The 288,358-nt window shown below is 40.7% G+C and overlaps 3 protein-coding genes across 7 annotated transcripts; 1 reads left to right on the top strand and 2 right to left on the bottom strand.

The window, feature by feature from the left end:
- The first annotated feature begins 39,664 nt into the window (after positions 1 to 39,664).
- On the top strand, positions 39,665 to 53,920 carry lrrc52 (leucine rich repeat containing 52). The gene is made up of 2 exons (XM_073062417.1): positions 39,665 to 40,283; positions 53,490 to 53,920. Exons 1-2 carry the CDS (start codon positions 39,665 to 39,667, stop codon positions 53,780 to 53,782), a joined length of 912 nt encoding a protein of 303 aa, XP_072918518.1. The 3' UTR covers positions 53,783 to 53,920.
- A 31,549-nt stretch (positions 53,921 to 85,469) lies between these two features.
- hsd17b7 (hydroxysteroid (17-beta) dehydrogenase 7) lies at positions 85,470 to 105,086 on the bottom strand. Of its 4 annotated transcripts, none has more exons than XM_073063543.1 (9): positions 104,845 to 105,064; positions 103,186 to 103,389; positions 102,074 to 102,166; positions 99,118 to 99,232; positions 94,835 to 95,029; positions 89,591 to 89,695; positions 89,436 to 89,492; positions 86,617 to 86,715; positions 85,470 to 86,261 (listed from the first exon to the last, which is right to left on the bottom strand). In XM_073063543.1, exons 1-9 carry the CDS (start codon positions 104,910 to 104,912, stop codon positions 86,160 to 86,162), a joined length of 1,038 nt encoding a protein of 345 aa, XP_072919644.1. In that variant the 5' UTR covers positions 104,913 to 105,064; the 3' UTR covers positions 85,470 to 86,159. The 4 variants fall into 4 exon arrangements, with proteins under 4 accessions (XP_072919644.1, XP_072919646.1, XP_072919645.1 ...); XM_073063545.1 differs by lacking the exon at positions 104,845 to 105,064 and adding an exon at positions 104,701 to 104,832; XM_073063544.1 differs by lacking the exon at positions 89,591 to 89,695 and having other exon boundaries at positions 104,845 to 105,068.
- Positions 105,087 to 128,606: 23,520 nt separating this feature from the next.
- ddr2a (discoidin domain receptor tyrosine kinase 2a) lies at positions 128,607 to 281,827 on the bottom strand. Of its 2 annotated transcripts, XM_073063541.1 has the most exons (18): positions 281,649 to 281,827; positions 258,042 to 258,182; positions 195,482 to 195,583; positions 163,499 to 163,601; positions 162,566 to 162,794; positions 159,676 to 159,823; positions 156,687 to 156,792; positions 151,888 to 152,074; positions 148,806 to 149,049; positions 147,775 to 147,846; positions 144,997 to 145,133; positions 142,887 to 143,091; positions 140,937 to 141,160; positions 139,446 to 139,573; positions 135,663 to 135,860; positions 134,046 to 134,280; positions 132,337 to 132,486; positions 128,607 to 129,687 (listed from the first exon to the last, which is right to left on the bottom strand). In XM_073063541.1, exons 3-18 carry the CDS (start codon positions 195,558 to 195,560, stop codon positions 129,538 to 129,540), a joined length of 2,595 nt encoding a protein of 864 aa, XP_072919642.1. In that variant the 5' UTR covers positions 195,561 to 195,583; positions 258,042 to 258,182; positions 281,649 to 281,827; the 3' UTR covers positions 128,607 to 129,537. The 2 variants fall into 2 exon arrangements, with proteins under 2 accessions (XP_072919642.1, XP_072919643.1); XM_073063542.1 differs by lacking the exons at positions 258,042 to 258,182; positions 281,649 to 281,827 and adding an exon at positions 238,698 to 238,810.
- Positions 281,828 to 288,358: the final 6,531 nt, after the last annotated feature.

Raw genomic sequence — 288,358 nt, 5'->3', positions numbered from 1 at the left:
ATGTCAATTTAGTCAAACTGAGAACTTCATCTTAGATTAGGATGTTAAATTATTAGATGCGAGCAGAGAATTTGGTGATACCTGACTTAGTGGCACTTCACTTGAATTCAAAGGGCCAAAATTAAACATGTACCCATGATGCTGTTTACTTTAATGAAGTAGAATATTCAGAAATGTTCTGCTTTTCTCATTCTATCTGTTTGTTTGTTTATTTATTTATTGGCGATACAATGCAGATGGAACCTTCTGGCCCTTTGAGCCACACTTGCCCAGCCATCCCTGGATTTACTCATAGCCTAATCATGGGACAATTTATAATGACCAATTAGCCTACCTGTACTGTAAAGAGTTGTGCTAACCACTACGCTACTGTGTTGCCCTATGTTGAAACTGAATATTTTAGAATAATTTTCACGTAGCTGTTAAAGATGCTAGAGAACAAAGACAACATCTAATTAAATGGAACATTTTAAATCCTGTGGCCTGGAGAGCGGTAATCAGAGAACTTGTCACCCACTTTCCCTCTGTCTTCACATTGCTGTTTCTTTTTCTGTTTCAGTGTCTCCCTCTCTCCCACTCTTCATGATTTGTTTCTCTAATCCTTCTTTCCCTTCAAGTAGGATATCGCAAATAGGAAACTGAGCAACATAGCTATAGGCTACCATTGGACTTTGATTGTCAAAGAGTCCCTTTTCAAGGCAAACAAGGACTTTAGTTAGAATGTGTAAAATTAAAATAAAGTGTGCATGCTGTAACTCTAAAATAAGAACAGAAACAGCTGGAAATACTCAATGGATCAGTCTGCATATCAAAGTTCAAAGTAAATTTTATTACACAAGTACATACTTCCAGTCATGATGGCGCCTGCATACAATGCTCCTTTGGCCGACATCTTCTGGATAAATCATGAAACTTCTTTTATATCTTTTACATTTGATTTTCATCTTGGATGTGATTCTGGAATGGTTGGAGCCTGTGGTTTGCTGTTTGGAGATCGTTTGGGTGTTCCAGTGCTCTGCATTCTCTGAGAGGATTCTGGGAGGCAGAGGCAGCTTGCGCAAACCTCACGGCAGCAGGCCAATGTCCGACTCCATTTCTCCAATTAAAGTGACGAGGGAGATAGAAACATCCAGGAAAATGCTTGTAGATCACTTGGGTGCTTCAGCTTTCTGCAGTGTCCAAGATGAATCCTGGAGACAGAGGCAGCATTTGCAAACATCATGGCATGCAGGCAAGCCAGTACTTGACTCCATTTCGCCGATCATGCTGCGCCATTAAGAGCGATGGAGATTGAAACATCAAGGCAAAAGTGGAATGAGTACCGGCTGCCTGCCTTTTGATCACTCTACAGCAGGACAGGGGAGAGCCTGCTGTTGTGATCAGAGAATGTTATCCAGGTTTTCTGACTTTTGGATATGGGCTTGGACTGTAGACTTTTTTTTCGGTCTTATAGTTAATTATATTTTTTGCCCAATCTTTCTTATTTTTTTGTGCAGGGGGTGGGATTTGGAGGTCAATATGCCTGTTTTGTTTTGTTCATTGTTTTTTCTCGTGCGGAGAAGATGGATTTGGGAGTTGATGTGCTTGTTCCATTTTTGTTTGGTTTTTTTGCGCGTGGAGGTGGGATTTGGGGATTGATGATAGTGATGCCTTCCTTTTCTTTCTTGGTTTCATAGCTACCTGGAGACGAAGAATTTCAGAGTTGAATACTTTGATAATAAATGAAACTTTGAACCTTTGGCATGTCATCATACATATACAACCCTGAGATTCATTTTCCTGTGGGCATATTCAGCAAATCTATCGTAACTATAACAGGGTCAATGAAAAATCAACCAGAGAGCAAAAAACAACCAACTGCGCCAATGCAAATATAAATAAATAGCAATAAATAACGAGAACGTGAAATAATGAGATATAGAATCCTTAAAGTGAGATGATTGGTTGTGGGGACATCTCAATGGATGGGCAAATGAGCATAGTTATTCCCTTTTCTTCAAGAGCCGAATGGTTGATAGTTGATATGGGAAGTTCTGACAATTGGGTCTTCGACATGAAACATAAACTCTGTTTCTTCTCCCACAAAAGTGATCTGACCTGCTGAGTATTTCCAGCAGTTGCTGTTATTTTAGTTAGAACACTGCATGTAGTACTTAACTTTACATGTAATAGTCATCTCTATGTGCAGGATAGATTTGCAGGCATTAAAGAAAAAAAAATGCAAATTGTGTTCAGCATATAGAAGTAGCGATACAAAAATGCCATGAAAATTGTTGCTCTCATATTCTAAGCAAAGATGTAATCAAAGTAATGGGAGTTCAAAGTAATTTAAATATGCTTCAGGTTCTCATCAGTTGAGAGAGCTGCCATAGATATTAAATGTGAATGAAGCATTTCATACATTGCTGAGGCTCTACAATTCAAGAATTTCTGTTTGATACAGAAATTGGGTAGCGTTCAGGATTTAGAACACAGGACGTTACAGCACAGTGCAGGCCCTTTGGCCCATAATGATGTGATGACTTTTTAACCTATTCTGAGATCAATCTAAATCTTCACTCGTACATTGCCCTCTATTTCTCTATCAACCATGTGCCATATTTGAATGGACAGGCAGGTAAAGCAATGAAGGGATAACAGGCAGCTTAGGTAAATGTGACCAGGACAGTAGGTTGGCTGAGGAACAGAATTTAGATTGTATTCTACATATTTTTGCTTTAATTCCATCTCATTTTCTTATTATAGTCCAATTTATTTACCTTCAATTATTTCCTTTTTAATTTCCTGTTACTTGTGCCTTACCCTGTTCTCATAATTAACTCACTCAAAATTATTGAATTACCAATAGAGTCTCCCCATCCCCAGTATGCTGTTACTCAACTTTATCCTGCCATAAATTTATTCTCACTCCCCTATGATCAATGATGTGAGGCTTTTGAATCCATAACAGGCACCACCCCACCTCATCCAATTTTGTTTCCCTCCAAATTTTCCAATTTCTTCTTCTAGTCATTCACCCAAAACCTTTATTTTCTTAAATTTTGGGTTTGTTTTTGTTTTACAAGACAACGCATATATACAATGAACATAGATACTGTGGAGTACTTCTCAAATAGTGTATGAAGTATTTTCAAGGTTAGTGGAGTGGCCGTACATTATTTTCTACCCAATCATGCCTATGCGATGCAAAAGCCCTTTTAAGGTTCTGAAATGCTGCCATAAGGGGAATCAACTCAAGTTTAGTCTAGGAAATGGTGGCAGGGGATGAGCGACAAAGTGATTCAAAGGGGCCAGCACAGTGATGGAGTTTGAGAACATTCTTGGGGGAGAAGTTGTAACCATTATGCGAAGGGCAAAAACAGTTCTCTAAACCTGTTTAGACTGCTCACAGCCCATCACAGAAGTCTAGGTATTAGACTGAGACACAACAAAGTACAGGAAATGCGTTGAAATTAGGACAGCTGTCTTATAGACTACTCAAGCATTGACAGATGTAGTCATACCCATTGTGGTCAATGTTTCAAACTCCTCTGTCAAGACTCCTGGCTATATCCTGCTCTACTGACAGGACCGAACCACCAGAGATGGAGGTACAATTGTATTAAATCAGAAAGAATTGCCATTGGACGTCTTCAATATTAACAGCAGACCACATGAAGTTCCATACTATCAAATGAAATGCGGACAAGGAAACCTTCTCATGTGTTGGTTAAAAGTATCCAGTTCTATGGCCCATATGCTGCCTGCTCCAATAGGCTTTATTGTACCCAGTGTCATCACATGTTTCTTATGACATGTGGAGTGCAATGAATCACTTAAAAACTAGTTTGGTGGGAATCATTCACTTGGTAATACTGATAAAAGTTGCAAATATTTCAGCCTAGTGCTTGGTTCTACCATTGCTGACAGCAGGGATATTCTTGTCACATTCTCTTCTGATCGGCTGTTTGTCTGCCATCATTCATGACAGGATGTGACAGATCTATGGAGCTCAGAGGTGATTTACTGGTTGTAGGATCTCGCATCCTCAACCACCTTATAAACAAAAGGCAGAGGATGTTGTGAACTGCTGGAGGGTGTTCCAAGACAATTACAGTAATAGCATTTATTCAGCAATGTGGAAAATTAATTGGGCATCTCCTATCCACATGAATCAGAACAAATCCAGTTTGTTTTTTCTGGATAACTGGCAAAATGTTGGTTGATAGTGACAGCAAGTAGAACGCCTGCTGAACTTACATCCAGTCATCTACATCTTTTCTAAACAAGAAAAAGGGGGATCATCCCAAAGTTGAAGTGGGATTGACTAGTTAAAATCAAAACAACATCTGGCTGAGTATGACACTGATGTCTCATAAAGTCATTGAATTTCAATGAACAATGATTTCATTCTCAGAACATCTAGCCAAAGTTTATCAGAATGGTTTTCCAAGCATAGGTATGGCAATGTTTTTTCTTCCATCAGAAGGTCAAAAAATCTGGGCATTCATTAATGACTCCATAATATTCACCTGAAGTCACAACTCTTCAGAAAATGAAACAGCACCTGTCCACATGTAGCACAACCAAGAAAGCACTGATCACACCATGTCTGAATGTTAACTAACATGGTCAGCAATGTTTCAGAAGAACACAGAAAGGTAGGGGCAGGAGTAGGAAACTTGGGCTTCAAGCCTGCCCTGCCATTTGATAAGATCATAGCTCATCTGATCTCCTCTTCCACGCCAGATATCCAAAGCCCTAAGTTTCCTAATTCTTCATATAAATTATTGACCAACTCACAGAAAGTACTGGAGGAACTCAGCAGTTCAGGCAGTATCTAAGGAGTGGAGTAAACAGTTGACGTTTTTGGGCTGAGACCCTTCCTCAAGACTGGAAAGGAAAGCAGCAGAGGCCAGAACAAGAAGGTAGGGGAGGGGAAGCAAGCAATTTGATAGTTAAGACCAGGTAAGGGAGAAGGTAGTTGCGTGCGGGAGGCGTGGAATGAAGTAAGGAGCTGGAAGGTGATAGGTGGAAGTGGTAAAGGGCTGAAAAAGAAGAAATCTGATAGGAGAGGAGAGTGGGCCATGGGAGAAAGGGAAGTTGGAAGGGCACCAGAGGGAGGTAATGGGCATGTGAGGAGAAAGGGAAGAGGAGAGCCAGAACGGGGAACAGATAAAGAGAGAAAAGGAATCAGAGAGTGAAAATACCATAAGTTACAGAAATCGATGTTTATGCCATCAGGTTGAAGGCTACCCACTGTTGCTCCTCCAAGCTGAATGTGGCCACATTGTGGCAGTAAAGGAGACTTGAGACTCATATTTCAGAATGGGATGATCAATATGTCAGAACATATGCAAAGAAAACTAAAGTCGTTTATTGCTATATGCTCAAGTACAGGTATGCACAGATGCAATGAACGGAAGCAGCATTGCAAGCACATGGTATCCTATAAGCAGCATTCACAAGAAAGAACACATAAAACTATTACAAGAAAGAACAAAATTTGGAAGAAATAAAAAAAGACGCCCACATTAGTGCAAAGTGATTAAGGTGGCAGTAGTGTTGCTAGACAACAGTGATTAGGGTTGGTTGGTTCAAGAAGTGAGTGGTTAAAGGGAAGTAGCTGTTCTTGAACCTGGAGATGAACACCATCAGGCTTTTGTACCTCCTGCCTAATGGCAACTGTATGAAGACAGCATGGCATTTCTTGGTGATAGGATGCTTGCTCTTTGTGAATCCATTGCCATTACATTGAAATAGCGTTATGTGCCAATGGACTGGTTGTAATTCTGAATCGCTTACAGGTAAGAGATGGGCAGCTGAAAAATTACCTCCAAGTTCTCCCTTTTTATTCTTTCCATTCTTGTTCACATCAACATTTCTTAACTGTTACTAGAACATGAGCGAGCCAATGACTAGTATTAAGACAAAGAAAAATACAGCAATTTTAACTTTTCATATATGATGGTATCACCTTTTCTGACCATTTTGTCTAATCCTGAATTTTCCCTCTGACTAACTGAAAAAGATATTTAGTGTGTACATAAACAGCAGCAAGTTTAGTATTCGATGTTAAGGTTACACTACTCCCTCTCAATTTCATTTTAAGTTTTGGATTTTATAGAATATAGTTGTTTACAATAGAGCTTTAAACAATAGATCGTTATTATTTGAAAAAAACCTGCAGTGCTGGAAAAAGAAAACAATATATAATAATAAATAACCAGAAACATTTAGCAGATGAGAGACAGCACCTGTGGGAAGAGAAATAGAATTAATATTCAGACTTTTCCATCAATGCTGCCAGTCTTGCTGAGTGTTTCCAGCATTTGTTGTTTATTTTTAAAAATAAATACATCCCATTTTATCTCACACATACAAATCCATTAGAGTTTACACAAAGTCAATTCTTGAAACGTTTGCTCAAATAATTTTGAACAAACTACACAAAAGGATAGAAAAACAACCATAAAAATGATTCAACACTAAAGGTGCACCCTGGGAAATTAAGAACTGTGCACATGCTCAGTAGATTGCTGCAATGATGAGGTAAATGAAAGACATAAACTACAACTCAGAGAACTGTTATTAATGTTATCATGAAATAAATGTATTTTCATTTTGTTTATCTAACTCTTTTCAATGGAAATTTAAGTTACTGAGATAAAACCAAAGACATTCTTTATCAAATTATTTTGAGCAATTTAAGGGAAATTAGACCATGCAATGCCACCTAGTGGCTCAAAGTAACAGAGTCAGAAAACACAAGTGACAGCAAATACTGGGATCTGCAGATTGATCCTTGATTTCCACAGATGTTGCTAGACCTGCTGAGTTCCTTCAGCAGTTTGTATTTTGCATTGAACCCCTGAAGTCTATCAATGATATCATGGCTGATCTGTGACATACCTGCCTTTTCTCCATGTTCCATAATAAGACCATAAGATATAGGAGCAGAATTTAAGCATTCAGTCTATTGAGTCTGCGGTATCATTCAATCTTGGCTGCTTTTTTAAAACACCCATCTCCTGTCTCCTCCCCATGTTGTTTAACACCCCCACTCACCCTTGTCTATCTGCCTTACATAAACCCAATGTCTGTTCTCCATAGTTTTTTTGTGGCAATGAATTCCTCAAATTCACCACCCTCTGGCTGAAGAAATTACTCCTCATCTCAGTTTGAAGAAACAAATAATTTGCTTGTTTACTGATTTAGTTTATATTTTGAAATATTACTTAATCTGAAGTGCCCACCTAACAATTTAATTATCTATGTCTATGAAACCTCATCTTTTTAGCCTTGAATACTACTAAAAGTTCACTATTTAGAAACTATTTTGTTCTAAACATTTCAGACGCAAAGTAGATGACCTCACATATACCCAAGTCAAAAGCCTTCTAAGATGGTTTCTCCCATTCACTCAGTTCATGGCTATAACTGTAATTTATTACTTCAATCAACTCTGCTAAAAATGCTGTCTTATCTTTGCATCTCTGGCAAACCTGGAGATACAACTCTTCTTCCTATTGTTGACACCAATTACCTGGACTCTGTAAACTCTCACTCATTTTTCAACCAAACTTTATTTTACTTGTGCATGAGGGGAACAGCATGGCCGCTGTCACTCACACTGTTCTCAAGTCTGAACAGAGAAATAAATGCCTTTTTTTTACAGAATTGACCATTTGGTTAACTGTGTATCTTTGAATTCCTTACTTGCAAGATCTATCAACGTTCACAATACAGGTATTAAAAGTCAATAGAAACTACAAGATGATAACCGACGATACTTTGAAATTGGTAAAGCATTTGCCCTTAGTTGGTGTGTGTGAATTTTGCATCTTTCTGCTACATTCTTATCTCATCTGGGGTAAGCGAAATGCTTCTGGTAACCCAGTATATAAAGGGAAGCTACGCTCTTGAACGACCTTTCTTGCCTGTGTTGTCCAACTTTTTCTGCAATCTATCCCTGCCTGAATATTATGTTCACCTCTGCCTTTCAGCAACTTCCACACTATCACCCGAATCAATTCAAAGTACAGTGATTGATTACACTGTCAACACAGTTAATTCTCAGATTCCACTAGTCACACTCTAGTAGTTTGTGTTGTTTTCTGTAAACCCCTCTTGCATTTCAGCAGATTTTCTATCTGGACCAATTAGGTTGATTTCATTTCCATGGTCTCAGGTACTGACTTCTTAGGAGCGACTATTTCAAATCACTTCAAGAAGTCCATATGAATCGTCCCCTGTCCATCACTTCAGCCAGCTCTTCATATATTTCTGTTGATCCTGCTGGACATGACCTACTCTTCACAATTTAATCTTGTCTCCCTTTATCAACTGAAAAGCTTGAAGTTGATCAAAGTATGTATATTATATACAACCTTGAGATTAATCTTCTTGCAGGCAGCCACAAAAGCAAAGAAACCCACCAGAGCCCATTAAAAAAGACCGACAAGCACCCAATGTGCAAAATAAAGAACAAATCATGCAAACAAGAAGAAGTGTTTACTTGTTTAAATAACATGCAGAACTAAAGTGAGTCCACAGCCACGAAGCCAGTTCGTCACTGCCTGCGGCCCAGGAGCCCAGTGGTTGTAGGCCACATATTCAGTTCAGCGCAGAGACGAGTAACCCTTGCAGAGCAGTGAGATGAACACTGGCCCACCCCCTCGTCTCCAGCCCCAACACCCCAACCTTTTCAATCCGGCCCAGCACTTAAATCGGCCAAACACTGGCTGGTTCCTCACACTTCGGCCCAGGGCCCAGTGCCTGGATTTGGTCTGTACCCAATCTTTTCAATCTGGCCCAGGATTAATTATAAGTTAATGATTTCTACACAGCTGTCAGCCTATCCAGTCCGCATTTTCCAGGTTAAGAAATGCTATATTTAGCATTCTCATTAACTGTACAGTGTAAGTTCTCTGGGGGAGAAATATCCCAGTTTTTTGGCATTAAATGAGTGCAAAAATGCCATCAATTAAGAAGAATTTTGGAAAGGGCTACAAAAATCCCCACTTAGTGGTCGCACTAAAGATGCTTTTCTCCCCGGTGGTTCTTAGTATTATAACCTGTGCGTCATACATCAGCGATTTAGATATTCTTTCATCAAACACAATTCCCCAAGGTACACAGGACATAGAACACAGAACAGTACAGCACAGCACACAAACAGGCCCTTCAGCCCACTATGTTGTGCGAAACCAATTAAATTGGCAACCAAATGACCAACTGAACTAATCCTTCTGCCTACACAATGTGCAAATCCTTCCATTTCCTTCACTATCATGTGCCTGTCTAAATGTCTCTTAAAAATTACTAACCTATGTGCCCATACCACCACTGCAAGCAGCAACCACACTCTGTAAGAAACTTGCCCCTCACATGCCCTTTGAACTTACTCCCTCTCACCTTCAATGTATGCCCTCTGGTATTTGACATTTCAACCCTGGGAAACTGATACTCTCCATCCACCCTATCGATGCCTCTCATAATCTGATAAACCTTTATCAGATCTCACCTCAGCTTCTGCCACTCCAGAGAAAGCCACCCAAGTTTGTCCAACCTCTCATTAAAGCACATGCCCTCTAATCCAGCCAGCATCCTGGTAAACCACTTCTGCACCTTCTCCAAAGCTTCGACATCTTCACTAAAATGGGGCAACCAGAACTGCATGCTGTACTCTGCTTGCTGACTAATTAGAGTTTAATAAAGCTGCAACATAATGTCCTGACTTTTGAACTGAATGCCTTGACCAATATGCCTTCTTAACCACCCTATCAACCTGTGCAGCCACTTTCAGGGAGCAATAAACTCAGACAGCAAGATCCCTTTGCTCATCAACACTGGCAAGGATCTTGCCTTAACAGGGGCTAAGTGGGTAACAGGTAACTGGATACACAAGTATTACTACCATGAGGAAGTTGGAAGGAGCACCTAGTTCAGTCTCTTTACCCTTCCCTTGCCTTTGCAATTTCCACCAGGATGGCCCACTTCCTTTTAACTTACATGAACCAGCTGGCCTGGGCAGTGAAGGCAGCAGATTGCACTGTCACGCCCCATGTCATGTAAAACGACAAGCAGCCAACTGATACAATCCTGATTGCTTCACATTCCACCACCTAGTAGATGGTTTGGTACACCTACCCTTTCTTATGTAATATTGATCCTGAAACCTATTTCTCATCCTGAGAAGAAGTGATTTATTAATAAAAATCATTATACAGCATTCAGCACAACAAAACACCAGCAGAATTTTCAAGATATTTCTGTTGAAATAATTTTATTCCTCAAAGCACTTAAATACATTAAAGTTACTTTAATCAATGTTTGCCATTTCTAAACTTGCTAACAGTTCTTCATCTCTCTTAAGATTATTTTCATTCTAAAAGATATTCCTGACTATGTATAACACACATGAAATGCTGAAGGAACTCAGCAGGTCAGGCAGCATCGATGAGAAGAAATAAACTGTCGGCATTTTGGGCTGAAATCCTTCATCGGGACTGGAAAGGAAGGGGAAAGTGCCAAAACAAGAATGTTGGGTGGGGGGAGGGGGAAGGAGTGCAAGCTAGAAGGTGATAGGTGAAGACAGGTGGGTGGGGGAAGAGAGGTTGAAGTAAGAAGCTTGGAGGTGATAGGTGAAAAAGATAAAGGGCTGGGGAAGAAAGAGAGTGGAGCATCAGAGAAAGGGAAGGAGGAGAGGCACCATGGAGGTGATAGGCAGGTGAGGAGATGAGGTAAGAGGGGAGCCAGAGTGTGGAATTAAAGAAGAGGGAAAGGGAGGGTGAAAATTACCAGAAATAGGAGAAAACCTTATTCTGGGAACAAATGTGGTGGAGATGAAGGAACTGAGAAAAGGGAATGGTATTTTCACAGGAGACAGGGTGGGAAAAGGTACATCAAAGATTGCTGTGAGAGTCAGCAGGTTCATCAAAGATATCAGGAGACAGTTTGTCCCCAGATGTCAATAAAAGTGTCTGGAATGGACCAAGCGAATTTAAGGGTAGGGTGGAAGTTGGAGACGAAACTAATGAAATTGTCAAGGTCAGCATGATACACGAAGCAGCACCAGTGTGTTATCCTTGTCTACGGCTCATTGAAAGATAAACGTTGAGCACAATGCCTGGGATAATGCTTCAGCACCGCGCCCCCTCCCAATTTTTTTCAAATAATTTGCTGTTTTTGTGTCCAGCTGAGAGAACAGACAAGAAGACCTTGATGTGATTTACTATCCAAAATTTGTTACTTCCACAAATACACTATGCCTCTGGCACTGCACTGTAGAACTGTGTGGATATTTGTGTTTGAGTGGATCAGAAGCCCAAGACCTCCAAGCCAAGGGGTGAGAGAGTGACAGAGTGACACCGCTGAGCTATAGCGGACACTTCAAGGGGGAACAGAACTTGAATGGACCAAACAGGTTAGAAAAGCAACATGTCCAAAGGGCTAGGCCCAAGTTATTTACTCAGTTATAACTCCATGGGTCAGCCTTGGTGTCACGATTTTACTTCCGACATTTACTAATTCAAGTGATTTGCTGGTTAATTCGATCTGAAACAATTTTAGTTCACTCAAAGAGACATTTTAGTGCCAAAAATTTTACTGCGCTTTTAGCGTACAAACTGGAATGTGACATTGGAGGCTGAAATTTCACAAAGGGATGAAATGACATGAAGTTTAGATTTATAAGATTAGCTTTAATTGTCACATATACAGTAGAGTGCCCAATACTTCTGCACAGTACAGTAGTAATTTTATGTATTGCACTGTACTGCTGCAAAAAAACCAAAATAAACTTCATGACATAGGTGAGTGATGATAAACCTGATTCTAATATGGGCCAACCCCCTGCCCCCGACACTTTTTCTTGGCAGATGCAATCTCAATGGCTCTTCACATGGTCTTAGGCTACATAAATACCTATGTCAGGATGCTGTTCATCTTCTGAACCAGAAGACCACAGTCTGTGTGGATTGGTGATAACATATCCTCCTCGCTGACGACCAACACTGGCACACCTCAGGGGTGTGTGCTTAGCCCACTGCTCTACTCTCTGTATACACGATTGTGTGGCTAGGCATAGCTCAAATACCATCTATAGATTTACTGACGATACAACCATTGTTGGTAGAATCTCAGATGGAGGCAAGAGGGTGTACAAGAGTGAAATATGCCAACTAGTGGAGTGGTGCCGCAGCAACATCCTGGCACTCAGTGTCAGTAAGACGAAAGAGCTGATTGTGGACTTCAGGAAGGGTAAGACGAAGGAACACATACCAATCCTCATAGAGGGATCAGAAGTGGAGAGAGTGAGCAGTTTCAAGTTCGTGGGTGTCAAGATCTCTGAGGATCTAACCTGATCCCAGCATGTTGATACAGTTATAAAGAAGGCAAGACAGCAACTATAATTCATTAGAAGTTTGAAGAGATTTGGTATGTCAACAAATACAATCAAAAACTTCTATAGATTTACCATGGATAGAATTCTGACAGGCTACATCACTATCTGGTATGGAGGGGCTACTGCACAGGACTGAAAGAAGCTGCAGAAGGTTGTAAATCTAGTCAGCTCCATCTTGGGCACTAGCCTACAAAGTACCCAGGACATCTTTAGGGAGCGGTGTCTCAGAAAGGCAGCGTCCATTAAGGACCTCCAGCACCTAAGCCATGCCCTTTTCTCACTGTTACCATCAGGTAGGAGGTACAGAAGCCTGAAGACACACACTCAGCAATTCAGGAACAGCTTCTTCCCTTCTGCCATCCGTTTCCTAAATGAACATTGAACCTGTGAACATTACCTCACTTTTTTAATATACAATTTATTTCTGTTTTTTGCACGATTTTAATCTATTCAATATATGTATATTGGAAATTTATTTATTTATTTTTTTCTCTTCTTTTCTATATTATGTATTTCATTGAACTGCTGCTGCTAAGTTAACAAATTTCATGACACATGCCAGTGATAATAAACCTGATTCTGATATATATACATATACATATATACAATGGAAGATACAGGGCTGACGATTACTCTGTGGCTAGTCTGCTAGATGCACCACACTTCCAGTGCCAGCATAGCATGCCTACAACTCACTAACCCTATCGGTACATCTCTGGATTGTGGGAGGATAATGAAACACCTGGAGGAAACCTACGAGATAGTGGGGAGTATGTATAGACTCCTTACAGACTGGGGTGGGAAATCAAGCCCTGATCAATGATCACCAGTGCTGTAAAGCATTTGCACTAAACTCTATGCCATCGTGCCACCCCAGATTAGTAATCAGTCTAGGCTGTAGTTCTGAAATAGAAAGGTTTTAACATTTTTAATGACTTACAATGTGCCACCAACATATTTTTGTTCCTCAGAAGATTTCGCTTACCCAATTTATTTTTTGGATGATGAATCAGGAATTCATCTGTTCAGCGATCTGTCCTCCAGTTGAAGATTGCCTTTGTAATCAGAATCAGTGAAGAGGTACAGTTTTGCAGAAAGCTGTAGTTCAAAGTTCAATGTAAGTATATGGAGAATTGTGATCACTGTGGTGCAGGCTGCTCAAAAAGGTTTCTTAGCTTAGAGTGGCTGGGGCACTGCAGGCCAGAAGGACACAGAATTTCCTGGATAATACATTCCAGGAGTTAGTTAGCCCAATCACAGAAGCATAGATCATTGGTATAAGGAGGTGAGGAATGGGAGATGCCTACATTTCTTGTGGTGCAGTGGGAGAGGTGCTTCTGGAATAAGGAGATTAATTGTTCATGTGAGAATGAACGACCAAGAAAACAGGTAGCATACAGGTCCTGCACTGCCACTCTCGGGGGATGTGAGTAATTTATATAAAAAACAGAAGTTCAAACATCAAAACATGGTATATTAAGTCTGCTACAACATCCAATCATGTCTGATTTATTATCCCTCTCAACCTCATTCTCCCACCTTTGCCCCATAAGCTTTTGATGCCCTTACTAATCAAGAACCTATCAAAACTCCACTTTAAATATACCTAATAACTTGTCTCCAGAGCAATGAATCCACAGATTTAGCACCCTCTGGCTAAAGAAGTTCCTTCTCATCTCTGTTCTTAAACGCATCCTTCTATTCTCAGGCTATGGCCTCTGGTCCTAGCCTTCCCCACTGTAGGGAACATCCTCTGCATGTCCACTCTATCTAGGCCTTTCAGTGTTCAATAGGCTTCAAAGAGATCCTCCTTCATTCTACTAAACTCCAATGAGTACAGAATCAAACACTCCTCATACATTAACCTTTTCATTCCTAGATCATACTTGGGAACTTCTCCAGACCCTCTCCATTGCTAGCACATCCTTTCTTAGAAAAAGGGGCCCAAAATTGCTCACAATACCACAAATAGGGCCGGACCAATGCCTTATAAAGTTTCAGCATTACTCCTTGTTTTACATTCTATGCATCCTGAAATGAATGTCAACGTTGCATTTGCCCTCATTACCATCAAGGTAACCTGCAAATTAAACTTGAGGGAATCCTGCATAAAGACTCCCAAGTCCCTTTGCACCTCTAATCTCAAAATTTCTGCCCAATTATAAAATAGTCTATGCCTTTACTCCTTCTACAAAAGTGCATGATTATATACTTCTCTACACTATTTTCCATCTACCACTTCTTTGCCCATTCTCCTAATCTTTCAAAGCCCTTCCACAAACATCCTGCTTCCTCAACACTACCTGCCCCTCCACATATCTTTATATTGTCTGTAAACGTGGCCATAGAGCCATCCATTCTGTCCTCCAAATAATTGACATGTAATGTGAAAAGAAGCTGTCTCCACACCACACCCTACGGAACATCACTAGTCACTGGTAGCCAACCAGAAAAGCCCCCTTTATTCACTCTTTGCCTCCTGCCAGTTCAGCCAATCTTCTATCCATGCTAGTTTCTTCTCTGTAATACCATGGGCTCTATATAGCAGCCTCATCTGTGGCATCTTGTCAAAAGCCTTCTGAAAATCCAAATAAACAACAACCACTGACTTTCCTTTGTCTATCCTGCCTGTTATTCAGTCAAAGAATTCCAAAAGAATTGTTAGGCAAAATTTCTCCTGAAGGAAACCATGCTAACTTTGGCCTATTTTATCATGTGTCTCCAAGTACCCCAAAATCTCACCCCTAATAATGGTCTCCAACATCTTCCAAACCATTGAAGTCAGGCTGACTGGCCTACAATGTCTTTTCTTCTGCCTCTCTCCCTTTTTAAAGAGTGGAGTGACATTTGCAAATTTCCAGTCCGCTGGAGCCATACCAGAACGTTGTGATTCTTCATTACAAATACCTCCACAATATCTTCAGCTAACTCTTTCAGAATCCTGGGGTGTAGTCTATCTGGTCCAGGTGAATATTTAGTCTACCTGTGGATCTTTCCGTTTCCCAAGCATCTCATCCTTAGTAATAGTAACTACACTCAATACTGAACCCTGACATTCTTGAATTTATGGCATATTGCTGGTGTCTTTCATAGTGAAGACTGATGCAAAGTTATTGAGTTCATCTGCCATTTCTTTGTTGCTATTACTGCTTCTCCAGCATCATTTTCCAGCAGTGAAATATCCACTCTCAGCTTTGTTTTACTGTTTATATATCTGTGAGAAAAACTGGTATCTCATGGGCATTCTACAAATCCCTTCTCTTGGGATCCAGCACCAAGTTGATTTTCAAGTCCAGTCAAGTCAAGTCTATTGTCATTTAACTACATACATATATACAACATATATAACCACAGAATGTATATAGAAACAAGACAATATTTCTCCAAACCCAGGTGTAAAGCATAGTAGTACACATAACACACAATAACTTACGAAGGTAAGGATAAAATGTACAGATGAATCACACATAAATAACAAACTAAAATGCATTAATATTAAATATTGTAAGGTATGGAACAGGTTAACCAGTGACACATCGAATACAATATGGCCTGGGGGAAGAAACTGTCTCTCATCCTGACCACTCTTGATTTTATGCATCGTAGTCTCCTGCCTGATGGTAGAAAGTCAAAGAGGGTGCTGGATGGATGGGTGGGGTCTTTAATAATACAATGGGCCCTGTGTACACAGCACTCTTGATAAATGTCCCCGATGGATCGTAGGGAGACCATCATGATCTTCTCAGCTGTTCTCACAGTCCTTTGTAGGGACTTCTGGCCTGATGCTCGACTGCTCCCATACCAGAGAGAAATGCAACTTGCCAGTTTCCCAAGCTACCTGCATATTGAAATCCCCAAAGACTATTGTAACATTGCCCTTTTTACACACATTTTCTAACTCCTATTTGTAACACACATCCTGGCTACTGTTCGAAGGCCTCTATATAACTCCTTTACCTTCGCAGTTTCTTAACTCTATGCACAAAGTTTCTACACCTTCTGATCCTATGTCACCTCTTTCTAAGGATTTGATTTCATTTTTTAACTAATAGAGCCACCTCACCCCCTCTGCCTACCTATGTGTCCATTCAATACAATGTGCACCCTTGGTTGTTGACTTGAGTTGAAAATCAAGTTGGTGCTGAATCGCAGGAGAAGGGATTTGTAGAAAGCCCATGAGATACCAAAAGGCTTTTCAGATCTCCCAACAGTTATCTTCTTTCAGCCACGACTCAGTGATGCTCACATCATACCTGCTAATCTCTAATTACGCTACTAGATCATCTACTTTATTCCATACGCTGTGTGCATTCAACCATTTGTGTATTCGTCACCCATTTCAATTTGCCCCCATGTTATGAGAAGTAAATTCCTATCCCTTTGTAAACTACACACTGCATCTATTTGTTTCCCAACTGCCCCGTCCTGAGGGGAGAGGGAGGGACTTATTTTTAAACCGGAATGGAAATAAATACAAGTGAGTGCGGTTTTTTTAAAGCCAAATTACACTTGGCTAACCATTCTTCGTTGAAGTAGTTGAGAGAACTGACGAGAGCAGTATATTTATTTGTCATATGTACGTCGAGACCTCCAGTGAAATGCGTTGTTTATGTGGAATCGAATCAGCGAGGATTGTACTGAGGAGCCTGCAAGTTTCGACAAGGTCTCGGCACCAACATCACATGCCCGCCACTCAATGACACTAACTGTTCATCTTTGGAAAGTGGGAGGAAACACAGGCAGTCCCAGGAACACAGACTCTTACAAACAGCAGTGGGAATTGAACCTGATCTTACACCTGGCTCTGTAAAACATTCGGCCTACTGCCACACTTACGTGGTTTAAATTTTCAGAAAATCTTTGGTAAAATAACACACCATAAACTTTAGCAAAATCAAAATACATGTGCAATCGTCATGCAGGTAAGCAAATGACTAAGCTAATAAAGCATCTTTTTGTGTAATGACTCTACTAAATGACGTGCTACTAATGGACATTTCATATCAGAAATCTGTAAAATTACTAGACATCAGGTTATGAAATTCCTTCAATCCTTTTGTTACCTCACTCACAATTTCCTCCTGGTGGCAAAAAGAATATCATTGCCAAATCTGGTAAGAGTTCATTACTATAGCAAAGTTACCAAAATCCCTTAACATTCACATGGTTCTTCACTTTGGTTTTTTGAGTTTAAATTTCCTTTAATCTGTAATCAATTTTATACAATTTCATCCAGCTGTGAGGATCAGACTCGATGAGACCGAGTTCTCTCCATTAAGAAGTTTAGGACTCTGCATTTTCAGTCTAACCCAGGGGATCCCAAACTTTTTTATTCCATGAACCCATACCATTAAGTGGGAACCCTGATCTAAATCTACATATTTTAGGATATCTCTAAAATCAATTAAATTCTGTTCATTGATAGCAAACAACCTGCTGGTCTGTTTGATCAGCAATAAGCCAATTCCTTTCTGCTTTTGTTGGGTATTTATGAATAGTGCATTGTCATTCATTAGGTTTGGCACAGTAGTATCCAGTTAGCGCAACACTTTACAACACCAGCTATAAGATCAGGGTTCAATTGCCGCAGCTGTCTGTAAGGAGTTTGTATGTTCTCCCCATGACTGTGTGGGTTTCCTCCTGATACTCCATTTTCCTATGTTATGCTACGTTGGTGCTGGAAGCATGGCGACACTTGTGGGCTACTCTGCAAAATTCCAGCGAATTTGATTTGACACAAACGGTGCACTGCCCTGTACGTTTTGAAGTACATGTGACAAATTAAACTAATCTTATCTTTAAATATGCCCCGTACAATACAGGCATCACAACCTGCTTTGTGATCAAAGGCCTTCCTGGGTAACAAACATGGATGAGTAAAGACAAACATAAAACATTGTTGAAGAAAGACAGCTATATAAGGAACACAGAATAAATAGTAATGATGATAACCATAGGACATGTGAAAATATAAGAGCTAGAGTCAAAATTGCCAAAAGGCAAGTTGAGAAGGATATTGCTGGTTGACCCCAAGAGATTTTTTCAATACTTTACTAGTAAAATAAAAGTCAAGGAGGAAGTTAAGTGTATTAGGAATAATAGTAGGGTGTTAAATTATGCAGAGAAGGATATAGTGGATACTCTTAACTCATACTTTGCTAAAGAATTCACCTGTGAAGATGTTAACAGTATGCCTGTAAGTGTGGAGAAAAATAAGGTTGTTTTAAGTGTCATAGAGATCTTAGAAAGTGAGGTCCTGTTTCAGCTGAAAGTTAATAAATCTCCAGGGCCAGACAACATATATCCAAAGGTACTTAAAGAGGTCTGTGATTATGTATACAAATCCCTAATGTGTATTTTTCAAAAGTCATTGAAGACTGTTGAATTCCCTAAGGGCTGAAAATGGGCTAACATTGTCCTGCTATATAAGAAGGGTAACCACACTAACTCTGTTAACTATAGACCAGTAAGCTTAACGTGTATCCTAGGCAAGATAATGGAAACAACAATAAAGAATGAGATGGGAAAACAGTTGATAAGAGCAGGCATGTTAGCAGAAAGCCAGCATAGTTCAGAAAGGGGAAATCATGTTTTACTAATATGCTGGAGTTCCATGATGAAGTAACTAAAATTTATGATAACAATAGAGTGGTTGATATAATTTACTTGGACTTTCAGAAGGCTTTTGACAAGGTAGCCCACGAAAGTTAATAATCAAATTACAGGAGGTAGGATTTCAGGGTAGGGTGTGCAAATGGGTGTAGAATTGACTCAAAAACAGAAAACAACAAGTTATGCTGAGAGGACCATTTTCACACCCAAAAGATGCTAAAAGTGGGGTTCCACGGGGATCAGGTTTGGGGATGCTGCAGTTCTTAATTTGCATTAATGATTTGGATAAGCACACAACAAATAAACTAGTAAAGTTTGCCGATGACACAATATTATGGGGACTGGTTGATAACATTCACACAGCAGAATCAGTACAGTTAGACCTAAACAAAATCCAGACATGGGAGGATAAATGGCAGATGAAATTTAATATAAGTAAATGTAATGTATTACATATAGTAAGTAGAAATATTAGATATAGATATAAATGGGGGGGGGGTTGAGTTAGGAAGTGTACTTAGTATGAGGAGGATTTTGGGGTCCTGATAGACTTATCACTATCAACATCTAGACAATGCACAGAAGTGATTAGGAATATCTTTAGAATGTTGGACTGTATCATTCACTCAGTGGAGATCAAGTCGAGAGACGTTCTCCTTAAGCTGTATAACACGCTTGTGAGGCCACCCCTTGAGCACCATGTACAATTTTGGTCTCCATATTGTATGCGGGATACAAAGGCACTGGAGAGAGTTCAGAGAAGGACAACTAGACTCATTCCAGGTCTGCAGGGTATGAGCTATGAAGAAAGATTGAAATAATTAAATATTTTAACCTAAGTGGACATAGAATGAGTGGAGAAATGATAGAATTGTTCAAAATCATTAAGGGTATAGGTAAGGTGGATGCCGGATGCTACTTCAAAATTAATCCATCTTCAAGGACATGGGACTGGTTAAAGGAGTTTGTGTACTAACATCATGAAGCATTTCTTTAACACAGTCAGTTGTGGACACATGGAACAAATTACATAGTTATGTAGTTGAGAGTAGTACCTCAGAGACTTTCAAATCTAAAGCTGATAGTTATGTCAACACACTATGTGAACAGGATTTTGGCAAGATTTGTTGGGCAGAATGGCCTGTTCTTGTCAAAAACTTTGTAATGTTCTAATGTTCCAATTTTTCAGATGGCCAAATGTTGTTATTGTCCATATGTCAGAAAACACAATATGAAAGTTTAAAGTTCAAAGTTAAATTTATTATCAGAGTACATATTTGTCACTGAATATGTAGAACCCTGAGACTCTTTTCCCTGAGGGCATACTCAGCAAATCTATAGAACAGTAACTGTAAGCAGGATCAATGAAAGAGCAAGAGCATAGAAGACAACAAACTGTTGAGATGCAACTATAAATAAATAGTAATAAATAATGAGAGCATGAAATAACAAGATTAAGAGCCCTTAAAGTGAGATCATTGGTTTTGGGAACATCTCAATAGATGTGTGCAATTATCCTCTTTTGTTCAAGAGCCTGCTGGTTGAGGGGTAGTAACTGTTCTTGAACCTGGTGGTGCAAGTCCTGAGGCTCTTGTACCTTCTACCTGATGGCAGGAGTGAGAAAAGAGCATGGCCTTTGATGAAAGATGCTGCTTTCCTACAACAACGTTTCATGTAGATGTACTCAATGATTGAGAGGGCTTTACCCATCATGTACTGGGTCAAATCCACTACATTTTGTAGGTTTTTCTGTTCAAAGGCATTGGTGTTCCCATACCATGTGTAATGCAGCCAGTCAGTACGCTTTCCACCACGCATCTACAGAAGTTCGTCAAGGGTTTTGATGTCATGTTGAATCTTTGCAGCGTTCTAAGCATTCTAAATATGGTAACTATACCTCCACAGTATTGTAGCAAATGGCATCAGAAGTAGATAATTTGTGAAAAAAACAATTTCTAACAGTGGAGAGACAGAGAGGAAACTGGTTCTGCTAGTCATAGGAGTGAACCTAGGCACACAAGTCAAATTTAACAATATTGGGAGGTCAGTCATAAGGAGGGGTGATCAAAAAGGGATGGTCTGCCTCACCACAAGGCCACACAGTTATCTTTGATTGATAACCTTATGACTCTAAACCTTTGATGACTCTAAATCATGATATAAGTAGGAAATCAGGAGGTCATAAATTGCTGTAAAGATCTTTAGGTAAGTATCAACAAAGAGGATCATGAACAAGGAACGGGACTCACCAGTTCTCATTGAGGGGGCAGCTGTGGACAGCGTGTTCCTGGACATCAACATCTCAGGGGTCAATCCAGGGCCCAACACAATGATGCAATCAGGAAGAAGGCGCATCAGCAACTATACTTCATTAGGAGATTAAGGAGGTAAGTCACCAACGAGCCCAGTAAATTTCTACAGGTGTACCGTGGAGAGCATTCTGAGTGGTTGCATCACCATCTGGTTTGGAGGCTACAATGCACAGGGTCGAAAAGAGGGTTGTAAACTCAGTGCGCTCCATTATGGGCATGAGCCTTCCCATCATTGAGGACACCTTCAAAAGGCAGTGCCTCAAGAAAGAAGCATTCATCATTAAGGACCTTCATCATCCAAGACATGCCCTCTTCTCATTACTACCATTAGGGAGCAGGTACAGGAACCTGAAGACACACACTCAGCGTTTGAGGAACAGCTTCTTTCCCTCTGCCATCAGATCTCTGAACAGTCCAGTCCATAAATTCATGAATATTACCTCACTATTTCTCTCTCTCTCACTCTCCCCCCCACCCCCTTTCTTTGTCTCTCTATATTAGAAAGAGAGAGAGAGAGAGACAGAAAGAAATAGTGAGGTAATATTTATGAGCATTCATACATAAATATAATTCTGAAAGCAAATTAAAATACTGCAGATGATGTAAATCTGAAATAAAATTAGAAATGCTGGACATTTTCCACAGATCATACAGCACATATGGAGGAAAAAGCAGAGGTAAGGTTGGTAACATTTCACTTGGAATCCTTGCCTGGTGAGTGCAGGCATCAATATGCAGTAAATCATTAACATGAGAAAGTCTGCAGATGTTTGAAATCCAAAGCAACACATACAAAACGCTAAGGGAGCTCAGCATGTCAGGCAGCATCTATGGAAATGAATAAACAGTCAATGATCTTCTTCAGGACTGGAAAGGAAGGGGAAAAGGCCAGAATAAAAATGCCGGAGGAGTGAAAGGGAAATAGCTAGAAGGTGATAGATGAAACCAGGTGGGTGTGAAGACGTTGGAGTCAATTATTAAGGATGGGGTCTCAGGGTACTTGGAGGCACATGATAAAATAGGCTGTAGTCTGCTTGGTTTCTTTGGGCATATCTTGCCTGACAAATCTGTTGGAATTCTTTGAAGAAATAACAAGCAGGATAGACAAAGAATCAGTTGATGTTGTGTACTTTCAGAAGTTGTGTACTTTTTGTGTAGTTTCAGAAGGCCTTCGTCAAGGTGCTATACATGATGCTACTTAACAAGCTACAAGCCCATGGATAAAGCAGTGGCTGATTGGCAGCAGGCAAAGTATGGGGATAAAGGGAGCATTTTCTGCTTGGCTGCAAGTGACTGCAGTGGTGTTGCGCAGGGATCTGTTTTGGGAATGATTCAATGTCAATGATTTGGATGATGGAATTGATGGCTTTGTTGCAAAGTTTGCAGATAATATAAGAAGGTGGAGGGGCAGGTAGTTTTGAGGAAGTAGAGAGACTACAGGAGGACAGAGAATTTTGAGAATGGGCAAAGAAATGGCAGATAGAATATAGTGTCAGGAGGTGCATGGTCATGCAATAGACAATAGACAATAGGTGCAGAAGTAGACCATTCGGCCCTTTGAGCCTGCACCGCCATTCTGAGATCATGGCTGATCATCTACTATCAATACCCGGTTCCTGCCTTGTCCCCATATCCCTTTATTCCCCTATCCATAAGATACCTATCTAGCTCCTTCTTGAAAGCATCCAGAGAATTGGCCTCCACTGCCTTCCGAGGCAGTGCATGCCAGACCCCCACAACTCTCTGGGAGAAGAAGTTTTTCCTTAACTCTGTCCTAAATGACCTACCCCTTATTCTCAAACCATGCCCTCTGGTACTGGACTCTCCCAGCATCTGGAACATATTTCCTGCCTCTATCTTGTCCAATCCCTTAATAATCTTATATGTTGCAATCAGATCCTCTCTCAATCTCCTTAATTCCAGCGTGTACAAGCCCAGTCTCTCTAACCTCTCTGCGTAAGACAGTCCAGACATCCCAGGAATTAACCTTGTGAATCTATGCTGCACTCCCTCTATAGCCAGGATGTCCTTCCTTAACCCTGGAGACCAAAACTGTACACAATACTCCAGGTGTGGTCTCACCAGGGCTCTGTACAAATGCAAGAGGATTTCCTTGCTCTTGTACTCAATTCCCTTTGTAATAAAGGCCAACATTCCATTAGCCTTCTTCACTGCCTGCTGCACTTGCTCATTCACCTTCAGTGACTGATGAACAAGGACTCCTAGATCACTTTGTATTTCTCCCTTACCTAACTCAATAATCTGCCTTCCTGTTCTTACTCCCAAAGTGGATAACCTCACACTTATTCACATTAAACGTCATCTGTCAAGTATCTGCCCACTCACCCAGCCTATCCAAGTCACCCTGAATTCTCCTAACATCCTCATCACATGTCACACTGCCACCCAACTTAGTATCATCAGCAAACTTGCTGATGTTATTCTCAATGCCTTCATCTAAATCGTTGACGTAAATTGTAAACAGCTGTGGTCCCAATACCAAGCCCTGTGGCACCCCACTAGTCACCACCTGCCATTCTGAGAAACACCCATTCACCGCTACCCTTTGCTTTCTATCTGCCAACCAGTTTTCTATCCATGTCAATATCTTCCCCCCAATGCCATGAGCTCTGATTTTACCCACCAATCTCTTATGTGGGACCTTATCAAATGCCTTCTGAAAATCGAGATACACTACATCCACTGGATCTCCCTTGTCTAACTTCCTGGTTACATCCTCGAAAAACTCCAATAGATTAGTCAAGCATGATTTGCCCTTGTTAAATCCATGCTGGCTCGGCCCAATCCTATCACTGCTATCTAGATATGCCACTATTTCATCTTTAATAATGGACTCCAGCATCTTCCCCACTACTGATGTTAGGCTGACAGGATGATAGTTCTCTGTTTTCTCCCTCCCTCCTTTCTTAAAAAGTGGGATAACATTAGCCATTCTCCAATCTTCAGGAACTGATCCTGAATCTAAGGAACATTGGAAAATGATTACCAATGCATCCGCAATTTCCAGGGCCACCTCCTTTAGTACGCTAGGATGCAGACCATCTGGATCTGGGGATTTGTCAGCCTTCAGTCCCATCAGTCTACTCATCACCGTTTCCTTCCTAATGTCAATCTGTTTCATTTCCTCTGTTACCCTATGTCCTTGGCCCATCCATACATCTGGGAGATTGCTTGTGTCTTCCCTAGTGAAGACAAATCTAAAGTACTTATTAAATTCTTCTGCCATTTCTCTGTTTCCCATAACAATTTCACCCAATTCATTCTTCAAGGGCCCAACATTGTTCTTAACTATCTTCTTTCTCTTAACATACCTAAAAAATCTTTTGCTATCCTCCTTTATATTCCTGGCTAGCTTGCGTTCATACCTCATTTTTTCTCCCCGTATTGCCTTTTTAGTTAAGTTCTGTTGTTCCTTAAAAATTTCCCAATCATTTGTCCTCCCACTCACCTTAGCTCTGTCATATTTCCTTTTTTTTAATGCTATGCAATCTGTGACTTCCTTTGTCAACCACTGTGGCCCCTTTCCCCCCTTTGAATCCTTCCTTCTCCGGGGGATGAACTGATTTTGCACCTTGTGCGTTATTCCCAAGAATACCTGCCATTGCTGATCCACTGTCTTTTCTGCTAGGATATCCGTCCAGTTAACTTTGGCCAGCTCCTCCCTCATGGCTCCATAGCTTCCCCTGTTCAACTGCAACACTGACACCTCCGATCTGCCCTTATCCTTCTCAAATTGCAAATAAAAACTTATCATATTATGGTCACTACCTCCTAATGGCTCCTTTACTTCAAGCTCGCTTATCAAATCCTGTTCATTACACAAGACTAAATCCAGAATAGCCTTGTCACTGGTCGGCTCTTGTACAAGCTGTTCCAAGAATGCATCCCGTAGGCACTCTACAAACTCCCTATCCTGGGGTCCAGCACCAACCTGATTCTCCCAGTTCACCTGCATGTTGAAATCCCCCATAACTACTGCGACATTACCTTTGCCAAATGTCAATGTTAACTCCCTATTCAACTTGCACCCAATATCCATGCTACTGTTTGGTGGCCTGTAGACAACACCCATTAGGGTCTTTTTGCCCTTACTGTTCCTCAGTTCTATCCACACAGACTCTACTTCTCCTGATCCTATGTCCCCCCTTGCAAAGGACTGAATCTCATTCCTCACCAACAGGGCCACCCCACCCCTTCTGCCCACATTTCTGTCCCTACGATAGCATGTATACCTTTGTACATTCATTTCCCAGGTCTGATCTCCCTGTAGCCATGTCTCCGTTATCCCAACAACATCAGAGTTGCCCATTTGCACCTGAGCTTTGTTACGAATGTGAAGCAACTCTGAGGGGCCGAAGGGTACAAAGTCGCCCCCTCCTTTTTGAGAATCGCAAGATCGCTATTAATTCGGGTCTGGGACCCAGGAAATGAGAGAGAGATGTCCAGAATACACAAGGTTTGGAATGTGTCCTGACCTCAGCGAAACGGAACCACTGATAACGGCCATTGTCTCTTGGAGACGGAATTGTGTATTGAGTACTGTACTATTCATTGAAGCCCCTCAGGGGACGACCAGAGTGGGCTGGTTGAGGGATTGCATCATCCCAACCTGATTGACATCTGAGACCCCGTGAGTAAGGATAAAAGAGGGTCTGGGAAACAACCCCTTTAGACGCACCAGGAGAAACGCTAGAGGTCCCGTGACAGTGTTTAATAGCGACAGCCAGTGGGGGGCTCGTGTGCGTCCTCCCTTGCCAGGGTGGCGGGCTCCTCACGGAAGAACGGTTTAGCTAAAGGAGAGGCCACAAGTGAAAGGCCACGACAACGAGACTCCTGACGGATTGAAATCATAAAAGGAAAAGTCGGCAAGTTTTTCTCCAAATCTCTCTCTCTCTCTCTCTCTCTCTCTCTCTCTCTCTCTCTCTCTCTCTCTCTCTCTCTCTCTCTCTCTCTCTCTCTCTCCAACCATTGCAACACAGCGGTCCCCAACGGCTGCAGCCTGCATGAACTGAGTGAACTTTATATTTCCATCAGACAATACATTATCCCCTAGACAACGATAGAGCTTATTTCTTATGGATTATTATTATACCCGCACTTTTAGATTTAGTATTGACGACGTATATTATCTGTATATTTGCATTAATATTATTTTTGTGTATTTTTACTAATAAATACTGTTAAAAATAGTATCATCAGACTTCAACGGACGTCTCCATCTTTGCTGGTAAGTGTCCCAGTTACGGGGCTCGTAACAATGTGGGGCCTCATCTCGAGATTTGATACCAAATTGGAGGGCCAGTAAATCGGGTTTTTAATCCAAACTTGGATCTGGTTGCGCGGGTAACCAGACGGGAAACCAGCAAAGATGTACGTAGATGAATTTATAGAAAACCCGACTCTGGAGGCGCTAGAGGCTGCCACAAAGTCGGACTTGATAAATATTGCGAAAGTGCTAAATCTCGCAGAGGTGAGGTTGTCGATGAAAAAGCGGGAGGTGCGGAGGGCCATAACTCAGTATTATATTGTGAAGAATGTGTTTTTGGCTGAGGTATTGGAAAATATCACTGAAAAAGCACCAGCTAGTGGGACGACTCAGTTAGAGTTGGAGAAATCAAGGTTGGAACATGAAATTAAGTTAAAACAGCTGGAAGCAGCCGAAAAGTAAAAAGAAAGAGCCAAAAAGGAAAAAGAAAGAGCCGAAAAGGAAAAAGAAATAGCAGAAAAGCAAAGGGAGCATGAGGTCCAGCTAAAGGAGTTAGAGGTGAAGAGGGAGAAGGAAAGAGCTGAGAAGCAGAGGGAGCATGAAATTAAGTTAAAACAGCTGGAAGCAGCTGAAAAAGAGAAGGAGAGGGCTGAAAAGGAGAGGGAGTATGAGGAGAAGGAGAAACAGAGGCAACATGAGATGGACCTGGAGAAGTTAAGGCAAGAGCGAAGAGCTCAAGGGTCAGACCGAGAGGAGCGGTTTAATGTTAGTCGGGAGTTGAGGGTAGTACCTCCGTTCGAGGAGACGGATGTTGATAGTTATTTCTTGCATTTTGAAAAGGTGGCAGTGAGTCAGAAGTGGCCCAGAGATCAGTGGGTGGCGTTGTTACAAGGTGTGTTAAAATGGAAGGCACAATGGGCATATGCGGCATTGTCCATGGAGAAGGAGGAGTCTGAGAATTATGAGAAAGTAAAGGAGGCCATTCTTCGGACCTACGAATTGGTACCTGAGGCCTATAGACAAAAATTCAGACATTTATTTTTTTTTTATTTTTATTAGTTTTTCAAAACATTTTACAAAATTAAAAACCCCAAATCCCGATGAGGAGCATTAGTACAGTGCAAGATTAAGCATACAATAACAATATGCTACAAAGGAAGAGAATTTAACAAAAAAGCACCTAAATTAAAGACAAGTGAGCTTAGTGTCCTCCCCAAGCCCCACAACACAAGGAAAAAACAACATCAACTCCAGACCAACCACCACACAATATAGAGAGTATAAGTCAGGACAGTCAAACTCCCAGACTGTGAATACACTTAGCAACAGAGGATAATAATGTCTACTACCAGAAAAAAAAGGGAGCTGAAAGCAAGGGACCGAAAAGAAGAAAAAAAAATTTAAAAAAACCCTAGTCAAGAGGAAAGTTATGAAAGTACTCGATAAAAGGTCCCCAGACCTTATGGAACTTTAGATCCGAATTAAGAACTGAATAATGAATTTTTTCGAGGTCCAAGCAGGCCATAATGTCGTTAAGCCATTGTGCATGAGTGGGCGGGGCAACATCTCTCCATCTAAGGAGGATCAAGCGTCTCGCCAGGAGAGAGGCAAAGGATAGTATTCAGCATTGGGTCGGACCCAGACATAAATCTGTCTCGCCCCAAAAACCGAACAGAGCAATTAAGGGGTTAGGTTCTAGGTGCTGATTCAGAATACCCGATAATGTAGTGAAGACATCTTTCCAGAATTTCTCCAAGCTAGGACAGAACCAGTACATATGGATGAGAGAGGCCACGCCCCTCTTGCATTTATCACAAAGCGGACTAATGCCAGGGTAGAATCGAGATAGTTTAGATTTAGATATATGGGCTCTATGAACAATCTTAAACTGTAAAAGGCAATGGCGAGCACAAAGGGAGATTGAGTTAACCGATTTGAGAACTGAGTCTCAGCTCTCCTCGGATAAGGAGATATTTAAATCCCGCTCCCAGGCCATTTTAATTTTTATCCACAGGGGCCCATCGTAAGGCTGCTAGTTTATCTCAGATAATTGATATTAAACCTTTACCTAGTGGATTGATGGAAAGAAATAGGTCCATAGCATTTTTCGCAGGCATTTCAGGAAAGTTAGGAATTAAAGGAGCAGTAAAGTGTCGGATTTGGAGATATCTGAAAAAGTGAGCGTTAGGCAGGTTGAACTTAACAGAGAGCTGCTGAAAAGAAGCGAAGCGATTATCAATGAAGAGATCTTCAAAATGTCTAATGCCCTTCCTGTGCCAAACATGGAATGCTGAATCGTACGTAGTAGGTAAAAAAAGGTGATTGTGTGCGACAGGGCTAGAAACGGAAAACCCCTGGAAACCATAGCATTTCCTGAACTGAGCCCATATACGCAAAGTGTGTCTAACAAGAGGATTAGCTATTGATCTGGGCAGACTGCTAGGGAGTGCAGAGCCAAGAAGTGCAGATATAGATAATTCTTTGGTGGAGCTCAACTCCATTGCCACCCAGTTAGGGCACTCGGGTTGACCGTGGAAGAAAGACCAGAAGGCAGCACACCGTATATTAGCTGCCCAGTAATATAAGCGAAAGTTAGGTAAAGCCATGCCACCCTCTTTTTTAGATTTTTGGAGGTGGATTTTATTAATTCTAGAGCGCTTATTCTGCCACAGATATGACAAAATAATAGAGTCTAAGGAATCAAAAAAAGATTTAGGAATAAAAATTGGGATAGATTGAAATAAGTATAAAAATTTGGGGAGAACATACATTTTAACAATATTAATACGACCTACCAAAGACATAGATAGAGGTGATCATTGTACCAGACTGTTTTATAGCATATGAAAGATTGACAAAGTTTTCACGAAAGAGATCTTTAAACTTCCTTGTGACTGTAATTCCAAGATAAGTAAATTGATTATGGACTACTTTAAAAGGGAGATCACGAAATATTAGTTCTTGTGCTTCTTTATTAATTGGGAAAAGTTCACTCTTATGTAAATTGAGTTTATAGCCAGAGATCTGGCTAAACTGGTCAAGAAGTGAAAACATTAGAGGTAAGGATGTAGACGGATTTGAGAGAAAGAGTAATAAGTCATCAGCATAGAGAGAAACTTTATGCTCAACACCCCCTCTCCAAATCCCGGTCAATTCAGGACAATTTTTAAATGCTATCGCCAGAGGTTCTATAGCCAAATCAAAGAGAAAGGGACTTAAGGGGCATCCCTGACGGGTGCCACGTTTGAGATTAAATACTTGGGATTTCTGAAAATTGGTTAGAACAGAAGCAGTAGGACACAGGTACAGCAATTGGATCCAAGAGATGAAACTTTGGCCGAGGTCAAATTTTTCTAAGACTGCAAAAAGGTAGTTCCACTCTATACGATCAAATGCTTTCTCCGCATCAAGGGAGATAACACATTCAGGAGTCCCAGTTGGAGCTGAGTATAAAATATTAAATAGACGCCGAATGTTAAAAAAAGGGAGACGGTTTTTAATAAAGCCTGTTTGGTCATCAGAGATAATGGAGGGAATAACGGTTTCTAATCTATGAGCCAACACTTTAGCTAAGATCTTTACATCAACATTGAGCAGAGAGATCGGCCTGTACGAGGAACACTCTGTTGGGTCTTTGCCCTTTTTTAAAAGAAGAATAATAGATGCCTCATTGAAAGAGGGTGGCAATTTGCCGTAATTAAACGAGTCAGATAATACTGAAAGTAACTGAGGAGAAAGAAGTGAAGAGAATGATTTATAAAGTTCTACAGGGAACCCATCAGGTCCAGGAGATTTCCCTGAGGACAGTGCAGAAATTGCAAAAGATATTTCTTCTGGTGATATAGGCGCATTGAGTTTGGCTTTGAAATCAGATGAAAGTGAGGGGATATTCTGATTCTGTAAAAATTGATCCACAGAGATATTGTCATTCAGAGATTCAGAGGAATAAAGCCAAGAATAAAAAATTTTAAATGCGTCATTAATTTCTAAATGATCCGATGTAAAGTCTCCGTTCTCCTTCCGGATCTTTGTAATATGTTGTTTGGCTTTGGAACGCCTCAGCTGATTGGCTAGGAATTTACCAGACTTATCCCCATGAATGTAAAAGCGACTCTTGCTTTCAAGAAGTTGGCGTTCGACAGGTTGAGTGGACAGAAGGTTAAATTTAGTTTGGAGTTCAACGCGCTTCTTGTATAATTCAGGGTTCTTAGTTTGGGCATATATTTGATCCAAATCTTTAATCTGGTTAATGAGGTCTGCTCGATCTGCACGGGATCTTCTATTGAGATTTGCTGTGTAAGAGATTATTTGACCCCTCAGATATGCTTTCATGGCATCCCAGACAATCTGGGATGGCACTTCAGGTGATGTATTAGTGTTAAAATAAAAGGTTATCTGATCCTTAATAAATTTTACAAAATCATCATCCGATAATAAAGTTATCGCCAGTGTTTATTCCTCTGAGGGAGACCAGGAAAGTTCAGAGAGAGGGTAATTGGGGCATGGTCAGAAATCAGTATACTCTGATAGTCACAAGAGTGGGCAAATGGGATAAGTTGGTTATCGAGTAAGAAATAGTCAATTCTAGTGAAGGTATGGTGAACATGTGAAAAAAAAGAATAATCTCTCTCTGTAGGATGGAGGAAACGCCATATATCAGAGATACCAAAATTAGAGAGAAACGATTGAATAGCTAAGGCAGATTTAGTAGGTGATCTGGTAACAGAGGACGATCGGTCCAGTTTAGGATCCAACCAACAGTTGAAGTCGCCACCCAGTATAAGAGAGTATGAGTTTAAGTCTGGTAGTGAGGAAAAAAACCATTCAAAAAAGTTAACATCATCAAAGTTGGGGGCATACAGGTTTGCTAGTGCAACTTTAGTGTTATATAGTTTACCAGAAACAATAATAAAACGGCCATTTGTATCAGATATTTTATTATGGAGTTCAAAAGGAATATTTGAGTTAATAAGAATGGAGACTCCCCTAGCTTTAGCGGCAAAGGATGAATGAAAATGCTGACCCGCCCACTTTGACAGAAGCCGGGAGTTATCAAAACAACGAATATGAGTTTCTTGGAGGAAAGCAATGTCAGCTTGGAGTTGTTTGATATGTGAGAATACCTTCCTCCTTTTAACAGGGTGGTTCAATCCCTTTACATTCCAGCTCACGAATTTAAGTGCACTAGCCATTATCAATTACTAATGCATAAAAGGCAGCAGGCATATAAAAAGTCAAGCAGTACAATAGCAGTCTGGGAGCAGAGATGTAAACATAGATTCGTAGAGTCAAAATATAAACATGTCCTCAGCAATAAAGAGAAACAATAAATACAGTGAGTGATGTTGGAACTGGAAAATCCACCCCATCCGCACAACCCAAAACTAGACGGCTACCAAAACAAGTAGCTAGCTCTACCAAAAAAATTAACCCAAATACAACTTCCAGATCTGTGTCATTAACAACAGTTCCGTATAAATACTATAGCAAATAGTAACTAGTTTATGCACTAGAAAACATAACTACAGATTAGAACACCTTCTGCAGAAATATAAAACTTAATACAGAGAAAATCGGAAGAAGACCAAAACTAACCTACCCGCGAAACATTATAGAAGAGTAAAGTAAGAGAAAGGGGAAAAAAAAGGTAAGAAAGAAAAAGAAAAAAGAAGAGGAAGGGGAAAATTATAAATTCAAGACGAGTATTTATCAACCATTTACAGAGAAGGGAGAAAAAAATTCAAAGATTAGAAAAAAGGGGTGAAGAAAAGAAAAAAAGATAAAATAAGTATTAAAAAAAAGGAAAAATAAATCAGCAATTAAACTGTGAACCAACAAACAGGGAGGCCTTCACTGAAGACTTCGAACCTCCAAAACAAGTTAGAGTTAGTTGTAGAACTCTGTAGGTAAAGTTATACAAGAATAAAAATAGATTACACACACACCAAATCCCGGGAGAGATTGTCAACAGCCCTTAAAGTTTCAATGAATAATGTCTGAGTGATTCAAGTGAAGTCTGAGTCCAGAAAAAGTAATTTTACTACAAGGAGTACTTATCCACCATTTTAGGAGGTCCGATCAGATTCCGAAGATGACTGGATAGCCGGAAGACTTGCCACAAATGCTTCAGCTTTGAACCACTTGTATTTCCCAGTATTAAGCTTGATTCGTAGATCGGCAAGATTGCGAAGAGAAGGTTTGAAACCACGATCAAAGAGCACTTTCATTGCGTCTTTAAACTCAAAAAGTTCAGAAATTTAAAGAAAGGGTGGAATCAGACATATACCGAGTTTGCCTATGAGAAGGGTGTGCTCTTGGATCGTTGGTGTGCAGCAGAAATGGTGGAAGAAGATTTTTGGCATCTCAGGGAGTTAATTCTGATTGAGGAATTTAAAGGTTGTGTTTCGGATGATATCCGGATGCATTTGAACGAGAAGCCGAATAAGTCCATATCCGAATTTGTTAGGTTCCCAGATGAATATGCCCTTACCCACAAGACAAAGTTTTCCTCGAATAAAAGTTACCAGAAAGACCGTGGGAATGGTAGAGAAAGCCCGCCGGCTGAGGCAGAGATCCAGCCAGGAGCTAGTGGTAAAAATAAGGAGGAGGAAAGGCAAGACGGCAGGAGAGGTCCTGGCTTGACCTGTTTTAATTGTGGAAAGGTGGGTCATATTGCATCTAAGTGCCTTGCTCCGAGGAAGGAGATAGGAAAAGGAAAAGCAGCAGTCCCTACAAGATGTATTGTGGTGATCAGTAAATCAACGAGAAAGCCCCAGGTAGACAGAATACGAGAGGAGCCTGAGAAATTTATTTCAGAAGGAACCGTGTCTGTGTAAGAGGGAGACACACCAGTTCCAGTGCGGATCTGGAGAGACATTGGTGCTGAGCTGTCATTGATTCGCAGTACGGTACTAGATTTTGGTCCCGAGACTAGAGAGGTAGCTTTGAGAGGCATAGGAAAAGGGACAGAAGCTGTGCCTTTGCATAGGATCATTATAAATTGTGAGCTGGTATCTGGACCAGTTAAAATAGGGGTGCGATCAGAATTTCCGAGAACTGACGCAGACATCCTTCTGGGTAACGATTTAGCTGGTGGTGACGTTTGGTCGGCCATGGAGCTGCCGAGCCAGCCTGTAAGTGTTGAGGACCCGCCCCTAGATTCCAAGATCTATCCCGCATGCGCGACCACTCGCAGCATGTCGAGAAAGGCAGCTGAGAAAGAGGCCAGTATCGATTTGGCTGAGACGTTTTTACCGTCCCTGTACCAAGAGGGGTTAGAGGGTGGTAAAACGGAGAATAGGAAAGTGAAAGAGAGTAAGGGAGAGGAGGTAGACCTTCCCTTAGCCAGGAGGAGATTTATAGAGGCACGGAGTAAAAATGAGAAACAGATAAGGCTGTTAGAAGGTCCAGGGTTGGACATGGATGATCTGGTTTGACAGAACTGCTTGAAGAAGTTGAAAATTTTAAAGGTGTTCCCGATAATGAAATGAGGGCAGTCCTAGATGAAAAGGATGCCATTACCTTGAAGCAGTCTGCTGGGTTGGCAGATGAGGTTGTTTCAGCCCGTAGGGTTGAGTTTACTCCGGAAGGGAGTTGCCCAGAGAGTAACTGGGAGGATCAGGGGAACTTAGAATTTGAAAAGGGTATGGGTATTGAAAGCCTGGAAGAGGCAGATGTCCAGTTTGAGTGTGTTCAAGATGTGGATGCATGTGGTACTGAACCTAGTAATGGAACTCAGAAAAAGTCTGAGGTATTTGATTCAGTTGAAAAGGAATGCAGTCCTTGTGGGTCAGATGGACTTGGTTCAGTGAAGAAAGGGTTAAATGTGGTACTAGTGGGAAGTGAGAATTCCCAGTTGTTTGTGTTCGAAGGTGTGTTAAAAGTTAGTGAGGAGATAAAAGGTGGTGAGGTGAATATTATTATTGAAGGAAAAGGGAAAAGTGTAGTTCCTAAATTGAATGAAGAAAATTTGAAGTCTGGATTGGTGTCAGAAGCAGTAACCAGGCTGAAGAGACAATGGCTTGTTAACACGGTGCCTGCGAATCAATTACAGGTTGATTTGGAATGTAAAGGTGTCCCACACGTTATTGTTATTCAAGAGTGTGCTGTGAAGAGGCAGAATTTGAAATGCTGTTTGGACAAAGAGGGATCGCTTGCAGATCTTAAATTGAAAACTAATAGAATGAGAGGTCCTGAAGATAAAATTAACAACTTGCTTAAAAATAAAGAATTGTGTGGAAATTCGGCAAATGGGCTAAGTTTAGAAAACATTGTTGATAAAATAACTCCTATGAAAGGAGCATGCAAAAGCCTACTCCACACTGGTATACAAGCTAACCACGTGGGAGTTAACTGGAAAAGTGGCGAGGGTTGACGGGATGTCACTTTAAATAACAGGATCCAGTTTTAAGGGATTTCGACACAGCATGTAACTAATAAAGACAACCCCATGAAAGATTGTCTGTTAAGTTTGAAAGTAAAATAAAGATTAGTATTTGCATGAACTTTTGTAATATACATGTAAGCTAAGATCACAATGCTTTAGTTTTGTTTGCTGAAGAAAAGGAATAAAAAAAATAAGTGGTTATTAAATTGAAGTCTGATGCTACAAGAATTTATTAAGGTATAAGATGTTAAGATATTAAAGGAAGTGACAATGTAATCGCTAACTGTTTAGCTGCTGAATTGAATGTATAACTGTATTACTCTGTAGTGAAAAAAAACTCTTCTGTATTGTGTTAGATTCTGAAATCCTGTAAGACTCTGTATTAAATAATTTTTACCTGCAGCAAAAATCTTAGAAGGAAGGGGGTGTTACGAATGTGAAGCAACTCTGAGGGGCCGAAGGGTACAAAGTCGCCCCCTCCTTTTTGAGAATCGCAAGATCGCTATTAATTCGGGTCTGGGACCCAGGAAATGAGAGAGAGACGTCCAGAATACACAAGGTTTGGAATGTGTCCTGACCTCAGCGAAACGGAACCACTGATAACGGCCATTGTCTCTTGGAGATGGAATTGTGTATTGAGTACTGTACTATTCATTGAAACCCCTCAGGGGACAACCAGAGTAGGCTGGTTGAGGGATTGCATCATCCCAACCTGATTGACATCTGAGACCCCGTGAGTAAGGATAAAAGAGGGTCTGGGGAACAACCCCTTTAGATGCACCAGGAGAAACGCTAGAGATCCTGTGACAGCGTTTAATAGCGACAGCCGGTGGGGGGCTCGTGTGCGTCCTCCCTTGCCAGGGTGGCGGGCTCCTTACGGAAGAATGGTTTAGCTAAAGGAGAGGCCACAAGTGAAAGGCCACGACAACGAGACACCTGACGGATCAAAATCATAAAAGGAAAAGCCAGCGAGTTTTTCTCTAAATCTCTCTCTCTCTCTCTCCAACCATTGCAACACAGTGGTCCCCAACGGCTGCAGCCTGCATGAACTGAGTGAACTTTATATTTCCATCGGACAATACATTATCCCCTAGACAACGATAGAGCTTATTTCTTATTGATTATTATTATACCCGCACTTTTAGATATAGTATTGATGACGTTTATTATCTGTATATTTGCATTGATATTATTTTTGTGTATTTTTACTAATAAATACTGTTAAAAATAGGATCATCAGACTTCAACAGACGTCTCCATCTTTGCTGGTAAGTAACCCAGTTACAGGGTTCGTAACAGCTTCAAGCTCATCCGCCTTATTTCTGACACCGTGCATTCAGATATAGAATTTTTAGCCCATTTCTCCTCTCTCTGTTTAAATCGCTGCCTATTGTGCTTAACCCAGCTCCCCGAACTCCCATCAGGCTATACACCCTTTGAATTTTGTTGTCCTTCCTAAATTTACTTATTCTTTCTGCACATTTAACTCCATGTTCCGTCAGACCATCCCTCTGTACATGTGTCCTCCTTATCACTTGTTTCACCTCACCTTTCTCTACTACACACTTAATATTCCAGAACCGTGTAGTCCCCACCTGTCCTTTCTTCTTCATTTCGCTATCCTCTCTCGCATTCTGGACCCTTGCCCCCTGCAAATTTAGTTTAAACCCCCCCCCCCCCCCGAGAAGCACTAGCAAACTTTCCTGCAAGAATGTTAGTACCGCTCCAGTTCAGGTGTAAACCGTCCCGTCGGAACGGATCCCACCTTTCCTGGAACAAAGCCCAATTATCTAAAAACCTGAAGCCCTCCCTCTTGCACCATCCTCTCAGCCACGTATTAATCTGTATAATCCTTTTGTTCCTTGCTTCACTCACACGTGGCACAGGTAGCAATCCTGAGATTGTTACCCTGGAGGTCCTGTCCTTCAGATTCGCACCTAACTCCCTGAACTCACTACGCAGGACCCCTTCACTCATCCTACCCAAGTCGTTGGTCCCTACATGGACCACAACATCTGGGTTCTTGCCCTCCCTCTCGAGAATAACCTGCTCCTGATCTGAGATGTCTCGGACCCCGGCACCAGGAAAGCAACATACCATCCGAGACTCCCGATCTTCCCCAGAAAATCTCCTATCCGCCCCCCTGACTATAGAAATCCCCTATCACTACCGCTCTCTTCTCTTCCCTCTTCCCCTTCCTAGTCGAGGGTCCAACCTCAGTGCCAGAGACACTACAACTTGTGTCTCTACAACTTGTTCCTGGTAGGTCATCCCCACCAACAGTATCCAAAATGGTATAATTATCGTTGATGGGAACGGCCACAGGGGTGCTCTGCTCTCTCTGTCTGCTCCCCCTGCCTCTCTTGACTGTCACCTTGATGTACTATGCACTTTGATAGAAAAAAATGAAAGGGTTGACTATTTTCTAAATGGAGAGAAAAGACAAAAAGTTGATGTGCAATGGGACCTGGGAGTCCTTGTTCAGGATTCCCTAAAGGTTAATTTACAGATTGAATCTGTGGTGAGGAAGGCAAATACAACGCTAACATTCATTTCAAGAGGAGTAGAACATAAAAGCAAGGATGTAATGTTGAGACTTTATAAAGCACAGGTGAGGCCTCATTTGGAGTATTGAGAGCAGGTTTGGGACCCTTATCTCAGAAAGGATTTGCTGAAACAAGAGAAGGTTCATAGGAGGCTCACAAAAATGATTCCAGGATTGAATGGCTTGCATTATGAAGAGCATATGATGGCTCCAGGCCTGTATTGACTAGAATTCAGAAGAATGAGGTGTGACCTCATTGAAACTTAACAAGTGGTGAAAGACCTTGATAGAGTGCATGTGGAGAGGACATTTCCTTTGGTGGGAGAGTCTAAGAACAGAGGACCCCACCTCAGATTAGAGGGGTGTCCTTTTAGAACGGTGATGAGTAGGCATTTGTTTAGCCAGAGACTGGTGAATCTGTGGAGCTCTTCACGGCAGGGAGCTGTGGAGCCCAACTATATTTAAGGCTAAGGTTGATAGATTCTTGATTGGTCAGGGCATGACAGAATATGGGGAGAAGAGGGAGATTGGGGCTGAGAGGAAAATTGGATCAGCCATGGTGAAATAGCGGAGCAGACTCGATGGGCCAAAAGGCCTAATTCTTCTCCAATATTTTCTGGTCTTACGGAATCGTGGAGGAATCCGGGGGTGGGGGGGGGGCTGCTAACTACATGCTTAATGGTACAATCTCCTTGGAGTCTGTTGGATGCGGAGACTCCTGGGGTGATAGGTGAGGACAAGAGTAACTCTATCTCTGTTAGGGCCGCGGGATGTTGGGATAAGTGCCGGCATTCGGGAAATTGAGGAGATGTGGGCCAGGGCAGCATCAATGGTGGAGGAAGGGAAACCCCGCTCGTTAGAGAGGAAAGACATTTCTAATGTCCTGGAAGGGAAGGCCTCATTCCGGGAACTGATGCTGCGGAGGCGAAGGAACTGAGAGAAGGAAATAGCATTTTTACAGGAGGCACGGTAAGAAGCGGTGCTATGTAGTCAAGATTACCGTGGGCATCGGCAGGTTTATGAACGATGTCGCTTGACAGTTTGTCTCAAGAAATGGAGACAGAGTGATCGAGAAAGGGGAGGGGGAAGATGTCAGAAATTGCCCAAAGTGAATTTAAGGGTCGGGTGTAAGTTCGAGGCAAAGCTGATGAAATTGACGCGCTCAGTGTGAGTGCATGATGCGGTGGTCGGTACCGGAGAAACAGCCGGGGAGTACTCCTGGCGAAGGCTTCGAACATGGACTCGCCAGCGAAAGGGCAGGCATAGCTGGGCCGTGCGGGTGCCCATGACTACTGTACCTCTCAAGTCCGGAGAAAGTGGGAGGAGCTGAAGGTGCAAGGACCACTTCTGCCAGACGGAGGAGGGTGGTAGCGGAGGGGAATCGGTTGGTTTTATTTGTTAGGAAAGAAGCAGGGCGCTTTAAGGCCTTCTTGATGAGAGATTGAAGAGTATAGGGACTGAATATCCATGAAGAAAATTAGGCGGTTAGGGGCAGGGAATTGAGGAGATCCTGTCCCGGATGAAGGTGTGAAGGGACTGAACGAAGGGTGATAGAATGGAATCGAGTTCAATGGAGCAGGAGCCGGCAGAGACAATAGGCCTGCCGGCCAGCCCAGCTTGTGAATCTTGCTTTGGAAGCCGAAGCGAGCGGTACGGGATAAGGGAACTGTGAGCTTGGTGGCTATGGGCGTTCCCCAGAGTTGATGGTGTCGGAGACAGTCTTGTGATGGTCCGGGGGAGGGGTGGGGTCTTCTTCAGAGGAGGTGTCTGAGAGTTGCCGCCGGGCCTCAGCAAGGGTATAGGTCGGTGCGACATCTGCCTTGCTGACAGGCGTAGTTTCTGGACTTCTCCTTTAAGACAGTTGTTACATTTAGGACGTCACAAATGCGTTGACTGGCAACTGCGTTGATATTAGATCAAGGGCTTCATCGCGGTTAGCTGCTTAGCAGCCAACGCTTCTTAACTTTCAGGTTGATCTTTCATCAGGTTAGCCCTTCCGCAGTATATAGGTACGAAGCAATTTCTGCCTTCAGTCATGACTACCGGTAGTTAGTTGTTGCAATGGATTGAGGTCTCCGTCTAATCAAACTTTTTTAAAACATATGTATATGCATATTAAAATACCAGATTTAATGTTGCACCTATAATTTATATATTAACAATGAAGTTACGGTTTGGATAACATCTTATCAACATGTTCCTTTATCGTAGAGAGCCGCAGGGACTGCTATGGAAATTGCTGTTAATGGGAGTGACATTGGCTGCTGATTGTCCATCTATGTGTATTTGCGAACCTTTCAAGGTAACTTGCAAAGGCAAAGGTTTAAATGCTTTTCCAGAAAGCCTTCCATTAAACACCAGGCACCTTGATCTGTCAGACAACAGTATCTCCGAAATCAATTCTCTGGAACTCAATCTGCTCGTTGATCTGGTGCACCTGGATTGTAGCCACAATGCAATATCGGAGATTTCAAAGCTGGATTTCCTCTCTGGCATAAAGCTAGTTTATTTAGATTTCAGTTACAATGCCTTGAAACAAATTGGCTCGACGACGTTCGAAAGTTTAACTAACCTGATCGTGCTGAAGGTCAATAATAACAACATAAGCAAAGTGTACCAGGGCGCCTTTGAGACAAACATTGGACTTCGGGTTCTTGATCTCAGAAACAATAGTCTCTCATTTTTTAACGTTTCATTAATACGAGGCCTTCAAGGACTAAAATCCGTGTACTTGTCTGGTAATCCCTGGGATTGTCAATGCACGATTAGACTGCTGAGTCAGTGGTTAAAGGAAAGCAAAGTTACTTTTCCAGGTGAGGTTCAGTCTCAAAATCTGTATCATTATCTGTGTTTATGTAATTTTGGAGAGATTGTAAGTTACCTGTTGTGTGCTGCCTTCAAGGCTAACAGTTGCAAGACTGAATTAGCAGAGACTGAGAAACCTAAATACTTGAATTAAAGTTATGAAGAGAAACAAAATGTGTAAAAATAAGTAGTTTGAAAAGCTGGTTCTTGAGTATTACTTCACTATTCACTATGGAAAAGGATCTTGTTGATTGTAGGGATGACTTACAGCAGACTGAAAAGCTTGAGCATGTAGATATTAAGAAAGAGGATGTGCTGGAGCTTTTGGAAAGCATCAAGTTGGATAAGTCGCTGGAACCGGATGAGATGTACCCTGGGCTGCTGTGAGAGGTGAGGGAGGAGATTGCTGAGACTCTGGCAATGATCTTTTCATCATCAATAGGGACGGGAGAGGATCCATAGGATTGGAGTGTTGCAGGTGCTGTTCCTTTTTCAAGAAAGGGAGTAGAGATAGCTCAGGAAATTATAGACCAGTGAGTTTTACTTCAGTAGTTGGTAAGTTGATGGGGAAGATCCTGAGAGGCAGGATTTATGAACATTTGGAGAGGTATAATATGATTAGGAATAGTCAACATGGCTTTGTCAAGGACAGGTCGTACCTTACGAGCCTGATTGAATTTTTTGAGGATGTGACTAAACACATTGATGAAGGAAGAGCAGTAGATGTAGTGTGTATGGATTTCAGCAAGGCATTTGATAAGGTACCCCATGCAAGGGTTATTGAGAAAGTAAGGAAGCATGGGATCCAAGGGAATATTGCTTTGTGGATCCAGAACTGGCTTGCCCATAGAAGGCAAAGAGTGGTTGTAGATGGGTCATATTCTGCATGGAGGTGAGTCACCAGTGGTGTGCCTCAGGGATCTATTCTGAGACCCTTACACTTTGTGATTTTTATAAATGACCTGGATGAGGAAGTGGAGGGATGGGTTAGTAAGTTTGCTGATGACACAAAGGTTGGAGGTGTTGTGGATAGTGTAGAGGGCTGTCAGAGGTTGCAGCAGGACATCGATAGGATGCAAAACTTGGCTGAGAAGTGGCAGATGGAGTTCAACCCAGATAAGAGTGAAGCGGTTCATTTTGGTAGGTCAAATATGACGGCAGAATATAGCATTAATGGTAGGACTCTTGGCAATGTGGAGTATCAGAGGGATCTTGGGGTCCGAGTCCATAGGACACTCAAAGCAGCTGCACAGGTTGACTCTGTGGTTAAGAAGGGTGTATGGTGTATTGGCCTTCATCAATAGTGGAATTGAATTTAGGAGCCAAGAGGTAATGTTGCAGCTATATAGGACACTGGTCAGACCCCACTTGGAGAACTGTGCTCAGTTCTAGTCGACTCACTACAAGAAGGATGTGGAAGCCATAGAAAGGATGCAGAGGAGATTTACAAGGATGCTGTCTGGATTGGGGAGCATGCCTTATGAGAATAGGTTGAGTGAACTTGGCCTTTTCTCCTTGGAGCGACAGAGGATGTGAGGTGACCTGATAGAGATGTATAAGATGATGAGAGGTATTGATCGTGTGGATAGTCAGAGGCTCTTTCCCAGGGCTGAAATGGTTGCCACAAGAGGACACAGGTTTAAGGTGCTGGGGAGTAGGTATAGAGGAGATGTCAGGGGTAAGTTTTTTACTCAGAGAGTGGTGAGTGCGTGGAATGGGCTGCCGGAAGCCCTGGTGGAGGCGGATATGATAGGGTCTTTTAAGAGACCTTTGGATAGGTAAATGGAGCTTAGAAAAATAGAGGGCTATAAGTAAGCCTAGTAATTTCTAAGGTAGGGACATGTTCGGCACAACCTTGTGGGCCAAAGGGCCTATATTGTGCTGTAGGTTTTCAAAGTTTCTATGTTTCCTGGATTTTACCTTAGAACAGAGCAAAGTGTAATTGATTGAATAAACAGATTTGTTTTCATCAGGAAAAAAAAACCAAAAAGTGGCAGCGAAGTCCAAAGTTTTAGCCTTCCAATGAAATGGAGAATGGACTTGTTTGGTTCTGATGAAGAATCTTAGAGAAAAATGTATTCTTTCTTTCAGATGCAGACTGACTTTTATGCTGCAAATTTTGCATATTTCACATTTTTGCACAATTAAGAAAAGGAACTGAGCAAATCACTTCCCCCTCCCCCCAAACTGGGTTTAAACAAGTTTGTAAAAATAAATGAAGGTTTCAGTTTGCATGGAATTTCAGCTAGATTAAGATCTCATCAGATAGAAGGGGGGAATATGAGATGTATTCTACAAAAATGTGGCAGAAATAGAATGAATTAGGAAGAACTGCATAGGCATGGGCAATCTGCTGCAAAATATGGGCTCACAAGAGACTGCAGATCTGAAATCTGCAGCAACACAAAATGCTGGAAGAACTCAATGGGAGGGAAATGGGCAGTAGATGTTTCAGGTTAAGAGTAAATGTCCATTTTCCTCCATAGATGCTGCCTGAGCTGCTGAGTTTCCCCAGCGCTTTGTGAGGGGCATCATCTGGCATTTTGGCACTGAGTAGTAAACCACAAGGATAATAAAATACTAAGCAAGATAACTACAGTAAATCAACGTCAATGGATCTTCAAAGAGCATAGTGGAAGTTTTAGCTTTGCATCGAGTTCTGCCTACTGAATGCAAAGCTAGAAAGAAGAGATTGTTTCAAGCTATGGAAGCATCCAGAGAAGAGAACAATATAATTTCCAGTATCAGATCTGTATTAGCCTCCCTATCTTAGAAAGCTAATCTCCGAATGATCTTTAGAGCTTTATAGAGAAATACATGGCAGGAAATAGCACTTTGAGGTGCAATTTCTAATCAATTGTGTAGCTCATATTGAGAAGTTCTTCAGCCAAAATGGTGTAGTGTAGGCTTGGAGAGGGGGTAGAGCATGTGAAAACAATGATTGGTGCATTATAAAGATACAATAATATTACTTAGGGTGATTAGCACACCTTTTATCATCTTTGTCCCTTTGCAGAATAATGGTACAGGCATGGCTTTGGGAACTGTTGATGTAGATATTTGCTAAGCTTTTTTCTATGTGTACCTGAGCAGAACTGTTTCATTGTAAAAGCATTTTTAAAAAGCTTCCAGTTTTTATATGTTACAATAGTTTTGCTGTCTTGCTCTACTTAATAAAAGGTAGACTTATAACTTGTAAACTTCATTGTTAAGTTCTATTTTAACCTTCCTTATTTCCTTCTATTTAAGTTAAGGTTTATGTTATCGTATCATTGAATCTTGTGACAGTTATTAATATGTCTACTTTCAAATCTGGAGTTTCATGCAAAAACTTTAATTTTACAAATAGATATTTGGTGTAATCTTCATATAGGAATAGGTCATTTTAAAATTTAGTAATATTCTTGGTTAATTAATAAAAGTAACCAGCACCCTATGTAAAAGATCATAAACTATATGTATAATACGCCTTTCTTGACTTCCAAAAGCAAGTCTAAGCTCTTTATCTACTATTTGTGATGACATAACAGATTGTGCAGTAAGACATATTCCTGAGTATATTAGAAAATATGGTAACCAATGAAAATAAGAGGAGTTCATGGATTGAAGTCCGTGTATTTGCCTGTTAATCTCTGGGAATGTAAATGCAGGATTAAATTGCTGAGTCGGTGTTTCCATGCAAGGTTCAGTCTCAAAATCTGCATAAATATCTGTACTTGTATACCTTTGGTGAGTTTATAAATTATATATTTTGTGTTGATTTTAAGACTAATAGCTGTGAGAAAGACTGAATTAGCAGAAATCTGAATAATTGAATTAAAATTGTGTGAAGAGAAACAAAACTAGATTAAGTTTTTAAAAAATAATTAAAAAGTTGGTTCAGGCCCATACAGGATTTGACCTGGCCCAAAAGCGAGCAAAGTGCAATTGACTGAATGAGTTGTTTTTGTTACATGAGAGAGTAAAGAGAAAAAAGAGAGGAAATGCTCAAAATTTCAGTTGTCCAATGAAGATAGAGAAAGGGTTATGTTGCTTCTGGTGAAGGGTTAGAATAAAAATAAAGGGAAGCTATAACTGATTTAAGGTTTTCAAACAATCTTATTGAATACCAAGGTGAGGTGATACCAAGTTCGACATGATTAGTATCTTGTACCTGTAGAATATATTTCAGTCGAAAGAAGAAATGATCAATTGTACCTCACTTATGTACTTATGAGCATCCTGTTATTCAGTAGAGGGATTTAGACACAGAAGGCTGTGCTGCAGACTTGCTGCCAGTTATGTATAAAGATGCAACCATCTTTGACATTCTAGAAAAGAAACCGATCAGCAAACAGTATTGAAATTGCAGGCTTTGTCCTTCAGTGTTGATTTGTTTTGTGGTGATGAACTACATTAACAGAGCACAGGCACTCTCTGTTCTAACTCCCCCACAGTGCCAACTAACCAAAATAAATCAGTACGGCCTTGCTATTGGCTCCTTTTTATAAAAAATAGATAATACCACCTACAGAAAAGATATTCATATAAACAAAAAACAGAAAAATACTGAACAACATATTGAGTTCTGCACATATTCTGATATTTGCTATTCATCCATTTATTGGGAGAGTGATGTTTATTATGTGTTGGTGATACAATTAAATCCTTAAGTAAAATGTAATTTCAGTTGGCAGTGCCAAAATGAGATTGCCTGTTTACCTTCTGACTGTTGACTGATTAGGTACCAAACAGATCAATTGCTGAGCATAAAAATAGTATTACAGATCGGTTTCATTTTTCAGGAGGGCATATGGGCTTGTAATCTTGAATGTACTTGTATTCAAGTAAGCAGCTGTACAGTGACTATATTTGGGGAATTTCTCTCCAACATAAGCTCTAATCCTGACATTTTGACATGAGTCAAACATAAATTTGGTATGTTGAACTCCTGTTTTACTTTTCAACAATCATTTTGAGGACGACAAAGTCCCACGTGGGTGGCTGGTCAAGATGGTTCAGTCACTTGGCATTCAGGACGTGGTAGTAAATTGGATTTAACATTGGTTTAGCAGGAAAAGCCAGAAGATGGTAGTAGATGGTTGCCTGTCTGACTGGAGGCCTTTGACCAGGGTTGTGCCACAAGGACTGATGCTGGGTTCATTGTTATTGATATAGATCTCTATCAACAATCTGGATAATAATGTGGTAAACTGGATCATAAAATTTGCAGATGATGCTGAGGTTGGGGGTATAGTGGACAGCAAGGAAGATTATCAAAGCTTGCAGCAGGATCTGGACTAGCTGGAAAAATGGGAGGTAAAATGGCATGGAATTTAATGTAGACAAATGTGAGTTGTTGCATTTTGACAGGACAAAATCAGAATAGGACTTACAAAGTGAATAGTACAGTAATGAGGAGTGTGGTCGAATAGAGGGATATGGGAATACAGATTTCTAATTCCTTATAAATTGCATCACAAGTAGATAGTGTCATAAAGAGAACTTTTGGCACATTGGCCTTCATAAATCAAAGTATTGAGTACAGGGGTTGGGATGCTATGTTGAAGTTGTAGAACATGTTAGCAAGGCCTAATGTGCACTCTGGTCACCTACCTACAGGAAAGATAGCAACAAAATTGAAAGAATAGAGTGACAATTTACAAGGATGTTGCCAGTTCTTGAGGACCTGCGTTATAGGGAAAGGTTGAATAGACGTATATACAATGATGAGGGGTATAGATATGGTAAATGACAGCAGGCTTTTTTTCACTCTAGAATTCTAGGTCATGGGTTAAGAGTGAAAGGTGAAATGCTTAAAGGGAATTTCTTCAGTCAGAATATGGTGAAAGCGTGGAACAAGCTGCCAGTGAAAGTGGTGGATGCGGGTTTAATTTCAACACTTAAGAGAAGTTTGGATTAGTACATGAAGGGTTTGGAGGTCTATTGTCCAGGTGTAGGTCGATGGGCTGAGACAGAATAATAGTTCGGATTGGACTAAGTGGGATGAAGGGGCTGTTTCTGTGTAGTTGTGCCCTATGACGCTAATCCAGAATACATGTAAAAAGTATGTCAAAAATTTTTGTTTATCATTCACAAATATTATTCAAATTCATCTTAATAATAGGTCAACATTAAAATATGTTGTTTAATCTCAAGGTGAGATCATGCACTGGTTAATGGTCCTTTGAAAGTGCTGGAGTGGAGGTAAACCAACTATTGCAAAGAGCAGTAAACTCAGTCAAATTCCCCACACAAAAATGTTTCAAGCACTGGCTAAAGCCTTCACTAGAGCATATGAGTTTTGACAAGGGCCGCGCAGGCATTATAGTGATGAGGGTGCGGAAACTGCAGTTGCATTGTTGCTCCTAGAGTGGGAGATAGCTAATCAGCAATTCACTGAGGAGTTGCTATAGAAACAGATTAGTCAGCTCACTGAAATGTGGGAAATTTAAATTACTCAATCTATCTGCTACCATGGTGACCTGCTAATAATATGAGTGATTTTATATATTTGGTCTTGTCTAATCCTTGACAGTAGTAGGTTTTGCTTGGCTTACTTCAAAAAGATTCTTGTCCCAATCACACACATTAGAAAACACAGTATCTGCATATTTGAACCTTTCCTCATCAGGAGATTAGTAGTAGGGTCATTCACGATTTGTAGTGCAGCCTTTAGTGTCATCTACAAGACCTCAGATAGGAGAAGTCCATATTCACATGCAGCAGGTACTGGACAATATTTAGCCATGAAGGCGTTGAGTAGCTAATGAGTCACAAATGCCAAGCAATAGTCAGCATTAAAGAAAGCCATCTAATATTGTTGTCCAAAAGCATCAAGAATCAATATATTGACAAGTCACATCTTCTTATGACATTAAGGAGACAACTCAGCCCATTATGGGTTGATGCTAGCTCACTGAGCAATCCCATTCCCTCTCTAACTTCCCTTGTAACTTATTCTCTCCAGATATACATCAACATCCTCTAAACTAGACACTAAGGAGCAATATACATAGTCCAATTAACCTACCAACTTGCATGTCTGCAGAGCGGGAGATGGCAGAGTGGGTTGGAAACATTTCCGTGGGCTTTATGTGCCAGTTTTAAAAAACAAGTGGAGCCTGTCGGGACTTGTCTGCGAAGTGGGAGATTATGGTGTGAGTTGGAAACAGTTCTACGTGGACTTTAAGCGCCAGTTTTAGAAAGCGAACGGGGCTCAGTGGGATTTGTTTGCACAGCAGGAGATTACTTGGATTAATGGTAACAAGGGTTAATTAGCAAGGATAATAAAAAGAAGTGGGGTTTGAGAGGAGTGGCCATTTTACAAGTGGACAGTGTTAGAGTGGTCAGGCTTGGGGGAGAACAGGTACCGGCTAGAACTCAAGTTTGAGAAGCTAAAGGCATAACAAGTGCAGACAGAATGCTTCTCTTCTGAGGTGTGAAATTTTGTACCAAACTGTCTCCCTGATAACTATATCTGCAGGAATTGGAAGTGCACCCGAGTTCAACTCCTGACTGACAAGGTTAAGGAACTGGAACTAGAGCTAGATGTATGCAGGACCATCTGGGAGGCTGAAAACTTCATAAATGAATATTTTACTAAAGTGATCACACCCAGAATGCAGGCTTCAGACAGTAGATGGATGACCATCAGGAGAAATGGGGGTGGGGAAGTAAGAGGTCAGTGCCGATTTCCTCCTAGCAACGAGTATGCCCCTTTGGATCCTGCTGGAAAGGAAAATGACCTAGCAAGGCACAGCAGCAGCAGTAGCTAGGCCAGTGGCATTGTGGATAGCTCTGAGGCTCTGCAGGGAGAGGTAAATTTAGGCAGAGTGCTAGGTATAGGAGACTCAATAATTAAGGGGATGGACAGGAGATACTGTAGCTGTGAAAGTGAAGCCACGATGATGAGTTGCCTTGCAGGTGCTAGGCTCCAGGAGTTTCTCCGGGGGTGGGGGGGGGAAGTAGCCAGAGGTCATGAAGCACATTGGCAGCAATGACATGGGTAGAAAGAGGGAAGAGGTTCTACTCAGTGAGTAAAGGGAGTTAGGGGAAAAGGCTGTAGAACAGGGCCTCGCAGGTAGAACTCTCTGGAATACTCCCGGTGCCATGTGCTAGTCAGCACAGGAATAGGATGATAGTACAGATGAATTACTGGCTGAGGACATGATGCAGGAGGGAGGGTTTCAGATTTTTGGATCATTGGGATCTTTTCTAGGGAAGGTATGACCTGTACAAAAAGGGCAGGTTACACCTGAACGCAAGGTGTAATATCCATATGAGCAAGTTTGCTGGAGCTGTTGGAGAGAGTTTAAAGGGTAGTGGGAGCCAGACTGACATAACGAGGATGGGGAAGTTGGTATACAAGTTAATGTGGTGTGTAGTGGAAATGTGAGGATAGGCAGGTAGATGATTGGAGTCAGTGGGATGAGATGAAGTGTAACTTGGGACAAAATACAAAATCAAAAAGGGTGATGAATACCGAATACAGAAATCAGAATCAGGTTTAATACCACCAGCATATGTTATCTTTGTGGCAGCAATGTAATACGTGATAATAGAGGAGAAAAGACAACTGAATTATAGTGAATATATCAGTTAAATAAGCAGTGCAAAAATAGAAAATTTTAAAAAAAGTAGTGAGGTAGTGTTCATGGGTTAACTGTTCATTCAGAAATCAGGTGGTAGAAGGGAAGAAGCTGTTCCTGAACCATTGACTGTGTACCTTCAGGCTTCTGTACCTCCTCCCTGATGGTAACAATGAGAAGGGGACATGTCCTAGGTGGTGGCGGTTCTCAATGATGGATGCAGGCATTCTGAGGCACTGCTCCTTGAAGATGTCCTGGATACAATGGAGGCTAGTACCCATGATGGAGCTGACTAAGTTTACAACTCTCTTCAGCTTACTTCGGTCCTGTGAAGTAGCCCTCCACCATACAAAATAGCTATGTAGCCAGTTAGAGTGCTCTCGACAATACATCTGTAGAAATTTGCAAGTTGTTTCGATGACATACCAAAACTCCTCAAACTTCTAATGAAATATAATTGCTGTCATTCCTTCTTTATAGCTGCATCGATTTGTTGGGTCCAGGTTAGGTCCTCAAAGATGTTGACATCCAGGAATTTGAAATTGTTCACTCTCTCCACTTCTGATCTCTGTATGAATTCCGATGTGTGTTTCCTTATCTTACTCTTCTGAAGTCCCCAGTTTATTTGAATGTACGCTGTATACAGAATAAGGCAGATGATCTTGTAGTGTAGTTAGAGATTGGCAGGTTTGATGTTGTGGGCATCATGTAGTTGTGGCTGAAAGAAGATCATAGTTGGGAGGTTAACAGCCAAGGATACACGTTTTATCAAAAGGGTAGGCAGGTGGGCAGAGGGGTGGGGTGGCTCTGCTGGAAAAAAATGAAATCTTTATGGGTAGAGTTAAGAAACTGCAAGGGAAAAAAGATCCTGGTGGAAGTTATATAAAGATCCCTTGGATAGTAGTCAGGATGTGGGATATAAATTTCAATGGAATATAGGATAGGCATGTAAAATGGCAATGTTATAATGGTCATCGGGGATTTCAATTTGCATGTAGATTTGGAAAATCAGGTTGGTGCTGGATCCCAAGAGAGGGAATTTGTAGAATGTCTAGGAGATGTTTTTTTTTTAGAGTGGCTTATGGTTGAGCCCACTAGGGGAAAGACAATTCTGGATTGGGTACCGTGCAATGAAACAGATTTGATTACAGATCTAAAAGTAAAGGGACCCCCAGGAGGGAGTGATCATAATATGATACAATTCACCCTGCAGTTTGAGAGGGAGATAAAGTCAGATGTATCAGTATTACAGTGGAGTAAAGGGAATTACAGACACATGGGAGAAGAGAAGTTGATTGGAGGGGACAGCAGCACAACAACAGCTGAAATTTCTGGGAGCAATTCAGAAGGCGCAGGATAGATACATCCCAAAGAAGAAGTATTCCAAAAGCAGGAAGACAAACCGTGGTTGACAAGGGAAGTCAAAGCCAGTATAAAAGCAAACAGGGCATATAATATAGCAACAAATAGTGGGAAGTTAGAGGATTGGGAAGCTTTTAAAAACCAACAGAAGGCAACTAAAAACAACAGGAGAGAAAAGATTAAATATGACGGTAAGCTAGCCAATAATACAAAAGAGAATACCATAAGTTTTATTCAGATATAAAGTGTAAAGGAGAGGCAAGAGTGGATATTGGACTGCTGGATAATGAAGCTGGGGAGGTAGTACTGGACGACAAAGGATTGGTGGATGAACTTAATAAGTATTTTGTGTCAGTCTTCATTGTGGAAGACGCAAGCTGTATGCCAAAAATCCGAGAGTGTCAGGGTGCAGAAGTGAGTCCAGTTGCTATTCTAAAGGAGAAGGTGCTTGAGAAGCTGAAAGGCCTGAAGGTAGATAAGACAATCTGCATTAGATGTTCTATACCCCAAGGTGTGGAAAGAGGTAGCTGAAAATATTGTAATGATCCTTAAAGAATCACTAGATCCTGGAACAGTTCTGGAGGACTGTAAAATTGTAAATGTCACTCTACTCTTTAAGAAACATAGAAAACCTACAGCACAATACAGGCCCTTCGGTCCACAAAGCTGTGCTGAACATGTCCTTACCTTAGAACTACCTAGGCTTACCCATAGCCCTCTATTTTTCTAAGCTCCATGTATCCATCCAGGAGTCTCTTAAAAGCCCCTATCGTTTCCGCCTCCACCACTGCCACCAGCAGCCCATTCCATGCACTTCCCTTAAGAAGGGAGGGAGGCAGAAGAAAGGAAATTATAGGCCAGTTAGCCTGACTTCAGTGGTTGGGAAGATGTTGGAGCCCATTATTAAGGATGAAATTTCAGGGTACTTGGAGGTGTTGATAAAGTAGGCCAAAATCAGCATGGTTTCCTTCAGGGGAAATCTTAACTGACAAATCTGTTGGAATTCTTTGAAGATCTAACAAGCTGGATAGACAAAGGAGACTTGGTCGATGTTGTGTACTTGGATTTTCAGAAGGCCTTTGACAGGATGCCACACATGACGTTGCTTAACAAGTTAAAAGTCCATGGTATTATAGGAAAGATTCTAGCATGGATTAAGCAGCGTCTGGTTGGCAAAGAGTGGGAATAAATGGAGCCTTTTCAGATTGTCTGTTGGTAACCACTTATGTTCCCCAGGGTCTGTGTTGGGAACACTTATTTTTATGTCATATGTCAGTGATTTGGATGATGGAAATGATGGCTTTGGGGCCAAGTTTGTGGATGATATGAAAGAAGATGGAGGGGCAGGTAGGTTTGAGAAGCAGGAGCTGCAGAAGGACTTAGATTAGGAGAATGGGCAAAGAAGTTGGAGATGGAATGCAGTGTCAGAAGTGTATTTTCATACATATTGGTAGAAGAAATAAAAGTGTAGACTATTTTCTAAGTGGAGAGAAAATTCAAAAATCTGAGGTGCAAAGGGATTTGGGAGTCTTCGTGCAGGATTCCCTAAAGGTTAATTTGCAGGTTGATTCTGTGGTGAGGAAGGCAAATGAAATTCATTTTGAGAGAACTGGAATACAAAAGCAAGGACATAATGTTGAGGCTTTATTAGGCACTGGTAAGGCCTTGGAGTATTGTGAGCAGTTTTGGGCCTCTTATGTAAGAAAAGATGTACTAACATTGGAGAGGGTTCAGAAGAGGCTAACAAGCATAATTCTGGAAATGAAAGGATTACCATATGAAAACAAATTGCTGGCTCTTGCCTGTACTCTCTGGAGTTCAGAAGAGTGAGGGGGGATCTCATTGAAGCCTTTCAAATGTCGAAAGGCCCTGATAGAGTGGACGTGGAGAGGATGTTTCCTGTGTTTGGTGGGGCAAGTCTAGGACCAGAGGGTACAGCCTCAGAATAGAGGGATGTCCTCTTAGAATGGAGATGGGGAACTTCTTTAACCAGAGAGTGGTGAATCTGTGGAATTCGTTGTTACAGGCTGCTGTGGAGACCAAGTCATTGGGTACATTTAAGGAAAGGTTGATCAATTTTTGTTTAGTCAGGGCATGAAGGGTTATGGGGAGAAGGCAGGAGAATGGTGCTGAGAGGGAAATGGAACAGTCTGATGAAATTGTGGAGCAGTCTTGATGGGCCAAATAGCCTAGTTCTTCTCCTATATCTTATGGTCTTGTTGTCTTAAATCAGCCATGATGGAATGGCGGAGCAGACTCTAATGGCCGAGTGGCCCTAATGCTACGCCTGTGTCTTCTGGTCTTACGTCTTTGGGAAGAATGAGGAAGTTGGAAAGCTTGGATCATCACAAGGAAAATGTGTGAAGTCTGGGCAGGATGCGCAGCACACATATGGCATCAGCTGGCAGAATTGCAGTCAGGTAGCTGGATATGTGAAGCTGTGCCAACATTGCACAATTTCTGTAAGAATTAGAAAGCCTTTCTATGGCCTGCATCCATCTGTGAGCTGCCCAAGCTCACTACTTGCCTTTGGAAGTGTATAAGATCCTGAGGGGTTTTGATAGCCCAGATATGGAGAAGATCTCCACTTGAGAGAACAAGGGGCAGGGGAAGAGGAGATGTCACTGAAAATAAAGGATTGCCATTGAGGATAGAGTTGAGATTTTTTTTTTCTGTCTCAGAGGACCACAAAGGACTTTATCAGGACTGATGAAGGGTCTCAACCTGGAACAAGTTCTAATTGTAGATGCATACAAATTATTTTCTTTTCTTGCTTGTATTGTTTACAGTAGTAAGTGAGACTAGAATTAGAGGACATAGCCTCAAGATTTGATAGTAGTTGATCAGCCATGATCTCAAAATGGCGGTGCAGGCTCGAAGGGCCGAATGGTCTACTTCTGCACCTATTGTCTATTGTCTATTGTCTATTGTCTATTTGCGAGAATAGATTAAAGTTGGAGATGAGGAGAAACTGCTTTTCCCAGAGGGTTGTGAATTTGTGGAGTTCTCTGCCCAGGGAAGCAGTGGAGGTTACCTCATTAAATATATTTAAGACACAGTTGATGTTTGCATAGCAAGGGAATTAAGGATTACAACAAAAAGGCAGGTAGGTGGAGTCAAATCCGTGGCTAGATTGGCCATGTTCTTATTGAATGGTGGAGTAGGCTCGATGGACCAGATGGCCGACTCCTGTTCTAATCTAATGCTCTTATTGTTGGTTGTGATTCGATGTGATTCTGTGAACAAGTAAACAAAAGGAAATAATTTGCTTTTGATTCGCAGATCATGAAGACACTATCTGCTATAGTCCAAAATCAATGGTTGGAATCCCAGTCTCTGGAGCCTTATACAAGATATTGCAGATCTGTCTCACACCTCTGGATTACTTCGACTATATATTTTTCGTAGTGGTTGGTTTTGTAATATTTATCAGTGGCATCATTGTAGCCTCAATCACAGGTGCAATCATGGTCTGTTTGGAGCGTCACAGGAGGAATACAGAAAAAGAAGAGATAGAAATAGCGATGTATCAAGCAGAATGGTCTACAGTGAGACTTAACAATATCAAAACATGATAAAGGTCTTCTCAGGAACATCCTGTCACAAGGAACTCTTTATCAGTAAGGTCATTGGTAGGATGGTTCATGTTATGAGTTAAATTAAAATGAATTATTTGCTAACCAATGGATCAATATAATGAACAATGTAGAAAACTCAAGGGCATCACTCAGCAAAATCATCATGGTTCAATTATGTAATACATTCTTTGCAATTTATATATTTTCGGAAGCACACATTTATTTTGTAAGCTATATGCCAATAAAATTTATTATACATTTCCAATACTATTGACTTTACCATACGAATGACTAATGTGTATTGTGTGTTGAGAACAAAAGTCCCCTTTGGCCTGCTTATATACAGATATAGTCAGATTGACACCTAATATGATTCAGCACATCAAGGCATTTCTGATCTTACTTTTCCATACAATTTTCTCAGAGATAGAAAGTAGCTGGATACAGCTGCATGAATGGCGGGGGCCTAGCAAGTTCCCCATTGGATATCGCTCACTCCTGGGGAAGATTGCTATTTGAATAATGGAGATGGTGTTCAAGAGCCACGAGGTAATCTTGCAGCCCTGTAAAACTCAGGTCAGACCACATATGGAGTATTGTGTTCAGTTCTTATCACCTCATTATAAAAAGCTTTAGAGAGAAAGCAGAGATTTACCAGGATGCTGCCTGGATTACGTCCTATCTGTACAGAAAAACCTAATTCTATCATTACCAGCAAACTTACATGCATATTGGATAAGATGTCAGGAAGGGGAAGTCGAGAGTACACTGGTCCTCATCAAGGGATCTGCAGTGGAAAGGGTGGGCAGTTTCAAGTTTTTGGGTGTCAGTATCTCTGAAGATTTATCCTGGGCCCAACATATTGATGCGATTACAAAGAAGTCACGACAGCACTTATATTTCATTATGAGTTTGAGAAGACTTGTTACGTTACTGAAGACTCTCTCAAGTTTCTATGGATGTTCCGTGAAGGGCGTTCTAACTGGTTGCATCACTGTCTGGTCTGGAGGGACCACTGCACAGGACTGAAAAAAGCTGCAGAAGGATGTAAACTCAACTCAGCCAGCTCCATCATGGGCATTAGCATCCCAAGCATCGAAGACATCTTCAAAAGGCGATGCCTCAGAAAAGCAACATCCATCATTAAGGAGATGCTTTTTTCTTATTGCTCCCATCAAGAAGGTTCAGGAGCCTGAAGACACACACTCAAGGTTTCAGGAACAGCTTCTTCCCCTCTGCCATCAGATTTCTGAATGGACAATGGACCTATGAACACTACCTCACTATGCTCTTTTTGCACTATGTACTTATTAAAATATATATATACATATATTTCTCATTGTGATATAGTTTCTATTATTACGTATTGTAATATACTGCTACCACACAACAACAATTTCACAACATACGCCAGTGATATTAAACCCAATTCTGATTCTGATTCTGAAGTGGAAACACTCATTTTATCTATTTCTGCATACCTTGACACTGTTTTATTCCCCCCTTGTTCAATCCCTTCCCACCTATGTTCGTGACACTTCTCACACTTTGAATTTTTTAAATGATTTTAAGTTCCCTGGCCCCCACCGCCTTATTTTTACCATGGACGTCCAGTCCCTATATACCTCCATCCCCCACCAGGAAGGTCTCAAAGCTCTCCGCTTCTTTTTGGATTCCAGACTTAATCAATTCCCCTCTACCACCACTCTGCTCCGTCTAGTGGAATTAGGTCTTACTCTCAATAATTTCTCCTTTGGCTCCTCCCACTTCCTCCAAACCAAAAGTGTAGCCATGGGCACCCGCATGTGTCCCAGTTATGCTTGCCATTTTGTTGGCTTTGTGGAACAGTCCATGTTCCAACTCTATACGGGTATCCGTCCCCCTCTTTTCCTTCGCTACATCGATGACTGCATTGGTGCTGCCTCCTGCACGCATGCTGAGCTTGTTGACTTCATTAACTTTGCCTCCAACTTTCACCCTGCCCTCAAATTTACCTGGTCCATTTCCGACACCTCCCTCCCCTTTCTTGATCTTTCTGTCTCCATCTCTGGAGACGGTTTATCTACTGATATCTACTGTAAGCCTACAGACTCTCACAGCTACCTGGACTATTCCTCTTCCCAACCTGTCTCTTGCAAAACTGCTATCCCCTTCTCACAATTCCTCCATCTCCACCGCATCTGCTCTCAGGATGAAGCTTTTCATTCCAGGACGAAGGAGATGTCTTCCTTTTTTAAACAAAGGGGCTTCCCTTCTTCCACCATCAACTCTGCTCTCAAACACATCTCTCCCATTTCCCGCACATCTGCCCTCACCCCATCTGCCCACCACCCCACTCGGGATAGGAAAACCTCACCTACCACCCCACCAGCCTCCGGGTCCAACGTATAATTCTCCGTAACTTCCGCCACCTCCAACGAGATCCCACTACCAAGCACATCTTTCTCTCCCCCCTTTCTGCTTTCCGCAGGGATCGCTCCCTATGCGACTTCCTTATCCATTCGTCCCCCCCATCCCTTCCCACCGATCTCCCTCCTGGCACTTATCCTTGTAAGCGGAATAAGTGCTACACCTGCCCTTACACTTCCTCCCTCACCACCATTCAGGGCCCCAGACAGTCCTTCCAGCTGAGGCGACACTTCACCTGTGAGTCGGCTGGTGTGGTATACTGCGTCCAGTGCTCCCAGTGTGGCCTTTTATATATTGGTGAGACCCAACGCAGACTGGGAGACTGTTTCGCTGAACACCTATGCTCTGTCCGCCAGAGAAAGCAGGATCTCCCAGTGGTCACACATTTTAATTCCATGTCTCGTTCCCATTCTGATATGTCTATCCGTGGCCTCCTCTACTGTCAAGATGAAGCCACACTCAGTTTGGAGGAACAACACCTTATATACCGGCTGGGTAGCTTCCAACCAGATGGCATGAACATTGACTTCTCTAACTTCCATTAATGCCCCTCCTCCCCATCTTACTCGATCCCTGACATATTTAGTTTTCTCCCCCCCTCCTTTTTTTCCTTTCTCTCTCTGCCCATCACTCTGCCTGTTCTCCATCTCCCTCTGGTGCTCCCCTACCCCTTTCTTTCTCCCTAGGCCTCCCATCCCATGATCCTTTCCCTTCTCCAGCTCTGTATCCCTTTTGCCAATCACCTTTCTGGCTCTCAGCTTCACCCCACCCCCTCCGGTCTTCTCCTATCATTTCGCATTTCCCCCTCCCCCTCCTACTTTCAAATCTCTTACTATATTTCCTTTCAGTTAGTCCTGACGAAGGGTCTCAGCCCAAAATGTCGACAGTGCTTCTCCCTATAGATGCTGCCTGGCCTGCTGTGTTCCACCAGCATTTTGTGTGTGTTACCCTCATTTTCTGCAAGCTAGAAGAAGCTAATACTATTGTCACCATAATGAAAATCATTAATTAAGGAGATTGAGAGGGGATCTGATTGCAACTTATAAGATTATTAAGGGATTGGACAAGATAGAGGCAGGAATTATGTTCCAGATGCTGGGAGAGTCCAGTACCAGAGGGCATGGTTTGAGAATAAGGGGTAGGTCATTTAGGACAGAGTTAAGGAAAAACTTCTTCTCCCAGAGAGTTGTGGGGGTCTGGAATGCACTGCCTCAGAAGGCAGTGGAGGCCAATTCTCTGGATGCTTTCAAGAAGGAGCTAGATAGGTATCTTATGGATAGGGGAATCAAGGGATATGGGGACAAGGCAGGAACCAGGTATTGATAGTAGATGATCAGCCATGATCTCAGAATGGCGGTGCAGGCTCGAAGGGCCGAATGGTTTGCTTCTGCTCCTGCTGTCTATTGTCTATCATTCAACTTAACAGCAGCGAGACACTGAGCGTAGGTTAGTACTGGAGAAATTCTATGTTAAGGCTCTTCAGTGTGCAGATTTCTGGGGGACTCTGAATACCATGTGTTGAATTTTGGAATGCCAAGTGGCAACTCAGAATTTATTGCAAATGAAAGGATTTCTGCTTCCTATATGCTCAGTGGTAAGTAATGATAAACAAAGTTGAATTGAGGTCAATCTCCAGAATCCTGGCAGTAGCAACAATGCCTCTTTCTGCAATGGTCTGAAGTGCCATGTATATTTGAACAAGCACAATGAAAAAGGATGGATTTCAATTAACAAGTGTTTTCCACCATAACAATAACAGTAGACTCTACTGCTTACTTTGCAAACGTGTGGACATTGGATGATAGGTTGCTGCATGAAATATATAGACAAAGCTTTGACTTGAATAACATCTTTGCAGTCTGGACCACCCTGGAGCAGCCTTGCAATGCTTAGCAATATGGTTTACTAAGTACTGCGTCATCACGATTCTCACTTGCTCGAAGTACATGATGAACAGCAGAACAAGAGGAATAGGGGAACAATATTGAACACTCGTTTATTGGTATAACATCCATGAATAACGCATCTCATTGCGTGGCCAGTAAATAAAATTGTATTTGTAAATACAAATGCCCACATTTTTCCTTCCCTCCATTGCTGACCATTGCAAGATCCACTCTGGTCAAACTACCAGAAAAAAGATCATCACCAAATAAAGATTCTAAATCGTTAGAACATGGAACAGTACAGCACAGGAGCAGGCCATTCAGCCCACAATGTTGTGCTAAACCAGCTAGAAAGCAACTCAAAAGCATCCAATGCTAATCTGCCCTATTTACCCCATGTGCATATCCCTCCATCTTCTTTACAGTTATGTGCCTGTCCAAGCATCTCCTAAAAGCCTCTGATGTGTTTGCCTCTACCACCACACCAGGCAGTGCATTCCAAGCATCCACCACTCTCTGAGTAAAACCTTACCCCTCACATCCCCCTCGAACCTACCCCCCTCACCTTCAGTGCATACCTTCTGGTATTAGACATTTCAATCCTGGGAAAAAGACATTCCCTGTCTACTCTATCTATGCCACTCATAATCTTATAAACATTTATCAGGTCTCCCCTCAGCCTCTGCAGTTCCAGAGAAAACAACCAATTTTTATCCAGCCTTTCTTGGTAGTGCATGCTCTTTAAACCAGGCAGGATCCTGGCAAAGCTCGTCTGCACCCTCTCAAAAGCCTCGACATCCTTCTTACCGTGGGGCCTCCAGGACTGTATGCAATAGGGCAGATGTGACCTAACCAGAGTCTTTAAAAGTTGCAACATAGCACCCAAGTCTCTACATACTAGACAAAACTACAGACAAATCTCTGCCAGTGACTTATATGTTGTGTCCAAGTGCCTACTTTTCATGGATTCATGTCTTTTTCAGTGCTCCTGGATTGATCTGGCCTACATGGCTTTGGAAGGCTGCTGTCTTTCAGTAGTGAAAACTCCATCTGACCTTAGAGAATAACCCCAAGCTGCCCTAGGCTAGATTTTGAACTGTATTATATTAGCTTGAACCTGAGCTTACTGGAGAGACGGACGTCAGCAAGGTGTTGTTGGAGTGGCCCTGATGTGTTCATGATGGTAATTCCTTGCAATCACCACCATCCAACGTTCCCTACAATATCACTCTCTCCACAACCAAACTCCTCAACATCTGCTGGACTAGGGATTGTTGGTAAGTCTGCAAGAGTCTGGCATCCATTTCAGCGGCAGTCTGAGTGGGCACCACAGAAATGTGACTTTCTGCTAATCATCATCCCAGATGTTGAGGAACATCTGGGTGTGCACCAATAGAAGCCGAGTTATCAGCCAGCAGATACCACGTATTAATGTAGGGTCAAGGGGTAGCTCAGAACTTCCATCCTGGAAAGGATAGGGTGTGCAGCATTCATGCTGGAACATTGCACAGCCTATCCAAGTCTAGCAATGCTGCATGCAGGATTTATTGCAACCTTGCCAATGCACCATGTACTGCATTGTGCATAGCCATCAGCCGCTCTCTGCAGGAGGGTCCAGCTTACATCAAATTTTCTGTAGTAGAGTGCATATGTAGCTTTGTACCCCTGTGATGGGGTGGGGATGAAGGAACAATTGCACGCAAACATCAACTTGTGAGAAACTATGGAACAGGACACAGGTGATCAGATCAGTCATTCATGGACTCTACCTTACCTGTGCTTAAGTAACAATGAGCACCCTCCCCTCCATGAGGGGCATTGATGCCCCCGTAACCTGTTGTCCATTAGTTACTCATTGCTGCTTCTTGGATACAGCAGAGGATGGGCTCCTTGGCCCACTGAATCTGCATTAACTATCAGATAGTCATTTATACTAAACCTACACCAATTCCATTATCTCCCCACTTATCTGCATATTAGGGGCAATTTACAGTGGCCAGTTAACATCATTGGCATATGGGGGGTAATTTAAATGCCCAGAGGTAAATTCGTACCGACAGCACTGGACATCAGCATTGAATCTGGATCACTGGAGCAGTCAGAAGGTAGCTTGACTGGCTGCACCACTCTTGCCCTCTTGCCCAGGGAGAGGAAGATCTATGATAATATACAGTAAATCCTTATTCAAAAGATTATTTTAGGATAATCCTAGTCAGTGCAGGCCCTTAAGTTCAAACTTGGTGGTTGCAGAAATATTTAAGAGGGATGATCAGGGTGAATATTGGAAATAAGAACATTGGAGGAAAATATTTGCATCCCTGTGCCTGTTCTACCATCAAATAAGATCATTGTTGATCTTCTGTCCAGCACCACTTCCCTGCACTAAGATTCCCTTCATCTCTTGCAAGCTACCAATCTCTGTCTTGAATGTACTTGGCAACTGAGTCCTCTATGGTAGAAAATTTCAAAGATTCACTGCTCTCTGGCTGAAGAAACTTCTTTTTATCTTTGTCTGGAATGGCTGGCCACTGATTTTGACCCAGTCGATTGCAATTAGCTAAAGAGACCGTACCTGTAGTAGCCCAACTGTCATCTCACCATGAAGTTACATTGTTTTAGTAAGAAATCTTTACATCTGTATTTAAATCCTTTGCAACAAAGGCCAAAACTATTATTTGCCTTCCTAATTATTTGCTGTAACTGCATGTTAATTTCAAATGATTTGGGTACCATATTTATAAATGACCTGGATGAGGAAGTGAAGGGATGGGTTAGTAAATTTGTGATGACACAAAGGTTGGGGGTGTTGTGGATAGTGTGGAGGGCTGTCCGAGGTTACAGCAGGCCATCGATAGGATGCAGAACTGGGCTGAAATGTGGCAGATGGAGTTCAACCCAGGTAAGTGTGAAGTGGTTCATTTTGGTAGATCAAATATGATGGCAGAATATAGTATTAATGCTAAGACTCTTGGCAGTGTGGAGGATCAGACGGATCTTGGGGTCTGAGTCCATAGGACACTCAAAGCTGCTGTGCAGGTTGACTCTGTGGTTAAGAAGGCCTATGGTGCATTGTCCTTCATCGATCATGGGATTGAGTTTAGGAGCCAAGAGGTAATGTTGCAGCTATACAGAACAATCCCATGACTGAAATCATATCCAGCTTGATTTAACGTCATTGTCCGAACCAAACACTAGCACAAGATTCCTGGACTTATTTCTCAAAAGCAACCTCACAAGATGTAGGTCAGCGTGTTCAAATTGCAGATAAATACACATAAACAGATTACCTTACAAGATAATCATGAAGGTTGTAAATAATTTAAAGTCATAAGATTCCTATTATATCACAACCTTTATTTAGAAAGGAGAACTTGCACTTAAATAGTGCATTTCATGATCTCAGGAAATACCATACCCTGCTGTTTGAGACAGCACCTTGTGATCTTATGTGACCATTTAGGATGGAGGGAGATGAGGCCACAGTTTAACATCATGTCCCAAAATCCAAATCTCCAGCAATGCACTATTTTCTCAGTTCTTCTCCGACAGTGATAGTATCTACAAGAGGAGCTGACTCAGGAAGGCACCATCCTCGTCAAAGATCTCCATCATCGAGGCCATGCCATCTTCTCACTGCTACCATCAAGCAGAAAGAACAGAAGCCTGAAGTGGCACAGCGACTTCCCTTCAATTGTTTGGTTCTTGAGGCAACCGTTACAACCCTAGTCACTACCTCAGTATAAGTAACGTTAAACCTTTTGAACATTTTGCACAATTGACTTTTCTGTTGTTCTAATTATGTTTTTTTCTTATTAAAATTATCCATGAATATTTTTCTTCTGAATGCCACTTGTATGAAGCTGCGTGCTTGTAATGCTGTTGCAAGTAAGGTTTCAACGTATGTACTTGCGCAGGTGACAATAAACTTGACTTTACATTGGGTTTGATTTTTGCATTCAATTCATTCACCTTGTAACTTAAAGGTGAGAGAGTTCTGCTATTTGAACAAGTGCTGGCATTGATTTCAAGAAGTCCAAATCTTGGGGTAGGATGTCCAGCCCATGGATTGGCTGTCTCTGCTACAATTCCAGTAATTATCTGCTCTTCACTGATTTTAGTAACTTAATGATTACAGCGAGTGCCTTGCTGGATCAGTGGAAATGCTTGCGTTCTGCTGCAGCATTGACCTTCCTTCGCCCATGGTTGATCAAGCTGACTCCATGCTGCTGAGCTGCCGTCTCCATGTCTCATTCTATCCTTGTGATTTCTATATGATCAACTAAGATGGTGTAAAGAAAGAGTTATATTTGATTCCTCATTGTTAAATGCTAAAATGTGTAGCACAAAATGGAATATAGTAATACAAATGGTGTTAATCTGGGAGGTGAGAATGTTTGGAGAATGAACAAGAGAACCAGTCCAGAGCCATATTTTGAGAACTTAGTGTGAGTACCAATCTACAGTGTTGGGAGTAGATAATGATATTTAAAAAAAAAACACATTTGGCTTGAAAAGTGCAGGGGTAACTGTTTTAATGGATTTTTGAAGGGATCTTGAAAGATATAAAAGGAACAATTACTTTATGCAAGTGGGAATCTTAGGCTGGGTCAGGACTAGTGCTAAATGCTGGAGATGGAGACAAGGACATTGAGAGGGAGAGAGAGACTTGGAAAAAATGTTGAGCACTTACAGTTCCCAACGGCAGTAAATTGAGTGGAGTGCCTTAGTGATTGGTTGATAACTATTATTTTGTCTCTTTTGATACTTAATTTTTTTGTCTGTATTTTAATTTATATAGTCCTAATTAAGTAGTTTCTTATAACATTTAATACGTGTATAGTGCCTCCTTTGAGTGCAGATACCTTGCTGCTGAATTAGAAGAGAACAAGAAACACATTTTTTATTTTCAGTAGCGAGGGGAAGATGGTGGCTCCCATCTAACAGGAGGTAGTGAGGTAGTTAGTGGAATGCTGACAGTTTTGAATGAGTAAAGCAGCCACTGCTTGTCCTTAGCAATGATCTGCACATACTGCACCAGCCAGGATGCATCTCTAAACCCTGCATCTTAGAGCTGAGTCGATGCACTGCTCCCGTAACTCACTCAACCCCAGCCATCACAGGGAGCTTGCCGACAGTAGGTTTAATCACTGCTGGGAGAGGACCAGCAAAGGACAGGAGATTACATCAGGCTTCAGTACAGCAGTGCACAGCTGGAGTAGATGCCTTTTTTTTAATGTTTATTGAGGTGTGTATCGATGAGTGTTTAGGATCAGAATCAGTGTCCGGTTTATTATCACTGACATATGTCATATAATCTGTTGTTTTGCAGCAGCAGTTTAAGGCATGGTATAAAATTTACCATAAGTTACAAAAATAAATAGGTAATGCAAAAGATGAATAATAAGTGGTTCAGAGTTCAAAGTAATTTTTATTATCAAGTTACATATATGTCACCATACACAACCATGATATTCGTTTTCCTGTTCACATACTCAGCAATTCTGTAGAATAGTGACTATCAATGAAAGCTCATCGCGAGTGCAGAAGACAACAAACTGTGCAAATGAAAATATAAACAAGCAGCAATAAATAGCGAGAACATGAGATAAAGAGTCCTTAAAGTGAGATAATTGGTTGTGGGAACATCTGAATGGACGAGCATGCGAGTTGTTTGTGTTATCGTGAGAAATGCAGAAATCTGATGGCATAGCCGAGGCAGCTGTTTTTAAAATGTTGAGAGTTGGTCTTTCGGCTCCTCTACGCTGTACCCCAATGTGGAGAGAGCAGGAACCTTACGGTGAGGGTATTTAATGGACGCCGCCTTCTTGAGGCACTGCCTCTTGAGGATGTTCTCAGTGGCAGGGAGGGTTGTATCCATGATGGTGCTGGAGGTTCTTGTGATCCCTGTGCATTGCAGGGTCCATATCTGGCTGTAATGCAACCAGTCACAATGTTCTCCACCATACAACTGTAGAAATTTGCAAGAGTCTTGTTGACATACCAAATCCTTAGATCAAACACTCCACATTCTTTAGGAAGATCATTCCCTACCCGACTAAAGTCATCCCTCTGAAACCTCCCATTCTCCCAGCACTCCTGCAACACTGCTTTTGCGGGGTGAGAATCATTGTGCCCCTGCAAATTAGCCCAGTAGTTTGCCATCAATTGCATCCTTCTTAGTTCCGAAGGCATTACTCCCAATTCTACCTGTAGGGCTGATACTGGCGCTGTTTTAAAAGCCCCACTAAATAAATCATTGAAAATGATAGGGAAACACCAGACAAGTTTGTGTGAGGAATGTCAGGAAGAGGAGTCAGTAAAACATGTAGTTCTGAATTGCAGGAAGTATGGGATACAGAGAGAGATGATGAGAATTATTCTAAGGGAATTGGGGGTGCAGGAATTCACATTAAAAGGGTTACTGGGCATGGGTGAGAGAGCACAGGTCAGGGTACTTTTAGCTTTCTTAAGGGATACAGGGGTTTCTTATAGGATATGATGGATAAGCAGGAATAGGGTACTAGGATGGCCAAAGAAGGAAGGATAAAGTGTAGATTAAGGTGTGTGTGTGTGTGTGTGTGTGTGTGTGTGTGTGTGTGTGTGTGTGTGTGTGTGTGTGTGTGTGTGTGTGTGTGTGTGTGTGTGTGTGTGTGCGTGCGTGCGTGCGTGCGTGCGTGCGTGCGTGCGTGCGTGCGTGTGTGTGTGTGAGAGAGAGAGAGAGAGAGAGAATGGGTGAAGGGATTTAGAATGTAAGTCTATCATCTGATCCACACTCCGGAGCAGAAGATGGTGGTAATGTACTATTAAGCTGAGAAGAAGAAGGAAGAAGGGGAAGAAGGGGAAGAAGGAGAAGAAGAAGAGATACCAAGTCTCTTTAAACTTCAAATGAAGTATAGCCACTTGTGTGCCTTCTTCATGATTGTTGGGCCCACGACAGTTCCTCTGAGAGGCTGGCATCCAGCTCACCATTCCCATTACTGATCCCTCAATGATGAATAGTGTGTGTTCTCCCAACTTCCACTTCCTGAAGTCCACAATCAATTTCCTGGTCTTAATGGCATTGAGTGCAAGGTTGTTGTTGTGACACCAATCAACCAACTGAGCTATCTCACTCCTGCATTCACCATCTTACCCAGCCCTTTCAGTATCTGGATAACAAATACTTAACTTAAAAATTCAACGACTGATGTAACATCAACTGCCATCTATACAAACATTTAGAATTTTACTATTCTTTGCATGTGGAAATCATTTTGGAACAGAAATGAAAGCACAAATTGCTGAAAGCACTGAGCAGGTTGGACAGAATCTGAGGAGAGAGAAATTGAGAAACTAGTTCTAATGAAAAGACATTAACCTGAAATGTTAGCTCTGTTTCTCTCTCCACACCTGCTGCCTGACTTGTGGGGTACTTTAGTTTTTCCTGTTTTGACGATCATCAATCTATTCATATTTTCATCACACTGGATTGTTCTTTGCTCTAAACATATTTCAATGGCCCTTCATTGGGACCGGGGTATTAATGGAGGGTTTCCAGTCTTCAGAACAGAGCTGAGGAAAGGAGTGTGGTGTACAACAAAAGAATGAGTGGAGATAGGTTAAGGTGGATAAGATATAGGTTTCAATAGGTACATTTAATGTCAGAAAAACATATACAATATACATCCTGGAATTCTTTTTCCTCGCAAACATCCATGAAAACAGAGGAGTACCCCAAAGAATAAATGACAGTTAAACATTAGAACCCCAAAGGCCCCCCCAGCTCCTCTCCCATGCAGGAACAGCAGCAAAGCAATGACCCCCCCACCAGCAAAAAAGCATCTGCACCCTCCAACGAGCACTCAAGCATACAGCAAAGCATGAATTAAGACACAGTCCTGCAGTCCCCCAGAGACTACTCGTTCCCCTGGTAATTCGACATACCACAGGCTCTCTTTCTCCTTAACAAGGGAAAAAGAGGTGGCCCCATTTCACAGCGAGAAGGGAGGCGTAATAAAAACAACTTGCCGATTTATGATGTTAGAAGTCTGTTGTGTTGCTTTTTCCGAGCTCTGTGCCCAAAGAACTCAGGCCTCTGGGCACACAGCCAGCAGCCGGCTCGCTGCTTTCCATCTTCTGTGTACTTCCATGACACATCAGCACCGACCTCGAATCTGTCCGCCTCCAGAGCCATGAGAATCCGACACCCTGAAAGCAGCTAGTCTTCCAGGCCACGTCTTTGGCATATCGAAAATGGGTGGGTCGCGAGGACCTGAGAGCAGGTCCCATTTCCCCAAAGAACTGAAGTCAGCGAGTAACTCCACGTCAGGGTTTTCAAAAGAACCATGAAAAGGAAAAAAAAGGAGATATTAGAGATAGAAATAGAGCTATATGATCAGATTATTATTCAGTTATGACTTGTCCTCACATAGTAACATGAGGAAGTAATAAGGTAATTACACAAGTGCAAATAACATAATCTGGGTTTACCCTTTGGAATGATATCGCAGATTAAAGTAATAGATCCACACCATGGCATTGGAGTGAAATATTTAATGAAGGGTTTAATAAAATGCTGAGAACAATTCAACAAGTAATCTTTAAAACTCATTTTGAAAATTGGAACTATCCATCACTGAGAAACCATTTGAGTTTGGTGGGACAAAAGATAATTTAGCATCAAATTGAAGTTAATTAACAAGATAAGATAATTAATAAAGGTCAGCAACACAATTAAATTGGCACTTGCTACTGAAAAGCAGTCCAGTGATTAAAGATTGAGGCATTCATGTGAGGATTGAAGTCAGGATCCAAATGAGCACTGAACAACCATCTTGATTAAAGAAGAAAATTCCACCAAAAGCAGCATAAGAAGGATTTAAAAAATAGCCAGACAAGAAATATTTAAAATATTGTCAATTCTCTTATTACATTCACCAAGTCCTGGGTTACTAAGGGAAGGAAGGAATGATACTGAGGAGGTTTTTGGTAATATTTTCTAACACTCCTTGTGTATGGGATGCTATCAGGAGCCTGGAGAACTGCAATCATCCCACCATTGGTTAAACATTGAAGACGCATATGTTTGCCAACTGCAATTTCATATTAGTCGCGGGAGAATTTTTAGAGACTGTAACCTGGGATAAAGAATGTAAACACATAATGCAAACTAACAGGCATCAATTAAAAGCAACTTGTGTTTGATGAACTTAGTTCATTTCTCTGATGAAGTTGTGAAGGGGGCTGATGAGGGCAAAGCAGTTAAGCTTATGTGTGTGGATTTTCAAAACACATTCAGCAAAATTTCACATTATTAACTTGTTGGCGAGATGTAAACCCATGGATTAAAAGGACCACTTTACAAAAATAGTTAAGCAACAGAGAGCAGAGACTGCATTCTGAACTTGATTTGTCCAGTCATTTAGACCACCCTCATTGGTTTAATGTGCCTTCATATACTAATTAAAATCTGAAAAGTGTTAATTCACACGTGGCCTCAACAACTTTCAGCTGGAGAGTTCCATTGTTTTCCACACATTGTTTGAAAGATTCTTTTCAGATATTGGATAGAAATGTTTGGTGCAGTTTTGTCTGTTTCATGTACCTCTTTTCCTACTCAGGTTCATTGTAGCCTTTTGACTTTTTTCGTTTTTGTCATTCACAGCTCTTCTTCCCTTTTTCCATCTCATTCTTCATCAGATGCTGTTTTCATTTTCCTTGATTGTTGTAACCTGTAATAAGTTTAAACTGTTCCATCTCCCGCTCGTGCTTCTATAATTACCACCCACCAAGTAAGAGATATTCCATTGATTATGCTAATTATCCTAAATCAATTAAATCAGCCAGAGAGAAAACAGAATCCAAAAGCTTCTCACTTTTTATGACTTCCATTCAGGACACTAGTCAAAACAAAGGTTTAGAATGACTAAAATATTGTTCTACATGTAATTAGGTAACTGCACCATCTTTAAATAACTTTTAAAACAGAACTTCCATTATGTGGATTGAGATTTGATACCACTCTTTATATGTTAACACAATGGCTTTCTGATCACATAGACAAGGAAGGTAGTTGTTTCTCTTTATACTTAATTGCAAACCGGCTTTAGAGAGAAGAATTTTTATACAGTAATTAGGACCACACTTTGACAGTTTAGAAAGATAGGAAAAACTAATTAGAACCATAGAACATTACAGCACAGAAACAGGCCCTTCGGCCCTTCTTGGCTGTGCCGAACCATTTTTCTGCCTAGTCCCACTGACCTGCACCTGGACCATATCCCTCCATACCCCTCTCATCCATGTACCTGTCCAAGTTATTCTTAAATGTTAAAAGCATTTACCACTTCATCTGGCAGCTCATTCCGCACTCCCACCACTCTCTGCGTGAAGAAGCCCCCCCCCCCCGCCCAATGTTTCTTTTAAACTTTTCTTCCTTCACCCTTAACCCATGTCCTCTGTTTTTTTTTCTCCCCTAGCCTCAGTGGAAAAAGCCTGCTTGCATTCACTCTATCTATACCCATCATAATTTTATATAACTCTATCAAATCTCCTATTGTTCTTCTACGCTCCAGGGAATAAAGTCCTAACCTATTCAACCTTTCTCTGTAACTCAGTTTCACAAGTCCCAGCAACATCCTTGTAAACCTTCTCTGCACTCTTTCAACCTTATTAATATCCTTCCTGTAATTAGGTGACCAAAACTGCTCACAATACTCCAAATTCAGCCTCACCAATGTCTTATACAACCTCACCATAACATTCCAACACTTATACTCAATACATTTATTTATAAAGGCCAACGTGCCAAAAGCTCTCTTTACGACCCTATCTACCTGTGACGCCACTTTTAGGAAATTATGTATCTGTATTCCCAAATCCCTCTGTTCTACTGCACTCCTCAGTGTCCTACCATTTACCTTGCATATTCTACCTTGGTTTTTCCTTCCAAAGTGCAATACCTCACACTTGTCTGCATTAAACTCCATCTGCCATTTTGCAGCCCATTTTTCCAGCTGGTCCAAATCCCTCTGCAAGCTTTGAAAACCTTCCTCACTGTCCACTACACCTCCAATCTTTGTACCATCAGCAAATTTGCTGATCCAATTTACCACATTATCATCCAGATCACTGATATAGATAACAAGTAACAATGGACCCAGCACTGATCCCTGTGGCACACCACTAGTCACAGGCCTCCACTCAGAGAAGCAATCCTCCACTACCACTCTCTGGCTTCTCCCATTGAGCCAATGTCTCATCCAATTTACTACCTCTCCACGTATACCTAGCAACTGAATCTTCCTAACTAACCTCCCATGCGGGACCTTGTCAAAGGCCTTACCAAAGTCCATGATACCCACTGCCTTCCCCTCATCCACTTTCCTGGTAACCTCCTCAAAAAACTCTAATAGATTGGTTAAACATGACCTACCACGCACAAAGCCGTGTTGACTCTCCCTAATAAGTGCCTGTCTATCCAAATACTTGTAGGTTCTATCTCTTAGTACCCCTTCCAATAATTTACCCACTACTGACATCAAACTTACCAGCCTATAATTTTCTGGATTACTTTTAGATCCTTTTTTAAACAACGGAACAACATGAGCTATCCTCCAATCCTCCAGCACCTCACCCGTAGATACCGACATTTTAAATACATCTGCCAGGGCCCCTGAAATTTCAACACTGGTCTCCTTCAAGGTCCGAGGGAATACCCTGTCAGGTCCTGGGGATTTATCTTCTCTGACTTGCCTCAAGACAGCAAGCACCTCCTCCTCTTCAATCTGTAAAGGTTCCATGACCTCACTACTTGTTTGCCTTATTTCCATAGTCTCCATGCCAGCTTTTGATTTTTTTAAAAAGATGTATCAGTTCTTACTTTTAACAATTCATGGTACATTTGACATAGTCTGATGTGGGAGAGGGAACCAGCACTGTGCCTATTTCCTTTGTCCTTTTCTTGCAAATAGCTGAACTATAGTCCCAGTGAATGATATCAAGACATCATCTATTGAGAAAAGTAATCTCTCCATTTACTTTTGATATATAATAATAATCTAGAAATACATGATTCCTGTTAATTGGGACAGCTCATGAACAAAAGCTATTCAAGAAAATAGCCTGGATCTTCTTTGTTTATTTGGGACACCATGCTCCTTAATTAGGACAGGAGTCTGTTGTTAAACAGTTTCTATGTTTGTAACTACTGTCAGTCACATGCACTTGTAGGTCTTTAGATGCTATGCCATGCTTAGAGTGGACAGTTATTGGCTTACACCTATGTGGATGAGCAAGGCAGCACTGTGAGAATCCTGTTCTTTGATTTCACCAGTGCTTTTAACACCATACGACCTGCCTTACTAGGGAGTAAGCTCACGGAGATGCAGGTGGATGCTCCACTGGTGTCCTGGATTACAGACCACCTGCCCAGATGGCCACGGTATGCGAGATTCCAGAGCTGTGTATCAGATACAGTGGTTAGCAGCACAGGGGCACCTCAGGGGACTGTCCCGCCCCCCTTCCTGTTCACCGTCTACACCTTGGACTTCAGTTACAATTCAGAGTCCTGCCACATGCAGAAGTTTTTTGGACAATTCAGCTGTTGTGGGCTGTATCAGCCATGGTCAAGAGGTTGAGTACAGAAGAGCAGTGGACAACTTTGTTGAGTGGTGTGGGCTGAATCACCTGCAGCTCAGCATCACTAAGACAAAGGAGCTGATGGTGGACTTCAGGAAGGTGTAAACACCTGCATTCCCATCAAGGGAATGGATGTGGAAGTTGTACGGGATGACAACTACCTAGGAACTCACCTGGACAATAAATTATACTGGACTAAAAATACAGGGGCTCTGCACAAGAAGGGGCAGAGCCGACTGTACTTCCTGAAGAGGCTCCAGTCATTCACTGTCTGCAGTACTATGGTGCAGATGTCCCACGACTCAGTGGTGGCCAGCATTCTATTCTATGCTGTAGTCTCCTGGGGCAGCAGGGTGAGAGCCAAGAAGATCGATAAGCTTACCAGGAAGGCTGGTTCTGTTCTGGAGGTGGAGCTGAATTCCCTGGTGGTTCTGTCTGAGAGGAGGATGATGCAGAAACTACAGGGCATTATGAACAAGCCCTCTCACCCCCTCCATGACATACTGGACAAACAGAGGAACACCTTTAGTAACTAACTGATTCCACCGAGGTGCACTGCTGAACGCCACAGGAGATCCTTTCTCCCTGTGGCTATAAGACTCTACAACTCCTCCTCCTTAAGTGTATATGGTTCCATTGCACATCTGTATTTTGCACTATTGCTTTTTAATGCACATGTTGTGTTTTTTTGTACCTCAATGCTTAAATTTTGTATTTTGAAGTATAGATTTCTGACTGAGAAACTTTGCGCCAGTAATTTCCTCCAGGATAGATACAGTTTTATCTTATCAAATAGCATCAATTGTATGTGTGTTCAATACGCAGTGATTTTTGTTGCTGATAGTTGGTGAGAAATAAGCAGTAAGACAATTCAGAAATGTTTTGCTCACTGCAGTTTCAAGCATTCAGGCTTGGAGATACGATTAAAGGTTGGGAGTGAAAATGAAACCATTTCACTACTTCAGCATTTTAGGAACTACAAAGAATTTGAAGGTATTGACAAGAAGTTGCAGAACTTGGATTCTCCCTCTGCAATTGGATCTTTGACTTACTAACCGGAAGGCAACCATCTGTATGGATTGGTGATAACATATCTTCCTCGCTGATGATCAACACTGGTGCACCTCAGGGGTGTGTGTTTAGTTCACTGCTCTACTCTCTGTATACACATGACTGTGTGGCTAGGCATAGCTTAAATACCATCTATAAATTTGCTGACGATACAACCATTGTTAGTAGAATCTCAGGTGGTGACGAGAAGGCATACATGAGATGTGCCAACTAGTCGAATAGTGCCACAGCAACAACCTGGCACTCAACGTCAGTAAGACAAAAGAGCTGATTGTGGACTTCAGGAAGGGTAAGACGAAGGAACACATATCAATCCTCATAGAGGGATCAAAAGTGGAGAGTGAGCAATTTCAAGCTCCTGGGTGTCAAGATCTCTGAGGATCTAACCTGGTCCCAACATATTGATGTAGTTATAAAGAAGGCAAGACAGCTGCTATACTTCATTAGGAGTTTGAAGAGATTTGGCATGTCAACTGCACAGGACCAAAAGAAATGTAGTCATCGGCTCCATCTTGGGTACTAGCCTACAAACTACCCAGGACATCTTCAAGGAATGGATCCTGATCTCCTGATGAAGGTTTTGGCCCGAAACGTCATCACTACCTCCTCCCATAGATGCTGTCTGGCCTGCTGGGTTCTGCCAGCATTTTGTGTTTTCCTGAATTAAAAAGCAGTGATTTTTGACACTACTTCATGCAGGAAGGCAATGAAAGCGGTCCATTATTTGCACTGGATGCCTGTGCTGGTTTTGTTCATTTACAATCAATCAAAACAACGCTACAGAGGATGAATTCCTCTGTCTATAACTATCAGACACTAATACACAATAACTAATTAATAGTGTATTAATACTGATTAATAACTAATACACAATTTTATAGTACTGCAGTAAAATCGATAGTCCTCTAATTTGTTCTATATTTAATTTAAATACATAATTTGTTACTCAGTTAAATGTTAGTTTGCCTTTTTAAACTATTTGCATGAAACATCGCCCAGTTATGACAGCTGCTTAATAAGGCCAAAATGTACTAGTCCCAACATGTCTCAATTAACTGGAATCCACTGTATATAAAATCACAATCATGGTTTGAAACGAGTCGCCCGTGAAACTGTCAGACCTCCGCAGTCACAATTTGATCACATACCCAGTGTTTGGTTTCTAGTTCTCCTTAAGTCAACAAACAGGTTGCATTTCAGTTTTTCAATTTCGCAACAGTAGCTGCATAAATAATAAACATATCCAAGATGGTGATTGTTGCAGATTTTTTATTTATGTCATGGTGAGGTAGCTACGTTCACAACTATTTATACTAGGCACTAAACCTGTACATTTCATGCAAGACATATTAGTGATTATTCTGAGTTGTTTAGATTAACAATGCTCTGCAAGATACTTTGATAGATAAATATTATGTACCTGAATTATTTTATGAGTATTTCTTGCAATGCGTCTCAACAAGTTGGTCAGTAGATTGTAAATCATTTAAATACTTTATTCCCTCATTTCTGCTGAATAGAAAACTGCGGATATATTTTAATCATAAGTTGCTAAATTTCTCAAAGTATTAATATGAAAGTATACTGCAGTCAATCCTTATTATCCCAAAGTTAGTAGGTTATTTTAAAATTACATCAGGAAATTATTTAAATTTCTTGCAAATACCTGTTAAGATTGGGACTCGCAGCTTGCAGGCATAATTAGAATGAAGAGATTTTATTTTAACAGATTAATTACATGGTCACAGAGTCATAGAAAAGTACAGCATATAAATAGGCTGTTCGGCCCATCTAGTCCGTGCCAAGTCATTTAAACTGCCTACTCCAATTGACCTGCACTCCATAACCCCTACCTTCCAGGTACCTATCCAAACTTCTTTTAAGCATTGAAATCGAGACCGCATGTACCATTTGCGTCAGCAGTTTGTTCCACATTCTCAAGTCCCTCTAAGTGAAGAAGATTCCCCTCATGTTCCCTTTAGACTTTTCACCTTTGTGTGACTTTGAAGAGAGTTCTGGAATAAAATGTATTGAGTTTAAAAGTCTGGAACCAGGGTTCCAAAATGAGTTAAAAAGAATCATGGGAACAGGACCCTGGTGAGTTTAAAGGGAGCATTGGAATGATCTGGATTTCAAATAATTGGATAGTGAATTATCAGTGTTTTTTTAAAATACAGAATTGTTCACAAAATAACAGGGAAATGGAAGAAAGATAACAGGACTAACAAAAGTTGTAATTCATTTAAAAGGATTAAGTAACACAAGAGCTTAAAGTAGAGGAGCTGTTAGAGAAACAAGGAACTGAGATAAACAAAATTATAAAGTTCAAAATGGAAGGTGCTATATGAGTAGGAATGTTGATGACTACTGCCACAAAGTAATCAAATGTCACAGCATACTGTACGTCAGTGATAATAAACCTGATGCTGATTTTTCTCCAATTTGTCTTTTTTTCTGGAGCAAGATGGAATGAGTGGCAAAGAACTCATAAGTACAGTATGTCCTTAATACAGAACAGATTGTTGGTGTAGATGGAGTTTGGGTCACCTGACTCCAGGTTTTGGTCTGAATAATTAAGATGACTTACTTCATCAAATTACTATTCTTAAGCTTTTTAAAGCACTGCCATGGGTATTCTATCACCTCTTTCTCCAGCAATGGAGTATTCTGAATAATAAATCAAGTTAAAGGTCCTTGTCCACATAGCTGAGACATTACAGCTGATAAATTAGGTAAGAGACAGAATCAAGTTCACAGGAAGACCACAGAAAGAGGCCTAGGGGGACTATAAAATGCAGAGGGTTATAAAGAAAGTGATTAATGGGAATAGAAGAAAAAGCCTTGCAAGAAATACCAAATCTAACAACAAAAACTTATATAAATACACAAGATTGATGACAATAAGGAAAGAGCAGATTTTCATAGTGGAAGAAAGTAAACAAAGGGCTTTCAGCAGAGGTTTTTTGGAAAGTTCAGCGTTCAAGGCCTAGTGTTCGGGGTCTTCACTCATTGTCGTCGGTGAGTCCTGGGGTTGTAATTGAAGATTGAAACCCAAAGGTCATTTGGAAGTCCGTAAGTCATAACTAAATGGCCTGAGCCGAACCCACTAGAGATGTCGAAGAATAATGTCTGCAAATCTGCGTGGCCACTAGATGCAGGAGTCTGGAGACAGCCTGTCCTGAGATTGGAGGACTGTGTGTTTGCAGATGGGAGGGAGAAATGGGGTTTGTTTTGCTGTTGTTTTGTTGCTTATGGCATTGTTTTATTGTATTCTGTCTGGTTCTGCCAAGCATTGTGGGACAGCTGGCACTCCTTCCCCTCCCCCAGTATCTTATTCTGGCTTTCCCCTTTCTTCCTGGTCCAGAAGAAGGGTCTTGGCCCAAAACGCCTACTGTTTATTCATTTCCATAAATGCTGCCTTACCTGCTGAGTTCCTCCAGCATTTTGTGTGTGTCGTTTTAGATTTCCAGCAACCACAGAATTTCTCGTCTTTATGGTATACTATGTTGGCGCCAGAATGTGCGGCGACACTTGTGGACTTCCCCCAGCACATCCTCACGTTGCTTGCTAATGCAAACAACATATTTCACTGCCCGTTTTGATGCACATCTGATTAATAAAATAATTTGAATCTGAAGGACTTTCAAAAGTTTTTAAATAACATTGTACATTAGCCATTATTAGAAGTAAAAAAAAACAGGTAAGTTCAGGGCACAGAGATTAGCTGATAAACAGGCACCAGTGAACATGAAGGGAAAACTCTATAATTTGTATTAAGTCCATGACGTGTACCAGGGTAACAAATGTTTAACATATACTGTCAACAATAGAAGTAGGAACAGACCATTGTGCCTGTAAATCCTCATTTACAGATGTTAAGCTTTGCAAAAAGCATACCGATTAAATGAAAGCAGCAGCAAAGGTTTAGTTGAATATGAGATCCTCTATTCGAGTCCAGAAGAGTCAAATTATCCTTTTTTTCCTCCTGCATTACATCCCTGAAAGGGGCAATATACCTGTACACACAAACCTTTAAAGTTAGTGCTGAATTTCAAAGGGATAATTGAATGTTGACTTCAAGGGAGCTTGGAATACAAAAGGAGGGGATTCTTCTTCTGTACAATGTCCTTTACTAGATCCACATGGAATACTGCATTTAGCTTTGGGCATCAAACCTCAGGAATTACTTTAGAGATTGTGGTGAACTAGATATACCTGTCTGACTGCTCCTGTGGCTCCTCCCACAGACCCTGCTGACTGCTCCTGTGACTCCTCCCACAGACCCCTGCTGACTGCTCCTGTGGCTCCTCCCACTGACCCCCTGCTGACTGCTCCTGTGGCTCCTCCCACAGACCCCTGCTGACTGCTCCTGTGACTCCTCCCACAGACCCCCTGCTGACTGCTCCTGTGGCTCCTCCCACAGACCCTGCTGACTGTTCCTGTGACTCCTCCCACTGACCCCCGCTGACTGCTCCTGTGGCTCCTCCCACAGACCCCTGCTGACAGCTCCTGTGGCTCCTCCCACAGACCCCCTGCTGACTGCTCCTGTGGCTCCTCCCACAGACCCCCTGCTGACTGCTCCTGTGACTCCTCCCACAGACCCCCTGCTGACTGCTCCTGTGACCCCTCCCACAGACCCCCTGCTGACTGCTCCTGTGACTCCTCCCACAGACCCCTGCTGACTGCTTCTGTGGCTCCTCCCACAGACCCCCTGCTGACTGCTCCTGTGACCCCTCCCACAGACCCCCTGCTGACTGCTCCTGTGACTCCTCCCACAGACCCCTGCTGACTGCTTCTGTGGCTCCTCCCACAGACCCCCGCTGACTGCTCCTGTGGCTCCTCCCACAGACCCCTGCTGACTGCTCCTGTGGCTCCTCCCTCCCGCTGACTGCTCATGTGGCTCCTCCCACAGACCCCTGCTGACTGCTCCTGTGGCTCCTCCCACAGACCCCTGCTGACTGCTCCTGTGGCTCCTCCCACAGACCCCCTGCTGACTGCTCCTGTGGCTCCTCCCACAGACCCCTGCTGACTGCTCCTGTGGCTCCTCCCACAGACCCCCTGCTGACTGCTCCTGTGGCTCCTCCCACAGACCCCTGCTGACTGCTCCTGTGGCTCCTCCCACAGACCCCTGCTGACTGCTCCTGTGGCTCCTCCCACAGACCCGCTGCTGACTGCTCCTGTGGCTCCTCCCACAGACCCCTGCTGACTGCTCCTGTGGCTCCTCCCACAGACCCCTGCTGACTGCTCCTGTGACTCCTCCCACAGACCCGCTGCTGACTGCTCCTGTGGCTCCTCCCACAGACCCCCCGCTGACTGCTCCTGTGGCTCCTCCCACAGACCCCCGCTGACTGCTCCTGTGACTCCTCCCACAGACCCCCCGCTGACTGCTCCTGTGGCTCCTCCCACAGACCCCTGCTGACTGCTCCTGTGGCTCCTCCCACTGACCCCCTGCTGACTGCTCCTGTGGCTCCTCCCACTGACCCCCTGCTGACTGCTCCTGTGGCTCCTCCCACAGACCCCTGCTGACTGCTCCTGTGACTCCTCCCACAGACCCCTGCTGACTGCTCCTGTGGCTCCTCCCACAGACCCCTGCTGACTGCTCCTGTGACTCCTCCCACAGACCCCCTGCTGACTGATCCTGTGGCTCCTCCCACAGACCCGCTGCTGACTGCTCCTGTGGCTCCTCCCACAGACCCCCTGCTGACTGATCCTGTGGCTCCTCCCACAGACCCCTGCTGACTGCTCCTGTGGCTCCTCCCACAGACCCCCCCCCGCTGACTGCTCCTGTGGCTCCTCCCACAGACCCCCTGCTGACTGATCCTGTGGCTCCTCCCACAGACCCCTGCTGACAGCTCCTGTGGCTCCTCCCACAGACCCCTGCTGACAGCTCCTGTGGCTCCTCCCACAGACCCCTGCTGACTGCTCCTGTGGCTCCTCCCACAGACCCCCTGCTGACTGATCCTGTGACTCCTCCCACAGACCCCTGCTGACAGCTCCTGTGGCTCCTCCCACAGACCCCTGCTGACAGCTCCTGTGGCTCCTCCCACAGACCCCTGCTGACTGCTCCTGTGGCTCCTCCCACAGACCCCTGCTGACTGCTCCTGTGGCTCCTCCCACAGACCCCCTGCTGACTGCTCCTGTGACTCCTCCCACAGACCCCCTGCTGACTGCTCCTGTGGCTCCTCCCACAGACCCCTGTATAAAAGCGACTGTGGGCTGCTGCTCTCCCTCATTTTCCCCAGGATGTAGTGCTGTTTATTCTTCCAGTCAATAAAAGCCGATATCTCGCTTCCTAAGTCTCAGCGTGAGTTATTGATGGTGCATCAGAGATAAAGACTCTTCAACTGACTAAATTTCTGTTTTTGAAGAGAGGCAATGTCAAAAATGATCCTATTGATGATCCTAGCTTTCTTGCAATGGTTTTGACCACTTTGTTTTCAATGCGATCTAGTTTATAGAGTTGAGAAGCTTACAGGTTCACACAAAACATTTTCAAGGATAAGAAAATATATGAGATTAGATCAAGGGACACAAGAGATTATCTCTTTTTTATTATTAGATCATCTGATTAACCCAGAATAAATTTGTCGTGATGTGCTCATGAAGGACTGGACCCATAAAGAGATGGAAACAAGAGGTTAAATATTGGAATCAGAACCTCAGAGGCCTGACAGAGCGACACCACGAGGCAATTCATCCTCTCTGACACAATGGCCCCCACTAAGGCACTGAATGGAAGACCTCTTTAAAAAAATCTAGAGTGTGGGAAACCTGTACCAGCCACAATGAACGTAATAAGATCAAACTGAAAACACATGGGTTTAACAGAGCTAGTTAAGATATTGATTAGTAAACACAGGTACTCAAAAACCCTAGAAGCTCAATGCACTATGGCAAGCTGCAAGGCTCATGACAAAATTATAAATGATTCAAATATATTTATTCAGCTTACTACTTCAGTAAATAGAAGATTACTAACTTTCATAAGGATAATTTGGCTATTTGTTTGCTGCACAAAGTTCTGAACAAAATTATGTATTAAGTCAATCTTTTAGTGATAGTAGTATCAGACTATTTAGTAAAGAAAGATACACTACTTTATTCTTGTAAGTTTTAAACTTGTCAGTGCACCTGCCTCTGAATATGACACTTTTACAGGAAAAATCATGAAGAGATGTACGAACCTGTATTTAAAAATTGAAACTAGTATGGTGGATTCTGCTTAATTGGGCCAGCCGCTTAGAAACATAGAAAACCTACACCACAAAACTGTGCCGAACATGTCCTTACTTTAGAACTACCTAGGCTTACCCATAGCCCTCTATTTTCTAAGCTCCATGTATCCATCCAGGAGTCTCTTAAAAGACCCTATTGTTTCTGCCTCCACCACTGCCACCGGCAGCCCATTCCACGCACTCACCACTCTCTGCGTGAAAAAACTTACCCTGACATCTCCTCTGTACCTACTTCCAAGCACCTTAAAACTATGCCCTCTCGTGCTAGCCATTTCAGCCTTGGGAAAAAGCCTCTGACTATCCACATGATCAATGCCTCTCATTATCTTGTACACTTCTATCAGGTCACCTCGCATCCTCCGTCACTTGTTTAGGACAATTCTTAAAGAACAAAAACTACTTGAGGAAATGGCTTAATTCCCTTCCACTTAATTGGGACAGGGGACTGTTACTGAACTGTTTCTAACTAGTATCATTCATGTGCATTTGTGTGGTCATTAGACACTACACCATATTTAGAGTGAACAGTTTTAAATAACATCAGTTGTGTGTGTGTTTCTGTTCAAAATTAGTTAATTTTTTTCACTGAAAGTTGGTGAGATTAAGGAAATTCAGAACTGTTTTGCAGTTTAAAGCATTCAGACCTGGAGATGCCAGAAACAGCTGGGAGTGAAAATGATTTCACTACTTCAACAAGTTAGGAACTATGAAGAATCTGAAAGCATCAACAATCACCTTGAATGTTATAATGAAAATGAAGATTTGGAGGATGCAGTCATTGAAAGCATTATATGAAGGCAGTCTATCATCTACATTAGGTGCCCGCGCTGATATTGTTCAATTTTTTAAAAATAGTTTTCTGCTGAAAAAGATCACTTCTGGCCTTCTGGCTTTTATTTGTGGTAAACTATTTAATTATCTACATCAAATTATTTATTGTTCCAATTTAGAATTTAACCAGAACAATGCTTGTAGATGTTAATTTTACCAACTGGTAAATGCATACATCAATTGTTTAAGCCTGTGAATCCAAATCAAACTGCAAAACCTAGATTGCTATGCAGGCTGACATCACAATTGAGAAATGAAGACCATTTTGAAATCCCCTATCTAAACTCCCAGTGTCTTCACTTCTTTTGTTTGAAGCCGAACTCTATGAATATGTTTTGAATCACCTGTTTTGAGATTTTTCCCCTGCAGTTAAGGCACAATTTAACTGCAAGCTGTTGTTTTGCTGTCTTTCAGAGTCAGAACCAGGTTTATCACTACTAAGTTGTGGAATTTGTTACTTTGTTGTAGCAGTATGGTGCAAGATAAATTACTGTAACTTACAATAAAAAATAAAAAGTGCAAAAGAGGAATAGTGAGGTAGTGTTCATGGTCTGCTCAGAAATCTGACGGCAGAAGCAAAGAAACTATTCCCAAAATGTTGAGTGTGCATCTTAAGTTTCCTCCACCTCCTCCCAGATGGTAGGAATGAGAAGATGAGAAAAGAGTATGTCCCAGATGGTGAGGGTCCTTGATACTGGATGCCACCTTCTTGTGATGCCACGGAAACCCCTTTGGATCCTGTGTATTCGAACGTCCTTATCAGTCCATAATGCAAACAGAACGCTTTCCACTATACAGGTGAGGGAGGAGATCACTGAGCCTCTGGCGATGATCTTTGCATCATCAATGGGGACAGGAGAGGATCCAGAGGATTGGAGGGTAGCAGATGTTGTTCCATTTTTCAAAAAAGGGAGTAGATAGCTCAGGAAATTATAGACCAGTGAGTCTTACTTAAGTGGTTGGTAAGTTGATGGAGAAGATCCTGACAGGCAGGATTTATGAACGTTTGGAGAGGCATAATATGATTAAGAATAGTCGGCATAGCTTTGTGAAAGGCAGGTTGTGCCTTATGAGCCTGACTAAATTTTGTGAGGATGTGACTAAACACATTGATGAAGGAAGAGCAGTAGATGTAGTGTATATGGATTTCAGCAAGGCATTTGACAAGGTACCCATGAAAGGTTTATTGAGAAAGTAAGGAGGCATGGGATCCAAGGGGACATTGTCTTGTGAATCCAGAACTAGCTTGCCCACAGAAGGCAAAGAGTGGTTGTAGACAGGTCATATTCTGCATGGAGGTCGGTTCCCAGTGGGGTGCCTCAGAGATCTGTTCTGAAACCCCTATGTATCATGATTTTTATAAATGATCTGGATGAGGAAGTGGAAGGATGGGTTAGTAAGTTTGCTGATGACACAAAGGTTGGAGGTGTTGTGGATAGTGTAGAGGGCCGTCGGAGGTTACAGCGGGACATTGATAGGATGCAAAACTGGGCTGAGAAGTGGCAGATGGAGTTCAACCCAGGTAAGTGTGAGGTGGTTCATTTTGGTAGGTCAAGTATGATGACTGAATATAGTATTAATCGTAAGACTCTTGGCAATGTGGAGGATCAGAGGGATCCTGGGGTCCGAGCCCATAGGACACTCAAAGCTGCTGCGCAGGTTGACTCTGTGGTTAAGAAAGCATACGATGCTTTCATCAATCGTGAGATTGAGTTTAGGAGCTGAGAGGTAATGTTACAGCTATATTGGACCCTGTATAGGGTCCTTGGAGTACTGTGCTCAGTTCTGGTTGCCTCAGTATAGGAAGAATGTGGAAACCATAGAAAGGGTGCAGAGGAGATTTACAAGGATGTTGCCTGGATTAAGGAGCGTACCTTATGGGAATAGGTTGAGTAAACTCAGCCTTTCTTCCTTGGAGTGACGGAGGATGAGAGGTGACCTCATTGAGGTGTATAAGATGCATTGATCGCGTGGATAGTCAGAGGCTTTTTCCCCAGGGCTGAAATGGCTAGAATGAGAGGGCACAGTTTTAAGGTGCTTGGAAGCAGGTACAGAGATGTCAGGGGTAAGTTTTTTTGTTTTTTTTTTAAACAGAGAGTGGTGAGTATGAGAAATGGGCTGACGGTGATGGTGGTGGAGGAAGAAACAATAGGGTATTTTAAGAGACTCCTGGACAGGTACATGGAGCTCAGAAAAATAGAGGGCTAAGGGTTACCCTAGGTAATTTCTAAGGTAAGGATAAGTTCAGCACAGCTTGGTACACTCTATACCTTTTTCAGGATTGCATCAATATATTGGGTCCAGGGTATATCCTCTGAGATGTTCTTCTCAGGAACTTGAAGCTGCTCATCCCTTCCATTGCCAACCAGTCAATGAGGATTGATGTGTGTCTTCTAACTTTCCCTTCCTGAAGTCCACAATCAATTTTATGGTTTTGATGAGTTTGAATGCAAAGTTGTTGTTGTAACACTAGTCAACCAACTGATATATCTCAATTGTGTACGCCTTCTCATCATCATCTGTGATTTTGCCAACAACAGCGGTGTCATAAATGGCATTTAGGCTATGGTTAGCTACACTGTCATTAGTGGGCTAAAAACACATCCTCGAGGTGTGCCTGTGCTCTCAGCTAGATGTTATTATTGATCTGCAGTAACAGTGGGCTCCCGATGAGGAGTTCATGGAGTCATTCATTGAGGCCATCTTTGAAACTTGGCTAAAGGATGGCTGCCATCGAGAGCTGAACGTCCATGGATATACAATATATTGGAAAGATAGGTTAGTAGGCAGAGGGGGTGGTGTGGCCCTGTGTATAAGAAATAATATTAAATCATTAGGAAGAGATGACATAAGATCGGAATGTATAGAGTCTCTATGGGTTCAGTTAAGAAATGGCAAGGGTAAAAGGACCCTAATGGCAACTTTATACAGGCCTCCAAACAGCACCTAGGGTTTGGATTACAAATTACAGCAGGAGATAGAAAAGGCGTGTCAGAAGGGCACTGTCATGATAATCATTGGGGATTTTAATATGAAAGTTGATTGGGAAAACCAGGCCAATACTGGATCTCAAGAGAGAGAATTTGTAGAATGTCTAACAGATGGCATTTTAGAACAGTTTGTTGTTGAGCCCACTAGGGGATCGGCTGTGCTGGATTGAGTGTTGTGCAATAATCTGGAGGTGATAAAACAGCTTAAAGTTAAGGAACCCTTAGGGAACAGTGATCACAATATGATCGTGTCTACTTTGAAATTTGAGAAGGATTTCTGTGGAGTAAAGGAAATTACAATGGCATGAGAGGCGAAATGGCGAAGGTTGACTGGAAAGGGACACTAGCAGGAAGGACAGCAGAGCAGCAATGGCTGGAGTTTCTGTGAAAAATGAGGGAAGTGCACGACAGATATATTCCAAATAAGAAGAAATTTTCAAAAGGAAGAAGGACACTACCATGGCTGACAAGTGAAGTCAGAGCCAAAGTAAAAGCAAGAGAGGGCATACAAGGAAGCCAGAGCTAATGAAAAAATAGAGGGTTGGGAAGCTTTTAAAAACTTGCAGAAGGAAAATAGGAAGGTTATTAGGAAGGAAAAGAAGAATTATGAAAGGAAACTGGCGACTAATATCAGAGAAGGTATGAAAAGCTTTAAAAGAGAGTTGAGGGTAGTTATAGGACCAATAGAAAATGACGCTTGAGATATTGTAATAAGATGCGCAGAGATGGCAGAGGAACTGAATGCGTATTTTGCATCAGTCTTCCCAGTGAATGACATCCGCAGTATACTAGAGATTCAAGAGTGTCAGGAAAGTGAAGTGTGTGCAGTGAAAATTACGACTGAGAAGGTGCTCAGGAAGATAAATGGTCTGAGGGTTGATAAATCTCCTGGACCTGATGGAATGCACCCTCGGGTTCTGAAGGAAGTAGCTGGAGAGATTGCGGAGGCATTAACAATGATCTTTCAAGAATCAATTAGATTCCGGATTGTACCAGATGACTGGAAAATTGCAAATGTTACTCCACTATTTAAGAAAGGTGGGAGGCAGCAGAAAGGAAACTATAAACCTGTTAGCCTGACATCAGTGGTAGGGAAGTTGTTGGAATAGATGTTTAGGGATGAGATTCCAGGAATGAAAGGGTTACTGTTTGAGGAACATCCGGTAGCTCTTGGGCTGTATTCCCTGGAGTTCAGGAGAATGAGGGGGGATCTCATAGAAACATTCCGAATGTTAAAAGGCCTTTACAGATTAGAAATGGCAAGTTATTTCCCATGGTAGGGGAGTCTAGGACAAGAGGACACGACTTCAGGATTAAAGGATGTCCATTTAGAACAGAGATGTGGAGAAATTACTTTAGTCAAAGGGTGGTAAATCTGGAATTTGTTGCCATGAGCGGCTGTGGAGGCCAAGTCATTGGGTGCATTTAAGGCAGAGATAGATAGGTTATTGATTAGCCAGGGGAGTGGGGATGACTGCAAGAATTGGATCAGCCATCATTGAATGGCGGAGCAGACTCGATGGGCTGATTGGCCTACTCTGCTCCTATAGCTTATGGTACAGAGGCTTAGTTTTTAAGCTTGATAATTAGCACTGAGGGGATGATGGTGCTGAATGTGAAGCTATAATCAATAAACAGCTACATGATGTAGGTATTACTGTTGTCCACATGATGCAAGGCTGAGTGGAGAGCCAGTGAAACTGTGTTCACTGTAGACCCGTTCTGGCAGTTGGAAAATTGCAGCAGATCTAAATCCTTGCTCAGGCATAGTTTTATTCTAGTAGTTATGAATGCTACTGGGTGACAAGTCATTGAGGCAGATAACCCTGCGCTCTTCTTGAGTACCAGTATGACTGATGCCCTTTTGAAGCAGGGGGAACCTGCAATGCAGCAGTGCGAGGTTGAAGATATCCTTGAACACTTGAGCCAGTTAGTTGGCACAGGTTTTCAGAACTTTTCCATATACACCATCAAGCCTGATGCCTTACAAGGTTTCACACTCTTGAAGGATGTTCTGATGTTGGCCTCTGAGATGAGTGATATCTGATGTGATATTGTACTGATGTCTAATTGTAAAACAAATCTGTGGCAAAAGAGTGCAAGTTTTCTCAGTGTCCTTGTACACATCATTCCTTGGGCAAGCATTATTGGGTAACTGACTTCTTACGATTATTGCTCCTCCCATGTTCTCTGCTAGATGCACCAGTCACAACTAAGATCATGACAAAAATAAATTCATCACTATTGTAAATTACCATACTTTAAGACTTTTGTTTACAGACAATAGCCATAACTAATTAATGTTCCCTACTCTCAGAAACTAAAACCTATTAGGAAGGATTAGTTTAGAGATAATTCAGCATTTTCTTTCTCATTACCAACTATTCTGGGAAAGCGTCCCTTAGCAAATCTTATTAAAAATGCTAGTGTTTCTCCACATTAATTTTAAACTCAATCCTAAATTTAAACATAAATTCCAATACTTCAGACCGCTGTTGTCCATGGATTTCAGAACTGCGATCAAGCCAGTTCTGCCCCAGGAATAGCACATCCATTCATTTCAAATGGACTAGTATAATCACCTGGATTCTGATTAAGTATTAGGGAATGCATAATTCTTTTAAATTAGAGATGACTTCACGTCTTTCTTTTAATTTTTAAATGTTTAATAATTTTCACCATAAACCTTTTCGAATTGTGGAGTATCATTTCCTGTGGTTTTATTTCTTGGTCATGCTGCTCCCTCGCAGTACAATGACATTGCACCAAAAGAAGTCCTGCTGCCTCACAGGACTTCAGTATTTATCTTGAAGGTCAATGGCCAAGATGTACAGGTATGGCTCACAACGGCAGGAAATTCTACTCCACTTAATCAGGAACGTGATTAATTATTCAACTGTGACTATTAGCAAATAAACAATGTACCAACATACATGGAATTTTGTAGTAATAGATAATAAAACACAGAGCAACCCACATTTCTATTGAAATACTTACTGTTTTTAGTTGAACTGAACATATTTCATAATTGCAAGGTTTATCTCACAACAACACAGAAGGAAGCTATTCAGCCCACTTGGGTCCATGCCAACTCCCAAGTAAGCAGTTCCATCAGTCCTATTCCCTTTCTTACTTCCCTGTATCTGAACCTTTTTTTTCCTCTCTCTCTCACTCACTCTCACACACACACGTATGTGGAGATATAAAGCTGACAGGGAATATAAAGTTGAGATTCCTAAAATATAATCTTTTAAAATGGTACATGACATACAAATCCCATTTTAAAAGAGTAATTTCCAAATGCCCCCATTATGAATTGGCCCATTACAATATGCTAGCTATTGTCCCCAGTTTTCTGAGTGTTTGCTTTCATCTTGTTTTCAAGCTTCAGCATTTCTTGATAAAATACTTCAGCTGTTTCAAAGTCAATGTCCATCTAGAAAGAACACAAAAAGTACAATAACTCAAAGGAAACTTTACCGACAAACCAACCATATAAAAATAAAAGCATAGCCAGCCATTGTGAATGAACAATAACAATGTTTTTAGTTGATGGGAACAATTTACCAGCTAGCAAAAATGTTCTACTATTTAGAATAACACAATGGCAAAATAGAAACTCCATCATGCATGAAAAAGTTAAGTTTTGCCATATCCAAATTTATAGTCTTCACTTTATCTAAATCTGATCTTATAAACTTTAATGCCAAAATATTGTACTGTTCATGAAAGATCTAATTAAATGGTACAGCAACATTGGTCGTATTTTTGTTATTACGCAGTTACCTAACCTTGTATTGGGCAACATAATTATTTCCTAATCCAGATGTGCAGCTCTGGTATTTCACGATTGGATCCAACGACTCTGGCTTCTGTCTGAACAACCAAACCTAGAAAATTAAAAATGATCAGAAATGGAACGAGAAGCTGAATGGGACTTGATTTAATTACACAAACTGAATGGAAATTTTGAAATAAAATGCAATAGTTTCTCCTGCAGTGACATCGAGTCCCTCAAACTAAAAAAATCTATATTCTCCAGTTTCTGATTTCTTCCCAAAAAATCCTCATAAACCTTGTACTATTAGTTTACATAAATATTCTAATTCATTTTATTGACTTATTGAGAGATTGTAAAAGGATAGAGGGCAAATAATCTTGTGTAAATTAAGTGTATGGAACGGAGATCACAGAGCTGGAGGAAGATTTCCTGTATTAACGGCAGCAGACCACTCTCATGTCTTTGAGCAGTATACTATGTAATGATTTTATCTATCTGCACAATATACAAGTCAAGCTTTTCACTGTATCTCTGTATATGAATAATAAAACAATACCAACAGTGGACACTGAGGAGCAGAACAAATATACATAGCTCGAATTCAGGCCCAGGAAGTTTAAAAGACAAAATAAAATCGATGTACCCTGGAATAAAACTACTTTTTCATTTGAAAGTAATAAACTGTTTCAAATGGGAGTAGAGTGTGCAGCTGATGGAGCTGCTACTTTGCAGCCCAAGTGATTCAGGTTCAGTCTTTATCTCCAGTGCTTTCTATATGGTGTTGGTAAATTTTCTTGTTACCTTATGAATTTCCCCACATGCTTCAGCTTCCTCACACATCTCAGAGAATTGTGGCATACTAGGTTAATTGCTCTGTACATAACCGACCATGTAATCTTAGAAAGTTGAGGGAAATATCGATAAAATAAAATGTAATTAGTGTAAATAGGTGCTTGATGGTTGGCATGGAGTCAGAAGGCCAACAAATTTCCATGTTTTAGGGCTATGAATGATTTCAGGTCACAAGTCATTTTTTAATTATTCATTCACGGGACATAGTTGTCACTGGTAATAATTAGTATTCATTGTTCATCTTTAACTCACAAAATTGAGTGATTCACAAGGTCATTTTAGAGGGTAGTTAAGACCACCTTGGGCCTAAGTTAATTATAGACTAAACCAGGTAAGATCAGGTTTTTACAATAATTACGTAGTTTCATGTTCATCATCACTTATTTGAGATTTTAGTTAATTACTTAAATTTAAATTCACCAGCATTCATGTTACCAGTACGACAATCCAATCTAGTAATCACTATACTGTCGTAATTCAGAGAAGTCGCAAACATGAGGAAATCTGCAGATGCTGGAAATTCAAGCAACACACACAAAATGCTGGTGGAACGCAGCAGGCCAGGCAGCATCTATAGGAAGAAGTACAGTCAACGTTTCGGGCCAAGACCCTTCGTCAGGACTAACTGAAAGAAGAGATAGTAAGAGATTTGAAAGTGGGAGGGGGAGAGGGAGATCTGAAATGATAGAAGACAGGAGGGGGAGGGATAAAGTTAAGAGTTGGAAAGTTGATCGGTAAAAGAAATACACAGCTGGAGAAGGGAAAGGATCATGGGACGGGAGCCTAGGGAGAAAGAAAGGGGGAGGGGAGAGCACCAGAGGGAGATGGAGAACAGGCAAAGAGTGATCCTCTTCGCTGAACACATACGCTCTGTCCGCCAGAGAAAGCAGGATCTCCCAGTGGCCACACATTTTAATTCCACGTCCCATTCCCATTCTGATATGTCTATCCATGGCCTCCTCTACTGTCAAGATGAAACCACACTCAGGTTGGAGGAACAACACCTGATATTCTGCCTGGGTAGCCTCCAACCTGATGGCATGAACATTCATTTCTCTGACTTCCGTTAATGCCCCCTCCCCTTCTTACCCCATCCCTTATTTATTATTTTTCCCCTTTTTTCTCTCTCTGTCCCTCTCACAATCATTCCTTGCCTGCTCTCCATCTCCCTCTGGTGCTCCCCTCCCCCCTTTTCTTCCTAGGCCTCCTGTCCCATGATCCTTTCCCTTCTCCAGCTCTGTATCCCTTTTGCCAATCACCTTTCCAGCTCTCAGCTTCATCCCTCCCCCTCCGGTCTTCTCCTATCATTTCAGATCTCCCTCTCCCCCTCCCACTTTCAAATCTCTTACTATCTCTTCTTTCAGTTAGTCCTGATGAAGGGTCTCGGCCCAAAACATTGACTGTACTTCTTATAGATGCTGCCTGGCCTGCTGCGTTCCACCAACATTTTCTGTGTGTTGTACAGTGTAGCGAGGAGAAGGTGTTTGTACCACTGGAACAGAATTTATACCATCTTATACTGACATGTCTAGAATTTCCTGTGAAAAGTTACACAATTAAGCATAAACCATCAAGAGTAACATAACTGCATAATTGTACCATTAGTTTTTAATGATGGTCCATGAAAAAAAAAGAAACATTTGTAAACAAAATAATTATTTTTGTTCCATATAACAAATATATTATGTTGCACAGAAACAGAAGGATTTACCAAATGAAATTGGTATTTTATTTGCACACTACAGGTATGGTGTTGAATATTTGTAGATCAGTTAATGAAGGTATTCCTGAGGAATTACTTGACACAGCTCTATTGGGCAATTTGATTTGCAATGTATACAAAAGAAATGACTTTTGGAAATAAATTGTAACCTGTAACAACATTAAAACCTTATTGGATTTTAAATGTTATGACATCCACATTAATAAGCAATATTTTTAAGTAATTATAATTTATTTTCCCTACCAACTACATACCATTGCTTCTGTTCCATTATATGGGTTCAAAGTAAATGAACTTGCGAATATACGGATCTGGAGAAAAGAACAAGTTGAAGAAATATTAGTAAAACTGTGAACAGTATAAGCAGCCAATCTGTATGGACTGAAAATGCACAAGACATTCCACTCACCAGCCACATAAAGGGTGCTATAATTGTCCAGAAAATGGGAGGAAAAATGCCATAGGTCAAATTTGTCATCACAAGTCCTGGGCATACCACACTGGAAAACACACCCTGCAAACAAGAGAATTTTGGGGAGAGAGAGAGAGTAAGAGGGTGAGAAGGAGAGGGCACGGGGGCGGGGGGTGGCGAGGGGGCAATGTTCACAACTCTGGTGTCATTTTCACTTCTGGATGTTTCTGGCTTTTCCAAGCTTGAATGCTTCAAACTGCAGTGAACAAAACAGTTCTGAATTGTCTTGCTGTTTACTTCTCGTCAACTATTGGTGACAAAAATCACTGCTTTTTGGAATACAACTGACGCTATTTAAAAACTGTTCACTCGGTTTAATTGTCTGTTTTTGTATCAAATTATACATACAAGACGTAAATTTTTTAATTTTTCCTTTTTGAATTAGGTTTTGGCATTAACATTGTTTGACCCAGTTTATCTCTTAAATAGGCCTTTAATTGAAAATAACAGAAAAGAGTGTTATTTGATATTTTATATTTATTCTTTAATTGATCAAACAACATCAATATACCTCCTTCAAAACAGTCACCTATATATCTGATCCCTTTTTGAAACCAGTTATGCAAAAGTTGATTATCCATTGTAAAAGGAATAAATCTATTTTGTATTAGGGTTCTCTTTGCTAAAAAAGATTTCTTTATCTCATCATCCACATTTACCTTATTCCATAAATCGATCAAATGTTTTAATATAAGAGATTCTTTCTTTTCCCGTATCCATTTGGATTCCCATTTATATATAAAATCTTCTGGTATATTTTCTCCTATCTTATCTAGCTCTATTCTAATCCATGCCGGTTTTTCTTCATCAAAGAAAGATGCAATAAATCTAAGTTGATTTGCTTTATAATAATTCTTAAAATTTGTGAGTTGTAACCCTCCTAGGTCAAATTTACATGTCAATTTTTCCAACGATATTCTTGACATCTTACCTTTCCAAAGAAACTTCCTCACACATTTATTCAACTCTTGAAAAAACTTCTAGGGCAGTTGTATTGGTAATGTTTGGAATAAATATTGTAATCTAGGAAATATACCGGTATTCATTTTTACAGCATTAACTCTACCTACTAATGTTGTTGGTAACATCATCCATTTTTCAAGATCTTCTTGAAATTTTTTCAATAATGGCAAAAATTTAATTTATATAAATTCTTTATATCATTATCGACTCTTATACCTAAATATTTTATACCATTTGTCGGCCATCTAAATTGAGTTACTAATCTCCTTTAGTAAGGGGTAAAATTTCACTTTTATCCCAGTTTACTTTATACAAGGTTTTGTATGTATAATTTGATACAAAAACAGACAATTAAACCAGGAATTTATAAGTCAAGACAAAAATGGGAAACTGATTTGAATATTAAAATTGATGAAAAAAATTGGTCAAGACTATGTCTTGATTGTATTACAAATACAATAAATGTCCGACTTAGATTAGTACAATACAATTTTTTACATCAATTATATATTACACCACAAAAAATAAATAGATTAAACCCAAATTTATCTGACCAATGTTTCCGATGTAATCAAGAAATTGGTACTTTTTTACACTACTTGGTCTTGTTTTAAAATTCAACCTTTTTGGATAAATATAAGACTTTTATTGGAACAAATTATTGGAATACAACTTCCACATAGCCCAATATTATTTTTATTAGGTGATATTGAAGGGATAATACCGAAACCTAAATTGAATAAATATCAGAAAAAATTTATAAAAATTGCATTGGCAGTAGCCAAAAATGCTATTGCAGTTACTTGGAAATCAGATTTATACTTAATTATGGATTGTTGGAATAATGAAATATATAGCTGCATTCCACCTGAAAAAACTTAAGAAATGAATATGATATATTTTTGAAAATTTGGCACCCCTATCCACAAAAGATAGGACTAAATATATAGGTCCTTTGAAGATAAAAATTATTAGTTATTTGGGGGGAAAAAAATAAAGATATATACTAAAGTTATTTTGAACTCCATGGAGCATGTGGGGATCCTCCGATATCCAGGCAATCCTTTTTTTTCTTCTTTCTTTCTTTTTTTTCTTTTTTCTTTTCTTTTTTAGACAGGGATGTTAAGGGGGGGAAGGGTTAAGGGGAGGGGGAGGGCTAATATTAATTTTCATTACTCTATTATTCTATTCATTTTATATAATTCTCTTAAAAATTTAATAAAAAAAATATTTAAAAAACTGTTCACTCTAAGCACAGTGTCATGTCTAACGGCCATGCAAGTGCATGTGACCGATGCTAGTTAGAAACTGTTCGGCAATAGTCTCCTGCCCCAGTTAAGCTGGTAGTATCTCAAATAAGTGAATGTAATCTTGGTTATTTTCTCAATTTAGTTTATATTCTTTAAAAGTTGTCCCAAATAAATAGCTGCCCCAATTAACCAGAATCCACTGTATATATAATGTATTTTTGTATAAGTGTGTGCATGAGAACTATATATAAAAAATGGCACATTCTTGTTAGGAAATTTGAGAAAGGACACAATGCCAATTATTTACATTGCTACAATTTTTTAAAATAAGCATAGGAATTTCTGGGAACAAGATTCAATTCCACAGAGCTCAGTATTTATTTGTAGTGCATAATAGTTGCTTTCATGTCCAACGTCATGTTGGTGAAGGAAATATGCAGAGTAAACAAATTATTCTACTAATCAACAGACAAGTTATTTTGCTTCTCACTCCAACTGACATAAGGCATCTGCCTATCCATTATTTCATGGTTTACATGTGATGCACAGTGCCAAAGTTTGCATCATATTAGATATACTGCAACTCAATATGAGAATGCTGTTCTTGGACTACAGTTCAGCATTCACCACCATCATTCCCTCCAGGCTCGACAAGAAGCTCAGAGACCTCGGCCTCCACCTTGTCTTATGTAGCTGGATCCTGGATTTCCTGTCAGATTGCTGGCAGGTGGTAAGAGTGGGCTCCCTCACCTCTGCCTCTCTGACCCTCAACACAGGTCCCCCTCAGGGCTGTGTATGAAGTCCCCTCCTGTACTCTCTGTATACCCATGACTGTGTCACTACCCACAGCTCCAATCTGCTAATTAGATTTGCTAACGACACTACACTGATTGGCCTAATCTCAGATAATAATGAGGCAGCCTACAGAGAAGAAGTCACCACCCAGAGACAGTGGTGTCAAGAAAACAACCTCTCCCTCAATGTTGCAAAAACAAAGGAGCTGGTTGAGGACTATGGGAAGAATGGAGACAGGCTATCCCCTATTGACATCAATAGGTCTGGGGTTTAGAGGGTGAACAGCCTTAAGTTCCTCAGGCTAAACATCACCGAGGATCTCATGTGGTCTGTACATACTGGTTGTGGTGAAGAAGTTTGATGTGGGCCCCCAAATCCTTTCTATAGGGGCACAACTGAGAGCATCCTGACTGGCTGCATCACTGCCTGGTATGGGAACTGTACTTCTCTCAATTGTAGGACTCTGCAGAGAGTGGTGCTGACAGCCCAGCAGATCTGTAGATGTGAACTTCCCACTATTCAGGGCATCTACAAAGACAAGTGTGTTAAAAGGATCATTGGGGATCTGAGTCACCCCAAGCACAAACTGTTCCAGCTGCTACCATCCAGGAAACGGTACCATAGCATAAAAGCCAGGCCCAACAGGCTTTGGGACAGCTTCTTCCATTAGACTGCTTAACTCATGCTGACACAACTGTATTTCTATGTTATACTGACTATCTTGTTGTACATATTATTTATTATAAATTACTATAAATTGCACATTGAGACAGAGATGTACCATAAAGATTTTTACTCCTCATGTCTATGAAGGATGTAAGTATACAGTCAATTCATTCAATTCAATGTCTATCTGGTGCAAGTGTTCCCAATCTGGGGTCCACAAATCCCTCGGTTAATGTTAAGGCTCCATGGCATAAAAATGTTGGGAATCCCTGATGTAATGCATAATTACAGGTAGCATATCATGCCTGACAATGTTTGACATGCTGGCAGGGGTCAGAAGGCCTTTGATCTGTGGCAGTTCAACACACTTAACCCAAGGGCAGCAGGAATTATCTGTGGCATGGTTCATGACATGTACAGGTAGGCAACCTGCAAACAACAAAAAAACAGTGCCACATAAAACACTTTTGAAGCAGATCAGTAACACTCTGACACCTTGTTTCCGTTACCTGGGCCTCATGGGAGGAGCTGAATACTAAATAATGCAACCCTGGGAGAAGTCCACAAATTTGTGCTTCATTGAACTGCAACTACTCCTCTGGGCCAGCTTTTTGCTAATACTAATACCCAAAGGATGGATTGCTGTGGCTCTCTGAAAGTACCTGCAGCCTTGACAGTAGCTGCATAAGCTTGTCTGCTGCAGGCTGAGTTGCACAAGCCTGACCTTCCAATGCTGCACCAATAGTTTCTGCTTGTTCTGCAGTAGAAATTATTGAGGGTATACCACATGTTCTTCTGGAAGGAAATCAGAAAATGCTGGAAATCTTCATTGGGTCAGGTGGAAGTACTAAAGTTAATGCTTCAGGCATAAGGTGGTAGCTGAATAATGGGTTGTGTATCAAGCATTGCCTGAGGACAGTGCTATAGTTCGTGAGGTATTACATTTGAAGAATGCAATCACTATTCTTTGGCCACTTAACCTCTTCCACTCTGTTCCATGCTGCATGACCCTGGTACTAAATGTGTAGATATTTGTCCTCGTTACCCTAGCAGAACTTATGTAGACAGTGTGTGTGGATAGAAAACACAATCTCTCCTTGTTGAAATAGTTTTCAACATCTCTCTTGTTGAAAATGATTTTCAAAATGGCTGCTGTCACAACTCTCCTTCCCTTACAAAGGGGCAGACTGGCTTTAACTTGCTAACTGCTGACAAAACTAGCCTCCAACAGAAGCATGCAGCCACTTAGCAGCAGATAACAATAGGTGCATTTAAGTAGCAGGCAACATAAAAGCAAGTTTTGGAAGCGTCAACAGTACTGTGATATTCAATATCGTTCCTCTTATAATCCAATTGGAAATTAAGCGCTTTAAGGTTTAAAGAATGAACAATATGTTTCTAATTCATTTAAAAATCAAACATTTCACAAACTAATTATTACAATGTTATCACATATCCCATCAGTCATTACAATCTCTTCAAATGTGTAACAACAAATCAGATTTACCTTGCTATTATAGTGTTTGTTCAAGGATACACTCAAAAGATCAGATGCATATTTAGATGAACTGTAAGATTCCTGGCCTTGGCTATGTTGGTAGTCAGTTAAACTGAAGGCAGATTTTCTTGCATTTCTAGAAGACGTCCAAATTATCTGTGATGTACAGCCAGCTTGATCAAACAAAGGTTCCAAGTTTCGTATCTAGGCAATGAAAATTGCATCAAATAATTTTCTTCATTATATATTATGCTAAAATTTGCTTTCTTTGGATGGGCAGAAATTGAAGAAAAGGTTCTATATAAAGCAGCTTAAAAGTTTAGCAGAGTGGATGAATGAAATGAAGTAGATGTTAATTTACATGCATTTCAAACAGCTTTTGAGAAGGAAGAACGAATAGGGGGTGCATTAAAAATAATAGTTTTTGGAAGTCGAATTCAAGTTTGTCATTCAACCATATATGAATACCCACGAATACAGCCAAATTTAACAGTGTTACTCTGGGGCCAAGGTGCAAAACATAGTACTGTAATTGAACACAGTAACACAATTAAAGCCACGTGGATCTGAAAATAGTTGAAAGGCAGCAAGCCAAGTTAAAAGCAGTCCCTGTTACCAAGGCTTTCATTTCTGAGGGCTGCCTGTGAAACGGTTTTGCCATTGTCACAAACACCCATTTTCTATAATAATTTGCCATAAATCTTTCATTCCATAACATGTGGAAAGATGGCGGCGCGCATGGACGCAGTGGCCCCTCAGGGAGCGATAAGTGTATCTAGTGTTTGTTCTGTTTGTCCTAGACGCATAACATACAGTCGGAAAAACTGACGAGTTCTGGTGTGACATGGACAGTTTATGCCGCTACGGACCACTATCCGCTACCAAGCCGGCTGATTCCCGAGGGAGGAGGAAGCGAAAGCGCTGTGAGAGAAGACAGAGGAGGGGTAAGAGGGCCGGCAGCCATGCTAGGTTAAAAGCTAACCCTACCAGGCCAGTGGTACCATCCCTCCTGCCCTCAAATGTCCGCTCCATCGACAGCAAGCTGGATGAGCTGCGTCTGCTGAGAGAAACACGCAACGAATTTAAAAAACTGCTGTGTGTATGTTTTCACAGAATCCTGGTTCTATGACAACATACCGGACGCAGCGATACAGCTACAGGGAATGACATCATTTCGTGCAGATAGAGAGGCAGCTAGCTCCTGTAGAGCCGGGTAGGGGATCTGTGTCTACATCAACAAAGACTGGTGTGCGAACGCTACAGTAGCTGCTAAACTCTGCTCACCTCTGGCTGAATTTCCCCATTGTGAAATGCTGGCTGTTCTATCTGCCGAGGGAATTCACCATCATGCTTGTAGCAGCTGTTTACGTAGCTCCCAATGCAAACGCTAAGGCTAATGCTAACGAAGCACTGGGAGGCCTACATGAAGCCATCAGTGAGCTACTGACTACACATCCTGACAGCTTTGTGGTGATTGCTGGGGACTTTAACCACACCAGCTTAAAGACTGTGTTCCCCAAATTCCTGCAATATGTGGATTTCAAAACCAGGGGAGACAACACACTGGACTTGGTTTATACCAACATCCCATAGGCGTACAAAGCAGCCCCCGCCCCCATCTTGGCCACTCTGACCACATATCTGTCATGTTAACACCAGCATATAAACCACTGCTTAAACGTATGAGAGCAGAGAAAAGACAGATAAGGGTCTGGCCAAAAGGAGCAGCCTCAGCACTACAAGACTGTTTTTTGCACACAGACTGGGACATATTCAAGACAGCAGCCTCCTATGATGACCATACAGACATTGAGGAGTATGCAGAGGCAGTAATCAGCTACATAGCCAAATGCATGGAGGATGTCACTGTGACGAATACCTTCACCGCACGTGGTAATCAAAAGCCATGGATGACAACAGAGGTGCGTTCACTACTGAAGGCCCGTGACACAGCCTATAGATCGGGGGACAGGAGTGCGCTTCGCTCAGCCAGGACTGCGCTTTCACTAGGGATCAGGAAAGCAAAAAGGGCCTACATGGACACTTCTGTGACACAGGTGACACCAGATGGATGTGGCAGGGAATTCAAGCTCTGACAGACTACAAGATCAGGCAGAAAACTGATGACAGCAATGCCTCTCTTCCAGACAGGCTCAACAATTTCTTTGCACGCTTCGAAGCATCAAACACTACAGCAAGGGGGAGAGCCAATCCCTTCTTATCATCTGACCAGCCGGCTCCAATCATTGATTCAGAGCACACATGAAGGACCCTTACCAAGGTCAACCCACGAAAAGCAGGAGGTCCCGACAACATCCCTGGACGTGTGCTCAAGGAATGTGCTGATGTATTAGCAGATGTCCTGACAGACATTTTCAACATCTCCCTTAGTCAAGCCATTGTCCCCAAATGCTTCAAAACCTCCACAATCATCCCTATAGCAAAGAAATCAGTTGTAGCCTGTCTGAATGATTACTGTCCCGTTGCCCTGACCCCCATAGTGATGAAATGTTTCGAATGGCTTGTCAAGCCTCATATCACAGCCAGCCTCCCCTCATCGCTGGATCCTCTACAGTTTGCTTATCGTCCCAAAGCCTGGGATTAATATTGACAGTCATCATGATTTTGTTAGAAAAATATCCTATCTAATGAATGTGATGGAACTTTTTCCATGAGGGTAACAAAGCATATTTGTAAAGGTAGGTGTAGTTGATGAAGTCTACGTGGATTTCGGAATGTATGGCCTTAAGATCCCATGTGAGAGGCTGGCCCAAAATGTTAGCGCCAGTGGGAATCAGTGCAAGTTGTCAAATTCAGTCAATATTGGTGCGATAAAAAAAAGCGCAGAATTGTGGAGTCCTGTTTTTGTGAGTGGAAGCCTGGCACTAGTGGTGGAACATGGGTATTTGTGGTGGGAACTATATTCCTTTTTATATACAGAACTAACTGAATGTGAATGTAGTGGGTATGATTACTAGGTTTACAGATGGCATCAAGATTGTTTTGATTGATCATGAAGAGGATAGTCTAAAGCTACAGGATATTATGAATGACTCAGTAAAATGAGCAGAGCAATAGCAGGTGGAATTTAATTCCGATAGGGAGAGGTGATACATTTTGGAGGGACTGGTAAAGCTAGGACATAATCAATGAATGGAAGGACTCTAGGGAATACTGACCAAGAGGAGGATCTCAGATATCTGAAGGGGTGCAGAACAGGTATACAAAGAATGAAAGCCAGACGCCATCTGTAAAACCCAAAGGATGGTTGATATTTTGGTTCGAGACCTTGATTGAGAATGTATATAGGATACTTGTTTTAATTAGGAAAGCTACAGAATATTATAACAGGAAAACTATAATACAAGTATATAACACATTGAATAGGCCATGTTAGAGTACTGGACTACACAGCACATGAAGAATTCCATGCACTGGAGATTTTGAACATGTTACCCAAGATGGAGGATTACAGCTATGATGACTGGATAGTCTGGGTTTGTTGTCCTTGAATAGAAGAAAAAGAAGACATCCTGACTGAGGTATACAAAATCATGAGGGGCATGGGTAAGATAGATAGTAAAACATTTTTCTTCACATCAAAGGTATCTAAAACCAGAGGCTAGAGGTTTAAGAAGAGGGTTGGGAGGTGAGAAGGGACCAGGATTTTTGTTCTCACTTAGACAGTAGTTGTAAACTGGAGCACATTAATAGGAGGTGGAGGCAGGTATTCTCACAATGTTTTAAAGATCATTTATTTGCCTAGGCTGACTGCTGAGCGCTGGAAAATGTTGTACCCTTTACTCCTCCCAAAATGCATCACCTGGAGTGATCCGGATTGAATTCCATCTGGTATTATTTTGCTTGCCATACCAACTCATCAATATACCATCCCACAATCAAAGGGTACCCTCTACATTTTCAACAATACCATCATTCTTGGCTTTATTTTGTAAACGTATTAATCACACTGCCTATATGTGCATCCAAATCTTTTAATGTGTGTACAAAGGCAAGAGTCTAAGTGCCTTTGATAAGTACAAAGGCACTTACCAGAATCTTATAGCATTGGTTGCATGGTAAAGTGCTGTGTTTAGTACTGACTTATATCCAGTAGAGCTACTTGTTGGTGCCCTAGTCCTTTTAAAGGAGCTCTTACGCACAGTCTATAGTTCACCCCAAAATACTGTGAGAAGCTACATTAGTTATTCCCCATTAGTAAATGCTTCAAGATCAGAACTGACTGTATCTAAAACCCTATTCAGGTGGAAAGAATACAAGTTTATTCTTACTAGTAAAAAATGTCCAAAGACATTTGTCATAAAGACCTGCTGTAGTCCATCATCGGTAAGCCAATCTTCCTGTGTTAGCAATCCATTCCCAGTGGTAAACATACTAAATATTTCCCTGTTAATAAGAAAAAAAGTATCATCTAGTATCTTGTTAATATGAGAAAAGCATCACCTAGCATGCTGATCATAAATGCATATAGGGGAAAGGGAGAAGTGGAGTTGGCAGTATGTGCAAAGGGAAAAGTTTGGGGTAGAGAGGTTGTGGAGAGAGGTGTGGAAACAGTTCAAGAGGATTAAAAAGTGTAAAAAATAAAAATGAATAAAGAAATAAAAATATTCAGTATTTTTTCTTTGTGTTATTATAAAATTTAATTAAAATGTTTAACACATAAAATAAAATAATACAGCATTTATCTAAAGCAACACACAAAATGCTGTAAGAACTCAGCCAGTCAGGCAGCATCTATGGAAATGAATAGACAGACCCATCTTCAGGACTGTCCCCTCTTCTCTATTCAGACCAGCAACCACATTCTCTTGAAGCACATTTGAGGCACTGGATATGCAGTATAACTTAACATTCAACTCAGAAAGGCTGAAGAGTTTCATCTTTCAACCCTACACTAACTACAGAAACAGAACAGGTTAGACGCTTTATCCTTGTCTTGCCACATTAATATTGTGATGACTTGAGTAAAATGAATGTCTAACAGCAACATTTTTTAATTGATACTGACATGCACTGTTTACAACAAATTAGACAATACATCACTACGTATCAAAAGCACAAGAGATTATGCAGATGCTGGAAATACAAAGCAACACAAATAAAGTGCTGGAGGAACTCACTAAGTCGGGCAGCATCTATGGAAATTAATAAGCAGTCAATGTTTCAGGTCGAGACCCTTCTACAGGACTGGAAAGGAAAAGGGAAGATGCAGGAATAAAAAGGTGGGGTGAAGGGAAGGAGGATAGCCAGGTTGGTAGGGAAGGTAAAGGGCTGGAGAGGAGGGAATCAGATAGAAGAGAGTGAATCATAGGAGAAAGGCAAGGAGAAGGGGATCCAGGTGGAGATGATAGGCAGGTGAGTGGGGAATAGAAGAGGGGAAGGGGTGGAATTTTTTTTTTAAACCAGAAAAAGCAACTGATATTCATGCCATCAGGTTGGAAGCTACCCAGATGGAATAAAAGATGTTGCTCCTCCACCCTGAGGATGCCTTTATCTTGGCATTAGAGGAGGCCATGGACCAACATGTCAGAACAGGAATGGGAATTAAAATGTTTGGCCACTGAGAATTCCCACTTTTGCAGATGGAGCAGAGGTGCTCAACAGAATGGTCTCCCAATTTACGAAAGGTCTCATCTGTGTAGAGGAGATCGCTTCAGGAGCACTGGACACGATAGATGACCCCGGCAGATCTGCAGGTGAAGTACTGCCACACCTGGAAGGACTGTTTGGGGCCCTGAATGGAGGTGATGAACAAGGTGAATCCGCTTGCAGGATTAAGTGTCTGGAGGCAGATTAGTGGAGAAGGTTTCCTGATCTGTCAGGGCATCAAAGGATGTGGTGAGACGGCAGGTGTAAGGGGTTGAGTGGGATCCAGGATCAGCCATGATGGAATGGCGGAGCAAACTCGATGGGCTAAATGGCCTAATTCTGCTCCATGTCTTATGGTACCAACTAATCTCACTCCTGCATATCCTGTGTCTAGCAGAATAGTATATATTTTCCTATTTATTTATAAGGCTTTGTCTTTCCTGAAATCATTCTGTAAAGTTCAGTTATCTCTACACCATCAGCAGAGATTTTCATTCGATAACTGTGCTGTAGGAAGGCAAGACTAATCATGTCACAAACTGAACCAGATTGCATAGTAGGGATTATCATAGACCTATTGAGGCAGAGACTCGGTGGAGATCCAGCAACAAAAAGGGAGCCCACCATTAATCGGTCATAAAATTTCAGTGTTCTTACTCTGCCAGTAATTGGAATATCGAGTCAGTGAAAAGAGCAGAATCTGATCAAAGACTAATGAAGCACCCTTAGAAACCTTGATAGGAACCAAAAGCTACAAATCCATACTAGGAGAGGTGGGCGGTGGAGTGGAGATACATCTCTACCAAAGGAAATGTAAGGAATTCTTTCCCGTCACCCTTGGGCAAGTTGTAGAACCTGCTTTAGCCCCCACCGATCAGGGTCACATAAAGCCATGGGAGCAGGTGATCGATGGTCGTATGAGCAGCTGGTGCATATCACAAGTCCTGGTTATGTGACCACTGATGCCAGGCAGACAAATCAGAAGAGTACTGATAAAGACTGGGATCACAGGTATGTAAAAACACTGCCCAGAAGGTGGCAATGGCAAATCAATTCTGTAGGAAATTTACCAAGAACAATCATGGTCAACAGATGTAAGACCATGATCGTTCACTTGATACAACATGGCACATAATGATGATGATGATGACAGCGACAACTCAGGGAGGGGAGAGGGAACATAATCATACAATTCCATTGGCAATGAGAACAAAAATTATAGGAGAGAACGTGGTGATGTTACCCACTTGGTCATAGCTCCACTCATCCACAAATGATTTTGCATAAGTGACACCAGTCCAAAGTCTTTAATGTCCTTGATATTCTCTGAGGTGCTTAAAAACTCCAGAAGATCTAAAATACTAGTCAACCTCTATTTCTATCCACATCATGTCCACTCAAACATCCTTTTTATATGAATGATCTCTTATATTCACAATCTCAGTTTTAGATACAATTGGGGAAAGTCTCTTAAATAACTCCATCATTAAGATCCTAAACTGTCCCTGAGATAATGGAGGTGAAGTTGTTTTAAGTGTGAAATACTGTGCAGTGGATTTAAGTAAAAGGACAGCTGACTTTGTTTGTTGTGAATCAGAAAACTGAGTTAATTATTTCTAAGTACTCATGATACTATACCTGGAAAATAAGCCATCTAGAAAGGCTTTCAAATTGAAATGAGGGTTTGGCATAATCCCAGCATTTAGATAGAGATAATCTAAACGTTGATACCTGCACAAAAACAAAATATTAATTATTTAGTCAAAGTTGATGAATACAACACACAATACCCATAATATAAAGAGTCTATTTCTGTGTTGTAATTAATACAGGGTATGCGATTATAGCTGGTTGATCAGGCCATTAGACTGTAAACAACAGCCAGTGATCGGTTACTTAGTACCCACAGAAATAAAAATTTCAAATTAATTTTACATTACTTTTGCAGAATTCAACCAACAGCAACTTATCTTTCTGATATCTTCAATTATGGGAAATAAAGTGAATTATTCTTTGCACCAAACTGTTCTATCCTGTTAATTGAGAATCCAAATGACAAATACAGGAAATACCAGGTTTGACAGGAACAATCCTGAGTCCAGAAACATTAAATGGAAGTAAAGTTTCACCTCAATAGTGCGGCCGAATGATGGTAATATTTATAATTTATAGTTACTGCTTTGGTATATTTCAACATCAGCTAGTCCTGAAACTCAGACAATACGCTTTGAGGGTTAGACATTTACCGGATGTGAAATGTCAGAAGCTCATTCACATATCCTTCAATTTTATTTTTATTTAAGCCAATGGGAAGAATAATACCATAGGGTACATTCAGCTGGATACAAAGACTATACTCAAACCGATTTATATGTAGTTGATAACAAACTACGTGGGTGGGGCTGATGGTGCAAAAGGCATCAATAAAGTTAGGTAGAAAATAAAAGGACAGAGGATGTCAAGACCAAACTCTTAATTCCCCAGTCAAGTTTTAATATGAATGAAGTGTCCATTTCTGTAGACATTAAAGAAATGCAAATGAGCCAGCATGTCTTTATTAGACATTTAAAACTAAATGAAAGGCAGTATTTACCATTTTAAAGTATTTATTTTATCAAGTTACAGCAAATGCAATTACCCAGTACATAATAGCTTTGCCTCATTTTGTCAGTGTAATACTTTAGAAAATTAGTTCAGCAAATATCACAAAATTCATACTAAATTGAAAGAAGTTGGTAATATTGAACTACCTTTGTCTTACTTCTATTGCTCCTTTGATCACCGAGTTAACGTTTCCTATGTCTATCTTCAAAAGACTAATATCAGCCCCTGGATGTGACAGCAGAAGTTCGGACTTAGCAGCCTCTGCTTTCTGCATGTTTCGACATGCCATACAAAGGTGTATCTGGTTATCCTCAGACAGAATGCGACCACAAAGAGCCAGTCCAATGCCGCTAGAAAAGAAACAGATCTGTCATTTTCTACGGAGAAGGAAATACATAACTACTGGAGGGCAGCTGTACTACCGTTTGGTGTGTGAACTGCAAGGCTTCTCACTGCAAGACCCTGTAACGGGCTGTGAAGACAACAGGGTCTCTCCTCCTTCCCCACCCCCAATCCAGGACATATACCTGAAGCATTGCATTTGCAGAGCCCTCAGCATTGTCAAGGATCTCTCCCATCTGTTCTACAATCTCTTTGACCTCCTACTGTCAGGCAGAAGCTACCAAAGTATAAAAACAAGGACTGATAGAATAGGTAACAGCTTTCTCCCCCTGGTTGTGAGACTTCTGAACACCTTTGCCACCCAGTACACATTACTTATGATGTGCCAGTTGAATTATACTGTTGCAATTTAATTATATGTTGTGTATGTGTATGTCAACTTGTATATCTACAGATTTTTTAAAAATCGGTTAATATTATTGTGTTAATATTACTTTATGTGATATATGTATTGTGTTTAGCTGTATACATGTGTAAGCTAGTAAAATACTGTACTTAGTAAAAGACACAGTGCACGAAACAGACAGTTAACAAATTAAATTATGTATAAAGGACAAATGTACATAGGGAAAGAATGATGAACTAAGAGATATTTAGAAATAGGAAACTACCAAAAAGATGCAAGCGAAAGGACATTTACTCTGCCGGGGAGATGTTATAATGATTTGTTTGCACTGCAAATAAAGCCCAAACATTTTACTAGCATATTTAGTGGGTATCTGATTCTTAAGTAAATGGACTTTATTTCCTCTCCCATGTATTTAATGAGGTATCGATATGTCAGTGATAAAAACAGAAAAGGCAGGTCAAGTAACTGCAAAGTAGGGTCCATGCCTGGCCCAGGCAAAACTGGGTTGAAATATGAATATATTTCCAAGTACATATAATTCCATACCATAGCAGTGATAAATTTACATAAAATTCCTAGCATACAAGCAGATATTCTTTGTTATAATCTTTCCTCCACCAAATCTCTGCAAGCCCAATCTCAAATGAATCTGTTTCCCCTTCCCCCAGGTTGCACTGTGGTTGCATCAATGGGGTCAAGTCCAGAACATAGCCAGTTTCAGTCAACGCTCGCTAAACTCCTCCACAAGTCAGTGTCCCTGCGAACAACACTTCGGAACAAGCTGCCTTATCAGCCACGGTGTCCCAATCTCCAGTTCACAACTCTTCCATACCTTTACCGGTATTCTCTCTCACGTCACAGTCATGCAGTCCTGATCACTGATCTGAAATACTTAATCCTGTTGTCTGACCTGCTGAGTCTCTGCAGCAGTTTGCTTCTTTGCTCCGGATTCCAGCACCTGCATTCTCATGTCTCCGTGTTAATCGAAGACGACTTTAATGGAACCCTGCTTCAGCCTCCGCTGAAAGTTCCCGGGACCCGCCTCCAGAGTTACCTGTTCGCTCCCGTTACCAGGACAACCTTGCGAGCGCTCGATGCTCGGACGGCAGCCGGCGATGCCATCTTCGTGCGGGTCGGTCAGTCAGTAAGTCAGAGTCGCCTGGCGTCCTCGGCACGGTACCATGGAGGTACAACCGCCTTCCTCCACCCCTCCGGGTACGGATGATACCACCAACTCCTCCCCTCGGACCACCTCACGTCACTATCCGCCAGATCACACTACTACTACGGCGTGCGTCGGCGGCCTGAAAGCGCGGACACCGCATTGCGCGGAATCTCGAAACAGCCGGCGCTTCCCGGGGACCCTCACCCGGGTGCCTGCGAGAGGTCCGGATGCGCCAGCCTTTCTGCTGCATCAGGGGCAGTTCGGTTGCAGGATAAACACGGAGATGACAAGCAGAACGAATGGCATAGCCGGTAGCTGATGCCAAGGAGAAGACCTGCAGAATCGGCGCTTATAGCGAAAGGGCCGTCGTTAGGTTTCATTCTCTATTTTCGTACAACCCGCATCAACAGCAGGCGCAGGCTGAAAACGAGTAGATTTGGCAGGGAGATCGAAACGTACACTCAATGCACAATGGCTGTTTTTAAAATATATATATATTTTTAATCCCACCCCCGTTGTCATTTAGAAGGTGGCAGTGAACTGCCTTGATGAACTCTTTGCATGGGGTAGGGTGGTCATATGTGAGCCGTACCATACCGGCATGCGGTAATGTAGTGGTTAGCACGGCTTTATTACGGCGTCGGAATTCGGAGTTCAGTCCCGGCGTCCTCCCCCAGAATGAGTGGGTTTTCTCCGGGTCCTCCGGTTTCCTCCCACAGCCCAAAGTCTGCATTGGGTCTTGTGCAATGAACCAGAATTGGTTAGAGATCTTAAGGTAAAAGAACCCTTCGGAGCAAGTGATCATAATATGATCAAATTCAAAATTGGAAAAGAACACTGGTAGGGCGATGGCAGAGCAGCATGGCTGGAATTTCTGGAAGCAATTCAGAAGACACAGGATATATACATCCAAAGGGGAAAAAGTATTCCAAAGGAAAGATGACACAACCGTGGTTGACAACAGAAGTCAAAGCCAAAGAGAGGGCATATAACAGAGCAAAAATTAGTGGGAAGTTAGAAGATTGGAAAGTATTTAAAAACCAACAGAAAGCAACTAAAAAGTCATTAAGATAGTAAAAATGGCATACAAAACTAAGCTGGACAATAGTAAAGAGGATACCAAAATTTTCTTCAGATACATAAAGTGTATAAGAGAATTGAGAATGAATATTGGATTCTGGAAAATGATGCTGGAGAAGTAGTAATGGGGTCAAGGAAATGGCAGACAAACTGAATAAGTATTTTGCATCAGTCTTCACTGTGGGTGACACTAGCAATTTGGTGGAAGTTTCAGGTATCAGAGGTTATGAGGTGTGTGAAGTTACCATTACTAGAGAGAAGGTTCTTTGGAAATTGAAAGGCCTGAAGGTAGTTACATCACCTGGACCAGATAGTCTACACCCCAGAGTTCTGAAAAAGGTGGCTGAAGCGATTGTTAAGGCATGGGTAATGATCTTTCAAGAATCACTAGATTCAGGAATGGTTCCTGAGGACTGGAAAATTGCAAATGTCACTCCACTCTTTAAGAAGGCAGTAGAAAGCAAACTGTAGGCCAGTTACACTGGCCTCTGTGGTTGGGAAGATGTTGGAGTTGATTATTAAGGATGAGGTCTCGGTACTTGGAGGCACATGATAAAATAGGTAGTAGTTAGTGTGGTTCCTCAAGGGAAAATCTTGCTTGACAAGTCTGTTGGAATTCTTTGGAGAAACAACAAGCAGGATAGACAAAGGAGAATCAGTTGATCTTGTGTACTTGGATTTTCAGAATGTCTTCATCAAGGTGCCATAGATGAGGCTGCTTAACAAGCTATGAGTCCATGGTATTACAGGAAAAATTCTAGCATGGATAAAGTAGTGGCTGAATGGCAGCAGGCAAAGAGTGGGAATAAAGGGAGCCTTTTCTAGCTGACTGCTGGTGACGAGTGGTGTTCCATAGAGGTTTGTGTTGGGACTGATTCTTTTTATGTTATATGTGAATGATTTGGGTGATGGGGTTGATGGTTTTTTTGCCAGGTTTGAAGATGAGATGAAGATGGGTGGAGGGGAAGGTAGTTCTGAGGAAGTAGAGAGGCTACAGAAGGACTTAGACAGATTAGAAGAATGGGCAAAGAAATGGCAGATGGAATACAGTGTTGGGAAGTAGTGTTGGTAGAAAAAGATAAAGGGTTGACTATTTTCAAAATGGAGAGAAAATACAAAAAACTGAAATGCAAATGGTCTTGGGAGTCCTTGTGCAGGATTCTAAATGTTAATTTGAAGGTTGAGCCTGTGGTGAGGAAGGCAAAAACCATGTTAGCATTCATATCAAGAGGACTAGAATATAAAAGCAAGGATGTAATGTTAAGACTTTATAAAGCACTGATGAGGCCTCATTTAGAGTATTGTGAATGGTTTAGGGCTCTTATCTCCAAAAGAATGTGCTAAAACTGGAGAGGGTTCAAAGAAGATTCATGAAAAGGATTCCAGGATTGAATGGCTTGTGAATGAAAAGTGTTTGATGGCTGTAGACCTGTATTTACTGGAATTTAGGAAAATGAGAGGTGACCTCATTGAAACCAATCGAATGTTGAAAGGCCTTAATAGAGTGGATGTGGAGATGTTTCCTTTGGTGGGAAAGTCTGAGACCAGAGAACAGAGCCTCAGAATAGAGGGGCATCCTTTTAGACTGGAGATGGGGAAGAATTTCTTTAGCCAGAGAGTGGTGAATTTGTGGAATTATTTGTCACAGGCAGCCGTGGAGGACATGTTTTTATGTATATTTAAAGCAGAGGTTTGTAGATTCTTGATTAGTCAGGGCATGAAGGGATATGGGGAGAAGGCAGGAGATTGAAGCTGAGAGGAAAATTGAATCAGCCAGGATGAAATAGCGGAGCAAGCTCTGTGGGCCAAGTGGCCTAATTTTGCTCCTATATCTTATGGTTTTATGCCAAAACTAGATGATTTTCTTTGTTCCTTTCTTGAGCAATTAATCTGCAAAATTCATACCATTTCCAACAAGAAATCATCCCTTAAATGTCATTTAAAAAGAATGTTGCCCAATGCAGTTGTTTGCTTTGAATATCTAGCAGTAGTCTAGAATAGAGTAGTTGGCTTATCAATGTTTGTTTAAGATTTATCTTAATGACTTGAAGGAGTAGCATCCAAGTTTGCTGATACGTTAAAGGTAGATGGGTAATCATGTTGCTCTCAGGATATTTGGATAATGCAACTTGATATGGATAGATTGAGTGAATGGAAAAAATCTTGGCAAATGATGTTTATTGTAGGAAAGTGTGAGGCCGTATACATCAGTAAGAGAAATCCAAAGACAGGATATTATCTAAATGGAGAAAGCTGCAGATGAGGAATGAACGCACACAAAGTGCTGGAGGAACTCAGCAGGCCAGGCAGCATCTAGGGAAAAGAGTGCAGTCGATGTTTTGGGCTGAGACCCTTCAGCGGGACTTGAGGAAAAAAGATGAGGAGTGGAATTAAAAGGTGGGGGAGGGGAGGGAGAAACACAAGGTGAGGGTATGTGGTGAAGTAAAGAGCTGGGAAGTTGATTGATGAAAGAGATACAGGGCTGGAGAATAGATAATCTGTTAGGAGAGGAGCGCAGGTCATGGAAGAAAGAAAAGGAGGAGGAGCATCCGAGCGAGGTGATGGGCAGGTAGGGCGATAAGGTGAGAGGGGGAAATGGGAATGGGGGAATGTTGAAATGGGGGGACATTACAGGAAGTTCAAGAAATCGATGTTCATGGCATCGGGTTGGAGGCTACTGTAACCCTCAGGCTTTGTTGGCTGCACAAGTCCAGGGAAGACAATCTCTGGTCCTGCCAAAAGGGTGAGATTGAGATGTGAGTCCACCCCAAAACCCTCCTGGTTATGTGGACGCTGCGTGATTTGTCCACGAAATAACAGACAATGTACTGCATACAATTAAATGATTTAGCTTTATAATTCTTAACTCAACTACAGGACTAGTGAAGAAAAAGTTTAAAAAGCAGAAAAGGGCCCATTTTAATGAAACAGTCGAATATGCTCAAGTTGGAGTTCATGGTTTCCCCTTCGCCGATCCTCCTTCGGTCCTCCCGGCCTTCATCAGACCATGGTTCTGCTGTGGCATCTTCTCTTCCTCTCCCGCCAAACAAAAGACCCAGATCACCCTTGTGTCAGGCAACTGTCATTGGACATCTCACATTCCAAAGCACCCGTTATCTCTAACCACAACCCAAACACTGCTTCTACACAAAGACCATTACATTAGCAGTGAAACCTTTTCCAGGGTGTTACACTACCCAGATGGAATATAAGGTATTGTTCTTCCAACCCGAGTGTGGCCTCATCAAGCAGACGAGGCCATGGACTGACATATCGAAATGGGAATGGGAAGTGGAATTTAAATGGGTGGCCACTGGGAGATCCCACTTTTTCTGGCAGACAGAGTTTAGATGCTTGGCGAAGCGGTCTAATCTACGTTGGGTCTTACTAATATACAGGAACCATACTGGGAGCACCAGATACAGTAGATGACCCCAACAAACTCACAGGTGAAGTAAAGCCTCACCTAGAAGAACTGTTTGGGGCCCTGAATGGTAGTGACAGAGGAGGTGTAGAGGCAGGTGTAGCACTTGTTCGCTTGCAAGGATAAGTGCTAGGAGGGAGATCAGTGGGGAGGGATGAATGGACAAAGGAGTCACTTAGGGCGTGATCCCTGCAGAAAATAGAAAGTGGAGGTGAGGGGAAGATGTGCTTAGTGGTGGGATCCCATTGGAGATGGTGGAAGTTACGGAGAATTATGTACTGGACGTGGAAGTTGGCGCAGTGGAAGGTGAGGACAAGAGGATGCTATCCTTGGTGGGGTGGTGGGAAGATGGGGTGAGGGCGGATGTGCACGAAATGGAAGAGATGCGGTTGAGGGCAGCGTTGGCTGTGGAGTAAGGGAAGCCCTTTTCTTTAAAGGAGGAGAACATCTTCTTCATACTGGAATGAAAAGCCTCATCCTCAGAGCAGATGTGGCGGAAACGGAAGAATTGAGAGAAGGGGATGGCACTTTTTCAAGTTACAGTGTGGGAAGAGGTGTGGTCCAGATAGCTGTGAGAATCAGTGGGATTATCATAGACATCAGTAGATAAACTGTCTCCGGAGACAGAGACTGAAGGAGAAAGGGGAGGGAGGTGTTGGAAATGGACCAGGTAAATTTGAGGGCAGGGTGGAAGTTAGAGGCAAAATTGAAGAAGTCGATGATCTCCGCATGGGTGCAGGAAGCAGCACCAATGCAGTAATCGATGTAGTGTAGAAAACTTGGAGAGTGACATCAATGTATGCTTGAAACATAGACTAATCCACATAGCCAACAAAAAGGCAGACATAGTTAGGACCCATGCGAGTACCTATGGCGACATCTTTTGTTTGAAGTGGGAGGAGCCAAAGGAGAAATTATTGAGAGTGAGGACAAGTTCTGCCAGATGGAGGAGAGTGGTAGTGGAGGGGAATTGGTTGAGTTTGGTGTCCAGAAAGAAACATTGAGGCTTTCCTGGTGGGGGATGGAGGTATATACAGACTGGACATCCAGAGTGAAAATAAGATGCATGGGGCCAGGGAACTTGAAATTGTTGGAAAGATCAAGAACATGTGAGGTACCATGGATGTAGGTAGGAAGGGACTGAACCATGGGGGATAAAACTGAGGTGAGGTATGCAGATATGAGTTCAGTGGGGTAGGAGCAAGCTGAGACAATGGGTCTACCTGGACAGGCAGGTTTGTGGATCTTGGGTAGGAGGTAGAAATGGGAGGTTTGGGATGATGGAACAATGACGGTGGCAGTGGATGGGAGATCCCCAGAGTTAATAAGGTTGGTGATGGCATGGGAGACAATGGCCTGGGTGCTCCTTAGTGGGATCATGTTCAAGGGGCAAAAAAGCAATCAAACCTGGCTCTCAATTGTACAGGTTATAGTGGGACTGTGTGTACTGTGTGCAGAGTTGGAGACAGTATACTGACATTGGAGTCACTGTAAAAGAGATACACTAGAATAATTCCTGGGATGAGAAAATTGTCCTATCACAAGCAATTAAAGAAATGAGATCCTTGTTCTTTGGAGTTTGGTAGTATGAGGGGTAAACTTTCTGAAACATAACAGACTGAAAAAGAATTTCAGGATGTATATTGTATACATTTCTCTGACATTAAATGTACCTTTGAAACCTATTGAAGGAACCGTATAGGATAAATGTCAAGCTGCTTCCTCCAGTAGGAGAATCTTGAACAAGGGGACAGTTCTAAGATTGAGGGATGATTATTTAAAACAGAGGCTCGGGAACTTCTTGTAGAAGGTGGTGGTCTCTGGAGGTAGGTACCACAGGGGACAGTGGAAGATAAATCAGTCAGGGTATTTAAAAAGCAAGCTGATAAATTTTTAAAACATCAGAGAAGTGGGACTCTAGGGAACTGGCTGAAAGGAGGAAATGAGAACTGGGGTAAAATAACCATAATCACATCATTGAATGTAAGGGAAGGCTTGAGGATTCAAATGCCTTATTTCCCTTCCTATTTTCTTACATTCTTATGAGATGATAAAGGTACTGATTCCTCTTCATTACTGTTCTGTCGATGACAGACTTTGAATTACACAGTCCGCAATATTTACAATAAAAGGGGCACACTGAATTTTTTAAAACTGCAACATGAGATTTTAAACATGTTATGAATAAATTTTCAGTGTATTATTATAGCATTACAACTGACCTCAGGACATATTCATCAATCCCTTTTTCCCCCTCCTCCACCTCACAAGGAACTGAACAGAAATATGAAAATAACTGATAAGATTGGCCATAATCATCACTGACAATTTGGAGCCCCACAGGCTATCCGTGACCTCTTTCTAAGGATACCCAAAATATTAATCCAAATACATAAAATATGTACTTCATTCATTCATTGTCTGAGGGCAAGACAAACACAATGTCTACCCAAACTGATCTTGAGAAAGCAGTGACATGTTGCTTTCTTGAACTACTGCACTCCACATAATGAACATGTTTCTGCAAATTGATACAAAGTTCCAGGAAATTTCCCTGGCATAAATGATTCAAAGATTCAAAGTACCCTTACCATCATCCTCCAGATACAAGGCCTTCGGAATTGGATATGCACCCCACTGATTGAGACTAAACGACATCCAAATGAACTAGTTGACAGCAGCATAGAAAGGTGAAAATACAGGGGTAGAACAAGACTGTTAGATGGCATGTTGCATTATGGAGCATCAAACCTAACTCGGGTTTGACATGGCAAGATCTACAAAGTAATGGATGGATAGATGATAATACAACTATTATTTTCTCCTGTGCAATTAGGATTGAAGAGATGGGGTGCTCCAAGTGTTTGCAGATGGATTGAAATTGTTAACCTACCTGTCTCACGGTGGTATCTGCCTGTTGTTTAAATGGTTGCTGGATGGCATTGATGATGTAATGAAGATCCTGTCTCCCACTGTCATCTCAGGATTTTTGTGATCTGGGTGTTCTTATGTCTGCATTGAAATTGATCTTTGGACTGTAACAACTACTGTTAATGCCTTCAGTTTCCTGGGAGTCATTACCTAAACTTTACCACCTCTTTCTGCTTCTTTCAGTCTATCTTTTTTGCTCTGTTTAGTTGCTTTTTGCTAAGTAGCTCTATCTGCTTTAGGGTTACAGGTTAACAGCATAGGTCCAGGCGTGGCAGACCCTACTTTTGGGAATGGTTAAAATCTGCCTGTATCATTAGTTTAGTAAGTTGGCAGGTGATCCCATTAGTCATGCTGAGTAAAATTTAGAGAAGGCATGGCATGAAGATTCCTCCTAGCTGATGAACTTAACTAGGACAGTCTTGGTTTAAGGATTGACACATTTAGGACAAGATCCCACATGAGAGGTTTGTTAAGAAGATTCAGTTGTTTGGCATTGAAGATGAGGAAGTAAATTGGATTAGACATTTCCTTTGTGGGAGAAGCCAGGCAGTGGCAGTAGACGGTTGTCTCTCTGACTGGAGGCCTGTGACTAGTGGTGTACTGCAAGGATCGGTGCTGGGTCCGCCGTTGTTTGTCACCTATATCAATGATCTGGATGATAAAGTAGTTAACTGTGACAGCAAATTTACGGATGATATGAAGATTGGGATTGTAATGGACAATGAAGAAGGCTATCATGGCTTGCAGCAGGATCTGGATCAGCTGGAAAATGGCAGATGGAGACAAGTGTGAGGTAAGACCTACCAGGATAGGTCATACACAGTGAATGGCAGGGGATTGAGGAGTGTAGAAGAACAAAGGGATCTGGGAATACAGGTCCATAATTCATCGAAAGTGGCGTCACAGGTTGTAAAGATTGACTTATGAAGGCCAATATACCAAAATCTAAGTATTGCGTATAGGAGATGGGACATTATGTTGAAATTGTATATGATGTTGGTGAGGTCTAATTTGAAATATTGTGCGCAGTTTTGGTCATGAAACATGCACTGTAAATAAGGTTGAAAGAGTACAGAGAAAATTAGCAAGGATGCTGCCATGTCTGAAAGACCTGAATTATAAGGAAAAATTAAATAGATTAGGACTTTATCACTTGGAACATAGAAGATTTTTTTTTAAAACTTTTTTTATTGAGTTTTCAAATAATTACAGAAAGAAAAAAAATATACCCTTCCCCCCTCCCCCTAACATCCCTATAGAAAAAAAAGAAAGAAAGAAAGAAAGAAAGAGTGCCTGGATATCGGAAGATCCCCACATGCTCCATGGAGTTTGTAATAACTTTAGTATATATATTTATTTCTTTCCCCAAATAACCAATTATTTTATCTTCGGAGCACCTATATATTTAATCCTGTCTTTTGTAAATAAGGGCGCCAAATTTTCAAAAATGTTTCATATTTATCTCTTAAATTATAAGTAATTTTTTCAAGTGGAATACAGCTGGAAATTTCATTCTTCCAACGACCTATTCTTAAGTATGCATCCGATTTCCAAGTAACTGCAATAGCCTTTTTGGCTACTGCCAGTGCAATTTTTATAAATTCTTTCTGATATTTATTCAATTTGGGTTTCGATTTTATCCCTTCAATATCGCCTAATAAAAATAATATTGCATTATGTGGAAGTTGTGTTCCAATAATTTGTTCCAATAAAACTCTTAAATTTGTCCAAAAAGGTTGAATTTTAGAACAAGACCAAGTAGAATGTAAAAAAGTACCGATTTCTTGGTTACATCGGAAACACTGATCAGATAATTTTGGATTTAATTTATTTATTTTTTGTGGTGTAATATATAATTGATGTAAAAATTATATTGCACTAATCTTAACCGGACATTTATTGTATTTGTCATACTATCAAGACATAGTCTTGACCAATTTGTTTCTTCAATTTTAATATTCAAGTCACTTTCCCATTTTTGTCTTGACTTATGGACTCCTTGTTTAATTGCCTGTTTTTGAATCAAGCTATACATACAAGAAATACATTTTTTAGTTTTTCCTTTTTGAATTAAAGTTTCTATTTCATTAGATTTCGGCAATAACATTGTTTGACCTAATTTTTCTCTTAAATAAGCCCTTAATTGGAAGTAACAAAAAAGAGTGTTGTTTGATACTTTATATTTATTCTTTAATTGATCAAATGACATTAATATACCTCCTTCAAAACAATCTCCTATATATCTAATCCCTTTTTGAAACTAATTATATAAAAGTTGATTATCCATTGTAAAAGGAATAAGTCTATTTTGAATTAAAGATCTCTTTGCTAATAAAGATTTCTTTGTCTCATCATCAACATTGATCTTATTCCATAAGTCAATCAAATGTTTTAATATAGGAGATTCTTTCTTTTCCCTTATCCATTTAGATTCCCATTTATATATATAAAATCTTCTGGTGTATTTTCTCCTATTTTATCTACCGGTAGTTCTATTCTAATCCATGTTGGTCTATCTTTCTCAAAAAAAGATGCAATAAATCTAAGTTGATTTGCTTTATAATAATTCTTAAAATTTGGAAGTTGTAACCCTCCTAGATCAAATTTCCATGTCAATTTTTCCAACGATATTCTTGACATCTTACCTTTCCCAAGCAACTTCCTCATATTTATTTAACTCTTGAAAAAACTTCTGGGGTAGTTGTATTGGTAGTGATTGAAATAAGTATTGTAGTCTAGGTAATATAATCATTTTTATGGTATTTACTCTACCTACTAATGTCATTGGTAATATCATCCATTTATCAAGATCTTTTTGAATTTTTTTCAATAATGGTAAGTAATTTAATTTATATAAGTTCTTTATATCATTATCAACTCTTATACCTAAATATTTTATACCATTTGCCAGCCATCTAAATTGAGTTATTAATCGACATTGACTATAATCTCCTTTAGTAAGAGGTAAAATTTCACTTTTATCCCAATTTATTTTGTAGCCTGATATTTTCCCATATTCTTCTAATCTATAGGATAATTTACGCAATGAGTGCAATGGGTTTGTTAAATAAAGCAGAACATCATCAGCAAATAAGTTAATCTTGTATTCTTCCTGATTAACTCTGAAACCCTTAATATCTGGGTCCATTCTAATTAGTTCAGCTAATGTTTCTATCGCCAACACAAATAAAGTAGGTGATAATGGACAACCTTGCCTAGTTGACCTTGTTAACTGAAATGGTGTTGAAATTTGACCATTTGTCACTACTTTAGCTTTGGGATTAGTATTTAAGGTTTTAATCCATTTTATAAAAGATACTCCTAATCCATATTTTTCTAATACCTTAAATAAAAAATCTCATTCCAATCTATCAAATGCTTTTTCTGCATCTAAAGCAACTGCCACACTCATTTCCTCCCTCTTTTGCGCCAAATGAATTATACTAAATAACCGAGTTACATTATCTGCCGATTGTCTATTTTTAATAAATCCTATTTGATCCATATGTATTAATTTTGGTAAGTATTTAGATAAGCTGTTAGATAAGATTTTTGCTATTATTTTATAATCAGTGTTTAATAAATTATGATGTTGGCTTTAAAAGATCTCTATCTTTTTTTGGCAATACTGTTAAAATAGCTGTCGAAAAAGATTCTGGAAGTTTATGCGTTCTTTCCGCTTGATGTATTAACTCCACAAAAGGAGGAATTAATAAATCTTTAAACTTTTTATAAAATTCAGGTGGAAAACCATCTTCTCCTGGAGATTTATTACTTTGAAATGATCCTAGAGCTTCTTCGACCTCTTTTTATGTAAAAGGCATATCTAATCCCTTCTGTTCTTCCGTATTTAATTTTGGAAGAGTTATTTGTGATAAAAACCTTTCTATCTTGACATTATCATTTTGTCATTCTGATTTATACAATTCAGAATAAAAATTCTTGAAAATTTCATTAATTTCTAAAGGTTTATAAGTAATTTTATTTACTCTTGTTCGAATTGCATTTATCGTTTTAGAAGTCTGGTCTGTTTTTAACTGCCATGCAAGGACCTTATGTGATCTTTCACCTAGTTCATAATATCTCTGTTTAGTTCTCATAATTGCTTTTTCTGTTCAATATGTCTGAAGTGTATTATATTGTAACTTCTTATTAATAAGTTGTCTTCGTTTTTCTTGTCATATTTCTTTGAGATTCTTTTTCTAATTTTGTAATCTCTTTTTCCAATTGATCTATTTCTATCATCTATTCCTTCTTAATTTTAGAAGATAACTTACTATCTGACCTCTCAAATATGCCTTCATTGCTTCCCACAATATAAATTTATCATCAACTGAATGTGAATTTGTATCTAAAAAGAACTGAATCTGCTTTTTCATAAAATCACAAAAATCTTGACATTTTAGTAATATTGAATTAAATCTCCATCTATAAATTGATTCCTCTTTATCTATCATTATCATTGTCATTATCAAAGGAGAATGATCTGACAATATTCTCGCTTTATATTCCATATTTTTCACTCTATCTTGAATATTCGTTGATAATAGGAAAAAATCTATCCTTGAATATGTTTTATGTCTATTTGAATAAAATGAATAATCTCTTTCTTTTGGATTAATTCTTCTCCATATATCAATCAAATTTAAGTCTTTCATCAATGATAGAGTTAATTTTGCTACTTTTGATTTTGTGACAACCTTTGTTGATCTATCTAAAACTGGATCTAGACAAAAGTTAAAATCTCCACCTATTAATATTTTGTCATGTGCGTTAGCCAAATTCAAAAAGACCTCTTGTATAAATTTTACATCATTTTCATTTGGTGCATAAATATTCATAAGAGTCCATAGTTCTGAAAAAATTTGACAATGTATAATTACATGACTCCCCGCCGAATCAATTAATATGTTTTGTATTTTAATTGGTAAATTTTTATTAACCAAAATTGCAACTCCTCTCGCCTTTGAATTAAATGAAGCTGCAATAACATTTCCAACCCAGTCTCTTTTTAATTTCTGATGTTCTATCTCTGTTAAATGTGTTTCTTGTAAAAAAGCTATATCTGTTTTCATTTTTTAAATGTATGTTAAAATTCTTTTTCTTTTCACCGGTCCATTAAGCCCATTAACATTAGAACTTTAAAAATTCAGTAAATTAGTCATTATTTTTAATTATGTTACTCCAATCTATAATAATACCTAATCTTTCAACTTTCGTGGTATCTTGGGAAATCTTTCTAAAATTCTCCATGTTGCTATGTGTGTCCCCACCGATCATCCAGGCAGAAAGATAGAAGAAAAATAGAGTATAAAGAAAAAAACAAAATACCCCCCTACTAATGTTGTGAAAAAAAAAAGAACACAACATTACCCCACTCTGTTGTACGGGTCATGGCAATCGCCATGATTACACATGTGAATCCCGCAATAATCGATCCAAAGCTCCCCAGCCCCCTCGCAACATAAAAAAGTATATATATAAGAAGAAAATACTATTCTCAATTAGTATTTCTGAAATTTTGCTTTTCTCCTCTGTATCATCCTTAAATGTCCATCACTTCCATTCACTGTCTCTGTCTTCATCTTTAATCCATTACGCTTGGAAATCTCTATGTGTAATTAGTGAGTAGTTGGGAGTTTTTGTGCAAACTCCTCCGCTTCTCAATAGGAACATAGAAGATTGAGGGGAGATTTGCTAAAGGTATACAAAATTATGAGGGGTATAGACAGGGTAAATGCAAGCAGGCTGTTTCCACTGAGATTGGGTGGGACTACAACAAGGGTGATGGGTCAAAATCGCCCAAAGTAGCAATAAAAAATTAAGCAAACGGATACCAAAAACACATCATAACCTGAATTATAGAGTCCAATCCACAGACCGTGTTGATTAAACTTTGACCAAGACCCAGAACTCCAGAAGCAAGAAATTTATTTCTATTTTAGGATGGAATTTGATTCAGAGGGGAGCTTGATGGCGGTGGCATTTCCCGCACACCTGGTGGTCGAGGTTTTAGCTTTGGGAAGTTCGGTCAAAGATACAGTGAGTTAGAGTGCATTGTAGATGACAATGACTATATTCACAGTGCACTGCTAGTGGAGTACACGCTTAGGGTAAGAGATGGAGTCAAGTAGACTAACTTATTTTGTCATATTAGATCATGGAGAGACTCAAGTGTTTGAAGTGAATACTGAGCCTCTGATCTCCTTCAGCAGTTGCAGCAGAAACGGGTGTTCCAAGCTGAAGCTTCCGATTGTTGGTGATCCACGTATTATTGATGGAAATGTTGGGCAATGGTAACGGTATTGCCATTTATGTCAATGGGAGGTAGTAAAACTCCTCCTAGTTAAATATGATTATTGCTTTGTCATATTATATGACGTGATTGTTATCTGTAGTTTGTTAGCCAAACTTGAATGATGTCCATTATTTACTTCTGCTCCTGGGCGTGCCACCAACCAACCCCAGTTAGCTCATTTCAGCATCTGTGCTGCTTTTTCAAAATGTCTCACGGCCCTAAAAAACCCATATCAGCTCACCTGATGGGTTCACCAGCCAAATTTAAAATTTAAAAAATGCTTAAAAATGATGGGGACTGGTGTAGAGATCTTAGTCCCTCCTGGACTGGTATAATGACATTTCACTACACTTGCCTAGATTTAATTTAAATCGTCAGGGCTATCAGTCTGAAATTAAATCTACATATTATAATTTATATCAAAATAATATATGCTGCAACAAACTCTGCCATTGAGCAAAGTCATGACTGATCCAGTGTCATACACATCCCCTAATGATCTTTAGATCCTTTGATTCTTTCAATATTTTCAAATATCTATCAACTTAACATTTTATAACTGTATAGCCATAGTTTTGAGGTAGAGAACTCCAAAGATGCAAAATAAAAAGCTCTTTAAATCTCTTCACATAGTTCAAATTCTTTATTCTTGTCTTTTCCTCTTGGTTCACTTTGTACTTACAACAAAACCAAAGTATAAAGAGTTTCTGAACCACACGGGATTATGCTTTGTTGTGTTTTAATGACAAATCCACACATTTCATTGAGCATTTTCCCATTCCTAAATTGTTGGCTCCTTATTCTGGGTCTGTTCTTGTTCTAAATTCGCTAGTTTTTTGTACCCGTACTATCAAGCTATCAAAGTCTCAATGAGATCATTTTATATACTTATAAACTCAAGTGAGCAAAGACCAGTCCTGTTCAAACCCTCTTATCTTTTGAAACTGGCCAAGTGAATCCAAATTGTATTCCTTCAAAGGCTAGTATAGTTTTTTGATGTAGACCAAAAAATACAGTCTCAACAAAATTCCCTTCATTTTATTCTCTGACTTTTTTGCAATAATGCAAACATAACATTTGATTTCTTATTTGCCTGCATGTTTACCTTCTGCATCTCATGAACCAACAAAGCAAGATACCTCTGTAATTTCCATTTACCAGTTTTTCTTCTCTTTGTCAAACTGCACAATGTTCCATTTCTTTCTGCAGAAGAAAATATCAAGGCCTTACATTGCAATGGGCACTGAAGGGCTAATGATTTGTTTTAAAATGTGAATTCGAAGTCTACAATCATTTATCTGTAACTAATGTACTCTGTGTGACTGAAATGTGCCTCACAACCGAGATATAAAAATAACTGTATCTGTACTTCCTTGTTCGGAGAATTTTCATATGTCTGCAGTTGACTCAGCTTGCCTGATATATTTGTTGATAACTAACACTTAAGTAAAACGTGTAGCTGCTCAAGAATGTATCTTTGCCTCTTCGCTATTCGGTAGAATTGCTGGAGTTTCTTCAGGTTTAAGTGTTTTTGTCACGTATGCTTGGGATATAAATGTGAATGTAATGTTCTGTTGGGCTCCGCTTGTAGGAGTCTGGGTCTCCATGATATTGTGTAGTAAAGGATTTTCTACCGCACTCCCCCTCCGGGTCTGAGTACTTTTTAACACCACACTTTCTTTACAGTACATTTTGTCACCGCCATAACATGTCTGTATCCATTTTCAGATTCTTTGGGTCTTTGTAACAGCTTACCTTACACTCATCTTTCGAGTCTAAAGTGTTCGCAAAAGTACCTTTGGTGAAATACTTATGTGCATGCCAAAGAATGTTGCTATCTGGATAGTGTCCTGTTATTCTTCAGCTGACTTCTACTATTTTAACTTTTATTTTGAACATAGAACACAGAACAGATCCTTTAGCCTATGATACTGCACAGAACTAATTAAGCTCATGACATCTAATCCCTTCTGCCTTGCAAATGGTCCATATCCTTCTATTTTCTGAATGTTCATGTGCCTATCAAGAGCCTTGTAAACACATCAATCCTATCTACCTCCACAACTATGCTTTCAGTGCATTCCAGCACCCAGCAATCTGCGTAAATAAACTTCCCCACACATCTCCTATAAACTTGCCCCCCCTCACCTTAAGTACATGCCCTTTAGTATTAAGCATTTGACCCTGGAGAAAAGATACTGGCTATTTATTCCTGTCACAACTTTATAAACATATAATAGGTCTCCAATCCAGAAAAAACAGGTAAGATCCTAGTAAATAACTTCTGCATCCTCCCTTAAGCCACAAATTCCTTCCTATAACTGGGCAATAGAACTGAATGCGTTACTCCAGATGCGGCTTTACCAGAGTTTTATAAAGGTGCAACATAAATTCACTGACTGCTGAACTCTGTGCCTCTACTAACAAAGGCAATCATGCCAAATGCCACCTTTACCACTCTAGCTACTTGTTCAACCACTTTCAGAGAGCTATGGACTTGTATTTCAAACAACACACACAAAATGGTTTTTTCCATAGTTGCTGCCTGGCCTGCTGAGTTCCTCCAGTATTTTGTGTGTGTTGCGCAGGGTTCTAGCATCTGCAGATTTTCTCTTGTTTGTGACTTGGATCCCAATAGCCCTCTGTACATCAATGCTGTTAAGGATTCTGACATTAACTTCTCCTTTTTATTTAATCTTTCAAAGTGCAACATTTCAAACTTACCTGGATTAAACTACATACAGTACACCTAACATGTGTATGTATATGTTTCTTTACTTGCCTAACATTTCTGCAATTTGATTTCCAAATAAGTATATTGATAGTTAAGCTAATTGTCATTTTATGGTTACTCATGAATTCATTCAGCAATAACGTTCTTTAATATGGTGAGAATTAGTCAACATTTCTTCTCTGGAATATTGATAGACAGCACACAGGAATTAATTTTTGATAGCTCAATATATAATTCATGTGATTACTTATTTATATCTAAGCAGAGGATTGACGAGGTCTTTATGTCCTCTTACACATGTTTCACTCATTCTTCTTTTGAATTTGATAGCACATAAAGAGAAGCTCATCAACTACAACTGGGTTCATTTAATAATATCTTTAATACAGTAAAATGTACAAAGACTCATCACAAGAATAGTTACTGTACAATACTTGTCATGAGCAATAACACCAGGCATTAGGATAGCTGAGGGAGAAGTTTTTAGTCTTCTCCTATGGCTAAATTGAGAGGCACAAAGGAGGGAATTTCAGGAATTAGATCTCATTCAGCATATAATGGTCCAACCGCTACAATTACTTCAGTTTAAAGTGAGATTACTCATCGATCTGGTTACTTAAGTTTAAGTTTTGAATTATACTATGAACTTAAGAAAGGGGAGTAGGGATAGCCTAACTGCCCCCCTCAGCCTGCTTCTTCATTGAATAAGGTCTTTCCTGGTCCAATTTTGGCTTTGGTTCCAGGTTCATGCCTCATCGCCTACAGACCTGTCTACTCGGGCTTTAATACGTTCAATGACTTAGCCTTCACCGCTGCTTAGGGAACTGAATTTCCAAAGCTTCATGATCCTTTGAGAGGAGCAACTTCCACTCACCTCTTTCTAGAACATTTTATCCTGAAGCAATGTCCCATACCTTTAGATTCCTCCACAAGGGGAAGCATGATCAAGGAGGCTTGCAAAACATTTACCTTTTCAAACCTCCTTAGAATCCACCATGGTTCATTAAGATCACATCTAATCCTTCAAACTGTCAATTATAGGGGCAACTTTTCTTCATAACCACCTAAATCCCTTCTTTCCAAGAATAATACCAAAACAATACCTTTATTAATTGCTTCCAATGCAATCATTATTAGGCATGGTGACCAGAATTGTATCTGGGATTCCAGTCTTACCAACACAGAGTTGCAATAAGCTCTACCTTTTAACTCCATCCACCTGGCAATGAAAATCAAACTTGCTTTCCTAATTTCTTGCTTAACTGCTTGCTCACCAAAGTTCAAAGTAAATTTATTATCAAAGTCACTAAATGCAACCCTGAGGTTCATTTTCTTGTGGGCATACTCAATAAGCCGATAGAATAATAACAATAACAGAATTCATGAAAGACTGCTCAAGTTGGGCATTCAACCGATGTGCAGGAGATAACAAATTATGCAAATACAAAAGAAAAAAATAATAATAAATAAGGAATAAATATCGAGAACATAAGAAGAAGTCTTGAAAGTGAGTCCATTGGTTGTGGGACTGTTTCACTGATTGGGCAAATGAAGTTGAATGAAGTTATCCCTTTTCATTCAAGAGCCTGCTGGTTGAGGGATAGTAACTGTTCTTAAACCTAGTGGTATGAGTCTTGAAGGTCCTGTACCTTCTTCCTGATGGCAGCAGTGAGAAGAGAGCATTTCCTGGGTGGTGGGGATCCCTGACGATGGATGCTGCTTTCCTGCGACAGTGTTTCAAATAGATGTGCTCAGTGGCTAGGACAGTTCTACCAGTGATGGACTGGGCCATATCCTCTACTTTATTTTAGGATTTTTTGTTCATGGGCATTTGCGTTTCCATACCAGGCTGTTAGGCAGCCAGTCAATATACTCTCCATTACACATCTATAGAAGTTTGTTAAAGTTTTAGATGTCATGCTGAATCTTTGCGAACTCCTAAGAAAGTAGAGGTGTTGCCGTGCTTTATTCATAATTGCACTTACGTGCTCGGCCCAGGACAGGTCCTCTGAAATAATAACATTTAGGAACTTAAAGTTGCTAACCCTCTCCACCTCTGATCCTCTGGTGAGGACTGGCTCATGGACCTCTGCTTTCCTTCTCTTGAAGTTTAATCAGCTCCTTGGTCTTGCTGATATTGTGTGAGAGGTTGTTGTTATGGCACTGTTCAGCCAGATTTTCAATCTTCCTCCGATATGCTGATTCATCACCACCTTTGATTCAGCCTACGACAGTGGCGTCATCTGCAAACTTAAATATAGCAATGGAGCTATGCTTAGCCACAGTCATAAGTTTAAAGCAAATAGAGCAGGGGGGTAAGTACACAGCCTTGTGGTGCACCTGTGTTGATGAAGATTATGGAAGAGATGTTGCTACCAATTTGAACTGACTGGGTTCTGAAGTGAGGAAATCCATGATCCAGTTGCACAAGGAGGTATTGAGGCCAAGGTCTTGGACCTTATTGATTAGTTAATGGGGTTAATAGTATTGAATGTTGAGTTGTAGTCAATATAGAGTATTCTGATGTATGCTTCTTTGCTGTCCAGATATTCCAGGGATGAGTGAAGGGCCAATGAGATGGTATCTGTTGTGGACCTGTTGCAACAGTAGGCAAATTAATGATCAATCCTCCATATTTTGAGGGTCAAAGCGAGCATAGAAGTCACTGAGCTCATTTGGAAGTGAAACCCTTGTCGCCTTTGTCACTTGGTTTAACTTCGTAAGAGGTGTTGGTGATGGTATTCAAGTCCTGCCACAACTGTCAAGCATCCTTCGTTGCTTCAAGTTTAGTCCGAATTTCCACTTTGCACATGAAATGGCTTTCCGGAGATCATAGCTAGACGTCTTGCAGCTCTCCATGTTTCATGCATGAAAACATCAATGTCTTTTTGTACCACGACACTTTGTTGTTTCTGTCCATTTAAACAATATTCTTCTTTCCCATTTTCTTACCCTAGCTGGCAGGTTTACATTTCCCCACATTATACTGCATTTGCCAAATTTTTGGTAAAATATTTAACCTACTTACATCATTGCAGATTTTGCATCTTCCTTACAACTTCTTTTCTGACTTATATTTCAATTGTATTAGAATTGAAATCACTGGCATATGTCGTGAAATTTGTTGTTTAGGGTAGCAGTACAGTGAAAAACATAACTCTAAATTACAATGAGAAATATATAAATAATTGTTAATTGTACATGATTGTTAATAATTGTATATAATTGTTAGCAAATTTGCCAACAATATTTCCTCTAACATTGTCCATGGTTATATCAACAAAATTCATGGCTTACTTATGAAGCCCATTTTTTTCCCATTTTCTGTAACAGTTTGCACAGTATATCTCAAACATTATATTTCTTTTGTAACCATTAAGTTGTATATTTTATCTGATCTAGTTGTAGTTTTGTGAGCTGCTTTCTTTTCCTCCTGTTAGGTTTCAGAGTTTTTTTTGGATGATTTTTTCACTGAAGTGCATTTGTAAAAGAGACCAACTTGTAATAAATAACTCCAAAAACAAAAATAAAATGGGAACTGCATATTCTCTTAATTCCTGAAAACGAAGCATGGTTAACATGCAAAGTAGAAATTGTTTCCTCCATCTTGCTGAGAGAGTGAAAATGCGTTTCACCCAGCGGTGTAGATCTGAATTTGGCGTAATTGTGCAAAATGGGTTATAGTGAGTTATCCCTCCTAAATTTACTTGCATCAATTAAACCATTAAATGACATTGAGATGAAATTCAAATCTGACCTTGACTTGCCAATATGCCCTTTACTGCACAATGTCAATAGTATTTTTCAGGTCATGTTGGAAAATTCTTTGATATTTCTATGTTTTGCGAGGGAATAGGGAACATTTTCAACTAGGGTAAAAGCTGTGGGATGAGAGCAGGTTTTAGATAGTCAAATTCATATAAAACCATAGGAGCGGAATTAGGCCATTCAACCCATCGAGTCTGCTCCACCATTCCATCATGGCTGATTCATTATCCCTCTCAATCCCATTCTCCTGCATTCTCCCCATAACCCTTGTTGCCCTGAATCCACAGGAGCACATGCAATTCTGATATGAAGTACACACCACTGAACTTAAATGAAAGCGCAACCCAGAAAAATGAAGAAATTATCACTAAAGAAAAAGTCATCCAATGGATGAGCATGACCCTCCATGGAAGGCATCCCCACGATCTGAGTCAACAAGGAAGTTTCGAATGCCTGGCTCAGAGATGGACACCTCTTCCCAGAAACGAAGGCTTCTTTCTGGCAATACAGAACCAGGTGGACAACACAAAAAATATCAAAGTATATAACAAAAGACCAACAAATTCAAGACGATAAATGTAGAAAATGCTAAGAGAAATCAGAAACTATCCAATACATTACAGGATCCTGCAGTTTAACTCAATCTGTTTACTTACACAGGCATAATCAAGTGGCAAATATCATTCACCAAAATCTTGCTTTAAAATATAAACTCATTAAAGACACCACACCTTACTATAAATACAAACCTGATCCCATTTTAGAGTTAGAGTCCTACAAATTATATTATGACTGTCCATTATTACAGACAGGATAATCCATAATAACCATCTGGAAATAATATTGCACGATAAACAAGCAAAAACATCTTAATAGATGTAATCATTCCAAGCACACATAACATAAAGAAATCAATAGTGAAAACACCAGAAATATACTGAATCACGAGAGGGAAATTTAAAGACTATGGATCATGAACAGGGTATACATTGTCCCAATAGTGATACAGGTGTCCCCGGCTTTACGAAAGTTCACTTTACGCCACTTTGCTTTTACGAAAGACCTACATTAGTACCTGTTCTGGCTAACTGAAAGAAAGCCGAAGAGGATTTTCACTTTAACGAATAAAGGCACCCACTTTAAACTTGTGTTTACCTGAGAAAGACTACCATGACTGTGAAGCCTTTCATGGGCAGGTGTGTGCACATGTGTACGTGCTGATTTTTTTCTACAAATCAGTTTTTGGCTAAATCTTCCCGATTCTGGTAAAGTGAAACTACACTGTACATGCATTATTTCTACTTTATATAGGCTGTGTATTTATCATATAACTCCTGCTTTTACTATATGTTAGTGTTATTTTAGGTTTTATGTGCTATTGGGTATGATTTGGTAGGTTATTTTTTGTGTCTGGGAATGCTCAAAAATTTTTCCCATATAAATTAATGGTAATTGCTTCTTCACTTTACACCATTTCGGCTTACGAAAGGTTTTATAGGAACTCTCTACTTTCAGATAGCAGGGAAAACCTGTATTTACAACTGCTATCATCCCAAAGTCACAACACAATAGCACTAAACAATAAGACCTACACAGCAATATTTATGTAAATCTTCAGAAAGCTACAACACTAAACACCATTAAAATGGTGCAAAAGTTCCTTGCAATTGAGAAATGAGTGTGCTTGGCTTTGCCTGTAGCTCAACTTTTAGCAGCTTGAGTTGAGAGAAAAAATTAAAAAGTAAAATTTTGGCATGAAGAATTACAGCTCAGAAACAGGCCAGTTGGCCCATCAAGTTCATGCCAGTCTTCAACCAACCATTTACATCAATCCTGCATGAATCTCAATTTTTACTCACCCCACATACTCATCAGTTTCCCTGAGATTCTAACATTCACCTACACGCCTAGCGTAATTTACATGAGCAACCCACTCTTCTTGCAGATGTGGGAGGAATGTGCAGCACCCAGAGGAAGAACACAAGCTTCATGTGGACAGGACCTGAGGTCCGGATTTCTGGTGCTTCGATGTAGCAGCTCTACTGGCTGTGCCATTGTGACTGACTTTGAGAGATATACCAATATGTAATTAATGCATAACAGATGTTTCTACACAGCCTCTCTTCATTCTTCCTGCCAGAATGTTTCACCTCACATTTCTCCAAAATGAATTGAATTAATTCAACAGGGATCTGATCAAATTTGAGAGTTAGGCTGGTATCTGCAAAAATAATGCGGCAACTTTATCTTGACCCAAGCTTTTTGTATTGGTTTGGTCAGCTTGTGGTTATGAGCTAAAAGCAATGCAACCCAGCATTACTTGTGAGCTAATATTTGGGAAGAGGGAAGTGGAAGCAACAAAAAGACTTTCTCCAACAATTTACTAGATATGTGCAGCTACCCTAATCATCTTATGGATAACAGCAATAGTATTTTAATAATATAGCTGAAAATGATTATTTCTGAATTTTGGAGAACAATTTGTACAAAGTAAAGCATGTATAGTTAGCTGAGAAGGGCATCAAGTGTTTAATTGGGAATAGAAAACAAGATGTGGAAATTTTCAAGATGGACACTGCACTTGGTGGAAATCAAAAATAAAACAGAAAAGGCTGGAAATACCAATAGATGTCTATGGAGAGAAAACACAGTTGATGTTTCACATCAATGGCCCATTTCAGATGCTTCTGTCTACATTAATTCTGCTCATCTCCAGTAGACATTGTGCCACGTTTACTGAATGTTTGGCTTACTTTCTGGATCTATGTACAGACGGAGGTGTGATTTGGAGAATTAAAAATGGTAATATTTGCCAGGTTGAAATTTGGCTAAAAATACTGTTAAGTAATTTCTAAAGCTGAAATATTTAAAGAAATGCTGGTGTGTAGATGTTGGATGGGCTATATCTTAAAAAATATTCCAGTTGCCTCTGGTACCCCATGCCACCATGTTTTTCATTGTGGGATTGTTTATTGCTTCTCAATGGTGCACATCAGTATTTATTCTGGACAATCCTGACAATCATCTAAAGGACACCAAAGTAAATGTATAAGACTATGCTAGAAGAAGAAGTAATCTTGAACACCATGGTAATCAATACCGAAGAAGGCTGCAACAATAAAAATAATAGAAACTCTCATAATCAATAAAAATCAACTGTGGTCAAAACGTAATGGGGTCTTGGATTAAAAAACATATAAATTACTGAAATTAGTAGTACAGTTTAAAGGATTCATAAGTTGCAATCAAGCACTGGGGATGCAGAATATAATCATATACAGATGAGATAGATCAATACAATTCCTTGCATATATTGTTTTTTGATCTTTGAAGAGCAAAGTGTAGGATTGTACATTGTATTTACTTTTATATAAATGATTAATAGATGATTGTAATTGGTCAGAGAGCACCAAGAATATTTGCATGTATATTTAATAAAATTTGCATAAATATCCACATACAGTTGGATAACTGCGCTCAAAATGAAAACATCTAAACAATATACAGATATCCAAAAATCAAATTAATATAGCAATACAAAAGTCTGCTAATCAACATTTTGATATCTAAATTAAACCAGCATCCTTACTGCTTGGTCATAACTCAGAGAGCAACATGCATTAGTAGACTTATTTTGACTCTGTAATATCTGCCATTAAGCCATAAGAAACCTTATTGTAAATTGAATGTTAAAGCTCAGAAACAAGCCTTTCCCTATAAATTAGCAAAAAGTGCTTCTTTTTAAAAATAATCTAGAAATTGTTTCTCCAAGTTCCTAAGCAATGTTTTTGAAGTGAAACAAATACTAAAGAAAAATTCTAGAAAACAAACATCAATGAATTTATCAAACATTTTGTGCTCTCCTATTTCAAACAGCATTTACAAACCCTCCTGAAGTATTACTAAAAATGCGATTAGATCATTTAAGAGTAAAAAGGGTCAGAGGGAGGACTTTCTATTACTTATATGTTACTGTACATTTATTTATTTTATTCTTCCAGTCTTTTCAACTCCTCGCACCGTACCAGGAAACTTTCCTCATCCAATTTCGGACAGCTTTCATAATCTTTTCTATTTAATTGTCAGAAGTCTGAACGAACAAAGAGGCAAGGATGTTTATCCCGTGCTGCATTATTTCCATTATATTTTCCATCTCCTACTACAAAAATAATTATTTCCACATCCTCGATCCTCTTTCCTTCAAATATGCTCCCATCTCCCAGCACTGGAAACAGTGGCTTTCATTCCACCCTCCTTAGTTTAAAATGGCTGCATGCGCACTAATAATCAGACGTGAAGAGGTCTTTTTAAAGTCATGGCTCCTCTGACATCCTCCTCAGAATGAGCTCATTCCTCTAGCCCAGGTCCTGTGGTGGATTCCTGCAGCACACGGTGAATGTCATGGAACGTGGGCCGGGATTTTGGTTCACGACGCCAGCAGCTAACCATTAGCTTGTACACACTGTCTGGACAGATTGGTGGCTGAGAAAGATAGACCTGCAGACCATGAACCAAACAACAACCAGTGTAAGGAATTCAGCAGCTGAGAATACCAGAAATAGAAGGAGTTAATGTATGTGGACCACCTTCCATCGCCCTAAAGACATCCTAAAGTGAATCACATCCACTTAAAGTGAAATTAATAATTTGAATCAAGGGAAATCAACAGGAAAATTAAGCACAGAAAAATCACATGATTGGAAATGATATAAATAAAAGGAAAGACTATTTTATTGATAGTCGTTATCAGGTATACTGTATGTTGACCAGGATAGTGGGAAACACTGCCCTGCTCTTCCTCCAGTGCTGCCAAGCAATCTTCCACTGTACCAGTGAGGGCTAACATTGGCTTGACATTTAACTCAAATGGTGGATATTTGTCAGCCACGATCTTTTGTTAATTTCTGTCCTGATGTTTTAACACTCAAACTTCTGACTCAGCAGGCCTCCTCATGGTTACAAACACCTGGCTTATGAATATCCATAGATGCAAAATAATTCCCAACCTATTATTACATTCAAATGGCAGAACTGGTTTCCTCTCTTCACGTTTAGTGATTGTTCTTTCTTAGCAATCTTATGTATTTAGATGCCATTTATTGCATTGATGTGGAGGTACATTTACAATACCAAGTGACTTTTGTGTATTTTCCAACTTAATGGACATCTGTAAAAATAAACAGATCCCGTTCATTGCCTGGAGACAGACTTTATTGCAAACTGGGGCAAGATTGACGTCTCTGAGAAATGTAAACCAGAAAGTGACAAGCTGACTTCAGTGTCATGACTACTTTTACTGAGGTAGAACAAATTAGGTCTTTATAGGTTGAACAAGTTAGGCCTTTATTCTTTGGAGTGTAGAAGGTTGAGGGGGGACTTGATAGAGGTATTTAAGATTATGAAGGGGATAGATAGAGTTGACGTTGATAGGCTTTTTCCATTGAGAGTAGGGGAGATTCAAACAAGAAGACATGAGTTGAGAGTTAGGGGGCAAAAGTTTAGGGGTAACATGAGGGGGAATTTCTTTACTCAGAGAGTGGTAGCTGTGTGGAATGAGCTTCCAGTAGAAGTGGTAGAGGCAGGTTCGATATTGTCATTTAAAGCAAAATTCGATAGGTATATGGACAGAAGAGGAATGGAGGGTTATGGGCTGAGTGCAGGTCAGTGGGATTAGGTGAGAGTAAACGTTCAGCATGGACTAGAAGGGCCGAGATGGCCTGTTTCCGTGCTGTAATTGTTATATGGTTATATATGAAGTGAAATATCTTTCTCAGATGATGACTGGCATTTTGTCATTAAAATAAGTCTGGTTAATTCCAGCCTAGGTTGTGTTGAAATAGAAAATGTTTATCAATCTGAAAATTATTGGAGAAGATTTTAGGAAAAATAAATTCAATGCCTGCAGAAAATGTATTCTTTTGAAGGGGTATCAAAAGTGTAGGTCTCTTTATAAGATTATAGTTGATCCTTGAGATCAGATTTTTATTTTGGATTCATTATGGTTTTACATTAGTCTAGACTCTAGATCATAGTATTAAATTTCTGGGACATTTAACTGATTGTTCCTGATTAATCTAACATTTCCTGAATCCTAATTACCATTTAGATGATATCACAATCATTCAGTGTAATGAATTCTAATCAGTTAATGTATATTTGAATTGTTTATGATGAAAATTAGACAAATTATTTTATTTTGATATTTCTGTGTGAGTTGTGTATTGGTTTTAAAATGTACCTATATTAAAATCCTGAAGGAGGGTCTCGGCCTGAAACAGCGACTGATTATTCATTTCCGTAAATGCTACCTGATCTGCTGAGTTCCTCCAGCACTTTGGATTTCCAGCATCTGCAGACTTTTTAGTGCTTATATTAAAGTATCAGACTTTTATCCTGACATAAATGGCATCATATTTTATAGAGGTGAGTTTGAACTTTAGAAAGAAAAGGGTGTGGAGTTATTTCTAATTACTTACATTTCATTAAAAAAAAATTATTCCCCCCCCCCCCCCCCACTTTTCAGGACCAGGATACCATTGCCCATTACAAGTAGTCTTTGGACTGAGTGACTTGTTACATACAATTACGAAGTTAGATCTAGGGTGATTTAGAAGACAAACCAGCTATAGATGGGCATTTCTTTCCTTGCATGACATTTGTGAACAAGAATGGTTTTAAATGACATTTAGGTACTAATGACTACATCTTGTTCTTTAAAATTCTAGAGGAACTTAAATTCCACAGGTCCCATGATGGGGTTTGAACTCTGATATTTTTAATCTAGGTGCCTGGATTGCAGCTCAGATACTTTAACCATTGACGGTTGCTATACTTCCAGTGTTAAATGTGAAAACAAATAGTACTTTTGTTTTCTAAAATTGTCATTAGCATTACTGAATGTTTATGAACATCCTTCACATTTTAAAAAAAATCTGTAACACTGACTTCACTGACAGTCCTTTAGCCAGGACTTTGGGACATCCTGGCTGCCAAAACTGTTCAGCCTGAGCATATTGCTGGCAATTGGATTCCCAGGAGAAGATTACATTTGGGACAATGCTGGAACAATCATGGCCAGAGGCCAATAATCTTGAAGCAATAGCTGACCTGCCCAATAAGTTTAAGACTGACAAAGCCTTAACTTACCTGCCGCCCCTGGTCTCTGAAAAACTCGCCAGTGTTTTCAATGACTTGCTCATCTGACAACTGGGAATAGGGCTGTTCTCGGCAGAAAGTCAAGGATTCCCACAAGGTAACTCCAAAAGCCCAAACATCGCTAGCTGTAGTAAACTTGCCCTGAACAGGAAGCAGGAAAAATAATCATGATTCACAATCTTTATTAGCTAATCAGGAATATACAGCCACTTTCTTAACTAGAGGAGAAATTGTGACTGAAACAGAACAGAAGGAGGCATAGACAGTGTTAGACTGACAAATAATTGTTACTTGCAGCATCAAGATGATGTCCAGAACCTCAGGAAGTGTTTATTACGTTACCATGCAAATAATTTTTATAAAGTGAAATGTTCCAATTGCAAACTATTAGCAATTTTGCTTGGAAATAACATTCCATCTACATTGGATAAAGGAGTGGGTTGACCACTGTGGGCACAGACTTACAGGAACTTTCAGGAGAATTCAACTCAATGGGAACTTCAAAGCTCTCTCTGGGAGGTGAGGAAATATGCTGATCTAATTGATTCCCTGAAGGGAAAGGCTGAGGTCTTGCTTCTGGATTTAGTACAGCCCAAATGAAGGGTTGTTGTAAATAATCACTTTGATTTTTAACAAGCAAGGTCATTTTGCCATGGATTAGCTATCTTAAAAAATCCCATGATATTCTTCCCATTGCTGAAAATAGTTTGCTTCCATGTTGAAACACAGCTGAATGCTCACTACAATACTGGTGCAGAGTGGAGCATAACATTGCTGAATGGCAAAAATTTAAGTCTCATCTCTATGACAGATAAACAGGAGTTGCAGCTTCAAAGCGTCATTCTGCATTTTCTTGGCAGCTCACAAATCATCCTTCTTATCCACATAAATGTTTCTCGCATGTCTGGATCTTCGTAAGTGCAGAAGTAAGAAGATGCCTTCTCTGTGACCTGATTAGAGTCACATTATCCCATATCCCCTTTGGCCTGAGGAAGTTGTGGGATCTAAGCAGGAGTAATGATGCACTAAATGCTGTTTAGGGAGAGTATTAAACATACAGTATATCATGATTTTTTTATATTGGAGTCAAAAAGAGTGTCAGGTTTCCTTTCGATCACTTTCAAGCAGATCTCATTTTTGCTTTTTTCTCTCCGTCATTTACTCAAAAGTGACCCTGTTTGTTGAATTCCATTGTAGAGCAGCCAGGCTCTAGACCGCAATCTGGCATACTGCTGGAAGCTTGGTTCCAGAAGATTGGGCTTGGGGACCACACTAGAACAAACAATGGCAGTAGGCCAACAGACTTGAGGCATTGGAAGATGTGCCCCGATAAGCAGAAAACCAACAAATCTAAGCTTACCTCCTGCTCCTAGCCATCTCTCTAACCATTTGATATTTATGCCATACTCACTGCCTCTGTCTATGAACTTAACTGTTACATCCTTATGTCATCCTGTACATTAATTATATGCATGCAAAATACTACTAATTATTTTCACGTGGCTTCATCTCAATTTCCGAGTTTAAAAAAAAACTTCTCAAATTACATTTTATAATGCTTATAGAGTCAGATGGCTTGGAATTGTCTTTCGCCTATCAAATTTGCACAGACCACCCAGTAACCAGCAGAATGGGAGAATGTGTTTTCATTCTCTTTCTCCTACATGGTCACTGAGTTGTAATCAGCTCAAGTTCCTCACCAGTAGAATGCTCTCCCAGGACATCCAGCGAATGGGAAGCACAGCACGTCCCTGGATACGGTAATAATCCCCGCTGTACAGATTACGACTCATGCCAAAGTCCGCTATCTTGATCGTGTAGTTCTTTCCCACCAAGCAGTTTCGAGTGGCAAGGTCACGGTGAACAAAGTTGAGGGAGGAGAGGTACTTCATGCCTGAAGCTATTTGCATGGCCATCAGTATGAGATTGGGATAGCTAGGAAGAAGAAAACAAAGGAAGAACAAACATTAGCACAACCATTCACTTTATCCTCTTCTCCATCCCCAAATGTCTGAAAGATATTTTCCTATATTTCCTAGTCCTAATGAAGGGTTGTCAACCCAAAACATTTACTCACATCTTCTTTACTTTGATGCTGCGAGATATTTTTTAAAAAATATTTCCAAATGATCTAAAGTTGCTTTCCTAGTGCTATCCTATGAATCAATCTGGTGACTCCTGTATCCCTTCCATTGCAAACGTATATTTCCACTATTGGAGAGACCAGACCTGCACACAATTTTCCAGGTGTTGTCTCATCATAATCCTATGTTACTTCAGTAATATGTTGTAGTGTAGTGAAGAACACAGCCAAGTTGTTGCTTGCTCTATCTGCACATCTGCTATCTCGTTGTCCACTCAGTTATCTTGTCTATATCTCTTTGAAGCCTTTGTGCATTCTTCTCACAACTCGCAATGTCACCCAACTTTGGATCATCTTCAAATTTGGATATATTACACTTAGTCCACTTACCTAAATCATTCAGCTAGATTGTGAACAGCTTGAGCCTCAACCTCAATTCCTATATCACCCCACAAAGTTACAGCTTCCAACATGAAAATAGCACTTATTCCTATTCTTTGTTTTCTGATTATTATTCACACCTCACTGTATACCAGTATGTAACTCCTAATAGGTGGCACCTCATCAAAGACCTCCTGAAGGTCCAAACAATCTACTGGTTCCTCTAGGTACTTCCTCAAAAACTAACAAAAACATGCAAGGTTTCCCTTTCATTAACCACTCTAGATCATGGAACTTTGGAAAATGAGAAGCTCTGTATCCACCCAGCCATAGCCACTACTTTCAGAACTTGGCAATAAAGGTTATCAGATCCCAGGGGCTTATCGGCTTTCTGTTCCAGTAACTTCACAAATGCTAATTTCATTTACCTCCTTGTGAATCACATACTTGTTAACATCCACTATTTCCAGGAGTTTTTCTGTGTCTTCTTCCTTGATAACAGATACAATATCCTGAGTCAAATTTCTTGAACTTCCTATCCAATAACAATTAGGGACTGTAGAGGTCTAGAGAGGCAAATGACCATTACATCTTGGGAAGCACATCTTAGCCTACCCAGATTTCCACCCCCAAAGGAAAAACAGGTTTAATTTCTCTGCTAATTCCATATTCCTTGGCATAATTTCCCCTGTCATAGCCTGTAAGGACTTACAGTAAAATATGCCAAATCTTTTGCAATTCACATACATGCATTTTCACTAATACAAACCTGTGCCACATAGATATTTCTGTTACATAATAATGTCACCGAGCAATGAAACTGATTTTGACTAACTGCTCATAGACATCTTACCTTACAATGGGAGCATTGCTTGCCATTGGCTCTGCACCTTCTGGTTCATGGCGAGTTAAAAACTGATTAAGGTCCCCATTTTCCATGTATTCTGTGATCATACAGAGTGGGTCATCCCTGATACAGACAGCCAACAACCGAATAATGTTTGGATCTTTCAGCCGCGACATGATCTTGATTTCTTTTAGGAAGTCATTTCTGCAGAAGAGCAATTAGATTGATTACATTTTAGGGTAAGGTGGTGTGTACTGTGTGGCTCCAAAAATTAAGGTGGAAGTCAACAGAAATACTCATAGGGATCCAATGTGTTGGAATAGGCCTACATATGGATGTGTGTCAATTTTGGTTGAGACTGTGGGTGAGTGAAACTATTAGGTGTGAAAATCAAACAAAACTGCATATGCTAGAAATTTAAAATAAGAAAAAATGCTGGAAATACTCAGCAGGCCAGGCTGCATCTGTAGGAAGAGAAATAGGCTAATGTTTCAGACCCCAAATCAACGGTTAATCTGCTCTTGACCTCTTCCTCATACAAGTCTGAATCCATGACTCTTGATTCCCCTTTACACCAGAAACCTTGAACAGATTTAATGGTTCATTCAGGGAGAGTCACTGGGATGGGGAATTCCAAAGTTTCACAACAGTCTGATAGAAGGCATTCTTCCTCAAGTTTGAGACTTTATTCAGATGGTAGGATTTGAAGTTACGTTCTTTTGGCTCATTTGGCATCCACCATTAAAATCCTGTTCCCTCTGGGACATGCCTTATTTGCATTACTGTTATCAGGGAGGAGGCACAGGAGCCTGAAGACCCACAGTCAATGTTTTAAGAATAGCTTCTTCTCCTTTGATATCAGATTTCTGAATGGTCCAAGAACTCACGACACTAGCTCGTTGTTCATCTTTTGCACTATTTATTTATTTTGTAACTTGTAGTAATTTTTATGTCTTGCACTGTACTTCTTTATAGCTGCACTGATATGTTGGGACCAGGTTAGGTCCTCAGAGATCTTGACACCCCGGAACTTGAAACTGCTCACTCTCTCCACTTCTGATTCATCTATGAGGATTGGTCATATTCCCATGTCTTCCCCTTCCTGAAGTCCACAATCAGTTCGTTGGTCTTACTGACATTGAGTGCAAGATTGTTGTTGTGACAACACTCAACAAGTTGGTATCTCTTGCTCCTATACACTCTCTCATCTCCATCTGCGATTCTACTAAAAATGGTTGTATCATCAACAAATTTATAGATGGTATTTGAGCTATACCTAGAGAAACAATCACAGGTATTGAGGGAGTAGCGCAGTGGACTAAGCACACACCCTTGAGGTGTGCCAGTGTTGATAGTCAGTGAGGAGGAGATACTATCACAAATCTGCACAGATTGTGGTCTTCCAGTTAGGAAGTCGAGGATTCAATTGCAGAGGGAGGTGCTGAAGCCCAGGTTTTATAAGTTTATCAATTAAGACTGTGGGAATGACGGTGTTAAACGCTGAGCTATAGTCAATGAACACCTATGCTGTATCTTGACATAGGTGTTTGTATTGTCCAGGTGATCTAAAGCTATTTGAAGAGCCATTGAGATTGTGTCTGCTGTGGTGATAGGCAAATTGCAATGGGTCCAGGTCCTTGCTGAGGCAGGAGTTCATTCTAGCCGTGACCAACTTCTCAAAGTATTTTGTCACTGTAGATGTGAGTGCTACTGGACGATAGTCATTAAGGCAGCTCATAATACTCTTCTTAGGTACTGGTATAATTGTTGCCTTTTTGAAGCAGGTGGCAGTGAGAGGTTGAAAATGTCCTTGAATACACCAGCCAGTTGTTTGGCAACATTTTCATAGCCTTATAGGTATTCAATCGGGGCCTGCCACTTCGCGAAGATTCACCCTCCTTAAAGACAGCCTAACATCGGCCTCCGAGACAGAGGTCTCAAGGTCACCGGGTGCAGCAGGGATCTTCACAGCTGTAGTTGTATTCTCACTTTCAAAGCGGGCATAGAAGGTGTTGAGCTCAGCTGGTAGTGAAGCATCGCTGCCATTCATGCTATTGGGTTTCACTTTGTAGGAAGTAATGTCTTGCAAACCCTGCCAGAGTTGACGTGCATTCGAAGTCGCCTCCAACCTCGCTTGGAATTGTCTTTTCACTCTTGAAACAGCCCTCCGCAAGTCATACATGGTTTTCTTGTACAGGCTTGGGTCACCAGACTTAAATGCCACAGATCTAACCTTCAGCAGCTGACCCCCTGGTTCATCCACGGCTTTTGGTTTGGGAATGTACAGCAATTTTTCGTAGGCACACACTCATCCACACAAGTTTTAATGAAGTTGGTAACAACTGCAGCATTTTCACCCAGATTTGAAGATGAATCTCTCAGTGTATTCTAGTCCACCGATTCAAAGCTGTCCTGTAAGCGCTCTGTGCTTCCTTTGTCCAAACCTTCTTGGTCCTCACTACTGGTGCTGCAGTCTTCAGTCTCTGCCTATACTCCGTGAGTAGAAGTACAGCCAGGAGATAAGACTTCCCGAAGCGTGGGTGTGGAACAGCATGGCAGGCCTTCTTGATGGTGGTGTAACAGTAGTCCAGTGTGTTGCTTCCTCTGGTACCACAAATAATTTGCTGATGGTAATTATTAAATGACTTTTTCAAGCTGTCTGGTTAAAATCCGCCAAAATGACGGTGAAGACATCAGGGTGCGCTGTTTCCTGCATGTTGATCACATTGCTCAGATCATCCAGAGCCTGTTTGACATTGGCCTGAGGTGGAACGTACCCCACTACTGAAATGATCGCAGACATTTCCCGCGGCAGGTAAAATGGATGCACTGAATTTCGAGATCTTCCAGTTCTGATGAGCAGAATTGGGACAACACTAACACATTTGTGCAGCAAGAGGAGTTGATAGTGAGGCATACACCTCTACCTCTGCTTTTGAGAGACTCGACACTCAGATCCTGACAGTGCACATTGAACCCGTCAATCTGACTCACTGCGTCTGCTACAGAAGGGGTTAACCAGGATTCCGGGAAGCAAAGGACAGGCGGGGTCCTAATGTCCCTCTGATACAGCTCCCTAGCCCTGAGATGTTCAATTTTATTTACTAGAGACCATACATTTGCCAACAAGACAAGCGGAATTGGGAGTCTAAAACCCCATTCTTTTTAAACGCACCTGAATTCCTGACCCCCAGCCATACTTCCCACATGGAATGGCAGTGAGAAGTGCGGCCACAATCGCCATTGTTTCTGTCGGTTTTAAGAAGCGATAGTTTATTCAATCGCATTTAGACATATTTATTAATTGTACCGACCTTGGAAGCAGTTATGATTCTAAGCTGTATCAGGTTGAAATGGGAATATTTAATCATATCTATCGAGCTGTGCTGCACAAGATCGTTGTTTCCAAGGTGCCCCGGTCAGCGATAATAAACCTGATTTCAGTTCTGAATTCTGAACTAGTTCAGGCCACCCAGTTAGCAGGGTATTAGTTAGCCACTAACTGGTGAAATTAAGCTAAATATTTTGGTGAATTTGAGTTAATGAGAAGGCTCAACCTTCTGGTGGGAGAATTAATTCTGTACTTACAAGCTTAACAGTATTGACCACCCGACCCATGGCTTTGCATTGCCAATAGACAATGCCAGGGATTAGTAAAGTATCAACAAAAAAATCCGTTTCCAGAAGGTCTGACTGGAACGCCAACTTGTACTTATTGCAACCGAAAGTTCATCAACAGTTGCAAGGGTAACATCCTGTCAATTAGAAAAAGTGATCTGGGGCCCTTACCTGGCATTCTTATTGGCATCTGATCGTAGCATCTTTACTGCTACCAGAGCTGGCTGATTGGTGCAAATATCAAATGGAAACTCTTTGTCTATGTACTCTGGCATCCCTTCTGCTTCGCAAAGGTGGACCTGAGGTAATTAAAAATTGGAGCTTAAGTATACGTAGATTTTTGTATGGAAAGCTTAGTTAAGGAATGGTACATTTAAAAGACTGACACATTATCTGTTACAAACAAACAGCTGGAGGAACTCTGCCAGCTGGACAGCATCTGTGGCAAGAAAATAGCGACCATTTCCTTTTCTCCTACAAATGCCATTCAACCTGCAAAGTTCCTCCAGTAGGCCGATTGTTACTCTAAATTCCAGAACCTGCAGTCTTTTGTGTCCAGACATCAGCAGTTGTTGCAATCTGGAATAGGATGTGCAGTTTTATTCCCCTGACCTAAAAAAGAATAAAGTTTGCTACAGTGGGACTGCAATAGTTTATCAAATAATTCCTGGAATGGTGGGACTGCTAGGACGAGGAAAGATTGGGTTAACTTGGCATGTATTTACCAGTGTTTAGAAGAATGAAAGGAGATCACCGAATGAGTTTAACAGATTTGGTGTAGAGATGATCTTTCCCCTTAATAGATTGTTCTGAACCAGGAATCACAATCTCAAGATACAGGGCAAGACATTTATGACGGAGTTGAAGTAAAATTTCTTCACTCAAGATGGTGAACCTGCAGAATTTTCTACCATAGATAAACTGCAGAGGTTTGTTTGCTGAATATATTTAAGAATGTTTGTAGATCTTGTGTTGATGGCCAGAAAGGTCAGCATTGGTGTGATGGGCCAAAGGGCCTGTATCATTGCTGTACAACCTTATAACTCTGTTTGACTCTAAAATGCTTAAAACTTTGAAAGGAAATGATAACATAAATACAGATAAATTTATTTCATCTGTTGGGAAATTGAATGGCACAGATGTATAAAATTTTAAAATTAAATTTAGGCTGTCAAGTCTAGTGTATTCAATATTTTAGTAATATTTGTGTAATATCATAAATATATCGGCTGAATAAGCATGCTTTGTTTACACAAGTAGCACATGAATGTTATATGTAATTACACCACCATTTCATGTGAGAGCATCTCACTAAAGAAAAGAAACTAGGCAGACATGCATCTCCAGGCTCCTGTGCTTTTGTTTCGTTTTGTTTTTGGAGTTGCAAAAAAGTAACAGTAAGGATCACTCAAGATCTACAGAAAGGAGAATAGGACTCCCTTCCTCAGAAGCCTATGGATGCTTGGTTAACAGCAGCTTGGAAATCTGTGTAGATCATTAAAGAACACAGAGCAAAGTCTGCTTGTGCTATAGCTGAGACATTGATCGGCCACAGTCTGGCTGAACAGGTGACTAGGCTCGATGGGCCAAATAAATGACTTTTATGCCAGATATACTTATGTTTTTGTGTTCAATGGCAAATTATACTGAAAGCATTCCAACCTCCCCAAATTGTCCCTCTCCGATCTTTTCCTTAAAGGTCAGCAGTTTTCGTGGGAACTCCTCCACAGCCACATCTTTACCGGACAGCAAATCCATAGTTACAGCAGGGACAGAATAGGTGTTACTTCCAGTGACACCCTGCAGGTTCACAATGTCAGCCTCTGCATAGTGTGGCACGTTATCCTGTGGAGCACCAAGTGGCTTTGCATAGTCACTGCTACATCCTGATAGCAAAAATAAGAACAGTTTAGTTCATCTTACACCGAGGTGCCACAATCATCCTGAAAGTTTAGAAAGGAAAAACATTGTTAGTGTTAAATGTTTCCTTGTAGGATCAAAATCAGTATTAAAAAGTGATGTAATAGAATCATTCTCCTTGCTTGGTAACACTTCATATAAGCACTATGGCAACATCATATGGTTTTCTTTCTTCAAATGTTAGATGGTTTTCAAACCCTTTTCACGAAGCTAAAAACCTCCCAAAGAAATTAACATGCACTATTAATTTTTGCAGCGTAAATATATATTGTACTTTGAAAAACTTGTTTATTGCTCACCAGTACTGAGATGGTTAGTGTCCAGTAACCACCATCATATTCCATTAGGTTAGAAATAATTCCAGAGTTTTCAATATAAAAGCAGAAATTGCTGGAAGTTAAGGAGCATCAGCGAGGTGAGAGATAGATTCAACAATTTGAGTCAAGGAAGCTTCGTATGAACTAGAAAGGTGAGAAAAGCATGTTTTAAGTTGCAGAGAGGGGAGAGGTGGAGAGAAGAGAGGGGCACCTGTGATTATGGTGCAGAACAAAGTTGTTAAAATAACACCTAAAACTCAACTGCTCGAGATAAATAGATAAAAAGAAGTAGATCAAAATGAGAAGACTTGTGTACCACATCTGTGTAGAGAGGTAAAGCAGGGATGTTTGCTAGAAGCTATTGAGTTCAACAATGAGCCCAAGGGCTGCATTATCCAGGAAGAGCTGTCCCGTGACCTCATGTTGGAGTATCGTAGGAGTAGAAGACAGAAGTCATACTCAAATGCAGAATTAAAGGAAAGCCCTGTTTTATGCTTCCATTCTATATAGAGATATTCTGTGAAAGAAGTGATTGATGGAGATGGAAGGATGGACCAGGGAGTTATGGGGGGAATAGTCCCTTTGGAATTCTGAAAGTGGAGGGGAAGGAAGAAGACTGGAGGAGGAATCCTATTAAAGGTGGTGGATATTATCTGTTGATATGGAGGTTGATGTTTGGAAGGCAAGGTAAAGAAAAGCTCTATCCTTACTCAGACAGGAGTACAGGGGATGAGAGTAGAAACATTGGAAATAAGAGATGCAGTCAAGAGCCCTGTGAATTACGTAGAGAAGAAACAACAGAAGGGGAAAAGCCTTTGCAGGTTAAGCAAAAATTCTGTGGACTGTCTTCCAATTTAACAGACTATGCAGAGTTAAAGAGACAGATACATCATTTTGCATCAAGGACCATCACAGTCTGAGGATGGCATTGGGACAGCCCACAAATGTTGCCACACTTCCAGTGCCAACATAGCATACTCACAACTCACTAACCTAACCAGACGTCTTTGAGGAAACCAGAGCACCCGGAAGAAACCAGTGGGTGTCCACAAGAAATGTTAACCATTCCCTCCACTCCATTTTCAAACTGTTGTATTGTTTCAAGAGCTGATTCTAACATCCTAAGCTGCATTTGATTTATTCACTGTTGAAGAGGTGGAAATTGGGCTTAATCTTAATGTGAAGAACTTGGCTGTATTTCTCCTTTGATTAAGTTCCAGATTCTGTCAGTGAAAGTTCTAAATGGAATCAGAGAAATTCCTTAAAGAGGCAGGAAAATGTAGGATGTTCGGATTCAACTATCCACATCCTAAAATAAATTATAGCAATTGCATAAATATATTCAGCAGCATATCCTACTTCCAATTATCCTCACCTGGCTCCTCCCAGCTCAAAGGAAATTCTGGAAGCTTACGGAGTAGCTTTGATGGCTCCTGGTAATCGGGACCGAGGGGAAATATTCGGTCATAGGTGGAGTTGGACTCCTCTTCACTGGGTGGGGAGGACTTGTTGAACATGATTGTTTCACTCTGCAGTGAGAGGCTCACTGTAAGTTCATCGTCCAGCATCCGGCGTGAAGCCTGGAAGGGAAGTCTTCAGTCAGTAAAACCAAACTTCAACTCGTCCCTCAATGAGTGATTGGTGTGTTTTAGAGTTAGGCCATTGAAGAATGAGACAAGCGTTTTCTACAAATGTGGCCGTGTGCATGAGCGTGTGACTGACAGTGCATGAGTACGTGTGAATACAGGAATATGTGTGTGCACATGTGTTCTATGTGAGTGAATGTTTATCTCTGAGTATTTGTCTAAGTGTATGTGTAATATAATAGTGTGTGAAGGTACAATTGTGTGTTGCATACATATTTGAGAGGGGAGATAGAATTAAGAAATAGAATACAATCTAATTGAGTTAGTAAATTCTTCAGTCTTTTGTTTTGAATAATCAGCTGGTTATTACTAATTGGAACGACCTTGGCTATAAAAGTCATACTGTCCAAGAAAGCTAACCAACGTGGCAAGTGGGAAATAAATAATAGTTTGGTAGACAGTATCCATTCCACGTTGCATCTTCATGTGTTAATCCCAAAATTATAATTTTTCTTTAACTACGTTTTCCCCCATCATTGCCAGGTGCTGTGAGATATATATTGGCTTCACTAATATGAGGAATATGCACTGAATTCCATTTCATATACTTTCTAGCAGTAAAGTTTTACAACTGTATTAGGAGATGAAATGCATTGCTAACCTGAAAGGAAACCAATGAAATGGAATCAATGCAAATCCCCCATATCAGTAGGGTCAACATATACCTCACGGCACTCACAAACACTCTTTGGCCAAATGTGGTATTGAGCAAATATTGCAGACTTATTTCTATGCCAGCTCTGAGTTAGTGTGCATTAACTTAGAAAACCTTCAGCTTCTTCACCAGGCTTAAGTAGTGGGCAACAAAATAAAATCCTCCATGGCACACATTGCTCATCTTATCATGTCACCAGAAGTGGAAATGTCATGAGGATTAGTTCAGCTGTCAGGCTTACAGTAAGTTTGCTGGACTCAGTGTGTGATATACTGTACGACCAGTACAGCACCATTCTTGCTATCTCAGAAGTCAAACCCACTCTGATTAGGTTCTCAATACAATGCTTATTCTTTAAAATGCTGCCAAGTTAAATTGTGGTTATATATGTGAATCACCATGAACAGTAGATCTCATCTATCAGATATGTGGAGTCATGGAACTGTACAATGCAGAAAGAAATACTTTAGCCACCAGAGCCATGCCAACCATTGCACTCACAGTATACTTGTCCCATTTACCCCTCCATTTGTCTGTAACTTCCTATGCCTTGGTAATTCAAGTACATGCCCACGTGCTTCTTAAACGCCATGAGTGTACCTGCCCCCACTGGCTCCTCTTTCCAGATTTACACCATTCTCTATGAAATATTCCACTTCAGATCCCCTCTAAACCGCCTACATCTCACTTTCTATGCACTCTATGCCCTTTGTTCCAGATGCTTACACCATGGGAAAAAGATTCTTGATTCTTATTATTTCCCCCTCATAATTCCCCCGTATATGTATCGACTGCCCCATCAGCCTCTTCTGTCCCAGGGAAGATGCAACCAGCTGATCCAGTCCCTCCCTAGTCTGGGCTGATGGTGGTGTTACCAAAAAATGCTGGAATGCACAATTTGTTGGTGAGCAGGGCAAGCAAGTCGAATGCGATGGCTGTAGTTTTCAACAGAGGCTACGTTCTGATAAGAACTTGCACTTTAAACATTCATCTGCCCTCCTGTTTTGATTTTCACTGGAGTATTGTTTATTTCCACAATTCTTCAACTACCCAGTGCATCTGTTCTCACTGGTGAATTATGTTTTCCTGACATCTATCGTTACAATCACAATATCTCACATGCCAAGGACATAATGTGCAATTCCTAAAAGAGATTTGGGAGTATCTTCAGTAAACTTTAAAACCTTTTCCAACATCTTCTGCCAAAACTGCCGCCAAAGGATGATGACGATGATAGCGACCAGTATAAAAATAATGGCCACCAAGCAGCTGATGAGGATTCGAGTGTTGCTGTCATCCACTTTGGGCATTGGGTTGATGTCTGAGAACACAATGGGGAAAATGGGAACTGTTACGAATGGAGTGGGAGCAATGAACATGTTCAAACAAAATCTCATGCCAAAATAACATGCATGTTCTGAGGAAGTTTTAATGGTGACATGACCAGATTCGAAACACAAACTATGGTAAATAATGCTACATATAAAGCCAATAACATAAGGTCTTGACCAGAAAGTAGTGACAGACCACAAATTCTAACAAACGGTCGTGGAAATGAAAGATTAACTCATCCTCTCTTCCCACGGATGCTGTCTGACCTGTAGAGTATTTCCAGCATTTTCTGTTTATACTTCAAATTTCTGGCATCTGCAATTTTTTGATTTTCCTGACAGCCTCTTAGTTCTTAGTATGGTTTTGATCACACCATAAATAAAAATTAAATCCCCAGAGAAGGTACAGCACTGGTTCACCAGTATGGCAGCAACAACATGGAAATTCGTTAGTTTCACCAGGAGCTGAGGAGACTAGAGGGAAGTAGTATACAAAATGGTGATGGTGTGAAACCATGTTCCACACAGTCTTCCAGCATGTGCCTTTAAGAGGATGAGGCAAGAAAACAGAACAAGACTTGTGCCACAGTCGCTGAATCATTAACTGGAAGCAGTTAGGATTAGCGATTTAAACAGATCCTGGTTTATGTTCCAGTCATCAGTAACAGTTAATCTTTTTATTTTTGCTGTGATGGAAACTTGGTGGTGCAGGTCAATCTGTCTGGAAGACAATTTCTATAAAAATGATAAATACTTTCAAAACAATTGTGCTTGTACTGTACTCCTCTCCAAGGAGCTCAGTGTAGGAAAATTTTCATTGTAACCCTAAGAACACTTGAGCAAAGCGCTGATTACTATTTATAATATGCCAAAGGGTCATGGGCGTTGGAGGTTGGTGAATGGGGTGCTTGGTGTTTAGATATTGAGGCATTACTGTTTAATGTATATTTACCTTATTCCTGAATGCAATGCACTCTGACTAACCACCTCGCTTTGTCAGGCTCTCTGGTGTCATAATGAAAGGAAAATAAAATCATTGCTTGCATTGCTTCAGCACTCTTTTCAAGGTGTCCTTCTGTACAGAGGCTGCCATGGGCAATGGTCCTCTGACCAGGCCATGCCCCTGCTGTGTTCTCACTAAGGTCAGCGATCTCTGCTGCTCTCCAGTATGTTTCGTGGCTGTTGTTTCAATTCTCCATTTCTAACACGGTGAAATGCAATCAGCAAGAGTCACCACCGTTCTGCTCCAGAAAGAGGAGAAGAATCGAAGAAAAATGTCTCCCTTAACAGCAGCATGAAGCTACCATTTTGAAGTTCTTCAAAACTTAATGTTTTTTTATTGACACACTCCTCCATCGCTGGTGTCAGAAATACAGCTCTTCATAACCTCACAGCAATTAATCAGAGGAGCTTTTCCATACCTCCCCAGCACTGCCAACACAAATGGAGCACATTCTCTTGCTTTACAGTGCTTTTGTCAGGGGGAGTTTGATGGAAATTGGGGAAGAGTAAGTTAGGGAGGAGTGGTTCCTTTGTGAGCTGGAATAGGCTTAACAACCAGAAATCACCAAATATCTGCCTGTTAACTTAACCTGTATGCAAGACGTGTGTGTGTGTGTGTGTGTGTGTGTGTGTGTGTGTGTGTGTGTGTGTGTGTGTGTGTGTGTGTGTGTGTGTGTGTGTGTGTGTGTGTGTGTGTGTGTGTGTGTGTGTGTGTGTGCGTCTCTCTCTCTCTCTCTCTCTCTCTCTCTGTGTTACACCTCTGTCTCTCAGTCTCTGCATATCTTTCACACTCCTATTGTCTCTCCCCAGGTTTCTGCCCCTATTTGTGTGTTTTCATACAAGTCTCTGTAGAAACGAGCCTGGTATCCAACCCTTTGACTTCCATGTCATTGAGCCAATTCCTTGTTCAAGGCTGTGTGGTAGTTGATGTGGAAGGGCTAGGCATTTTAAAGAATTCATGCACAAACATCTTTCCACTCCTCAAAAACTGAATTGAATTAAGTTATTTTTGACCCCAAATGTGGAGATCATTTGTACTGTCGAGCTTCAGTGAGCAAAGAATTTTGTTAACAGTCATTCTGGAATCAGAGAGATTATGTGGATGTGATATAGCAGACAAGCATCTTCACCTCTGGGACCTGAAGATAAACTTCTTCCAGACAATGTTAGTCTGGTTTCACTCACTTCTGACAGTTAATTTTCTGGTTTGTTACATGTTGGTGAGTTTTTGCATCTGACATCAATTGAAACAAAATTCAGGTTGCCTCCCAGATTGACTGAAAAAGCACAATGTCCCTTCCAATTCTCTTCCAGTAGAGGGGAGAGTAGAGTTATCAACAATATTTTGGAGAAACTAGAAATACAGTGGGACTTAACCATGCATCAAAGAAGCTAATTACATTTGAGAGTGAGTCAACACAGCACCTCTGAAACATTTCTCAAAATGCAGCTTCCTTCTGACAAAAGCAGAAAGAATAATGTGAAAGAACTATCAATTATTTGTTACCACGACTTAGCATTGTATGTGTAAATGACAAAACTATGATTCTTTCAAAAAATTGAATAGGAAAGCCCCAAGTTTTGTTCACGTATCCACAAATATTTCAAGCTGAATCAGTAGCTTCTTACCTATGTCAATGTGGGTTGTAGTGTCTATATTCATAGTTGGGGTGGTGCCCGAATTGTTGTACATTGCAGTGTCTGCAAAACAAAAGTGATTGTCCCACTATGAAACATACTTCAGGTTGTATTATCAATCATTTTATTTGAAATGAATGCAAGACCAGCAGCCAAGCTCGAGCTCTTAGTAGACAGAGATAAGTTTGCCACATAGATTTCAATTGGGAAGTGATTGCCTCAAGCGGTGTTGGAGCAGTCATATCATCAGGCTTGATTGAAGAGGCAGCATTCAGTATGAATTGAAGTTTTGTCTGAGACCAGCTTGTCAAGCTTGACAGCCCAAGTGCCCCCACTTTTGGGCTTCCCATTCTATGGCAACACACATAAAATACGGAGGAATTCAGCAGATCAGGCAGCATCTATAGGAAGGAAGGAGAGAGGGGGGGAGGGGGGAGAGAGAGAGAGAGAATGTGTGTGTGTGTGTGTGTGTGTGTGTGTGTGTGTGTGTGTGTGTGTGTGTGTGTGTGTGTGTGTGTGTGTGTGTGTGTGTGTGTGTGTGTGTGTGTGTGTGTGTGTGTGTGTGTAGAGATATATATATTTATTTATTTGATAATCTGACAGGAGCAAAGGATGTTTGGAATGGCAAGGGTGGAGCACTTTTAGAGGTGTGTGAGACAGGTGGCAGAGGAGTGCCAGGGGCAGGGTGGCACCGATGCAGTCACGCCTAGCCCTGACACACCAGGCAAGATCATTTGATTCCAAACAATTGGTTTATTGATCTTTATAGAATGCTCCTCTGGTACTTCCCGCTCCATCCTCTCTCTTCCCCCTTTTCCAACCAATCTTCCTCTCTCCCTGCCCTCTTCTCACTATTAGTCCACAATAGAGACCTATATCAGAATCAGATTTATCATCACTCTTATGTCATGATTTTTTTTTTGCAGCAATAGCAGTACAGTGCAATCCATAAAATATTACAGTACGGTAAAGCAAGGTAAACAGTAACAAAAACAGAGACCAAGAAAATCACTTGGCAATACCTGACTGGAATGAAATTTCACTGAACATCATCCATGTATCAGCAAAGTAGAACTGACACATGATGGTATTTGCCATACGCTGTTGTAGTGGGACAGTAACAAATCGAGCACTTGGATTGACATCATCTAGGACCAGAACAGATGTGGCAGGGTTGGGCTCCCATTTTCCTGGTTCAGAGCGGAAGAAGCACTGGACTTCCCTGAATATCTTCACTGCCTTTGTGAACATATTATTGCAATGGACCTGCAATCAATAAAGGATAAAAATTGTAAGTTAAGCTTCTGCAACTGACACACTGATCTAACATACACACAGTATAACAAAAGACATCCTGGTATTCTTAACCAACATAAGTTCACCTGAAACCTTGTCAGTTATTCATGTCACAACAAACCTTTCTGATAGAATATCTTCTTGCATGTTGTGATCTGACTCAGTCATTTCCAGACTTGATATTTTAATTATATACTAATTCTGAATAATCCACAACACTTAATACTTTGCTGGTGACAGGATACAGATTTTCCGGACTACTGGATGTAATTGAACTATTCATATTGAAACTCTCCTAATTCACTTTATGTTACACAATAAGGTAACATCATTCGTAAGCCGAGTAAATTTCAATAGAGTATAGGAAACAGAACAGCTGTTAGAATTTGCATGGGAATACGGGCCTGATAAAATATGGGAATCAAAGCCTGGTGAAGCAGTTTATACAGAGGGTTATCTGTGTTTTACTGTAACCTGCTCTTGCTCTATTCGGAGGAAACCCTCTTAAGAATTAGTGGAGGACTGGAGCCTCAGAAGAATATATAGGCGACCCGCCCACATTATGGCTGCTTTGGTAATGGATATTCATAATGTTCACAAGTCTCTACCCAAAAAGTTGAGATATGGGATAAAGTTTGGACTCAAAGAATTTATTGAAAATAAAGTAAATTAATAAACACAAAACTTATTTTTTTTAAAAACTTGTGTTTTTGAGGAACGCACAGATGATGTGGCTTTGTGTTACAGAAAACTGCAATACAGATGGCTTTCTAGGAATGCAACCACACTTTCTGAGGGTCTTGACTGTAATCCTACCAAGATTATTATCTTACTATCCTGAGAGCCGATGCCAGGAAAGTTTTTTTTTAAATCCACTTTAATCCGAACACAGCTAATATTTTCAAAAAAAAAAAGCCTTCTTGGTTTTGGACCTGACAATCCATGCTGAGTAAATTAATGTCACTCACGTGCCTCTGGAGAAATGTTATCCTGAATTTCTTAGCAACACACACACAAACTGCAAGAGGAACCTGGATGAAGAACCTGATGAAGGATCTCAGCCCGAAACTGTTTTTTCATTTCCATTGATGCTGCCTGACCTGCTGAGTTCCTCCAGAATTTTATGTTGCTCTGCATTTCCAGCATCTGTAGAATCTCCTGGCTTCCTGAATTTCTTAAACAATTTTTAAAATTGTAATTTTGTTTGATGGAGGCTTATGATCAGGGGCCTTCTAACAAATAAGGTTTCCAGTAAATCAGAAGAACTTAAAGCTAAGGGATTCTCCCAAAGCCACTATTCAGTTTGTATTTAATCAAAAGATTGTCCCTTGTAGATACTAACAAAAACTTGATGGTGCTGGTAAAATGAAACTGGTGTGCAATATAGATTTTTCATTTACCGCTGGCCTTACACAGCATAACAAGATTTTACATAGAAAAACATTTCATTTTGTCCAGCAAATATGTTTTAGTCTATTTTGTCCATTTCCCAGAACTGCTGATGAAGAAAAATGTGCAGGAAACTGTTCATCCATGGGTTTAAGTATCTTATAAAAATTGATTTGTGCATGCCGTCAGAGTGCTCAGCCATTGCAGGAAATTGGCTGTAGCTCTACACACTGTCTATAGTGAAAATCATGCCCAATAAGGTATATGAAGCAAAATTAATGGTAATATTTCCAAATTGCCTGTCATAAGTGCAGTAGTAATGCTGGTTATCCTGGTAGACCACTTTCAATGATTTCAAATCATAAAGATTGGGATTTAGTGAAGATGAGTTCTAATGAACTATTATTATGTGACAAATGAAGTGATCTTTGTTTCTTAAATTAGGATCTGTTCCGCTTTCCATTCAGGAAGGTCATTTTTCATGGTTCAAGCTTGAATGCTATCAATGCAAATTGTGTTTAAACTGCAAAGTCAATGATTGGTAGCACCATATCTTTGCCCTTAAAACCTCTTATTTACATTGTTTAGCTTAACCAGTGCGTTGAACCCAAGGACTGCGTCTGTAGGGTACATTGACTTTTTCCCAAATTCAGGAATTATACTAGGAATTATACCTTTGTCTGCATCCATAAAGAGCAAGAAATATATATAATCATTTTAATTTTAGCTATTGAACCTCAAAAGGAAGTAACAATTTATTTAATTTGCAATACCAAACAGTACTTTAAAGAGAAGGCAAACATTAAGTTCATCGAGAAGAAAGGTCTACATAATATGTGTTACTTTAAAATCATTACAAGGACATGGAATCTTGGCTGGCCTCTCTTTCTTATTCATCCATTAACTTATCCAGATCTCTGCTGTCTGTATTCAACTCCCACTTATGCAATGTCTCGGTTTTAAACTTCTGGACCATTTTTGTATCCTTGTTTCCTTTACTTCTGTAATATTCTCCCTTCCTATATTTGGGTATCTCTAGCCTCTTGTTGATCCATGATTTTTATTGCAACACTATTGGCAGCTGTGCCTTAATCTTTCCCCTCTTTCTTCTTAATACATACCTAAACTTTGAAAGAGGTTTTGGTCATTAACCTTGTTCATTTATTTTGCTTTCTCTCAGATTGTGTTTGCTTATGCTTTAATGAATCTCCCTGGGAGAATTTATTACATTGTGTTATGCTAATGGAAATTTGTAGATTTGATTCTTTAAGCTCATTCTGAGGTGGATAAAGCTAACAATCAAACAGGCTAGAACACAGAATTAAATAAACAGCTGGATGGATAGAAGATCAGGTGGATGGATGGCTAGATCAACAGATGGACATGCAAAAGTTTTATCAATTATGGAGGAATTTGCACCTTCATTGCTGTGAAATTTCGGATACGGTCAAATTCAAATAATATTTCCACATAGCCATTTTCAAAACTGTCATTCCGCCATCCTAAGTAGTCGTATCCTGGCCATACATTATACACATGACTCTGTGTGAAATCATCCAAACCGCAGACACCATCTGTCATCTGACCGAGTCCTTCAGAAACCATCCTAAGGACAAAGATACATGAAGAAGGTTTGTTGGAAAGACAGAATGAACATGGCTTTAAAAATCTCCAATGAAGAACCATTACAATGAACTAAATTCCATGTGTGTGAAATAAGTACTTCGCACATATTAGCATCTTAAGTAGTTTGCATAAAGCAGAAGATTAATAAAAGGAATATTTATAATTCTCCCACAAAGGGAATTTAGAAATGTCTATGGCAGTTTTTATGATATTTATTGCACGACAAATTTGTAAATTTGCTAGTTTATAGCTGGATTTCCTAATACGCAAATGGATCGCGATATTCCTTTACCATTGCACATCTTAACATTCACAGGCATAGAGTCAGTGTCATTCTAGCTTTACCCCTTTGTACTATGTGCTCATATTGAACTTGTAACATGTTGAAAAGAGAAATGTAACTTGAATGTTTCTATCAATCAAGTCTGACCTTAGATTAGAGTGATGCATGGAGTTATACCCTGTTTTACTCTGAAGTTAATAAAAGTCTTAATACCCAATATCAGAACAGTGAAAGATGAAATTTCAAAACTGGTTTTACCAGTGCCAAAATTATACTATTGATGTACTTTGTATGCACTGTTAAAACCAGAAGGTTAATTAAATAGATTCATGAAACATGAGTAGCCAATTATTAAAGGACCATGCCATTACTATAACTTCCTTATTGATATTATGTTGAATTTCTGGTGTCAACGGATGTTCAACCAACTTCAAAATAGTAACATCTTAGTTAGGAAATGACCTTTGCCAAGTACTTTGACTCATTGTAGTGTTGAACAGATTGGATGGATGGAACCTTACTTCCAAAATTTCATTTAAAAGATAGGAAACTGAATAATTTTGGAGTCTCTTATTTAAATAATTTAAGGAGTTAATTCATCTTGCTGATGGGTATGCATATGCAGAATGCCTAATAACTCAAACTGTACCAAAGTAATGCATATGACCAATGTTTCAATAGATTGTAGAGGTTCAAGAAAGTATCTCACCGCTATATAATCAAACACAATTAAAGGCAGAGAATAAATGTTTGTCATGATGATCATGTCTATCTCCCCAAAATTTGAAAAAAAATTAAAAAATAACAAACATGGGACAATGTCTCAGAACATTTCACAGGAACAACAACTTTTGGCAACAAGGTTTTATCAAGAGAAATGATGGTCAGGAATATGGAATACTGGCAGCAGACTTTGCTGATAGAATGGATTGGAAGCTCACCAAAAGAGAACAAGAACATAATCAAACATAGATACCAAGCAAAATACATCAGAAGGGATGACTAAAGGCTGGATCAAAAGGATAAGGATAGGAGGATTAAATGAGGACAAAAGATAAAGAATTTTAGGGAGATCCAGAACCTTGGACCAAAGTGGCTTAAATCAACGTGGGCTGAAGGAGTGGAGGGTGCTTAGGAAGCTCGAGTGTGTTGAACACTGTGTTCTTCGAAGACAGAGAGACTGGAGGAGTCTTCCGAGATAAGGAAGACTGAACAAAAATAGTTGAGATTAATTACAATAAAATGACAGCATACTGTGAGGCAAAGCAAAATAATTGTGTGTATATGTATATATGTATTATTGAAGTTTTGAGTTTTAACTAATTCAATATGTTGTGATATTCCCCCTACCATCTCACCTCCCCCCGCCAAAAAAAAAAGACTGCACCACATGCTGGTAAAACAAAAAAAGTCAAAATGACCAAAATTCCTAAGTGGATTGAAGACAGGTAATGTAATCAATCTTCCAGCTTGGGATATCCCATTGCTTGAAAGAATACCCATTAGAATTAATAATCGATAAAATTTCATGAATGTATTGTGGATAGAGTAACCAGCTTCCAGGAAAACCAACCAGTGTGTTCATGTATCAATTAAATCCTCATATCTTGAGTTGTGCCTCATGTTTAGTGCTTCAGTTTTCTTACCAATTCTTTCTTCCTAACTGGAATCATGGCAGTTGATTTTTGCACTGTACCTGAAAATCTAGTAACCGTTGTTTGACTGCAGCATTTTAGTTTTGCTCTTTCATGGTAGTGTTAACATAATGAAAAGGTTTAACCATCAACTCCATAACAGTCTCATCTGCAGGCATGGTTTCAAACCCCACTTCTGAGACTTGGACACAAAACCGGCACTTCAGCCCAGTGGTAAAGTTGAGATTATACTATTGGAGATGCTGTCTTTCACATAACAAGTTATACCAGCTAGGTGCTTGTAAAAGATCCAATAACCTATTTTTTTTTTCAGACAACCTTTAGGGAATACTTTTGCTGTCCGAATTGCAAAGTATTTGGAATTATCTAAGATTGTGAGGGAAGCTATATAAATGCACATGCTGCATGAGAAAAAATTTCTTTACTGAAAGGGTTCAGTAAGACTAAAGGAAAAACATCATCTCTACTGAGGTATTACCATTAAAAGGAATAAGATTTAAAACTGCCCGGTCAAACCATTCAACGTGCGTATATATATCTTACAAAACTTGTTTCTACTTCCATTATCTGGAGAACATTCTGCACTTAATGGATTCCCCATGGGGTTCAGCATGGAAGCATGAAATTTTAACTGTTCTTTAGGGGTATTGCTGGGAAATCAGCTCAGGTAAAGTGCCAGCATAGATACGGTGCAGGAGCAGCTGCTCAGTTTAATGAAATACTGTAGAGACATTTGGCTGTGAGGGATTAATGCAAGTATTGGCTAATGATGCATGGCTAATTGCATGTAAACAAACTCAAAGTCAAAATCGGGTTTATTGTCATATGCACAGGTGCAATTTAAAACTTACTTGTCGCAGCATCACAGGCACATAGCATCAGGTAAGCAGAATTCACAAGAAAAACACAAGTATAAATTATGCACAAGAACACAACAGAGGAAAACAAGCATTTCTCATTCATTGTGCTTTTAAAACATTTTTTTTAAATTTTTGAGTTCTTCTTAACATCAGACTAATCTATGGGGCTGTTGCTTAGTTGGATGTTATAGGCTTTTTCCTGCAGCTTTTAGGGTGGGACATGTTCTTCCCTGCTTTAGAGACCCAAAACTGAAAAGACTGGAATCTGCTTCGTGTATGATTGGATTCTGCAGTACTGACTGATAATAGGAAATTGCTCTAAACAAAACTATAACAGAAAGTTAACACACTTGCATTAGGATCAAAGCTGCTGGAATATCAGTTCTGTTTTTTCTGTCATTTCATGCTAAAGGAGCATAAATTTCAATCAAAGGTAAAACTGAAAGAGTACAGCCATTGTCTTCAATATCCCCATTCTCTAACTATCAGCTTCATACCTTTTCCAAGCTACTGTCCAAATCTGAAGCAGAATGCTTGTAATCTGTCATATTTGACCTTAGGTAGACCTTTGAACCACAGTCCATGTCGTCATGATGCCAAGAGTGGGCACTTTTTACCTCAGTAATTCATAGAGTCAGCAAACTTGCTGCTGAAATCCACATCCATGCCTTCATTAACCCATGAGCTGATTATACTCATATACTCAAAGTTTCTTTGACCCTTTCACTGGTTCCTTAAGTTGTAGTGGATTGACCTAGATTTTGATCATCTGGCCCCACTTCTAGTGGTTTGGTGTCAGTTTTAGGTTGATAACTCTCCTGTCATATACAAACTGACGTGGGCATTAATATTTTACAAGAAAACTTCACTAAGGTTAACTCGAATCAATGCCCATTGTTAAATATTTTAAGAAGTGTGGGATAAAGACCAAGGAGCTGCTTATTGACTTCATTGGCGGAATCTGAAGTGGAGAGGGTCAGCAACTATAAATTCCTCAGTATTATCTTTTCAGATAAACTATTTTGGGCCCAGCATGCAAGTGCAATTACTCAGAAAACACAGCAGTGCCTCTCCTTCCTTAGAAGTTTGTTAAGGTTTAGCATGACATCTAAAACTTTCACAAACTTCCACAGAGGCATGGTGGAGAGTTTATTGATGGTTGCATCACAGCCTGTAAGGAAATCCTATGAATGGAATGGAACTTGAATGGAAAATCCGATGAGAATAGTGGATATGGCCCAGCCCATCATGGGTAAAGCCCTCCCCATCATTGAGGATATTTATATGGAGCACTGTAACAGGAAAGCAGCATCCATCAAGGTCCCCCCACCACCCAGGCCATGCTCTCTTCTCACTGCTGTCATCAGGAAGGTGGTACTGGAGCCTCAGGACTCACACTACCAGGTTCAGGAACAGCTATTACCCCTCAACCATCAGGCTCTTAAACCAGGGGGGGGATAACTTCTCTTACCCCATCACTGACCTATTCCCACAAACTAATGGAATCACTTTCAAGGACTCTTCATCTCACCTTCTTGATAATTATTGCTAATTTATTTATTTACCTCTTTCATATTTGCACATTATGTTGTCCTTTGCATATTAGTTGTTTGCCTGTCCTGTTGAGAACAGTCTTTCAACGATTCTATTGTGTTGGATTTACTGTGTATGCCCGCAAGAAAATGAATCTCAGTGTTGTATATGGTGCCATATACGTACTTTGACAATGAATTTACTTTGAACCTTGAACTTCGAACTTAATGTCAACTTATTGAGGGGTGTGGAGCACCTTACCTTGAACTGATTGCACCATCATAAACTGAGTCATTCAAATACACAGTAGGATTTTTGGATGAGAACATCTGGTGGCCTACTGGACAACTGTAAGAGACTAGACCATCTGTGCAAAGACATAAACAGGTCGCATCAGAGATACACCATCCACAGCTCAACTAATTTTAATAATCTTGCACATTTTACTTGAGATCTTCACTCCTTCCACACATTGGTACAGGGTTTGGTCTGGCACCATTTTAGAACCAGGTAGTTGCCGGACTCAAGCAGGGAATTTAAGAAACCATGTTAACCAGTGCCGAGTTCATCACTCTGATAGCAAAGCCAGTTTATACCCACTTGGGCTTGATGTCTGTTTTGTGGACATCAGAACAAGTTGAATCAGTACAGTTAGAGATGAATAAGTACCACTCAAGCCCACACTCTCTTTAATTCTACATCGATAGTCCCTGCTGAACCACCTGCTCCCCACCGGTTGTGATGCCCGACACTCGGTCACAAGAGGCTGACCCATATGGGGTTTGCCCACAATAAAGCAAACCCTGGCCACCACACCAGGCTGAACATAATGCTACTGTGTTCATCTTAGCACTCTAGACCTCAGTCTGGTTCACTGGTTAAACTCCTTTGTTCAAACTTTCACACACCTTAAATCTAAAGCAGTAGTAAAAGCATTTTGTTAATTGAGTAATCATAGCCAAATATATATTCTATTTGAAAGTCAATCAACTTTACTCCATCAAGTGGATTATTTTACATCCCAAAGTATTCAGGCCAGGAACCCACCAATATTGTTAACGAAGAGAGGTGCTTCTCCTCTGTAAGTGATTGATGTTTATCAATAAAACATGTAGTTTATTGGATTACAGGGAAAGCTCATCAAGGAACATGCCATTTTGATGAGTTCCGGTTTATATACTCGAGTCTCTTCCAACCCTGCTTTAGCTAATCATAAACCTTTCTGCCCTCTCACCTATCTAACTTCCTCTTAAAGATATGAATGCTCTACATCATCACTGTATGTAGTAACAAATTCCACATCCTAACCATAAGAAATAAGAAAATAAGAAAGCTTGCTGAAGTATTCTTTAAATTTAATAGCAATTTCTATTAGTTTATGTCCAGGTTGGACTTTCTTTTGAGCAAGAGATAAGTTTTCTGTGGTATCCTGTTTAATTCACTCACTGTTTTAAAGACCTCCATTAATTCACTCACAATGTTATCCTGAAAAGTCCAAACCAATTGTAGCTATCATAGTGAGAAGATCCTCTGTTCTAGAGGCTCCCAAACTTTTTTATGGCATGGATCCCCTACCATTAACTGCGAGGTCTGGACTCCAGATTGGGAAGTCTCTGCTCTAATCCTCGCTAACATTCCAAGTAACTCCAATATAAAGCTTTAATGAAGGGCCATCAACCTGAAATATTAACTCTGCTTTTCCCTCCACAGATGCTGCCTGACTTGCTGAGCGTCTCCAGCACTTATTACAGTTTTCCGGCATCTGCAGTTTATGCTTTTTCCAGGAGTAATCCATTGGATATGATTGTTCTGGGATAAGGAATACAATAACATGTCACACAAATGTGCCTGCTTCCTTTCTTTGTCAATGATCACATGATTGGTCTCTGAATTATAAAAGAAAAGACTAAATACTCATGTGATTGTGAGTCACACTATAACATTCCCTGCCAACCCACAATATTTCAGTAGCTTTAAGGTTTGTATCCAGAAGAAAGCCTGGCCTTTGTTTAAATCCCCAAAGAGGATGATAGATAAATTTGTTGACTATAGTTGGTCTGAATCTCGTTTCTGCAGTTTGCCGCATTGAATTTGTGCAACTTTTGTAACCCCCTAAAGACAGATTTCTAAATCTGAGCGCTGCAAAGGGCAACTGTTCTTCAGAGGCCAGCTGGAAGTCTGTTTTACTTATATAAAGAGTTACAGTTAGAAACAACATCATAAAATATATTTGACCATTTTCTCTTATGAGAAAAGTGAGAGACGAGATGAACTGTACATAATTTTTATTACTTAAATGGAAGCAGGTGAAAAGGAACAATGCATGTAAAATCAAATTTAAAAATTGTATTTCCAAACACCTTTTTTCATTGCACACAACCACTGACCAGATTTGTTAATGATGATCGATGTTTTGAAATTGTGTGGACAGTGTGGATTGTTTCACCCATTATATGTGCAGTGCTTTTCAATTCTTTTACAACACCACACAGCTGTTTAAAAAATTCTTCTCTCCCAATGTACATCCTTCACCTCTCCCACTCCAGTATACTCCATCTGTGTCCTGTCTCTTGTCCACCTGTACAGTTAGTCTGGCCAGTGCAAAGCCTTGTGACATCCCCTGAAATGAGTTAACCTGCAGAATCAGCTGGATTTAAATGTCTGCAGACCTCATTTTGTGGCAGAGGCAAAATAGGGCAAATTGAGATAGTTTTTGCACTCCTTTCCTCTGCTTCACTTCCCCGATAAAGCAATTGTGTTGACAGATATAGACAAAAACGTACATACTGATACACATGTATAGACTATTGTATTGAATATGTTAGCCATGATCCACTCAGTGGCTAGAGGGGAGGTAATCCAGTAATAACTGCTGTAGCCGAGGCAGAAATAAAGCCAGGTTGACAGCCAGGCTTCTCATGCACTTGATCCAAATCTTCCTTTAACATATTTATTTATTTAGCAATACAGTGCAGAACAGGCCATTCTGGACCAGCACCCCATCTATTTAATTCTAGCCTAATCACAGGACAAATTACAAAGGCCAGTTAACCTACGAACCACTACATCTTTGGACTGTGGGAGGAAAATGCAGCACTTGGAGGAAAGGCACACACAGAAAGAATATAGAAACTTTCTTACAGAGGGTGCTGGATTTGGACTCGGAACTCCAACACTCCGAGCTGTAATAGCGGTGCGCTAACTGCTACGCTACCATGGTCTTATTACCCAAATGGATTCAATCACTTACCTAACCATTCACATCCATAGAGCTCCACTCTCATACACACACTCATTGAGTGATCAGTAATTGGTATGAACCTGACAAATCTTGCTATCATTGGCGGGTCCAGATCCCTCAGAACAGGATCATATGGGTTTACATTTCCTTCGATTATCTGAAGAGGAAGAAGAAAACACAGGAGAATTAAATGCAATTGTGCTGCCTTCGTATACTTAGGCGACACTTCAACAAGCATTAGCCGTGGTCTTGACTCGGTGGAAGCATCCCTGTCTTGCAGTCAGAGGCTGGTGGGAAGTCTACTGTCACCCTACTCGAGAGTCTTTGGCTTGGGCTTTCCAGTGTGAGGTATGGGACAGGATAGGAGAAATGAACCAGGGAGCAATCTGAGGGTAAAGGAGATGTGAAGGGTGGGATACAATGCAGATCTTGAATTTTCTTTATACCCGATTGCTGACAATTCATAGCTGCCCCAGTCATTGATATTTACAGGCAGAATCCTGTCTGCCCTCTTCCACTTGTGTTTATTTGTGACATCGTGGATGTCATCTATTATTATAACAGGTTCATTATTTTAATTTCTCTATTTCTGCCATTACCCTAACTGAGAAACAATTTATGCTGTGAACAGTAACTACTTTGTGGACAATGACATCACAATAATGACAAGACTACCCGTGCGGTGCTGTTAAATATTGCTGAGCACACAGTGGACTCCTAGATCCTTTTCCCTTTCATCTTCTTTGAATCGTACATCAAAGTGAAACACAATAATTTCCAGTTCCTAGCCTGTAGATATCCAGATGCCTCCGCAGGAATGGATTGGGACCTCAACTGCCAATCCCTTCTGTCACACGATTCCCCCAGAAATGACCCCTGCTACACTGACTGTTTCTTCATATTGGTGCTGAAGGAAAATGAGCATTGGGTAGGCAGAAGAGCTGGACTCTTCAAGTGCTTCTGAGAACGGTACTAAAAGGGTAGGTACTCTCCAGAGATCAGACCGTTTCATTATTGGATAAGCACAGTACATGAAAAATCCTGGTGCACTCACCAGGTGGGGAGTACTGCATCACATTCCTGACTGGAGCCTTGCAGATTGCACGCAGGCTTCGGGAATTAGGAGGGGAGTTATTCTCCACAACATCTCTAGCCCCTGACCTGTAACAGGCATGTCTTTGGGAGTTGGAAGGAAATTATAGGTGCCTGAAGGAAACCTACATGGTCACAGGGAGACGGTGTGAATGCCACACATAGATATCACCCCAGGTCAGGATTGAACCTGGTGCGCTAGAGCTGTGAGATAGCAGCTCCTCCGGCTCAGCTTCAGCTAATGACCCAGCAGTAGTAGGTTTGTCATGAAGCTCACTGTCAGATGGCAAAAATGCAGCACGATAAACAATTTCAGAGATTTGTCCATATATAAAAATAAAGTCTTCCACAAAAATGGTGTGGTGGTGAGACCAGTCATAAATTGGGGGACCTCTTCGTCAAGCGCCTCTGCACCATCCACCACAAGTGGGACTTCCCAGAGGCCAAACTTTTCAATTCCATTTCCATTCCGACGTGTTGATCCATGGCCTCCTCCTATGCCAAGGCGAGGCCTCCCTCAGCCTTGTATTCCGTCTGGGTACCCTCCAACCAGATGACATAAATTTTGATTTCTCCTTCTGGTGAACAAATCTCACCCCCCCCCCCCCTCATTCCCCACTCTGACTTTCACTTCTCACCTGTCTATTACTTCCCCCTGGGTCCCCTCTTCCTTCCCTTTCTCTGATTGTCCACTCTCCTCTCCTATCGGATTCTTTCTTCTCCAGCCTTGACCTTTCCCACCCACCTGGCTTCACCTAAAAACCTTCCGGTGAGCCTCTTTCCCAGCCTCCACCTTTTTATCCTGGCATCTTCCCCCTTCCTTCTCAGTCCTGAAGAAGGGTCTTGGTCCAAAATTTCGACTGCTTACTCATGTTTATAGATGCTGCCTGACCTGCTGTGTACCTCCAGCATTTTGTGTGTGTTACCTTGGAATTCCAGCGTCTTTAGACATTGCCAGTTTTAAATAAATATAAGGATGCTTTCTTGGAGCAGCAGAGGCTGAGGGCAGATCCAATAGAAGTTTCTAAGATTATGAGGGATATATATATATTCAAGGGAGTTGTGCAGGGGAAGTTTTTGTTTTACACAGACACTTTTGGCTTCTGTAATATGATGCCAGTGGGAGTAATGGAGCAAATATGATTGAGCCGTTTAAGAGTTTCTGAGATTGGCACATGGATATGCAGATAATAGAGGGAGTGGTGTATTAGACTTTTACTTACTATGCAGTAGGGAGAGAGGAGAGCTAGTTTAATTAGTCTGGCACAACATGATGGGCCAAAGGGCTTGTTCCTGTGCTGTACAGTTCTATGTTTACTGTACTGAAGAGCATGACCATTTGTATAATCACAGCAGCAGCTAATCTAAACCAATCAACAACTAGATTGGATATTCTGTAGCTGGTGATCCCTTTCATTTGTGTAAATGCTGGGTTTCCTGCACTATTGCTTCCCATAAGACCATGAGTGAGGTTGAGAGAGAGTGCAGGAATTGGTGCATTGATCTCAAAGATGTCAAAGCTGCCAAAAGATTACTGCTGTGGACTGATCAACCACATATCATTCCTTCTCGATGTTAGCTGTGAAATGCAGCATTCAGTGAAATTTGGACACAGGTGTGCCCTTCCATCAGATGCAAATCAACAGCTCTCCGACTCACAAAGTGCATACTGCGGAGTTGAATTTATCTTGACATTACTCCAATTGCATGATACAAATGCAAGTGGGCACTGCAGAGCAATAACTTCAGCTGCTCACGTGACAATAATCAAATGCTACCTTTGGCAGGCCTTTAATCTAGAATTTACCTGTTTCCCCTCTCGATTTTTCCATGAATTCCATCGGTTTCCATCTCTGCTATAGTCAAGACGATACATCTGAGCAAATTCATTGCCGTGGCCTCCAGCGTGACGACCCTGAGTTCCCACCAGGGTAATAAAGTGCAGCTTTCGTAGGTCAACCTGAAGGAACTCCATGTCATCAGGATCTACAGGTCCTTGTGGACACCAGGCTCCATCCCCTCCTTCAAGGTCCAGTCTATGGAACAGTAAGGATGGTTTATTGATTGGTCTACAAACTGCAGAAAAGGATTACAAATCAATGATGCAAATGTCTATGAGGAGAGCGTGAAACAACAAGTGCAATTGGAAATAAGTCAGAAAACGTGTAGCTTGGGTGGATGAGTTGTTCTCCGATTTTGGCAATCCATTTGCAAACATTTCATCACCATGATGTCTCCTCATATGGATTGCGAAGATCGGAGCACAACTCAACACAACCAGTGAGGGTAATGTAATTGAATAATTTTTCCCACCCTTTCCATTATCAAGGCACTTGGAATCAGGGATAATGGGAAAGTATGGATAAGCTGGACAAGTATCTTTTTCTAAACTGTTGGGTTCTAACTTGGAAATTCTTTGACATGTACTTTCTGCCTGATGCACAGAAAAGATCAATTACAATGAAATTCATTTCTGTTTTGTTTTACTCCATCTTGTCACGTTAATGAGGTTTTTCAGTTCCCTCCCTCTCTCCTTACTGCATAGATCAAAGAGCTTGTTTCTGCATTACACTACAATCCTTTTTATCTATTTTGTTTGACATTAGTTTTGTTCTTTCCTTCTCTTTGATAAAACCACCAAGTTGGTAGTAAACCCAGAGACTTAAAAGCAAAGTCTTCATGTGCAAGCCTCACCCCATATGAGCCATGACCTTGAGCAAATATCAGAACATCCCCTCACCTGCCATGCTTGGCCGCTGTAGAGTCATACCACTGGCTGGAAGCTGTGATATCTTCATCATGGATTTGCCCACCTGACATTCCCAGAGGGTAGCGGCACACAGCTGGAGAAGACAAAGAGGTCAGCGGTTTGGCAAAGCACACTACTATCTACGGTAATCCATTTATAGGAATATTCAATCATGTCACTGGGTGAACTAACTTAAATCAGGCGGCCAATGCCATACTTAAGTTTGCTGACGACACTACTGTTGCTGGCTGAGTCAAATTTAGTGACAAATTATTATATAGGAGAGAGATTGAAAATCTGGCTGAGTGGTTCCACAACAACCACCTCTCACTTAATGTCAGCAAAACCTAGAGCTGATTATTGACTACAGGAGGAGGAAACCCAAGGTCCATGAGGCAGTCCTCAGAGGGTCAGCTACTTCAAATTGCTCGGCGCTATCATTTCAGAGGATCTGTCCTGGGCCCAGCATCATGCAACTGCCATTACAGGGCAGGCACACCAAAGCCTCGACTTTCTTAGAGGTTTGTGAAGATTCAGCATGCCATCTAAAACTTTGACAAACTTCTAAATGTAACACCTGTGTAGCACCCGTCTTATCATGTGTGACGTCACCGCACTCTGAGAAAATCAAATTACACAGTACTACACTAGGTGCTAGTGGGCCATCAGAATATTCTAGGAATCAGGAGGCAGTGAATAGAAACCACATACTTCTGGAGATAAGTTTTGTTTATAAGAAAAAAAAACCAATATGTATAAAATACTCATATGAGCAAGAACAATTCAAAATTCCAATATTCTGTTTAGGTTCCAAATCTTAGATATCAAACCACAACAAATTCCCTGTTAATTAGAATCAGAGAGATTCCTTTATTACTCTAATCTCTCCAACAAATTAAATCTAGCGTTATTCCCTATTTGAAAGTTTACAGACTAAACTTTCCTTTTTACTTATTCCTAGCTAGTTAGAAAACCAAATATAATTCCTATTCTTAAGTATTATAGTTAACTTCAGTTTCAGTTCCAGGCAGTATATCTACAAGTTTAAATTTAAATTCAAAAATAATATATACAGTTTAACTCCCTTCACGGCAATTCTCCAACATCACAACTTTTAAACAAAGTAAACCTCATTCAGTAACTTATCAAAGCCTTTGCAAAAATAATCAGTTCTTGCAGAAAATCAAATTCAGATTCTTCAAATGAAAATAAACTTGTACATCCAACCGTATTGAATCCTCTGTGTCTTTACACATTTTGTTCCCACGCTAGTTCATAATCTTGGGTGGCTCACCATCTTGTTTCTTGGTTCATTGGATGAAATAGTTGATCATCCACAGAAAGTCAATTCAGAAACTTTTACAAAAACTTGACCAAATGTCTTGGTATGATCTTACAGAACAAATTCCCAACTACACGGTAGGGATTTTGGACACTGGTCTCTGCTGATATTCTCTTGCTAAAGCTACTGCATGTTATAGCTATAGCTTCAATAAATCTTTTATTGCTATTGTCTCTCTTCCAGGGGTTTCACCCTGAGGTTTTCAAGTTAGTAGGGTAAAGATACTAATTCCACTCTTAACAGTTCACGTCTTCAACTCCTAATCATTGTTTTGTTTTTCTTTGTCTGTGTCTGTATCAGTCACACCTCTCTCACGCATAGCATTTTTTTTCAAATTCTCTTTTTTAAAAAAAAAAAATCGGTAAACCTCATTTTCATCTCTACGCAGGTAGAACTTTCTAACATTATGTACTTGGGTTTAATTACATAAAGGTGCAGAGTGGAGAGTAGACCAAGTTGTTTCATCCTGGCCTGGTATGGAAAGTACAATGCCCTTGAATGGAAAAGCATACAAAAAGAAATGGATGCAGGCTAGGCCATCATGGGTAAAGCCTCCCACCCCGATCATTGAGCACACTTACATGGAGCGCTGTCACAGAAAAGCAGCATCCATTTTCAGGGACCCCCTCATCCAGGCTATGCTCTCTTTTCGCTGCTGCCATCAGGAGGGTGGTACGGGAGCAATGTTCCCTAAGGAGGCACACATCTTTTGCTACTACGCACAAAGGAACTTGCCACCCTCTATCTCATTAGCATGTTAAGTGTATTTCACAATCGTACACAATCACATTTCCTTTTCTGGTTTCTGATGCGGATGGTGTTGACAATGTAGCATTTGCGATGATTTATCTTCAGATTTTAGAACTGGCTTATTTATACTGATTTTATTGAAGAAATTATTGATGCACTGTGTCAAATTACAAAGCGGCAAAGGGCACAAAGCACAAAAGGACTGCTAGTTCATTTAAAGTGGAATGGTTTATTATCCTTAGAATAGCTTCAGGTTCACTTCCACTTAAAAATTCAGGATGCACATGTTATTGTCACTGGGAAAATATTGTTCAGCACAAGATTTTTCCACACACTGGTCATAACAAAATAGAGGGAACATTGTACAGAAGCCTCAGATCCTACACCAGCAGGTTCAGGAACAGTGATTACCACTCAACCGTCAGGCTCTTGCACTAGAGGGGATGACTTCACTCATCCCAACACTGAACGAGTTCTTCAACCTATGAATTCACCTTCAATGACTTACAACTCGTGTTCTCAGTATTTATTGCTTATTTATTTAGTATTATTTTTTCCTCTTTTTGTATTTGCCCAGTTTATTGTCTTTTTGCACACTGGTTGTTTGCCCATCTTTGTTGTGTGTAGTTTTTCATTGATCCTATTGTTTCTTTGAATTTATTATGAACGCCTACAAGAAAATGAATCTCTGGGTTGTATATGGTGACATGTGTACTTTGATAATAAATTTACTTTCATCTTTGAACTGTGAGAAAGTTGTAAATATCAATCTTACACGAGGCCGAACAGTTGTCTCCAATTGATAGTGTAAAACTCAGGGTGTGGGATTAGGTTGAGTTATATTGGATCAAAATTCAGCCTTGTTACTTTCTCATAATGCTGACGGTCAAAAAGTTAATAAGCTGTACAAGGTGTCTGACTTTCTCTCAGCTGATTACTCATGAGGAGTTCAATAACCCATTGCCTGCATGGCTCATTTTTCCTCTGCACAGAGCAAAGGTTTAACCTGTTAACATCCGACAATACCTCTGTCAGTACTTTTTTTGAAATGAACTAAGGATCATAAAGAATGTTTTATTTGTGAAACATAACTTCAGGCATTTAACAATGCTGGTGGCGCTTATGGATAAAAATGCCGGCAAAAGAGAGTGCTGTAAGCACGGTTCTTCAGTACTGCAAGGGAGATGGGCGAACAGTGAGTACTTGGTCAAATGTTTTCACATAGAAGTGTTTAGTCCACTATCTATCAGGACTTCAGTATTTCAGTGACAGTGGGAAGGTCTGTCAGCAGGTGGTTCGAGAGCAACAGTTCCCAATCTGGGGTTAACAAACCCCTTGGTTAATGGTAGGGGCCCATGGTATAGAAAAGGTGGAACTCCATTTCCAGAGTAATATCAGGTTGTTACATAATGGCAGAAGGCTGCATGATGAGTGGAATATTTTTCTCACTTGTAAACCCACAATGGCTATTGAATAGACTTAACACTTCGATACTGAATTTTATACAATATAAACATTGCCTCTGTGATGAAAGTTATTGAAGGACCCAAAATGTTGTAATACATTTTAAAAGCCTGCAATGATGTTTCCCCATATAAAATCAATGAACATAATCATTTAGATATAATTCTCCATCAAGTTTTATTATCTTTATGGAGATAGAGGTAAAGAGGAATTTTTTTTTTTAAAACACAGAAAGATAGAAAACCTACAGCACAATACAGGCCCTTTGGCCCACAAAGCTGTGCCGAACATGTCCCTACCTTAGAAATTACCTAGGGTTACTCATAGCCCTCTATTTTTCTCAGATTCATATACCTGTCCAGGAGTCGCTTAAAAACACTATTGTATCCGCCTCCACCACCGTTGCCGGCAACCCATTCCACGCACTCATGACTGTGTAAATGACTTACGCCTGACATCTCCTCTGTACCTACTTCCAAGCACCTTAAAACTGTGCTCTCTCATGCCAGCCATTTCAGCCCCGGGAAAAAGCCTTTGTCTATCCACACAATCAATGCCTCTCATCATCTTATACACCTCTATCAGGTCACATCTCATCCTCCTTCGCTCCAAGGAGAAAAGGCCAAGTTCACTCAGCCTACTCTCATAAGGTATGCTCCCAACCCAGGCAAATCCTTGCGAATCTCCTCTGCACCCTTTCTATGGTTTTCACGTCCTTCCTATATTGAGCCGACCAGAACTGAGTACAGTACTCCAAGTGGGGTCTGACCAGGGTCTATATAGCTGCAACATTACCTCTCAGCGCCTAAACTCAATCCTATGATTGATGAAGGCCAATACACCGTATGCTTTCTCAACCACAGAGTCAACCTGCGTAGCAGCTTTGAGTGTCCTATGAACTCAGACCCTAAGATCCCTCTGATCCTTCACACTGGCAAGAGCCTTACCATTAATACTATATCCTGTCATCATATTTGACCTACCAAAATGAACCACCTTACACTTATCTGGGATGAACTGCATCTGCTACTTCTCAGCCCAGTTTTGCATCCTATCAATGTCCCGCTGTAACCTCTGACAGCCCTCCACACTATCCACAACACCTGCAACCTTTGTGTCATCAACAAATTTACGAACCCATCCCTCCGTTTCTTCATCCAGGTCATTTATAAAAATCATGAAGAGTAGGGGTCCCAGAACAGATCCCTGCAGAACACCACTGGTCGCCAACCTCCATGCAGATTACGAACCATCTACAACCACCCTTTGCCTTCTGTGGGCAAGTCAATCCTGGATCCACAAAGCAAGGTCTCCTTGGATCCCATGCCTCCTTACTTTCTGAAGAAGCCTTGCATGAGGAACCTTATCAAATGCCTTACTGAAATCCATATACACCACATCCACTGCTCTACCTTCATCAATGTGCTTAATCACATCCTCAAAGAGTTCAATCGGGCTCGTAAGGCATGACCTGCTCTTGACAAAGCCATGCTCACTATCCCTAATCTGATTATCTGTCTCCAAATGTTCATAAGTTCTGTCTCTCAGGATATTCTCCAACAATGTGCCCACCACTGAAGTCTGACTCACTGGTCTATAATTTCCTGGGTTATCTCTTATCCCTTTCTTGAACAAGGGAACAACATTAGCAACCCTCCAATCCTCCTGTATTTCTACTGCCCCTATTGAAGATGCAAAGATCATTGCAAGAGGCTCAGCAATCTCCTCCCTCGCTTCCCACAGTAGCCTGAGGTACATCTCATTCAGTCCCGGTGACTTATCGAGCTTAATGCTTTTCAAAAGCTCCAGCACATCCTCTTTTTTAATGTCTATGGCTCAAGTGTTTCAGTCCACTGAAAGACATCCTTGCAATTGCCAAGGCCTTTTTCCCTGGTGAGTACTGAAGCAAAGTATTCATTTAGTACATCCGCTACCTCATCGACTCCATGCACACATTTCCACTATCGCACCGGATTGATCCTATTCTCTCATGGCTTATCCTCTTGCTCTTCACATACTTGTAGAATGGCTTTGGGTTTTCCTTAATCCTGTCCATCAAGGCTTTTTCATGGCCCCTGCTGGCTCTCTTAATTCCACTCTTAAGCTCCTTCCTAGCAACCTTGTGATTTTCTAGAGCTCTAATAGTACTTAGTTTCTTGAACCTTTCATAAGCTTTTCTTTTCTTCTTAACTAGATTTTCTACATTCTTTTTACACCATGGTTCTTTAACCCTACCACCCTTTCCCCACCTCAATGGAATATACCTATGGGAGATCCCTGAACATTTGCCACATTTCTGCCATGCATTTCCCCAAGAACATCTGCTCCCAATTTATGCTCTCAAGTTCCTGCCTAATAGCATCATATTTTCCCCTACCCCAATTAAATGCTTTCCCAAATTGTCTGCTCCTATTCTTCTCCAGTGCTATGGTAAAGGAGATAGAGTTGTGGTCACTACCTCCAAGATGCTCTCCAACCAAGAGATCTGACATCTGATCAGGTTCATATCAAGTCAGCCTCTCCTCTAGTTGGCTTATCTACATATTGCGTCAGGAAACTTTCCTGAACACACCTAACAAACTCCACCTCATCTAAACCCCTTGCTCTAAGGAGATACCAGTCAATGTGAGGAAAGTTAAAATCTCCCATCACAACAACCATTATTGCACCATTCCAGAATCTGCCTCCCTATCTGCTCCTTGATATCCATTACCATGGTGGAGTCTATTTAAAAAAAACACCCGGTAGAGTTATTGCCCTTTTCCTGTTTCTGACTTCCACCCACACTGACTCAGTAGACCATCCCTCCACACCCCCACCTCTTTTGCTTCCCTCTGTTCTTTTTGAAACATCTAACACCCGGCACACTCAGCAGCCATTCCTGCTCCTGAGACTCTGTAATGGCCACAACGTCATAGTTCCACATATTGATCCATGCTCTAAATTCATCTGCCTTATATATGATACTCCTTGCATTAAAATAAACACAAATGAAACCATCAGGCTGAGTGCATCTTTGCTCTAAAATCTGCCTACCCTTCCTCACAAACTCCCTGCAAACCATCTCTACTTGTGCTCCAACCTCCCCATCCTCTGCCTCTTCAGTTCCGTTCCCAGCCCCCTGCAAATCTAGTTTAAACCCTCCCCAAAAGCATTAGCAAACCTTTTCATACAGGTCACACCTGCCCCAGAAGAGGACCCAATGATCCAAATGCCTGCCCCCTGCTCCAGTCCTTCAACCACATCTCATCCTCTACCTCATTTTATTTTGTATACTCACTGTTGCGTGGCACAGGCAGCAATCCCAAAATTACTACCTTTGAGGTCCTGCTTCTCAGCTTCCTTCCTAACTCCCTGTAGTCTGTTTTCAGGACCTCCACTCTTTTTCTACCTATGTCATTGATACCAATATGTACCACGACCTCTGGCTGTTCACCCATCCCCATTTCAGGATACTGTGGACGTGCTCAGAAATATTATAAACTCTGGCACCTGGGAGACAAACTACAATCCTTGTTTCTTTTTCTTGTCCACAGAATCACCTATCTGTCCCTCTGACTATAGAGTCCTCTGTTACCGCTGCCCTCCTCTTCCGTTTCCTACCCTTCTGAGCCACAGGGCCAGAGATACGGCCACTGCTCCTTTCCTCAGGTAGGTCATCCCCCCCAACAGCACTCAAAATGGAGTACTTATTGTTAAGAGGGACAACCACCACTCCAGCAGCTCTCCACTACCTGACACCCTCCCTTCCCTCTTCTGATGGTCACCCACTTATTTGTCTCCTGTGGCCCCAGGGTGACTACCTGCCTGTGGCTTCTGTCTATCACCTCCTCACTCTCCCTAACAAGTTGAAGGCCATCGAGCTGCAACTCCAGTTCCCTAACTCGGTCTTTAAGGAGCAGCAGCTCGATGCCCCTGGTGCAGATGTGGCCAGCAGGGAGGCTAGAAGTCTCCCGGACGTCCCACATCTGACACCCAGAACAGAAAACTGGCCTCGCAGACATACCCACTATTCTAATGCACTGAGCCCTCCGAAACGCTCCTTTTTAAAACTCTTCTCCCTGACCTGTGTGAAGCTCTCTCTCTCTCTCTTTGAATCGATTGGTCCACCGCTAATGCCAAAGAGTAGGGAATCTGTGGAATGCTCTGCCACGGACTGCAATGGAGGCCGAGTCTGTGGGTATATTTAAGACAGAAGTTGATTGTTTCCTGATCAGTCAGGGCATCAAAGGATATGGCGAGAAGGCAGGTGTATGGGGTTGAGTGGGATCCAGGATCAGCCATGATGGAATAGCAGAGCAGACTCGATGGGCTGAATGGCCTAATTCTGCTCCTCTGTTTTATGGTATAAGTGCAGTGCTGTACTTCCAAATGAAAAAGATTCAATTTTTGATTTACATTTAGTTTATTTTCAGAAGAGAAATAGTGAGATAGGTTTGAATTTTATGCAACAATGACTGATTGATAGGAACATTAAAAAAATGGAGAAACATACAAAACGTGCAGCTGCAGACTCATTGTTAATTTCACAATGTTCACATCCTTATTCTTGGGAAAATTATAGGCTGGTGAGTCTGAGGCCAATTGTGGGTAGATTATTACAAGGTTTTCTAAGGGACAGGATATACAAGTATTTGGACAGACAGAGCCAGATTAGGGATAGTCAACATGACTGAGTGGTATATCGTGTCTAACCAATCTTCAGGAGCTTTTCCCAAGGAGGTTACCGGGAATGTTGATGAAGGAAAGAGAGTGGACATTGTCTACATGGACGTAAAGACCTTTAACAAAGCTCTGCTTGGGAGGCTGGTCCAGAAGGTTCGGTCTCTTGGCACTCAGGATGAAGTGGTCATCCTGGATTCAACATTGGCTCAGTGGGAGAAGCCAGAGAGTGGTGGCAGACAGTTGCCCCTCCGATGGCAATTCTGTGACTGATGGTGTGCTGCAGGCATCATGCTGGCTCCTTGTTATTTATCATCTGTTTTACTGATTTGGATAATAATGGGGTAAAACAGGATCAGCAAGTTTGCAGATGACACCAAGATTGGGGGCATAGTGGACAATGAGGAAGGTTGTTCAAATGGGCTGAAAAATGGCAGATGGAGTTTAGTGCAAGCAACTGAGGGGTTTTGCACTTTGGGAGGACAAATCAGGGTAGGACTTGTACAATGAACAGTAGGGCACTGGGGAATGCAGTAGAACAAAGGGATCTGGGAATACAGATCTGTAATTCCATTGAAGTGGCTTCACAGTTAGATTATGTTATAAAGAGAGCTTTTGGCACATTGGTCTTCATAAATTATTGAGTACAGGAATTGCAATGTTATGCTGAAGTTGTACAAAATATTGGTGAGGCCAAATTTGGAGAATTGTGCATCAAGCTGGTCACCTATCTACAGGAAAGATATCAATAAGGTTAAAAGAATGCAGAAAAAATTTACAAGGCTGTTGCTGTGACTTGAGGACCTGAGTTATAGGGAAAGGTTGAGCTTGAATAGATTGAGGACCTTATTTGCTGGAACATAGGAGAATGAGGGAGATTTGATAGAGGGCACTTCTTCATTCAGAAGATGGTGTGAGTGTGGTACGAGGTGCCAGTAGAAGTGATGGATGCAGGCTCAATTACAACATTTAGGAGAAGCTCGGGTAGCTACATGGATGGGAGGTGATTGGAAGACTATAGTCCAGGTGCAGGTCAATGAGACCTGGCAAAATAACAGTTCAGCATGGAGTAGATGGGCCAAAAGGCCTGTTTCTGTGCTGTAGTGCTCTGTGACACAATGTGATTATCTCACACAGTAGGGCAATTCTGTTCTCCACTGTAAAGCTCAATAAGAGAAGATGCTCATCTTGAACATTTGGTAGCTATTATTGCCTGCATCTAATTCTACACAGGCACTTATCTTTAAATGCTACCCTCAATACCAAATCATTTAGTCCACTTTCCAAACTTAATTCAAGTTCAACAGTTTCTTGAAAGGAGTGTTGGCTGCTGTAGAGAAACCATAGTTGACTTTTTTTTTAAAAAAGCATTGCTCCCTTGAATGAATGAGTGATATTGGCTAATTTAGTCCACACATTCTATATCTTTAAAAAGAAAAACAGAATTAAATATTGTAATTTATCCTGATAAATAAGAATATAATCAATAATCAGAATGTTACTGAAAAGCCAAAGAAGTTTGCTTCGCTGGTTTGAAGAAATACCAAACCTTAAAGCTCAGTACATTGATGACATCCTGCAGCAAACAGGACTGCCTTATTTGCCTGTTTACATCTAAGCAAAACAAGCTTTTTTTTAAACAAAACAAAAAATATTATAGTACGGAGATACTATGATTCAGAAGGAAAAGCTGGCAATTCAAAGACTTTTAGTTTCGCCCCAGTGTGGTTTGAGAGTGCAGGGAGGGATTTGGGGTGTGATTGGGACTAATGGCTACTGAAGTAAATCAGAATCTTTGGACGAACAAGCAGATTCAGAAGCTAGAGACATTACACAATCATTTTCATTACTCAGTTAGGTCCTAAGCTTCAGGGTGGACTCCATTCTAAATTTTAAGCCAACGCTGTAACTCAGCACCCACCCCCACAACTTGCCTTGCTGGTGTTAAGCATTAGATAGTTTTAGCCTGTCAGTGGCAGACTCTCAATCTGAAAGCATGTGTAGGTTTCACTGTGATGAAAGAGGACTTTCAGCTCTGATTGCAAAGAGTGGAAAAGTACTAGCCTCGATTCTGCACTGACTTTACAGTTGCCTGAGCCAATTCTTAGGCAGCGCTGTAAGCCTTGGCATCAGCATGAAAAAAGTAAAATGAATGGTCTGCTTGTTCCCCTAATATTTACTGTCTTACCACTGGCTCCAGCACGCATTACATTATCATCAGACTCAGCTAATGTCTATATTACAGTTCGAGCAGAGGGTCAGCTACACTTTCTGAGTAACAAAACCTTAGAATGTAAATACAGGAAAAGCAGCCTTGGAGATCTTGCTGCCTTCCCAAACAATGACAATTTGTTTTTCATTCAATATAAAATTTGACTTAATAACCATTTCTGTTTGGAACCTGAAGGCTGGCAAAGCTTCAGGAAGTGCCTTATCAGGATATGAATCAGCTGTTATGTATACATTTAGAAGGAATGCAAATGCCTCCATAGGTATGAAAAAGTGTTCAGCAAAGTAAATGTCGACCCTTTACTTGTGGAAACAGGAGAAATTTTAAGGGTTTCAGACCCATTGGCTGCCCTCACCTGGTTTAGCTGGCCTGTCGAAGCCGTTGCCCGGGGTGTGGCCCCTGTTGCATGCAAACAGCTATGAGGAGCCACAGGTGAGGGCCAGCTGGGTGTTGGTGGGGACCAATAGATGACAAGCCACTCCAAGGAGTGCGACAAGAGGATGAGAGGATGAAATGTTTAATATTAAAGAACATAGGTTTAAAGTGAGGGCGGGGGATTTTTAAAGGAGATTTAAGAGGCTCTTTTCAGTTTTCTCCCCACTAGGGATGTTGGTCCACTGCCAGGGGACGTGCTAGAAACAGCTAAAATAGTTATGTTTAAAGGGCATTTAGACAAACACATGAAAAGGTAAGCAATAGAACAGGAGTTCCCAACCTTTTTATGCCACGGAGCCTTACCATTAACTGAGGGATCCATGTCGGGAACCCCTGCAACTGAGGGATATAGACCAATGCAGAGATGGGATTGAATGGATTTTCATCATGGTCAGCATAGGTATTGTAGACCAAGGCACTTGCTCCTGTTCAATACCATGCTACAGTATACTGTACTGTAAGCAGTTTTTGTCCTCTTACCCAAGATGATGAACTAGGATTTTAAAGATTGATTCCTGGGATGTAGGCCTTTCCTATGAGGTAAGATCAAGTATGCAAGCCCATATTCAATAGAGTTTAGAAGAAATGCAATCGCATTGAAATAATTAATCGTTCAGTTCTCAGCAGGATTGATGTTGGGAGGGTATTTCTCAAGTTTCAAACTTGAGATCACAGAGTTGGAATAAGGGTACAGCCACCTGTGGTGATGTGGAAACGTTTCTTCACTCAGACATTGTGAATCATTGGAATTCTAGACTTCAGAGGGCAGATCATGGAGAATTACTCAGGATGAGGACATTCATGGTGAATGGATTTTGAGATATGGAAGGGATCAAGGGATATACAGGGAGTGCTGATTGTGGAGGTAGAGGATTGAATTTAACTTATTAAATGAATTTATTGAATGATTGAGTAGGGTCAAAATGTCTGAATAGCCTCCTCTCGGTCTTATTTCCATATTCTTATATTTCTATGACAGAAATTACCACAATTCAAACTTTATAGCTATGAAAATTCCAAAGAAATTGTACTTTAAAGGCAATTTTCCCAATCAGTGTGTAGCACCAAGATCAGCTTAGAGCTGAAGAGTCATAAAGCATAGAAACAGACCTTTCAGCAGATTGAGTCTGCTATCACCTACACTACACCTACACATTTTGTTCTTCTCATTTTCTCAATAATTCCCCTCAAGTTCTAACACCCACCTACATGGGGCAATTTACAATCGTCAGCTCATCTACCACCCAGTATGTCTTTAGGGTGTAGAGGAAACTGGAAAATTCAGAAGAAGCACATGGTAGGATGGTGAATGTGCAATTGCACACAGAAAGCACTGGAGGCCACATTTTAACCCTGGCCTCAGAGCAGTGAGGCAGCAACTCCAGCTCCATCATTGTGCCACTTCCCTTTTAACTCAATCAAGTGTAATTGTCATTCAATCGTACATGAATAGCCATGAATACAGCCAAACGAGCCAGCGTTACTCTGGGGCCAAGTACAAATGATATTATAAAGACACAACCACAAAGCACCCATTGCACAAACATAATGGCATCAGTAAGATACAGCCATCCAGTAATAAAAATATCCAGACTTGAACCACAGGAGAGTTTGTCTTATGCTGAGTTGGGCTGGGAATTGTGGTCAGCACTGACTCCAGGCTGGACACTACGCCACACCGTCCCAAGTGGAACGCATCAGCCCTCACACCCCTCTCCTGGCTGTACATGGGCAACACTTCAATTGTACTTCAGTTCCACTGCTGCCAAAATAGTATTTTATTGTCTCTGAGGCGGCAACGATCTGACGCATTAACAGAGTTTTCTCCTTCCATGAATATTGCCTGATCTGCCTATCATTGTCTGGCCTGGTATGGAAACACCACTGCTCAAGAACACAAAAGCCTACAAATAAAGAAAAGTGAATACAGCCCAGTCGATCACAGGCAACACCCTTCCGACCATTGGGTCCCCTTACAAGGAGCATTGTCATAAGCAAGCAGCATCCATCAAGAACCCCCATCATCCAGCCCATGGTTACCTCTCGTGTTGTTATCAGGAGTAGGTACAGGAGCCTCAGTTCCCACATTACCCGGTTCAGGACAGTTATTACCCTTCATCCATCAGGCTCCTGAACCAGTGTGGACAACTTCACTCCCTTAACTCTGAACTGATTCCACAATCCCTCCCCTCCCCTCTGGTGCTCCCCTCCCCCTTTCTTTCTTCCAAGGCCTTCTGTCCTACGATACTCCCCCTTCTCCAGCCTTATATCCATTTTGCCAATCAACTTCCCAGCTCTAGGCTTCATCCCTCCCCTTCCCCCTCTCAAATCTCTTACTATCTCTTTTTTCATTTAGTCCAGACGAAGGGTCTTGGCCCAAAACGTCGACAGTGCTTCTCCCTATAGATGCTGCCTGGCCTGCTGCGTTCCACCAGCATTTTGTGTGTGTTGCCACAGCCCACTCTCAAGGACTCCACAAGAAGTTCTCAGTATTATTTATTTATATATATATTTTTTAAAAACTTTCCATAATTGGGAGTGCTCATCTCACCCAACCTCTCATGATCCTAAAACACATTCTGTACAGTCAGGAAAGCTCACCGACAACTCGACTTTTTGAAGTGGCTTTGCATGTCTATGCTTATGGCATCCTATAGATGCACGACAGAGAGCATCCGAATGAGCTTCATCACTGCAAGGTGTGGAAACAGCCCTGCGCAGACAAGACGACTCTACAACTGCCCAACATATCACTGGCACCAGCCTACCTGCTATCAAGGACATGTGTACAGAAAGGTGGCAGAAAAGGGCAAGTAACAACCATTTGGCCCATTGAGTCTGCTCCACCATTCAATCATGGGCTAATTCAATTTTTCCACTCATCCTAACTCCCTGCCTTCTCCCCATACCCTTTGATGCCCTGGCTAATCAAGAATCCATCTTTGCCTTAAATACACTGAATGACTTGGCCTCCACAGCCACTCATGGCAACAAATTCCACAGATTTACCACCCTGACGAGTAATTTCTCCACATCTCTGTTCTAAATGGACGTCCTTCAATCCTGAAGCCATGCCCTCTTGTCCTAGACTCCCCTACCATGGGAAATAACTTTGTCGTATCTAATCTGTTCAGGCCTTTTAAAATTCGGAATGTTTCTATGAGACCCCCCTCATTCTCCTGAACTCCAGGGAGTACAGCCCAAGAGCAACAAGATGTTCCTCATATGGTAACCTTTTCACTCCTGGAATCATTCTCGAGAATCTTCTCTGAAACCTTTCCAATGTCACTACATCTTTTCTAAAATAAGGAGCCCAAACCGCACACAATCCTCCGTGTGGACTCATGAGTGCCTTATAGAGCCTCAACATCACATCCCTACTCTTATATTCTATACCTCTAGAAATGAATGCCAACATTACATTTGCCTTCTTCACCACTGACTCAATCTGGAGGTTAATCTTTAGAGTATCCTATACAAGGACTCTCAAGTCCCTTTGCATCTCTGCATTTTGAATTCTCTCCCCATCTAAATAATAGTCTGCCCATTTATTTCCTCCACCAAAGTGCATGACCATACACTTTCCAACATTGTATTTCATTTGCCACTTCTTTGCCCACTCCCCTAAGCTATCTAAGTCTCTCTGCAGGCTTTCTATTTCCTCAATACTACCCGCTCCTCCATCTATCTTTGTATCATCGGCAAATTTGGCCACAGATGCCATAGTCCAAATCATTGACATACATCATAAAAAGCAGTGGTCCCAACACCGTCCCCTGTGGGACTCCACTGGTAACTGGCAGCCAGTCCAAATAGGATCCCTTTATTCCCACTCTGTTTTCTGCTGATCAGCCAATGCTCCACCGATGCTAATAACTCCACTGCAATTCCTTGAGATCTTATCTTGTTAAGCAGCCTCATGTGCAGCACCTTGTCAAAGGCCTTCTGAAAATCCAAGTACATCACATTTACTGCATCTCCTTTGTCTACCCTGCTTGTAATTTCATCAAAAAATTGCAATAGGTTAGTCAGGAAAGATTTTCCATTCAGGAAACCATGCTGGCTTTGGCCGATCCTGTCATGTTCCTCCAGGTATTCCGTAATCTCATCCCTAACAATTGATTCCAACAAGTTCCCAACCACTGATGTCAGGCTAACAGGTCTATAGTTTCCTTTCTGCTGCCTCCCACCCTTCTTAACTAGCAGAGTAACATCTGCAATTTTCCAGTCATCCAGTACAATGCCAGAATCTATCAATTTTTGAAAGATCATCGTTAATACTTCCACAATCTCTTCAGCTACTTCCTTCAGAAAATGAGGGTGCATTCCATCAGGTCTAGGAGATTTATCCACCCTCAGACCATTAAGCTTCCTGAGCACCTTTTCAGTCATAATTTTCACTGCATTAACTTCATTTCCCTGACACTCTTGAATGTCCGGTATACTGCAGATGTATTCCACTGCGAAGACTGATGCAAAATATGCATTCAGTTCCTCTGCCATCTCTGTGTCTCTCATTACAAAATCTCCAGTGTCATTTTCTATTGGCCCTCTATCTACCCTCAACTCTCTTTTACCCTTTATATACTTAGAAAAACTTTCAGTATCTTCTTTGATGGTAGTCACCAGCTTCCTTTCATAATTCATCTTTTTCTTCCTCATGACCTTCTTAGATTCCTTCTGAAAGTTTTTAAAAGCTTCTCAATCCTCTATCTTCCCACTCGCTTTGGCTTCCTTATATGCCCTCTCTTTTGCTTTTACTTTGACTCTGACTTCACTTGTCAGCCATGGTAGTGTCCTTCTTCCATTTGAAAATTTCTTCTTATTTGGAATATATCTGTCTTGCACTTCCCTCATTTTTCACAGAAACTCCAGCCATTGCTGCTCTGCTGTCCTTCCTGCTAGTGTCCCTTTCCAGTCAACTTTGGCCAGTTCACCTCTCATGCCATTACAATTTCCTTTATTCCACTGAAATACTGACACATTGGAATTTAATTCCTCCTTCTCAAATTTCAAAGTGAACTCAATCATATTGTGATCACTGATCCCTAAAAGGTTCCTTAACCTTAAGCTCTCTCATCACCTCCGGATCATTGAACAGCACCCAATCCAGCACAGCCAATCGCCTAGTGGGCTCAACAACAAGCTGTTCTAAAAAGCCATCTCTTAGACATTCTACAAATTCTTTTTCTTGAGATCTAGTACTGGTCGGGTTTTCCCAATCCACTATCATGCTAAAATCCCCTATGATTATCATGACATTGCCTTTCTGACACTTTTTCTATCTCCTGCTGTAATTTGAAATCCACATCCCAGCTGTTGTTTGAAAGCCTGTGTACAACTGCCATTAGGGTCCTTTTACCATTTCTATTTCTTAACTCAACCCATAGAGACTCTACACCTTCCAATCCTATGTCATCACTTTCTAATGATTTAATATTGTTTCTTATACACAGGGCCACAGCACCCCCTCTGCCTAATATCCTATCTTTCCAATACACCGTATATACTTGGATATTCAGCTCCCAATGTCAGTTGTCCTTTAGCCAAGTTTCAGAGATGGCCACAACATCATACTTGCCAGTCTGTATCTGACATTCAAGATCGTCCATTTTAATTTTTATGCTGTGTGCATTTAAATATAACAGTTTCAGTCCAGTATTTGTTTCTTTCTGTTTTAACTGCACTATGCCTCTATTGTCCTGTAACTCATCCCATTGGCTGATTATGCCTCATCTCCTGCCTGTCCTGTCATCTCTGTTGCATTCCATCTTTGTTTTATTTCTGTTTTCCCCTTCCTCAGCCCTATCACTCCTGTTCCCATCCCCCTGCTAAATTAGTTTAAACCCTCTCTGACAGCTCTATTAAACTTGCCTGCGAGGATATCAGACACCTTTGGGTTCAGATGTAACCAGTCCTTTTTGTAAAAGTCGTACCTCCCCCAGAAGAGGCTCCAGTGATCCAGGAACCCAAAGCCTTGCCCGCTACACCAGTCTCTCAGCCATGCATTAATATGCCTGATCATGCTATTCTTGTGCTCATTAGCACTTAGTACAGGCAGCAATTCTGAGATTACTACCCTGGAGGTCCTGCTTTTCAGCTTCCTACCAAACTCACTGAATTTTCTCTTCAGGACCTCCTCCCTTTTTCTATCTATGTCATTGGTACCAACGCGTACCAAGACTTTTGGCTGTTCACCCTCTCCCTTGAGATACTCTGCACCTGATCTGAGACATCCCGTACCCTGACACCTGGGAGGCAACACACCATGTGGGTATCTCTATCAGGCTGATAGAACCTCCTGTCTGTTCCCCTCACTATGGAATCCCCTAGACTACCACATTCCTCATTTCTCTCCCTCTGCACCATGGAACCAGGCTCAGTGCCAGAGATCCGATCGCCGTGGTCGTCCTGATAGGTCACCCCCCCCCCCCCCCCACCCAACAGCATTCAAAACGAGATAACAGTTACTGAAGGGGATGGCCAGACTGATGCTCTCTACTATCTGAGCTCTTCCCATCCCTTCCCTGACAGTTACCAACTTGTCTACCTCCTGCAGCCTCGGGCTGACTAACTCCTATCTACTTCCTGCTCACTTTCCCTGCTGTAGGTCATCAAGCCGCAGCTCCAGATCCCTAACACGGTCTCTCAGGAGCTGCATCTCAGTGCACCTGGCACAGATGTGGCCACCTGGGAGACTGGAAGATTCCCAGGATTCCCACATCTGACACCCAGAGCAAAGTACTAACCCTACAGACATGCTCTCTATTCATCAAAAAAAAGCAAGGGGGAAAAAAAATGAAGTCCACCTGCACTTAGCTTGCTGAAGCCTGAATGAGCAAAGCCCCACCAATTTGCCTCAGACCACTCCACTAGCCCGTGTCTCGAACTCACAATTTGTGTGCCAGTTATAGCTAATACTCCTGGATTGTGTCCCACTCCCAGAGAGGAGGCTACATAGCATCCAAGCAAGGACTGCCAGACTCAAAGTGATCAACACCTCCACCCACCAACCCACCTCTTCACACCCCCAACCGCCACTACTTGATCATTTCCTGTCAGTCACCTTATGCGTCAGTTTAGGGACATCCAATGTATACGAGCTATCTTTTGTATTTTTATTTATTTTGTTTTTAAATTGTGCTCTTTATCTTACTGTGTTGCATCAGATCCAGATTAACAATTACTTCATTCTCCTTTACACTTGTGTACTGGATATATTAAACAATCTTGAATCTTTAATCTTCTTTTGTCCATTGGCTGTTTGCCATTCTTTGTGCACAGCTTTGGGTTGATTCCACTGTATTTCTTTGGTCCTGTGAATCCTACAAGAAACTGATCTCAGGGTTCTATATGGAGACGTATGTACTTTGATGATAAATTTATTTTGATCTTTGAGTATCTCCAGTCATTAATATTTAGTTCACAGTTTAATATACATTTGTTTTTAGTAAAAAAAAATGTTTAGAAGGATCACTTTAAAAAGGACTCAGCTAAAATTTATATTACTGCAATAAATTTATCAAATTACAATTTTGAGGAAGGCAGACCATTAATACATCACAAAGAAGAGCACTGCAGCTTTGAGCTATGAAGTGAAAAAATATATTGGAAGAATTACACATTCAGCTTGGTATCTACTTCAGGGACAACTGACTCAAAGTATGAAAGCAAATTGGGTTACAAGGATTCCTGAAATCTTTAGGCCTCAAAGTCTCATTCTGGGAACATGAGCATAAAAGCCAATGGTTCACAACTTTGTAAAATCAGAGAGAAATTCACTGTCAAAGGACTACTTCACAGATGAAACATGAAATAAGTGCTCTTAGATTATTTGAAATATCCCACTGGAGCATCTATAGTTCAACAGATTTTTCCCAGTTGTGTTACCTAGAATCCATCTCTCAGTCAACTTCCCTTGGAGTGACTGATCTACTGCTCTATTCTCTTTAACTGTCAGGCTAGGCACAGTTCAAATACCATCTATAAATTCACCTGTTGTAGGAAGGATCTCAGATGGAGGTGTACAGGAGTGAAATAGGCTGCACAAATGTTCTCATGAAAACAACCTCTCTCAACATCTTGTACCTCCTCCCTAATGATTGCCATGAGAAGAGGGCATGTTCCAGATGGTGACGATCCTTAACAACGGATGCCTCCATCTTGTGACTCGGCTTATTGAAGCTTTCCTCATTGTGGGGAGGCATATGCCTGTGATGACATTTCAGGAAGGTGAAGTCAGGAGAACACACACCAATGCTCATCGAGGGATCTGCAGTAGAAAGTTTGAGCAGTTTCGAATTCCTGGGCATCGACATCTCAGATAATCTATCCTAGACCCAACATAATGATGCAATCATGAAGGCATACAAATTGCTATACTTCATTAAGATCTAGAAGAGATCTGGTATTTCACCAAAGATTGTCACAAATTTGTACGGTTGTACTGTGGACAGCATTCTGACTAGTTGCATCACCATCTGGTATGGAGGCTCCAACAAACAGGATTGTGAAAAGTTTCGGACTCAACTTACTCCACAGGTTCAAGCCTCCCACCAATGAGAAAATCTTCAATAAGCCATGTCACAAGATGGTGGCATCCATCATCACCATCTGGAACATACCCTCTTCTCATTACAACCATCAGGGAGGAAGTATAGAAGCCTGAAGATGCACACTCAGCATTTTAGTAACAGCTTCTTTCTCCCTACAATTAGATTTCTCAAATGGTCCAATGGTCCATTTAGTGCACTATTTACTTATCAACCCAATAGCTATTTACTTATTTATTGCAACTTGTAGCAAAATGTTATGCCTGTACTGCTGCCACAAAACAAATTTCATGACTAATGGCAGGAATAATAAACCCGATTCTGATTCTCACTGAACCTGGTTTAGAGAACTTTGTGTGCATAATAAGAGCAGAAAGTACAGCAGATACTCAATAGGTCAGGCACCATCCATGGAATGAGAACCAGTTGTCATGTGTCAAATGATGACACCTCATCAGAACCTTTGAGAAATCAATGCTATTGTAGGTGTTTGCAAATAAAAAGATGGTGTTTTATGTTTAAGGAAAACCACAACTCCTCATTTATCATACTCCAAGCACTGAACACACTGTATGTAATTACTTCATCACGTCAGACAAGTCCGTTAAAGTGAAACCCCAACTCAATGTTGGTGGTTGGAAATTATGTACATTTCCACCAATTACATTACCTTACATCTCAGAATGTTAACGACATCTTCTAGAATCGCAGTCAGATCTCGTGTTGCAACTCCAACACTAATAATTGAAAGAGAAACCCAGCAGAGCTGAGGGCAACCATTGTACTTTACTTTAAGCGAGCTGCGTACATGTGCTAGTGTGATTACATATGCCATGCACACACTTTTACATAAACTCATTAGGAATCATTTAAAGTGCTCAAACAATATTTACTCAAATATTACTGAAATATTAATTATACAACCTTGCTGAGTGTTCAGTGTTATGACTGTGATCAGATATGCTGAAGCTATTGATACAAAAAGACCTTTATTAGTCATGACAAGCAGGCATTCTGCTAGAGACTCTCTTGGTAGAGAGTCTCCCAAACTCAAAGTACATCACATTTTTATACCCTAAAGATCAAACATGACAGCAGGTGATTCAATTTCAATAGTTACAATGACATCATTCATGTTCAATATTTTCGGTTGGCAATGTTTCCTTTGAATTACATATCTCCCCTGAAAGTTCAAATACCTTTGCTGGAACAAAATATCTCACTAGATATAAAAGCTTCTGGGAGCAGAGATCCCAGACACCCAAGCATAAAGTTGTTAGGGCTGACTCTCCGTGCAGAACTGTCCCAACTATTGATTGAGCAACAATACCTGTAACCGTGTCTGAGGTTACAAGTGACAACATCAGTCTGGCATGCCAGCTTGAACTCAGTCAGAATGGTGCAAAATAACTTGGTTCATGTTGCCTGGGTTTGATGCAGGCTAATTAACACAACCCATTGTTTTATGTTTGGCCTATGGTCACTTCACTTTCCAAATCATATCCAGGCATCCATCCCCTGCTGCGGGCTAGCAGTCTGCACTTGGTAGACGGTGCTATTTGCAAATCTGTCTTCGACTTCAAACTGATTACTGCTTGCAATTTAAGACCCGAAGACGCGTTCTTGCACGAATTAATATCTGCTATATTCATGTAATTTCTAATTGATTCCAACTGTTTTTGTATGTCCAATAATAGCAAAAAGTAACAAGTTTCTTGCTTAATTGTGAATAACACAAGAGTGTTTCTAGAAATAGATGAGGTCTATCAAACGTTGGGTGCAGAACCATGAGAATGACTACAGAAATTTATAACATGCATATTTTATTTAATTGCAGAAGAAACAGTTACAAACCTTCCCTTTCTGCAGAATTTGGTGTGATACTTGATTTTATAATGCATTCCATTTAACAATGTATAGCAGGAAAGTGTATTTGGTATTTTCTATTAAATTTTAACTGAACTATGATTGGTAAATGCATCAAGTGTGAACAATAGTGACACCGTGTTGTTGACATAGGGAAAAAAAACACATTGTTTTGAAGTTTGTGTGCCCATTTTATCACCATCTCCACTGGCAGAAAATTAAACAATTAATTTGGACCACCCAGTTATCTAAAGATTGCTCTTTGTAATAAACTACCTTGGCTACTCAGTATTTCAGCTGAATTGCTGGATCAGTTGGAGAACTGACAGCAGGGTAAAGAGTATTCTCCAACATGGATTTTCACAATCTAAATATTATGGGAGTGCAATGAAACACCAATTTTTTTTCAGTTTCAAAATGAATAACTTGCTTGAAATATAGCATATTAAAATACACTGAAATGTTCTAAGGAATTTCAGCTGAACATACCAAACTAATGCCATTTATCTTAAATATTTGGCAGTCTACACAAAAATCAGGTTGTACAAAACAATTTTTCCATTTATGACATGTTGATGAATGACATTTGCTCAAGGACTTGTTTCTGACTTCTATATTTCTCTATAAACAAATTGCTCCCTGGCACTGGTGCATTAGTAGGCATTCTCCCTTCTAAAGATTGTTATGATACCAGCCCCCTCCTTTGTGAGAATTGCAAGAGCCCTAGTGAAAGGGGGGTCAATGACCCGAGAGAGAGCAAGAGAGAGAGAGAGACATGCCGAATGGACGTGCTGGATACCGCATTCCACTGGGACAAAAGCTGGCGACTGTGGCATTGTTCTCAGGAGACACCTGGGAACTGCAGACGTGCCAACTCGCAGGGACATTGTAAAGCCCTCGGGCAAAGTGGGCTGGTTGAGAGAGAGATTGCATCACCTGCAACCTGATTGACACCTGAGATCCCGTGAGGCAGTATAAAGAAGGGTCTGAAAGAGGACGACCCTCAGACGCACCAAGGAGACACCGAGAAGCACGATACCGCTTCCCGTGGGAACGGGAAGCCATTTTGAAGGAAGCCACGTGCGTTAAATTCCGAATGCGGAGTTTGTGGCTAGAACCAACGGAAAACCGCTTTTATTTAACACCAGGGAAGCCAAATCCTCTGAGGCTGAGGATTTGATTCATAAAGACAACGGCAAGTGTTCTCTTTTCCTAACAATCTCTCTCTCTCTCTCCAACACGTGAAACCAAAAGGGAAAAGCCTGCAGACTTCAGAGTGACTCTTTATATTTCCAATTGGACTCAATATTATACCCTAGACAACGAAAGAGCTTATTTCTGAGTGATTATTAATGTACCTGCGTTTTAGATTGAGTATTGACGCATGTTATCTGAATGTTTGTATTAACCTTAATTTTTGTGCCCCTTTATTAATAAAACTTTTGAAAATAATACCATTGGACTTCAACTGACATCTATCTTTGCTGGTAAGTGAAACCAGTTACTGGTTTCATAACAAGATAATCTCTGAGAATTGCATAAATGCAAGTTTGTTTGCAGGCACTGCAAATCAACTCTGGGCTCTATTGCAATTGAAAGGAATTTTACTCCACTGATGTCCAGCTGGCCATGATGATTGTGCAAGGTGGTGTCCAGCATCCTAGCAGGAGTCACAATGTCCTCATTTTTCTACAAGGGTCATTGGCTAATACCATGCCTCATGACACTAGTGGGCAACCAAAATATGTGAGGTTTATATAGTGCATGAGAATTGCATATGCTCTGTAGCATAGAGTATGAGCTAAACCAATAGTTCCATTGCCTCGTCTACTCCAGTGGAACCCCACAGTAATATGCAGAACATCAAGATTCATCTTCCATAACCTTTTCATTATGAGAAGCAGTCCTTATTATGAGCTTCTTGATGAGAAGCCTGTGGAGAAAGTGGCTGAGGAGAAAGAATGAAGAGGAATCTTGTATACTATATTTTAACCTGGTCTTCCATGAACAATTCATTTCACTGTATCAATAAATACAAACTATTAGCAAGTCCTTCAGCTAACCTCCTACCCATCCAGACCATCAATAGCCACATTACAAAAGTAATAGTCCAAAGTGTGCAGACTTTAAAATCCAAATATGTTGATCTGTATCAAAATGTACAGTAATTGCCCTTATCCATTTCCTTAAGCTCAGTCCTCTGTCTTTGCTGGCCTGAGGTATCCAGCTATCTGACTGCAGATAAACTGGTAATCTACAGTAGAAGAAACCACCTGGCATTGGAACTGGTCATAAGAAACTCTGAGCACAGCCAACATTAAATTGAACTGACAGGCAACTACAAATGCACAAGTGAAAGTCAGTGATGGATTTATGATTTATTCATCCTGAAAGAAGATTCACATTCTATAGAAACAATACTGCTTCCCTAGGTCTGTGACCACCAATCATAGTAATCTGTCGGAGGACTGAGTTTGCTTTGTTTCCTTGAGAAAGGCCATGAACACTGCATTCATTTGTTGGAGGTGGTTGGGTTGGATATGGATGTGAAGGAAAACCAATATTGGTTTCTAGTGGTTTTAGCTTAACGCTGCATTCAGTGAAATTAGTTGTAATACTCCCTCTTGCTTTGATCATGCGACTTTGGACCACAAAGTCTGACAGGCAGAGCTCCAAGGTCTTTTTATTTAATTAAATGTATGGCTGTTTGATTAAACCTTAACTGTAGTGAATGGTATGCAGCAGTAGTCTGGCGATTGATTCTGACCAACAAGTGTGTGGGTCAGATATATGCCAGCCCGAGTGACAATAGTTGGGTACCCAGACAGGTCACCGCAGATCTGGTCTGAATGGGCCAGTCTGCGGTTTAAACAGGAATTCTGAGTATGGAAACACAACCTCACAAAAATTCCACAGCTACAAACTGTTGAAAGTATATCGAGCTATGTGAAGAGTGTGGAGGTGGATTGTGATCTCAGCTGTCAAACATGCTTCTATTTCAAATGCTTTAACTTCCAGGCTAATGCACCTGCGTAAAGAAATACAACTGGCAGGAGAAAAAAGGACATTTCAAATGCTAATGCTACAGTGGGGCTATAAAGATTTTCTTCCACCATATTCAATGCAAAAAAAACTGATTTCATCTACAATTGCTCACAAGGCAACTATAGAGAAGACCCAAATCATCTTATGAATTGAGAAGGTTCTGTGAGCTACAGCCAATTCTCCAAGTTCAACTTCATTGTCATCATAAACCAACCCAAAATACAAACCTCAACTAGATCAAAGAGCAAAATCATCCTTCTCAAAAAGAATTTGACTAAATTAATTTTAAAACTAAACCCAAGTACTCTTCTTTCAGATACATTTTGAAGTAGTGGAGACGTTCATCTTATATACATACACACTCACTACATCATTGGCTTTGCTTCCAATTATGGTAAGGAGGGGAATGTTATAAACCCAAAGAGAATTCTGCCAATTTGTTCATTGCTTGGGATAACAACACCAAGCAGAACCACTGTTCAATCTTAATTGCTCACACTAAAGTCGGCGAAGTGCCATCGTCCTGAACTACTGCAATCCTTTTGGTGAAAGTGTTCCCATTGAGCTGTTGGGCAGGCAATTCCAGGATGTAGACCAAATGACGATGGCACACAGCCAAAAGTATTCGCCCACCTTGGAAGTTCTCATGTTTTAAAACATTGAATCAGCAGATTTAATTTGGCTTTTTGGGCACCGATCAACAGAAAAAGACTCATGTCAAAGTAAAAACAGATCTTTACAAAGTGATCTAAATTACTTACAAATATAAAACACAAAATAATTGATTGCACAAGTATTTATCTTCTTCAAGTCAGTATATAGTAGATGCACATTTGGCAGAAATTACAGCCTTGAGTCTGTGTGGTTAGGCCTCTATCAGGTTTGCACATCTGGACACTGCAATTTTTCCCCATTCTTCTTTACAATGCTGCTCAGGCTCTCTCAACACACACAAAATGCTGGTGGAACACGGCAGGCCGGGCAGCAACTATAAGGAGAAGCACTGTCGACGTTTCGGGCCGAGACCCTTCGTCAGGACTAAGGGTCTCAGCCGAAACGTCAACAGTGCTTCTCCTTATAGATGCTGCCTGGCCTGCTGTGTTCCACCAGCATTTTGTGTGTGTTGTTTGAATTTCCAGCATCTGCAGATTTCCTCGTGCAGGCTCTCTCAGATTACATTGGGATCGTGAGTGAACAGATATTTTCAAGTCCAGCCACAAATTCACAGTTGGATTTAGGTCTGGACTCTGACTTGACCACTCCAGGACATTAACTTTGTTTATAAGTCATTCCTGTGCAGCTTTGGCTTTATACTTGGGGCAATTGTCTTGCTAGAAAACAGATCTTCTCTTCAGTTGCAGTTCTCTTGCAGAATGCATCTGGTTTTCAACCAGGCATTCCCTGTATATTGCTGCATTCATTTCACCCTCTACCTTCACAAGCCTTCCAGGACCTGCTGCAGTGAAGCATCCCCACAGCATGATGCAGCCACCACCATGCTTCACAGTAGAGATGGTGTGTTTTTGATGATGTGTGGTGTTTGGCTAACACCAAACAGTGTTTACTCTGATGCCCCAAAAGCTCAATTGTGGTTTCAGAGCATAGAATTTTCTTCCAGCTGATTTCACAGTCTCCCGCTTGCCTTTTGGCAAACACTAGCTAAGAGTTCGTGTTTTTCCACCCCCCCCCCCCCCCCCCCACAACAGTGGCTTTCTCTTTGCCGCTCTCCCAGAAAGCTGTGACTGGTGAAACACCTGGATAACAGTTACTGTATTGGCGGTCTCTCCCATCTCAGCCACTGAAGCTTGTAACTCCTCCAGAGTTGGCATGGTTCTCTTGGTGGCCTCCCTCACTAGTCCCTTTCTTGCACAGTCACTCCGTTTGAGGATGGCCTGCTTTAGGCAGATCTATAGCTGTGCCATATTCTTTCAATTTCTTAATGATTGACTTAACTGTACTCCAAGGGATATTTAGTGACTTGGAAATTTTCTTGTATCCATCTCCTGACTTGCGCTTTTCAATAGCCTTTTCATGGAGTTGCTTGGAGTGTTCTTTTCTCTTCATGGTGTAGTTTTTGCCAGGATACTGACTCACCAGCAGTTGGACCTTCCAGATACAGGTGTATTTTTACTACAATCAGTTGAAACAGCTTGAGTGCACACAGGTCTCCAAAAACAGATCTCCGTTTAACTAATTATATGACTTCTAAAACTGGCTGCACCAGTGATGATTTAGTATGCCATATTTAAGAGGGGTGAATACTTGTGCAATCAATTATTTTGTGTTTTATATTGTAATTAATTTAGATCACTTTGTACAGATCTGTTTTCACTGTGACACAAAAGTCTTTTTCTGTTGATCAGTGTCAAAAGAGCCAAATTAAATCCACTTATTCAATGTTGTAAAAGAATAAAACATGAAAACTTCCAAAGTGGGCAAATACTTTTTATAGGTACTGTAGTTTCAAGTCATGTTGATGTGAGACTGAGAGGAGAATCACCTGGTGGTGGCGTCTGAAGCAGCTGCTGGCCTTGGCCCTCATGGTGGTGGAGATTTGGGTTTTCCAAATGCTGTCAGTATGCCTTTGAGGAGTAACTGCAGTGATTTTTGTATATGGCATATATTGCTAACATTGTGAGTAGGAGGAATGAAGGAGTGTTCAGAGTGATGGTGGGGGTGGGGGTGGGGGTGCAATCAAGTAGGATGCTTTGTCCTGAGTGGTGATGAGCCTCTTAAACATTGGTGGTACAGTCATGTAGGCAAGAGGTAAGCATTGAAAACAAAGTTCATTGCTCTGTCACCTCTGCTGGTCCTGTCAGTGGAAACCACACTTCTAGTGATCATGAAGAGGACAGTTTGTGACACAATGTGGAAGATAATTCCTTTAAGATGACTAATCCATAGGAGAGATTTGCCAGATTAGTTACAGATGTTCATGGAGAGAATCCTACAGGGACAATTTTGCTGAGTACGACTTTTCTAAATATGAGCACAGTGCCTCGGTCAATGCTGGGCTTTATTCAAACCATACTTTAGCAGAATAGTTTGGTAAACACGAGAGTGAACCACATTGTGATGATCTGGAGTCACACAGACTCCGGTCCCCGTGTGGACTGCAGTGACTGGGAGTTCAATGCAATCCAGAAGGTTCATGAGAATCCTAGATTTTTAAATCACATTTTAAAATCCCCAACTGTATTGGCAGGACTTTTCTCTGGCATCAAATTGTGCATGCAGGCTGCTGGATTCCTAGCTGAGGAATTTAACAGCTCTGGTACCATTCCTACTTTTGCAGTCACCTTCTTTTGACTAGCTCCTTTGCTTTGGTTGTTTAGAGCTACCCATTTCCTAGTAGATTGAATCCCTACACATTCCAATGAAATTATTTTCCTGTTTAATATGAAAAGAAATGATACAATAGTCATGAGGAAGGAGCCTGATTAAAGATAGAAAATGCCGGAAACCAGTCAGGAAGTCACACAGCCTGTACAGAGGGAAAGAGTTAATAATTCAGGTCAACAATCCTTCCTCAGCTCTAAGGAAAGGTCATCATCTTGAAACGTCATTTGTTTCTCGGTCTGCAGGTGCAGCCTGACCTGCTGGATACTTTCAGTGTTTTATTTTAGATTTTCAGCATTCAGTCTTTCAGTGATCAAAGGTTATAGTTCCTTTGTTTTTCCTGAACATGCCAGCTATGAACTGATTGAAACCATCCTTCTAAGTTATCTGCTTTGAAGGAGATTGATTGCTTTGGTGTCTTTGCTATTACATTATTGTTTTTCATGTTACTTCCACAAGGTAGGAATACAGTTATATAAATTTAGTTTGATAGTTCGATCTTTTCTAAAATTTTAATGTAAAAAAAATCAGACTCACTATTACTTGCTAACATATTACATGCAAACATCTTGATTAAATTTAAGCTTTCACTTCGAACAAGTAGTCTACAGCACAATCTTATTTTAGTTTGCATTTCTGACTTTTTTTCATTTGGGACCATCTAAATTATTTTTATTATGGTATAATTTAGTCACGTTTCATCTCGGTTTCCACATCTATTGCTATCTACCTTTTCCCATCCCACACACACTCTACCCACTTGGGCCCCTAGCCTCTCCCTCCCCACTCAGTTCCCATCTAATGTGTCCCTCCCCAATCTGGCTTCACTCACAACCCTTTCCTCAGCAGATTCCATAATCTACAATCATTTGCTGTCTCTACTAATCACCTCCCAGCTATTGTTGCTATCCTTCCCCCACTCCCAACCTGGCTCCACCTGCTCGTCAATCCCTCCACATTTGGACCCACCTAGTGCTTGATAGCTCTGTCTCACCCCTCCACCTCATCCCGTCTCCTACTGCATCTTCTCAGTCCTGACGCAGGGTCTTGACCCAAAATGTCTTTGCCTCCACAGATGCTGCCTAAGCTGCTGAGTTTCTCTAGAAGTTTGTATTCCTCTATCCTGTTGCAAATACGTTTGCCAATGACAGTATTGGCAGGAACGCACACTGCTTGGTCTTTGTGGAAATTACTTCATTTTCTCAAACGTGACATCTGACTTGATATCGTGTGGCATTACCACAGTGGACAGTTAGGTAGATTCAGAAATGGGCATTCGTGAGCAGCTATGGGTGTCTGGGAACTATGCTTTTGTTGTCCAGGACAATCTGAACCAGCAGAACCTTCAGTCTGTCTTTGCCATCAAAGCCGTGGTCCAGCCCTGGCTCACTTGGAAGAGTACAAGAATCTTGAACAGATGCAAGAGGATTCAGATAGTGGTTCCATTCAAAATGGAGATAGATAGATAGCTGGGTATTTTAAAAATGCAGATACAAGGTAAAGATGCCACCTGACATGCGGCATTCCTCCAGCAGTTGGATTTTAACAACATACAGGCTGTGACTAATATTTAACCAGGTTGGGTTAACAAAATAGAGTCCAGCTAGCTTCCCTAAATACTTAACAGAAATATCCCCATCTCTAACATTCTGAAATTTAACTGGATTTGTCATGCAAACTGTGGCTGTGAGGGCAGGTCAGAGGTTCAATAATCTATGGTGAATGACTCATTTGCCAACTCCCCAAAGCCTTTTCATGTCCATAGCTGACAAATAGATGGAACACTCAACTGCCCTCCTGCTTCTGTGACACTTCACATTTTCTTCACCACTAACAATGGTCAGTTCTCTGACCGTTGCCTGATTTTCATCATGAACATCCCATGACCGTTCACTTTTATGTCGCGTCAGGAAGACCGCAGGGCTTTGCTTCTAACTGGATAGCAGACTCAACCACTTCCCCTCCACCACCACTCTCTTCCATCTGGCAGAACTGGTACTTGTTCTTAACTTCTCTTTTAGTTTCTCCAACTTTCCCCATATGGATGGTGTAGCCTTGGGCACTCATATGGGCCTCAGTTCTGCCTGCCTTTTCATTAGCTACATAAAGCAATCCACATTGTAAACCGACACTCACAATGTTCCCCAACTCTACAACATTGACAACTGCATTGGGACTACTCCCTGCACACTTGCAGAGGTCATCAGTTTCATCAACTGCTTCCACCCGACTCAAAAATCACTCAGTCTATTATGACACCTTTCTCTCCGTTCTTGACCTCTATCTCCATTTCCAGGGATGGATTATCCCTGGAGATATTCTACAAACTCATCGACTTCCACAGTTACAGTACCTCAAATGCAACTTTCCTCATCTCGTCACTTGCAGGGATAATATTTCATTCTCTCAGTTTCTCTCTCCCTGCAATATCTGTTCTAATGAGAAGACTTTGCACTTTAGGCTATCTGAAATATTCTCTTTTCTTCAGAAAATGTTTTCCCTCCGATTGCTATTGATGCTGTCTTACTCACTTCTCTTCCATTTCCCACAAATCTGCTCTCAACCACCCCACCTCCAACTTATCAAGGATAAGAGTCCCATTGTCCTCACCTCCTACCCAATCAAATTCAGAATCAGGTTTAATGTCACTGACATGTGTTGCAAAATTTGTTGTTTTGTGGCATACACCCAAAAAACTAAATTGTAATAAGCTATATAGGTTTTCCAAGACCCTAAATTTCCAACATATTCTCTGACACTTCCACCATCACCGACAGCTTCCTACCACCAGCCATTTTTAAGAACGAGAATTTTAACAAAGATGAAAGTCTTGCTCGAAGTAAGAACTGGAATTCAATTGTAAACAGGGTGGGACAGTGGAAGCCCAATTGGTTGAGGACTAACTAATCAGGAGGGACAGGTGATGAGGGTATATATATCACCAAACTAGACATGCCCAGGCATCATCCCTGATGAAGACAGTGGAGTCTGTCATTAAAACATTGGTTAAAATTAATACCTGTACTGGCTGGAAGCCCAAGAAGAGTTTGTCAGATATGCTGGGAGAGCACCAGATCCTTTTTTTAGACATTTTTCTACCCCTCCACTCTCCATGACTCTTATCCGCTCGTCCATTTCTATCAATCTCTCTCCAAGCACTTAACCTTACAAGCACCCCAAGTGTTACACCTACCCTTCCATCTCTATCACCACCATTCAGGGCTATAAACAGAACTTCCACTTGAGGCAGTTCTTCATGAGTGAATTCAGCGTTATTTATTATGTCTGGTGCTCATCTACACGAGTGAAACCTGACCCAGGTTAGAGGGTCACTTCATAGAGCATTTTTGCTCCGTCCACCATAACAGCTAGGATCATCCAGAGATCAGTTAGTTTAGTTCTACTTCCCATTCAACACTCTGTCCATGGCCTCTTCTACTTCAAGCTTCGGCCAGACACTAATTAGAAGGACAGTAGTCCATATTCTGCCTTGGCAGTCTCCAACCTGACAGCATGAACATTGATTTCTCTAACTCCTAGAAACCACTGCCTCTCACTTTGCCTTATCCCAATTGCCCCATCACCTTTTCACTTTCCCCTCCCCTACCAACTTGACCTACCCATCACTAACATATTCCTCCCTCTATTTCCCCTCTTCACTTCCTTTATTCTACAGTCGTTTCTGCCCTCTTCTATCAGATTCCATCTCCCTCAGCCCTTTGTCACTTCCACCTATCACCTCCCGGCATCCTGCATCATTCCTACTCTCCCACTCCTTCAGTTGCCCCTCATCCTTCTCACCTAGATCTACCAGTCATCTGCCTGCTCTTGCTCCACCTTTTACATCCACATTTTTATGCTACCTCTTGTTTTTGTCCCTGTTTCTAGTTGAAAGGTCTCACTCAACTAGAAACATTGTCTGCCTATTCCCCTCCATAAATGCTGTCTGGCCAGCTGAGTTCCTCCAGCATTTTGTGTGTTGCTCCACTTCCTCACAGGACTGCAGCTGCAACAACAGAAGAGAATCAAAACTGTCTGAAACAAAACCATCTGTTTGAGCTTCAAGAATCCTTACATCCTACATATTCGCTCCCCTCAGTACTAGCACAGTTTGGCAAGAGTGCGTACAGTTTAGAAAACCTACTGCATTTTGTAACCCAAGATTTCTTTGGCTCTCAATGCACAATCTGTCACCAACCTGACAAGGCCAGATAAAGCACGTGAACACAACAAACTGCACAGTTCCCTCTCAGTTATGCCTGGAAAGAATATGGCGTGCGGTAGCTTACCTGGAATCACCTGAGCACCCGCAAGCCCAAGACAATGCATCAGCATCAGCAGCATCATTGGAAAGGGAGCACTGATCATTTTAAGTGGATGGATTTCCAGTCCTGAGGAGAGAAACAGAATTTGTCCTGAGTGGCAGGCAATTATCTCCTCACCCCAGAAACAAACTGAGGTCATATACAGTTGTTTTATTTCTATTACATGCCCGGAAACACCCACACTGCCCACATACATGGATTTCAGAAACCAAGCAAATGACGCCTCACCTACTGCATTAAATAATGTATAATGTTTATACATAGTTAAATTATACATCAAGTAATACCACAAGTTTGAGGAAAGTCTTTCATCTTCTCCTGGTCATATACAGACTTCTAGTCTTCACTAATTTTTTTACAATTTCAAATAACTTGATTTCTATATCTATATCTGCCACCTGTGTGATATTGAAAAAAATCTTGCCTTCCACGCCAAAAAAAAGGGGAGGGGGTGAATAAAAAATAACCCATGTCCAGCCTGACCTGCCAGGTTTCACACCTTCCATGCTCCTTTGTGCTTGTTTATGCTCTCACTCTCCAACAGTTCCTGTTCATACTTTGAGCAGATGATCTTATTTATAGCTTATTCCAATATGTCTGCAGTGCTGCCCTCTCTGGAGCCACTCTACTGCTCCATCCCATCTGAGCTTGACAAGTTTCTCGTGTCACCTTTCTACTTCTGATGGAGTTCTTTCTTTTCCCACTGCTGCTGCTGCCTTACCAAGTGTTTCCAACATTTACCATTTTTATCTTAGGTTTCCATCATTTTTCTCACAATTTCCATCAAATGATTGTTGTGATTTCAATAAGACAGGATATGGGTCCACTATGGTCAAATGGAATTAATGTAGATGGGCAACAAGGTTAGAACAGATATAACCATATAACAATTATAGCACGGAAATAGGCCATCTCAGCCCTTCTAGTCCGTGCCGAACGCTTACTCCCACCTAGTCCCACTTACTTGCACTCAGCCCATAACCCTCCATTCCTTTCCTGTCCATATACCTATCCAATTTTACTTTAAATGACAAAATCGAACCTGCCTCTACCACCTCTACTGGAAGCTTGTTCCACACAGCTACCACTCTGAGAAAAGAAGTTCCCCTTCATGTTACCCCTAAACTTTTGCCCCTTAACTCTCAACTCATGTCCTCTTGTTTGAATCTCCCCTACTCTCAATAGAAAAAGCCTATCCATGCCAACTCTATCTATCCCCTTCATAATCTTAGATACCTCTATCAAGTCCCCCCTCAACCTTCTACACTCCAAAGAATAAAGACTTAAACTTGTGGTGGGCAGAAAGTCCTGTTTTTATGCTGTCTGACTAAAAGCAAAAATATTCAGTCTGAATAAGAAATATGCCACAATTAGTTAAAAATACCAAACAGTAATCTAGACCAGACTTTTTTCTTGAAAAAAAAGTTAACACGTGTTTGTGTTTTCCTAGAACTAGATTAGTCCTTATTACTTGCAGTTTATAGCATAGTGGCTAGTATCAAGCATGAATGAAGTACTAGATTTCATGCATTCTTAGTAGGTCCCAATTAAGTAATCTTGATGTGTAATTATAACAGTGAAGCAGGGAAAAGCATAGGAAGGAGTGCATAGTTCCCTGAAAGTGGCTTCACCATGGGACTGTGATGAACTTTTTGACACACTGGCCTTCATCAGTTAGGGCATTGAGTATAGAAGTTGGGGTGAAATCCTGCAGTTGTAAAACATTGTCAAGGCCATATTTGGAATATTGTGTTCAAATTCTGTTACCCTGCTACAGGAAATATGCCATTAACCTTGAAAGAGTGCAGAGAAGATCTATGAGGATATTGCCAGGGGTTGAGAAATGAGTTATGGAGAGAGGTTGAGCTGCTGTTCCACTGGAGTGTAGGAGAATGAGGGCAATCTTAAAGAGATGTATCAAGTTATGAAGGCCATAGATAAGGTCACTGCTCACTCGTTTTTCCTAGGTAAAAAAGGTACCTTTTCAAGGTAAGAAGGGAGAGATTTAAAAGGAATCCGAGAGGTAACGTTTTCTCACAGCAGTTGGCTTGTTTGTGAGGATGTAGTTCAGGCAGGTACATTAAATGCATCCAAAATACACCTAGATAGGAAACATACCAAAGAGGACATCTTAGATGGGAATATGGTTGGTATGCACCAATTAGGCCAAAGAGACTATGTTTGTTATATGGCTCTATGACTAAACAGCAACTTGATGGTGACTGGGTCATCTGTTTTAGAAATGTTTGAAAACAAAATGTTAGCTAGCAGACTCAGACAAAAAGCATCTGTTTCTTCAGTGTAACACCATGGCTTTACTTGTATCCAAATAAGAGGACTGACAGGACCTTGGCTTAACTCCTCACCCAAAAGGTTAACCCTTCTAAGCGCCAGAGGATCAATTTTACTGCAGTTGGTGAAGAGAAACACGAACCCTTCTGACTCAATAGAGGAAAGTCCCACAGATGTCAGCTGTACTTCAGATCACATAGATACTTCATTGCAGTACAGTGATGGATGATGCAACATTGTACAATACTGTTTAAAAAAAATTTTTTACTGTAATTTTGCATTCTCCCTTTCCACTATATTGGAAAACAATGGAAAATTAAGCATTTCACCAATTAATGTCTAAAATCAGTAAAAGGAAATTGCTATGGCAACTCTTATAAGAGTTGCAGTTGCTTTAGGTCTTTTCAGCATGTTTTGTTTATATGCTTTTGCATTTCCCCTTTCTTGATCTGTCTCCATCTCTGAAGGCAAGCTGTCTATTAACATCTTTTATAAACCTACCGATTCCCACAGCTATCTTGTCTATACCGTGACCATAAAAATGCTATTTCCTTTTCTCAGTTCCTTTGTCTACACCGCGTTTGTTCCCAGGATGAGGCTTTCCTTTCCGGGGAAAAGATGTCCTCCTTCAGGGAGTGGGTATTCCCTTTATCCACCATTGATGCTGCACACTCCCGCATCTCCTCCATCTCCCGAACATCCGCACTCATCCCATCTTCCTGTTGCCTTAAGAGGAATAGCATTCCTCTTGTCCTCATCTACCACCCAATCAGCCTCTGCATCCAACACATCATCCTCCATAACTTCCGCCACCTTCAAAGTGATTCTACAAGAAATGACGCTTTCACTTTCCCCCCACACTGAGCTTTCTGAAGGGATTACTCCTTCTGTAATTCAATTGTCCATTTGTCCGTCCCCACTAATCTCCCTCATGGCACATATCCCTACAAGTGAGAGAAATACCACACCTCACCATTCACCTCTTCCTTCACCTCCATTCAGGGAATCAAATGGTCCTTCCAGGTGAGGTAACACTCCACCTGTGAATTTGTTGGTGTCATCTATAATATCCAGTTCTCCCAATATGGCTGCCTATACATTGGAGAGACCCCGACATAAACACAAACCCCCATTTCAATTCTTGCATGTTGGTCCAAGGCCCCCTCCTCTCCTAGAGGAGGCCACTCTCTGGGGGGAGGAGCAACACCTTATTCCATTTGGTAGCCTCCCATGCAAATTTTTCTTCTGGTAATCTCTCTTTTTTGCATTTTTCCCTCCTCCTTCCTTCGCTCTTCTTCCATTCCCCTTACTGGCCTCTTGCCTCTTCTCACCTGCCTATCACCTCCCCGGGTTCCCTCTTCCTCTTCTTTCCCCCATGGTCCACTTCTCTCCCATCAGATTCCTTTTCCAACCCTTTACCACTCACCTGGCTTCATCTATCACCTTCCAGCTAGCCTTCTTCTCTTCCCCTGCTTTTGTATTCTGTTGTCTATCTCCCTTCCTTTCCAGTCCTGTTGAAGTTCCTCAGCCCGAAATGTTGACTATTCCTTTCCATAGATGCTGTCTGGCCTGCTAAGTTCCTCCAGTATTTTGGTGCTCTGGATTTTCAGCATCTGCAGGATCTTCTGTTTATGATTTGCTGTTGAAGTTACTTTCTTTTATAATTTGAAAACAAACTGGAACCCATTTCGGCCGTCATTAATTTATAAAGCTTTGACCTTGCAGAGGATATTCAGAAATGGATTCTCAGTCACAAAAACCACAGGTGTCAGAACTATATTCACAGGGCTGCATCTATACATCTGATCTGCACATTTGCTAGGAACTGTGTCCAGGTTTGCCACACATCACTGTGTGAAGCAGTCTAAGTGAATTTTGCAGTTCTGAAACAAATAATTTAACTGTGAATAATACCAATTTAGGTGAATAATACCAAGTTCTTGGTCCATTCAACAGTTAAGGTTGTGGGATGAAGGAACCTTATACACCCCCCCCCCCCCCCACCACCTAGAGGAAGATTTGTAAGGGGAAGCCTGGTAACCAAAATTCCTTCTCTAAAAATACTATAATTTGACTATACTCATGTTAATCACAAAATAAGATATCTAACTATTAATTTTGCTCATAACTGCCTCAATATAATAGTGACCCACAGATCTCAGACTATTCTTAATCATAAGTGGGTATAACCACAAGGTTAACTTGCTACCCAATCCAATAGTAGAGCAATGTTCTGTATTTGCATTATGCACAAGGAAATGACACTGCACAAGTTTGATTCAAGGCTGTTTGCTTATGATGCATTATATACTTCTATTCTGTGGAAAAGGGGTAATTACAGGCATGAATGTGCCTCCAGGAAACGATGGTAATCTAAAGTCTCGCGGAGGATGCAAAAGCAAGCAAAACTGGACAAAATATGATGACCGATCTGCTCTGAGAACTTGGCTTCTGAGATAGAGTAGAATGGTGAGGTTTCATTTGGTTCAACATCTACCCGTTTTTACTCCTTTGGTTTTAATAAGAACTTTAAAATGGGATCCAAATTCACTATCATTCAGTCAACACCTTACTATGAAACTTGGAAGACATTGGAAGTCAAATACCAATCAAAGTCTGTCTAATGTCACTTAAGTAGAGAAGACCAGGTATCAACTATTTGAGTAATGCTGCCACTGCTCCACTTCAGCAAGGAAGATCTTTGTCTTGTTGAAAGACAATGCCTGGTTTGGCAAAAGTGCCTCAAGAGCCAAGCTTAATCTTATTATTCTTGTTCAGGGTCTGAAAGAGTTAAGAGTTTCAACAGTTACTCTGTCTGGAAGCTTTGATAAAGACCATAAACATTTCTAATTTTCCGCTCGGTATTGCTGCCCCTCACCTCTTAACTTCCCACTGAGATGGGTCTAATGTTTAATGTGGGGATACTATTCAACCCATGTTGCCTTCACTCCATAATGAATATGCTTCATCGGCAGTTACCTTTCTGTAGTAAATGGACCTCATTTGAATATGTGCACATTCAGAGATCACACTGCCAACCCTTTGAAGCATGAGCCATCATTTAACATGTGCATAAAAGGCCCTCCATCAGTCTGCCCCTGTATACAACATCACCCTTTGACAATGCCAAGAAAACAATTGACAGCACCCTCACCAGAGTGATCCTTCTCTTCCTTTCCGGGACACAAATTACTTACAAATGCTTCAAAGTCCTGGAGAGGTAAAACTGAACAATCCTCCAAACTGCACTGACACAGTAAGCAAATGCTCCAGGCCAACATCTCCATCACTGACACCCAAACTGCACTCAGTCAAGATACAGGCCACATCCCTCGCACAGACTTCCAAAATGGGCACTCTCCTCCAAGTTCCATCACTTCAAGAGTGTTAGGCTGGCAGAAGATTCAAGTGGCCAAAAAAAACCCCCACATTTTTTAAAAAGCGTCATTCCCACCAGCATATAGGAACCCTTGCCCACAACCACTCAGCCGCGTTCAAGATAGCATTGAGAACCAGAGCCCCATTGATGGGAACACAGAAACCCTGCCTAGCAAGGGAAAGGATATGCCACCTCCCAGACTGTTCCCAGATTTGCCCCTTCAGGATCCTCCTACTCTACCTGTGGCTGAATCTGTAGGCCCCACACTGGCCACTTCGGAACACATGAAACAGGAGTGGAAGCAAGTCATCCTTGATGTTGAGGGAGAAAAAGCAGCTTCATTCTTCACTTAGCCCATGTGTTAATGTTACTGCAAACCTCGGAGAATATATAGTTATGAAATGCCATTCTGAGTCTGCCTGGCGTCACTAATTCAAAACAGACCCATGTAGCAATGTATTCCATTAATATTGGCATTGCTCTGCTGAGGAAAGAGGTTCTTTAGTCTATAAAGCATTGCCTGGGATACAAAAGTTCCTACATAGCCATACACAATCTCATTATTTTTGTTGAGGGTCAGATGTACTAGCGAGAAGCTTCAACATTTGTTTAAACTGGGAGTTGAGGGGGTGGAGCTCAATTCTAATCTGCAATGAATCACACGTGCTGTTTGAATATCCAGGATGAAAGTGAGGAAAAAATAATATTCCTCCGCTCCAAGTTTCAGATTTTTTTTGTTCACTTGGCACACACATGGCAGAATACTAAAAGGATAATCAGAGAATCAGTATACAATCTATTTGATCATGAGCAACTGAAGCTTGAAAGATTTGGTGCTTTTGTCAAGGGCTCATCAAGATAAACAGTATTTGTGGGAGAATGGAAGCTGTTTCTACTGCTACTTGTGGTAGGGCCTCCCTCAACCCTTAATGTAATAGGAACCAACAACAAAGCCATCTTTTATTTTGTAATTTGTGCCTTATATTTTTCCAAAATATTTATTCAGCTTACTCAAATGGAAGCACTAGGCAATCTTTTAAAATTATAAGCTATTGGTCAGAGCTTACAACACTTGGCCTGAGCTTACAACACTTGGCCTAAAGCGAGCTTCTGCTGTCATTTTCTCACCTAATTCTTCCTTGCCACTTACAAAGAGCCCATCCAACTTGGATATTTATATTGGGTGAATAAGCAATTCTCTGTATGGACAATGGTTTGACAATCAGAATCAAACAAAACAGGCATGGATGGACCATGAACTTCGCCACAGACTGAGCTCGCTCCCTCTTTGACAAACACTAACAAAAAAGAGAGATGATCACTGCTGTTTGAAGCCTCTGCAAGAAGCTATGTACAGTAGCTTATATGGCATTATTTAACATACTATTTGGCACAAATTGTATTACGGTAATTCCTCCAAAACAATGCAAATCCCCATTTCATTTTGATATAAGGAACTGCATTTCTAGTGCACAGCAACAGGAAAAATGGATTGTACCCATGCCCTTGAATTACGAGCCGATGTGCACCTGGTACAGTTAGAGAGTCATGGAAATAATTGGAAAAGTTTATTTTCACTTTTGGAATTTTACTGTAACAGTCAATAATAGCAGTGATACTGAACAAAAGTGGTTTATTAAGAACTTTCATTGTGTGCACCAATTGCATAGATATTTCAAAGTGAGTAACAGCATTCCCCTGCCCACCCTCCAAAAGTAGAGAAAGGGACCTAATCTGGAGAAGAAAGCCACAATCAAAATAGATTAGCAGCTTGATTAAAACAACTTATTGAATGGAATAAGGAAATCAACACATAAAAGCCCCCATTCTAGTATCCCTAAAACATTACATAAAGCATTACATTGGTCTGAAGAATCTTTCAACTTTTCTCCCTGTACCACTTATTTTAATTAATCTTCCAAACTCTTCCCAATAAATTTTAATGCTGTTTTGGGTAACCAAATAGGTGAATTAGTTTGAAAAGATAGTTGTAACAATGGATGGTGATAGTGGTTAGTATAGAAAATACCCTGCAATTTCTAACCATTTTTCTTGCAATTATTTGAAGTTTGTAACCTTCATTATGTTGTAGAATAGCATAATCACAGAGGACAGAAAGAAGTCTTTGTCCCATTAAGTCCATTCTGGCCATCAAACAGCCATTTACATTATTCAACTATAATTTTTGATAGTTCAAACATTTTTTTTTAAAAATTGGGATACAACACTTCGAGCCACACTGCTCCGCAATCCCCTGATTTAATCCTAGCCAAATCATGTGACAACTTACAATGACCAATTAACCTATCAACCAGCATGTCTTTGGACTGTGGGAGAAAACCAGAAAACCTGGAAGAAACCCATGCCATTTCCCAAAATGCTGAAGATCTTAAGATTTTCCAGGCACATGTTGAAGATCTTAAGAAATAGCTGGGATTCTCCCTAGTGTCCTGATCAATGCACCTCATTGCCAATAGCAGCAAAAATAATCTACTCTGAATAGCTGGAGAAATTTACTGTCCAATTTACAAGCAAAATCCCACAAACTACAATGAGTTAACAAACACACAATTTTTGGGTTGTAATATATGGCAAGTGAAATTTTGGTCAGAGCATTAGGAAGCTCCTTTTTACCCCCCCCCCCCCCCCCCCGGTACACTTACCCAAAAAAATCAAAATAATGGCTTAAAGATTAAACATGAGATTGTGGAGATGCAAGTCAGGGAGAATCTATGGAGTGGAGTAAACAGTCCACCCCCACTTCCCCTTTCTATAGGGGTTGCTTTCTACGTGACTCCATTGTTCACTCATCCCTCTCCACTGATCTCACTCCTGACCCTTATCCCTGTAAAGCAATAAATCTTTTGTCTAAATATTTATGTCAAATTTCAAAGACAGTGAAGCCTTTCCTCTCCATTGCAATTGGTATGCTACCTTTACATTTAAGGCACTGACCTGTGCTCTGCTCCACGGTCTTTACTCCAAGAATCAGATCCATAAAACAGCAGCTTCTCCCTGAATTGGCATGAATATTCCAATTCCCATACCAGCTGTAACTGGCAGATGTCGGCTGATGCTTCACCTCAGTGATTTGTCCTAGACCCTCAGTGCACTCATTCTGTGAGATGTTGAAACAAGGTGACAAGCAAAACAACCCTTATCCTTACCTAGGAAGGCTTTGGTTATTGTGGCAGCGATTGAAAGATTATTTTTTAATCTGAACCCTATCTTCAATGATCTGAAGAAATTGGAATAAATGAACAACTTTCCACTAGTACCTACCAAATCCTACCGCTGTGTTTAGCTCTTATATCGGCAATATATGGGTTAATATTTGCTACATGTGCCACATGAAGATAGCTTGGAATACAAATTCTCTGGCACCAACTCTTGGCTACAATGATGATCTGCCAGCTGTGTGAATAAGCCTGATGGTTTACTGAAAATCATGTCCTTTATTACCCATATTTGTGTTTCAAAATGATCATCTTTCATAATAGAAGTTTATAAGATCACAAGATGAACAGTCAGCCATTATCTTTTTCCCCTGGGGTTGAAATTACTAACACTAGATCAAGATTGCTTAATGTCATTTCCAGCACACAAGTGCAAAGGAGAACAATTGTGACTCCAGATCTGATGCAAAACAAAAAAACCCATAAGATAAAGAACACAATAAATGTAAATAAGATAGCTTATATACTGCACACAGATTAATTGCACGTCTATAAAATGATGCTAGGGTCAGGAGTGTCTGTACACAAGGTGACTTGGCAGGAAATTATAAAGTAGTGGCTGCTGGGGGAGTGGGTTAGTGGGCGGTGGTGTTGATCAGCCTTACTGCTGGGGAAGACAACTATGTTGAGTTTTGGGGTCCTGGCATAGATGCCATAGTGTCTAAGGCATTTAAGAGGCCTTTAGGCACAAACACCAAAGTCAGAGGGCATGCTGAGCTGGAGTGGTTCAAAGGGAGGTGTGTGATGCAAGTGATTTTTTAAAAAAATATACAGAAGGTGGGTGCCTAGAAGACACTCCCAGGACTGGCAGTGGAGGCAGCTACAGCTGAGGCTTTTAAGCATCTCTGAATCTGATCGGCACAGAACAGGCAGAGAATGGAGGGATATGGACATTGTGTAGGCAAAAGGAATTAGTTTAGACATTTAATTACTAGTTTAATTAACCTGGCACAGTATCATGGGCCAAAGACCTGTTCCTGCACTGTACTATGTTCCAAGTTCTATTATTGTTGATAATATACAGGGGTCATTCTATCATGTAGGCTGCTGAGCACAGCTCACGAGTTGGTTTGGTCTTCGGTTATATGCCAAATAATATACAATTACTTTTATAGTAGATAACTTCTCAAATACAATCATGTTGCTTCATACTCGGCCTCAAAATATATTTCAACTACCTTAATAAATTGTGAATAAACCCACTTTATAAACTGAACATTAACAAAATATTAAGTGTGCCAAAAATGGGAAGCCAGAAGCTACATTTGCTGAGTGAAAAAAAGGTTATTAGCTAGACCAAAGAACTTATGCTGGTGTGAGAATGTTAGAAACTGACAGCTATCTCAAACATCTCAGTTCTAAGACAATTGACCTAAAATATTAACTGTTCTGTGAAGTAGAGATGGCTTTGGCATTTTTCATTCTACTTGTGTGCTTATAAAATTGCTTAATCTTCTTTGCAGAATTGTTTATCAACTCCGATGAATGAAAGGATTGAAAACATCAATGCTTTTATTCTTTTCTGTACAGATGCCTCACCAAAAATCCAGGAAACTTCTGCTTGAAGAATGGATTAAAATTGCCTCAAAATGCATGTCGAGGAGAAATGAGCTCTTAGTTTGGCTGTTGTGGAACGCTGGCGTTAGACATTCCGATCACGTGAACAATTGGGCAAAAATATTACAATGTTTTCCCAAAACACTGCACTTGCACTTAGCAACCCATTTTTGTAAGTGCCAATTTTCTGTGAATTCCATCAGTTCCTCTACAACTTTGTGTTTGGATGGAAATCTTGAAACATTAATCTCACTTCTACATCTGAATAGCCAAAGTTTTAAAAAAAAAAAAACACATCAAGTGTGATTAAAATTCATTCAATATTTTAATTATATTTTAAACTGCATTTTGTTGTAATTCAAGCAACTTATTCTAACTCTTACCCTGATGTTCTTCAGTCAATTCTGCGAGGGAAGAATTCGACTTGAACACAGATGTTAGTGTTGTACACATGGATATTTTTGTATTCAGTATCAATATCAAATGTAGAGCAGCTATATCAACAGTAACTCTCAATGTTAAAACTCTGCTGTTTTAGCCAACACTTCAGGACTACGCCAATGGAAATTTCATCTCCTGTTCAAGTTGAATTGTTTATTTCCAAGTGACACTGCAAATTTTGTGCCCTTTTTTCCAGGAATTAGTTTTAACTTTCAAACTGGGCTGAGGCTGTCAACTCTAAGCGGAGGACCACCAGAGGAAAGAAAAAAAAAAACAACAACTAACTCAATCCATAGGAAATCAGACTCAGTATTAGTCCAATTTACTCTGAGCTCTCAAGCAGAACATTTTATTATCATTTGGACATACTGGACAATCTTATTTTAAAAAGTAAAATAAATTTTACAGTTCTTGGCAACATAAACATTTATCTCTTTCAGAAGTGCTGAGAATTTGGAAGCCAAAAATAAAAAATTGAACATTTTTAAAGTGTATTTTATGTTCCAAATCTGTTGGTAAAGAAAAATGTTGTTAGAATCCTGCCAATACATCAAGGCGGTGGTCTTAGAATTTGCTGACAAAACCGGTTAAAGTGAGCTGAATTACAAAGATACATGTTATTCTGCAATAGAATTCATGGATAGGATGGCAAACCGCATAACTGAAGAAACAGCACAGCATGGTGAATTAGATGCAAGAAATCGGAAAGAGTACCATAACGCCTGGCCTTGACGTTAATGGTTACTGTTACATTTTTGACATTGCAAATAGTGAATGAGTGAAGTATCCTGTAGTTTATTGGATAAATGGATTATATTTTGCAGGACTGAGTACAAGAAGACTGCAGCAAACTTGGAACCACTTTCTTTCAGTGGGCTCACCAGGGTATGAAGCTGTACTGGACGATGCACTGGTTGAACCAAAGCAACCACACTGGTGTCCTTTACTCAAAGTTGGAATATAATAACTCGCGATGGTGAATCAGGGTGGAACGGATTGTGAGAAAACATGCTGCAGGGACACAAATGTGGAAACGTGAGTGATGGGATTGCTCTGAAAGCTAGCATAGGTTCGAAGTCCTGAATGGCCTCCATCTATAGAGTCATAAAGTAATACAGCACAGAAGCAGGCCTTTTGTCCCAATTCATCCACACCAACCAGGATACCAAGCTAAGCTAGTTCCAGTTAAGACCACAAGACAACAAGACACAGCAGCAGAATTAGGCCATTTGGCCCATCGAGTTTCCTCTGCCATTCAATCTTGGCTGATCCTTCCTCCCCTCCTCAGCTCCACTCCCTGGCCTTCTCCCCGTAACCTTTGATGCCATGTCCAATCAAGAACCTTTCAAGCTCTTCCTTAAATACATCCAACAACCTGGCCTCCATAGCTGCCCATGGTAATAAATTCCACAAATACACCACCCTCTGGCTAAAGAAATTTCTCTGCATCTGTTTTAAGTCCTGAGGCTGTGCCCTTTTGTCCTAGACTCCCCCACCATGGGAAACATCCTTTCCACATCTACTCTGTCTAGGCCTTTCAACGCTTGAAAGGTTTCAATAAAATCCCCTCTCATCCTTCAGAGGAAAATATTCCTCGTAGGATAACTTCCATTCCCAAATCATCCTTGTGAACATCCTCTGAACCCTCTCCAATGCCAGCACATCATTACTTAGATGAGGAGCCCAAAACTGTTCACAATACTCAAGGTGAGGCCTCATCAGTGCCTTATAAAGCCTCAGCATCACATCCCGGCTACTCCATACTGTAAGGGAATATGAGCATATAATTAGGAATGCAACACTGGAAAGGAAAAAGTGACAGCAATTCTGAGGCACATTTTATATTTCTGCGACAGTATTATGAAATTAGAAGCTTTTGTAGGAGTGCTTGAAATTATTTTTGACTAATTTTTTTTTAAACCTGCCAGCAAAACTAGGCGAAGAGTAAAAGAGCAATAATTCTTGCAGAAAATACTTACTTACTCCATCCACCTCCCCACATAATCAGTCCATGTCACTATTCTTTTGGAGTGTTCAGCCTGTATGCATGCATCTCCTTCTCTCCAAATAATATTATTTGCAAACTGAATAATAAGCATTGGTTAAAAAAAATGAAAGATTTAATTTATTTATTGAGATACAGCATGGAATAGTGTGCTCAGCAATCCCCCAATTTAATCCTAGCCCAATCTTGGGACAATTTACAATGACCAATTAACCCACCAACCAGTAGGTACTGTGGAAGGAAACCAGAGCACCCAGGGGAAACTCACACGGTTACTGGAAGAACGTGCAAGCTCCTTAATGTCAGTGGTGGGAATTGAACCTGTGTCGTTGGTACTATAAAGCGCTGTACTAACCACTATACTTATCATATGCAAGGCAGATGAGCATGTGTAATAACCTTTTCCTACACTTGCATAGAATTGTAGCATTTAAAAAATAGCTTTCAAGACTGGAATAAAACTAGCATGTTATTTCACAGTATGTCTGAGAAGCAAGAGAGATTAAATGATAACTTGCATCCAGGTATTGAGTCAGGTGTAGGATAGTTCTTCTTGACAGAAAACAGATTAACAGACAGACAGACATACTTTATTGATCCCGAGGGAAATTAGGTTTCGTTACAGTTGCACCAACCAAGAATAGTGTAGAAATATAGCAATATAAAACCACAAATAATTAAATAATAAGCAAATTATGCCAAGTGGAAATAAGTCTAGGACCAGCCTATTGGCTCAGTGTCTGACACTCCGAGGGAGGAGTTGTAAAGTTTGATGGCCACAGGCAGGAATGACTTCCTATGACGCTCCGTGTTGCATCTCGGTGGAATGGATCATCAGTCTGAGAAGGATGATACTATGATCAGTGACAATTGTGGCCTATGGTGAGTGGTAACAAGAGAGATGGAGGTGAAAGTGATGGCACTGTGGGTAATGGCAATGACGAATGGTTGGGTGTGATAATGCTGGTGACGGTGGATGCACTAATGCTGAAATTCATACAATTCACAATCGGCCTGCTGACAGAGTAATATATGGGATATCTTTTGAGCAATGCAGTATACAAGGAACAATGGCCACTCTCCATGAAAACTACAAGGGACAGGAAATTCACTGCCACAAATAACAGTGGCATGGATGCTCTGTTTTAATAGCAAAGGGCTTTGCAACCGCTCACAAAAGACAAAGTCAGTTCTACAGATTGATCTTGGAACAGCTAGCTCTAAAATATCAGGCAGCTGATAAGATGAGCCATTCTTCATGAGATCTGTGCACTTCAAAGATAATGGAAAGAAAAAAAGTGATCAAAGGGCTCAAGTAGTTAACAAGTCTCATGTTACCTCCTCACATGACCTTTGATTAACTGGTCTTTATTTCATTTTCCTGTGTGAAATTAAGCAGTTACAAAAATAAGACTTACCCAAAGTATCTGTGAACTACAAGTTTTTGACTTGGGGGTGGGGGGGGGGGGGAGGAGAAACAGAATGCTAGAAGTACTCAACAAATCAGGCAACATCTGTAGAAAGGGAAGCAGAACTATCGTTGGAGGTTGATGGCTTTTCAGAAGAAAAGATAATCAATCTGCATGTTTACAAATAGTAACTTATTATTCAAGGAGGAAATAACTAAGGCAATGTCTGCTAAACAGCTGTGGACATCACAGAAAAGTTTCCAGTGTTTAATTGAAGAGAAATATACAAGCCAAGAAACCGAAAACTTCTCAATTGTATATTTATTAATAGAAGCTGCCCAACAAAGATTAAATAATTTGACTGATTAAAACATTAAAAAGATACATCATGCAGCAAAGGTATTCACTGACTTCACTAAATATATTCCAGGCTGAAACAAACCAGGTTTGAATGGCAATTGAAAGTGTCTGAATAGCATCTGTAGCAAGAGCGTTCAAAGTGTTTGGAATGAGCAGAATAAGACAGTGAATAGCCTCATCATTTCAATCCAGTACCTGTACTGTAACATACATCATGACTTTGAAATAGTGTGAGAAGTATTTCAAAATGACTACACAACTGTGATACAACTTAATCTCTATTATTGCTCTATCTTCAAATCACCAAATTGAATATGCCTCTAAAAATTATTCAAAACTTCAGTCAATTAATACAAATACTAAGGAAATATTATGTTATGTTTCCTGTTGTTGCTAATGGAATAAACACCTTCACAGTAACACTAATGTTAATCCAAGGCAATTAATTCTTTACTACCAAATCTTTCCAACCTCTCTTGCCATTTTACTTTCTCATTCCTTTTGTCCCAGGTCAATTGGGCATGATTTATGACATCATAACCTACCTCCAGTCCCTTCCTGAACCTAATTTGAGGCTGATCTGAAAAGGTCAGACTGAAACATGGCAGTGGGGTCCATGCTTAGAGTGTCAATGTGACTGGGCCCAGGTCCCTAGTACAAGGAACAACCCAGTGTTTGGACAATTTAAACGCTGGGCCAGGTGGATTGAAAAGGCAGGATGTCAGGACAAGAGGCAAGGGTTGTTCTGGTTCTGCTCACTGCTCTGCAGTGTTTGCTCAGCTCCGCACTGAACTGGAGGTTGAGGCTGAAGCCTGCTCAGTGTTTCATGTCCAAGGGCTCCGTGACTCTTACACATGTCTGTGCTGAACTGAGGCCTTGTCTGGACTCCACAATGAATTGAATTGTCTTTCGTTCTCACATCCTTCACATACACAAGTAAAAAAAATCTTTGTTACATCTCCATCTGAATGTGCAAATTATAGTAATTTCTAATAAATAGTATGTACAGTAAGATCTACAACAAAACAGCCAACATAGCTTAGAAGTGCGATTGTGTCAGTGTGAATTAATCAGACTGATTGCCTGGTGGAAGAAGCTGTCCTGGAGCCTGTTGACCTTAAACCTGCGGTATCATTTCCCAGATGGTAGCAACTGGAACAATTTGTGGTTGGGATGACTTGGGCCCTTTTTACACATTTGCCATTGTAAATGTCTTGAATAGTGGAAAGTCACATCCACAAGTGCACTGGGCAGTCCGCACCACTCTCTGCGATTGAGGGAAGTACAGTTCCCATAGCAGGCAGTGAAGCAGCCAGTCAGGATGCTCTCAATTGTGCTCCTGTAGAAAGTCATTAGGATTTGGGCACTCATGCCAAACTTCAACCATCTGAGGTGAAAGAGGCCCTGTTGTGCTTTTTTCACCACCTAGCCAGTATATACAGACCAAGTGAAGTCCTCGGTGATGTTTATGCCGAGGAACTTTAAGCTGTTCACCCTCTCAAGCCCAGATCCATAGATGTCAACAGGGGTTAGCCTGTCTCCATTCCTCCTGTAATCCACAACCAGCTCCTTTATTTTTGTGATATTGAGGGAGAGGTAGTTTTCTTGACACCACTGTGTCAGGGTGATGACTTCTTCTGTTGTTATCTGAGACAAGGTCAATCAATGTAGTATCATCAGCAAATTTAATTAGCAGGTTGGAACTGTGGGTGGCAACACAGTCATGGGTATACAGAGAGTAGAGGGGGTTTAGGACACATAGGGCTCCTGTGTTAAGGGTCAGAGGGGCAGAGGTGAGGACGTCCACTCTTACCACCTGCCAGTGTTGGTAGGCAAATTGTAGGGGGTCCAGTGTGGGGAAGAAGCATGCTGCAGATGTAGTCTCAAGGCATTTGCTTATTGAGGCAAGTGTGACAGGATAGCAGTTGCTTAGACATGTTCCCTTGGCCTTTTTAGGTACAGGGATATGGTGGATGTTTTGAAGCAGGAAGGCTATCTACACGGGGAGAGATTACAAACATCTGCAAACACACCAGCCAGTTGTGCCACGCACATTCCAAGTACCCGCCCTGGGATGCCGCCCGGTCCCGCAGCCTCACGGCTACCCACATCGAAAACACCTGCGCACTTCAGCCTCAGGGATGGCCAAGGTGCAGGTCTCATCGGCGGCTCTCCTCGGGGGCTCAGCGTTGACGACATTGAACTGAGCGTAAAAAAAGATTCAGCTCATCTGGGAGAGACGCAGCGATGTTGGCAGCACCACTGCGTTTAGCTTTCATGTCTGTGATGGTGCACAGACAAGTTTATATGGCTCTGTGCTGAACTGAGGCAGCGCCCTGTTCTGAGCTTTCAGTTTATGTATTTTCTGAATGTTACTTTGATTGTTTGCATGATTTGTTTCCCCCCTCTCTGAACATTGGGTGTTTGACTTTTTTTATAAAAGGGTTCTTTCGGGTTTCTTTGTTTTGGCGTTGTCATAAGACGAATCTCAAGGTTCTATGATGTATACATACTTTGAGAAATGTACTTTGAACTTTGATCATAAGAGGAAAATAAACTGTATATCAGAGATCATTATGGTTGAGACTAGTCCAGTTCTGTCACTGTGGTGAACTGATGGCATCATGATCTCCAAATCAGATTGGGAGTCTAGATCTCCTCTGTAAATTTTTAGCAGACAATCACTTTGGTACAGTGTTGGGAGTGCAATAGTACAGAAGATGATATCTTTTGGTCAAGCTGATAAAGTGAAGCTCTGGCAGCTCTCCATGGACAATTAAAGATCATAGTTTAAAGTTCAATGGTTTAAAATTTTCAGCTCACAAAATAGAAGAAATATGATGCATAATTTAACTGTGCCCCTTTAATGTAATAAATGGGGCATATGGACTTGATGCTGGCTGCTGACTAAAATCATTGTGGGGGCAATTGCATTGTCCATTGGTTAATCCCGTCATCAGGATGCTAAAAAGATGAATGGCAAAAAAAACCCCACAAATTTATATAGAAGAAAGAAGGAAAAAGAACCCCATCTAACTGAGAAAAAAACCCATTAACTACCAAAAAAAACCCATTAGAAATCAACCCCCGGAAGCAATACGTTTAACCATCATCTAGATATATAGAAAAAATTTCATCAATCGCCAGTTCACATTTTTTTTTTTTTATAAAGGATAATAAAATTGGAAGGAAACCATATAGAATAATTCAAATTAAATGGTAATACTTGGCAAAAGAACCCCATCTTCTCTCAAAATCAAATCGAGGTTCAAAAGTTCTACATCTAATTTTTTCCAAGCTGAGACATAACATTACTTGAGAAAACCATTCAATTAATGTAGGGGAAGAGATATCTTTCCATTTTAATAAAATAGCACTTCTTGCCAACAATGTAACAAATGCAATTACATGTTGATCTGAAGATGAAATACCCTGAATATGATGTGGAACTATTCCAAATAGAACAGTTAATCTATTAGGTTGTAAATTAATTTTCAAAGCTTTAGAGATTGTAGAAAGTAAAGATTTCCAAAACAGTTTTAATGAAGAACATGACCAGAACACGTGACAAAGTAGCTACTTCAGTTTTCCATCACAATAATTATCTACACTAGGAAATATTTTAGATAGTCTCTCCTTTGTTAAGTAATAATGATGGACAATTTTAAATTGAATTAGACAATGAATGGCACATATAGGAGAATTTACATTTTTCAAAATTCAAATCCAATCTTCATTCACGAAGGTCATATTAAGTTCTCTCCCAATCTTGTTTAATCATTAGTGATAGGTTCTCTTTCTGTTAAAAGAGTAAATTACAAATTCTGCTAATGGAACCTTTCACTAAGGGATTCAATTTCAAAATGGTATCCAACAAATCAGATTCTTGTAAGTATGGAAACTTAGGTAAATATTGTTGTAAAAAAATGTCTAACCTGAAAATATTGCAAAAAATGTGTATGAGCAAGAGAGCATTTATTAACTCTTCAAAAGTCATCAATCGACCATTATAAAATAAATCTGTAAAAAACAGATCCCTTTATTTTTCCATAGGAGAAAAATGGGGTCGGTTATTGAAGGTTTAAATGAAAAGTTTCGATATAAAAAAAAACTAGACAACTTAAAATGTTTAAAATTTTAAAAAATTATGAAACTGAACCCAAATCTGTAAAGATTGTTTAATAACCGGGTAAAATTTTAAATGTGGAATTTTAGAGAGCTGTAAAGGTAATGGAGCTCCTAATATTGAAGTTAAATGAAATTGTTTAACAGCTTTTAATTCCAAATCAACCCAAAGTGGTTTTTGGCTCTTATCGAGCCAGTATAACCAAAAACATAATTGTCTAATATTTACAGACCAATAATAGTCTTAAATTAGGAAGTGTAGGTCCACCATCTTTTTTGGGTTTTTGTAAATGGTACTTATTAATTCTTGGTCTCTTCTTGTTCCAAATAAAGGAAGAAATAAGAGAGTCAATTTGATCAAAAACTTTTAGTTAAAAAGATAGGTATATTTTGGAAAATATATAAAAATCTAGGTAAAAATCATCATTTTTACAGCATGGATGCGACCTATTAAAGAAAGAGTAAGTGGATTCCATCTAGAAAATAGTAATTTCATGGAGTCTACTGGAGGAACTATATTGGCTTTATAAAGATCTTTATATTTTTTAGTAATTATAATACCTAAATATCTAAATGTATTAACAATTCTAAAAGGAATATCATTATATGTACTAACAGGAACATTTAATGGAAACAATTCACTTTTATTCAAATTAAGGTTATATCCTGAAAAATTTCCAAAATCTTTGTGTTTCCAAAAGATTAGGAATTGATTTCTCAAGATTCAAAATAAAAATCAAAAGATTATCTGCATAAAGAGAAATCTTATGTATGGTTCCATTTATAGAAATACCATAAATGTTTTTGGCCTCCCATAATGTTATAGCTAAAGGCTCCAATACAAGATTAAGTAATAAAGGGCTTAATGGACATCCCTGTCTAGTATCACGAGAATGTGAAAAGACCTATAATTGTTAGTAATGACCATCGCAATAGAGTTCTTATAGATCATTTGAATCCATCTATTAAAATTATTACCAAAGCCAAATTTTTCTAATACTTTGAACAAGTATGGCCACTCAACTCTATCAAATGCCTTTTCTGCATCGAGAGATAACACATTGAAGTTGCTTAGATAATGGTGAATAAATAATATTCATCAATCTCCGAACATTAGAGAAAGAGTAACGGCCTTTAATAAAGCCTGTCTGGTCCATAGAGATAATTTTAATTAAAATATTTTCCAAGCGGTTAGCCATTATTTTAGAAAGAATTTTTGCATCCACATTTAATAGCAAAATAGGTCTATATGATGAACATTCAACAGGGTCTTTATCTTTTTTAAGAATTAAGGAAATAGATCTTCATAAAAAGGTAAATTACCCTTCTCAAAGGATTCATGAAACATTTCCGAAAGATACGGAGAAAGTAATCTTTCAAATTTTTTGAAAAATCCCAACGAATAACCATCAAGTCCGGGAGCTTTACTTGATTGCATTGATAAAATAGCTTTCTGAACTTCATGCTCGGTAATTGGAGCATCAAGCATCTGTTGATCTTCATCAGAAATTTGTGGAAATTTAATCTTACGTAAAAAAAACTTCCATTTTGGAGGAATCTGCAGGAAATTGAGATCTATAAAGATCAGAATAAAAATCTTGAAAAGCATTATTAATATCCTCAGTTACTTACTATATCTCCATTGTTTTTATGAATCTTTAAAATTTGTCTTTTAGCTCTAACTCTTATTATTTTTATCCCCAGAGATATAAAATTGACTTTTCAATTTAAGCAAATATCCTTCAATAGGGTATGTTAGTAATAAGTGATACCGTGATTGTAGTTCTACTCTTCTTTTAAATGAAGCAACATTTGGAGAGATTGCATTAATGTTATCCAGTTCTTTAATTTGTTTAGAAGTTTTATCCAATTCCATTCTTATTTGTTTCTTCAATTTAGCTATATACGATATAATTTGACCACATAAATAAGCTTTCAATGTATCCCAAATTAATAACTTGGAGACGTTTCCCATATTATTAAAGAGAAAAAAACTCTTTTATCTGAGTTTCAATAAACTTAACAAATTCTGCACTTTGTAATAAATGTTCCGGAAAACGCCAAAATGGTCTGGTAGAAACAACATCTTTCAATTCAAATATTAAATTTAAGGGAGCATGATCAGAAACAGCAATCGCATCATATTCACATTTCTGAACATTACATAAAAGTCGAGGATCGACTATAGAATAGTCAATTCTCGAATATTTATTATGAACATGTGAGAAAAAGGAATATTCTCTATCATTAGGATGCATATGCCTCCAGATCTCAATTAAACCATAATCAATTAAAAAGGAATTAATAAGTGTTGCAGAACGGTTAGGAAGTTGATGTATGGATGATGACATCCATTAAAGGATTAAGCAAGTATTAAAATCACCACCCATTAATAACATATTCATTTAAAACAGGTAATAGAGCAAAAATGGCTTTAAGAAATGAGGGATCATCAACATTTGGTCCATAAATATCAACCAAAACCATTTTCTTATTACAAATTATTCCTTTAACAATTAAAAAATCTACCATTAATATCAGCTATAATATTCGCCTGACTGAAAGGAATATTAGAATTGATTAAAATAGAGACACCTCTAGTTTTACTTGAGAAACTTGCATGAAATAAAGGGCCTTTCCAAAATTTAAAAACAAACAAAACAATTTTTATCACATAACCTGATACGCGTCTCTTGAGCAAAAATTATATCAGGCTGGAATCGATTTATAACCTTAAATGTATCCTTATGCTTAATAGGGTGATTCCAACCACGAGCATTCCAAATTAAAACATTTAACTGTTTAGATGTCATCATTAAACTTTGTATCTAAAAAAAAGTAGTTTGACGCATGTCAGGATAAAGTGATCGAAAATGGCGGAGATGAACAACAATAAAAATAATTAGCGTATGCTCCGGGATTCCATAATGAGGATAAAAGAAAAAAAAAAAACACCCAACCTACAAAGCCCAGAAACCAGTTGATATCAATCGACGCAAGCCCCAAGAAAAGCATAGATGCGAATACAGCTTCGCCTAGCTGAGTAAAAAAAAATAAAAAAAGTAATCTCCATCTCCCTCTATCGAATATAAATCTCACTTCAGTCAACATATATCTCAGTATAATTAACTTGGAAGGATAGTGTTTTTCTTGTGAAAGCAAATAAACTTCAATTTGAAAGTAACCTTCATAATATTAGATAAGGGAAGAAAAACACATCCAAAACAATTCTTGGAATATTTTCACAAAAGAAAAACAATAGCCATCTTTAAATTGTCGAATCTGTCTTTAAAACACAAGGAAATCCAAATAATAACTTTAAAACAAAATCTTCAATAAAGCATATGGAATAAAAAAACAATTGATTCATTTAAATACTCCAAAAAAAAGTTCTAGATGGTTCAAACTTAACTACAGCCTATCAACAGTTCTCACACTATATCTTCTAAAGTTGAAACCCTCCAAACATCTTTTTCAAAAATAAAAATACATTTTAAAATAAAGACTTTCTGTGACCATCAAATCTTCCAATTTTATCAGTCTTTACACCGCGAGACACTCAAACCATTATAAGTCATTTAACTTCAGGCTTCAAATTTGTTGTCATTGAAATATTTGCACAGAAGAAAAAAATCGCTATCTTTAAATTGTCCAGTCTTTCTTTGAAACGTAAGAAAATCTAGAAAATTACAAAAGAAACTTCACAAAAGCATACGAAACAAAAAAAGTTGGTACATTTAGATGCTACAGAAAAAAAATCTAAATGGTTCAGAATTATCTACGATCTTTCAACAGTTCTCCTGCTATATCTTCGGCGGTTAAAACCCTCCAAACCAGACTTTTCCAGAGATAAAAATACATTTTAAGGTAAAAACTTTTATAACCATCAAATCTTTCAATTTCTTCACTTTACACCACGAGACCATCAAACTATTATAAATCATTCAATCTTCAAACTTCAGATTCGCCATTGGACTCATCAGACAAAGTTAATAAAATGCAATGCTTCAGCTGGATCATGGAAAATATGAATTCTTGAATTTTTAATAATGATCCTTAATTTCACTGGATACTGTAGTGATGGAAAAATCTTCTTTTGAAAAGCTAGTTTCATGGAAGGACCAAAAGCAACACGTTGTTTCACAATTTCACGTGGAAAATCATTTAAAAAAAATTCTGAGCCTTGAAATGAAAATATTCTTTGTTTTCTTGCAAGCTTAATAATGCGATCCTTATCTCTAAAACGGAGAAAACGCACCACAATATGCCTGTTTTTACCTTCATCCAAAGATTTTAAAGCACCTGTTCTGTGAGCCGATTCAATCTCCAGGAGTTGCGAACAAACCTCCGGAAATAAAGGCTGAAACATTTTAGCAAAATAATCCAGTGTGTCAGCAGATTCTGATTTTTCTTTTAATCCAACAATTCGAATATTATTCCAACATGATCGAGCTTCCAAATCCACAATTTTTTTTTGAGCCTTTTCCAAAGAAGAGAAATCAGCCGCATTTCGATTGACTTCTTTAAGATCGACGCTCAAAGAGTCAATTTTTTCTTCAAATTTCCCTTTTAGTTGAGCTATTTCAGTGCAGATACTGCTGATTCGAGATTCTAATCTCTTAACGTGGGGTTCTTCCACGTACTCGTTGATCTTCTTAGATCTTCCATTAGACGGGTCCGGATTTCGTCTGGTGGTCTTCGAAGTAGCCATAACTATTGCTGTACAAATTCGACTGAATAAAGTTGAAATTTCAAAGTTTAAATCCAAAAAGGGAGAGATTAAAGGTGGACAGTAAGCAACTAGGTCTTACATGTCCAAAAGTTAGAGGCAGAATTTTTTTCTTCATTTTTATATATTATAATTAGTTTTTTCCTTCAGCTCTAATAATTGTATACATATTAATTTGTTGAAATTTTGTATTATTCTATAGTTGTAGAAGATGTATTAATAAAAAGATTTTTAAAATGAAAATAATGAATGGCTAGTATCAGCCTGCTCAGTTTAAAAAAAAAGGGACATTCAATGAGGGGGTTACCTCACTGAGACAGTAAGCCCCATGACTTTCAGAACTAATCTGGGTGCCAAATGGAAGAGTTTGAAAGCATGTTATGTTACATCTCCCAGGAGCAAGGAGGCACTTCATAAAAGGAATTGGAAGCAAACAGCTGCAAAGTTCAGTGCAAGGAGTGTAGCAGCCAAGCAGGGGTAAGCAGTGGTTCAAGATGTTGAATGGCCTCACACTACAGGTAAAGGGTCAATGAATGTGTCACTGCAGATCATATTCAATCAAATGCTCAACTACAACTTGCTGCTATCAATTGCCTTCTAATGACCCTGTCAAACCTGAAATTGACCTGAATACCTTGCTGCTCTGTTACACCAAGTACCACCACAAGCCTCATACTCCTGTCTAGCACACACCAGCTGCTTTTCAACATCATCCAGTCATGTTTCCTCACCTCTAAAAGATCCCCATTTCTTGCATCGGACAGAGATACACACATACTTTTAATGGTGCCGACCATTGCAGCAGGATTGAGAGCATAAATGGGACAATGGGATGCTGGTACAAATAATTGGTTTGCTTCCCAAGCTATACCGGGCATAAGCACGCTGCTCTTACTTCCCTTACCTATAGCTTTCCGTGAAGGCAACCAAGAAGAGCATCCTAATAAGCAAGAGGGCAGTGAATCACTCAGTTCCTGAATGCACCCAGTTTAGAAGGAAGGGAGAGGCCAGAAACGAGGCACGAGTCACTTCCAGTCAGGGTGGCACCATGCTTCAGCACCTCAATATGACAGAGGTCTCAGTCCTGAAGCATTGATTGGTTCTCCTTCCAGTGATACTACCCCAATGTTTCCAGCACTTTTCCTATGCTAGCCCTAGAAGCTGAAGTAGCTCTCAAGTGCACTGCAGTGAGGCTAGTTTGAGAATGTTAGTGAGGAGGTTATGGGCACTGGCTGAAATGCTGGTCTACCAGTAGGACTAACAGGGTATGTGTGTTCAGGAGCATGGAGAAGGCCTGTGCTATTTAGAGACAGTTCTCCCAACTGTAAAAACAGTGGTTAACCCAATTCACACGCGTCTGATGGCCGATATTAAATCTTCTAAAGTTGTGGAAGCAGTTTGGATGATGAGGAGAAACTTCTAATGCTATCACACAAGACCAAAACCTACCCAGGCTCTCATATTGGAGCATCCCAGCTCAAAACCTTCACTCAATATCAAGATTGTCTGAGGGAGGCTACAGGGATAATGAAAACATTGCCCTATCAAAGGAAGGCATTCATCCTCCTACCCATGTCACTCTTTCCTTTTGCTCTGAAATAGTTATACCTTTGTTCATTTGCTTTTTCCAAAAAAGTTGCTAGCAGTATACTGCAGTAAATGAATAGGTTCCCTGCGAGCAGGTTTCTGACTGCCAGCTAGCAAAGAGACTACAACCATCACCACTCCACTCTTCTTCCCATGGCCAGCCTTTGAGATGTTGCATTGTGACCAGAATTGCTCAGAAATTGTGCTGTGAGTCTCTGGTAGTTTCCAGCACTACCAGGCAGAAACCTTCCAATGACAATGGTACAACAAATTCTGCATTCCATTACTGTTTTAATTGTGCTACCTCAATGCACTGTTGTAAAGAATTGATCTGCACAAAAGTTATGCAAGACGTATTTCAGTGCACCTTGGTATAGGTGACAATAATGCCAGCAGGTGGACTCCAAATTACAACAGGAGATTGAAAATCTATGTAACAAGGGAATCTTATGATAGTGCCAAGATGGTTGTTGTGTTGCGTTACGGACTCAGCAACAATAGATATACAAGTGAGGCAGGGTTTTTTTATAACAAATAAAACATTTATTAAACACTGAAAAACAAACCCCCCAAAAGTAAACAAACCACTAACGTAACCGGAAATCAGCTGCTGTGCGGCAGCTTAAACAGTTCTTAAAGCAATGAAGCTTAAACAGTTCTTAAAGCGATGTTGCAAGAACAGTTCTTCAAAGTAGTACTGCAAAAGTTCAAAATGCTTACAGTCCATTAAAGGAGAGACTTTTTAGATGATTTAAATTCTCTTTCACGTCGTGTCGTTGCGGTTCCCAGTCGAACTATACTTTTCCCACGGAGAATTTACGAAGATGAAAATGAAACTGCTTAAAGGCACTGACCTTTCCTTTACAAAACTGTACCCAACCCTTTCTGCTACCATTTGCAGGGATTAACACAGGGACAGCCAACAAATTCCTTCCGAATGAGGATCAAACAAGGTCGAACCTGTTTCACCGTCGAAATCGACTTTCCTCGATCTTTTAGCTCCCGAACTCCGATCTTCACTCTCCACTGATTTTTAACTGGCAGTACTATAAAGAAACTGCTGGCAATGACCTTTTAAACTTTAGGCATTAAATAAAACTCCATCTTTCAACCAAACTGCATCATAATATTTGACCACGCAGTGGCATGGAGTCAAAATGGCAAATCCAGCCACGAACTGCCCCTCCTCACAGGGAGGGGTCCTCCTTTTATACCTTGTGTAAAAAAAACCTGTCACATGACCTCTACTGGCGGGAAAATGACGTCACTCCACCATCACAAGACCACTACCTTAATTCCAGTATAGCTTCAACACCACTGTCACGTGACAAGTACAAGATACCCACGGGTACGCAACAGTTGCATCTAGTGTGGTAGTGTCTCGTCTTGTCCATGCTGCACCAACTGCCGCCACTGGGCTACAAATGTGCAGGAGCAGTGTGCGGTTAAGTGCTTTGCTCAGGACACACAGGCTGCCTTGGCCGAGGTTCGAACTAACGACCTTCAGTGTAGTGAGTAGTGCTTGTCGTTCTTACTTTCAGCTTCCACTGCTGACTACCAGTCTTGCAAAAGGGAGAGCTGAATATGCAAGTCTCTCCCTGCCAGTACATAGCCTCTCCAACAGCAAACCTCGTGTAGTGCCTCCTCTCTGGTGGCACACAGAAAATGAACTTCTTTTGTACTCAGGCTGAACTACAGAGAACAGGGAGGAGGTCCGACTTCTGCATATGTAGCACGCAGACCCACCGGTGTGGACACAATGGATAAATAGCCCCATCAATGGGCAAGTAGCCCCAATTCCTTGTGGGCAGCCTCGGGAGAGATGAAAGCTACAGGAGTAAACCCAGAGTGGAGCCCCTAAGGGAGCTGGGCATCATTGAACAGCCTTCCAGCAGCCCCTGCAGCCAAGCTTTCCTTTGGACTATCCCGGTGAGGCCGAGACGGGGATCTTGACGACTGGGCATCTCAGAATCTCCACACCTTCTGCCCAGGCTCGTGATGATGATCATCGCCCATTGTCTTTCAAGACAGACAGATGCCAGCAACAAACTCAATGGTAATCATCAGGGATTTCAATATGCAAGTAGATCGGGAAAATCAGGTTGGTGCTGGATCCCAAGAGAGAATTTGTAGAATGCTGATGAGACCGCTATTTAGAGCGGCTTATGGTTAGAAAGGCAGTTCTGGTGTGGATGTTTTGTAATGAACCAGATTTGATTTAGGAGCTCAAGGTAAAGGAACCCTTGGGTGACAGTGATCATAACAAGAGAGGAGAAAGATCACCCGGTAGTTTGAGTGGGAAGGTAAATTCAGATGCATCAGTATTACAATGGAATTAGAGACATGAGAGAGGAGCTTGCCAAAGTCCATTGGAAGGTGACTCTAGCAAGTATGGTAGCAGAACAGCAGTGAATGGAGTTTCTGGGAGAAATTTGGAATATGCAGGATAGATACATCCCAAAGTTGAAGTATTATTCTAGAGTGAAGAAACTGTGGCTGACAAGTCAAAGACAGCATAAAACCAAAGGAGAGGGCATGCAATATAACAAATATTACTGGGAAGTTAGAGGATTAGGAAAGTTTTAGAAACAAACAGAAGTAATAAGGCCATAGGAGAGAAAGTATGAAATATGAAGAGAAGCCAGCCAATAACGAGGATACCAGAAGTTTTCCCAAATATATAAAAGTAAGGGATGAGAATGCAGATTGGAACATTGGAAAATCATTCTGGGAAAGTAGTAATGGGGGACAGATAAATGGTAGAGGAACTGAATTATTTTGCATCAGTTTTCACTATGGAAGACAATAGCAGAATGCCAGAAAATCCGTGAATGTCAAGGGGCAGAAGCGAGTGTAGTTGCTGTTACTAAAGAGAAGGTACTTGGGAAGATGAAAGAGCTGATGGTAGCTAAATCACCTGGACCAGATATTCTACACCCCAGGGTTCTGAAAGAGGTGGCTGAAGAGATTGTGAAGGCATTAGTAAGGATCTTTCAAGAATCACTAGATTCTGGAATGGTTCCAGAGTACTTGAAAATTGCAATGTCACTCCATTCTTTATAAAGAGAAGGAGTCAGAAGAAAGAAAATTAGAGGCCAGTTAGCCTGACCTCAGTGGTTGGGAAGATGTTGGAGTTGATTGTTAAGGATGTGGTTTCAGGGTTCTTGGAGGCACATGATAAAATAAGCGAAAGTCAGCATTGTTTCCTTAAGGGGAAAATCTTGCCCGATAAAGCTGCAGGAATTTTTGAGGAAATAATAGGCAAGATAGACAAAGGAGAGTCAGCGGTTGTTGCTGACTTTGATTTTCAGAAGGCCTTTGACAGAGCCACATATGAGACTGCTTAATGACACAAGAGCTCTCAATAGCACAGATAGAAGATTGGCTGTCCAGAGGCAGACACTGAGAATAAAGCACATTTTAATATAAAGAATATAGCACCATCCAGAGACAGAGAAGCAGTTTCAGCGACAGGTTACTATCGATGCAATGCTCCTCAGACAGGATGAAGAGGTCAATACTCCACAATGCCATTAGGCTTTACAATTCAACCGCCAGGACTTAAGAACTTTTTAAAAGCTATTATTAATGCTTTTTGAGATAGTGATTTAGATGCATATCATATTTTTTACTGAGTTAAGTATTGTATGTAATTAGTTTTGCTACAACAAGTGTATGGGACATTGGAAAAAAAAGTTGAATTTCCCCATGGGGATGAATAAAGTATCTATCTATCTAAAGGGATCCTTTCCAGTTAACTGCTCGTGACTAGTGGTGTTCTGCAGGGGTCGGTGTCAAGACTGCTCCTTTTCATGACGAACGGGAATGATTTGGATGATGGAATTGATGGCTTTGTTGCTAAGATTGTGGAGGAAATAAAGATAGGTGGAGGGGCAAGTAGTATTGAGGAAACAATCTGCAGAAGGATAGACAGATGGGGAGAATGAGCAAAGAAGCAGATGGAATAGTGTCAGGAAGTGTATGGTCATGCATTTTGGTAGAAGGAATAAAAATGTACACTAGTTTCTAAATGGAGAGTAAATTCAAAAGTCAGAAGTGCAAAGGGACTTGGGAATCCTTGTGCAGGATTCTCCGAAGCTAAACTTGTAGGTTGAGTTGGTGGTAAGGGAGGCAAATGCAATGCTCACATTCATTTCAAGAAGACCAGAATACAAGAGCAGGGATGTAATGCTGAGGATTTATAAAGCCATTGGTTAGACTGCACTTGGAGTATTGAATCAATTTTGGCCCCTTATCTAAGATGTACTGACATTGGAGAGCATCTGGAGGAAGTTCGTGAGAATGATTCCAGGAATGAAATGGTTAATGTGTGGGGAATGTTTGATGGCTTTGAGCCTGTACAAAGCTTTCTCTGGCAGACAGAGCGTAGGGGTTCAGCGAAACGGTCTCCCAGTCTGCGTCGGGTCTCACCAATATATAAAAGGCTGCATCGGAAGCACCGGACGCAGTATACCACACCAGCCGACTCATAGGTGAAGTGTCACCTCACCTGGAAGGACACTTCACCTGTGAGTCACCTGCTGTGGTATACTGCATCCGGTGCTCCCACTGCAGTCCGCCAGAGAAAGCAGGATCTCCCAGTGGCCACACATAATTAATTTCCACGTCCCATTCCCATTCTGATATGTCAGTCCATGGCCTCCTCTACTATCAAGATGAAGCCACACTCACGTTGGAGGAACCACACCTTACATACCAGCTGGGTAGCCTCCAACCTGATGGCATGAACATTGACTTCTCTAGCTTCCGTTAATGCTCCCCTCCTCTTCTTACCCCATCCCTGATTTATTTATTTTTTCCCCCTCCCCTTTTCTCCGCCCTCACCCTTTGCCCATTCTTCATCTCCCTCTGGTGCTCCCCTCCCCCTTTCTTTCTCTCTTGGCCTCCCATCCCATGATCCTCTCCCTTCTCTAGCTCTGTATCCCTTTCGCCAATCACCTTTCCAGCTCTCAGCTCTATCCTACCCCCTCCTGTCTTCTCCTATCATTTCAGATTTCCCTCTCCCACTTTCAGATCTCGTACTATCTCTTCTTTCAGTTAGTCCTGACGAAGGGTCACGGCCCGAAACGTCGACAGTGTTTCTACCTATAGATACTGCCTGGCTTGCTGCTTCCACCAGTATTTTGTGTGTGTTGCTTGAATCAGAATCAGGTTTAATATCACTGTTATGAAATTTGTTGCCTTTGTAGCAGCAGTTCAATACACGAGAAAAAACTGAATTACAGCAAGTATATATTAAAAAGTTAAATAAGTAGTGCAAAAAAAGTAATACAAAAGCAGTGATGTAGATTTCATGGGTTCAATGTCCATTTAGGAATCAGATGGCAGAGGGGAAGAAGCTGTTCCTGAATCGCTGAGTGCATGCCTTCAGGCTTCTGTACCTCCTACCTGATGGTAACAGTGAGAACAAGGCATGACCTGGGTGATGGGATCCTCAATGATGGACACCACCTTTTGAGTCATCACTCCTTGAAGAAATCCTGGATACTAGGGAGGCTAGTGCCCATGATGGATCTGACCAGGTTTACAACTCCCTGCAGCTTTCTTCGATCCTGCATGATGCCATTATGAGACAAGAAACAGTTCACCCTGACACATTTCATATTATAGTTGGAGATTTCAATCAGGCTTGTTTGAAGAAAGCCCTTCCCAATTACCATCAACATATGACCTATAGCACCAAAGGTCCTAACACAATACAGCTGTTATACTAAGATAAAGAATACCTACTGTTCCATGCCCAGAACACATTTTGGGAAATCTGATCTCTTGGTTGTCTTACTACCTGCATAGAGGCACGGGCTAAAGAGCAATGCTCCAGAGATGAGGACAGCAAAGAGGTGGTCACAGGAAACAGTAGCAGCTAGGGATTGTTTCGAGTCAGTGGGCCGTGTTCAAGGGCTCATCTGTGGATCTAAATGGTTGTTGCAGACTTGATAATAAAAACAGCTGTAGACAAAAGCATCCCCACAAAATCATGCAGAGTCTTGCCTAACCAGAAGCCCAGGATGAACCACGAGATCTGCAATCTACTGAGAGCCAGATCAGAGGCATTCAAGTCTGGCAATTGAGAAAGTCACAAGGGAGCCAGGTACAATCTCCAGAATGCCACCTCATAGGCGAAGTGGCTATTCTGGACTAAAAACTTGAATCAAGGAAGGATGCTTGACAGTTGCTAAGAAGCTTGAATACTATTACCTCTTACTAAGTGAAATCAAGTGACATAGGTGACAACAGGGCTTCACCTCCAGGTGAGGTCAATGCTTTCTATGCTCACTTTGACAATCAGAACATGGAGGAACCGTCAAGATATCCCACAGCTTCCGGTGACCCTGTGATTTCAGTCTGAGCCAATGTGAGAACATCCTCTAAAAGGGTGAACCCATGGAATGGAAAGCATACAGCCCAAGTACTACCTGGCCAAGTACTAAAGACCCATGTTAATCAACTAGTTGTAATGTTCACTGGGATCTTTATCTTTTCACTTCAGTGGTATGAAGCACACACCTGCCCAAGAAGAATGTGGAAACCTCACATAATGACTACCGTCCAGTAGCATTTACATCCACTGTGATGAAGTGTTTTGAGAAGTTGATCAGGAAACATCTACTCCTGCCTGAGAAGTGACTTGAATCCACTCTAATTTGTTCACCGGCACAACAGGTCCACAGCAAATGCCGTTTCATTGGCTCTTTACCCAACCCTGGAACATTTGGACAGCAAAGATCAATATATCAAGATGCTCTTTATGGAGTACAGCTCAACATTCAATACTATCATTCCCTTAATACTAATCAATAAGCTTCAAGACTTTGCCTCAATTCCTCCTTCTGCAATTGGATCCTCGATTTTTCTCACTTGCAGACCCCTGTCAATTCAGATTGGCAACATCTCCTCCAGCACAGGTACACCAAAAGGCTGTGTGCTTCGCCTCCTGCTCTACACTTATGACTGTGTGGCTAGGTATAGCTCCAATGCCATAAGATCACTGTCATTAGCCAAATCAAAGATGGCGAGGGAGCAAGATTGAAAGCATAGAGGGGTGCCACAACCATCTCTCACTCAACATCAGCAAGACCAAGGAGCTGATTATTAACTTTAGGAGGACACCAGAGGTCCATGAACTAGTTCTCACAGGGATTTCAGAGGTGAAATTCCTTGATGTTATCATTTCAGAGCACCTGTCCTGGGCCCAGTATGCAAGTGAAATTACAAAGAAAGCACAGCAACACTACTTCCTTAGGAGTTTTCCAAGATTTGGCATGACATCTAAAACTTTGAAAAACTTCTTCAGATGAGTAGTGAAGAGTATATTGAATGACTGCATCACTACCTAGTATGAAAACACCAATGCCGTTATTTGGAAAATCCTATGAAATGTGGTGGATATGGCCCAGTTCATCACAGTTACAACCCTCCCCTCCATTGAACACATCTACACAAAGTTGTCATAGGAAAGCAGCATCCATCAGAGATCCCACCACCCAGGTCTTGTTCATTTCTTGTTGCAGCCATCAGGATGAAGGTACAGGAGCCTTAGGACTCACACCACCAGGATCAGGAAAAGTTATTACCCCTCAACCATCAGGCTCTTGAACCAGAAGGGATAACTTCACTCACCCCATCAATGAACTGTTCCCACAAGCTTTGGACTCATTTTCAAGGACTCTTCATCTCATGTTCTTGATATTTATTGCTTATTTATTGATAATTATTTTTCCTTTTTGCACTTGCACAGTTTATTGTATTTTGTTTACTGGTTGAACACCCAATCAATCGTTCATTGATTCCGTTACAGCTATTATTCTAATATGGATTTATTGAGTATGCCCACAAGAAAATGAATCTTGGTTGCAAATGCTGACATACATACACTTTGGTAATAAATTTACGTTGAACTTTGAGAGCAGTACTCCTCCAGTGCCGTTCAAGGAGTTCCATCATTGATTCTGTATGTTAGTGAACTGTGAGCTCAGATTGCTGTTTGGGTTTTATTAATTTCCATTTCCCAGGTATACAGGGATTACAGTAGACTTGTGAACCACACCATCAGTGGCATCCCTTGTCAAAATATTAACCACTCTTTGGTTTACCAGTTGCTCGAATACAGCTGGCAAAGAGGACTGCTGCAAAATGAGGTTACCGGCAGGGCTCTGGGTTGCATAGTTTGCTTCCTATGGCTGCATATGAACTGGATACAGAGGACACTTTGCTGAAGTGCCAAGTTGACATGAAAAGTCCACAAAAAGAGCACACACTCAGCGCTGGGAAGCCTGTATTCCCAACAAAAAAAAAATTCTCCAACTACAGCTCCCAGGCAAGAGAATGTTCTGTGGAGGAAACTACTCAAATGATCTGGGTTGTGGTGACTGGGACCTCAGTTTGTGTCCGTCTACTTGAGGTCTACATTGCCATGAGTAACCAACAGTACAAGTGAAAATGTGTGATTGCTTATGTAGCTGATAGCTGGAGCAGAGTTAGTTATCAAGAGCCATTTTTGTCTGAGAATAAACAGCACCAATCACCATTAAGATCAAGGTGACCCAAAACCTTGCAGAGACAAATTTCAAATTTTGCACAATAGTTGATGTCATTTCACAATCTGGGAAATGAAGTAAATATGCTGGACTGCACAACAATCTTGCACCAAAACCCCCACACTTACTGATGACCAGTGTTACCCTCTCCCAGAAAAGCACACAAAATGTCTGAAAAAATTGCTTGATTCTTTTGGTGTTGTGCAGATGGATTCTGTGACCATGACAACTCCTGCCATTGACCAAAAACTGTAACATCCAGCCAAGAACAAACATCACTTTAAACACCAGTACTCACACCCAAGAGGTAAAAATCAAGGAGGATGCTAAATACTGATGGTGCTCATTCAGTGAAATGAGGGGGATCTATTCCATAAACAAATGATATGTTGGAGATGATTGATTAGCAGACTTTATCAGAACAATAAATGTACTCTGAACTTTGAGTATTATCTAAGTATTTATACACTATACAACAGTAAGTGTCTTCTTACAGGCAACCACAAAACAAAGAAACCAAAAAGAAACCATTGCAAAAAAAGTTCGAACATCCAATGAGCAGAGAGCAAAAAAAACAAATCATGCAAACACTAAAAGCAAATAGAACTGATGTCCTTGAAAGAGTCTGTCCACAGACATGAAGCCACAGCCTCAGTTTAGCACAAGTAGACGCCACTGAGCAGTGAGCTGAACCAGCCCATCACTCACATGGAGCCCCGACTCCCTGACCTTTTCAATTTGGCATGGTGTTTAAATAAGTCACTCAAACATCGGTTTTGTCACTTTGATATGCTCTGGGGCTTGGATCCCACCACCTCGATTCAGCCGGTACCCAACATTTCAAATTTGGCCTGGCGCTTATATTGATCTGATCTAACCTTGCTCTCAGTGACAGGCCCATATTCTTGTCTCTGTGCCACATCGAATCTCCAAGTTCAAGGGAAGTTACAGGTTATGGTTTGCAGTGATTGTTTACCAGAAGTGTGATTAACTCAAACAACTTTGTTCTTAAAACAAAATTTTCCTTCTCTTTGTGCTTTGGTAAAAATCAAGAGGTCCTTTGCCAAGTTCTACTTTGGTTAAAATTGGGAGGTTCTTTCCTCACTTGGCACATCAGCAGAACATATTATTTATGATTGTCACATACAATCTTAATGCCCTGACTGATGGTTTACAGAAAAAATGATGGCAGCACATTCTTTGCTGACCACAAATCACAGATTTCCTTCCCACTTCATAAAAAGACAACATTAAAGTCAATATCCACTGTACAAAGAATGCAGTGTTTATAACAGAATATTTAATACCCATGGGCTACAAACTACAAGTAACCAGCAACATTTCCCATTTTTAATGTTTGAAATGACATTAATTATGATAGTTAACTATCTTTTTCAAATGGATCTTAGTTCTATTAACCACAGACAACGCTATTCCAATGATTGACTGACTTGCTGTTCTTTTTCCACTCTGAACTAGAACTCATCCAAATTTTGCTCTCCATATCCTAACTCATACCAAGTCTAGATCACCCATCAACCTTGGCTCTGTAGACCTGTATTGGTTCCTTGGCAGGTAATGCTTACTGATTTTTAATTCCCATAATTTTTAAACTGGTTCATGGCCTCATTCCTCCCCACCTCTAATTTACTTTAGACTTGTAATCCTTTGAGAACTTTGTTTTCATCCAAATTTGGCCTCTAAAATATCCCTCATTTCCTTTTTATCCCTCTCTCCACCACTGAGATGGGTCACCCCAATAAGCTCTGGAATAGCAAACAGAATACTGGAAACATTCAGCAAGTCATGAAGCATTGGTGGAAATACAAAGAGTTAGTTTCATGTCAAATATGTTGCTAAACCTGTTGAGTGTTTCTATTATTATATCAGATTTCCAAAATCTGCCTTCCTTTGGATTTTCATGAAATGCTCAGAAAGTCCTTCAATAAAGGCATTCCTGCCCCCATCTTTCCTCTTCTTTTGATTGCTTCTTGAGTCCTACCATATTTGCAAAAACATTGTCACAGATCATAAAGTTATCTTCTCTGGTTCTAGGTAACTTTGATTATGCTGCTCCTTGTGATTTTTTTTTTTTTATAAACAATACAAGATGTATCATGTAGGGAATTTATTGCGTTGTTTCTCATGTTTCCTGAAGACAATAACGCTATTCAGGCTACAGAGTCTCTGCTGACTCAGAGCAATTCCATTAGCTCATTCCCTCATGTAATCTATTCTCTTACATGCCAATTAACATTTTATTTTCTTGCACGGGCAATTTACAACAACTAAACACCTTACCAACCAAATCATCTTTGGAATGCTGAAAACCAGAAAAACTGCATATCAAAGATCAAAGTACCTTTATTATCAAAGTATGAATACATTATACAGCCTTGAGCTTTTTCTCGTCACAGGCATCTACAAATCAAAGCAACCACAAGTCAACTCATGAGAAAAAGACTGTCAAAGACCCAGTGTGTGTCAGGGGTTGGGCATTAACAAATTGTGTAAGTAAAAGTAAGCAAATAGCATTCAGAACAAAAGTGAGTCCATAGACATGAGGCCTGGAGCTGGCATGTTCCCCTATGGACACAGGGACAATGTATAAACTCCATGAGCAGCAGCGAAGATCAAGATTGAACTCAGATCACTGGACTGTAATGCAACAGCTCTACTAGCCGCATCACCAGAAATTTGTAGCAAATAATTCATTATATTAAAAAAAGAATATTGATTATTTTAAAATTTTTGGATGATACAAAGAACTTAGTTTTGATACTAAATGTACTGCCCTCACTGGAGGCATTGTAACATCAACTAGACAGTCAGCCAAACTCCATTCAAAAATGACATGTCAGGATATATTCCCCTAGTTCCTTAATTTTTCTTTGTAGACTCAATGGCATGACATAGTGAATAAGAAGCGAAAAAGCAGTGTTTCAGCTGAGGAAAAAATAGGATGGCTTGAGATAGAAGCTTCTTTCACTCCTAACATAAACCTCTGGCCTTCTGCCAGCCAATGCGCTTTCCTACTTAATATTTCCCCACTGCTCAGGAAATAACCTAATACAGATCTGAAATTGCTCATTTCAAAATAAAAACCTAAATGTGCTGAATTACATAGTTCAAAACAAACCAATTGTCTGAAGAGCAGAACACTTACTCATCTCAGAACTTATTATATCCCATAATGACAGTGCCACTAATGAATAACAATATTTTTTCAACAGTGTATCAACATATCCAACACAAGCACACAAAAGCAACACTACAAATACTTCTAACTTTTAATGTATGCAATAAATGCATTACAGTAAACTGCTCAAAGAATTGCAAACTTAATCAACTGTTCTGTTCTCTTTTGGTGCCCCCTGTAATTTGCCCAAGTGTTTTTCCTGCAGTCTGCTAATGATTAGAGTCCACATTCTTGTGGAAAGAAACTGGCTGAAGCTTCCAATACGGGCAAAATTTAAGGAAGCAAGTAAATTAGCATATACTTCTGCAAAGTGGAAATGTCTCTTTAAGAATTCATTTTGCTGCTGGCTTTGGTGGCATTTTATTGCTGTTTTTTGGCAGAACCCTTCATGTTACATAAATAACAGCTGCCTTTATACACAGAGCACAATAGGAAATTAAAAAGATAGACATAAAACAATTCTGCGAATAATATTTATTAGTCAGTGGCTGAAGAACAAGCACATAGCCCAACCTCCCTGAGAAGAATAGCAGACTGTCTAGTCTCATTTTATTTTGATGCACATTACACCTACCACATGTCTCTACAAGACCATAAGACATAGGAGCAGAGTCAGGCCATTCAGTCCATTGAGTCTGCTCTGGCATTCTATCACTGCTGATCCCAGATCCCATTCAACCCCATATACCTGCTTTCTTGCCATATCCTTTGATGCCCTGACCAATCAAGGAACTATCATCTTCTGCCTTAAATATTCTCAGACTTGGCCTCCACCACAGACTGTGGCAGAGCATTCCACAGATTCACTACTCTTTGGTTAAAAAAAATTCCTCCTTACCTCTGTTCTAAAAGGTCACCACTCAATTTTGAGGCTGTGCCCTCTAGTTTTGGATACCCCCACCATAGGAGACATTCTCTCTACATCCACCTTATCTAGTCCTTTCAATATTCAGTAGGTTTCAATGAAATTCTTCCAAATTCCAACGAGTAAGATCCAAAGCTGCCAAACTCCTTCATTCCTGGAATCATCCTCATGAACCTCCTCTGGATTCGCTCCAATAACAACATCCTTTGAGATATGGGGCCCAAAACTGTTGGCAATACTCCAAGTGCAGCCTAACTAGTGCCTTATAAAGGCTCAGCATTATCTCCTTGCTTTAATATTCTATTCTAATATTTGAAATAAATGCCAACATTGTATGTGCCTTCTTTACCACAGACTCAACCTATAAATTAATCTTCTGGGAGTCTTGCACGCAGGCTCCCAAGTCCCTCTCTGCACTTCTAATGTTTGAACCTTCTCCCCATCTAGATAATAGTCTGCACTTTTGTTCGTTTTACCAAAGTGCATTATCATACATTTCCCAACACTATTCCATCTGCCACTTTGCCCATTCTTCCAATTTGCTTAAGTCCTGCTGCAATCACATTGCTGCCTCAGCACTACCTACCCCTCCACCTATCTTCATATCATCCACAAACTTTGCCACAAAGCCATGAATTCCATTGTTCATATCACTGATAAACAATGTGAAAAGTAGCGGTCTCTATACTGTCCCTTGAGGAACACAGCTGGTCACTGGCAGTCAACTAGAAAAGGCCCCCTTTATTCCCACTTGCTGCATCCTGCCTGTCAGCCATTCGGCTATCCATGTCTATCTTTCCTGTAATGCCATAGGACTTTATCTTGTTAGGCAGCCTTGTGTGGCATCTTACCAAATGCCTTTGAAAATCCAAGTAAATTACATCCACTGCCTCTCCTTTGTTCACCCTGTGGCAACTTCCTCAAAGAGCTCTAACAAATTCATCAGGCAAGATTTTCCTTTACAGAAACTGCACTAACTGACTTATTTTATCATTAGTTTCCAAGAACTCCAAAATCCTTAATAAACTCCAACACTTCCCCCAACCACTGAGGTTAGGCTAGCTGGCCTATAATTTCCTCTCTTTTGCTTTCCTCCCCTCAGAGAAGAGGGGCACCTGCAATTTTCCAGTCCTCCTGGACCACTGCAGAATCAAATGATTCTTCAAATGATTCTCTTCAGCAACATCTCTCAGGACTCTGGAATGTAATCCATTTGGTCCAGGTGATTTATCCACCTTAAGTTTGAGTTTGCCTAGCACTTTTTCCTTTGTAAAAACAAAGGCACTTGCTCTTGCTCCCTGACACTCATGGACCTCTGGAACACCGCTCGTATCTTCCATGGTGAAGACCGATTCATCAAGTTAATTGGCCATTTCTTTGACCCCCATTATTACCCCACCAGTATCATTTTCCAGTGGTCCAATATCAAATCTCACTCCCTTTTACTCAATATAACGGGGCAAAAAAGCTATTAGTATCCTGCATTATATTATTGGCTAGTTTTCCCTCATATTTGTCTTATAAACTGAGCCAGAATAACATTTTACAAGACATTACCAGCAGTAATCTTGGCCACTACTGGATTTGTGGGCAGACCCAATGATAAGTTTTGCCGGATTATATTATTTTCCCCAAATTTGAGAATGCCAAGGGATTCCTCTCTACCTTGCTCCAAATCTCTACTCCAGATAAATACACAGTTAAAAATCAGTATCTGATTTCCAATTATCTATGCATTGGAGACCTAACAAAACAAGATTCAATCTCTTCAACATGGTCATTAATCACACCCCTATGTAGAAGTTATCCAGTCAAGGGCCGACATACTGCTCCTTCCAACGCACAAAAATGACATGAGATAGACCAACACTTTTGATCTGTTCATTGTTCAAGGACAATGGTGTAGCTAGCAGAACTCCTCCCTCAATTTTCGTGACCCAGGATTGATCTGAGTCTTTGGCACAGTCTGTGCGGAGTTTGCAAGCTCTCCCTGTGACCGCACACGTTTCCAGTGTGCTCCAGTTTCCTTCCACATCCCAAAGACAATGGCGAGTTGGCAAGTTAAATGACCACTGTAAATGGTGAGAAGTATGGGGATGAAATCTGAGGGAATTGATGAGAACATGGTGTGAGGTGAATAAAGTGTGATTAGTGTAAACTGGGGGTGGACAGATCATCAGACTTGCTCTGTACAAACATGAGATCTTTCAAGACCAAAGAATAAGCTTGGCATACCACTCAAAGGAAGGATCTGTGATTTAGATTGAAGGCCTCGATAAAATACCAGCCTTCAAAAGGACTATATGGTTGGCTTGAACTGATGCAATTCTTCGACGTTATTTTGATTTTTTTGTGCCATGTTAAGATAATTGCCAATCAACTGGACTTGAGAAGTGATCAAATGAGGAGCAAACTTTAAGGCAGCAAGTTTCATTTATCATTCAGACCAAATTTAATCAAATTAACACCTTAAAGTGCAGCACATTTCTAGCATTTAACTACAAGTCTTGACTTTCTGGTGGTCTGTTCCAATTGCCTGTCATTGCTGGAGAGCCTCCTGCTTTAGTCAAGATTCAGTCCGTCTCACCTCCTTTCCACTTCCTGCAGTGCATCAGTAAAAACAAGGAACCCATTCTCCACTCTGATTGACCATTCAACCCTTTTTAAAAAAAAAATCAGGCTGATTTCAGTTCTAAGATGGCTCTGGTGCAGCTCAGTTTCAGTTTTCTTTTGTAAGGGGGCTTTGGCCAGAAAGGGGAGCTAGGGGTCTGGTTAGGGTTTAGAGACAGGATGTTGAGGAATTTGAGGACAAGTTGGAGATTAAGTCTTCACTTCCATTTGAAGGATGTTGGATATTTGTGCACTGAGCTGGGATGTCCAATGGATGTTATGCTGGCAGACCAGTGCAGATGAGGGCAGGTGCCCAGCTGGGTCAAAGGATTTCACAGTTGGAGTTCTGTGTAGGCAAGAAGATTGCGGTCTGATGACTTTCTGGGTTCATGAATCATTGGGACTCGTGTTCAATGATTGGCGGGTCCTGGGTCTGATGCTGAAGATTAAGGTCCAAGGGTCAAACTGCAAGTCTGGAAGTTGAGGCCTGTTGGTGGATCCCAGAATCTGCAAATCTCTGAGTCTACTGGGGTAGTCAAAGCCCCAGTGTTTGCGGGTCTGTTGGAGGATGGAAGCCGAAGAAGATGACCTGCCCTGGGGTTAGAGGACTGTGTATGCACATGGCTGTGAAGGAGAAACAGAGCTAGTTTTGCTGTTCTTTGTTGATTGCTGTGTTCTACTGATCTTTCTGTGCGAGTTGTATTGGTGCCAGAATGTATGGCAACACTTAATGTCCTCAGCACACACTCCAGTCTGTTGGTTGTTAAAACAAATGATGCATTTCATTTTATGCTTCAATGTACATGTGATAAATGAACCTTGCAGAATGAGTCCCAGTGTGTGGCCACTTCACATTGCACTTCATCTCTAGGAGTGTAGGTTGGCATTACTTAGTCTCAAGTAAGATTAAGCCCCATGCTGATGTGGCCAGCTATCTGGGCAATACTGACTGCACCCAGAAATCTTTGTAACCGGCAAGTGGCTAAAAGTTAGCATATCAACTGCATTCCAATGAACGCATGTGTCACAAATCCCATTACCATCTTGGGGCTCATTAGTTTAATGTTTGCTCTCTTAATTGAAATCTTAATAGAAAATTTCCCCAGATGAAGCCTGTTAAATTGTTCCCCCGAAATCTTTTTACTGATCTATTTATAAATCCAGTTGAATTACTGCACTTATTCAAAAATTCATCTCCTTGATTAAGCAAACAATGCAGATTTCAAATTAGAGTTAGTGGCATTACTGTGTTCAATGCCAATTAAAACATTTGTTTAGGCCCTTAATTCAGCACTGATTCTGGATATTTTACCTTGAGATTCCCAAACAATAGAATAATCAAACCTTTGACATGAAATCACACAGGGATGCATCAAGAGGTGGCAAAAGCTTAGTTCCATGGGTTTTAAGGCATTTTTAGAGCATGAGGAAACTGGAGCAGGTCAAGACGCAAAGTGATAAATAAGAATATTAGCCTAACAAGATATAATAAGGTAATAAATCAGCAAGCAATTAGTACAGCTTAAGGATGGAGTCATTAGTCAGCTTAGAACCACAGGGCTTGCGATGGAGGTTGAAAGAAATGGAAAAAATAACCAGTAAAAAAAAAAGGAAATAACTAACTAGTTTTTAAAAAAGTGACTATTTCAGCTACTTTAATGCTATTTTACTGAAGACCTAGTGAAAAATGACTGGCTCAACTCCATGGGCATCCTAACTAATCTCTTCAATACAATTCATCACACACAAAAGAAAAAAAAAGTTCACTTGATGTGGAATGAAGAGATTCTGCCTGCTAATTTATAGTTTACTGTATGGCTGGGGTTCCCAACCTGGGGTCCATGGACAGTTTGCTTCATGGTATTGGTCCATGCCACAAGAGATGTTATGAACCTCTATACTATGGCATATCCAAGATAATTTGCACTGGATTCTTCGATGAGTTTTTCATGGACACAGAATTGACTGCAGTAGCTTTTGACTTCTGACCCTCATTGAGATTGTCCATAAAAACTGGAGGATCAGAAGCTAAAGGCTAATGATCTTAGGAACACATGGGAAGATTGTACTGATACGCTGTGCGCCCAGCATGCTAGGCATGTGTGGTGATTAAGAATCATTAATGGATTACTGTCTGAACATAACCATTAAGAGCGTTGGTTTTAAATTGGACATGAAATAGCAATAATTCTGACAAGTAGATATTGGAGAATTGTGTTCATCCCTTATTTCTATTTCATGAGCAAGGCAAGGCTGGAGATGTGATATAGCAGCAGGAACAAGTAGGATTTAAGTTTTGTTCATCATTAAGCTATTCTTGTGCAATGGGTGAAATTACAATCAACATTCATACATCCCAATTTTTAACTTTATTGTTAAAAATTAATGGAGACAGAAAATGAAATGAATACTTAGATGTTAAAATTATTTCACCAAAATGCTTATATTACAAATAAAAAACACTCATCCTGGGGTCAGGGGAGCAGACACTTTTAGTTTAACCAGTTTTTAAGAAATCAGAAATAGGGACCTTGAAACTCTGACCTTCCATCAGTTATAGTTCTTTTTCAGCTGATAATTATACTGCTGTTAGTGCCCCAAATACTATATAATTCTACAGATGCAACTTGAAGTACACAGCTTGCTAGCTAATACTATATCAACAGAACCGTTCTGGCTTTGGAAGTTTAGAAGGAATGCTCCCCTAGGTAACAACAATCAGTATAAGACAGTAAAACAGTGAGTGAGTAACACCACAGAAGCAAGCTGGTGCCAAATATCAAGAAGCACAAACTCATGAAGCACATCTTAGTCCTTGTTTCACATACCTTAGCAAATTGAGGAAGGAATATTGTGGTAATCTTAACTCCCCTCCAAAAGAAATCAAACACTTCCAAGTCAAATCAGCATAATAATCCACAAACTCTAATCAGTACATTAAAACATCCACCATCCTGCTCCTAAGTGGTGAAGTCCAGAGCTGAGGGAAAAGTAGATAATATGTTGGGTTCTTATGGACAAAAGAGTTCATTAACATAATTCATTTGCTTGTCTGTTACTTTCATCCAATGAAATCCAGCACAGATAATAATCCAATCAAACCATTGGCTGCAGGCTTGAAATGGTTGAAGTACTTGCCTTAGCGATGATTAAATGTAGACTGCACTTCAGGATTGCAAAACTTAAACAGGAAACTCATCAGCAACTTTACTGAAAAGTTTTCAAAGACTGAGATGAAAGTTGTGAAGCTTATCAAGGTCATACTTTGGAGTAAAACCATTATGGCTGTTCATACAATGCAGAAATTGAAGAAATTCCTTAACTCTTTAACTGCCTTCATTTTACTGGGGCTCTTGACTTCACATGCTCTTCAGATTTCCGAACTTCAACCTTCAAGAATCTTTCCTCGGATTCAGTATTTGCCACTGAGCATTCACCCTTGAGAACTGCAGTCTGTAAACCACAGCTTTCTGCCGGTGTACAAAGGCTGCCAGGAAATCCAGACTTTCTGAATTATACATCTAGTTATCCATGCATGATATATCCCATGCTGGTTGAAGTTGCAGTTATTTATGAGAACAGTGCTCCATGACAGAGTGGATTGCAGCAATACAGCTTGGATATGGATGTAAAAAGATCTCTGTTTAGTTTGACTAAAATTGCTTCTATTTCCTTCTTCACATCCGCAGCTCTTGGAGAGTTGGGCAGCTGTGGTGAATGAATGATAAATACACAGCTCACGATCCAACATGTGTCCAAAGGGACTTTTGAGTCAATCTTAAAAGGAAAACAGTAAGAGCAAGCCTGTAGGCCACTTTCCAATCTTGTTTTTTTTAAGAGCAGCACAACTAGCAGCAGGGTTGGTGATGAATCACAGATCTATTCTAATTGGCAAAGAAACAAGTAGAGTAAGGAGATTTCTTTTCAATTGTAATGGTCTGAAACCCATGGTTAAGAAAATAATGGAAGCAGATTTATTGTAACGTTATAAAGGAGAATAGGATAAATAAGTGGAAAGAGGAAAAATGGCAGAGCTATGGGATGAGACCATAAGATATAGGAATAGAAGTAGGCCATTTGGCCCATCAAGTCTACTCTGTCATTCTATCATGGGCTGATCCAATTCTTCCAGTCATCCCCACTCCCCTGCTTTCACCCTATAGCCTTTGATGCCCTGGATAATCAGGAACCTATCTATCTCCGCCTTATATACACCCAATGACCACCTCCATAGCTGCTCGTGGCAACAAATTCCACAGATTTACCACCCTCTGACTAAGGTAATTTCTCTGCATCTCAGTTCTAAAAGGACATCCTTCAATCCTGAAGTCATGCCCTCTTGTCCTAGTCTCCCCTACCATGGAAAATAACTTTGCCATATCTAATCTGTTCAGGCCTTTTAACATTCGGAAAGTTTCTATGAGATCCCCCCTCATTCTCCTGAACTCCAGGGAATACAACACAAGAGCTGCCAGATGTTCCTCATATGGTAACCCTCTCATTTCTGGAATCATTCTCATGAATCTTCTCTAAACCCGCTCCAATGTATCCTTTCTAAAATAAGAAGCCCAAAAACACACACAATATTCCAAGTATGGACTCACAAGTGCCTTATAGAGCCTCAACAACACATCCCTGCTCTTATATTCTATGCCTCTAGAAATGAATGCCAACATTGTATTCGCATTCTTCACAACTGACTCAACCTGGAGGTTAATCTTTAGGGTATCCTGCACAAGGACTCCCAAGTCTCTTTGCATCTCTGCATTTTGAATTCTCTCCCCATCTAAATAATAGTCTGCCTGTTTATTTCTTCCACCAAAGTGCATGACCATACACTTTCCAACATTGTATTTCATTTGCCACTTCTTTGCCCGTTCCCCTATACTATCTAAGTCTCTCTGCAGGCTCTCTGTTTCCTCAACACTATCCGCTCCTCCACCTATCTTTGTATCATTGGCAAATTTAGCCAAAAATCCATTAATATCGTAGTCCAAATCATTGACATACATCATAAAAAGCAGCGGTCGCAACACAAACGATTATGGAACTACACTGGTAACCGGCAGTCAGCCAGAATAGGATCCCTTTATTCCCACTTTCTTTTTCTGCTGACCAGCCAATGCTCCACCCACACTAGTAACTTTCCTATAATTCCATGGGCTCTTATCTTGCTAAGGAGCCTCATGTGCAGCACCTTGTCAAAGGCCTTCTGAAAATCCAAGTACACCATGTCCACTGCATCTCCTTTGTCTACCCTGCTTGTAATTTCCTCAAAGAATTGCTGTAGTTTTATCAGGCAGGATTTTCCTTTCAGGAAACCATGCTGACTTTGGCCTAGCTTGTCATGTGCCTCCACATACTCCATAACCTGATCCCAAACAATCAATTCCAACAACTTCCCAACCACTGATGTCAGGCTAACCAGTCTATAGTTTCCATTCTGCTGCCTCCCACCCTTCTTAACTAGCAGAGTAACACTTGCAATTTTCCAGTTATCCCGTACAATGCCAGAATATATCAATTCTTGAAAGATCGTCATTAATGCCTCCGCAACCTCTCCAGCTACTTCCTTCGGAACCTGAGGGTGCATTCCATTAGGTCCAGGAGATTTATCCCCCCTCAGACCATTAAGCTTCCTGAGCACCTTCTCAGTCGTAATTTTCACTGCGCAAACTTCACTTCCCTGACAGTCTTGAATGTCTGGTATACTGCTGATGTCTTCCACTGTGAAGCCTGATGCAAAATATGATGCTTAATCTTGCCTCCATGATCAAAGCAGGGAGGCAGGATTAAAACTAGGGAATGTCCAGTAGATTTCAGGTAAGAGGAAGAGTCTTGAAGATTTAAGAGGGGCCTTTTCGCCCAATGTGGTGAGTATATGGTATTTTTTGCTGGACAGTGTGGAATTGATAACAGCACTTAAAATCTGTCCAGATAAGTATTTGAACTTTCTGGGCATTGAAGGCTATAGGGAAAGATCTGGAAGTTGGCATGAATATGGGTGGGGCCCACAGGTCGGCTTGGACATTGAGGGCTGAATGGCTATTTCCTGTGTTATATGACATTGTAACTCTTTACATATCTTTAAAGGAGCTTGTACATGCACAACTGATTCATTTGATGCTATGAGATACCATGATTCCCTGATAAAGTTACCTAATTGAGGAAAAATTCATTGGAGGGAACTACTGAGGCAGGTCACAGGCACTTTGCAGGTCAACTCTTTGCAAAAACCAAACAATTTCCAATAAACAAGTAAATAAGATTTCAATATCTGCAGCCTCTTGTATCACCATCAACGTTTCCTTCTAGCTGTGGTAGGTTTAATTTATAGAGGACTGAGTAGGATATGTAAAGATAAATGGTTGTGAAGGAAACAGAAGAACATTGGATGGACTGTGGAACATCTCTGCAGAGAACATGATTGCAGTATTAGTCACACCTCAGTACTACCCCTCTGAGGTAGAAAGTTTAGGCACCAAGTTTGGGAGTGGGTGCTGCACTGTCAGGTTCGGCTTCCAGATGGAATACTTTGACTTTTGGGGTGAACATAACGAACCTGATGACAATACTTTGAAGACAAGCAGTGCTTTCTCCTTTATATCCTGGTCAATTTTTAAGTCAACAACTCAAATATAGATTAAGGTTTCAATGTGAGACATAGGCTATTTTGTTTCCTAATTTCCCTGTAGTCTAGTTATTCTTGTCAATGGCTAGAAATTGCAGAGTGAGAGTTTTATTACCTCATTGACATAAGGCCAGAAACAATCACTTTTGCAAGATTATATGTACATATGATTTTCTTCATTCTTTATTCAATGAGAGGTACAGTATTGTACAAAAATATCTGAGATACAGACAGTGCCTATAAAAAGTATTCAATCCCCTTGGAAGTTTTCATGTTTTATTGTTTTACAAAATTGAATCACAGTGGATTTAATCTGGCTTTTTTGACACTGATCAACAGAAAAGATGCTTTTGTGTCAAAGTGAGAACAAATACCTATAAATCGGTCTAAATTTATTACAATTATTAAACACAAAATAAATGATTGCATAATTACTCACCCCCTTCAAATCAGTAGTTAGGAGATGTATCTTTGGAGGCAATTACAGCTTTGAATCTGTGTGGATAGGTCTCTATCAGCTTTGCACATCTGGAGACTGTAATTTTTCCCCTTTTTCTTTAAAAAACTGCTCAAGCTCTGTCAGATTGCATGGGGTTTGTGAGTGAACATTCCTTTTCAAGTCTAGCCACAAATTCTCAATTGGATTGAGGTCTGGACTCTGACTTGGCCACTCCAAGACATTAATTTTGTTGTTTATAAGCCATTCCTGTGTGGCTTTGGCTTGGGGTCATTGTCTTGCTGGAAAACAAATCTTCTCCCAAGCTGCAGTTCTCTTGCATACTGCATCAGGTTTTTCAATGGGATTTCCCTGTATTCTGATCTATTCATTTTACCCTCTACCTTCACAAGCCTTCCAGGGCCTGCTGCAGTGAAGCATCCCCACAGCATGATTCAGCCACCACTATTGTTCAAGTTAGGAATAGTGTTTTTTTTTTGATGATGTGCAATGTTTGGCTTATTCTAAACATAGCATTTAGTCTGATGGCCAAAAAGCTCAGTTTTGGTTTCATCAGACCGTAGAGCCTTCTTCCAGCTGACTTCAGAGTCTCCCAAATGCCTCTGGCAAACTCCAACTAAGATTTCATGTGAATTTTTTTCAACAATGGCTTTCTCTTTGCCGCTCTCCCATAAAGACGCGACTTGTGAAGAACCTGGGCAATAGTTTTTGCATGTGCAGCCTCTCCCATTTCAGTCACTGAAGCTTGTAACTCCTCTAGAGTTGTCATAGGTCTCTTGGTGGCCTCCCTCACTAGTCCCCTTCTTGCACAGTCACTCAGTTTTTGAGGATGGCCTGCTCTAGGCAGATTTACAGCTGCGCCATATTCTTTCCCTTTATGATGATTGTCTTAACTGTACTCCAAGCGATGTTCAGTGACTTGGAATTTATTTTGTATCCTTCTGCTGACTGGAGTTTTCCGATAACCTTTTTGTGGAGTTGCTTGGAGTTTTCTTTTGTCTTTATGGTGTAGTTTTTGCCAGGATACTGACTCACCAACAGTTGGACCTTCCAGATACAGGTGTATATTTACTATAATCTTTTGAAACACCTTGACTGCACTTAAACAGATCTCTATTTAACTCATTATATGACTTCTAAAACCAATTGGCTGCACGATTTGACGATGTGGTGTATCATATTAATGGGAATGAATACTTATACAAATCAATTATTTGTGTTATATATTTGTAATAAATTTAGATCACTTTGTAGAGATCTGTTTTTCACTTTGACACAAAAGAGTGTTTTTGTTGATCAGTGTCAAAAAAGCCAAATTATATCCACTGTGATTCAATGTTGTAAAACAATAAAACATGATAACTTCCAAGGGCTGTGAATACCTTTTATGGCCACTGTATAAATAGCTAGGGTGCCTAAGATTTTTGCACAGAACTGTGGTAATCTTATGTCTTACACTGTACTGCTGACACACAAAAAAAAAGATTTCAAGACACATGTGAGTGATGATTAACCTGATTCTGCTATGGGTCTGTATTGTGGACTGAGAGTGAGAAGAGGGCAGGGAGAGGGGAATCATGGTTGGGAAAAGGGGAAGGGAGAGGTGAAGGAGTGGGAAGCACTGTAGAGACATTCTGCAGTGATCAATGTCCAATTTTTTGGGAATTAAATTACCTTGCCTGGTGCCTCAGGGCTGGGTGTGTTTGTGCCTGCGCCTCCTCACCCCTGGCTCTTCTTCTCTACCCTACCTCCCTTCACCATTCACACTTGCCATTCCCAACATCCTTTGCTCCCGGCAGGTCTACAAACTCATTCTCTGCTCCATGTTGACAAAAACAGTACTCTGCAAAGCCTTAGGCACCCTGGCTATATATATGAGCCTAAAGCTTTTGATCAGTACTGCGTTGTCACTTTCTTTGGGTGGTAAGAACTCCATTTAAACAGTGGAGAAATAAATCTTAAACAAATGTGTATTACAAGCAATAAAATCCAGCTTCTTTGATTCAGAGCATCTCTGGATGGCTCAGCTGGAACAATTCATATAATTTGAATATTTTGGGGCCCTGCTTGCAATGTTACAGAAAACAGGAACACAAGAACGTAGGAGCTGGAGTAGACCAGGCCATCAGGCCCTTCATGCCTGCCTCAGCATTTAATATGATCATGGCTGATCAATGCTGGTCTCAAATCCTCTTCTGTGCCACTTCTCCCCACTCCTCTATTCTTTCATCTATCAAATATTCATCCTCCTTCAGCTTATATACATTTTATGATCCAGCTTCTACTACCTGTTGAGGCAGAGAAATCCAGTAGTTCGCCACACTCTCTGAGACGTTTCCAAGTTTGAACAACTGCTGTCATGAGGGATGTTTCTGAATACTGTATATTTATTGTTTTACTTGTGATAAGTGATAGGGTCTGGTGACTGATTGTTTCTGGATAAAATTATCGAAGAAGCATTTTTCAATATAAGAATAAGTTGTACAGCATGAAAATCAAAAAATCAATATTTTAATTCTCGTTCCTGTCTATCAAGTGTATGGCCAAGCAAGGGCTTAACAACAGATAGGACACAGGAAATTTATCATGATTCCCCCCAGAGAAGAATTTACAATAATTTACAATACATCCAAACTCATGGAAACAGACTCTTTGGTCTGGCAGATCTGATGAACCATAAAAAATCTGTTTACTCCAACCCTGTTTTATTCTCCCCACATTCCTTGTAACTATCGCTCAGATCACACCACTCTTCCGCACACTAGAGACAAATTATGGTGGCCGGTTGACCTACAGATCCGCACTTCTTTTTTGCAATGCAGGATGGGACCAGAGCATCCGGAGGAAATCCATGTGGTGTCAGAGAGAATGTTCAAACTCCAACAGACAGCACTGAAGGTCACTGATAGAAAGATTTTGTAAGAACTATAAGCCTCAGAGTAAAGTATTTTGTCCTCAAGCTAGGCCAAAGCCAGCATGGTTTCCTGAAAGGAAAATCCTGCCTGACAAACCTACTGCAATTTTTTAAGGAAATTACAAGCAGGGTAGAGAAAGGAGATGTGGTGTACTTGGATTTTCAGAAGGCCTTTGACAAGGTGCTGCACATGAGGCTCCTTAGCAAGATAAGAGCCCATGGAATTATAGGAAAGTTACTAGTGTGGGTGGAGCATTGGCTGGTCGGCAGAAAAAGAAAGTGGGAATAAAGGGATCCTGTTCTGGCTGGCTGCCGGTTACCAGTGGAGTTCCATAGGGGTTGGTGTTGGGACCGCTGCTTTTTATGATGTATGTCAATGATTTGGACTACGCTATTAATGGATTTGGGGCTAAATTTGCCAATGATACAAAGATAGGTGGAGGAGCAGATAGTGTTGAGGAAACAGAGAGCCTGCAGAGAGACTTAGATAGTTTAGGGGAATGGGCAAAGAAGTGGCAAATGAAATACAATGTTGGAAAGTGTATGGTCATGCACTTTGGTGGAAGAAATAAACAGGCAGACTGTTATTTAGAAGGGGAGAGAAAAGTCCTGCGAAGGCTGAGGAAAGTCCATCTCCCACCCCCCATCCTCATCACATTCTACAGGGGTTGTATTGAGAGCATCCTGAGCAGCTGCATCACTGCTTGGTTCAGAAATTGCACCATCTCAGATCACAAGACTCTGCAGCAGATAGTGAGGTCAGCTGAGATCATCAGGGTCTCTCTTCCCACCATTACAGGCATTTACACCACACGCTGCACCCGCAAAGCGAACAGCATTGTGAAGGACTCCTTGCATCCCTCATACAAACTCTTCTCCCTCCTGCAGTCTGGGAAAAGGCACCGAAGCATTCGGGCTCTCACGACCAGACTGTGCAACAGTTTCTTCCCCCAAGCCATCAGACTCCTCAATACCCAGAGTCAAGACTGACATCTACATCATTTATTATTATATTGTAATTTGTCTTCTACTGTGCCTGTTGTCTTGTTTATTATTTATTTATTAATTGATTATTGTACTGCCCTGCACTGTTTTGTGCACTTTTTGCAGTCCTGTGTAGGTCTGTAGTCTAGTGTAGTTTTTGTGTTGTTTTACGTAGTCTAGTGCAGCCTTGAGTTGTCTCACATAGTCTGTTGTAGTTTTGTGTTGCTTCATGTAGCACCATGGTCCTGGAGGAAAGTTGTTTCGTTTTTACTGCAGCTTATGGTTGAAATGACAATAAAAAGGGATTTGGCTTGAAAATGCAGAGATGCAAAGGGACTTGGGAGTCTTTGTGCAAGGTACCTTAAAGGTTAACCTCCAGATTGAGTCAGTTGTGAAGAAGGCGAATGCAATGAGTCTGAGCCCTCATTTCTATAGGTATAGAATATAAGAGCAGGGATGTGATGTTGAGGCTCTATAAGACACTCGTGAGACCACACTTGGAGGATTGTGTGCAGATTTGGGCTCCTTATTTTAGAAAGGATATACTGACATTGGAGAGGGTTCAGTGAAGATTCACAAAAATGATTCCAGGAATGAAAGGGTTACCATATGAGGAACGTCTGGCAGCTCTTGGGCTGTATTCCCTGGAGTTCAGGATAATGAGGGGGGAATCTCATAGAAACATTCCAACTGTTAAATGGCCTGAACAGATTCGATATTAGTTATTTCCTGGGGTAGGGGATTCTAGGAAAAGAGGGCACGACTTCAGGATTGAAAAACTTTTAGAACTGAGATGCAGAGAAATTACTTTATTCAGAGGGTGGTAAATCTGTGGATATTGTTGCCATGGGCGGCTGTTGAGGCCAAGTCATTGGGTGTACTTAAGGCAAAGATAGATAGGTTCTTGATTGGCCAGGGCATCAAAGGGTAAGGGGAGAAGGCAGGGGAGTGGGGATGACTGGACAAAACTGGATCAGCCATGACTGAATGGCAGAGCAGACTCAATGGGCCAAACAGCCTACTTCTGATCCTATATCTTACGCGATCTCTCAATTATTTATCAATTTGGTTAGCTACTAAAGTATATGGAAGTATCTGAAGTGGATGTCTTCACTAAATCTGGCAAATTCCAGTGGCTACCACTTGGCAACAATAAAGATCCTTAAGCTGAAAGAGGTAAACATATCTAAGTCCTGATGAAGGCAGTTGGGCAATAGAAATTCCATGAGACCAGTTATACATTTTAAAATTTCTTCTTTGATTTCTATCCTACAGCCCCTACGCATGCCAGCTGAGGTTTTGGGCAGTGAAGATTAATTATTGGGTTGAAAGTCTTCGTGATGGGTAAGTTCTTGAAACAATGGAGCAAAGTAGCTCTGCAAGCTTTTTCCATACTTCATCCCAAATTCTGAAATTCTTTTAGGAATTCTTCCAGGACTTGAAAATCAGTCCAAAAACAAACCTGAGAGCAGAATGTGATCAAATTTGCTTGGCACAAGAAATATCCACAAACTTTTCTTCTGATTTTTTTTATTAGACAATACCAAATTGACAACAAAGTGGAATCTGCAAGGCAATTAAAACGTAGTCTCAATTCAGATTACTCTTTCTACCGACACATGGAAAACATTTACATCTGCATTGCAAACATCCTTTTCCAAAACATTACCCTGCGATGTGAAAAATATTTATCAACATCTTTCAGACTCCTGAAGAGAGTTTTGTTTGTAAAATCTGCACAACACTTAAAAAGAAATCTTTGGTAAATTCTTTGGATTATGACAGGAAGAAATGTACAAGAATATCAATATGAAAGATGTTTTAGTGCACTTGTACATTTTATTGATGCTTCTCACAAGCTCAAGAAGTTCAAAAGTGCTTTAAATAGAAAATGGAATGAGGAAATGTGACTTGTTCAAATCAATTAGCACAGAGAAGACTGAACATCACCCTTGAATGCATGAAGCACTGTTGGAATTTTGCTAACATCTCTCGACAGGTACCTTCTTGACAGCCAGCAGTGAATAACTTGCAGTTAAAGAGGAAATGTAATTTCAGTTAATGTTCTAAAGTAACAAAAGCGACATCATTCTCAGACATTAACTCAGCTCAATTTCTAATAAGCCTGTGGTTATGTTACATTATTGGGTTACACTGAATGGCTACAATGGGAAAAGTTAGGAAAAGCAACAAAACTCTGAAGGTAAAACATGCTCGACACGGGAATACTTCTGAACTGTTTTCACTGAAAGTACACCTTCAGCAGCACCAATTAGAAGGGCTGGGGCTTGGGGCTCGTGTACAGTAAGTCGGCTAAAGGTGATGTGTCTGGTGACCTTCGGCTGAATTTAGTTACAAAATATCCAGCCTTATCTTTTGCATGCCTGTGGGTTCTGCCTTCAAGGAACAGGATGTTTACGAGGCTTCTCTCTCCTGTTGGTCAATTACTTGGTGCAATTTGTGGCAGAGTCAGCAGGGCCAAGGAGTCCTGAGTCTTGGCTGTCTGATGACTTAACTCTGTCAGTAGAGTACTGCTCTGCCTGCTTGTCGCCCCACACCCTTGCTTCACTGCGTAGGGGTCGTAATTAACAAATGACAAAACTGCTGGTGAGTGATTCGAGAAATTCTGCAGATGCTGGAAATCCAAAGCAACACACACAAAATGCTGGAGGAACTCAGCAGGTCAGGCAGCATCTATGGAAATGAACAAAAGGTTGCTGTTTCAAGCCGAGACCCATCTTCAGGACTGGAAAGTAAGGGGGAAGATGCCAGAATAAAAAGGTGGGGGGGGGGGGAAGAGTAGGAGGATGGCTAGAAAATGATATGTGAAGCCAGTGGGGGTAGAAAGGCAAAGGGCTGGAGGGGAAAGAATGTGATAAGAGAGAAAGTGGATCACAGAACAAAGGGAAGGAAGAGAGTCTCCTTTCGGCATCTTCCTTTCCAGTGCTAAAGAAGGATCTCAGTTTGAAACATCGACTGTTTGTTTATTCCCATGGACGCCGCCTGACCTGCTGAGAACTTGCTTCTTTCTTTAAACATAAAGTCGATAAGATCCTGGACAATCCATAATTGTCCCAGATCTCATAAGCAGCTTAATTTAACCACAATAGTTTTATATAGAGTCACGGCAGATATTAAGTTATACAATCTCACTAATTCAGGCTCTTTTTTCCATGTTCCTCACAGCTTTTTACATTGCAGTCCCTTGGCAGGATGGCGTTTAGCCAATTATGTGGCACCCCTGGTCTTCCCTGTACTCTGATAATGATTACATACTCTCAGTTTGCCCCTTTGGGTGGTACACCAGTTGAAACAGCTTCTGGACGGCTGAGTTGAGGAATGAAAGCAGTGTAATCCTGATTTAAGTAGAACCATAGGGTACTTTGTCCAATTGAGTCCACGCTGATCATCAAGCGTCCATTTGTATTCATTCCACATTAATCCCATTTGTAAACACTTTAATCAACCGTGCTTTTGGTTCAGGCAAATGTGAAGGTCCTGGCAAAAGTCTAGGCAGGAAGATGATGTTGAATACAACCTGCACCCTGATTTACATGAAGCCCTCTTCTTAGTGATGAGAAGCAAGAGACAGAATTGGCTTCAGGTTGGCATCGGGTCAGTTTTCTTCACTGAATTTCACTTGGAGCCCAAAGTCTGCACTGTGGAAATGCTGGAATAGGTTTTGTGGATGTGGTTGGATGTCTTTGAGTAAAACACCCACACTAACACTAACATTCCTGTGAGCAATCCGATCCATGACTTACTGATGTTAACATTGACAAATAATGCAACATAGTGAGAGTAAAAATAGCAAATAGGATACTTCACTTTGACTTTCAACTGCAGTATAAGGAACTGCAGTTTATTACCAATACAAACTCTTCTAAATAGTATATTCAAATTTGTGGCAAAACCTGAATTGTATTAGTTTTCATACTGTGAAAGAAGGATTAAGTAATTTCTCAGTTAGTCAGTATACTTGTTAAATATGTTGACTGATACTTGGAAGAGAAAAGAAACAAGAACTATGGCTGTGGGAAAGAACAGGGAATTGGGATTGGTTTAAATATCCTTTCAAGTGCTAGTACAGCGATAACAGGCAGGATCATCACCTTCAAAGCTGGAAGGTTTTTTCATATGCAGACCTGCAGATGAGTTTTGCTGAATATCAGTTTAATGCATCCGATTAAACATAGGTTAGAAAAGGAAACAGGTTTTATATTCTGCAAAGCTGCTATATTTTTAAACTACTCAAGTAACATGAGATTCCGAATGTGAGTAATCACTCCCTTCTAGTCTGCTTCCATCTACTAATAACCTTCCCCAATTTACTTCCTCTTTTCCATTTTCTGGAAAGATTGAAATCACACATATAGGCCTGGAGCTGTCTGAGGCCCAGCTTTTGTGTCCACTTCAGTTGTAGCCTATAGCTAGTCGGCTTCCCCATCCATAGTTCTGCAGCTCAGGGAACGAAGGAACCCAACCAAACATGGGGAACTCTAGGTATTACCCTGTGAGGTATGCTCTGGCAACTTGATTAGGCCTTGCCTGTGATGCCCTGACCATTGTACCGGAGGGATTCCTCTCTGAACATCGACTTGCACTCTTGAAACTACCACTTACTTGGAGCACCATTTGGTCAGTTGTTTCAACTCTAACAGAATCAGTCAAGTAGTCACCCCCTACCCCACCCTCACACACACACCTGCTTGCCTCTGGTCCTGTAAATGTCATCCATTAAAGTCTGTATTCTTTTCTATTTTTGAAAGTTACAATGGCATCTATATCTAGTGACACACACAAAACGCTGGAGGAACTCAGCAGGCCAGGCTGCATCTATGCAAAATCTAAGGAAATGTGGACTGTTTACTCTTTTCCATAGATGCTGCCTGGCCTGCAGAGTTCCTCCCAGCAGTTGCTGGATTTCCAGTATCTGCAGATTTTCTCTCGTTTGTGATCCACTTCTAGTACCTTTGATTCAAGATTATAACAAATTCTTGTACAAATTAAACACCCCTCTTCTCCAACGGGTTCTTCTGTGACCCCTGTTTAAAGACCCTCCTGCCTTGCATCAATTTGACTGGGAGAGATCGATTTTTCCCATGTATTTCTCATTAACAAATAATGTTCATCTCAGAAGCCTTAACAGCAAATGAATCCATCTATTCAACTGGGAGAAAAACCCACAATTTTATGCTTGCCCTGTGTTCACAACCATTTGTTTTTCTTTCAAGTCCATCCTCCTGCTATTAACATCCTAAACCATCAACATCTCTCTACCCCAAGTCAGGAATACTGAGGCTTTTTTTTTGTCTAATATGATATCATCCGAGGCTGAGCCAATGGACTCATTGACACTCAATGCCAGTCTAAGAGATCTTGCTGGTTTGTATGGTGCTGTCACTGGAGAAGTTGCTTTGGAATATGCCAATGCTAAAACGGAAATGAGTGTTCATAATCTCCTCTCCTTAACAACAGTCTCTATCTTGTCTAATACCCTTGTTCCACAAAGTTGAAGATGCCCTTCCTAACCCATATTTTTGTAATAGTCTAGAAAGGGCCCAAAGTTTGGACATCACCAGTGCAGCATTCTATCTGTATTACACAGAAGCACAAACCAAGTTTCATGCTTAAATCTCTGGAGCATTCCTGAAAACCAGCAATAATTTCAGTTTGCTTGCTGTTGGCTTGAAAATTGAGAATGTTTTGACAATTTGCTAACTAGGACAGAGGTGTTCACTTCCATGATATGGAGTGCCTTGCCATGCTTTGTCCCCACACCCCACGCAGATGAAATAAGAATGCAGTACATTATGCTTCATTGGGACACCTCGGGACCTGTATATTTTGGCCCAATTAAGCAGCTCCATCAATTAGAATAAGTTACATAGAAATATTTACAAAGATATAAAAAAGACAAACTGAGTAATGAATTATTTAAATGAACTACAGAACAAATTAGAACACCAAAGTATTACAGCGCTATAAGTCTGTGAATTTGTTCCAATAGTTATCGTCCGAGGAATTGATCCAGTGTATGCAAGGAAGAAAGTCAGAGCAGATGACTAGTAGAAATAATGGACTGCCTTCATACATTATTATTGACAATTGCATCCTCCAAATCTTCATTTTCATTCTAATATTTATGATTGCTGATTCTTTCAAATTTTTCATATTTCCTAACTTGTTGAAGTAGTGAAATTGTTTCATTTTCACTCCCTGCCATTCCTGACATCTTCAAGCCTGAATGCTTGAAACCACAGTGAGCAAAACAGTTCTGAATTATCATACTGCTTATTTATCGCCAACTATCACTGACAAAAATCACTGCTCTTTGAACAAAAAAACACACAACTGGTACCACTTAAAAACTGTTTGCTCTACGCACTGTGTAGCATCTAACAGCCACAAAAGTACGTGTGACTGATACCAGTTATAAGCTGTCTCCTTCCCCAATTAAGTGGCATAGTGCCCCAAATAATCGAAGGGAATCCTGGCAATTTTCTCAATTACTTTTTGTTCTTTAAGAGTTGTCCCAAATGCCCTGATTAACTAATGGCCCAATTAATTGGAGTCTACTGTATTTTATTTCACAGTGAATATAGTATCGAACATATGCTATTTATTAACCAGACCTTGCAGCCTCCAGCATAGTACAAATAGGATGCAGATAGATTGCTTTCGTGTAAGCATACATTAATTTAGAATTTTACGATAAAGTCATGATTTAATTAAACGCAGATAGTGCATGCCGCATAAGTGATTGATTAAGTAAACATGCTCTTACTCCCTACAAGTGAAATCAATTTGTGTATACAGGTGAATGCTTCCAAACTTGCCCCACATTTTAAATATGATTTAACAATACGATTCACTGGATGTCCTCCTCCAGCAGGAGCCCTGCCTGATATTTTATGACATCAAACACTCCAGTGGTAATTTTCTACTTATAATTAGTGCTGATTAAAATCCAGCAGTCTATTACTTAACAGATAAGTTTGCTATTCATTATCCACCCCTTGTTGGTAAATTCAGCATGGCTTCTTCGGTAGGGGGTAAAGAGTCCAATTACGTTGGTGGGACTGGAGTCACACTCATACCAGACCTAAATGTGATTATTTATCATGTATAAGGGCATTCATGAACCAGTTGGGTTTTACGCAGTCTGGCAGTTTCAAAATTATTATTGCTGAAACAAATCCCCTTCATTCCAGGTTTATTTAATTAAAGTTAAATTCCCCAGATACCATAGCACGATTTCTGGACTAGATCTCTGGGTACTAGTGTAGTGAGGGCTAAGCCACTGCATCCAGTATATAAAGTCATAGACAGGTACAACTCTGGAACAGGCCTTTTGGCCCATCTAGGCCATGCTGAACCCATTTAAACTGCCTTATCCCATCAAGCTGCATCCAGACCATAACCTCCATTCCACTACCATCCAAAACATGATCTGACCAATCTTTCTCACCTAAATGTTTGTCTTTATCACTTGGAAAGTTACAAGTCAATTTTATATAGGAGCTTCTGGAATTGGAGGGCTGACAGGAATTGCAAAGCTTTGCACAAGCTCTCGTTTCAGAGCTACCTACAGGTTATAATTGTTTTTTTACTGTGATCAGACAAGCTTTTATACAGTGGATATCCCCATTGCCTTCACAGTCAAGCATGCTACACCTCTGAAATTTGGGCATCTTGTAGCTTTATTGTTTGATTTTACCAAACTGTCCACCACCTGGTTTCTGCTGAGCTGAGGTGACTTACACATCAACAAAGGATAGTAACTAGAATCCTTTAAAGAAAAGTATAATAAAAGGATCAATTCAGAGAACTAAGGAAACCTTTAAATGGACAGGTCTTTGCCTGCTAGAGTGGGCCTTATAATAGCAGACATCACCAGAAAAAAAGCAGGTTGAATGTTATATAAATGGACTAACATGATTGACCAACATCTGTTTAGATCATGGACCCATGTTATAATATTGCTGGGTGCTAGGACCATCAGGCCCAGAAGTATTGATATAAAGATAAATGCCAATTGCGTTGTCTGTAGGTAGGGTTATGATAATGGGAAATGGTTCCATAGAGGATCAAGCCCAGATGTAAAGATAAGTTTATGGACTTACCGATTCACATGATTGTTCCATCCAGTGTAACATTAATAAATAACAAATATTATTCTGGAGGTGAGAACCAGCCATTGTTTAATGGGCACTCCCTCTAGGTTATTCAGTTTCCAATGCTCAGTACATTATTGAAGCGTGCCAGTCACATGATGGATACAAGGATAAAATATGAGCAGAAGCTGAATTTCCAGCACACAGCAAAAGAAAACTATCATTTGTCTTTTAACAATCTATATTGGACCCACTTGCAGTGAAAAAGGATGGCATTGTCAGATCCATGATATAACCCACAGCATGTTTTAAAATAGGACAAAATACTCCCAGCATCACAGACTCTAAAATCAATCTATTTCCAACTCAGCTTGCTGGAATGTTGGGCAAATAGTTCATAGTATATGATACTTCAGGAAGATTTACAAATTTGAACTTACACTGGATATATCTACAATACACAGTATATGTCTCAGATTCAAAGTAAGCATTATGCAACAGAGCATTTTGCAAGAGTTGTTTTCCACAGACACATAAGCATGTGAAAGCTACATTTCATGATAGCAGACATTTTTTAACAAAACTATGCACTTCCTAGATTCAGTTTATCATTTGGTTAAGTGTTTTTCAGGCTGAAATTAATTATTGTGCAATAAAGTATTTTGGAACAGATCTTTTCTGTTAGGGACCAACCACATGTTGCGTTAGATTGGATGACAGTGTAATGATCACAATAAAAATCCAATTGTAACTTTATATTTTACACTGCTAGGACCTCTGAAATGGAATTTTTGAAAAATCTTGTATTTACTGCCATCTTACCAAAACTAGAGAGTGCTATATATTGACTGGAACATTTCTGAGCAGTTCTATTGATAAGCAAAAACACATGCAGTACTGTGCAAAAGTCTTAAGTTCATGCAAAAAAAAATTCTGTAAAGCGAAGATGCTTCCAAAAATAGTGAAATGAGAAGACTCTAATTACCAAAAATTTACTATAAGGAGCAGCAAACAGTTAAAAAAAAAATCAAATCATTCATGAGAAAATCTGCAGATGCTGGAAATCCAAAACACCACACACAAAATGTTGGAGAAACTCAGCGGACCAATCAAATCAATGTTTGGTGCGACCACCCTTTGGCCTTCAAAACTGCATCAATTCGCTTCGGTAGACTGTCATTATTTTTTTAAGAAAATCAGCTGGTAGGTTCTTCCAAGCATCTTGGAGAACTTTCCACAGTTCTTTGGCAGACTTTGGTTGTCTCGCTTGCTTCAGTCTCTCCGGGTAATCCCAGACAGCCTCGATGATGTTGCGATTTGTGGAGGCCTTACATCTGAAACCATATACAAAATCTAGGGTGCCTAAGACACACTAGGTGCATAGTACTGTAGGCAAAAATATGGGCCAGATCACGTTTTGTTGATTTACTAAAATTTATTTTCTTATTTTTTTCTTATTTGAGATTCAGCACAGAATAGGCTCTTCCAGCCCAGCAACCCCCGATTTAACCCTAGTCTAATTACAGGACAAATTTACAATAACCAATTATCCCACCAACTGGTATATTTTTAGACTGTAGGCCAATACAGGAGCACCTGGAAGATACCCACACCATAACAGGGAGAATGTACAAATGTCTAACAGGCAGCAGCAGGAATTGAACCGGGGTCGCTGGTAAAGCGTTGTGCTAACCACTGCACTACCGTGCTGCCCATAAGAGGAATAAGATAACTGCATGTTCTTAATACAGGTGGCAATTCCTGTTAGAAGGGGCTTTTTTTTTAATTGGTTCAGGAAAGGGTTGGAGCAACCTACATAACTAAATATCTTATCCATTAGTCACTGTTAATGCCAACTCATAAGCAATTTTCACTTTGGTATGGTAGTGAAAGACTACTAGTGATTGAGAAATCTTTTGAAGTACCATTTCTCTCCTAGAGATAAAAAAATGAATTAGCAACGAAAATTTGGATAGGTATTAAGTATATGGGTGATATATTCTATACATAGTTTTCAGTGCTATGTTGAATTAAAAATTCCATTGATTGGAAGAATAACATTTTGACTTTATTTGGTTGTAGATTTTGCCTCAGGAAAGGAATTTACTTCATTTAAAAGCATTGCTCTGTTAAAGTCAATAGAAATTATTTTTGTATACAATTAAAGGCTGATTTATACTTGTGCGTTTGGGCTACGCCGTAGGCCTGATTTTCACTTCTGCGTAGGCTCTACGCTGTAGCGAGCATGTGTTGGTGTGCGCCAAAATGCTAGTTGGCGGTGGGGTTTCTATGTCACTGCGTTGAGTTTCTTTGTGAGAGACATGGACGAGGAAATGCATTTCAAAGATTTTTGCATGTCGACAGGTAGATTAGACGGTTTGGTTCATCTATTTCGCATCAGTGTACAGACATGGTGGAGAAGAAGCAACCGGAAATGCGTAGGAGGAAATGCGATGCTACCAAGCAGACCAATCACAGTTGTTGCGGTCTGCATCACCGCATCGCGTGAGTTACCTGTTTGGGGAGGTGCACGTCACCCTACGGCGTAGGGTACACGGTACCTACAGTGTAGGTGCGACGCAGAAGTATAAATATGGTTTTGATAGAAAATATGGTTTATTTGCATAAACAAAAAATGAATGAGAAATTAATTATGTCTGAATGAAAATGTATGGTGATAGAACTCTCCCAAACTGAAGCTTGAAAATATTTGCTCCAAGAACTAAAAAGACAAATTGAAAAAACTCATTACTGAATGTGTAAAGGAGTTAGAGATTGATTGAAGAAAAGCATATAATCTTGGTCCTTGCGGATATCTGTGTCCCAACTGAATCTGTGCAATAACGGTCCTTTCTACCGTGCAGTGTGACTGAAAGCAAGCTTGCATACATGGTAAACACAAGAGACTCTGCAGATGCTGGAAATCCAGAGTAACACACACAGTTCTGATGAAGCGTCTCAGGCAGAATCGTCGACAGTTTGTTCATTTCCGTGATGCTGCCTGACCTGCTGAGTTCCTCCAGCATTTTGTATGTGTCACTCTGCATACATACTTGATAAATCACTTACATTAGGTGAATTTTGTTTCTGTCACAGAAACATTCTGTAATTCTTCTCCATTGTTTGGCTTCTAGCACTGCAAGATGTGGATTCCACAGACTGGCAGTTTTGGTGGAATTCCTCAGAATGGAGTCAGGAACGCTGGAAATCCTGGTCAAGTCAAACAGAAATAATCAAATAAGCAAGGTATTTGCTTTAAATCCAAACTGTTCTACAGCCCTGAGACTTCAAATGTCCTGACTGACCTTCTGTACACAGGCTGATCAGGCAGGTTTTCAAAAACAAGAGAAAATCAGGCCCCAGATTTTCTAATTTACTTTCATTTACAATCTGATATTTCCAATAAGTATCAGTCAGGGAGAAAAATATTACTCTTTTTGTCCATAATATATGGGCTGCTAAATCGGGGAACTTGATTAATGTAAAATATTCTGCATGAGCTTAAGGTGTGATTTTCAATCCAGTCAGCCTTGCATATATCAGAATTGCAAATACAGCTACATGATTTCCCTCTAAGAGTTGTGCTTTTGTACTCCTAATGCTTATTTGCCTGACAGTGGACAAACTTAGCTTTGACATTGCCAATGAGTTATTGAACACCAAAACGGCTAATCCTATCTCATCCAGAGTGAGAAGAGTAGCTAATGACCAAAAGCTTCAGCTTCCAGGATCGACAAAAATGTGGAAGTGATGATGAAACTCAAATCAGGGCTATTGTTCATAGGAATGGGGGCAAGGCAGTGAAAGATAAGGCTCGAGCTCTCAGAGCATCCGGGTACATGCGATGGCTCTTCGGTTCTATTGCAAGTAGACTGGTTGCCATTTGTGACCTTTTTTTTCCACAGATTGATTCACTGGAGCATTTTTCCCAAAATTATTTACCATAATTATAATGTATACAGTAAAGGCTGTCAGGAAATGCCTTTGACTGTATTCATTGTACATCAAAACAACTTGTTTCTTTACATTGCAATAACGTTACTCATCTCCTCCTTAACCAATACAAAACTGAAGTATTTGAGGAGCATAGGGTTCCGCCTCTCAGTGTTCATTGATGGCTGAAGCTCCCACGGGGGCTTGAATGAAGATCTTGCCATGTCTTAGTTTGCTGCAACTCTAAAGATCCTTCTGGTATTAAACTGGCAAAGTTTGGGATGTTGTGGTTGGGGGAAGGGTGGGGCAGTGATCGTGTGAAGGTAAGGGCCCCAGGACTCTCAATTTGGAACAAGCAGTGGATGAGGTGGTTATGTCACTGACCATAGAAGAGTAGAGCACAGGAGCAGGCACGTGGCCCATGCCGTTGTGCCAAACTAATTAAGTTAATGACACCTAATCCCTTCTGCCTGCACTAGGCCCATATTACTCCATTCTCTGCACCTTCATGTGCCTATCCAGTAGCCTCTTAAATGCCTTTATATTTTTGCCCCCGTCAACACCCCGGGCAGTGTACTCTAGGCACCTACCACTCTCTGAGTTAAAAAAAAAACCTAATCCTGAACATTGCTTTTGAACTTTCCCACTCTCACCTTAAAAGCATGCCTTCTAGTATGAGATATTTCAGCCCTGGGAAAAAGATACTGGCTATCTACTCAACCTGTGCTTCCCATAACTTTATAAACTTCTTTCAATCTTCCCTCAACTTCCACTGCTCCAGAGAAAGCAACCCAAGTTCATCTGCTCTCTACCTTGATCTCTCTCAGCTATTTGCCCTGCATATTGTTGATAGTTTAATGAGATTATTACTTTTTTATCTGGAAGTAGTGTATTATGTATGGAGATTATTATATCATTAAGAAGTGAGGGTCGGAGTCATAAAGTCAGACAACATGGAAGCAGCCAATGAGTTCACATTGACCATTAAACATCCATTGTCATTAGCTAAACTACACTGTTGGAGAAACTTGATGGGCCGAGCAGTTTTCCTAGGGGGGAAAGAATGGGTGATATTTCAGATCGAGACCCTGCATCAGGACTGAGTACGGAGAGGGAAAATAGACAATATAAAGAGGAGAAGAGGAAGCATAAGACAGGGGCTGCTGGAGATAGGTGGACCAGGGAGAAGTGAAAGATTAAGAGGAGCAGGTGAGGGAGATTTGTGCCCATTTACATTAATCCCCTACTAATCACCAACCACCTCTCTATTTCTACCGCTCAGCAGTATACTAAGGATGATTTACAGTGGGCAATTAACCTACCGCCCGACATGGCTCTGGAATGTGAGAGGGAGTCTGGCGAGCCAGAGGAAACCCACATGCTCACGGGGGGGGGGGGGGGGGGGGAGCATGCAAACTTCAGATAGGCAGTGTCAGAGGTTGGGATTGAATCCAGGTCACTAGAATTGTGAGGTAACTGCACTAGCTGTGCTGCTGTACTGAGGATGTTGCCAGGACTTCAGGGCCTGTGTTATAGGGCGAGGTATTTAGTTCTGGTTAAATTTCCCCATGGTGACACCCAGCACGTGGCTCATGAAAGGTTCAACGATACTAATACTATTGAAGATATACTCTCTCCTGCTGGAGCCGATAATTGCTTGGAAATGTCACTTGCTGCATTTCCACATGCCTGGATACCATTTAGGGCTCTTCCTTTTTTGGTTCATTATTAGAAAACCTCCTACTTCTGACCTTACTTTGAAGAGAATACAATAGCCCAGTGTATCTGGGTTTAGGGCTCCTCCGCAGCAATTCCTGCAGCAACATTGAGTTTCTGATTTCTGGTCTGAGGTGCAGTTTCATTATAATTTCTCAAAAGGCACAGCTGAAAAATAACTGTGCAACTCATGTACTGGGAACTTATTTTCCACGGGATTAGCCCTATCATGAAGAATATAATGGAAAAAAATTGTAAGGTGCCACAGTAAGAAATAGTTCATACCTATAATTACTTTCCAAAAGGCTTCTAAGGAAGATATTAACGTGGAGTGACTGAATTGGTTAGCAAGGGAATTCAAGAGAAAAATAATGATGGCCCAGGGTCACCATGATGTTATGTTTTAGCTGTTGAAGTTGATACACAAGAATGATATGGAGAGCAAACTGTTGCCCATACCGCAGGCTCCCCCTCTCCATGCAGCTGTAGAGCAGTAGAGACCGATGCAGTTTGGCACCAGTGGCATTGCAACAGCTGCCAGCCAACGTTGAACTCAACGTAGGACTGCAGTAGGGCCTCCAGCTCTGTATCTTCCCTCGGGGTTTGCTCCTGAAGCCTTCCCCACAAGGAAGCAGAAGTTTAAAATCAGAGTTTCCTTCTGTAACTCAGTAAAATCAGATGAGCTGCCAGCCTTTGGCAGACGAGCCACATCTGCCTGGAGAGACTGGTTTTAAGACACTGGTTACTTGCTTTTGCCCCTTCTCCTGTCAGTAAAATCTTCCACCAGGCTTGGTAGCTAGCCACCGTGAAGGCTGGGTACTGGATTTGATTGTCAGAGGCTATTTGAGACACACATCACTGGGAGTAGTTAATAGGCAGTGGGAGCTTATTCCCACTATTCCCTCCCCAACCCCCTGGCTTTGTCAGCCTTAAGTAAAATAACACTCTGCAATATCCTAATTAAAAGAAAGGCATTTCTAACTAGAACAATAAAATTATGTTGATTTGGTATGATAGTTCAAAACACTCTGACACAAGACCATTAGACATAGGATCTGAATTAGACCAACCAGTCCATAGAATTTGCTTTGCCCTTCAATCTAGGCTGACTTATTTTCCCTCTTAACCCCATTCTCCTGCCTTCTCCCCATAACCTTTGAAGCCCTTACTAATTCAGTACCTATCAACCTCCACTTTAAATATACTAATGACTTGGCCTCCACAGCCATTTAATAAAGTTTCATTTTCATTTCATTTTTCAATCCTTTTTATTGATTTTCCGGTAAAGAATATACAAATCGGAGGAGAAGTTTCGCAAACAGATAATACAAAAGACATATAAACAGCAGTAAAAAAGAAAGTATATAAAAGAAAGTATATAAAAGAAAGTCAAAATCAGATATGTAAAATGTTACACTGTTATATATACAATATAATCAAAAAAACAACTCTTAACAATCATAAAAAAATTGGAAATTTTATTTAATAAAGGGAAAAAACCCACTAACTAAATTAAAACAAAAAAAAAAGAAAAGAAAGTTATACCAAACAAAATCAGCCTTTTGGCCCATCAAGTTCATGTCAACCATATAGCTTCCATCTTTACTAATCCAATTTACCAACACTGGCTCCACTGCTTCTACCCATTCATAAATGTTTCTGATTTCCAGTAGCTTTTGTCTTCATTGACCTCGACTTTGTCCATATTATCAAATATGATTGAAGCCACACTGGATTACAAGCAACCTTTAATGGGAACACTGGGGAACTTGCTAATAGTGGACATTGACAGGAACACATTAACATCATGATAAAATTGGCCGCCCGTCATAAGGCCCAAATGTTTGTCAGTTCCAGTTAATGCAGTGGAATCACATGCAGAGCTGCTATATTGCGAATCACTTAACATGTTTTGCTCCTGTCCACATTTAACTTCATCCCTGCCATCTTAAATTATCGAGGTTAGATATTTGCATAGTGGATTACATGAGAAGCATATGAAAAAGGTTCATTTCATTTATATAGCATTGCCTAAGGGCAGGGGAAGTTCGAGTTTGTAGTGAGAGAGGTGAATCATTAACCTAGATGAATCATAATCGAGCTGAAGCAATTGAACTGAAGTCAATTCCCAAAACACACAAAGAAAAGCTATTTTAAGAAGTCTTAATGAAAACCTTTAGTATCTCATTGAACCTCAACCAGACAAGGTGAGGACCCATTGCAGAACCATTTGCTTCCAAAGCATCTGAATTATTTTATTTATGTTGGACTTCTCTCCCCGTTTGTGGCTGGAATAAAGCAATTGATGTTGGATTTCAGCTGTGATTTGTTTTCCCCTTTGATGCTAAACTCTGGCTACTTTTACTAACTTCTCCCACTTGGAGTTCTCAGCAGCTACAACTACAGAAAAAAATGGATGGTTAGATGGCAATATAGTGGGTTGGTGGTGGAGGAGAAACGGAGTATGGTGGTCAATATTATAACAGATGTAAATCCACACAAACTCAGGGAAATTAAACACTGTTCTATCAGATGGTAAACTAATAAAAAAAAGTTCAGATACAAGTTCAGGATACTTGATAGTTCATAGAAAGGAATAGGTTAGATGAATCAAAACAGAAGAAAACACTCAGCAAATCAGACAGTATCCATGAAGGTCAAAGTTTTGGGTTGAGACCCTTCATTCATCTGCATTTATTATGTCCCCGAAGTTTAGACAGACATAGGTTAAAAGCAAACAAGTAGGACTAGCATAAGTGGGCAATTTGGTCAATGTGGATGAGCTGGGCCAAGGACAACTTTCTGTGCTATATTATTCTATGATTACATCAAGTTGCATTAAAATACGTATTTTTCAGGATTATGCAATTAAAAAATTGATTTCCCTACCCTTGCCCTACTGAATGCAATAATAATAATTTCAAAATCATTTTGTCTCTCTCTGGAAATTTGACCAGACACTTCTGACTTGAGTTACTCTTGTGCCCCAAACTCAATTTTCACCTCGTGTACATAGGAAGAAATCATTCCTATTGCAAATATCCCTTTGGAATGTAGCAGAGACAACCAGGACATTGTTGTCCTGGGAGCAACCATCTTTGGTCACTCCATGGAATAATGTGGTCTTCAAAGCACCATAAATTTTTGGGACACGTCAGGTAAGTCCATCAATTTAGCTTAATATTAAGCTCACTTCCCACTCTGTCCCATCACTAGATGAACCCTCCATCATCTTTATAGCATGGTTCCAGCACCTTCAATGTTGGCCATTCAGTCACTTCATGAATTCTGATTCCCATGTCTCCATTTCCATTATCAGAGCTAGCACTCCGAGTTTCTCCCAATTTTCAGATACCCTGATTCCCACCACCACCATGTCCATCGCTCCAGGTAGGCTCTGCTTGAACAACGATCCCACCCTGTCCCACCATGTATGCGATATTACAAGTCAACCTTTCCAATCTGCTACAGTGCAGATTTGTGGTTGCCACTAGTGCACCCCAGCCTCCAATGGAGTAAAGGATGACAGATGTTCATCGCCAAATGTGTGCAATTACAAATCTTTAGCAGATGCTGGAAATTCAAAGCAAATACGATTTGCTGGTTTTGATATTTCATCTTACCAACATTGTTCAGAAGTGTGCATTTTACGAAAAAAACAAACCAGCTTTGGTAAAATTTACATTTTACACTGCTCATTTACATTGCAATCCATAACCAATTGAAGTGGAAATTCAGATCTGCTGTAAGCAAATTGTGGAGAGCAAATTTCGACAATCTAAGTAATTAATTAATCTCTTAAAGATGTTAGCTAATAAATCAGAACTCTTCTCTCTTGGTTTAACATTTAAGGCAAAGGACTATAACACTCAACAGCTAGTTTTGTAATGCATTATCAACATCATCACATGTACTTTGATGCTTCACAAGGATAAATTATCAGACAAAACAATGACATGAAGTCCAAGCAGGCAGCATTAGAACAGGCAAGTCAAACGGTCATTGTTGAGCTCAGTTTTAAAGAGCATATTAAAGAAGGAGTCCAGTGGTCTATTTAATCTATAGAATTTAACAGTGAACAGTCAGGAGAAGATAGATTGAATGCAAGTCATGTTAGATAGATTAAGATAAAAGGAGAGGGAAGAAGAAAAACTAAGAAATAATTCAAAAAAGTACAACTGAAACTTATTAAATTTCTGGAAATAATTTGCCACGTCCATTGGAATTTTTGGTCTGTAGCTATTAAATTTCATGCCAGGTTCACAAAATTCATCATTAGCAGAATCATTATAAATTGGGAAAAACAGCTCAAAAATCTCTTCCACTTTCCATTCACATAGAACATAGAATAGTACAGCACATTACAGGCCCTTCGGCCCACAATGTTGTGCCAACCCTCAAACCCTGCCTCCCATATAACCCCCCACCTTAAATTCCTCCATATACCTGTCTAGTAGTCTCTTAAATTTCACTAGTGTATCTGCCTCCACCACTGACTCAGGCAGTGCATTCCACGCACCAACCACTCTCTGAATTAAAAAACCTCCCCCTAATATCCCCCTTGAACTTCCCTCCCCTTACCTTAAAGCATGTCCTCTTGTATTGAGCAGTAGTGCCCTGGGGAAGAGCCATTGGCTGTCCACTCTGTCTATTCCTCTTAATATCTTGTACACCTCTATCATGTCTCCTCTCATCCTCCTTCTCTCCAAAGAGTAAAGCCCTAGCTCCCTTAATCTCTGATCATAATCCATATTCTCTAAACCAGGCAGCATTCTGGTAAATCTCCTCTGTACCCTTTCCAATGTTTCCACATCCTTCCTATAGTGAGGCAACCAGAACTGGACACAGTATTCCAAGTGTGGCCTAACTAGAGTTTTATAGAGCTGCATCATTACATCGTGTCTCTTAAACTCTATCCCTCAACTTATGAAAGCTAACACCCCATAAGCTTTCTTAACTACCCTATCTACCTGTGAGGCAACTTTCAGGGATCTGTGGACATGTACCCCCAGATCTCTCTGCTCCTCCACACTACCAAGTATCCTGCCATTTACTTTGTACTCTGCCTTGGAGTTTGTCCTTCCAAAGTGTATCACCTCACACTTCTCCGGGTTGAACTCCATCTGCCACTTCTCAGCCCACTTCTGCATCCTATCAATGTCTCTCTGCAATCTTTGCCAATCCTCTACACTATCTACAACACCACCAACCTTGTGTCATCTGCAAACTTGCCAACCCACCCTTCTACCCCCACATCCAGGTCATTAATAAAAATCACAAAAAGTAGAGGTCCCAGAACAGATCCTTGTGGGACACCACTAGTCACAACCCTCCAATCTGAGTGTACTCCCTCCACCACGACCCTCTGCCTTCTGCAGGCAAGCCAATTCTGAATCCTCCTGGCCAAACTTCCCTGGATCCCATGACTTCTGACTTTCTGAATAAGCCTACCTTGTGGAACCTTGTCAAATGCCTTACTAAAATCCATGTAGATCACATCCACTGCACTACCCTCATCTATATGCCTGGTCACCTCCTCAAAGAACTCTATCAGGCTTGTTAGGCATGATCTGCACTTCACAAAACCATGCTGACTGTCCCTGATCAGACCATGATTCTCTAGATGCCCATAGATCCTATCTCTAAGAATCTTTTCCAACAGTTTTCCCACCACAGCTGTAAGGCTCACTGGTCTGTGATTACCTGGACTATCCCTACTACCTTTTTTGAACAAGGGGACAACGTTCGCCTCCCTCCAATCCTCCGGTACTATTCCCGTGGACAACAAGGACATAAAAGATCCTAGCCAGAGGTTCAGCAATCTCTTCCCTCGCCTCATGGAGCAGCCTGGGGAATATTCCATCAGGCCCCGGGGACTTATCCGTCCCAATGTATTTTAACAACTCCAACACCTCCTCTCCCTTAATATCCTTAACATGCTCCAGAACATCAACCTCACTCATATTGTCCTCACCGTCCTCAAGTTCCCTCTCAGTGGTGAATACCGAAGAGAAGTATTCATTGAGGACCTCGCTCACTTCCAGAGCCTCCAGGCACATCTTTCCACTTTTATCTCTAATCAGTCCTACCTTCACTCCTGTCATCCTTTTGTTCTTCGCATAATTGAAGAATGCCTTGGGGTTTTCCTTTACCCTACTCACCAAGGCCTTCTCATGCCCTCTTCTTGCTCTTCTCAGCCCCTTCTTAAGCTCCTTTCTTGCTACCCTATATTCCTCAATAGACCCATCTGATCCTTGCTTCCTAAACCTCATGTATGCTGCCTTCTTCCACCTGAATAGATTTTCCACTTCACTTGTCACCCATGGTTCCTTCACCCTACCATTCTTTATCTTCCTCACCGGGACAAATTTATCCCTAACATCCTGCAAGAGATCCTTAAACATCGACCACATGTCCATAGTACATTTCCCTGAAAAAACATCATCCCAATTCACACCCGCAAGTTCTAGCCTTATAGCCTCATAATTTGCCCTTCCCCAATTAAAAATTTTCCTATCCTCTCTGATTCTATCCTTTTCCATGATAATGCTAAAGGTCAAGGAGCGGTGATCACTGTCCCCCAGATGCTCATCCACTGACAGATCTGTGACCTGACCCAGTTCGTTACCTAATACTAGATCTAGTATGGCATTCCCCCTAGTTGGCCTGTCAACATACTGTGACAGGAATCCATCCTGGACACACTTAACAAACTCTGCCCCATCTAAACCTTTGGAACTAATCAGGTGCCAATCAATATTAGGGAAGTTAAAGTCACCCATGATAACAACCCTGTTATTTTTGCACCTTTCCAAAATCTGCCTCCCAATCTGCTCCTCGGTATCCTCGGTCTATTGAATACCCCCAGTAGAGTAACTGCTCCCTTCCTGTTCCTGACTTCCACCCATACTGACTCAGAAGAGGATCCTGCTACATTACCCACCCTTTCTGCAGCTGTAATAGTATCCCTGACCAGTAATGCCACCCCTCCTCCCTTCCCCCCCCCATCCCTTTTAAAGCACTGAAGTCCAGGAATATTGAGAATCCATTCCTGCCCTGGTGCCAGCCAAGTCTCCGTAATGGCCACTACATCATAATTCCATGTATGTATCCAAGCTCTCAGTTCATCACCTTTGTTCCTGATGCTTCTTGCATTGAAGTACACACACCTAAGCCCTTCTACCTTACTGCCTTTATACCCTTTATTCTGCTGCTCTTTCCTCAAAGCCTCTCTATATGTTTGATTTGGCTTTACTCCATGCACTTCTTTCTCTACTCTATCGCTCCGGGTCCCACCCCCCCTTGCAAATTAGTTTAAACCCTCCCGAACCATGCTAGCAAACCTACCTGCAGGATATTGCTCCCCCTCGAGTTCAGGTGCAACCCATCCAATCTGTACAGGTCCCACCTTCCCCAGAAGAGATCCCAATGGTCCAAAAATCTAAAACCCTGCCCCCTGCGCCAACTCCTCAGCCATGCATTCAACTGCCATCTCCTCCGATTCTTACCATCACTATCATGTAGTACTGTTAGCAATCCTGAGAACGCTACCCTTGAGGTCCTGTTCTTCAGCCTTCTGCCTAGTTCCTGAAACTCACACTTCAGGACCTCATCCCTCTTCCTGCCTATGTTGTTGGTCCCAACATGTATCACGACTTCAGGTTGCTTTCCCTCTCGTACCAGGATGTCAAGCACCCGGTCAGAGACATCCCGGACCTTGGCACCCGGGAGGCAACAAACCATGCGGGTCTCCTTCTCACGTCCACGAAATCTCCTGTCTGCTCCCCTGACTATAGAGTCTCCAATGACGACAGCTCTCCTCTTCTCCATCCCATCCTTCTGCACCACAGGGTCAGACTCAGTGCCAGAGGCCCTGCCACCGTGGCTCACACCTGGTCGGTCGTCCTCACCAACAACATCCAGGACGGTAAACTTATTATTCAGGGGAATGGCTACAGGGGTGCTCTGCACTACCTGTCTACTCTCCTTCGCTTTCCCCCCTCGGACTGTCACCCAACGACCTGCTTCCAGCAGCCTAGGTGTGACTACCTCCCTGTAGCTCTCATCTATGACATTTCCACCACAATACTCAAAAACATATGAGCAAATTGGAGAAGGCTAATATAACAGCAACACAAATTGGCTGGAAATTTATGACAATTCACTGCTCAGTACATCTCCTCCTTGCCACGGATTGTCAGAATTCTGCACACTAGGCTTTTCTCAGTTATGTTCCCAGCAATATTTGGCCCAATATTTTGTATTCTAAAGATTACTGAACTGTTAATAATTTAATGAAACATACTAAACCTATTTAAAAAGGCACAAGTTAAAAATCACACTTTGTTTGACCTGTACATAATCCTTTGATTAAATGTGATAATTAACTAGACAATAATCGTATTCAGCTGATTCACTATTTAATTCAGGCTTTCTGTCGCTTTTATTGTTTGGGCGTGATCATAGGAGAAACAAAGACCAATTTATAATGCTTCACCCGAACCACGTCCATTTCTTCCACATTACTCATTTGTAATGAAACGGGTTTGCTCATATGTAATAAAGTACCTGGTTTGAATTATTTTACTTCCTGTTGGTCTCAAAAATAGAATCAAGAATCTGCATCAGCATTGGTTGAATACTAATCACACACCAATGACACGAGCATGTTATTATAATTCATTTACATTGCTATTTAATTCTAGTGATTACAGTAAACCTATAACCCTACTCTAAGATTAATTTTATGTACCATATTTAAACACATGACGCCAGGCAGACAATCTTTTGATAATGGCTGGGGTCACCCGTCTGGTAAAGACATTGCCCAGGAAGAGGATATGGCAAACCGCTTCTGCAGAATAATTTGCCAAGAACATCATGGATAGGGGAAAAAATAAGAACAACAGTGTGAAGGGGATCTTTCTCACAGGCACAGATTAAAGACAGATGGAAGACCATGATCGCCCACGTCATATGGCACAGCACATAATGATAATGGTGTACTCCAAAAACAAAGGTTTAGAATTATGATAATGAGCATGAGAGCACAATATTAATTTTCGTGACGTTGCTAATTCTGAAATGAAAATGGAGACAGCACGACAGCAGGAATGGAATGATTGTATCTGTAAGGATACATCAGTTGTTCCCACACCAAACCACCAACTGGAATGCTGGAGAGAACAGCCTCTTGTTGCAACCACATGGTTAGGTCTCCCAATGGACTCAATGGATTTCTCAAGGAAGGTTACATTCCTCCAGTAAATAATTAGACATTTCACAGGGGAGCTGATGGCAGTATACTTCTTACGATGGGGGAATTTTCCACCATTGCCTCAGAAGTGACCAAACATAATCCTTGGGTCTGAAGGTTTGGACCGTGGTTGATTCCTAGTAGAAACTAAAGGGCCATTTTGGTGGAACATAATCATAATGGAATGGCTAGCTCTCTAACTTGCTTTAAAAATTTTTGTTTTAAACTCTTCCTAAATAGAATCTTAGTCCCTTATTTCAGGATCTATTTCTGCAGATGTTTCACTTCTGCAGGTCAGTATTATTTGTGGAAAGAGAAATAGAGTTGACGTTTCAGGTTGAAAACCCTTCATCAGAATGTTAAAGAGAGGAAGTAAGTTTGTTTTAATTTGAGAAAAGAAGTGTCGAGGAAGTACTTCACAGAGGGTGAGGCTAGAATTGCAATGGGGTTAATGTGTAGATGAAGTCATCTGGTTGATAGATGTAAGGAGGAAAGTGGTAGAAGGGGAAGGGGGGATGGGCACAGGGGGAATGGGGGAAGATGGGTCAGGAAGTGGGGGCCAAGAAGGGACTACAGGAAAGGGGGGGGCAAGAAAGGGGGGCAGGAAAAGGGGAGGTCAGAAAGGGTGGATGGGAAGGGGGGATGGGGGTTGGGATTGGGGAAGGGGACGGCAGGGGGAGACGGGAAGAGCGGTGGAAGGGGGAATGGAAAGGGGAAACAGGAAGGGAAGGGGTAACAGGAAGACGGGGACAGGAAGGGGGGACATGGAGAACTCAATCACAGGAATGTAAAAGTTGCAAAATATCGATCTATAGAAAAAGCCCCTAAGCACGCACAATGATGTGATGAGAGAGAAAACAAGTCTGAATTACAAATGAAAGTCCTATTGCAAAACTGAAAAAGAAAGCAGGTCATTTGAGGATGATACAAGGTCCAGATGGTTAAAATACACTCAGCCTGAAGACAAAGCACTGAACCTCAAGCTAATGTTGAAATTCACTATAACAGTACACAAGACCACAGGTAGATCAAACTGTCAAACAGGAAGCTCAAGGATTACCCTGCCGAATCAGAATCAAGTTAATATCACTGGCATAGCTGGTGAAATTTGTTGTTTTGTGGCAGCAGTACATTGTTATACATAATAATAAAAGCAAAGCTATAAATTACAATAATAAATATATTCTATATAAAAGTTAAATTATATAGGTAGTTCAAAAAGAAAGCTAAAAATGAAACAAAAGTGAGTTAGTGTTTGTGGATTCATTTTCCATTCAGAAACCTGATGGCAAAGGGGAAGAAGCTGTTCCTGAGTGTGTGTCTTCAGGCTCTGTACCTGCTTGATGGTGGCAATGAGACGAGGACACGTCCTGGGTATTGGGGATCCTTCATGATGGATGGCACAATGCAGGAGGTCTGCAATGTGGCCAGCTATACTCTGAATGATTTCTCTAAGTCAATGCTGACCTGGGATAATGGGTCATCACCAATAGAGCTGCTCCATAAGACAAAGGAGCAGAAGTCGGCCATTCGGCCCTTCGAGTCTGCTCCGCCATTTTATCATGAGCTGATCCATTCTCCCATTTAGTCCCACTCCCCCGCCTTCTCACCATAACCTTTGATGCCCTGGCTACTCAGATACCTATCAATCTCTGCCTTAAATATCAGACTCCTCAATACCCAGAGCCTGGACTGACACCTTGCCTTATTGTCCTGTTTATTATTTATTGTAATGCCTGCACTGTTTTTGTGCACTTTATGCAGTCCTGTGTAGATTTGTAGTCTAGTGTAGCTTTCTCTGTGTTTTTTTTTAATGTAGTTCAGTCTAGTTTTTGTACTGTGTCATGTAAACCATGGTCCTGAAAAATGTTGTCTCATTTTTACTATGTACTGTACCAGCAGTTATGGTCGAAATGACAATAAAAGTGACTTGTCTTGACTTGACTCCTTAAGTGTCTCAAGCATTTTCTGTTTTTATTTCAGACTTCCCGCTAATGCAATGTTTTTGATTTGCTTTAATTGGCTATTCGATAAATGTTTAATCAGTCCAACTAAAGCCAACTCTCTTAAGGTCTGTCTTTTTCGATTAAATGAAAAGTGGAATACACATGAGAACTACCTGTACATCTCCCAGTGGGAAAGCTCAGCCACGGAATTTATTACCAGAGCACAAAAATATTAAGAATATCAGGCAAGTAATAAAGAAGCATTATATTTGCAATTAAATGCAAGAAAACAGATTTAGAAATCTAGATAATTTGTACTCATAGCTAACCGCAGTGATCGTTCCTCACCCACTCTAGAAATTACCCACAGGAGTGTTGCTGCCTGACAGCACAGTCTCCACATACATTTCTGTGGCCAAGAGAGGCTGTGCTTAACCATTTCTCTCCAATCTTTTCCCTCATGTAATAAAATCAAATGAATCAGTCTTGACTCAACATAGCACTCCCTAACTGAAGCTGTGATATTAATATGCATCATGAATACATTTATATTTCTTCAACAGTCTGTCAGAATGTAGTGGCATTCAGAATGAGATTTGAATTTTGGTCCTCCATAGACTCCACTTGAAAATTCAATCATTGTCAAGTTCAAAATACAGTATTTTTAATCCTCTATCTTTTACTGATAGTCTGCTTTGTGAATTTTCTGCACTACCTTTTGCTGTATCTGTTCTTTACTGACCCACAGAATAACTATAATGCCTCCCACCTTACCTACCCAGGTGGTCTTTAACATATAATGAGTTACAGCATGGTAAATAAATTACTTAATTTTTAAATGCACTTTGAAAGGTGAAGGTCATACTTAAGATACAGTGCAAAACTTAGCAGAGTTGACTAGATGATTTGATCAAAATTATGATTTTAACGAAGTTTCCGAAGTCTGAATCGAGTTGCAAGCATACAGTCCATACAGTTCCAAAATGAAAGACTGATGTGAAAATGTGAACACTTCCACAATGAACAGAATGAGAAAAATATACCGTAAAAGGATTTTTTCTTGTTCTGTACATGGACACGTGATGACTGTTACAACTTTTAGAGGTGACATAATGTTAAAGTTACACATTATAATTACTTCCAAGCAAAAATACTGCTTTTGACCTTCCCAGTTGAGCATTGAAATTTTTTATGATATTTATCAATCTACATTACCGAATGCCTCATAAATGTGGCATTTTGTTTCAAAAGCTGAACAGAGACAGCTTGCATTGTTTGCTGCTCGTATTTCACCTTGCTTATTTTAATACTACTGCAGAGAATTTCATGAATTTATTGCCAAGTAACCAGAACATTCAACAGATAAGACTGTAACATAACCATTAGTACAGGATAGTTACAGATGTGACCTGCAGTGAGGGAAGTGGGAAAATGAAGAATCTGGCATTGATAAATAATACTCAGTAATAGCCAAGGATCAGATTAAGTGTTATATATAGTATGGATTGTATACTGGAACAAGACAGAGGCTAACTAACCCAAGAGAAAACAGCCATGTGAGGTAAGGAAGTCTATTCCCATGAACAACGTCTGCATGTTTAAATGACAAATAAATTAAACACAATCAGCTAGAAAAAAAGAAAAAAGATTAATTTGATGGGCTCCACACTAAATGGAGTTTTGAAGTGTTATCCGTAAGTAAATGACTGAAGTTCCATACTGATACAATATTGTGCATTTCAAGAAAAGGGAGAATAACTGATCTTTAAATAGCTAAGTTAAGAGAATATTTGCTGATAATTGCATAAACCAAATATACTTATCTTCTATTATCTTTCATTTTTTTCACAACCCCATGATTAGAAATAGAAAGAATTTTTCCTCAATCTGTGAAAAGAGCTGTTGTGAGTTTGTAATGTCACTTTAATAAGCAGTACAGTTACATTTCTGCATCATGAGTTAGTACAACGCTTTGCGGATTTAGCGATGTATGAAATTATATCAATTGCTTCAAAGAGCACATGCTCCTTGACATGTGAGCTATTCTTCAACTAATCCCATTGAATTTTTAAGAATGAAAAAGAATAAAGCACAGATTTTGACAGGACGTGGAACCTTCACACCTTTTTTTTTAATCTTTAATTTTCATCTGCAAGTCCATTTCCAGCCATGCCTTCACAAACTGAAAATGTTTTTGCCACATCTTCAAAAATCTTTAGTTATAATTTCATAAAAGAAATAGAGATCATGCAATTAGTTAAAACCACAGAAGAAAAAATAAATTGTTGGCTAAATATTTGCTGACAATTTTCCATTTATTTACTTGCCAGCCAAAAGTAACAGAGGGATTGAATGATCTTCCTTTATGTGATTAAAGAATGTCATTTCGTTGTTACATTTTCAGCAGTTTCTTTGTTAAAACTCCCATAAACTGGATGCAAAGTGGAACTACCACAGACCTTTCTCCTTTTAAATGTTGACAGCTTGCAGTAAATGAGTCTTCCCTAAATGTAAAAGCTTAGTCAGTACAGACTTGTAAGCAAACTGGAAATCACAAAGTTAAATCCAACATTTTACATAAACTAAACTGTTTCTCAAAATAATGTTGAGAAACACACACACACACACACACACACACACACACACACACACACACACACACACACACACACACACACACACACACACACACACACACACACACACACACACACACACACACACAGTGCTGGAGGAACTCAGCAGGTCTGACAGCATCTATTGAAATGAATAAAAAGTCGACATTTCAGGCCGAGAGCCTTCTTCAGGATTTAGTTTCTTTCCTCAAGCTACCGGTTCCTGATTATCTGTCTGTCTGTCCAGTTACTATTTGTGGGATCTTGACTTTGGTTAGACAATAACAATTGCACCATTCTCAAAGTGTTTTGTTACCAGTAAAATTCCTTGAAGCATGGACATTTACAGAAAAGGTCACAGCCTGCTTAATTTGTCCTTGTTAGAGAGGATCTACGTAACTTAACCTCATTTCCCAGTTCCGATCCATAGATTGTGCTTCAAGAGCTCTTCCAGATAACTTTACTGTTTATATCTCTGACATCTTTTTCCAGACAACTACCACCCAGAGTGCTTTTAACTATTTAACTTGCCTCTGTTTCTTCTCCAATTTATATCTAAAATTAAATCTAAATTTCTGGGTTACTGCTCTCTTAGTAAGGGGAAATATGATTCTATGAAATAGCTCCTTCCTGTTCACCCGTTTGATGCTTCTGCATCTCAGTTGAATTTCCCCTCTGTAGCCTTTGGTTATGAGAAAACAACCCCAGCCAAAGAAACACTACTTACTACAAAGTTATTATTTAATTTGAAAATAGTTTTCCACAGTATTATGACATCTACCCTGTAGAGTGGTGACTAGGACTCACACAGTTGTCCATGCCATCTACTGTTTTTTATAGTTCTATTTCATACTCTTCTGGTGGATGAATAAGGGTAACCTTTTATTTTTGCCTTCAGAACAAGTAATTCTAGCTCTCTATTGTCTTCAAGGACCTGCAGATACCTATTCCAAAATCCTTCTATTCTCCGATGCATCTCATTGTGTCCAATCATTCATTGTCCTTGCCTTGCTTGCTCTCCCCATCTGCATCTGGATTGAATTCCAGTTGCCACATACCTCTCAACCAGTACGTTGATTTATTCTTGCACCTGGCAATCTTCCTAGCATTAACTGCATTGCCCATTTTGACCAAGGAGCCACCCGTGGGAGGCCCCCATGATGCAAGGGGACAAAACAAGTTCTTTCTCTCTCGTTATAAATAGGTTTGTGAAAAATTATATGCAGTTCTCTGAGATAGATGGTATTTCATCTGTGTAACCTTAATTCATATGACCTTAATCTGTGTAACCTTAATTCATATTCGTATGAGGTTGCAATGCTTATTAAGTGATGGAGGGTGCTTGCCTCAACCCATAACTTCTCTCCTTCCACAAACAAGGGATGCTGGAAATCCAAGCCACACACACAAAGTGCTGGAGGAGCTCAGCAGGCCAGGCAGCATCGGTGGAACAAAGTACAGTCGACATTTCAGGCCGAGACCCTTCGGCAGGACTGGGGAAAAGATGATGAGGAGTAGATTTAAAAGGTGGGGAGAGGTGAGGGAGAACACAAGTTGATAGGTGAAATGGGAGGGGGAGGGGTGAAGTAAAGAGCTGGGAAATTGATTGGTGGAAGAGGTACAGGGCTGGAGAAGGTGGAGTTTGATAGGTGAGGATAGAAGGCCATGAAAAAAAGAAGAGGGGAGGAGCAGCAGAGGGAGGCAATGGGCAGGCAAGGAGATCAGGTGAGAGAGGGAGAAGGGGATGGGAACTGATGAGAGGGAAAAGGGGATGGAAACTGGTGAGAGGGAAAAGGGGATGGGAACTGGTGAGAGGGAAAAGGGGATGGGAACTGGTGAGAGGGAAAAGGGGATGGGAACTGGTGAGAGAGGGAAAAGGGGATGGGAACTGGTGAGAGAGGGAAAAGGGGATGGGAACTGGTGAGAGAGGGAAAAGGGGATGGGAACTGGTGAACCGGTGGGCATTACTGGAACTTAGAGAAACTGATGTTCATGCTGTCAGGTTGGAGGCTACTCAGACGGAATATAAGGTGTAGTTCCTCCAACCTGAGTGAGGCCTCATTGCAACAGTAGAGGAGCCCATGGATAGACATATCAGAATGGGAATGGGACGTGGAATTAAAATGGGTGGCCACTGGGAGATCCTGCTTTTTCTGGTGGACAGAGCATAGGTGCTGGGCGAAACGGTCTCCCAATCTCACCAATAGACAGGAGGTCACACCGGGAGCACCGGACAGCGTATATGACCCCAAAAGACTCACAGGCGAAGTGTCACCTCACCTGGAAGGACTGTTTGGGGCCCTGAATGGTAGTGAGGGAGGAGGTGTAGAGGCAGGTGTAGCGCTTGTCCCGCTTGCAAGGGTAAGTGTCAGGAGGGAGATCAGTGGGGAGGGATGAATGGACAAGGGAGTTGTGTAGGGAGCGATCCCTGAAGAAAGCAGAAAGTAGCAGGGGAGGGAAAGGTGTGCGTGGTTGTGAGATCCTGCTGGAGATTCCGGAGAATTATGTGCTGGATGTGAGGTTGGTGGGGTGGTAGGTGAGGACAAGAGGAACCCTATCCCTGGTAGGGTGGCGGGAGGATGGGATAAGAAGGGTCTGATGCTATGCTGTACTATTCTATGGAATAATTGGCAAGATTTTTGTTAAGCATTATGAGAGTACAATTGCACATGCTTACAGTTGCAAAACAGATGAAATTGTTTGATGGATTGGTAGGGATTAATGATGGACTGGTTACTTTAAAAACAGTAAATTGGAAGAATGGGAAAGGAAATTGAATGGTTGGATAAGCTAATAGCTTTGGCTCCTTGGTAGTATTTGTTGCTGTGTCCAATGTTGCCAATCTGTTGGTTTTGGTTGCACTGTGCCAGGGATGTCATACACAGGTGGACATGAAGGGTCACAGATTTATTTGAAGAGTAAGTTGATTCTCCTGATGCCCTAACCAGTTGAACTTCCAGTCTCTGATACACCATGGGAGTTCTCATATGGGGGAATGAGATGGAAAATCAGCAAATCCTATATCTAGTCGCAAGTAAGAGACACAAATCAGATTTATATACTTAAAATACAACAATAATTTTCTAAATTTGAATACATTCATAATTTGCATTTATGTAACACATTGAAGATATTAAAATGATTTGTATTGATTGAAAATCCATAAATGCAACTGAAGAAAATGCAACTGGCAGTTTCCCCCAAAGCTTTCAAGAACGTCCCAAAGTGCTTTACAGTCAATGAAACACACTTAAAGTACTGATACTGTTGCAATGAAATAATGAAACCAGTTTTCATGCAGAAAGATCTTATAATCAGCAATTAAATACATTCTAAATGCTAGCTGCAGGGTAAGCATCTGTGAGCATCAGGTCAGGGCATCTGGAGACTCAACTTACTCTTCAAATAAATCTGTGACCCTTCATGTCTCTAAAGCAATGACGTTCTTCTCATCTTTTAGTAACATTGTAAAACTCCATTTGTGTATGGAATTTAATTTCCTTTCCCATACTTTCAATTTACTGTTTTTAATATAACCTATTCACTGATAATCTCTACCAATCTGTCAAATACATCAGTGTTGGAACTGTAAGCATATGGATTTATATTCTAATAATGATTAGCAAAAATCTTGCCTATTATTCCAATTATGTCCAAGCATAGAAGAGTACAGCACAGCAACAGATCCTGTAGCCCAAGTTGGTTCAGTAGAGCAATTCTGAATAGCTAAGTGAAGACTGTCATTGGTAGCTTACAACTATGACATTAGGTTTTATAATGCATTCTGGTCAAATAGTTTCAAAGTGCTGAACTCTGAAGTTAAAAACATTATAATAAATGTATTTTCTATGAATATTTATTCACATGATTAGATAAATTTAAAGTTCTTGTTTTCAATGTCATCCTTTTAAAATGAAGAGATGGGGACCTGATTTCCAAATGTATAAACTGCAAATGACTATTTCAGTAATATATTAAACCACTTATCATTTTTAGATCTCTAAAGCAATGACATTCTTCTTATATTTTAGTAATGTTGTATAAACTTTATTTTTAAAATATAAAAAAGGGTTTGATGGCATACACTTGGTGAAGGAAACATTTAGTAATAGGCAGAAGCTATCTTTGTGTAATTTCTAACTTTAAAATGACTACTTGACTGTAGCCAAGCTGCATGTGCTGTTCGTTGTGGCATGTCTTCCCAGTCATGATGTTGTAGCCACCCCTCTCTGTGTAAAGCTCCTTGTCTGATTCCCTCTACCCCATGCCAGGCTTTTTAGCCAGCAGCACTGAAGCAACCCTTTCTATGGCTCACATAAATCTTCCTCTGCCTTCCAAAATGAAGAACAATTGTCTCTGTTTCAAAACTGTAAATAAACAAACCAAACCTTACTCAGACTCTTCTCTGAGATGGAGTGCATGTTTGTCTCTCTTGCCAGAAAGTAAAGACTATGGTATGTGGAACCAGTTCAACATGACATACCCTCCACTAACTGACAGACAGTAAGTATAATTTCATATTTCATATTTGCTTATGACAGTAAAGGAGGCCATTCAGCCCACTGAGTTATTTTTGGCTCTCAGCGCAATTGCACAAATCATGTAGCCCACATTCTCTGTAAGCGCAATGAGCCTGTTATCTCTCTGGGTGTGACAGCGGTCTCCGACAAACGAGGTAGTGGGAATATTTGACTTCTTGACTCAAGTGGAATGGCTAGGAGAGGGAAATGGGAATAAACTAGCCCTGTAGGATGAAGTACACAAACATCTGCTCATCTACTATTCATTTATTATTATTAAAACCTGAGCACAGCCCTATTCAGGAAAAATGGCCATATGTTTCTCATATTTCCTTGAGCCGTAGAAGGAAGTCTTCTATGTCGTAAGGAAATATAACTTTATTGCAGCTCTCAGGGTACGCTGATCAGTCAGTCCGATTCCTCCTGTTCCCCGCCCCCCCCCCCCCCCCATCACCTGTTCTTTCTTACATGCCCAAAAACTACCTTTGATTCTCCTGTCACCCACCCACAGCAAGGGCAGTTAATCTGGAAGCACATGGTTTAGATATGGGAGAAATTCTACATGGTGCCAACTCCAACACATGGTGCCTAAGGTTAGGTTTGAACTGAGTCCTGGAGTTGAAGTCCTATCTGTGTGCAAGAGCGGGTGGGTGGGATCGGGGATTAGGGGTAACACAAGGGGGAATTTCTTTACTCAGAGAGTGGTCGCTGTGTGGAACAAGCTTCCAGTGGTAGAGGCAGGTTCGGTATTGTCATTTAAAGTAAAATTGGATAGGTATATGGACAGGAAAGGAATGGAGGGTAATGGGCTGAGTGTGGGCCAGTGGGACTAGGTGAGTGTAAGTCTCGGCACGGACTAGAAGGGCCGAGATGGCCTGTTTCCGTGCTGTAATTGTAATATGGTTATATGGCAGGTTGTGCTGTAGTTGGTGTTGCTGCTTGTGTTGTTCAGCTGAATATTGTGGGCATACGATGTTGGCAGCAGAATGTCTGGCAACAGCTGTGGGCTGCCCCCAGCACATCCTTAGGTTGCATTGGTTGTTAGTGTCAATGATACATTTCACTGTGTTTCAGCGTACACATGGTAAATCAAGGAATTGGAATCTGAATCTGGGAGCTTTTGCCTTTACCACCGCACAAGGACGGAGTTAGTGTTAGCAGCTTTCCTTATTTACTGCTTTTGACTGACACGGATCTGTGTGAATACAAAGGAGTTTAGTAATGACAAGTCAAATACTCCATGAGCAAACACGGGAAATCTGCAGATGCTGGAAATTCAAACAACAACACACACAAAATGCTGGTGGAACACAGCAGGCCAGGCAGAAGGAGAAGCACTGTCGACGTTTCGGGCCGAGACCCTTCGTCAGGACTCCACGAGTCCATGGCTCCATGAGTTAAGTTTTCACATCAAATAAATTTTTAATAATTAATTGATAAGCTATTCCTTTTTTCCCTAGCAACTTGTCGTTCCAAATGTATCATTTATGATTCAGTGTGTCACATCGTTTTATACTTTCTAGCCAAATAAAATTTTCTGAAAAGATGAATGCATTAGATGAAGGCAGAGAAGGGATCTTTTGGCTTCCAGTTCCCCTACAGATAACATTGGCCCAAGTCAGAAATTGCAAAGTGAATGGACTTCAGGTTTCATCAGCCACCTGCCTAGGAAGTGGGCTCGATCATCACAGAGTCGTCAGCAACCCACTTACAGATCAAAGTTAAAGTCAAAGTACATTTATTATGAAAGCATTTATTCAGCATACAACCCTGAGATTCGTTCCTGGCTTGTATATCAAAGGCTGTAATCGGCATGGCAATGTAGTGGTTAGCACAGCGCTTTACAGTAGCAGTGAGCGGGTTCAATTCCCACCACTGCCTGTAAGGAGTTTGTAGGTTCTCCCTGTGACTTCGTGGGCTTCCTCCCACAGCCCAAAGAGGTACAAGATGGTATGTTAATCGGTCATTGTAAATTGACCAGTGATTAGACTAAGGTTAAATCAGGGGTCGCTGGCAGCAGGCTCAAGGGGCCTGTCCCGCGCAGTATCTCATTAATAAAAATTAAACCATACAGTACGTTGGAACCTTTCTGCATATACATGCGGCAGATCTGACCCAAACCTAAAGCAAGACGGAATTGATCACACAGCAGAATTATGGTGAGATATCATATCAAGGCACTGGTGAAACTCTACATTTGTGAAAACCCTGTTAACGAAATACACATCGGAAGCAGCTACAAATCCAGTACCGAAGAATCTTGTAAACACAATCAGGCAAACAGACAAAGAGTGCTAAGAGTCTGTGGCTAGATAACACAATGTTAACTTTGGAGTTTCCCACTTGGCCATTGAAAGTAGTCGCTTGCAAAACTCGCAGCTGGCTACAGTGCAAACTCCAGAGCTGCTCCTGGTGCTGCTGATCGTTTGATTATGCCTGCCATGCAAACAGCAAAAAAGTTGTACTTTACCTCAAATTTTTCCCCACATCACACCGGTTTTCAACACCGATGCCTCTCCGCAGTTAGGATTATATTTTTAAAAGTTTCCTCTAATTTTTGTTCGCTCTTAAAGAGCTATGGTTTATTGAAACATCCTTATTTTTAAAATAATAAAATTGCCAAGCTTAAGCAAAAATACTGGCGGTCCGGTGGAGAGCTGTCACAAAGGATTTACAAAAAAATAGCATACCTGTATGAAGAAGAACACTTTCCTCAATACAAGTGCCTAGATGATATATAGATATGTCTTTCGTTGTCTGTTTATCTTCACCAGTCTGCTCTTGGTGTGAAGTTTCTTAGAATTCCCTGATTTCTCTGTCATGAACAAAGCTGATGTAAGATGCCTGCAAAAAAAAATCTAACATTCTGGGCATTCTTGGGAGTCAGCCAGGGATCCCAGAATTCCATGAGAAGCACAGGCTGTTTCAATTAGAAGCACTGACTATAACCAATCGCAGCAGTTTAGACTTATTTCTACTGGCCCAAGGGACGCTGCATATTACTGACAACAAGGACTGAATGAAAAGTTTTGTCAGCCCTGAAGTCATGCAGGAGGTCTTCTTTCTGTTATAACTTGTCCAAAAGAGAAACCATAGCAACTCCCAGAAGCAGGAAGTGACACTGCAGGGCACCATTGTATCTCTGTTTTTTAATTGGGTAGTCTTTGGAAACACCACAGAAAATTTCTGACTTCTTCTCCCAGGATATATTGACGGAAAGCAACCTGCTTTCAGTTTTGCAATCTGCTTTTAGTTATGCAAATTACATTAGAAATTCAATCGGAATGTTTCCTTTTTCCTTCATTTCGCTGTAAATGAAAATGAACCTATTTCAGGGTAAAAAGGGGCACCAACATTTCGGTTGCTTTGTCTCAGTTCATACTGATCTGACTTCTTCTTCAGGGGGTACCTCCTCACACAGATGCTGCTCGACCCATTGAGTTCCTCCAGCAGATCGTTTGTTGCTCCTGGTTCCAGCATCCAGCAATCTCTCATGTTTCCAAGGCAACCTGTCTGTTACTCTTCTCCACACAATGATCCTTCTAGAACAGTCCAGGGAAACTCAGTTGTCCTGAACTGAACCTTGCTGTCGCAGCAGAGACAACCCAAGAGGAAGAAACCCGAGGTCCAGGAGCCAGTTCTCATTAGAGGATCAGAGGTGAAGAAGATAAGTGTGGTGAACGACATATACCTGTCTGGACACGCCCCCTGCTGACTGCTCCTGTGGCTCCTCCCACAGACCCCCTGTCTGGACTGCTCCTGTGACTCCTCCCACAGACCCCTGCTGACTGCTCCTGTGGCTCCTCCCACAGACCCCCGTATAAAGGTGATGGAGGTCTGAGCCCGGCCTCTCTGTCTCCAGGATGTAGTATGGTGGTCACTCACTGCTTGTTCCTTCTTCCAGTCAATAACAGCCGATACCTCGCCTTTACATCTCAGAGTGAGTTATTGATGGTGCATCAATAAGCAACTTCACATTTCTGTGTGTCATCATGTCATAGGATCTGTCCTGGGACCAGCACTTAAGTGCCATTACAAAGAAGGAACAACAGTATCTCTATTTTCTTAGAAGTTGGCGTAGATTCGGCATGTCATCTGAAACTTTGACAAACTTCTATAGAAGTACAGTAGAGAGTATCCTGACAGGTTGTTTAATAGTCTGGTATGGAAACACCAATGCCTAAAAATGGAAAAGCCTACAAGAAGTGGAGGATACAGTCCAGTTCATCCCAGGCAAAACCTGCCCTACCAAGGAGCGCCACTACAAGAAAGCAGTATCCATCATCGAGGACCCACCCCTCACCCCCCCCCCACCATCCAGGCCATGCTCTTTTCTTGCTGCTGCCATTGGGAAGGAGGTAGAGGAGCTTTAGGTCCCGCACCACCAGGTTCAGGAATGGTTATTATCCTTTGACCCTCAGTTTCCTGAACCTGTGTGAATAACTTCAACTCTGAACTGATTCCACAAACTATAGACTCACTTTCAAGGACCATACAACCCATGTTCTCAGTATTATTTTTTTTTGTATTTGCACAGTTTGTCTTCTTTTGCACACTGTTTGCTTAGCAGCCTTTGTGTTTAACACTCATTGTTTACATTGTATTTCTTTGTTCTACTGTGAATGTCTGCAAGAAAATGAATCTCAACTTAGTATATTGTGACATATATGTACATTGATAATAAATTTCATTTGAACTTTGATCTAAGGCTTCCCAACATATTTCTGAAGGTAATTTGGTCTGAAAACTTTGTCAGCTAGATTCTTTAGAAGTCCCTAAGATATCTTTCTTACTGTCCCCATCTGCATGGCATTGACCCCCCCCCTCCTTCAAGAATACTCCCTTCTCAATTGATGCTCTGAATAATCAGGCCATGCATTCCTGACTCTCCAGTGCCTTGATATTCTCATCCATGCAGGCATTCAATCTTCGAATTTGCTTATGAATTTGATCCTGTGAGTCTATCCCCATGCATGGCTGGTCACTGTTTCTGACCCTGGGAGTCTATCCCCGTGCATGGCTGGTCACTGTTTCTGATCCTGGGAGTCTATCCCCGTGCATGGCTGGTCACTGTTTCTGATCCTGGGAGTCTATCCCCGTGCATGGCTGGTCACTGTTTCTGATCCTGGGAGTCTATCCCCATGCATGGCTGGTCACTGTTTCTGATCCTGGGAATTGCTTTGGAATCCATGGCCTGTAATTCAACACATTCCAAAAATGCGTCCCTGATCATCAGCCAGGATTCTGGCACCCTCCCAAAAACCTGGCCTAAACCATTTAAAATCATTCTCACCTTCAGCCTTTGGCCACCATCCATCCCAAAATAAAGCCTGGCATTAGTCCCGAATCCTGGAATTCTTGCAGTATAGCTTGAGAGTATTTAAAATTCTTGAAAGACTTACTTTGAATTCTTAAGCATGTGAAATTGCATTTGGTTATGTCTGTTTGAAGTAGAATAGAATTGGGTTTATTATCTCTGACAAATGTCATGAAATTTGTTGTTTTGTGGCAGTGATACAGTGCAAGACATAAAAATTCCCATAAGACCATAAGACAGGAAGAGAATTAGGCCATTTGGCCCATTGAGTCTGCTCTGTCATTTAATAATGGCTGATGCTTTTTTCCCTTCCTCAACCCCACCCACCGGCATTCTCCCCTTAACCTTTTATGCCATGTCCAATCAAGAACCTATGAGGCTTTGCCTTAAATACATTCATCATCCTGGCCTCCACAGCTACAGGTGGTAATAAATTCCACAAGTTCACCATCCTCTGGCTAAAGAAATTTCTCTGCATCTTTATTTTAAATGGCCGCCCTTTCAATCCTGAGGCTGTGCCCTCTTGCCCTAGACTCCCACACCATGGGCAACATCCTTTCTACATCTGCTCTGTCTCAGCCTTTTAACATTTAGTTTTGATGAGATTCCCCCATCATCCTTCTAAATTCCAGCAAGTATAGACATAGAGCCATCAATCGTTCCTCATACGATAACCCTTTCATTCCCAGAATCATCCTTGTGAGCCTCCTCTGGACCCTCTCCAACACCAGCACATCTTTCCTTAGCTGATGAGACCAAAACTGTTCACAAAACTCAAAGTGAGGCCTCACCAGTGTCTTATAAAGCCTCAGTATCACATCCCTGCTTTTGTATCCTAGACCTCTTGAAATGAATGCTAACATTGCATTTGCTTTCCTCACCATTGACTCAACCTGCAAGTTAACCTTGAGGGAGTTCTGCACAAGGACTCCTGAGTCCCTTTGCATCTCAGAGTTTTGGATGTTCTCCCCATTTAGAAAATAGTCTGCATATTTATTTCTACTACCAAAGTGCATGATCGTACATTTTCCAACATTGTATTTCATTTACCACTCTCTTGTCCATTCTCCTAATCTGTCTAAGTCTTTCTGCAAACTACCTGTTTCCCCAACACTACATTAGCTTGGACTTCCCTTGTCAGCCACGGTTATACTATTTTGCCATTTCAGTACTTTATTGTTTTTGGAATACATCTATCCTGCACCTTCCTCATTTTCCCAGAAGCTCACGCCATTGCTGCTCTGCTGTCATCCCTGCCAGCATCTCCTTCCAATCTACTTTGGCCAACTCCTCTCTCATACCACTGTAATTTTACTTACTCCACTGAAATACTGCTACATCAGATGTTATCCCTGTCAAATTTCAAGTTGAACTCAATTATATAGTGATCACTGCCTCCAAAGGGTTCTTTCTTCTTAAGCTCCATAATCACCTTCAGATCATTACATAACACCCAATCCAGTATAGCTGATCCCATAGTAGGCTCAATGACAAACTGCTCTGAAAAGCCATCCCATAGGCATTCAACAAACTCACTCTCTTGGAATCCATTTCCAACCTAATTTTCCCAATTGACCTGCATGTTAGAATCTCCCATGACTATCATAACATTGTCCTTTTGACTCGCCTTTTCTATTTCTTGTTGTAAATCTGTGGTTCACATCCCAGCTACTGTTGGGAGGCCTGTACATATCAGGGTTCTTTTACCCCTGCAGTTTCTTAACTCATCCCACAAGGATTCAACATCTTCCAGTTCTATGTCATATCTTTCTACTGATTTGATGCCATTCTTTACCATTAGAGCCACGCCACCCCTCTGCTGACCTTCCTGTCTCTCTGATACAACATGTAACCTTTGACTTTCAGCTCCCAACTACAACCACCCTTCAGCCATGATTCAGTGTTGGCCACAACACCATACCCAGCAACCTGTGAAAGTGCATCAAGATCATCTACCTTATTTCCTATACTCCATGCATTGAGATCCCTTTTTCATTCTGCATCTCTCATGCACTGATACTCATTGCTGGCTGCAATTATGTCCTATCTTCTGCCTGCCCTTCCTGACAATTTGACTGCACACCATCTTTGGTTTTTTACCATCTATCCTATCCTAAATCCCTTCACTCTGGTTTCCGCACCCACCCCTACCAAATTAGCTTAAACTCTCTCCAACTGCTCTAACAAACCTGCCCGTGAGGATATAGGTTCTCCTCAGGTTCACGTGCAACCTGTCACTTTTGAACATGTCACGCCTCCCCCAGAAGAGATCCCAATGATCGAAGAACCTGAAAATTAAAAATTATTATGAGTAATTCAAAAAATTACTTTATTTACCCACAAGCATCCATTAACCTTAAAAATTACTATGAGTTACAATAAAAGATGTATCAATGAATGGTGCAAAAAGAGACTGTTCAGAATTCTGATGTCTATTCCTAAAATGTTGAGTGTGCATCCTCAGGCTCTTGTACCTCCTCCCTGATAGCTGTAATGAGAAGAGGGCAAATCCTGAATCGTGAAGGACCTTAATGATGGATACCACCTTCTTGGGGCATCATCTTTTGAAGAAGTCCTCAATGGTGAAGAGGCTAGATCTGGTTGTAGATAAAAGCTTTGCAGGACGAGATGTCCCACAGTTGAATAATCGGTCCCCTACCACAGTACACACCTCTTAAACATATTTAGTTGTACTAAACTCCTGAGCAATCACTGAATTTTCATTGGCTACATTTTCATTTTGGAGACAAACCCCTTTTGCTTTTTATAAAATAAACACATTTTTTAATAGGAACCCCTTACTGATTTTTTCTGTCTTCTTGCTGTCAGTGGATAACCGACATAATGATAGATCAAAAATGTTTTCACTTATAACATGAACGCTAAGGTATCCTGTGTCAAAGCTCCTGAGAGTACAGATTGCCCTAGAGGGCCATAGGGACACCCTCGTTCTCCTGACCGTGTAGGAAGTAGAAATTGTCCTGATTGAGAAAATCAAAGGGAAGATTTGCCCACAAACATCCATTTAATCTACAAACCTGTAGGGTAGCACAGTGTCACAGCCAAAAGAGCTGGAGCCTCAAAACACCAGAGCCCTGGGTTTAGCTATGACCTCCAGTGCCGTTTGCGTGGCAGTTGCACATTCTCCTTGTGACCATAAGAATTTCTTCTCAAACTCCTTACAATATTATGGTTTCAGCAATAGAGGAGAAATATTTTCTTCCCTATTGTGTTAAGGGTGGTCTTGAACTCACTACCTGGAGGAGCAATAAAGGTTCATGACATTTGAAGAATGTGACCTGCTGGACTGGCTGCCTCACGCTGGAGGCCTTGTTTTGACTGACTCCGACTTGATGGACTGAAGGAGCTCCCCTGTGTCTAAATATTCTTCGAGTCTATAAAATCTCGATCCGGGTTCAAGGCAGGAAACTTGCAGGGTAATGTAATGGATGGAAACATATGCATTATTCACAACCATCAACATTGAGTTAGGGTTCACTTTAAGGGTATGATGTAACTATGTGAACTTTTTAACTGTGCTTAATGTTCTGTGTTTGATGATAAAGGATTTGTTACAGTTTCCTTGAACTTAAAACACCTCTGCCATTTTATTTCTGGAAACCTACAAACTAGCAATGCAAAATTAGAAAAGGCATGGCAGGGTGATGGTCAGAGGCAATATTGCCAGAGTAAAGTAGAACACAAAACAGAGGACTTATGTGCTTGCATGAAATTTGAGGAGAGAGAGGAAGACATGGGAGAGAAATCTGTGAGAAAAAGATGGGTAGGATGGAAGTCTGGGGATTCTGCTGAAAGTGCAGACTATAACACCATGAATATGCAGGAAGTTCCAAAGTGCTCAGCAGCTAGTGAACAGCTTTGGAAGTGTGGTCACTGTTGCAACATAGGAAGCCAATGCACCCACAGCACATTCCCACAATAGTAGTGTGATAATGCCCCAGAGATTCCTGAGTGGCAAAAGCTCTCTGCTCTTGCTCCATGTGATCTGCGACTGGTGAGAAGGAGAAAAAGAAGGATACTGAAGGATTAAGAAATGCTGTGCTGTGAGAGTGGGCTCCATCT

Source organism: Hemitrygon akajei, chromosome 12 (assembly GCF_048418815.1).
Source record: "Hemitrygon akajei chromosome 12, sHemAka1.3, whole genome shotgun sequence".
Classification (NCBI taxonomy): Eukaryota; Metazoa; Chordata; class Chondrichthyes; order Myliobatiformes; family Dasyatidae; genus Hemitrygon; species Hemitrygon akajei.
This window is presented reverse-complemented; position numbering and strand designations above follow the sequence as displayed.

What these genes read in the sequence shown, in the direction of transcription:
- lrrc52 (XM_073062417.1), top strand. Translation starts at nt 39,665, where the DNA reads ATGTTCCTTTATCGTAGAGAGCCGCAGGGACTGCTATGGAAATTGCTG. An exon ending in AAGCAAAGTTACTTTTCCAG is followed by an intron (nt 40,284 to 53,489) that starts GTGAGGTTCAGT and finishes TTTGATTCGCAG; the next exon opens with ATCATGAAGACACTATCTGC.
- hsd17b7 (XM_073063543.1), bottom strand. Translation starts at nt 104,912, where the DNA reads ATGGCATCGCCGGCTGCCGTCCGAGCATCGAGCGCTCGCAAGGTTGTC. An exon ending in ATAATGGAACAGAAGCAATG is followed by an intron (nt 86,716 to 89,435) that starts GTATGTAGTTGG and finishes TTAATTTTCTAG; the next exon opens with GTTTGGTTGTTCAGACAGAA. An exon ending in ATTATGTTGCCCAATACAAG is followed by an intron (nt 86,262 to 86,616) that starts GTTAGGTAACTG and finishes TGTTCTTTCTAG; the next exon opens with ATGGACATTGACTTTGAAAC.
- ddr2a (XM_073063541.1), bottom strand. Translation starts at nt 195,560, where the DNA reads ATGATCAGTGCTCCCTTTCCAATGATGCTGCTGATGCTGATGCATTGT. An exon ending in TACAACCCACATTGACATAG is followed by an intron (nt 145,134 to 147,774) that starts GTAAGAAGCTAC and finishes TTGTGTTCTCAG; the next exon opens with ACATCAACCCAATGCCCAAA. An exon ending in TTTGAGCTGGGAGGAGCCAG is followed by an intron (nt 141,161 to 142,886) that starts GTGAGGATAATT and finishes TTTTGCTATCAG; the next exon opens with GATGTAGCAGTGACTATGCA.